This window comes from Hakea prostrata, chromosome 11 (genome assembly GCF_041222555.1).
Source record: "Hakea prostrata isolate BN-2017 chromosome 11, UWA_Hpros_2, whole genome shotgun sequence".
In the NCBI taxonomy this organism is placed as follows: Eukaryota; Viridiplantae; Streptophyta; class Magnoliopsida; order Proteales; family Proteaceae; genus Hakea; species Hakea prostrata.
The window spans coordinates 14,932,265-15,217,431 of NC_142610.1; the positions used below are offsets into that span (position 1 = coordinate 14,932,265).

General features: G+C 37.6%; 24 protein-coding genes, 1 long non-coding RNA gene, 4 other non-coding genes and 3 pseudogenes across 39 annotated transcripts in view; 16 read left to right on the forward strand and 16 right to left on the reverse strand.

Moving 5' to 3' along the window:
• LOC149000318 (Man1-Src1p-carboxy-terminal domain protein) overlaps positions 1–2,447 on the reverse strand; it is a 6,946-nt gene extending 4,499 nt beyond the window's left edge. The window contains exons 1-3 of the mRNA XM_089140109.1: positions 2,065–2,447; positions 307–434; positions 121–192 (exon numbers count right to left, since the gene is read on the reverse strand). Coding sequence (XP_088996235.1) covers positions 121–192; positions 307–434; positions 2,065–2,326 — 462 coding nt within the window. The 5' untranslated portion in view covers positions 2,327–2,447. The remainder of the gene's footprint in view (positions 1–120; positions 193–306; positions 435–2,064) is intronic.
• Positions 2,448–4,016: 1,569 nt separating this feature from the next.
• On the reverse strand, positions 4,017–4,391 carry LOC149000319 (auxin-responsive protein SAUR77-like). The gene has a single exon (XM_089139155.1). It carries the CDS (start codon positions 4,389–4,391, stop codon positions 4,017–4,019), a length of 375 nt encoding a protein of 124 aa, XP_088995281.1.
• A 12,256-nt stretch (positions 4,392–16,647) lies between these two features.
• LOC149000320 (AT-hook motif nuclear-localized protein 10-like) lies at positions 16,648–31,166 on the forward strand. The gene is made up of 5 exons (XM_089139632.1): positions 16,648–17,471; positions 17,554–17,606; positions 20,547–20,678; positions 29,631–29,798; positions 29,889–31,166. The coding sequence occupies exons 1-5, from the start codon at positions 16,988–16,990 to the stop codon at positions 30,165–30,167; spliced, it is 1,116 nt and encodes a 371-aa protein (XP_088995758.1). The 5' UTR covers positions 16,648–16,987; the 3' UTR covers positions 30,168–31,166.
• Positions 31,167–32,735: 1,569 nt separating this feature from the next.
• LOC149000321 (Clathrin adaptor complexes medium subunit family protein) lies at positions 32,736–44,546 on the forward strand. Its single transcript, XM_089139560.1, has 13 exons — positions 32,736–33,086; positions 34,700–34,877; positions 36,206–36,296; positions 36,898–36,992; positions 37,293–37,382; positions 37,471–37,519; positions 37,613–37,751; positions 40,706–40,822; positions 41,248–41,338; positions 41,421–41,563; positions 42,349–42,463; positions 43,630–43,674; positions 43,769–44,546. The coding sequence occupies exons 1-13, from the start codon at positions 33,004–33,006 to the stop codon at positions 43,847–43,849; spliced, it is 1,317 nt and encodes a 438-aa protein (XP_088995686.1). The 5' UTR covers positions 32,736–33,003; the 3' UTR covers positions 43,850–44,546.
• A 5,005-nt stretch (positions 44,547–49,551) lies between these two features.
• Positions 49,552–59,916, forward strand: LOC149000322 (uncharacterized). Its single transcript, XM_089139602.1, has 2 exons — positions 49,552–50,041; positions 59,290–59,916. The coding sequence occupies exons 1-2, from the start codon at positions 49,829–49,831 to the stop codon at positions 59,533–59,535; spliced, it is 459 nt and encodes a 152-aa protein (XP_088995728.1). The 5' UTR covers positions 49,552–49,828; the 3' UTR covers positions 59,536–59,916.
• LOC149000323 (uncharacterized) lies at positions 59,828–60,559 on the reverse strand. The gene is made up of 2 exons (XM_089139603.1): positions 60,328–60,559; positions 59,828–60,242 (listed from the first exon to the last, which is right to left on the reverse strand). The coding sequence occupies exons 1-2, from the start codon at positions 60,412–60,414 to the stop codon at positions 59,910–59,912; spliced, it is 420 nt and encodes a 139-aa protein (XP_088995729.1). The 5' UTR covers positions 60,415–60,559; the 3' UTR covers positions 59,828–59,909.
• A 2,741-nt stretch (positions 60,560–63,300) lies between these two features.
• LOC149000324 (mannose-1-phosphate guanylyltransferase 1-like) lies at positions 63,301–66,434 on the reverse strand. Of its 4 annotated transcripts, none has more exons than XM_089140837.1 (6): positions 66,266–66,434; positions 65,054–65,204; positions 64,813–64,940; positions 64,586–64,648; positions 64,279–64,515; positions 63,301–64,116 (listed from the first exon to the last, which is right to left on the reverse strand). In XM_089140837.1, exons 3-6 carry the CDS (start codon positions 64,921–64,923, stop codon positions 63,445–63,447), a joined length of 1,083 nt encoding a protein of 360 aa, XP_088996963.1. In that variant the 5' UTR covers positions 64,924–64,940; positions 65,054–65,204; positions 66,266–66,434; the 3' UTR covers positions 63,301–63,444. The 4 variants fall into 4 exon arrangements, with proteins under 4 accessions (XP_088996963.1, XP_088996960.1, XP_088996961.1 ...); XM_089140834.1 differs by having other exon boundaries at positions 63,302–64,116; positions 65,015–65,204; XM_089140835.1 differs by lacking the exon at positions 66,266–66,434 and adding an exon at positions 65,796–66,254 and having other exon boundaries at positions 63,302–64,116; positions 65,015–65,204.
• Positions 66,435–69,180: 2,746 nt separating this feature from the next.
• On the forward strand, positions 69,181–74,227 carry LOC149000325 (G-type lectin S-receptor-like serine/threonine-protein kinase At1g61440). Its single transcript, XM_089139156.1, has 6 exons — positions 69,181–70,455; positions 72,629–72,840; positions 72,914–73,124; positions 73,373–73,610; positions 73,697–73,847; positions 73,928–74,227. The coding sequence occupies exons 1-6, from the start codon at positions 69,225–69,227 to the stop codon at positions 74,225–74,227; spliced, it is 2,343 nt and encodes a 780-aa protein (XP_088995282.1). The 5' UTR covers positions 69,181–69,224.
• Positions 74,228–80,747: 6,520 nt separating this feature from the next.
• LOC149000326 (G-type lectin S-receptor-like serine/threonine-protein kinase At1g61550) lies at positions 80,748–85,143 on the forward strand. The gene is made up of 7 exons (XM_089139157.1): positions 80,748–82,059; positions 83,370–83,486; positions 83,572–83,789; positions 83,862–84,072; positions 84,276–84,513; positions 84,612–84,762; positions 84,844–85,143. Exons 1-7 carry the CDS (start codon positions 80,751–80,753, stop codon positions 85,141–85,143), a joined length of 2,544 nt encoding a protein of 847 aa, XP_088995283.1. The 5' UTR covers positions 80,748–80,750.
• Positions 85,144–87,685: 2,542 nt separating this feature from the next.
• Positions 87,686–92,423, forward strand: LOC149000327 (G-type lectin S-receptor-like serine/threonine-protein kinase At1g61500). Of its 2 annotated transcripts, none has more exons than XM_089139717.1 (7): positions 87,686–89,021; positions 90,167–90,289; positions 90,385–90,596; positions 90,681–90,891; positions 91,373–91,610; positions 91,706–91,856; positions 91,938–92,423. In XM_089139717.1, exons 1-7 carry the CDS (start codon positions 87,710–87,712, stop codon positions 92,220–92,222), a joined length of 2,532 nt encoding a protein of 843 aa, XP_088995843.1. In that variant the 5' UTR covers positions 87,686–87,709; the 3' UTR covers positions 92,223–92,423. The 2 variants fall into 2 exon arrangements, with proteins under 2 accessions (XP_088995843.1, XP_088995844.1); XM_089139718.1 differs by having other exon boundaries at positions 90,173–90,289.
• A 4,351-nt stretch (positions 92,424–96,774) lies between these two features.
• TRNAR-UCU (transfer RNA arginine (anticodon UCU)) lies at positions 96,775–96,847 on the forward strand. Its single transcript has one exon. It is a non-coding gene; the product is annotated as a tRNA-Arg (tRNA).
• A 131-nt stretch (positions 96,848–96,978) lies between these two features.
• On the forward strand, positions 96,979–138,341 carry LOC149000329 (transthyretin-like protein). 2 transcript variants are annotated; one of them, XM_089140756.1, is made up of 6 exons: positions 96,979–97,224; positions 97,311–97,402; positions 97,581–97,638; positions 134,806–134,907; positions 136,333–136,489; positions 136,918–138,341. In XM_089140756.1, the coding sequence occupies exons 1-6, from the start codon at positions 97,087–97,089 to the stop codon at positions 137,370–137,372; spliced, it is 1,002 nt and encodes a 333-aa protein (XP_088996882.1). In that variant the 5' UTR covers positions 96,979–97,086; the 3' UTR covers positions 137,373–138,341. The 2 variants fall into 2 exon arrangements, with proteins under 2 accessions (XP_088996882.1, XP_088996883.1); XM_089140757.1 differs by having other exon boundaries at positions 136,954–138,341.
• On the reverse strand, positions 138,301–141,122 carry LOC149000330 (pentatricopeptide repeat-containing protein At1g08070, chloroplastic pseudogene; annotated as a pseudogene).
• A 238-nt stretch (positions 141,123–141,360) lies between these two features.
• Positions 141,361–145,124, reverse strand: LOC149000331 (protein LSD1-like). 3 transcript variants are annotated; one of them, XM_089140758.1, is made up of 6 exons: positions 144,729–145,124; positions 144,297–144,450; positions 143,751–143,864; positions 143,553–143,666; positions 143,264–143,373; positions 141,361–141,696 (listed from the first exon to the last, which is right to left on the reverse strand). In XM_089140758.1, exons 2-6 carry the CDS (start codon positions 144,352–144,354, stop codon positions 141,661–141,663), a joined length of 432 nt encoding a protein of 143 aa, XP_088996884.1. In that variant the 5' UTR covers positions 144,355–144,450; positions 144,729–145,124; the 3' UTR covers positions 141,361–141,660. The 3 variants fall into 3 exon arrangements, with proteins under 3 accessions (XP_088996884.1, XP_088996887.1, XP_088996885.1); XM_089140761.1 differs by having other exon boundaries at positions 144,707–145,124; XM_089140759.1 differs by having other exon boundaries at positions 144,649–145,124.
• An 8,130-nt stretch (positions 145,125–153,254) lies between these two features.
• Positions 153,255–156,168, reverse strand: LOC149000332 (plant intracellular Ras-group-related LRR protein 5-like). Its single transcript, XM_089140762.1, has 3 exons — positions 155,497–156,168; positions 154,005–154,921; positions 153,255–153,923 (listed from the first exon to the last, which is right to left on the reverse strand). The coding sequence occupies exons 1-3, from the start codon at positions 155,996–155,998 to the stop codon at positions 153,816–153,818; spliced, it is 1,527 nt and encodes a 508-aa protein (XP_088996888.1). The 5' UTR covers positions 155,999–156,168; the 3' UTR covers positions 153,255–153,815.
• Positions 156,169–160,571: 4,403 nt separating this feature from the next.
• On the reverse strand, positions 160,572–162,502 carry LOC149000333 (E3 ubiquitin-protein ligase PUB23-like). Its single transcript, XM_089140763.1, has one exon. It carries the CDS (start codon positions 162,315–162,317, stop codon positions 161,094–161,096), a length of 1,224 nt encoding a protein of 407 aa, XP_088996889.1. The 5' UTR covers positions 162,318–162,502; the 3' UTR covers positions 160,572–161,093.
• A 6,719-nt stretch (positions 162,503–169,221) lies between these two features.
• Positions 169,222–170,595, reverse strand: LOC149000334 (E3 ubiquitin-protein ligase PUB23-like; annotated as a pseudogene).
• Positions 170,596–172,108: 1,513 nt separating this feature from the next.
• On the reverse strand, positions 172,109–172,182 carry TRNAV-CAC (transfer RNA valine (anticodon CAC)). Its single transcript has one exon. It is a non-coding gene; the product is annotated as a tRNA-Val (tRNA).
• A 2,091-nt stretch (positions 172,183–174,273) lies between these two features.
• On the reverse strand, positions 174,274–174,347 carry TRNAV-CAC (transfer RNA valine (anticodon CAC)). The gene has a single exon. It is a non-coding gene; the product is annotated as a tRNA-Val (tRNA).
• A 698-nt stretch (positions 174,348–175,045) lies between these two features.
• Positions 175,046–176,889, forward strand: EMB3137 (Ribosomal protein S13/S18 family). The gene is made up of 3 exons (XM_089140855.1): positions 175,046–175,261; positions 175,354–175,578; positions 175,688–176,889. The coding sequence occupies exons 1-3, from the start codon at positions 175,145–175,147 to the stop codon at positions 175,853–175,855; spliced, it is 510 nt and encodes a 169-aa protein (XP_088996981.1). The 5' UTR covers positions 175,046–175,144; the 3' UTR covers positions 175,856–176,889.
• A 4,066-nt stretch (positions 176,890–180,955) lies between these two features.
• LOC149000338 (MND1-interacting protein 1-like) lies at positions 180,956–185,345 on the forward strand. The gene is made up of 2 exons (XM_089140698.1): positions 180,956–182,881; positions 183,718–185,345. The coding sequence occupies exons 1-2, from the start codon at positions 181,238–181,240 to the stop codon at positions 184,231–184,233; spliced, it is 2,160 nt and encodes a 719-aa protein (XP_088996824.1). The 5' UTR covers positions 180,956–181,237; the 3' UTR covers positions 184,234–185,345.
• Positions 185,346–189,213: 3,868 nt separating this feature from the next.
• On the forward strand, positions 189,214–192,600 carry LOC149000339 (aluminum-activated malate transporter 12-like). The gene is made up of 6 exons (XM_089140955.1): positions 189,214–190,047; positions 190,135–190,275; positions 190,463–190,735; positions 190,825–190,946; positions 191,147–191,290; positions 191,674–192,600. The coding sequence occupies exons 1-6, from the start codon at positions 189,612–189,614 to the stop codon at positions 192,298–192,300; spliced, it is 1,743 nt and encodes a 580-aa protein (XP_088997081.1). The 5' UTR covers positions 189,214–189,611; the 3' UTR covers positions 192,301–192,600.
• Positions 192,601–199,554: 6,954 nt separating this feature from the next.
• On the reverse strand, positions 199,555–202,640 carry LOC149000340 (NAC domain-containing protein 71-like). 2 transcript variants are annotated; one of them, XM_089139285.1, is made up of 5 exons: positions 201,865–202,640; positions 200,920–201,197; positions 200,512–200,826; positions 200,085–200,382; positions 199,555–199,987 (listed from the first exon to the last, which is right to left on the reverse strand). In XM_089139285.1, exons 1-5 carry the CDS (start codon positions 202,019–202,021, stop codon positions 199,875–199,877), a joined length of 1,161 nt encoding a protein of 386 aa, XP_088995411.1. In that variant the 5' UTR covers positions 202,022–202,640; the 3' UTR covers positions 199,555–199,874. The 2 variants fall into 2 exon arrangements, with proteins under 2 accessions (XP_088995411.1, XP_088995412.1); XM_089139286.1 differs by having other exon boundaries at positions 200,085–200,370; positions 201,865–202,639.
• A 2,620-nt stretch (positions 202,641–205,260) lies between these two features.
• Positions 205,261–205,332, forward strand: TRNAE-UUC (transfer RNA glutamic acid (anticodon UUC)). The gene has a single exon. It is a non-coding gene; the product is annotated as a tRNA-Glu (tRNA).
• A 75-nt stretch (positions 205,333–205,407) lies between these two features.
• Positions 205,408–207,752, forward strand: LOC149000342 (pentatricopeptide (PPR) repeat-containing protein). The gene has a single exon (XM_089139287.1). The coding sequence runs from the start codon at positions 205,472–205,474 to the stop codon at positions 207,605–207,607; it is 2,136 nt and encodes a 711-aa protein (XP_088995413.1). The 5' UTR covers positions 205,408–205,471; the 3' UTR covers positions 207,608–207,752.
• Positions 207,753–208,589: 837 nt separating this feature from the next.
• LOC149000343 (protein phosphatase 2C 29-like) lies at positions 208,590–216,776 on the reverse strand. Its single transcript, XM_089139288.1, has 4 exons — positions 214,808–216,776; positions 210,881–210,994; positions 210,076–210,340; positions 208,590–209,084 (listed from the first exon to the last, which is right to left on the reverse strand). The coding sequence occupies exons 1-4, from the start codon at positions 216,653–216,655 to the stop codon at positions 208,960–208,962; spliced, it is 2,352 nt and encodes a 783-aa protein (XP_088995414.1). The 5' UTR covers positions 216,656–216,776; the 3' UTR covers positions 208,590–208,959.
• Positions 216,777–229,507: 12,731 nt separating this feature from the next.
• On the reverse strand, positions 229,508–246,153 carry LOC149000344 (ubiquitin family protein). Its single transcript, XM_089139849.1, has 7 exons — positions 245,880–246,153; positions 245,015–245,147; positions 232,599–232,684; positions 232,432–232,510; positions 232,235–232,344; positions 231,981–232,045; positions 229,508–230,423 (listed from the first exon to the last, which is right to left on the reverse strand). The coding sequence occupies exons 1-7, from the start codon at positions 245,979–245,981 to the stop codon at positions 230,330–230,332; spliced, it is 669 nt and encodes a 222-aa protein (XP_088995975.1). The 5' UTR covers positions 245,982–246,153; the 3' UTR covers positions 229,508–230,329.
• Positions 246,154–249,294: 3,141 nt separating this feature from the next.
• GAUT10 (galacturonosyltransferase 10) lies at positions 249,295–261,380 on the forward strand. Its single transcript, XM_089139659.1, has 3 exons — positions 249,295–249,551; positions 249,680–249,915; positions 259,567–261,380. The coding sequence occupies exons 2-3, from the start codon at positions 249,766–249,768 to the stop codon at positions 261,016–261,018; spliced, it is 1,602 nt and encodes a 533-aa protein (XP_088995785.1). The 5' UTR covers positions 249,295–249,551; positions 249,680–249,765; the 3' UTR covers positions 261,019–261,380.
• Positions 261,381–263,279: 1,899 nt separating this feature from the next.
• On the forward strand, positions 263,280–266,037 carry LOC149000346 (glycine cleavage system H protein, mitochondrial-like). 3 transcript variants are annotated; one of them, XM_089140295.1, is made up of 5 exons: positions 263,280–263,522; positions 263,784–263,872; positions 264,526–264,696; positions 264,786–264,933; positions 265,820–266,037. In XM_089140295.1, exons 1-4 carry the CDS (start codon positions 263,414–263,416, stop codon positions 264,912–264,914), a joined length of 498 nt encoding a protein of 165 aa, XP_088996421.1. In that variant the 5' UTR covers positions 263,280–263,413; the 3' UTR covers positions 264,915–264,933; positions 265,820–266,037. The 3 variants fall into 3 exon arrangements, with proteins under 3 accessions (XP_088996421.1, XP_088996422.1, XP_088996420.1); XM_089140296.1 differs by lacking the exon at positions 265,820–266,037 and adding an exon at positions 265,705–265,805; XM_089140294.1 differs by lacking the exon at positions 265,820–266,037 and having other exon boundaries at positions 263,282–263,522; positions 264,786–265,156.
• Positions 265,706–268,872, reverse strand: LOC149000347 (ent-kaurenoic acid oxidase 1-like; annotated as a pseudogene).
• Positions 268,873–269,377: 505 nt separating this feature from the next.
• On the reverse strand, positions 269,378–272,157 carry LOC149000348 (uncharacterized). The gene is made up of 2 exons (XR_016170880.1): positions 272,011–272,157; positions 269,378–270,822 (listed from the first exon to the last, which is right to left on the reverse strand). It is a non-coding gene; the product is annotated as an uncharacterized LOC149000348 (long non-coding RNA).
• An 8,920-nt stretch (positions 272,158–281,077) lies between these two features.
• Positions 281,078–285,167, forward strand: part of LOC149000349 (protein NRT1/ PTR FAMILY 7.3-like) — a 4,851-nt gene continuing 761 nt past the window's right edge. The window contains exons 1-5 of the mRNA XM_089140709.1: positions 281,078–281,450; positions 281,714–281,861; positions 283,336–283,553; positions 283,637–284,199; positions 284,307–285,167. The exon at positions 284,307–285,167 is cut by the window's right edge and continues 761 nt beyond it. Of these exons, the coding sequence (XP_088996835.1) occupies positions 281,424–281,450; positions 281,714–281,861; positions 283,336–283,553; positions 283,637–284,199; positions 284,307–285,167 (1,817 nt within the window). The 5' untranslated portion in view covers positions 281,078–281,423. The remainder of the gene's footprint in view (positions 281,451–281,713; positions 281,862–283,335; positions 283,554–283,636; positions 284,200–284,306) is intronic.

Sequence of the window (285,167 nt, forward strand, 5' to 3'; positions counted from 1 at the left end):
GATATTGATAAAAGTGTCATTATTCATACTGAAAGCATTAGTAATTGATTCATGTCTACCTATACATAATTATCAAAAGATTTTGTAGCATGAAATCAAGGGGTTGTAATGATGACATACCCAAATTGTGCCAGTTCCATCGCATGAAAACTGGGCATATGCTTCACAGACATGTTGTTTTATCAATTCTGACTGCATGTCCAGAACACCATAATTACTAATTAGAAAATAGAGAAAAAAGAATAAAGCTGTTACTCCTATCTTCAAGACAGCCTAAAGTGTAGCACAAGAGTGGTTAAAACACACAAGTTTCATAGCTGTTTGACTAATCTCTCCATCCTCTACACATAACCTCCCAAGCTTTTTGTAGCCACGGTCACATTCCAACCCGCCACTAAAACATTCTCCATTATCCGGGCAAGGTTCACAATAATCTGTAACAAAAAGCATATGTCAATGGGATGTCTCTACAGGCTATGAGCATGATGCTGTGACAAAAAATCAAATAAGTAATAGTAGTACAGTTGGAAAAAGAAATGTCATGTTAAACAAGGAACTTTAAGAATAATATAATCAAGAATGAAATAGAACTATAGAAGTATGATATACACCAGTAACAGCTCACACTTAATACTTTGAAATTATAATTATTCTATCCATCAACTACATATTGAAACAACAAATATTTACAAAGCATTATGTGAGTTTCTGTATACATTCATATGAATTATAAAGTTATAGGAAATTAGAAATTTGAAGAAAAAACTTAAATTAAATATCAGTTTATCTCCCAACAAATCACACCTAGAGAGATTGGTAACACATTCCACAACTAATATATTGAGCAGAGCTTGTAGACAACCTGAAAAAGATTAGGCTTGTCATCCAGGAACTTGTTAGGGAATACCAGCAAAGCAAGGTAACAAGAAGACCTGCACACGAGAACTGCACCACCAGACCAAGGCAACATACAATAGACCAGTTTACAGAGAAAAGTAAAACCTTCAATATATGCCTGCACATAGTTGTTAGAAATTTGTCCAGTACAGTCACCTTGCCAACAGCCAATGCTAACATTGGGGAAAAAGGGGAAAAAAGGCATATTCATGGAAGAAAATTTCTTCCTTTTTTTTTTCCTCTTCTTTTGTATATAACCTATGAGACATCCTCAATGGCCCTTCAACTAATGCCTAGTTTGACAATTTCTAGAACCACCTTGAACCTCTAATAAAGTTTCCCTCCAAGGTCATGAGTTAGTGACATAGCTTGCACCAACTTTGGGTTGCTAGAGCCTACAGTGCAAGCAGACGAAAACGATCTGCCTGATTGAACATACAAACATCCTAGAGGCCTGATGGTCCTGGATTATATATGATCAAATATGGAATCCATCTTTCCCTCATCTACAAGTAGGAAGCTACATAGAGAGAGTCTTAACGGTGCGAAAGAAAATGACCAATCTGCAGCAATCTATCCCTAATGATATCTTGTTTTCTCTCTGAATTAATCCAACGAAAGAGCCCGGGACAAATCAATATCTTCTTTCTCATTATCCACGACTAAAAGTTTGATAGCTCACTCACTGCACACTCCAACATACTGCATGAATAGTTACAACTTTAGAAGGGCCAGACCAAGGTTTATCCATGAACTAAACCCATCATTCTCTTTATTCTTTTTGTATCCCCCGCCCCCCTTTTCAGTAGCAGTCGAATACATTAAAAACCAACAGAACAGAAAATATCAGAATTTTCTGTCCATCACAGCCATTCTCAAATTTTACAAACAGGAATTTTTAAAATTGAGACTTTTACTGATTAATCAATTGATTGAAGTAATCTTTATGAGACTGTGTAGTTGGAGATATGATTCTACCAGTTATGTGCCTAGATGCCTAATTATCACTGTTTCAGAACCCATTCGTTTATATGCGTATGGAATCAATTTCTGAATTCCTGATGAAAATTATTGGTTTGTTTATAATAATATCAGTAATCGCTTTCCTGTACAAACAGAATATTTGAATAACAAAATAACTTAACGGAAACGGGAATGAGAACATACCAGATATTGCATCTTCAAAAGTTTGATCACTATCGCAGAAAGGCTTAGGCTGGCGATTAAGAATATTCACTGTGAAATTGCAGGCCATGAACACGGAGACAGCAATAAAGATGACGAAAAGGAGTTTTATGAACTCTTCCTTGGTGGGGAAGAAACCCGGCGGTGGTTCTTTCAATAAGAAAGACAGCAGAGAAGAGTTTAGGATAGGGTTAGGGTTCTTCTGAGCTGATTTTGAGCGCTTCTTTGTTGATGCGGAAGCCATTTCTGAAATTCGGAAGTTCTTCTAACGGCTTCCCAGCGCTATTTAACCAGGGAAACTCGCGGGAAAGGAGTTAAGAAAATAGAAAACTCTAATAAGTGTGAGTGAAGGCCCCAAATCCGTTAATGAGAAAGGCGGTTTTCACTCAACGTAGAGCTAAACCTACATATTTATTGGGTCTCAAACGAACGGATTGGTTTGGTTTGGTTTGTTTTGTTTGGTTCGGTTCGATTCAATTAGTTTCAACCATTTTTAGTAAATTTTGGTTCACTCAGAAGCCATGCTGGTTTAAACAAATATGGCTTATTGAGATTGGGTAGAGCCATAGAGGTAGAGGCTCCTTCACACCTCTTTGAGCTCTACTTGGGTGCTGAATGCACATCACAGTGCAACCTACGGCAGAGATCCAAACTTGTGGCCATTTGTTTCGCAATTAAATTTTATCGAAAATATATTTCTTGTCCAAAATGAGTAAAGTTTTGATCTAGATCATAAGTCGCACTAAATATGCAGCACTTAAGGAATTTCACACCCCCTACCATATATTAGAAAGCAAAGGAAGTCCACCTTTGAACCTTGACAAAATACACCAGAGTTAGGATTTTCTTTCTAAATATGTGATAGATATGTGGTAGAAGACTGTCAGGGGAGCATTGTCTTCTATCTGTAAGGATGGAAGATCTTAACTCTTTGTTTTATAGATTCGTAGATACTTTTCTTTTGCTGTGAAAATACAGACAAGCATCAATAAGGATTATCCAAAAATAAATAAATAAAAACACCCATCAAAGGGATTTCTATCTTTGATGAGACTAGGAATTTCAATAAGTATGGGTTTCTTTTGCTATTAATTCAATTTTTTATATATTAAAAATTTTGAAAATAAATATTACTTGCTCTTATAGAACACAATGTCCATATTTAAAATTCAAAATCCCCTTGGTCAATGCTTTGCATAAATTTCCATTGGCCATATTGACATAAGGAACATTCAATTTCGCATCGAATTTTTAACGTTTCTGTAAATACATGTCCATTGCTAGATGATCTAAATTACCAAGATATTTCTTGTGTCCTAAGATTATATGATGCTCGTGAAGATAAAATTAAATTCACTCAATTGCAAGAGATTTTTTATTATTGGGGTTCATAATTTAACAAGTAAAATCTCAAAAGTATTAGGGCCGTTTGGAAAAGCGGGGGGATCTCAAAACTATTTTAGTTTCAAATCTTAAATCACTAGGGTTTAATTTATAAATTAGGTTTGGTTGTGAAAACTCAGAATCCTAACAAAAACCGGTTTTGTGCTTGGAGGATGGATGATACAGGCTGCATCCGGCAGAGATTTTTCACCAAAAAATTCCGTTCATGATCCAAAATCTTGAGGGTGGTGATCTTGTAAATCATCTTACTAGGGCATGTCTAAGAACTTTTGCACGTACGAGTTTGAAGAATTTGATCAAAAAACAGGAGAGTTTAAAGAACAAATTTCTTTACCAATTTCTCAAAATTAGGTGCAAAAGACCAACATAGTTCAAGAAGAACAATATCTTTATTTTGAGTTAATGACACTTTTTATAGAATTATTAATGGTAAATACAGTTATGAACATACAAAATATACAAACAAAAAAATTAGCAATTAATTCAGAAAGAAGGCACCTTCTGATATTTCTCAGTTCAAATTCTTCTTTTCAGGTATCTTGAGCGTAGAAATCTAAAATATCCCCAAGATTGAGCTTGAACAGAGAAGAGCAATCATTATACATCAACCACAGCATATGTTCAAACAAAATTGCATCAACATCCACAAAAATCACAGCTTTCTCACTTTGGGTTTCACAAAATCTCTTCTTGTTATCCTTCCTCGTCGTTTCCATCAAGATCCGAAAAGGGTATTCTTCCAACACAAAAGGATCCACCAAGAACTCTCTCTTCTCTTCTCCAACAACCACAGTCACTGGCCTAACTGAACCTTCAAACCCTTCATCGGAAAGTGGCCGGTAACCAAGCCGTGCACTTGAGAATTGCCGTCGCAACATCTTTACAGGGAGAACCAAGCAATCCATGGAGGTTTTCTGCAAGAACTGAAGCTGAAAAGCTCTAGAGACTCTCGGTTAGTTCTTGAATTTGGTGAGATGGGAGGATTTTATAGATTTTAATTTCACTTGGGCTCTTCCAGAATCAGGGTTGTAGCTTGCCTGTATGGTTGGAGTAATCGACTTGTACTTGCTTGTGAAAATGACGCAGAGAGACACAGAGAAGTTTCTGATTGAATAGGTCAACCAACGGTTCACACTGACCATTTTATAAGCAAGCTCTATCTTTGATTTTCTTTTGACTCTATGTTGGGAAGTAGCCGTTGGTTTGGTGAGAATCCACTAGGGACAAAGCATATGTGTTAGCTGGTGCAGAGCTTTTATCATAAAGCCACTGGAAGGGTGTCACTTGTGTACTCGAATCATTTAAACATACTGAACTGTACCGTTTAAAACCGCACCGTACTGTACCTAGGTACTGAAATCGAATTTATTTGATATGGTTCTGGTTATAAGTATGCATAATGTCGGTATGTTTCGAATTGGTACTGTAACATATTTATAAAGATAAATGTAATTTTACAATTAAAACACTTTACCTTTACCTTATCTCTAATTCCCTGTTTTAGTTTTTCGTTTCGTCATTCACTCATCTTCTTAGATTTACTTGTTTTGTCTTTGTTAATATCATATTCTATCGATTGTTTGATCGCAATTTCATTAGGATCTTAACGAACCGATAACAAAAGTAGCATAGATTCATTCCTATTAAATTTGTATTACACTAGATATTGTGTTTTTTTCATACTGATTTAATATTGAAACCGTACCGAACCGTGTAAATTCGATACTGTATGGTTTTGGTTTTCGGTATTCAAAGTTGGTACCGTATTGAACTACCGAAACCATATCGATTGACACCCTTACTCACTTGGAGTCTTGGACCGCCACTGGGCTCCATAAGGGATGCTAGCTGTTTGGTTTGATTTGGTTTTGGGTCGGTTTGGTTTGGTTTTTGAGCAGTTTATTTTTGTTGAGCCCAATACCCCCAAGAAGCAGGGGCGAACCTACAATGGGCCTTAAGGGGGCCATGGTTCTCCCATTTTGAAAATTTTGATTAATTTTTTCAATTTTTTCTCTTCCCACATTTGAAATATCAGTATTTACCCCTTCAATATTATAAAATAATTAAAAAATAAATAAAATAATTTGTATAAATGACATTCCTAATTAAAAGCTAATTCATCAATCCTTATTTATTCTTTTTCTTTTTTCTTGCATCTTTTATTCCTATTTATTCTTTTATCTTTCTATAAACGTGGTTAATAAAATTTTTGAAAAACAAATTCTTATTAAGTATTCAAAATGTCATTCTTAATTATAAATTAACTTCTCAATCCCTATTTATTTTCTCATCTCTCCTCTTTTTTTTCTATTCTATAAGCGTGGTTAAAGAAAATTTAGAAAAAAATATTTTCCACAGATACTCTTTCTCTTTCTCAATTTATTTATCTTTTTATTTATTATTATTATTATTATTATTTAATTTTATGTTCTCTATTTATTATTTCTTCTATAATTTTTATTATTTGAATTTGTTTTATATTATGAATAAATTATCTATAGTTTAGTAAAGTAACTAAGTGCCATTGGTTTGAATCTTTTACAAAATAAATAAAATTGGTTTGCTCTCCTACAAAAGAAATTTTTGATTTGCATAATGTTTTATTATTTTATTATTGTTGTTTTAATTTACCTATATTTTGTCTAAAAAAAATATCATCATTAATCATTAATTTTTTTAAATATGTGAGGGCCCCACAAAATATACGTGAGTCTATACTTTAATATGATAAAATAATTTAGAGGTAAGACCCCACACACAATATGTGTAGTGAAAAAGTATTAATGCTTCCTTAATGGAAATGTTTTTTGAACTTTTATTCTTCGCCCTCGCCTCTAAATGTCAAATCCTATTCCACCCCTACCAAAAAGTGTCAAGTGAACTTATTTCTATAGAGTTTAAAGGTTATTGGTCATTATCATGATTAGAAAAAGAAGTTAAAGGTTAAACACTCCATGGACAAGAAGATCACAACTATCTCCATGTAACTGTGTGTCTATTATTTAGGTGTGAGAGATTGACATGAGTGGATAACTTTCTTTACCCTTTGAAGGGGAAAAAAAAAAGTTTGTTTCGTGGATTTTGGGTTGATATAAGGTTCGGGCCAAAAGCCAATCAGCTCAACTTAGATTGACCGGTTTAATCTAGGTTTTGCCACTCTTGAGAAGTATTTATCTGAAAAAATAACTCAAGGGATTGATTAAGTCAAGAGTTTGAATTTTCTTGGAACCAGGGGCCATTACAAGATCAGATTAGATATCAAGCTATAGCTAAAAATGTAGTCGATGTGAGCATAAACTGGCTCAAATTATTTTCAGGGGTTAAGAGCTCAGTGATGTGTATGATGAGGATAGAATGAGTGGTTGAGGTCGAAATTTAGACCATTTTTTTTTTTTTTGAGCAAATTGCACTAGCATCTCAAAATGGAGGTTTTAAACCACTGACACCCCACTTTATATTTAAAAATATAGAGACCCCAAAATTAGATTTTCATTGGTTATATTTGTCAAATTTATCACTGAAAACAGTTAAATCAGATTTATTTTAAAAAATATCACTATAATAAACAGTTACTAAAATATTTTCAGTGATAAATTGAACAAATATATTTAATGAAAATCTAATTTTAGGGTTTATATGTTTTTTAAACATAAAGTGTAGTATCAGTGCTTTAAAGCCTCTATTTTCGAAATGTCATGGTAATTTAATTTATTTTTTTAAACCATACTTATCTGTAATAAAAAAATAAAAAACAAAATGAGTGGTCGAAGATCTTGACCACTCGGTTCGATTGTGGTCATACACAGCTCAGTACTGCTAATTTAAAATGTAGCAGTGACGTTTGAGCCCATCTTCAAGGTGGCGGGGGCAACAACACGGTTTTGACACGCACGGCGCGGGGGGGGGGCCCCCCGCCCCCCACAGCGCGGACCGACCACAGCAACCTTCTCACGCCGCGTCGCATTCAGATGCTCCAACCGACCCCCGACCCCATGACGGAGGCAATCCGTAATCAGTTCCGTACATTTGGATTTCAATATTTGATTCGGTTAGCTTGTGAACCAAATCAATTATAAGTAGAAACAAAATTGACTTCTCAGGAAATCAATCCAAAGCCATTTCTAGTATATGTATATAAGGCGGAAATTTGGTTCGAAGAAGAGTCTTCTAGCAAAATCTGTATCATTCCCTCTGATGAAGAGCACAACTGACACTTCTCAACCACAAAATCACAAAATCAGGAAGGCTCGACAAATAAAAATAATAAAATTTAAGAGCGGTGGGTAATAACCTGTGATTCTCCTGTATTTCATGGCCTGAAAGCGTCTAGAAGCACACCGTCAGGGTCACTGATCCAAACTCCTAGCATGGCGGTGGCAGACCTTGCTTAGGTCCTGCGCAATAAATGCGCAGGACCATCAAGCCATTCACTTTGGGCGGTGGGACCGGAATTTCGGTCGGAATTTCGGCTTGATGATCCTACGCATTTAATGCGCATGATCCAAACTTTTTCGGGCGGTGGCTACCTAACAGACACACCCTTAGGTCAATGCTAGATGCAGTGGCTCTAAGTTGATATTGACCCATAAATGCCGAAATTGATGGTGTGACAAGTCATAAACTGTTCGTGAGAATGCCATTCTTATAAGGGTTAGTTTCAACCGTGTAAAAGTCCAACTCCATGGGTTGTCTTTTAAGTCTTCCAAGCAAAGCAGGTAACCATACCAACTAATGCATCAAAATGGAGACTTTGTTGGACCAAGGTTATCTCAAGAGAAGCCATTAAGAATTACTTTAAGGGCATTATTGACTTTTTGTTCTCCATTGCTTTCATGTGAAGAAGTGACCTGAAACAAAATTCTTACATGTATAAGAAAAGAAAAGGGTTTTTGTTTGGCACCAAAAGAAGGAATTTGTGAGGACTAAATCACCTTTAGGCAGTTTTTACTCCACTCCAATCACCAACCCAACCCCAGTGATTATCGCTATTGACCTGATTAAAACATAATTTTCTATGTATTTTTCTACGCAATTTTCGCTTGCGAAATGGTCCTTATCCTTTCTTATTCGTTGGAGTATGTTTGGTTGCAAGGGAAATGAGAAAAGAAAGTAAAAAAAAAATATTTTTTTTATTATGCCATTTGATTGCAAGTAAAGTAAAGTAAAATTAATTTTGACCAAGTCGTTTAGTTGGTTCTCCAATTTATAAAATTAATATTATTTTTTTTTTAAATTTGATCAACCTATTTAAACGACATAAGGCAAGCATTTCTTCCACTTGATCAGGGCATTTTGAATTAGTCCTTGAAGTGAAATATGATTATTTAAGGGCTTGTTAAGGTTACATGAATTTGAGAATTATACTTGTTTGATTGTAAAAATTTCAAGATTCATGAAATCTAGAGATTCACCTTTTTACACTAAAAACGTGAATCTGTAGATTTATGGGTAAAGGGTGAAATTCAGAGATTTCAAAAAAGTTATACATTTGCACATTTACAAAAATCACGTCGATCAAATGGTTTTTTAGGATGAATCCACAGATTTCATTCCGCAATCAAACATTTAATTTTATAAATTATGACTCTATAGATTTGAAATCTCCAAACTCATGTAACCAAACAGGCCCTAAATGCATAAACCCTAAGATCTTTCTTTTCTCTTCCTAGTGCCAAACAAAAGCCTAGGGCAGCTTCTTTTGTTATGACTAAAACTAAGACTGGCTATTCTTTTTGTTTAATGAGAAAGTATTCCTTGGATGTGCTTGCTAGCCAGTCGTATGTTGATCACAAACTTGATCCATGAGCTAGACAGTCCCGTTGCTACTGTTAGCACAATATATTGCACTGAAATGATCAGAGGCCTTGTCGACAAACCACACTTTGAGTACATATCAATAATTACTGTTGATACGGAATCTTGCTTGTCCTTCCCTGTCACGAACCTGCAAAATACGTGCTCTACCTTGTGTAGTCGAGGTACGTCTCCGATGAGCAAGTCAGTACCAATGATATGATCTCAACTACCCAATATAGAATTCAAGTAATTGATCACACAAAATATGAATACCTACTACATAAAGCCTGCTTGAGGTGCTTATGTAGCTTTAGATATCAGAGTTAAACTCTGAATATAACTTTAAGAAGAATTGTGTTAGGAAAGTAGCTCTATGAAGAGTTCTTTATCTAACTTATCCTTCTAGGTAGTTGACAGGCGATAGAAGTTTACCTAGATTGGGCTCCCTGAACACGATGGCCGGACCGACCACTATCACTATGATCGAGATAACTGTATTGAAACCATTGGTCGGACCGATCAGGGTAGAATGACTATTTTAGTCATTAACAATTATAAACGTGAACGTATAATTCATCTAGTTATCTGAGAATGAATCTATCTTGTCACTATTTAGAGGTAAGTTGGAATATCAAGAAACATCCCCACTCAAATATACTACACGTGTGTTAAAAGGAATATATATTTGTGAGCCGATCATTTGATATTAACACACGTGTACTTATTCACTTGAACACAGATAAGGTTCGTACTCAATTCTCCCAACCTGATTTACTGGTCTTTTTTGTACAAATCTACTCCAGTTGTAGTATTAGATATGCTAATGCAGAGTTGGTAAAATGGTAAAGACTCATATTTATTGAATCGACCTTTGTGGACAACTTATATGATACCTATACTTCCAATATGTAGAGAATCTATTGCACTTCGAGAAGCGTTCCTCTGGGCTTTGGCAGAAGGGTTGAAAAATGTGACTTTTGAGAGCAATTCCTTTAATCTTATCCACTGCTTTGAAGACCCTTTTCTTTCTATTGATTCGGGTGCCTTGCTTGTGATGGAGGATATTTGGCATTTGCTCGATCGTGAACCGTCGTGGTCGATTCTATTTGTCTCTAGGTGGGCTAATTGTGTAGCTAATTCCTTAGTTAGGAAAGACCCAGTCCGTGGCAAGTCGGAATGTATGGTTTAATTTCACTCATTGGCTTCTTGAATTATGTAATCAGATGTGCCTTAGGCTTTTCTTGGCCGTCTTCTAATTAAATATCTGATTACCAAAAAAATATATATATAGAACTCTCAGGATTCAAAAGGATATATATAATATTAGATTTCGCACCGCTTGTTTTTTCTCTCCGTCACCAACATGTTCTATGAGTCTGCCACTTGTCAACTAACGTGTCTTCCAGTCTGTGGAGAGGTCTCCAGACTCTCCACATTCTCTTCCATATTGTTACAACACAACTGACGGTTTTCTAGGTAATCTTCCGCAACCACCCAATGGAGAAACCCAGAAGCTTTACAACCACAAAGGCATTAATGGCAGTTTCAATGTTGGTCTTTCGCTGAGTTTATGATGATCACATCCATTGTTGGAGATAGAGGAGTTGGAAATGTTGATCTAGGACCAAACACTATAGAAAGAGGCATCAGCTTCATAAGCCCTTTTGAAAAATTTACATCTTTGATCAAGGATCACTTCAAAATCCAAGTTTCAGAGTAATTTCTTTCTCCTCTTTCTTTCTGAAAAATATGAAATATGGGTATGGGTTATGGGTTGTTTAATCTGTTTTAATGGGTTTTTTGTTTTTGTTTTTGTTTCTGTTGTTGTTATATGGCTGTAGCAGAACCAAGCAAGGGGGTTCAGATGCTGGGGAGTTGATAAAAAACGCTGCTGTGAAGAGTCTTGAAGAAACTGAAGAAAGTGTTGAACGGACAGCTAAAGCTGCTGGAGAAATAGTGCATGATGCGGCGGACAAAATCAAGAGAAGCGTCTCCCATCATGCTAAGCAGCCAAATGATCTCTGATTAATTAATGGTTATACTTATACCTGTATTAACTTATAACTAACTAGAGTTTGTAATAATTAATGATGTTATATATATTTATGCAAGTCTGTGTAGCTTCTTCCATGGTCTTTATATGATTTGCAGAAACAAACCTTTACCCATTCAATCTAAAGAAATAAAAGAACTTAATGAAGCCTACACAGCATGTTTGAAATCAGATTGCATTTGGAGATCAAGAACTCCAAGTTGAAGAGTTTGTAGTAAGCCATCTCTAATGGTTTCTAACTCTAAAATTGTTGCTGAAGTGCCTTCATTGCCTCTACACAAAGCAGTCATAAAGTTGCCTTGCTAATCTCACAAAATGCAGTCTTATTTCTCCCGAAATGAGTATCTTTCTCCCAATAACCAACGAATCTTTGGTATCATCTATATGAGATGAATGAGCCAATGTCCTCTCTCTTCTTTGCAGTTCTTGTCCACAATAATGCTGAATTTCTGCATGCAAAGTATTCAAAAAACTAAGGTGTGCATGATAAAGTGTTTAGTCCCTTTAATAACATTGAGTTTCTAGTCCTCTAAATACACCACATGAGGATAGCTAAATTATCATTATCGGAAGTATTAGGAATGAAGCTAATTCAATCATGAACAGTATCACCATAAAAAAACTAGAAATATCATGGTCAAAGGGGAGATAACTTCCAGCATTTTTTAGCATGTGAACAATAAAGCAAATCATGCCTAATGTTCTCTCAATGACTAAACCACATAAAAGGCAAAAGGGGGTTTGGGAGTATTTTCTGCGAGATAAAGATTTTCCAATAGCAATAGCTCCATATGATGTTTTTCATAGAAAATATTTAATCTTTGGTAAAGTGAGGATTTTTCAAATGTCTCTTCCAACAAAAAGAAGGTGAAGAAGAGGAGGAGATGTTACTTTGAGAATTTGCCATTGCTTGTTGACCAGAAAAAAAAAAAGGAAAAAAGAATTTGTCATTGCCATGCATTCATAATAAGTGGACCTTATGGTGAAATTCATATGGTGTGACCTTACACCAAACCCATGTGTCCTTGGAGTTAAGGGAGAGAATCGGAATATCCAAAATGGCATTAGCTTCCACTGTGGGGGGAGTAAATTTAAGGCCAATCTATTCCTATTCAAAGAGGGCCAATCAATTAAATCATGCACCAAATAGGGGCCATTTTGTTGGGGAGGGTTGAAGATACAATGGAAAGGTAGGGAAAGGACCCACTGATTTTTATATATGTGAGTATGCTAACCATTTCCCACTTTCTAAGGATTTCCCTTTCCGTTAAAATACTCCTTCAACCCCAAGAACAAGATGTGTGAATATCCCCGAAAGGGCTTTGTTGAAACAATGTACATTTCTGAAGCCTAATCCACCCTCTCTTTTACTCCGACATAGAGTTTCCCAATTGACCAAGTAGATCACTTTTCCCTGGTCATTCTTCCACCAAAGGTTCTTGATTTTTCGAATCATGCTGTAACAAATTTCATTGGGGGATTAGGAAGCAAGACAAAACATTAACTGGTAAAGCAAAGGCAACTAACTTAATCAAGATTTCCTTTCCCCCTCGGGAGAGAAGTTTTCCCTTCCACCCTGAAGTTTATAATTTTAGGACCACGCATGGAGAGCGTAATGCCAAGCAATTTGGGAATCCCCTTGCTAGAGATAAGTCTCTGGGTGAGACTCGCTTGAGACATAGGATGAAAATGTAAGTGTTGAAAGAGCAACCTTCTTTGACTTCCCCTCTGGGAAAGAGGACAAGTGAAAGAGAAGTTGAAAGGAAGGTGATCCTAGCCTAGGTGCATTCTAATCCAGGAAGACTTGATTGGATAGGTCTTGGTGGTTCTCTCATTTGGTTTCATAATGGAATTTTGTTGGTCTACGCTTGACTGAGAATAAATAGACCTCTAAAGGAATATGGTCAGAATCTACTATGGCAAATCTATTCCCCTAGATGCTCCCAAACAAATCAAGAAAATTTAAATTAATAAATGCCCTATCTAGACATTCCTTGATTAGACCCGCCCCTTGTCGTTTATTTGACCAAAAGAATTTTGGTTTGGTGCATTTAACCTCAAATAGGTTACAATGTTCAATATAATTTCTAAACTTGTCTATTTAGGTATGGGGGGGGGGGGTTAGGTTTGCATCCCAACTTCTCATCATGCAATAGAATTTCATTAAAATCACCAAGAACTAACCACGGAGAACTTACAGTGTTTACCAATTGTGATAGTTCCTCCCAAAATCTAACCCGATGCTCTATCAGGGGCGGACAATAGACCAAAGTTAGCTTGAATTCTCTTGAATTACCAATTGCATCCACACTTATGTGATTATCAAACCTTAATTTTCTTGCCATCCTATTAATCAAAGCATCCACAATTTTTGTTTCCATTAGCATTACCATGCTGGACGCACTCTTCCAACAATTTTTTTGTAGATATTGTACTGCGTCAGAAACGGGCCAAGTCCCTGACAGTTCCCCAAAGAGTGATTCTATGGTGTGTAGTGCAAGATTTCTTAAATCAATAGTGTTTAGATGTATCTTCAATGAATCTAACTTTATTAATTAATGATCGATGCATCCACATAGGATGTCAGATCTAATCCCTTCAAGCCAAAGGCGAAGCCCCACCGTATATTTAAATTATTTATAACAACTATCCCAAATTAAGGAATAGTCAAGGTGCCCATAAGTTGATTCGAGCGAACCTCAGTTATCAAAATAAAATAGACAAAGCCCTCTCACTCACACAAAAGACATTACAATTGTACGGATATGACATATTGAGAAGTTAGATTGATTTATTAATTTCGTATCTCTTAAGTTGTAATGTCTTAGACATTGAAACTAAAGCTGTTCTTTAACATATTCATTATTTTTAAGGCTAAAAAACGGGGGCCGGGGGTCCCAAGGGGCAAAACTAAAAAAGAAAGATGTTGGGAAATGCGAGGGGGTGGGGGAGAGCCAGAATGGGGAAAAAAAGGAGCAGGGAAAAAAAAAAATTCTTTGTAGGAATCCATCAGGCATCAGGTGTGATTTGATGTACTTTTTTTTTTTTTTTAATCTTTTATTAAAATCAATTATATGTGATTAGATTTTTTTTAATAATTTCTCCCTCTTTATGAAAATATAAAATTATAAAAAAAATTATAGAAAGAGGGTAAAAGAAAAGAAAAGAAAAAGAATAAATACACCTCAAGATACATGACATAATGGATATGTATATAATTACTATAATAGATTCTTATAGGAAAAAAAGAAAAAATAAGATGAAAAGGAAGAAAAAGAATGATAAAAAAAATTAATAATAAATAAATTGCTTTAATAGAATAAAAGGAACAAAAATAAAAGTATTTTGACCATTATAAAATACCAGGGGAGAAGAAAATGTAATAATTTAGTTCTAGAGGAATACATTTGAAACTCTCGAGGGAAAAATAAATCTAAATAGAAAATAGTATTGGGAAGGGATGGATTTTTTTTTCAAAATGTATCGAATACAAACAGTTTTAGTGAATTTCAATTAATCATCTTTAATCATATGCCTAGTTATGAACAAGACTTTCCCTATTAATAATTTTTTTTTCTTTACTAGAGAGTTAGCCAAGCTATTATTATTAATGGGTATATAGAAAAAGAATCAAGAGTTAAAAATACAACTCATGTAGTATGACACTGATGGGTTTGATGTTTTATTATAACACCTGTAAAAATTAATGTAAATCATGGATACAATTGACATGTTTTATGCAAGAGATAGGTAACTGAAATTACATTCTTACTCTCAAACTAACTTTAATATGATCATTCTTTATCTTATTATTCCCAGTTTTGCCACTCATTCATCTAAGCATTCTCATTTTTACTGCATTGAGTTTATGATTGTTGTTTATGATTGTTTTTAACCGCTCAATATTGTCCATTGTACATCATAGTTGGTTAAACAATGAGTCTATAAAATTTTCTTTTAAGTTTTAATGAAATATGCCGACCACTCAAGATCTTGGACGCATCTCTCTACTTCATCCACCCTATTTTAATTAATTGAAAAGCATTATCATCTATATCACCTCTTTTATTTATGATTGAATCTAAATACCTAAGGGCCTGTTTGGTTACATTAATCTAGAGATTTCAAATCTCTTGATTCATGAATGTGAGAATTATACCCATTTGGTTGTAAAAATCTCTAGATTCATGAATTCTATAGATTCACCTTTTTACACTAAAAACGTGAACCTGTAGATTTATGGGTAAGGGGTGAAATCCAGAGATTTCAAAAAAGCTATACATTTGTACATTCACAAAAATCACGCCGATCAAATTGTTTTTTAAGATGAATCTACAGATTTCATTCCACAACCAAACACTTAATTTTATAAATTATGACTCCATAGATTTGAAATCTCTAGATATTTGAAATCTCCAGACTCATGTAACCAAACAGGCCCTAAAACAGTTACTCTGAGAAATCTCAGTATCATCAAGATCACCTCATTGTGTGCCCGATGATAATTAAAGTTACAAACTAGATACTCTATCATAATTTCGTGCTCTTACTTTTCATAAATTATCCAATTATACCCTCTCTTTTCGAGTCCGGATCAACGACCCCGACAGGGAGCACTTTGTGCTCCCCCACGCTTCCTTGACCACAACATGCAGTGGGGCCCACAGTAAAAAACACTTTTTGAAAAAAAAATTTTTTTTTTCACCAGTGGGACCCACTGCACTCTGTGCTCCCCCGACGGGGAGAAGATCCGGATTCTCTCTTTCTCCTCTCACACTTCTCTACTTCATTTAATAAATTTTTTCTTTACCCATAAAAAAAATATCTTTAATCAATTAATAACTTCCTCCTTTTCTTGCGAACCAAATACCGCTTTAGGGCCGAACTTAAACTTATCCAATCAATGCAGTTTGACAGATACCTAACGAGAATTTCGAAAAAGATGCTGTTCAGCTCCAATCACAAGCGCATCACATGACTGGTCAACAAAAGTCAGAATCTGCGGCATCAAATGCAACCAAAAACAACACGTGATCAATCTTTCAAAAAACCCTAAAAAACTTTTAAAAATCGAAGAGAGAGAGACGAGGGAAAAGACACGGTCGTAGTAAAAGTGTAAAACCCTCACTCCGAAAACGAGTTTATTTGGATTACCAAAAAAAAAAAAAGTTTATTTTTCTCTTTCCTTTTATTTTTTGTCTAATTATAAATAAAATTAAATACCAAAAATAGGTGATAAATTTTCTGAAATTAAATCGGTATTAACGAAACAATTACAATAATTATCTATACAGCGCCGCACTGGAAAAATAAAAAAGAAAGAAAGAGAAAAAAGGTTTTTTCTTTTTCGTTTAAACCCTAAATCTGACGACGTATAAACCCTAGATTCGTCTTTTTCCATCTCTGAATCAACCCCACGAGGATTCCTTCTCTTCTCAGCCTTTTCATATTTATTTGTTAAGTTATTTAATTTATTAATTTGTTTTTCTGGGTTTTATTTTCTTTTCATTCAGATTGCAAAAGAAAAACGGGAAATTTTCGTTTTTTCTTCTTTCTTTCTCAATTTTTTAATTTTGTTTGATACTTCTTGATTAGATTTTCAGTTAGGTTGAGTCGATTTGAAAATCTCTGTGATTTTTTTCTTCTGTGGGAATGGATGCAAGGGAAGCTACGAGGTTAGCTTCATCTGAATCTCCAGGGATGATGGTGGGTGTGGGTCCCAACTCATTTGGGATGAGCTTGCATACCACTTCAATGCTTAGTCCCAACTCTGACGGTATAATGCAGAATTTTCGATTACCATATAGTCAGGTTGTAACGTCTGTAGCGAGACCTTCTGATGACCCTCCAAACTCTACTGGGTTTCATCTTGAGGGCTTGAGACCATGTAGCTTTGCTGTGAATGATCCTGCAAAGAAGAAAAGAGGAAGACCTAGGAAGTATGGGCCTGATGGTAGCATGGCTTCGGCATTGGCTCCTCTCTCTTCTGGGGTTCATGGACAATCCAACAATTACAGCAACAATATCAACGAGAACAACCATTCTGAGAGTAGCAATCCATTGTCCGAGCCTCCTTATAAGCGGAATAGAGGGAGGCCAAAGGGTTCAGGCAAGAAACAGCAGCTGGATGCACTGGGTAAGTTAGCATTTTGTTACTGTTCATTTGTTTATTATAAATTTTAGGAATTAAAAGTGTTTATGATTTGTGCTGGTGACAGGGGCAGCTGGTTTTGGTTTTACTCCCCACATTATCACTGTTCAAGCCGGTGAGGTATGTGGATTTTACCCATCAACAGTGAGATTTTATGTATTAGCATAGTAATAAAAGACAGATCAATGGTTGCATTTTAACCTAGTTGTATTTGGCTTGAATTGGTATTAGTTTGTTGTTACTGAAAAAGCAAGAGGTCATGAGTTTATTAAATTTTAGATCATTGGTTATTTAGTGTCCCCCTCGAATGTTGATTATTGACTTTAGTTACTGATGAATTGTGATTTTTATTGCCACTTCTGAAAATTTCTATAATTGATTTCAGTTAGTTGTTTGTTGTTACTAAAGAGCAAGCGGCCATGAGCCTTCTGGCTTTATTAAATTTTAAATCATTGGTTTGTTTTGTGTCAGTCTTGAATATCTTTTACTTGGTTTTAGTTTATTTATAAACTGTGTTACAGGGCTTGTCGTGCTGTAATCTTCCTTATTTTTGTTACTTTTCGTGCGTGTTTTATTTCCTTAGTTGTTTTTGCCACTACCATTGTAAATGTCTTTTGACTGATGCATGAGTGACTGGTTATAATCCATTGCTAAATGCACCTAATATGAAGAATCCCCTTGGATGAGGGGCATGGTGTTTGATTATTTACGAAAATTTGGCGTCTGTGTTTTCTTGCTTTAAGAATGCTAGTTTGTAAGTAGAATCGTGGATAAGGATATACACAACCCCCAAAATGTATTTGTTTGTGGAAATGAAGGATCTTTACTTTAATAAACAGAAAAACTGGAAGGATTAATCTAAACTAGGAGAATATTGATTAAATGGCTAGATCATGTGCAACAGAAAACAAAGTTGTAGCATCACTGTGATGTTGGCTACATAAATGCTATACAACCATTTACTCTTATCAATTATCAATATCTCATCTTCCCTTTATCCATATTCTTAATGCCCTTCACACTGCCCTTAATCTTTGATATACATATGGTAAGCTAAATGTTTACTTTATTACTAACTTTTTGTAGATTATGTTTTTCGGTTCCCATTTTAATGATTGATGAATTATGACTTTATACGGATCCTGGTGAAGTATAAATATTTAGAGCTGAATTCTATATACTTGGAAGGCAATATCCATTAGTAAGGAGCTCAAGGAATTCTATGTTCTACAGGGAGTTACTGACAATAAATCCTGATGTATCCAGGGTTGGACCCCCCCCCCAAAAAAAAAAAACAGGCCCAAGCCCAACTGTGAGCTAGGGAGGCCGAATCCATCCCTAGGGTAGAAAGATCAACTCCTACCCTGGATCAAGCTATATTGAAGACCAAAGTCCGGTAGTTTAGTTTATTTTGAAGAGAGTCATAGAATTGTGGTGCCTTAGCAGTCAGGGTAACCCAGTAGGAGTCTGAGTCTTTTGTTCAGGCTATAAATAGCCTTTCTAGTGTAAGTTTTTTTTAAGAGTTGATTGAATGAAAAAGAGTTTTGAGAAAACTTACTGGTAAAGTCATGGGGATCCTGGGAGGAGAACTTGTGGCTGGTTTTTTTTGTTGTTTCTTCAACTTCAAGACCTTCATTCACTGTTCACTAGCATTCAACTGAAGTTCCTGCAGTTTGTCTTCCGCCAAGTAAGTACTAAGCCCCTCCCCTAGCCCTTTCACTCCCCCTTCTGGCCGTAGCCATCCTAGCCCCTCTCTCTCAGTTTCAGACCTTGAAACCTCTCCCTTCCCAATCGCAAATCACCCCCACCTCTTCCCTTCACTTTCCCCTAAACCTTAAGTTATTCCCTAGAGTCTGCAAGTCCCCCTTTTCCTTCCCTTGTTTCTGCACAAGCAGCAGCAATAGTCCATTAAAAACCCTAATTCCCCAGCCCCTTAGACTCCCAAAACCCTTTTTCAGAATTGCACTAAGCTTAGAATCACACTCCTCAAGCCCTCAGACCCTTTAAACATTAAACCTAATCTGAAAATTTTCAGCAACTCATCTTCTTCATAGAGAAGTTGCAGAAAATTTGAATTTCTAGATTTTTCTGAAATTTATCTATTTCTGTCCCAACTTCCCAGATCTATCTTAGCCTTAATAAACCCTTATTAGCATCCCTAAACTACCAAATTAGCAACCCTAGATCAATTACCAGCCCTAGCCGAAAGGCCCGAAACCCTAAACCTTCCAATTAGCTACTGCAACTTGTACACAAGTTCCCGAAAAAAATCCTTTACACTGTTTAATGTTTGTCACACCATGATGAGCTGATCAAACTGTTGTATATGCACACCAAAGAAAAGTAGTTATATATGCCGCCATTTGTATGGGTGACTCGTGACAGTCATTCTTTCATTATCTTAACAAGAAAAGTTGCGTCAATGCCTAACGTGATATTTGGCTGAGATCTCATTTGTTTCTCTGACCCTTCTGGTTGCATTCTCGTTGATTCATTGGTCCAAAGAGTATGACATAATTATTTCTTAGTTGGAAATATCATACTTATATGGCAGTTTGAGTAATGAGTCAATTATAATAATGACAGATGTATGATAGTTGTGTTCAATTGTGATAGCCATCCAAGCTGTGGAATAAGGCTTCTTGTTGCATTGTTTTTTGTGACATCACAATACTTGGATCAAATACTTCCTGACCTCATTATTTATCATCATTATACAGGATAACAACACGGGGTCTCTCATGTTGTGGTTATGCACACTCGGTTCCACAAAATAAAAAAATAAAAAAATAATAAAAATATAGAAGAAAGAAAGAAAGAAGGAAATAAAAGAAAACAAAAGGAAAAGTAAAGAGAATCCAATGAATGAAAGAAGTAAGTTGTAGAATTCATTATTTATGCTTGATGGAATATGTGCTAGCATATAGAATTTGCTCTCAAATACTACCATATGATTAATTGGTGATCTAGAAGAATCAACAGATGTTGAGATGGGAAGTTGTCTGTTCAATATGTTGTCTTAACATTTGATAAGTTATCTTTTTTTTTTTTGTATTTTAGGATGTAGCATCAAAGATCATGGCTTTCTCCCAGCAAGGATCACGTACAGTTTGTATCCTTTCTGCAAATGGATCAATTAATAATGTCACACTTCGCCAGCCAGCGTTTTCTGGTGGCACCGTAACTTATGAGGTATGGTTGATGCTGCATTTCTCATTTCTCATCAATCTGAATCATATGAGATTTTAGATTGGTAGCTACAATTGTATTCAGTTATTGATTGAGACAGATATCATGTGCTGAATGTAGATTTTTTTTCTTCTTTATTTCTTTCTCATTCTGGCCATCAATATTAAAAGGCACCACATGGACGCCTTAGTGTGTGTGTGTGTGGGGGGGGTCTTTCAAGAAAGATATCCAGGTTTCTTTAATGGATGTCATGTCAATGTTTACTAACAGAAAGGTTCTTTGCATGGTGTGGGAAAGCTTCCTATGTCATCACCTAGTTGCTCCACATGGAAGGAGATTTGAGAACTCTGACCATTTGTTGGAAATTGACTGGTAGCCAGTTCTTCCAGGATATTTATTAAAGCAGTCAGTTCAAATAAACCAAAACTGGTTGTAGGCCCGACTTGAGGGTTAGAATCAGGGCTGATGGTGGGGGTTATGTCAAGTTGACGTGGAGGAGAATACATACTGAAGATTACAGCTAAATCGAAAGCTAAAAGATGGAAGGGTAAAGTGTAATTTCAGCAAATGACTGGGTGGAAACGTATGAAACAAGGCCCCAGCCTCTCAGGGTTGATGAAGGAAGGGGACTTTGGATAGAATTTGAATGAATTTCAACCGTGAAATAGGCCCAGGTGTGGATTCTTGTGAACAAGGATTTCCATAAATGGGAATAGAGAAAAGGGGAAAGAAGAGGGGATGGGGATGATCATATCATCTACCAAGTGCAGACTTCCTCAGCAGCAATTTGTATGACCTTCCTAGAAAACTGTTTGACAGCCAAATCAGGAACTAGGATTTCAAACCCTTAGCACCAACAATTCTCCTGGACTTTGAACCTCCAGGCAGTACTTAAATTTTCAACACTGAGCATAACATTCTCTCTCTGAGAAGGCAGCAGCCAAGGCAAAAGCTTAAAAGCAAATTTAAAATTTTGTATTGAGGTCTACTTTACTCATCCCAAGATGGCATTATTAAAATGGGGGCTATGAGCGCCCAATTACAGGCCTATTAGAAATAGTTATACCAACTCCTAAATAGACTCAACTTTGTGTATGACCTTGGTATTCATTTTTTTGGGCCCATTACTAAGTGAACAGACATGGAACAAAGGCCCCAAGCAGTATAGGAGATTGGAGAAAGTAGATAGCTATAGGAGATTGGAGAAAGTAGATAGCATTCTTTCACAGTGAATTTGAAATCCAGGGGTTCTAATCTCAGGCTTAATTATGTACAACTTGGAGATTTTCCCTTCTTCGCCAAGGCTGCACCATTCGGAAGAGGATGCCATTATTTGTAAACCTACTATTACATGTTTATTTGCAACAAAATCAGCATGGGAGTTGGTATGTGGACATGGTCAGATGGTGGGCTGGTATTTCTTACTTGGTTTATTGGTGCAATCTCAAAGCATGAATGTGTTTACCTAGTTTTGTTTTATGGATGCTCTACCAACTAAGGACATGTTAGAATGCACAATATTCAGGTGAGTCCTAGGTTCGTATTTTGTTTGTCTAGCATTCAGAGTGGAGGTCATCATTTATTTTTTGGTTGCCTACTTTCTGGTTCAGTTTGGCAGGAAATATGAAAAATACTCAAGCCAGGTAGTAGACATTTGAATAATATTTGGAATTTGGAAACCAAGTGAAAAGTTTGGGTGTAGCATGCCCAGTTAGGGGTGCTAGTGAAGCTTGCATTTTCCTCTATAGTTTATCATTTATGGTGGGGAGAGAAGCAAGAGAATTCTTAAAAGAGAACTAACAGAACTAAGAACCAATTATCCAAAATATTAAGTTTCAATTGGTTACCAAGTTTTTCATGTTGGATATTGAAGTAGGGTAGAGTGAGACAGCCAACAGGCGCGTGGAAGGGTGGGGGCATTAATATTAGATGGAGGAGCTTGTTCTTAAAACTTGTTTTTTGGAGGCATCCCCCACGAGGGATGGCTGCTTTACATGGTGATAGGTGCCTCCTGGCCGAGTTTGCTGCATATTGGGGCCTTAGTGAAAGAAGAAAATGGGATTGGCATCTTGCATTTTCAGTAAAAGGGAAGGTTGATCATTTGTACACAGGGAAAGGGTAGCAATTTGGAATGGGATTCGCTTGTGCATAGATGTAAACTTAGTATTCCCTGTTAGCAGTTTGGTTTGCAAATGACAAAATAGAGTGCCCTTGGGTGGGCAAGTATTGAAGAGCAGGATTGGGAATCTCATGTAGGAGCTCAATAGGGTGGAAACCATTCGTGTGTGGAGAGCGGTTAACAGGATCACCAACTTCATGGCTTGTGAGGATATTGGGAGTGGTAATATTATACTAGAAATGATGGAGTCTAATGAGAGACTGGAAGACTTTTTGAGAGGACATGTGAGAATTTACTTATTACTAGAGGTGCTGAAGTAGTTTTTTTTGTGCAGCAAGGGCATCCTTGCTTCTCTTTGCTCTGCCCCCTTCAGTTAAGCCCGTTAGCTGATGGGGTTTGATGGCGCTGGTTTGAGGCTTTTGCGGTAGGTTTCTTCTTTCTTAATACATATCCTGAATTACCCAAGTAAAGGTGATGCATAATTGAAGACATATTTACGAAAGAAGCCCATTGGGTCAGGCCCATCAAAGGCCTAAAGTTGTCACCTGAATCAGCCCATGGTTTTCATGGGCTAGGGCTGTTTTAGTGGGTTAAAGTTAGCCCACATATTTTGAACCTTATAGCCTAGACCTAAGCCTAAGTCTAGTATTTGGAAAGTCAATAAAAGGGGTTTTGGTTTGAAAATAAGAGAACTCATTGTCAAAGGAGTTCTCCTTTGTCAAAAGTTAGGTAGTAGTTGAGTTATTAATAGGTAGGTGGTGTTAGCTAGTGGTTGGATGTTGCCATTAATGTTTATGTCTCTTTAGAATGCTATATAAAGAGACTTATGTAAGTGGTGAAGACAACTTATGAATTGAAATCAAATTGCTTGCTAACATTCCTCCTCTTTGGAGAACCCTTGTGTTTGATCAAGGGAGGTTGGTGTTCGATCCAATCGATCCACCCTGCGGTGTGAAGCCCGGGTGTTACATGTTCATTGTTATTGTCACTTTTTTCATTATAGTTCTGCCCCTATTTAAAGATCTATTCAGCCCGTTATAATACCAGTCTAGTTTCAGCCCTCTTTTCCATCTAAACTTTGTTTCACTTTAAGTCCATCAAATTTGAACTTGATTTCCTATGAAAGGTCCTATTTGGCTACTGTTTTGATCAATCAAATACATTACTACATTAAAAGGGCCCAACCCCTATATGACTCAACTGGAGGCTTATTCCTTGGTTCAAGGCCTAATTAAGTGCTGGACCTGCATCAGTTCTCTTTTTGATATATTATCTGAAATATCACTGCAGTATTCATGTTGTTCCTTTGTCGGACTCACTAAGTTTGTAAGGCATTACCAACAGCCATTGTCCTGCCAATGTGGGGTCATCGGAATGGTGTGTTTGGGGTCTGTCCTAACTCTTAATCTTTGGCATTTTGCACAAAATGACTGCCATGAAGACTTGAATCTGGCAGCATGAACCTTTTATCATTGCTCTAAGCAATTATGCATTCTTTTGTTGTTGCTGAACAATTTTTGGGATGGATACCCTCCTCATGGATAAAACTAAACTAAATGGAAAGAATTACCAGAAAGATGCAGCAGATTACCGGCCATACTATATTCTATCCACCCTGCCAAAGCTGCAGTAGAATGGAATCTCCCACTCCAAGGCAATTGGTATATGGAATGAGGTGCTGCACGGTTTTTTTTTTTTTTTTTGGGGGGGGGGGGGGGGTGGATATGTCAAGGGGGTGAGTGTTTGGGAGGAGAGAGAGTGTGAGGGGGCACGTTACTCCAATGGGGTTGGCTATTATTTTCCTATAAATATCTGAATAGGTTGGAAATTTTTTTTAGAAACTAAAAATTTCCAATTTTGTCTCATGGGCAGGTGTAGCATGGTTCATTAGAACTTGACCATGAAAGGGTCTGTTGTTTCCTTAGAGCCATTAGTACACCATAACTGCAGTCATTAGTCATGGACCATGTATAAGACTGACATGTGTTAATTTTCATCCTTAGAGAAGGTGGTTAACTCGGGATGCAGAATATATAATATATGTATCAAGCTCAAGACATCATACATACATACACATATTGCACTATTGTGCTCTAAGGCCTGCAACTAATTTGGAACATAATTACCTAATTTTAGAATTGTCTGTTCATTCATTTATGCGTATTGGTCCAGTCCATATAACCATTCCTCAATTCCCTGCTTTACCGTTCATCTAATTTGGTCTTTGCTTTCAGTAATCTTATCCCACAATCTCTCTTGCTGTTGCTCTATCTACTCTGCAGACAGATTAAATTTTATTACTTTGTCTATCTTTGAACAATTTCCCCAATTCCCAGTCAACAAAGTCATGAGGAAGAGAGGTTCAAGTCTACTTTATATGTTGGTCTCATCCTGTCTGGCCTTCTGTAGCAAATGTCTGTGAATTGCTAGCATCTTGTTTTTAATTAATGTTTTTGGAATTTGGAAACAGCTTAGCATCTGATAGTTCAGGCCCTATGGTCGTTAACAATTTTGTCACTCAACCTTTGTTCCAGTGGAATCTTTTTGGGAAAACCATAAACTTTTGGCATTTCCAGCCAATAGTCAATGACTCCACCCCAATCTAATTGCTTTTATAACATTCGTTTAAACAGACTTCAAATGCCTCAAGAAATGTGAAAAGAGATTGAGAAATCTTTGGGATGCTATCTGGGGTAGCCTGAGTTAGTTGGATCTTCAACTTGTTATTTTCATCTCATCTTATTGATCACTTGTTCTGACACTCCTCATCTTGTTTCTTCTTTACTTAAAGTAAGCATAGAAAAAATTTGCAACTTTTGGTTGCCCACATATGAGTAAGGTGTAGGTAGAGTTTCTTGTTATCTTTGGTGCCCAAAACACTTGTCAGTAGTTCTATGTATTCTCCTTTTGTTGAAGTCAAGAAGGAATTTTTGTTTAGGGTGTATGTGCCAAGAAACATATATAGCTTTTAATGACTCTCGGTTCTAAAGTTATATCATTGTTTTCTTTAAAAAAATCATTATTTCAACAATAATAAGCCTTGTCACAACTAGATGGGGTGGGCTATGTGGATTTTTGCCTTCCAATCAGCTTTGTTTGAGGCCATGCTAGATACAAGGCCTAAGCTATGCATATCATTTCTCACCACTTCTCCTAAGCTTATCTTAGTTTGCCTTTGGCTCTTTTAATTCATTCAACTTAGATTATGTCACTTCTCCAAATAGGGGCATTTACAGGCCTCCGTTGAATGTGGTTATGCCACCTTAAACGACTTTCTCATAACTTATCACTTATTGGAGCTACTCCCAAACCAACTATAATATGATAATGCTTAACCTTCCTAATTTTGCCACTCATCCAACTTAGCATCTGGATTTCTGCTACACTAAGTTTATCTACATGATTCTTTCTAATAGCCCAACACTCTGCACCCTACATCATAGTTGGTTGAACAATGGTCTTATAGAATTTTCCTTTAAGCGTTAAAGGAAAATGTCAATTACACAAGACCCCAGACTCACCTCTCCACTTCATCCACCCTATTTTAATTCTTTGGGAAACATCATCCGCTATATCACCTTTTTATTTATGATTGAACAAAGGTACCTAAAACAATAACTCTGAAAAATCTCATTATCATCAAGTTTCACCACCTTATTGTTTGCGAGATCATGACCAAAGTTACAAACTAGATATTTTGTCTACATTCTACTTAGTTTAAAGCCTTGCCCTGATTGAGTCTCAACTATCAACACAGTATTATCGGCAAAAGCATACACAAAGAACCTTGTCTTGAATGTCTTTGGTTAATTCAACCATTATAAATGCAAATATATATGGGCTTAAAGCTGTTCCTTAATGTAGCCCACTAGCAATTGAGAATTCATTACATTGTCCCCTCACTCTTCTTACACTTATTAGTGAACCATCATAGATATCATTAACTATGTTCACATATTTACTTGCAGAACTTCGTTTCTTTAGTACTTGGCAAATTAATGCTCTAGTAACTATCATAAGTTTTTACTAGGTCAATAAATACCATATGAAGGTCTTTCCTACACTCTTTATACCTTTCTATAAGTCTCCTAATTAGGTAAATAGCCTCCGTTGTAGATGTTCCCTGTATAAACACAAATTGGTTCTCCATAATCGTGGTTAATTGTCTCAAATGGGTTTCAATATCTTTTTTCCATAATTTCGTAGTATGACCCATTAGTTTAATGCCTCTATAGTTATTGCAGCTTTGTATATCTCATTTATTTTTTAAACAAATTGGAACCATGATGCTTCTCCTCCATTCATCTAGCATTTTTCCTATGCTCATAAACTTATTAAACAACTTAGTCAACCAAGCTAGCTTGTAAGTTCCTTAACTCTTTCATATTTCTATTGGGATTTCATTACGACGTTGTGTCTTAACTATTTTCATCATCCTTAGTGCTTATTTTACCTTGGACATCGAAATTCTCCGTGTATATGTAATCGTTCAAATCACAGATCACTAAAGTATTCTTTTATAAGACTAGAGAAATAGATTTCGTAGCTCTAATAAAATGTCCTCATCACATACTAGTACTTTACCATTGTCACTTCTAATACATTTAACATGGTGAAGATCTCTACTCTTTCTATCCCTTATTTTAGCTATCTTATAAATAGATTTTCCCTGTTCCTTTGTGCCCAACTTATTATATAACTCTTCATACTTCCTCTTTCTTGGTTTTCCTGCAATTTTCTTAGCTTCATTTCTTGTCAACCTATATCTTTGAAGATCCTCAACATACTTAGTCATTTGCTATGTCTTAATACTAGCTTTCTTAATCTTAATGGTTGCTTGAACCTCACTATCCCACCACCAAGTTTCTCTATAAGAAAGGAGCTTTCCTTTTGATTCACCTATGACGTCTTTAGCCACCTTCCTAATGCAAGTAGCTATCTCATTCCATATTGCATTAATGTCCCCCCTTCAAAATCCCACTTTCCTTTGACTACTTCATTAGCGAAGGATTTCAAGCACTCCTCTTTAAAGTTCCACCTTCTTATCCTATGATAGTTAACCTTGCACTTTTTATGAGTTTGAAGTTAGGCACATATCCAAGACCACTAGTCTATGTTGTGCGGTTAAGCTTTCCCTTGGTATCACCTTGCAATCTTTGCACAACAATCTAGCAATCCTTCTAGTTAGGAAGAAATCTATTTGGGTTTTATGATGTCCACTTTTGAAGGTAATTAAATGCTCCTCTCTTTTTGAAGTAAATATTTACAATAGATAGATCAAAAGCAACAACAAAATCTAAATTTGAGATCCCTTCCTTATTTCTATCTCCAAAACCATATCCTCCATGTACACTCTCATAGCCTCTTTGATCCTTCCCAATATGTCCATTTAGATCACTTCCTATGATATTCTTTTCTCCTTGACGAATTCCTTGCATTAATCCATCCATATTTTTCCAAAATTCTACCTTTAGACTTGCATCCAATCCTATTTGAGGTGCATATGCACTAATTATATTTATGGTCTCTTTCTCTATTAATCCTATCACTTACTCTTTTAACATCCACCACATCGTTCTTAAAATCTTTATCCACTATTATACCTACTCCATTTTTATTAATTTTATCTCTATCTTCTAAAGTTTAAAGTCATCCAACTCTTTAGCTTTTTTACCCTTTTATCTAGTCTCTTGAATGCAAGTTATATTAATCCTTCTTTTCCTTATACCATCTATCAATTCTAAGTTCTTATCTATTAAAGATCCCATATTTCAAGTTGCCAATCTAATCCTACATTTTTGGACTAGCTTTCTTACCCACACTTGTCCAAGGTGCTGGAACCTTTGCCTACTTATCGCCACATTCAGGCACTGATGTGATACGTCGCTTATGAGGGATGCTCTAGCTAACCCTTGCTCGATTATCACTACACCCGGGCCATAGTGTAGCTTGTTAAGCTTCTTTTGTCAGGGAATGTCGTAGTATAGCATTTACCATATAAGGTCGAATCCATGAAAAGTGTTTGGTTAGATTTTTTCTGGTGCCGGCTACTAACCTGACGCATCAACCCTCCTTTACCTGGGCTTGGGACCGGTGGCAAACACTGGCAGAGTTTATAAAAAAAATCATTGTTCAGCAAAGAAAATTTAGAACATTAGGAAATTAGTGACATGATGTAATTTTGCATTATAAAACAGATGAGAATACAACAACAACAACAATAAGCCTTGTCCCAACTAAATGGGGTCGGCTACATGGATTCTTGCCCTCCAGTCAGTTCAGTTCAGTTCGAGGCCATGCTAGAAACAAGGCTTAAGCTGTACATATCATTTCTCACCACTTCTCCTAAAGTTATCTTAGGTCTACCCCTAGCTCTTCTAGTTCCTTCAATATGGATTATATCACTTCTATGAAGAGGGGCATTTATAGGTCTCCGTTGAACGTGGCCGTGCCACCTCAAACGACTTTCTCTAGCTGCCACTTACACTGTTCTTATAGGGGAAAAAATGATTTTCATTCAACCCCAGGGGGAGAGGAAAAAGATAGAGAGAGCCAAAACTCCCATCTTCCCCAATATTTTAGCTGAGTCCTGTACACAGTTTGAGAGAATCGAGCTGAAGCAACTAGAGACACTCAAGCTGTAGATTTTTCTTAGTTTATGTGGGTATGAATATTATGGGAAACCTTTGCTTAAAGTATTGTTTATGTTTCTGTTTGAAATATCATGAAGCAAAAATTTCCATGGTGAAAACCATATTTGATATGAGCTGGAAATTGTTCAATGGCCCCCAGTGGGATTTCTTGGTTTAAATATTATATTATAACTTTTCTTGCAGGGCCGGTTTGAGATAATATCTCTGTCAGGTTCATATATACTCACAGAGGATGGTGGTACTCGTAGTAGGACTGGTGGTTTGAGTGTCTGCTTGGCAGGATCAGATGGTCGAGTCGTTGGTGGTGGAGTGGCTGGGTTGCTAACAGCAGCGGGCCCTGGCCCTGTACAGGTTTCAGCCCAGGACCTTCAGTTCTATTTCTTATGTATTCAAATCTTTATTTCTCTTCTGATGGTTGCATTTCTTGTTGGACAATATCAGGTTGTGGCGGGAAGCTTCATGGCTGATGGCAGAAAACCAAAGCCAGTAAACCAGCCTTCATTACCGCCAGGAACCTCGATTGTAGGATTAGGAATACCACTTGCCACAGGGAGCTCTCCGTCTCAAGGGCCGACAACTGAGTCATCTGGAGAACCTGATACTGATAGTCCCCTTAATCTCAGCTCTGGAGCCTGCAACAACACTGTCCAAACAATTCAGAACTTGTCGATGTACACTCCATCTATGGGATGGGCATCTCATTCTGCAAACACTCACTAAAATAATGCTGATATGACTCTACTGTTGCAAGCCAACCGGTATGCCATGGTCTTCATATTTGTTATTAGCTTACATTGAAGGAAATATCATTGAAGATGCTAACTGAGAGAGAATTGTTGAGGAGATCATCTTGGTCACGAGACATAACGGCGCCTTCCTACAGAATAGCTAATGGGGAGGTTCTGAAGTGGCGCTCTGCCAAATTCTAATATCCAATTTTGAGTTGCTGACACATTCTCATCTGTTCAAAGCCAAGAATGTGGTTACATCACCCCTCACATATCTGCAGGAATTTCCCCCCTCTCTTATTATCAATTATGAGAAGATTGGCTGTTAACTTTCCCCTCAAATGTAGGTTTCGGTTACTCTTGTGTAGACGATCATAAATGTACTAGTTCAGTGTTCTGCATCTTTGCATCTTGGTTAAAATTTCAAATTGGTGCGTGGTAGATGCTTCTGTGCTCTCTTGCTTGTGCTAGTGCCCTTTAAGTACTAGTATTTGTGCAATAACCAGTATTATAGACACTGATCAAATGTTTTAAAGACACCCTTTGGCTATCTCTGCAGGATGAGTTCACATTTGAGTTCTACGTTGAAGGTTTAAAACTATCGGTATTGGTATCATATCAGTTTGGTGATTTTAAAAGATGTATCGTCTTATATTGAGTACGTATCGTCTCGTATCGAGTATTGTATCATATTGATTGGTGCATCTTCGTGTAACCCAACACATACCTTTTAAAAAAGAGAACGCATACCTTTTACAAAGAGAGTGAGATGTGACAATGTGTATCATATTGACTGTATTTAATATGGATATATATAACGGATAACACAGTTAATTTGGATACATATTATAGAATATAATTTAGTAGGATACTTCAAATCATGCCATACTCTATTTATTTTTCGTGATACATAAATAAACAAAATAAAAAAAGACTTGGTTTGATCATCAATATCAGGGTTAAAATTGTTGAGCAATACTTTTACCTACTCCCAATAAACATGAGGAACAAGTAATATTACATGACGTTTTAGGAAGAAGAAAAATTAAATCAAAATATATCATAATTCTTGTTCCTTCTAATTAAGGATGTTAAATTGTCTAGATTTACTTAAAGGATTGATTTTGTTTGGTTCCATATGTTTGGTAGAAATCATAATCCAATCCATGCCCATAAAATAATTTTGGTGTAAACAATGTGAGTCGTAAGGGTCCATAGGCCCCGGAGTCCAGGAGATGGGAAAGGAGGGGGTGAGATGTGGAGGTACAAGACATTGTTGAACTTATTGCCTTTACATTAAGGGCCACTATCACCATGCTGGAAGCAAATTTTCTTTTGTGGGTTTAAAAAAAATTATATCAAGTTGTCCAGAACAATATATGTGGAAGTGATCAGAGTAGTATTTATAACAAAAGGAGGTGGACACCATACCCTAAGTAAACTAGAGTCTGGATTGTCTCCCCTGATGGCTTTTGACAGACTATAGGGGAGGCCACAGGGTTCTAGTGATGAGTCCCACTTTTTAAACTTTTATCATTTTTTTTTCACTTGTGGGCCCCATGTATTCGTGGTTATAAAGGCGTCGGGAGAGCACTTTGTGTTTCCCATTAGGGAAAATGATCCACACTTGTGAACTAAACCTTTTCGTTCATCTAGCTAAAAAAGTAGCTATTAAGAGATCATTGTACAAAATAAAATTTCAAAGAAGCAAATCATATAGCGTAAGATATCACATCATCGGAAATGCTGCTACTAGATCAACATCTCTTATTGGGCAGCTCAGTCGGTAATGATCGGTACATCTTATTTAAGAGGTCAAGGGATAGACACTCCTTGTGCTATATGCAGTAGTTCCCACCCCCTAATATAAAGCTATCAATTCCCCAAAAAACGATAGAACATCATCAAAGCTACTAGACCAATCAAATGAATGAACTTGCCCATTGAGGGTGTTGACGGTAGCCTTAGAATATGAGAAAATGACTACTTTATTTGTAAGTTCAAAACCAAAACCATAACTAGAGGCTGCCACCACTTTCTGCTGGTGGTATCCATGTCTACGGCTTCGACAATGGTAGTTCAGCTCCGAGATCCGGCATTCTTTGGTACAACAACCGAGGTTACGCCTTTGTGGCATTTTCCGTCACCGCCCTTGTGGCATGTCTCTGTAGGCGTTGGTGGTAGATAGGTATATCATATCCATAGTGTTTTACTGGCTCTGTAGTTGTTACAAGCAGTATTCTAAGGGTTTCTTGGGCTGGACCCATCTCTTAGATTTTGTTTTGCTTCTTATGTTTGGTGTTTCTGTTTGTATTTCCTTTCAAAGTTATGAATGAATGAAGTGTTAAACGTTTGGCCAAAAAAAAAAACTAGAGGCTGCCACCACTATACTAGATTCACATCTTCTTTTATTCATCTTTAATAATAAAGTCAAACCCAACCAAACCAAAATCTAATATTCCTGCAATCTAATCATCCGGTCCAACCGGATTGCCGGCCTATCGGGATGGAAAATGAATACACAAGCTGCGCCATTTCGCCTATCATCTTCAAACTTTAAAGTTGCGACTTGCGAACCAGTTACAATTGGGTGAATAGAAAACTGAGAAATAGATTTGACAAAAACTACTTTTTCAAAGTCTAATGATTTCACCTGCTGCTACGTTTAAGCTTGGTCTTTGAATCCAAGGGGAGTAAGGGTCGAGGACCTTTCGGATCCAAAAACACAAGCCCTAGATCCGAAATCTCAGCTCCGCTCGTCTTCTCCTTCTCCAGGATTTTCGATTTTGGGTGTCTGAATTATCGGCAGCGATCCACAGGGACCGGAGATGCCTGTGGCGGCTTCAGCTATTTATTTTCTGAATCTCCGAGGTGATGTCCTCATCAATCGCCTTTATCGCGATGATGTCGGGTGAGTTTTTATAGCTCATGTGTAAAATTTCTTCATTTCATTGATCCTTGATTTTAGTTGTTGCTGTCAAGAGGATAGGTTGTTGATTTCCAATTTCTTTTTAAAATTTGGTTGTAATCGTATGTGACCGATAATGGGGTTACAAATCACGATACTTCAGTTAAGCTGGCAAAGATGTTTATCAAGATACCGGTCTCTGATTTAGTTTGAGTGGTTTCTAGATCTTCTATAGTTCGGAATGCTAGAATGGTGGTTAAGTCTTAAGGTTTGAACACTTGCATTTCTAGTCTCTTTCTGTCTTGTCTCAGTAATCCAGGTGGGTAACTAATCTGCTTCCTTCATGTTCTCTCTCAATGGGGGGTTGTGTACTGCCACACTAGTACTTTTGGAATTAGATGGTTATTTCCAATCAACTATCGCTACTTTGTCCAAATATGATTGCTAAGAACTTCAGTCGAAGGAGCAGGGAGTTTTTGAAACTACACCCTCATGTAATCGGTTGGAATCTGGGAAAGAAAGGATCGTTCCACAATAAATTGGACCGGTGGCAAGGTAGGAAATGGATAGCTATTGAATGCCAGTCTGAACCAGCATTCGAAGTAAGGGACTAAAGGTTGAGAACCGTACCCAGTGAAAAGTGTATGGGTAGAAGTGTATATGCATAAGACTAGGAAGGAAATCCTTTTAATGCCCTGTTAGTCGTGACTTTTATGTTGAAATCATCTTTGACAAGCTTGCGGCTAAATAATTAACTTGCTAGAACCATTTCTAATTCATGTAGGTCTTTTAGAATGGCACAAGCAGTTCAAAAGCAATTTATATAAAGAACCAAACATGGACTAAGATTAAATGGGATTTTCCTTTTGCAGCTTCTTGATAGAATTACTGTGTCACTCCTTAAATACTTTCATCCGAAAATTTACCAAATAGCTAAGTTGCTGAGATGAAAGTGCTCTTAGGTTTGACTACCCAATATAGCGGTTCCCCTGTTCCTTTAGGTGTGTTAAACGATCATATTCATTTAGAAGCATTGCCTCCAAATTTGAGAGACTCACAATGTGCTCAGGAGAGTGAGATCACATTATACTCTCATCTTAGTTCTGCATCATAAAACAGAGATAAATGATGAATACTTGATGTTTCTGGGATCAAGTCTATTCACAGAAGAGTGAGAAATTCTAAACTTACGAATCAATGATTTGGCTTTAAAAATTATGAAAAATAAGTAATTAGATTTTAACCCCATTGTATAGGCGAAAAGTTGGGATTGCAGAGATTGTAACTTTCCTATTTGTACACTCATACATCTCAAGAAAGATAAATCATGAACCAAAAAACTTCTCTTCATTAGTCAAGCTAATGATTCGGTGGGTATTCGTTGTCTCATATATCCAAGTTGATGTTACAACTCTTATGTACCTCAATATGCCTGTCAACATAATAACATCCACTGATTTGGTTCTACATGATTATTTTTGAGTTTCTTCACTTCTAAATACTTTTTATTGTTAGTCTGACATTGATTGATAGATCGTATGATTGGTCTCTTTCTTCAAAGTATGATTATCCTTCCTCTGGGGTACTGACATGTATTATTTATATGATTCTTTTAGTGGGAATATGGTGGATGCCTTCCGGATGCATATAATGCAAACAAAAGAACTGGGTACATGTCCTGTTCGGCAGATTGGAGGTTGCTCTTTCTTTTATATGAGAATTAGCAACGTGTACATTGTGATTGTTGTCAGCAGCAATGCCAATGTTGCTTGTGCATTCAAGTTTGTTGTCGAGGTACAAATTATCTCCCTATTTTGATGCTTCTAGTGGTGATTCTGTATTTCTTCATAAACCTTGGAAGCAAGCTACAGCTTTAATTCTAGAAACATGCCAATTGCAAATGTATCTTCGAAAATTGATCGGATTCATCGAATCAAAGACGCAAGAGGTTTCAAGGGTTTGCAAATTTGATTCCAATACTTAGTAGTAGGAATATGCTTCATTTTCAATATACTTCTCACTTAATACAATCTAGTGTCTTAGCTATTTGACGCAACATGTTCTTGTGGTTGTACTTTACATGCCTTAAAGCTAATAATATTGCTTGCTAGTGCAAATAAAAATTGTTATCTGTCCTTTCCTTTCCCTACCTTTAATTGCTTAAAGGAACATCAGAAGGGATATAGAAAGAAATTCCTAAAGAAGTCTATCTGAAAAGGAGGAAGAAATAGTCCCTGCCCATAAGAATCAATCTTACGCAGTTAATGAAATTATGCATAACTTTGGGTTAGATAATCATAATGAATATGATTTTTGCACTCAAAGCTTCCCTAACTTTATCATGCTTAGGTTGGGTTTAGAAGAAATGGCTTTTATTGTAATTGGTATGGGTTATAAAGGCCCTACAGTGTGCTACTTATCTAAATTTTTAGGTAGGTGCTGTTGACATATTCTTTTCTTATTTATAGGTCTTGAATGCTTAATTATTTCATCGTTGTTCAATGTGGTAATTGATCAAACATGTTAAGAAGGATATAAAAATAAAATCAGCAACCCAAAAATCCATTATCTTGCCTAGGTGTCATTGTCCGTCACCTCCATTACTGGGGTAGCTGAAATGTCAGCACATGCATGGATCAATCAGAACCCATCAAATGAGTTAGGGGATTGCTGTCACTGACTGGATCTGCATCCTTTAAAGTCTAGATGTAAAGAAAACCCTCCATGAAAATTGTTTCTGAAACTTAGAATGTATGTCGTATTCCTAAAGAACATGACGGGAAAAAGACGTAAAACAAAAAAGCAGTATCCACCTGTCAAAAATGGGTTAATCAATCAAGTCAATTTTTCCAATAAATATTTAACAGAAATCCATAAAAGATGTATTTGAAGCCTTATGGACGAGTAAATCAACCTGTTTCAAGAGGTTGTATTTGTGAGACGAGTTTTTCTTGGATCATTTTCTTTCTAAAAAGTTTTAATTGGTTCCAAATGAGGAAGTGTAGACTTCTTTTTTGTTATTAGAAGTAATTAAAAAATATGTGATTTTCTGAAATTCATTAACTTTAGTGAGAGTGTTCTTACAAGTTCATGCATTTCATTTTGCTATTTTTTTTTTGCAGGCTGTTAACCTGTTCAAATCTTATTTTGGTGGAGCATTTGATGAAGATTCTATTCGCAATAACTTCGTTCTGATTTATGAGCTTTTGGACGGTACACATTTTAATCCATACTGCTGAGTTTGTAGTATGAGTATCATTATTTTCATAATGGCCTTTGTAATTTTTGTGTATATCCGTGCAAGAAATTTGTCATGCTGTTGGTATTGCAAGTGATCGGGACTGCCAATATATGCAACAACAAGGTTCAGGGATTGGGATCTGGGTTAGGATCAATGCCAGCCAATGCACAGTCTTGTCCTTGATGGTTCAGCTGGTCCATTGTGGGCCAATCACATTATTCACTGTACATAACGCTTTTGATAAGTCTGCCAGTCTGGACCAGACCAGTCGGGATTGGCCAGTTCTTGGAACCATGTGGAACAATGCTTTGTAATCCTGATTTCTGATAAACATTGTTTCCTATTATGACCACATCTGTCAAACTTTCATTTGTTGATGCTTTAAGTGTCTTATTTCCTTCAGTTTTTGTGGAGATTTTTTCATGAGCTTTCTATTTGCTTCATTTGTTGTACTTTCCTACTCTTTTTGCTTGAAATGGAAGGCCAGCAATACTTTTTCCTTTGTGTATATATATGTATATATTTAGTATTATTTTCACTTAACATACAAGTAACTCCTTTTCCAATATGCAGAAATAATGGACTTCGGTTATCCTCAAAATCTTTCTCCGGAAATTTTGAAGCTTTACATTACTCAGGAAGGAGTCCGCTCTCCATTCTCAACCAAGGTTAGATTTGAGAGAGTCTCCCAAATTGATCATGTCGATGGCTGGTCTTATAGGCCTAAATTCTGACATATAGTTGGTTAATGACATAGTTGGTTAATGTAGTGATGAATGATCTGAATCGCTTTAGCAGTTTAGTATTTAATTCCTACATTTTACAGGGATGTGAAGGTTTAGCAATCTTGAGTTATTACGGGCATGTGCATAAGTGCACTTCTTTGCATGTCTTAATATCTTTATTATTATTTATGTATGTTTAAGCTTCTCTAATTGATTACCTCTTTTATGTCGGAAAATTTGCAGCCTGCAGATAAACCAGTTCCTAATGCTACTCTACAAGTCACGGGTGCTGTAGGTTGGCGAAGGGAAGGCCTTGTTTACAAGAAGAACGAGGTGATTTAATATTTCTTTCTTTTTCTATGTTAAGAGTTGAAATTCCAGTGTGAGAAAATAAGCTAGATCTCACCCTCTTTTGTGTCAGGTATTTCTAGATATTGTGGAGAGTGTCAATCTTCTTATGTCTTCAAAAGGTATATATTGAAGCTCCAGGATGTTTATACCTCCTGTTTTTGGTTAGATAGAATGCATATTCTTCTTATTATCTAATATGTTGGTGGTTGCAGGTAATGTTTTGCGTTGTGATGTGACTGGGAAGGTCCTCATGAAGTGCTTCTTGTCAGGCATGCCTGATCTGAAGTTGGGGTTAAATGACAAAATTGGTCTTGAAAAGGAATCACAACTTAAACAACGTCCTTCTAAAAGGTAGCTTTTGGGGTTTGTACCTGCCTTATTATTTGTGGATTTTATAGCTTGCTATCATGTATTTCAATTTCCTATCATGTATTTCAATTTCCTAATTTGGCACTTCTTTTGGCATATTCTTGTAGTCGGGGAACTTGGCGAAGAAGTTGTACTCTTAGTCCTCTTTTTTTGACCTTTTAGTATAAATCGTGTCATTTACTATGATGGATTGGTAGAATTCTGTCATTTCAATTTTCACATGTACTATGTAGACATTGATAGCTCTTGAGAATGACATAATAATGAATGATGAGTCACTTCCAAGTTCTTTTGAAACCCTCTTTTTTGCCTGACTTAAAGAACTTTTGGAATAAGAGAAGGTACAATTAAAAGGAGGTTACAACTCTGTTGGCCAGTGGTCACAGCAAGAAGTACCCTTCTCGGGAAAATATTTTAGTGTACTTATGGGCGAGAAATAGGCACACTTCCCGTCTGCAGTTAGCTAGTGGGCAGCACCAGTGGAGGTGTGTGATGGAGTATCATACAGGTGGTGCACAGGGTCATTTCAAAGAGGGAAGTAAGACACACAATGTGGATAGCTTATGGTACACCAGCAGCGTGACTACCCTTTTCTCTGTGTTTATCTTTTTTCGTTCCAGGTTAGAGTTTTGATAGTTTACATGATCAGGTCTGAGTTGATTGACAATCAAAACATCACTTTTGGGATCTTGCGGATGTGTTAGATTTAAGATTGAAAGGTTACTCAATAAGGAGATGCAATCTTTGCCGGTAACTGACCTGGGATGTCTACCAAAATCCAAACCAGCTGGTGCAAGACAGATTTGAGAAATCTAACATGGATCCAAAGATTTAGAGAATTTGGGAGGTTCTACTAACACAAAATTCAAAACATATGCAGAACATTAAGTCTAATGATACCCTTAATGATGAAAATTTCCAAATACAAGCAGAAAATTATTCTAAGGGTTCATGGACATTGAATAAAAGATACATGATATGTCACTCTCTCTTTGATGTCCCACAAGTTGGAATGCTGTGATTTATTTATTTAGTAACTTTAGTTGGTCCCTAACTTCAAGTAAACTGTCAGTGCCTCTGTGCTGTACGCCCTGTAGCTATGCAAGATTGACTGGAAATTTTGAGTTTTCTGAATTGATTTGATTGCTTATAGATTTCAGCCATGGCTGAAGGCTATGTTCTCTGTTCTCCTTTTCTCCTTTTCTCCTTCCTATCAATTCCTACTGCAACTCTCTGATTTATAGAATTCTTCTTCTATACTATTCATGTTTAATGGTCAGGGCACACAATTTCTTATTCTAGTTTCTTCTATTTCAAAAACCTAATTCAACATCAACAAGAAGAAGCATGGCCTTATCCCAACTTAACGTGTTTGGATACTTGGATCCGAAGGGGGCTTGAGAAGTATGAGAAGGAAGTGTAAGAATAGTAAAAGAAGGCAAAAAGAAAAAATTGGCAATAAATAAATGGAGAAATCGTATTAATAGTCAGAGCAGCATCCCAGAAACATCACCTCATATAGGGTTGGTAATTTGGGTCCCTGTCCTCACACCACTCTATTCGTGGTCAAAGCAAGATCAAGCCTAAGCTCATTCATATTGTTTCTCACTACTCCAATAGTCATTCTAGGCCTGCCTCTACCTTTTTATGTTCCATCAAATTGAATTTGGTTGCTCTTTTTCACTAGTGCATCCATAGGTCTCTGTTGGACATAATCATACCACCTTAAGCGGCCCCTGGGAAGTTGTCCTGATCTGTGCAACTCCTTACTCCATTCTAATACAATCATTCTTTAATTTCTCATGGTCTTAAAGCACAACCTCCTTAACATCCATAGTTAGATTGATCTTCTCAACCGTCCAACAGTCTGCACCATGAGTCAGAGCTGGTCTTCTTAGTGTCCTATAGAGTTTTCCTTTAAGTTTGAGAAGCATGCCTTTGTCACATAGCACTCCCAATGCTCTCTGCTTCTGCATCCTAGTGTAATTCGCTGGGGAACATCATCTTCCATGCCACCATCTTTGTTAAAGGTTGACCCAAGGTATCTAAAGCATTCACTTTGTAGTAGCTCTTAGTCCTTTAGTTACTGCTTCATCATCACTCACAGTTAAACTGAAATTATGCCGCATGTGTTCTGTCTTTGTCGTACTCAGATTGAAGCCGTGACTCCAATTTCGAGCTGAAGCCCTAATTAATGTTATCCAATTCCTATCACCATTTCTGATAGTTCATTCTTGGAATAGCTATAAATCTAGGCTGCCACTGCATCAGGATGTCACTGCTGGAAAGCATCATATTCCATTACTCCACCTACTTAACATTTGACTTCTAGGATTCTGTTTTCTGCTTTTCATAAGTGACCTGAACTTCTTATTGTATGACTTGTGCAGGTCCATTTATTTCCAACTCATTACCCAGTCCAATTGTTTAACCTTTATAGGAACTATTAGGTTGTTTGTTATGCCACCCTTTTTGTTTAGTGGGGTTATTTAGTGCTGAAAAGCCATGGAGGATTTCCCCTTTGCATACTCTCTTTTTTTGTTTGTTTGTATTTGTTGGGTGACTGACAGCTAGTCAAGGTCATGCTCATAGGAAATGAGGTAATTGCAATCTTGGATATAGATGGTTCGTTCATTCATGTAAAATGATTTTTGTTGTAATCCAATGCACCTGGTTCTGATGTTAAGTAATTCCCCTTTATTGTTTTACTGGTAATTGTGCAAACCAATTCTTCCCCCCCCCCCCCCAAAAAAAAAAAAAAAAAAGAGGAAGTGCCTCATAATCTGAAGAGAAAATTCCTTCCTTAATGTACTGAGCATGTTATCTTGGTCTTTGTGGGCAATCTTAGGTTTTCACTATGACTTGTCTATTTAGCTTAAAACTACTTGGGTCGTTTCTTATTGTATATGCAACTGATTGAGAGCATTCCTTTGCAGTGGGAAGACAATTGAACTTGATGATGTTACATTTCACCAATGTGTGAATTTGACAAGGTTCAACTCAGAAAAGACGGTCAGTTTTGTGCCACCTGATGGGGAGTTTGAATTAATGAAGTAAGATTACTGCTGTCTTTTATTAATAAAGGTCTGTATTAGCTTTGGGTCATTGAAATATTGCAAAATTAACGTGAGAAACCGTAAGTTGAAATGATTTTAGAAATTTGTATCTTCTCTAAACACTATGATGACATACGAATTTTAAATGTTGGATCTTAGGTATCTTTTATTTGTTGACTTACTTTGGTAGTTGCTTCTTGGTAAACGTCTCTTTGTTTAGGAGTTAAAGAACATTAAACTATTTATCTAGCAAAACATTTTGTTACAAAGAGAAAATGGGAGTAGGTTGTATGTTGAGTGCATGCAGGCTTTACTGTGATTTACTTTATTACAGTGAGTTCAGCACTTAATTTGCTTCAGTAGTTAATATAGATTTCTTTTCTCCATCATTTGTTGTTTGTGACATTCTTTGCTATCTGTAGATACCGTATTACAGAAGGTGTAAATCTCCCATTTCGGGTGTTGCCAACAATCAAGGAATTGGGTAGGACACGCATGGAAGTAAACGTTAAGGTAGTTTAATGAATGATGACATATTTAATGAAAACTTCTTATCCTTTTGGTTTTGAGTTATCTCACTGCTACTGAAATTCAGGTTAAGAGTGTTTTTGGTGCAAAAATGTTCGCCCTTGGAGTTGTAATCAAGGTTCCAGTGCCAAAGCAAACTGCGAAGACAAATTTCCAAGTTACAGCTGGTCGAGCCAAGTACAATGCTTCTATTGACTGCTTGGTTTGGAAGTAAGTGCTCAATATTTTTAGGAATATTTTGAATGTGTTTTATAGACCAGACGTCTTAGATTCTGCTGCATATTAATGAAAGCATTGTGTTCTATTTTATTTTGGTGTTGTTTTAAAATTTAAAATCTCAAACGTACATCACCCAATCTGGATGTGTGGTCGATCTATCTGCTGGTGATATTCGTTCTTTGCTCTTCAGATGGGCTTGTCTACCACACCAGTTTATCATTTCTTTGTTAATGATCTAGAGTCCAATCTGGATCTTTTTATCCTTTTCTTATTGGAATCCTTTACTTATTGATGAGCTTTCCAACCCTCCAAATAAAAGCTACTATGTTTCTGTAAAGAAAAAAAGATGAGCCCGATTATCTACTCAACTTCTCTGCTTGCTCTGGAGGGAAAATTAGTAGAAAGTATGCTCCATTTTTCTTTTCCCCTTAAGAAGGTATTGGAATAGGTAAAGAATAGAAGCTTCTATGTATTTTTTTGCTCCTTTGTTCTTTTCCTTCTGTTTGGTTTAATGAAAATAATAATCAATTTCTAGCTATTTTGCTGCAAATCCTGAAAGGAACTCAGCAAGTTTGGTGAGCACTGCTAGACTTTCATCCACCTGCAACTCTTACATTTCATTCATGGATTAGCCAATTATGTATCAAGTTTCCCTTCCCTCTCTTTTTGCATGCATCAGATATTTATTTATTTTGGGTGGGGTGGGGAAAGAGGATAGTTTATTGTTCTTTGTTAATTTCTGATTGATCCATATAAGGTTTTGACGATATTTGCAGGATACGAAAATTCCCTGGACAAACAGAACCAACTATGAGTGCTGAGGTTGAGTTGATTTCTACAATTGCGGAAAAGAAGTCTTGGACTAGGCCACCAATCCAAATGGAATTCCAGGTGCCCCATTACAAGTGTCCCTTATCATATCATAAATTCCAGTGTTGAGTCATCAAATATTGTTGACTGTTGTTTAAGGCTTTAAGCATTTCTTGTCAAGTATGGGTTTTATAACTTAAGTTTTTGATTACTGTCCCTTTATTTTTGCTTGTTGTCCAATGAATTAATCTATGGAAGAGCTTTTTCACCACAAGTTGGAGCTAGCAACCAGTATCTTGAAAGCAAGGAAGTGCTGACCTTGAGAAAATGAGATGAGCTAAATTAGCTAATGAGCATTTGCTTACTAAGGAGAACAAAGAAGAGGTTTTAACCCCTTTTTACAGGAAAATGATTTTCCCGCTCCATTTTTTCTAATACATGATTGCCATCAATGTTGCTGAGGCTTTAACAAGTAGTGTACTTACTGTAATCCTGCTTCCGTGATATTGTTCATGTAATATGATTGTAGAGATAAAAGTTGTAATTCTTTTTTGGGTGGTGGGCCGTGGGTGGGCTCCAATCCAACATTATTCTTTTTCCTCTTTTTTTGTTACTTTGGAGTGGACAATTACAGAAGCAGAATTTTTTTTTCTTTTCCCTTATATAGCTAGAGGGGAACTGTCAATGTGGATGTACCCTGCCTTGTTTAATTTGTTACTACTTGCATTTCATATGCATACCAGTACGTACTGCCACCATATGTCATCCAATGTGATGCTGACTTTGTAGGCACATGTGCAGGCCTCAATCGCTTGAATTGTTTCCATTCATTTAGATTTTAGAGACTACTGCATTAGTGTTTTTACCATTGTTTCCATGTTTTCAATTCTTTCTCTGCTCCAAAAATTTGAGAAATTATCAGAAGTTTCTTTGGGTTGAGCTACATATGTCGTCAGTGGTATGGTACTAAATTGAACTGTGTATGATTTTCAGTGATATGGTATTATCACATGAGCATGTAAAGGGGGTTGGTGTCAAGATTTTGGTTTTCTTTATTTATTGGGAAAGGCAATACTTCGTTGGAGATGCATATAGATGAAAGATGGAATTATGTTTGAGATGTACAAGAACGAAACTAGAAATTAAAGATTTGTGATATTATTGATTTGTTTTCTTCAGTGTTGGTCTCAATGGATTTTCAGCAGTTCAGGAGAACTAACCAGTTTGGTGAATTGTGGCATCTGCAGGTTCCAATGTTTACCGCCTCAGGTTTACGTGTCCGGTTTCTCAAGGTATGCATTTGAAAAATGTCCCTGTTAGCCTATATTGCTCGTCTATTTGGTAAGGATCTGTTTGTATGAAGCGTGCCACATCAACCTTTTGCAGGTGTGGGAGAAGAGTGGATATAATACCGTTGAATGGGTCCGATATATTACCAAAGCTGGGTCATACGAAATTAGATGTTAGAGTTTGAAGACTTTTTTATGCTTCTTTGAAGAGTTGCTTGGTTAGAATTTCTTGGCCTGTGATGGCCAAGATCAAAAGTGGTAAGGGCTAGTTTTGCCGAGTCTTCTGCGGTCCACAACCCCTTCAAGGTGCAGCTAGTGTTGTGCTTTCTTGTATTACTGGAGTTGCCTCTTTTTTTTGTTGTTGCAGTAGAATTATGTCAATATAATTACAGTGAGATGTTGGTTCAATCCTTGAGTTGTAAATGCTGTAACTGCTCATCATGATTTGGCATGATAATTTTTTGCTGTTTTATAGCACTGTTGATCAGAAAATGGCTGTTCTCTAATTCTTCAATCTTTGGACTGTTCTTGTCTACTACTTGCCCGCTTGTACACGCATAGTGCTGGCTTGACAGCTTAGAAAAAACACTAATCAGATTCAGCTCTATGGTGCAATACAGATACAAGGTAATAAGGCCAAGGCAAAGGCAATTTTGGTTCTGGTAAAAAGATATCCTAACAAAGCTTACTTAGACCAAATCACAACAAGTTTATCCTCAAAAAGTGAAGTCTGATTTGCTGCTTCAAACAATCAAGCCACCATTGTTGCCATCAAATCCTTTTGCTGAATTATTCTAGATTTTAGAACCTGCTACTGAATCCAATGATGTTCTTGCGATCTAAATTACCAAGTCAGCACCTGGAGTCCATTTTGGTTGAAAATTATGACCCTGAGAAATAGAATGAGATCCACAACTACTGTATGAGGAATCACACCAAAAGCTGGTTTGGTATCCCACATTTTCTGCAATGCATCACAGTAGAACTAGTTGTAGAGGTAAACTTTCCCTTTCTAAACAAAATTCTGTTCCTTCAATGGTGATAATCACATCAGAGTAAAACCAAGTAACTAGTTCTCAATACCATCTGAAAGATTTTAGGTCTTACAAATGAGAAGAATCCACAATAAGCAAAGGTGGTATATCCTATCCAGTTTCTGTTTAAGGAATATCTGTAAGCACTTTAGCAAGAAAATCAGCAAAATCATTGCTAACCTTAGGAATATAACTAAATGAAACCATACTAAACAAAGAGTAAAGTTTCAAAATACCCATAACTAAATTGAAATTCATCTGATCTAAAGTGGATTGGAGACCCTCACAGGTAAACAATTCGAATGGATATGCAAATCGACTGCTAGCTCCTAAGAAGAGCCAAGAAGAATGTCATCTCCAATGGCTTCAAATTCAACTATTGTTGTCGAAGAATTAAATCCACATTTGATTTGAGCCTCCACAAAACTGCCATTATAATCTCGCATAATGCAACCTCTACCTCCTGTGTGAAGTACTAATCATCAACATCACTTTTAAAAAATCTGAATCAGAATATAAATAGAGTGCACTTGGGACTTTGTGATTGTGTTTGATATGAGGTCCATGAGTGCTACTTTGAAATTTAGTTTCATAGGTACTGTTTGGGAATCAAGGGCAATAGAGTGTTCAAGGAACATCAATCAACCAAGGTTACCTTGCATTTAATGTGTACTCATTATGTTTACCAAAAAAATAAAGGTACTCATTAGGCCTTGCTTCCTGTGCAACCAGCCATGTAGGTTTCCACTCGAGAAGAGATAGAGTTTTAGTGCAGCTCACTTAATGCTGCGTACTGTGAGAATGGAATGAGTGGTCGAGGTCGAATCTTGACAGCTCGTTTCTTCTTCTTTTCTTTCTTTTTATTTTTTTTAATTATTATTTTTTAAAACCATACATATATGTAACCAAAGAATGCAAAATGAGTGGTTGAGACTTCGACCTCAACCACTTGGTTCGATCGTGACCATATACACTGAAGTTGAACCCCTTGAGAAGGGCGGGTTTGATGTGACATATCCACCCGTGGACATTAGTTGTGTTTATTTTGGGTCTAATAGCCTCCTATCAGACAACACATCTAATGCAATGTGGGGTATTCTTCCAACTAGGAGGCCTAGCATCAGTCATGCTTGGGGAGGGGCTCATATTCAGGCCCGCGAACGTTTGATTTTCATCAGTTCCATTTTTAACAAGGAAATTTACCGTGCATTTCCTCATGGATGAATGACATGTGTCCATAGGTCAGATCTAAAAGTTGAGATTAAATTAAAACCGAAATTTTTTTATCTTCCAAATCTAACCTCAATCCTTAAATCTAACATATGAACACATTGCTCATTTATACGAAAATAAACCATCCATTTCCTTGTAAAAGATGGAGAGGATAAAATTCCCCCCATGTAAGACATGGCTCTAAGTCCCATTCTTGGTGACCACCTGAGCAGGGGCGGACCCACTAGGGGGCCGGGGGGCCATGGCCCCCCAGATTTTTCAAACTTTTTATTAATTCCTTTAAGTTTTGGATTTTTTATATTAATTTCTTTCATTTTTCCACTTTTTTTCTCTTCTCACATGTGAAATGTCACTATTTAGGCCCCCCAATATTGAGAACAGTTTTTAAATGTAAAATAATGGGTATAAAGTTTTCTGTTAAAAACTAACTCCTCAATTCCTATTTATTCTCCCCACTTTTCTCTTTCACATCTTTTCTTCCTATTTATTCTCATCTCTTTCTATAAACGTGGATTAAAAGAAATTTTTCAAAAAACAAATCTTATTAGATATTCAAAGTCTCATTTATTGTTAGAAATTTACTCCTCAATCCCTATTTATTCTCTCATATCTCCTCTCTCCTCTTTCTTTCCTATTTATTCTCTTCTTTTTCTTTCTTCCTATTTATTCTTCCCTTTTTATAAGCATGGGTTAAAGAAATTTTGGGAAAAAATCTTCCTCACAATTAGGTACTCTTTTTTTTTTCTCAATTTATTTATTGTTTCTCTTTTTTCATTTTTTTTGTTATTCTTTATTTGATTTTATATTCTTTGTTTCTTTATTTTGTTTACAATTTTTGCTACTTGATTTTATATTATAAATAAAATAAAAAAATGTCTAGTAAGGTAACTAAGTACCATTAGTTTGCATCTCTTACCTATAAAAAAAAAATTTGGTTTGCATCAGACATTTTAGGGTTGAAGTCTAAATAGGTATAGGTAAATTTGCATCAGTACAAAATAGGTAAACTATTTACTTATATCTTGTTGAAAAAAAATATCATTATCAATAATTTACCTATTTTTATCAAATATGTGTGGCCCCACAAAATATATGTGAGTCTATTCCTTAAGGGCCTGTTTGGTTACATGAATCCAGAGATTTCAAATCTCTGAATTAATGAATTTGAGAATTATACCCGTTTGGTTGTAAAAATCTCTAGATTCATAAAATCTAGAGATTCACCATTTTACACTAAAAATGTGAATATGTAGATTTATGGGTAAGGGGTGAAATCCAGAGATTTCAAAAAAGCTATACATTTGCACATTCACAAAAATCACATCGATCAAATAGTTTTTTAGGATGAATCCACAAATTTCATTCCACAACCAAACATCTAATTTTATAAATTATAACTCCATAGATTTGAAATCTCCAAACTCATGTAACCAAATAGGCCCTAATACAATAAAATAATGGGATAATTACTATTGCCCCCCTGTACTTTGATTTTATTACTCATGTAACCCCCTATTTTTCAAAATTACTAATCCAACCTTTAACTTTGTCTACAATAATTAATAATTCATTAGGATGTGGCATCTCCATATGGGTTTTTAAAAATCCCAAAATACCCTTTTACTTATCTCTTATTTATTTACCCTTTTGTCAAAGTAAACCCTTAATTAATTGTAGAAAAAAATAATCGTGTTTTACTCTAAAAAAATCACCAAAATAAAGAAATAATAATTGAATAAAATTAAAATAGAAACCGAGAGGGGGGAAGATGTAATTCAACTCAAATTTGGAACCGCCCACTTCCATTCCTTCTCCGGCAAGATTTTGTGGTTTCGCCAATGGTGGGTTTGTAAAGCGGTTAAAAGCTATTGAATCCAGGTAAAAAAGCACGGTCAAAAAAAAATAAAAAATAAAAAATTGTGGTTTCCTTCCCTACGTGCTAGAGGAGAAGGTGGGAAACCAAATCGAATTTGAATTTGTCATTTTAATTCAAAATAAATAAGTTTAGTGAAGGTGGAAAACCAATATTTTTTAATTCAAAATAAATGAAGTTAGGGTAAAATTGACATTTAATTTGGTTTTTATAAATGGGGGTAGTATCGTCTTTTGATTTCTTAATTTTAATGGAGGACAAAGCCATATTTTGATACTAACACGATAGTAGGGGTGTAAATGGACAATGAATTATCCTAAAATATTCATGGTGGGATCCCAAATGGGTCTTAATTCGAATCTGCATCAGTTAGGGGGCACCCTTGACGAAACCATGGTGTTTCTCCAACTGACTTCCATTCTTCGCCCCCAATATCGAAATCTATCCAATTACTAATAGGATGAGGGTATAGTATACCCCTTTTTTATCGATTATTATCAGTCCGATAAATTATCCGATTAAGTTACTTATTAAGATTTATTTTTCTTACTTTTGTAAATTTTTTACACTTGTGATATGTGACCCTTTTTTTAGATTTTTTATTAAAATAGTTATCAAAGTTGTTAAATTCTTAAATTTCAAATCTAGTTTCACAAATAAAATGGTAAAGATGTAAACAAAAGTCGAAAATTTGTATTCAATCTGTTTATGCTCATTTAAAAGAATCTACGTAGGAAAGTAATTATCCGATTATCATTCAAATCCAACTGAATCCCTCCGAAAATCAATAGGATATTATCCAAATCTGACTGAATCCATCCGAATATAATAGGACGCGAATATAGTATTACCCAAACACATGCAATGATGTTCTCTTATGTTAATTAATAGTATTTTGTTTTCTTTTAAAAAATAAATGAATGAGAAAGTATACACCAATAAAGGGGGGAGCATATTCTTTATCTTTATCTCTTCGTTCGCCACCTTAAATATATAAAAAGAAAAATCTGGACCACACAGGAGAACTATTATCCATTCATCTATCTAATTCTCTTAATTTATTTAATCAATTGATCTTATCCAATCATCTAATTAGTTAATTAACTAAATTAATTATTAATCAATAATCTTTTTTTTCCCCTTATAGAGAGGCATCAAAATTGTTTGATCATGGGGCATGCATGGTTGCTTGATCAATCGTGTGCAAAGGGTCCAGTCCCTTCCAGTGTGGAGTGAGATTGTTTTACTTTCTAAGCTTAATGATAACTCTATTCTGATAGAATCCAGAGCACCTCCCTGCCAGGGGAGAACAATGTTTTACCGAACCACGTAGTACAAAGTGGGATATTGAGAAATTTAATTTTTTTTTTCTTTAATAACTATAGGTCGGTCCACTCCTTTTCTATATGGTTCGAAGTCGTCAGGAGATCACTGTTCTCCTTAACTGGGAGGTGATTCAAACTCGTCCCGACTTCTACCGCTATATATTCATGGTGAGAATTCACTTTGTTAACGTTTAGAGGTGAGTCTCCTTTCGAATGTGTGGATATAGAGAATCCCAATTTGATTGACTTTATACCTAATCAATTATTGGAGTGAAAATGACCATTCCAACCCCTAAATTAGGAAAATGACATATGCTACCCCCATTGGCTCTATGCGCAGGAGACACGCGGCTGAACAGCAAACTCTAAATCCATTTGTTTAGTGAAGAAAAATCTTTCTCTAGTTTTGGTGGGTTTCCCATTTCTTTAATCTTTATACACCAAAATATGTGCTCTGGGTTTCTGTGTCCATTGGAACTCAACTCAGAAGCAACATAATAATCACATTCATAGAGACGTTTTCACACCCGAACTGCTCTTCTCACTTCGATCCATCATCCGTTTCTCTCGTCTTTTTGGCTCTCGTTGGAATCAGCAATTAACGAATCCTCTTCAAGTCTAATCCATCAAAGCTCTGACAGAGTTACAACTCATCAACTCTCTCTGTTTGTGTGTGTTCAATTACATACGAGATGCGATTCTTCAGAAGGATAGCTGGCATATTTGGGTTTGTGAAAGATGATGCTCACGATGAAGACGAAGATTCAGAAAAGCATCATCATGAAGATAAGGCAGAAACTCGTCGACCCACCAAAGGGTTCAGTGTTCAATCTCAAGTTACCGTTGATAGATCGTTCTTGGGTCCCCTTCTTACCCCCTGTGATCTCAACGATGGCGGAGTTCAGGTTTTCATTCTTCTTATCTTTCTTTTATTTGGTCACAGAATTCCCCCATTCTTCTTCGAATTTGTTGGTTATTTTAGTGCTTGCAGTTAATTTCTATGTTCTTGCAGTTAATTTCTATGTTCGGTAACTTGGGAAAATCGGGTAAGCGCTCTCTTTTGTTTGTGTTTCCCAAGGTCTAATTACGGGATGAATTCAAAAACTGGGTGCCTTGGTTGACTTCCTATGGGAATCCACTTTAATTTGTTCTGATTCGGAGAAGCGTCCTGCTGCTAAATTATTTCTATTGACTATGACCAAATCAATGGACGTTCAAACTTTTTATCCCTAGAACAGGGGAGGAGGAATTGCTAAGTCGAAAATCATTCGTTACTGTTTGGCTCGGCAACAATGACTTCTCTCGGGCATCATTCTACCATTGAAGTGGTGTTTTGAGTAAACATGCTAGAAAATGGGAAATAACTTGATTTCAGTTAGTGGGGTTTATAATCTATAACGGGTTTGATTATTAACAGATTAAGAAGTTTAGGATTGCAGGATAAGGGGGAAAACCATATTATGGAGAACAATTGAAATGGGCCTGAAACTGTGTAGGGTCATTCCAACAAGTGGTAGAAGAGTGTTGGCAAGGAATATTTGTTGTCTATAAGTCGGGTTTTTTTTTTTTCCTTAAAAAAAGAAAACATAGATTAGGGTTTTTGCAATAGAACAAATACCTAGCGAACAAAATTAGGCTTTGGTATTACCTCTCGGTGCCATCTGTTTGGTATCATGGTTCAGTGTGATTTTGCAGTATGATGTATGCAGTACCTACAAAGTAATAGAACACTTGGATCACAAGTCCTCTTGCTGTCAAATGGGTTCGTTTTTTGGGTCCTTGAACGAGAGCTGCAACGTAATCAAATTCTTGGAACACTTGGGCTCAGAATCTGAAATTCCTACAGAAAAAGTTAGTACAGGAAATAATTTATTATTAGTTAGTATTATTTAGGTGTTATTAAGAGTTCTCAATTCCTGATTCAATGCCATTTAGAAGGGAAAGAAAATGTTTGGCATCATTTCAGTTTTAGCCATTTAGAAGATCCTTCGTGATTCCATCTTTTCCTGATTTGATGCCATTAATAGAAGTTTCCCATGGCAATATATCCGTCTGGAACATCACTTTTATTGTTAGTTTCGTAATTTCTTTATTATAGAATCCTGGAGTTGGTTAAACAGCAGAGTGAATGCTGTGCTGTGGTTGATATTAAAGTTCATTGTTCAGAATTTCTACCTAAATATGTGGTGTTTATACTTCTAAAAATGAAATTTGGTGTCCATTCCAGCCATGATGGATCAAGCTCCATTGCCTCTTTTAGCTGGTTTATTATGTATCTGTCTTTGATTAATGGAACTCCGGCTTTTCCTAGGATATACTTCTATTACTAGTTGGAGCAAGCTTTCTCGACTTGTGAAATGGTTGATCTGATTAATGTGATCATAATGCATTACTGGTGTGTTTTTTTCTCTTCCTTGTCCCAATCAGATAGTTTTGAATTAGTATTTTGTACAAGGGTTTTCTTCACTTAATGCTTCCTAATTGTTTTGCTGTAAGTATGTTTCCCTCTATCTCCCCTCCCTTTTAACAATAATATCTTATCATGTGCTTATTTCTTCTTTTGCTACCTTTTCTTTTCTTCAATAAAAGATTTCTCATCATGCATCAGAAGAAAACTGTTTTACTAGAGACTAGGTTAGCAAATCAGTTGCTGAACTTTTGAATGGAATAGTGGAGATTGATGACTGAAAATACTAGGATGGATTGTTTCCCAGTTCTACGGAAGAAGATAAAGTCAGGTTTTTTGGGTATACTTCAGTGCATGTTATCATTGTCAAGGCAACTAGGTAACATTGGAAGCATAATATATATTATAGCATTGATAAAATTCTGTTTATTTCGAATCAGCCTCTCTGCAAAAAGCAGGGGTAAGGCTGCCTAGAAAGTCCCTTCCCCAGACCCCACAGTGTGGGAGCTTCGGCACTGGTACGCCCTTTTTTTTATTTTTTTATATTTTATAAAATTCTGTTTGTATGCCAGAATGCCACGTCTAAAGTCAACATGGAAGATAATTGATACAATGCTAGGTAATCATTCTGGTAATGGGATGAGTAGGAGAAAATCAGTATAGAATAGACAAAGCATAAAATATAATATAAGCATATGCATCAAGAACCATAAGAGGGTTAGAATTAGAATCAATTTTATGCACACTCCTTACCTTGGATTGGCCCAAACTCAGTTGGGTACCAGATGGAGATGAACCGGGTCCAGATTGTGTTTTTGTTATTTATTAGGATTTTAGGATTATATGTTTTTTTCCCCTCAAATGTCTTTTAGTTTATTTAATTCTTTTTCTTTTATAAGTTAGCCACGTGGAATATATTGTTTCTCAACTATTCTAGTTAGTTTCCTAGTTAGAGGGTTGGTCTTATTTTTAGGAGTCTCCCTTTTTCTGTTTATATTTGTTTTAATTCCTATTGCTGGAAGTATAGTCTGAATAAAATGTAGTAGTTTAGTTATGGCTCGAGTAGCCTTTGTAGCTGTGTTTGTCCTCTTCTTCCCTTCCTTGTGCAACTTCTCCTCTCCCCTTGATCTCTGATATTACCTTTTCTCTTCTGGCTCTTCACAAATTTGGTATGGCAGCTGAAGGAAATGAATCTTTCTCCATCAACCTATCTCTTTCCTCTCCCATTATTTCTCTTGTTGCTTGCTAAGTTAATGGTGCACGTCTTCCAAGTGCTGATAACACCCCTTCCCAACCCCCAACCCCCAACCCTCCCCCCATCCCCCCCCCAAAAAAAAAGAGGAAAAAAAAAAAAAAGAAAAAAAAAAAAAGAAAAAAAGGCCTCGGCTTCCACATCAAAGCATCCGTTCCTACTGCCTATTACCTCATCCCTGTTGGTTCCTCAACCATCCCAGAGTCCCATCTAACAGCAAAACTAATCCTTCAAGGGTCTGCCCAGCACATGAGGTTCTAGCTATAGTGGTGTTTGGGAAGGGTCATAATATATGCAGCCTTGTCCTTGCTTTTTCCTGTAGGCTGTTTGTAGACTTGAACTTTTGATCATTCGGTTGTTATGGAACAATCTTTTACGTTGCACCAAGGCTCACCATCAACCCTAATCCTTCAATCCCCGCAGAAAGAAAAGGTATCTTTCACTCAGACCCATCACCCTAACATCAAAACCAACCAAACCAGAAATGTATAACCATCTTCATGGTGTCCCACTCCCTCATTATCCTGACCTCAATCAAAGAAGAGAAGAGAGAATGAGTGGCAGAGAACTCAAATTTGATTTTTTGACGGCTAATCTTGCTTTAGCAGAGATTGGCTCCGACTTTTCTTCCTCCTTTGCGCTGGTTAACAGAGAAGTTGCAAATTTCGCTCTGTTATCGAACAGCTCTTTCTGTGCAACAAGATAAATTCCTTAAAGCCTTTTCTGTTCTGTTAGATGCCCACTTAAGTCTTATCTGTTCTACTTTATTTTTCTATTTCTAGAATTAGCCCACTCTCCTACTTATTTGTTAGCTAGCTTTCTTCTTTCCATGATTGCCCCTCCTTTCTTTATTATTTTATTTTATTCTTTATTTTCTTCCAAGTTTGTGCTCCAACCAATATGTGACAGCCTTCTTTCCTTCTCTTCGGTTTGCTTTAGAAACCCTCCAGATTCCGTCCATTATGATTCTTCCATGTCATTAGTTTTACCATATTAACCCCTTAATTTTAGTGTGTGTGTGTGTGTGTGTATATATATATATATAGTTATTTATATATTTATGTATTTATTTTTTAAATCCGTGGGTCATAATGGTTCTGAATACCAATTTGGCCATTGATTCTTTTGTGCTCAGGCTTTGAGTTTGACTGCCCAATGGAAAGCTTTCTATTGGTTTTTGATGAAGGGAAAGCGACAATTTTGTCTCCTGATCTGCAGTAGAGATAAAACAACAACCATCAGATCATTATTCACTCTAGTGATTATGTATTTGTCGAATTCTCCATTTCTCAAATATTGTGATGGTGCATATGGTGGTGTTCGATTCTCCCTGGAACATGAAATCTTGTGCACCTACATCCTTTTACATGCCCAGGGTATATCACTTTTTTATATGATATAATTCCCCATTGTGATCAATTGAATAGATTAAAATAGTTGAGTTACGGTTTTGGCAGCTAGTGTAGCTATGTGTGTGTACGCTTCTCCTCCCTCTTCTTATGTGAGTACCCCTCCCCTCATCTCTGATACTATCTTCGTCCCTTCTGGACCTCACCACAACTTTATGTAATATAAGATGTAGAAAAGAAGATCACATAATAATAAGGCTGCCTAGGTTACAAGGTGGGTTAAGTTACCTGAGTGACATTTAGGTGTTGCCTGGGTGACCAAGGGGACTCCTTTCCTGCCTCAAATAAGACACATTGATGCCTTCAAACCCTTTGATTTTGCTTGGGTGCCTGGACAACATCTTCACAACAATGGTGCACTCCAGTACGTGGTTAAACAGAGGATAGTTGTCGTGGTGTCTGCAGGATCCAAGGAGTTAAGAGGATGACTTGGATGTTAAGGACTCAGTGAGATTTTAACAGGGTATCCTTTGCCCCTCCAGTAAAGGGCACTTGGATACGTAGGTTACATCTTGACAACCATGTTGAGGAGGGTAGAACTTTAGATACCCAAGAGAATGAGACGAATAGAGGTAAGGGTGGGGAGAATTGATGGAAGAAAGGAGCTGTGTGATAGATGGGTTAAGCAGATCTACTGTCCAGCAGTTTATTCATAATCATAGTTCAGAATTTCACCAAATTTTGGACCAGGCCGAAACAAGATGCTATGATGAAGTGAGGATGCGATGTTACGGAAAATTTGAAAACCTCTTTCTGAACTTCCAGTCTTAAAAAATGCGCAGTTCTTTCAAAATCTTGACGCTTAACCCCAAAATGATCACAAGGAATACTCATAGTTTTCCAGCTCACCAAAATGTTGGCATCTTGGAAATTTCCTTTCTGTCCAACAGGGTTTAAAAAAGGTTTTAGTACTATATTCAATTCAAGTCTGAACATAACAATAATCAAAATAGGGCTTTAAAGTCTAAGCATAAAAGGAGATTTGAATTCCTTATGAACCCCTAAAATCTAGAAGAAACTCCACTATGATCTCATATATGGTCAATTTACTTCATCTCTCATTGAGCTGTTCTCAGTGGAATTTCATCTTTGGTTTCGTAAAGTCCTCTGTTTGGTTTTGTAGATACTTAAATAGGAAGATTTTGATGTGAAGTATCAGATGGCAAGAAATAGATCTTTAGGATGTGTTTTTGGAAAAATGTTCTGGAGTTAGAGAAGTTGAGAGTGAATGGTGAAATTTACCTGGAATTCTTTAACTGTCTCTAATGTGGCATGAATTGATGTTATAGGCCTTTAACATGTAATCAGAATGTTGTGTCATGGAATAAACTTAGTCGGCCTTCAAAACAGGTATTGCGTCATCATCCTTTTCATGATTCTATAATTATATGCATTGTCAATAATAGAAAAGGGGGTTTGGTAATGTAGGTTATAGGGTTTTGATCGAGTTCATTGCTGTTTGGTTGCTTTGAAGATCAGTAGCTACTAAAACTTATTTGTGCTTCTCTTTTTCTAAATTTATTAATTAAGAAGTTCTATTTTACTTCTATATGAATATCCAATGTTATTTACATCGTAGCTGTTTTTAGTGAAAGGCACTGAGTTTTGTGTTAATTAAAGGAGCACCGTCTATTCAACAAATGATGCATGTGTATTAGTCCATCCTGAATTTATTGGCATTGTAACTCAACTACAAGTTATGGAAATTTGTTTAGAGACGATTTAAGCAATAATGTTCTAGATATGTCTTGCTCGAGTTGTAGGTTATGGATGTGCACAGAAGAGTTGCATCATCTCACTCTTGTAGTTTAAGAAACATGCTCTGTTTTTGCGGGGTTGATGCTTTGTCTAATTACTTGGCTATGTACAGATCACATGATCTTGGGTATATTTTTTGAGATGAGTGTGAATAGTGCAAAACTCTGCTAGTGTTTGCTGCCAGTCCCAAGTCGGGATAGAAGGAGGTCATTGTGTCAGGTCGGCTGCTGGAATCAGTAAACCCCTAGCCAAACCCTTTATATAGGAGTTGTTGGACTCTTGTATTATCAGCATTATGCTTGGTCTGATAGGGATATTCTACACTATGATCAAGGTTTAGTGGAAAGTGAGGAAAGATTACCTAGGGGCGTCCCTTGTAATAGATATGCCGCATTAGTGCTCAGATGTGGTGACAATTAGGCTAGGGTTCTCACACCATGAATGAGTGCCCCTGAGGAAACTATTCCAAAACATAGGATTAGGTTAGCATCTTGGATATTGGATTTTTAACATGTAACATTATAGAGTTGATAGATATTAAGACGAGAAAAGGATTAATGTAGATCATATTCAAGAGACAAGACAGAAGGGTTGAAAAACTGAGTTGGATAATTTTAAACTTCTTGTGTACGGGGGAATAAAACTAATAGAAGTGAAGTGAACATGGTAGTGAATAAAGATTTAAAGAATGACATGAAGTGTACATCTCAGCTCTAGATTTTGCTGTGGCTTGTGATACATCCATCACTGACACTTTATTTGAAAAGAGGAGTTATGATTATCTTCAAAAAAGGGCATGTTAGTTGCCAAATGTATTTATTTGTATTTAAAACGCCTGATAGATTATCGTGCAAGGAATTAATGTTGTACCATGGTGGTCACAGATTCCTCACCATGTAGAATTGTAAGCAAGGAACTTATTTGCCCCAGGATAAGGTGGTGGAGATTAAAAGGAGGTACCTTGAAATCATTTTCTAATAAAATGATGAAAGAAAGAAAGACATTGAGGATACAGTATGATGCTGTGGATTGAGATCACTACTTGCACTAAGGTCGACAAAGATGTACTCGGTGAATCGAAAGGAAAATGCCATTCCTGTAGAGAAACTTTGTTGTGGTATAGTGAGGTTTAAGTGGCCATTAAGACCAAAAAGGTGGTTCCAAGACATGGCCAAGGTCCAAGGATGTAGAAGATTGAAAATTTCATAAAATTTCTGAAAATGAAGCCAAGAAGATAGTGGGAAAAACAAAAGAAATAGGAAGATCTTTATTACATCTGAGCATAAAGGAAGGGGTAAGAACTTTCAAGATTGGCCAAAAGGAGGGAAAAGAAGAGATCTAAACCGATTATGATGTACTAAAAATAAAGATGGTGATGTACTAAAGATAAAGATGGTAAAGTACTAACGAGGGATGAGACTGCTAAGGAGAGTGACTGAAAGATTTTCTTCTTTCTTTGGGTTCTAAGTGAAGACAATTTGAGTAATGAACTAATTACATCCCGCAAGATGGCATTACGCCATTAATACAAATCATAGGTATGTAGAAAAAAGATCAGTGGTGGAGTGCCTGATAGGAAATGGGAATAGTTGGAGGGGTATGAAAAACAGATTGCAGAGTCACCCTTTTCAAGTGAGAAACTAAAAACTCTATTCAACTTTATCCTTTCTTAGTGGAGAATTGTTTATACTAATTATATGGATATAATTAAAGATATCTATAATGGTATAATGGGAATATCTGGGTGCAATTTGTCTTTTTGTAAAAATGAGATGCATATTAACCTGCTTAAGTCGTATTTAGGTAGGGTGGTTTCAAATCAGTTAGTTTCCTAATACAATTTGGATAAGCTTTAAGCCCTTGTTTAGTTTGTGCTTATCATGGATGATTTGACTAGAGGCATTCAAAAGATGAGGTTCCTTTGTATATGCTTTTCGTTGATGATATTGTTTGGCTACATAACACAAAAGCATATATTAGTGCTAAGTTTGAGTTATGAGGATCTACCTTGGAATCAAAAGGTTTTAGGATAGTTACAACAATACTATAATAAATGGTGTGTAGATTTAGTCACACTATGAAGGATAACAATGTGTTGAAAATTGATGAGACAGGGATTCTGTAAAGTGATTAGGTAGCTGGGCTCAATTATAAATAATAGAGGGGTTACAGGGGTTGGTGTTTTGTGAGGCATTAAAACAGGAGGATAGAGTGAAGAGGTGCATCTTGACTGTTTTGTGATTGACGTATTCCTTTAAAACATGAAAGAAATTTTATAGGATATCATACAGCCAATTATTATGTATGATGTTGAATGTTGAAGCATCATTTAAATAGACTCCGTATAGTGGAGGGAAGTTTGAAATGGGTGCATAGCCAAACTGGAAGGATAAATAAGGAATGATCATATTATGGTTGACCCCGTAGGAGAGGCATCAATGAATGAATGTATGGCTAAGCCTTGTATCAAGTATGACCCAAAATAGAGGTTTGCTGGAGGGCAAGGATCAATGTAGCGTTGGGATAAGGCTGACTTGTGTGAGGAATGCAACTTCAAGAAAAATTGGAATGGATTTTAAGGTTTAGTGGAATAATGAACCATAGATATCATAGAAGGATATCATAGAAGGATCATTTCTTTGACTGACGACATGGTTGTTTTTATTTTTATTTTTATTTATAATCTCTTACTAGTCAGAATTTTATTGGTGGAAAGAATAGTGGCCCTGTAAACAATGCAGGTCCACAAGGCAAGGAATAAAGAAAAGCAGGATAATTTCTGCATTTTTTTATAAAAATTATTTGTTCTCTATGATTCTAGAGACTGGGTACTTTTTATTAATAGCAGAGGGAAATTTCGTTGAATAGTAGAGGATTGAATTGATGATTGTCAGACAAGAGCTGGATGCACGAATTGCAAAAGAGCTTTTGGTGCATCTCTGTATTATTCTTTACACTATATGAGGCGAGCTAGGATTTGAGATGTTAGATATGGATGATCATTTGAAGGGGAAACTATAGAAGCAGATTTGGATGCATTCAAGAGAATTCAGGAGTAATACTTAGCAATAGTTGGGTTGACTACAGTTGTAGTCTGAGATTAAGGTATCAAAACAGATTCTTAGCAAAAATTACTAGGTCAGTGGAACACTTTATATGCTAATGCTGATAACTATTATGCTGAATTGGTTGTTAATAGAACACTATTTCCAGTTATATTTTTCTGTCCAACAGTAATTCATTTATTTCTGTTACCTGGAAAGATGCATGGTGTCTATTGCACAGCAGTTCTTATTGCAAGGACCTTCACATTTCCATTTTGATCAGGGCATGAGATGGTTTGCGAAAAGGATGAGGATAGATGAAGATGGGGATGTTGCTGATGAGTTCCTCAATGAGATCTTCCCAGAAGTGCCTTCTACTGCTGATGAACATAAACCATTACCATTACCATTACCGAAGTTTGAGGTGAAATACAATGCACAACCAGCTAAGGTGAGGAATCAATTCATGGCCATCGATGGCAGAATCAATCAAAGTGTGGAATTCCAGGGCAGACTGCTTTTGGTATAGGGATTTGCAGCAAAACAATCTGCTGAATTCTGGAGCACTGAAGGTGCAATTGCTAATTTATTTTTTCCTAGAAAGCGTATTTCAATTGATTCTGTTACTTGAAGTTGAAGACTTGAGGTTTGTACATTTTGATATAAAGAATCAGGAAATGGTTTCTAGCTGAACAGCAACCCTGGATATAGAGCCACGCAATGAGAACTGTATGACCCCAGAAAGAATGAAAATAGAACATCAAAGAACATCAGTTCACAATTGACATGGCATTGGCAACTTATAAGATTCTTGTGTCATTTTTTACAAACGATATTATTATTAAATAGAAAGCATAGAACAAGCATGGTCCCAGAAACGCAAACGAGAGTTGCGGTTTTGGACTAGGGGTATTTGTTAACAGGAGGGTATGCTGCTCCAAGTGGGTAAGTGGCATGACCGGTAGTGCCGGTCGTCGGAGCCGCTCCTGTAACGGTGGGATAGTGCTCTCCGGCTACCGGGTATTGGCCGTGGTGATGGTGGTGGTGGTGGAGATGTTGGCCGCCGCCGCTGCCGCCGCAGCAGCAGAGGTGAGGGTGTTGCTTCGCTTCCAACCGCTCTGCCTTGTGCTCAGCTTTGGCTTGGTGAAGCTCCATCTTAGCTTGGGCTTCCTTCACTTTCATCCTTTCATGAGCTATCTCCTTCTCCTCTTGTGTCCTCGCAGCGGCCTTCTCTGCCTGCATTTAATCATCAATAAAGCCCACTATACAGAGAGAGAGAGAGAGAGAGAGAGAGAGAGAGAGAGAGAGAGAGAGAGGTTACCTTCTCTTCAGCTTTGGCACGAGCAATGTTAACGTGCTCCTTAGCAGCACTGGCCATGTTACTCACCTTTTCCTTAGCTGCTTGCATTTTTTCTTCTGTGTTCTACTTCCCTATCAATTGCAATAGAAGCTCAGGTCAAACAGATTCAAACGGAAGTCTTCTTTACCAGTAGTTCTGATGCACTGCCTGTGAAGATCAACTCTGACCAGATCCAAGTACTTATCTGGGTCTACTCCACCCTTTACAGCCCAACATGAGCGATTGCTTCCTCTCCTATATTGGTGCCACGTGGTGGTTGACGTGTTTCCCATGCAAAGATATAGGTTACTATTGGTGCCACGTTGCACCATGTTTCAGAGCAAAATATCTTTTGCACAGTCAGAGGATATCATCATGATCTGATCAGACCTGGATCAAATAAAATTATCTTTATCTCATCGATTGATTTTAGCCAGAGAAATAATTGGAGGAATTTGGGTTCGGGTGTCAATCGGTATGGTTTCAGTAATTCGGTACTGGTCATGGGTTCAACCCTTGCGGGCAATGTCTTCATTCTTCATATACAAAACCGTTTGTACTAAATTTTTTTGGTAATTTGTAATTTATCTTTTATATTTTTGAAAGAGGTTCATTTGGTTCATTTTCTCTGTGTTTCAGAATGAGTTTCGATCTTAAATTTATAGTAGAGAGGCGCAAAGGGAAGCATAATCTCTTACTTAAAAGCGTAAAGGATTAGACTTATTAATGTTAAGAGGTGAGTCCCCCTTTTTGGTGGAAGGGTGTGAGAAAAATAGAGATAAGTAGAAGATCTACGAATCGAGAGAAATTTAATTGAAAATTACTGGGATAAGACTGTATAAGAAAATTATCCTCTCAAAACTGAATTTCTCTTTTTTTTTTTTTGGGTCTCTTACACAAAATATTGTTGTCATGCACATTTTTAAAATACATAAATAAAATTACTATTATCCTCAAAGGGAAAAAAAATTATCACATCAAAAAAGGACAACAAAACATAAAATTACAAATTATTTGACACGACCTTAAGTATTCATATGATGAAAACCTCATGAAAAAATAATTAATAACAAGCAATTAATAAATTAATTAGACAATTCCATTATATTAGTTAACAATAACAAAGAATGAGTTCTAACATGCAAAAATGGTACTTCTTCCATTGCCAAAACTCTTGCTGCAAGCCTTTCTCCAAGATTTAATCTGAAAATAGCTTAGGGTTGCGAGTCCCAGGTGTGTAAGTCATATTGCTAGTGTTCCCAGGTGTGTAAATGCCACTAGTACTGTTACTGTCAGGGGTGCCCATAGCTCCCAGATTTGGGCTTCCACCAGAACTCAGAGGAAGGTTGCCTTGGCGTTCGTTTGCAATTCCAACAATGGGTGCTTCACCTCCAAGCTCCTGGTGCTTTGCAATCTCCCTATCAACCCTCTCTGCAGCTTTTATGACATGCAAATCCTTCTCAGCTTCTGCTTCTTTTGCCTTCCTTATCTCATGAGCAACATCCAATCTAGCCTTTGCAAGTTCTTTCTCAGCCTGCACACATGACCACCCTTCATTTAATGATAAGCTTTCAAGAAAAAAAAACTCCTACCCAAGCAAGGTAAAGTACCCCACTATACAATATGATACTAGTCGATATGTATCCATATGAATACAACCAATATGACACATTGATATGTCTCTCTATTAGATTGCATTGAAATACATTGGCTAATACGATATAATAATCGATACAAAACAATGTCTCTTAAAAACATGTAATTGATACGATACTTGATACCGATATTTTAAACCTTGCTAATCAGTGATTCCAACATCGTAGTAATGTTAAGATTCTTGAAAAGCTAGAGTATGAACTTTTTTTTTTTTTGATCTAAGGTTCATCCGGGCCAGCTTACGCGCACCACGACTACATCCTTAGGGGAGCTTTTATATAATTAACATAGGTGGGGCTTTGCCCCTGGCCCCGAGACTAGAGTATGAACTTTGCAAAAGGGGGAATAATCTTATGAGCCGAACTACATTCTGAGTTCCTTGAAGTTTTTTCTATTGCAAAGGTTTCCTTCCTACATTGTTAGTTTTAAATAGGAAAACAAATATATATTTGTCATTGCTGAATCTTCTTATAAAAGGAAAAAAAATTTGAAAATCAGCGAATTGCTGGTTTGTTAATCTTCACCATTCCTTCTTTTACTCTTTGAAATCGAAATAGATTTGGAAAAGAAGGGTAATATGAAAATTTTAAAAATGTTGTAGATGTTAAGTCATCACTTAACCCCATTATTGTTAAGTTGCAGGTGATATATAATTTCAAATATAAGGGATATAACGTAATGGAAAAAATCTCAACCTTCTTTTTGAAGACTAGATTTAATGATAATTTCTAGATCCTAATACTTAGAGATGATCGAACAGCTAGAGAGAACAAATATTTGGTACCTGTTCTTCGGCCTTAGCTTCAGCCTTGGCTTGCTGCATGTCTCTCATGTCTTGTATCTTGTCCTTAATGGCCTGCATCTTTTGATTTCTTCTTTTCCTTCTTAGATTTCTAACCAAAGTGTTATAACTCAAACAATACAAGATGATTGAACCCACAAATGTTTCTGTCTCCATAATGCATTTTTATAAGCAAACATGGCAGACCCGCAAGACTCGTTCATTCTCTCATTTTCCACATTTGTTCACTTCCATTTTTAGTTTTTTTTTTTTGGGTGCTCAGTTTTTGAACCACAAGATTTCCCTATTTGAAAGGGTGGTTCCATGATTTACTCACAACTCATTGGGTTGCATCTTTCTCTATATCCTCTTTCATTGGTCTCCATCTCTTCAATGAAATTGAGCTTCACAACCTGGTAGGAAGGCTATACTATAATAGAAAATTATAATTCTCAGCCATTGAAGATAACTAGTTTTGAATTTTTAAAAATGTGGATAATTTTGTTAATCCATCAATCCTAGCTAGAACCCATGAAATAGTTTGTTTGTCAAGCTGATCCTCTTTAGTGAAGCTATTCTCATCACCTGGAAATGAAAAGATACAAAACCTGACCCAGATCTTAAGCCATGTGAATTACTTCATGTTGATTGTATATTTTCGCTTACATTATGATTTCTGGTTTCACAAAATGTGATTTGATCTCCTTGTGTGGGAGAACTACAACACCATTCAGGTAGATTGTGTCACTAACATGAACATCCTCTCCAAGAACTGCCATATTGCTGACCAGAACTGACTCTCCAATGGTTGAATACCATCCGATGATGCTGTCAGACACGCGAGCAGAGCTTTTCACTCTGACCCCCTTCATCAATGTGCAGGATGAGAGCCTCACTCTAGATTCTATCACACAATCTGGGCCAACTACTACATCAGGTCCAATAATGCAGCCTTCTCCAACTTTAGCCCTGCTGTCAATTAGAACATTTCCGATGATATTGGTACCTACAGAGAGGTCTCCGGATGAATTCTTTCTTTGCTGATCTAAGTACAATCTCAAGCCCTTGAGATAATCCTTGGGCTGTCCAATGTCCATCCAGAACCCTGATAAGACCATGGCAAAGAGGTGTCCTTCATTTGCAATGGCAGGGAAGACTTCTCGCTCTATTGATGTAGGCCTGAGCTGAATTCTGTTAAGAATAGAGGTGTTCAGGAGGTAGATTCCAGCATTTATCTTGTTACCGACAAAGATCTTTGGTTTCTCCACAAAACTTCTGACTCTCCCTGTCTCCTCATCAAGAACAACAACACCATATTTTGAAGGTTCATCCACCTATTGACATCAAGTAGTTTCAAATTTTTAGTACTTCACTTTAATATTTCTTTTCTTGTTGGTGGAGTGGAATTAATCTTTTGTATTGCATTTAATCAGTAGTTTTCCAGGAATTAAATGTCAAAACAGGCAATGGAATCAAACAAAGAGCTACAGAATCACCTTAGTGACCAAAATTGATGCTTCTCCTCCATGAGCTTTATGGAATTCAATCATCTCTGTCAATGGATACCTGCAGGTAACATCACTGTTGAAGACGAAGAATGGCTCATTGGACTCGCATAGCTTTTCTCTCACAAGGGCCAGTGGCCCTGCTGTACCCAGAGGCTCTGTCTCCTGTGAGCAAGCTATCTTGATCCCAACCTTCATCTCAAATTCTTCCAAGACACTTCTCATAACCTATGATAACATAATCAAAATATGAAGCTAACAGAAACAATTTGAATATGTTTACTGCATCCATCCATACCTGTGGTTGGTAATTGATAGCCAGGATGACTTCAGTAACTCCCACATCTTTAAGGGCCTCAATCTAATACCAAACAATGGATTAAATGACAGTAACAGCAAAACATTTGCAGGCTTAAAGAACTAATATAATTTTCCAAGAAGAAAAAGGGGAGCTTGACTAATCAAATCAGCATATCTGCATCAAAATGTTTTAGATATATATTAGTTCACAGATTCAAAGCTAACCTGATGCAAAATAATTGGCTTATTTGCAAACTCAACAAGAGGCTTTGGCTTAGTAAGTGTCAAGGGCCTCAAGCGGGTACCGAATCCACCAACAAGGATAACTGCTTTCATTGTGATATCCTTCCTTTCTGCTAATGGTGATGGCATTTAGAAGCAGCTCCTCAATGAAAAATCAGATGCAGAAAAAGAAACATTGCTTTACCTGTTGTAATTAAATGGCCTTGAGTTTTCCTAGACTGACCTGAGTCCCAAACTTCACCAAAAAAGGATCCTCAGCATTGCAGGGAACGGGTATAACTTTGCTAGATTTTTCTCTGCCCAAAATCTATAGAGCAACTACCTGCAATTTGGACTTGTTGCACAATCAGATTGATGCCTTCTAAGCAGATTTCCTTGAAGAGAGGAAAAAAAAAGTATAAAGATAAATCATTCACTGAGTTTGAATTAGTCCTTTGTAATTGCTGTAGAAAGATAAGTAAGAAATGACACCTTCACAGTGAATTAGATACACAGCTTAAGAAAAATTTTAGAGCTGTGAACCATCCCACATATTACATGAATGGATTTACAGAATGGATCAGGTCATCATCCATTGGCTACAAAATTTTGAGTTAATACAATGAGGCAAATTGGTAATCGAATTTCATGGTAATTGATTCTGACAAATTAAACTCCAATGCTTTTTTTATGAAAACAAAAGAAAACTGAAAATGACCACGTCGAATTCATTTGGTTAATATAATTAAGCACAATGACAATTGCTAACAGTTACAACAAGTGGGCAAAATTATTTGTACAGAAAAAAATAAAAAAAAGAACATTTCATGAAGGAAAATTGGCATTGCAAGAAGTCAAGAATTCAACCTAAGTCTTCCAGAAGAAGACCCCCATTCAGATTCTTAAGAACATAGCTGCCTAAGGGATTTTAGTACAAGATATAGATATTAGTCGCATCAGAAGATAGGTTAACAAACCCAGCTTACCAGGAAGAGATGAAAAGTAAAGACAGATACAATCAAGATCACAATACGATCACTAAACTCTAGGCAATCATGCAAAGATTTTCATCAAGTATGCACATGGTACCACCCCATCACCAAACCCATTATTTAATTCCTTGAACCACTTCTTTTAACACTTGCCATTCATTGGAAACTCCACTTAGTAGCAATAAAGGCACCGAAATAAACCAGAAAAACAGAATCCTCTAAATCTTAAACCCTAAGTAGAAGAACACTAAACAGGGCTGACCCCTTTATAGATCATTCATGAAGATGCTTCCTTCTCAAGTCTCAAAAAAGTTCATGTAGATCTTTAGTAATCTGCTCAAGTGTTCTAATAATAACAAACGATTAACATAGATTTAATAATACTCTCACATTCAACATGTACAAATATAAAAGCACACTTAGAGGAAATTTAACAGAGTGATAAGATAATGGGGATACAATACCTTAGAACTGAAATTCCTGAAAGGATTGAAGAATCCCACCGTTGGGTTAGTAGAAACAGACCCACCTGCAAAACCTCAAAGCAGAGATAGAGAGATTAAAGGTATAAGAACGGCTGCAGGTGAGAAGGAATAAATATACGAAACTCGTAAAGAAGACGCAACAAGGCCACCATTATTTCCCGCCGAATCTATTATGTTCTTGCTTCCACTTTCACTATTGTAGGGTCATTAATAAGTACACATCAGTAATTTTGTTTTTTTTTTTTTTTGGTAAAACTTAAAAGTAGCTTTAAATAGAACGGGGTAAGAAAAGCACAAGACACGTTGATTACGAGCTTCAAAAAGCCAAGGAGTGGAATTAGCCCATACAGTCCTACTTGCCATGGACGGGCCTTCCTAACTAGACTGTCAGCCACAGAATTGGCCCATCTAAAAATGTTTTTAACTACCCAAGATGGTTCAGAAGAGAGAATATACCGAATATCCTCCACCACCCGAATTGTACCAGTAATTTCATCTAGGCCATTTCTGCATCTAATTTCATCTAGGTCATTTGTGCATCTTAGATGGGTGACATGTATTATAACATTATATTCAAGGATTGAGGTACATTTACAAATCAAATAAAAGAATTGTGATTCAATTAAAAAAAAAGAATTAATGCCATTTGTAAATTGACCACAAAAAAATGATGGATCATATCTAGAAATAGACTGGATATTAGTATTTACACACCTTGGATTTAGTATGAACCCAAGTGGCTGGTGTGCGTCCTTCGGGCCCGAAAGTTCAAGAAGCTCTCAATGGATTTCACTCTACTCCAAATACTTTTGATAAAGTGTCAGTTTTGATACCAGATATTTAAGTATTTATTTGAAATTTATCTCATACTAGACTTACTCAATTTAATACTCATTTACCAAATTGAAATACATTAAAGAGATAACACCAAGCTTTACTTCATTACACCTAAATATAATCATGTTTAGCCTCATTTTACCAATTTTGCATCCCCAACCTTTTGAAACCCATTTGTCAACATTGATGCAACCCTTCCTAAAACATGGTGAGATGTAGAAATTGAAAAGATAATCTTACATGTAATTTTTTTTGGGTAAACCTTATCTTGTAATTACACAAGTATAAATGTATAGATAGTTAGCTTGTTCAAGAAAAAACTCTCCGAAATAAACTCCAGAATGAACTCAGGTCAATATGACCGGTTGAGTCAAGTAACAATTTAATTTATTATTATCTTTTTTATATTTTTTGGAGCGAAGTTTGCCCAAGTCAATTTATGTGTACCTCCATTATATCTCTATGGGATAAAACTTTTTATATAATTATGTAAAATATAGAATAGGGTGATTAATTATTTAAAAGTATGTGTTGGTAGGAGATAGGTGTTTCATTATTTATAGGATGGTTAAATGCATAATCATTGATGTGGCAATTAAGTGGAATTTCAAGATTGAACATTTTTGCCATGACTATCATCAATTCTCATGTCCTATTAAGAGTCCTACTAAGAGTGTAAATAGATAACCGAATTCGCATCACATCTATTTAGGAGTATTTGAATCTAATGGATTACTAATAGGATGTGGATATGGTAATATTCCCTTTGAATGATTATTATCCATCCCATAAAATTATTTGATTAAGTTACTTATTTAAATTTATTCTTTTATTTTTTATGAATTTTTTTACTTTGAAGTATTGAATATTTTTCTGAATTTTCTAGTAAAATAAATACCAAATTTGTTAGATTCTTAAATTTTAAACCTGACCTTCACAATAAAATGGTAAAGATGTCATCAACAGATAGTTGAAAACTTATATTCAATATGTATTCATCCCCATTTCGAAGAATCTATTTAAAATAATAACTATTCGACTATCATTTGAATCTGATTGAACCCATCTGAAAATCAATAGGATATTATTTAAATCCGTTCGAATATAATATGACATATGGATATGGTATTATCAGTTTACCACTATTCGATCTATCTGAAGCTGATCTGTTTACACTCCTATGTCCTACGATGTTTCTTCGTAAACTAATAAGTAATGAGTTGAATTGCATCTCTTTTTGAGTCTTTTTCATTTTTATGGTAAGACACCTTGAGTTAACAAATATCTTACCTTCAAAACAACTACTTTAAGTATGTTTATAAGATAAAAGAACGTTCATGATTGGGAATCTTGGGAACCCAATCTTTTTTCCTTGAAAATCTAGAGTTTCTTGACAGTGTGAGAGATTCAAAGAAACCATCAAAAGTCTGAGCTGGTTTGTCAAGTTTGGATACTTCTTGCTGCTAAATATGACCGATCGATCGTGTTGAATCACTGGTTAGAGCATTAGTTGAATTAATAGACTAAATCCTGGCCAAGAGGCTAACATCGAATCTAGATTAGCTAAGAAATCAAAGGAAATTAAGTCAAAACAAGTCGATTGTGTTGCAACTACAAGGATATGGTTGGGAGGCGTGGAAACCCAAGTTTATTTGAGTGTTGAAAAAATTGAAAGAAAGCATCACAAGTTAGACCTTGTCCATGTCTAGATAGTCAGACAAAGATATCCCTTTTTCAAGCATCATATCCTTGAAATATATGGCCAGTCCAACCTAAAGACTCTTCTAGATAAACCCAAGTCAATAAAATATATTTTCCAAAGACCAGTTTCTATCAAATGAAGTAATAAGAACAACTTCTATCAAAATATTATACCCTAATTATTAATTAATTAATGAAGAATGTGCTCAATTACCTTCGACAATTATGTAGTTAATGAAATAAAAGGAGATGATATGGACCATTTAACTTGATCAACTAGCTAAATAAACATTGTCATAAGCTATCTCTGGGGAGATCCATGGGCTTCAGCAATTCAAGAGTGAGTTTTCTTCTTCCTTCTCTTCCACATTTTTACTTGTTTCTCTTATTACATCAGTGCATGGCAATAGATACTATTAGTTCAAATCATTCAATCACAGATGGAGAAACTTTAGTATCAGCAAAAGGTGTTTTCGAATTAGGGTTTTTCAGTCCTGGTAATTCAACTAACAGATATGTGGGGATTTGGTACAAGAAGACTTCATATACACAAGTTGTAGGGGTTTTAAACAACATGAAACCCATTACAGATTCCACGGCTGGAACCTTGGCCATCAACAGTGAGGGGAATAATCTTCATCTTTTAGATGGAAGACAAGATGTTATCTGGTCTACAAATGCTTCAAGTTCTTCACATGAAGCATTTGCAGTTCTTGATGACTTAGGAAACTTTGCCTTAAAGGATCCAAATGGGTTGGTCCTTTGGCAGAGTTTTGATCATCCTTCCAATGCTTTCATACCAAACATGAGGCTTGGAGGCAATGACCAACTCGGAATTTCTATACTAATAGCATCTTGGGTAAGTGAAAACGATCCCAGCCCAGGGACCTTTTACTTGGACCGAGATCGAAAATCACTGCAACAGAGTTTCATTGTAGCTGGATCAGTTGAAACCGCTTTGAATTGGACAGATGAAGTGGATAAGCACTGGAGATCAGGGCAATGGAATGGCAGGAGCTTTATAGGAGTACAAGGTATGCCTCAAAGCTACATTACTGGCTTCTCCTACACAGAAGATGGTTATGGAGGACAATATTTCACTTTTTCTTATGACCCTAATAGTTCTACTCTTGGGATTAGAGTTCTGGATACATCTGGAAATCTAGTTTCTAGAGAATGGAATGAAGAAAAGAAGGAATGGGTTGATGTATGGTTTGCAATTTATAGCCAATGTGATGTTTATGGTACATGTGGACCTTATGGGATTTGCAATAAGATGGAATCAAGCATCTGCAGCTGCATGAGAGGGTTCAAACCTAAGTTTCCTGAGAAATGGAGAAATGGAAATTGGAGTGATGGATGTGTGAGAAGTAGTGAATTACAGTGTGGTTCTTCTGGTCAGGAGGGGTTTCTTAAATTTCCAGAAATGAAGCTACCAGATTTTGCAGATCATTTACAAGTTGAAGATGTGAATGAATGCCAGGTTAGATGCTTGAACAGCTGTTCCTGTGTGGCTTATGCATATATTAGTGGACCTGGATGTTTGGTTTGGAGCAAAGCTTTGATTGATGTTCAGCAGTTCTCTTTTGATGGTCAAGACCTTTTTCTTCGTCTTCCATCTTCTGAATTAGGTATTCTCTCTCTTTGAAATTTTCGTTTTTGTCATACTTTTACTTGCTTGCATATTAAGTCTTAAAACTAAATGGGGTAGCTTTTTTTTTTTTATTTATTTTTTTCTCCTAACTTGATATTTTTGGGGACTTTATTATATGAAAATAATGTTTAGAAATTAAGGGAGAAACATATGAAATATTAAAAGAAATATAGAACTAAAATACTAGAGAGAAATGTTAATATATAAGAAGTTAAATGGAACTTGAGTCCAAAAAAGTAATTCAGGTCAATCTGAAACACTTCTTAGAATTTTCAAATGGTTAGAATTTCCTACCCTGTGTCACAAGTACGTACCTGTAGAAAACAAAATGGACAAATCCAATGCAGAAGTTTCTGCACAAACAGTATTCAGGAGAACAAAAGCTTTATCCTAACAATTAACTAAATACGTATTCTTAGGCAGATTGTGGTTACTTTTCTATGAAAAAAAATAAGTATCTCTTTACTTAGTAGACAACATTACTTTTCAAATATATTTTGACCACAGTGTGAAATCTCGGCCTAGTTTGCCGGTTCGCTATCTGACAAATCAGTTTAGCTAACTGGAAAAATTTTGCCAACATATGCTTGTAATGATATATGACATATGTCACATACCTTGCAAAATGTCACTGTAAAATCTAAAAAAATAATAAATAGTATGACATATCTGCATATCCTTGCAAAACGTATGTGTGAAGTTTTAAAAAAATAATAAAACAAGTCAACTAGTCAAGTCATGTACTTATTAGTCATTTTTACAATTCTATGGTTCTACAAGAACCATTTGTGTGGCTCAAATTCAAAACGTAATTCATAATTAGAGAAATGTCAAAATAAATAAATAACTCATCTTCATCAATTCACTGTTCATCTTCTTCACTGGGGAAGTTCGGTTATTGGTGATGGAGATGATTGTGAGAGATGGCAATTGTGAGACCAACGAGCAGCTCAACAAGGAGAGGTGCGACGACGAGCAAATACAATCAAAAGAGAAGCAGAACAATCAAGTGGGTGAAATAGTGCCATCTCCCACAACATTTCTGAGGTTTGATGATGATTATCGCCAAAATTTCTTTGGTTCGACCATTTTCCGGCGATATCTCACAATATTGCTTTTCGGTGGCCGTTTCGGTTCACCATCCACCAAAACGGCCGAAATTCGCCAAATTTCACCGAAAGGTTGTACTGTGATTGTAAGCTGATGCCATTGAGTTAACTTTTTTGGATAAGAATCAACTATAATTTTTTTTTTGTTGCTTATAAGAGTTAGTGCAGTAATGGGTAGATAAATTGATAATTTGATAATCATTTGTTGAGTTGGTTTATTCTTGGATTCAGTGTTCGTAATAACTTCCTCTTCTTGTCGAGGAAGTTTCAATTCAACAAAAAGCTTAGAAATAAAATAACATGGTTTAGCGATAATATATATAATTGAAGACCCACAAATTAAATATTCCATGCTTTAAGAATAAAAAACGATTATAATGATCAAACAAGAAAAGCATTACCCAAAGAAACAAGGCATTAAAGAGAGGTTCTATATAGATCTGTCCACTGCTAAGCAATGATGTTGATTCTCACTATAGGGACTTGAAGAGAAAAGAGTATAACCTTACGTTTATTTCTTCCTTTCAAATAGGAGAAACATCTACCTATAACAAAATATAAAAATCTTAAACTCAAAAAATTATTGAAATATAAGTTTAAACTTATTCTTTTCATTAATCTACCCACCAGGAAAATATAACTAAACACTATGTATTAATGTCTTGCTAGTCAAAGATGTTTTTTTGTGTCATTAGTAAGAAGAATATGTATAGTCATATAGTTGTGTTCCATAATTGAATGTAGTTAACTATCTATAAAGTTTAGATACATTATAAGATATTATCGGTTTTATTTATTTATTTATTTTTGATATTTTGACTCTTAAAATGCAGGGAATTCAAGGAAAATAAGGGTATTTGTTATAATACTTCCACCGGTTTTTGGAATATGTACATTAATTTTGGTCTCCGTTGTGTATTTAATGTATCGATGCAAGAAAAGATCAAAAGGTAAGGTATTTAAATCACCTCAAAATATACTAGAAATATTTATGACACCTTTATAACAACTATTTTGTGTTCTTTCAATCTTAAGAATTAGGTATGGGTAAAAAGTCCTTGAAGACATCAAATTTGGTTACAGTTTTGCAGAACTCTTCACCTTCTCGATTGGAAAGTTTTCTGAAAGATAATGGGAGGCTTCAAGAAGATCAAGAACTCCAATTATTTGACTTTGGTAGTGTTGAATTGGCAACAAACAACTTCTCATTTGAAAATAAAATAGGGGAAGGAGGATTTGGTATTGTTTACAAGGTAAGAATGATTTAAAAGAATAACACAAAATAAATTGTTGAAATCGTTTTTATTTACTTTATTACTTCTTCAGGGTGATCTACCAACTGGACAAACTACAGCAGTTAAAAGGCTTTCAAGGACATCAGGACAAGGAATGATTGAGTTCAAAAATGAGGCGACACTAATTTCTAAACTTCAACACAAGAACCTTGTCAAGCTTGTTGGTGTTTGCATTGAAGGAGAAGAGAAGCTTTTGCTCTATGAGTATTTACACAATAAAAGCTTGGATACAATTTTGTTCGGTAAGTTTCTAATGGTACTTCTTAGTTCCTTATTTGTCTTATTTGTCTCTTTTAGAAACAAGGGGAAATTTTCAGTGTCACACCTTGAGTTACATCAAGGATATGGTTTTTTGTTTAAAAAGTTGAACTTGCTTACATCAGCACTTAACTACGATTTTCTAATGGTAGGGGGTGTCAAAATTGGATGTGTTTTTTCTTGTTTTTGATATATTTAAACAGGTTGTTTATTGGGTGATATTGGTGTTTAGACCCAACAAGAAGAGTAGAGTTAGACTGGACTAAGCGTTTTAGGATCATTGAGGGAATTGCAAGTGGGCTACTTTATCTTCATCGTGATTCTCGGCTAAAAGTAATCCATCGAGATTTGAAGGCAGGAAATATTCTCTTAGATGAAGAATTGAATCCAAAGATTTCAGACTTTGGCATGGCAAGGATCTTCAGCCACACACAAGGCCTAGAAAATACTAATAGAGTGGTTGGAACATAGTGAGTATGAATCCTTCGTTTTAAATAAGACTACCATTGTCCTTAGTCTGAAGATAATTGTTGTTGGATGTGCTATGAATGTGCAGTGGCTACATGGCACCTGAGTATGCTATCCAAGGAATATATTCTGAAAAATCAGATGTCTTCAGCTTCGGGATCTTATTACTTGAGATTGTAAGCGGTATAAAGAATAATAGCTTCCATGATGATGAAAACCATTCATGCCTTGTGGAATATGTAAGTCGCATTTATGCTGTCTTTCTTTTTCTTCATTTTCATCAATCTTAAAATCTCTTAACAATTTGAGAATGTTTCAGGCATGGAAATTATGGGAAGACAATAAGGGAATGCTGTTGATCGATCAAACAATAGTGAATAGTTGGCATATGCTCGAAGCAATGAGATGCATGCATATAGGATTTCTTTGTGTGCAACAAAATGCAGTGGATAGACCAACTATGTCTAAAGTAATTTTTATGCTTAGTAATACAACTACTCTTCCTCCTCCAAAAATGCCTGCATATATTCAACAGAGTAATTCAATCAATTTGGGTTCATCTGGGAGTGATGCATACTCTACAAATATATGTTCTATTTCAACACTTGTAAGCCGTTAATTAAGGATTATAAGTACTTATTACTGTATATTTTCAATTAACACAAGTTTATAATTTGGTTAGATCAGTTTTGCTAATGGTGATTAGCAATTTTGTACAAGGATTAAAATGATGTATAGCTTATCAAATCTTAAGCCAGCTTCATCTGTTGCATTCTTCACATCATCTTTTATAATTAGCAAAATTTCTCGACATGGGAAGAAATTTCATGGGTAAGGAAAGTCATATTGAAAAGGCATGCAAGACTGAATACACTTAGAAAGGGGTGTATGTATGTTATAGGGTGCGTTCGGTAACAAGCTAGAGAACTGTTTTTGGGATCTTATCGTTCTCAGAACACGAAATTATAAGATTATCTAACGGATTTTGTACTATTGTACAAATTTAAGAGACATTGTTGGGTGCCTCTGCCAATTGATATATTCTTAAGATGTCTTTGCTTTTTGCTATTCATGTGGGTGTCTTTGAGTTTTGCCTATATCATACTACTATTATAAAAGTATGAAGTCAAGGGACACGGCTACATTTCTATTTCCTTAAATAATCTTATCTATTCAATCAATTAAATATTTAAATAAATAATAGATGATATCTTAAATAATAATTTTTACTAATAATTACTATTAATTTATACCACTAAGATGGTGATCGCAGAATGATTTAAAGAATGTTTGGCCATTGAAGCGTGAGAAGCTTTTGCAAGATTCGAAGGCACAGAGGTTGAAGGGTGTAGACGTTGGGTTTTGGCTCTTGCAACGACTATTCCATTTTCCATATCTCTCTCGTATATTTAAATCGGTTTTGTCTAATCATAGAATCAACTTTCGCGCTCGAAGACAATGAGCTGTACATTTCGAACCAGAAACCATATGCGGCTGATTTCTGAAGACAAGGAAAGCCATGTAGTGATGGTAGAAATTGTTGAGGTATCTGAATCATACTCAAATATGATTGAGTTATACCCAACGTATGTTCTAATATAGGCCATTAGATTAGTTACGATCCAATAGTGTAATGGTCTTCGTGAAAGAGTCCAATTAACTGTAACTAGTTGAAAGAAATGATCTGGGTATTCCAAACTTGATGCTCATAGTGTAATGCTTTAAGCAACCTTATGCTTAAACCCTAACAAAAACATGCAAGAAACCTGAAACATTTTAATTTTTTTTTTGATCATCAACCAAGGATTAGAAGAAGGCACCTTTTGCTCTCTGGCACAAAATACATTCATACAAATATGAAGCAAGTAGAAGTTAATAGGGGCCAGGTCCATGCAGGTACCCAAAATTCAAATAACCATCTAACAAAACCTTAATTCATGAGCATCCAAAATCCTTTTTATGTTACTGTCTCGTTGTGGATAGTCATTTCAGCCTGAATCTTGCTAACCAGTTTCAAATATGTTGGCAGATGTTTACATAGAGAGTAGATTGCCACTGGAAGTGAATCTGGATATTTATGTTCCAAGAGATGAACAATTTGGTCACTTAAAAATGTCAGATTTCCTTGCAGATGCATTGTGGATGGGATCAGTTCTTGAGGAATGTAGATCAGGAAGCACGACTTCAAGTTCAAGTCGAGGTTTAAGGATTTGTTTGTTTCAAGTTTTCAACCTTCAACATTGGTTCATTTTATGGATCTTCCATGTCCTCTTTGTAAGCCTCCTGCCACCTCCAAAAATCAAATAAAGCTTTAGGAAAAATATTTGAGTATGCAAGAATGTTTATTAGTACTTAGATTAACACTCTCTATACATCTCCCAAAAACAAATTAAGAATAAATAAATAAATACATAAATAAAAATGAAGAAGAAAGGTTAACTGCAGCAGAGGTTTTGGATGTGTCTTGCTCCTTTCATATTCCCTGATTTATGTTGAGAAGCCTTTCAACCATGACCTTATGTACCTCTCATGCTCCTGATGCGTCCAAAATTTTGCTTAGCCTTGAGATCCCTGAGGATGAACTTGTTGAACAACGTTAGACGTGGTCTGACCCTGGGGTCGGGAGGCCACCTCCGACAGCTAAGTCAATTAAGGAACTGATCACAAAGTTCTGGCGAGTTGCAGAGTAGAAATTGAATACGATAGTAAGGGAAACGATTTAGATACCTCTTATGGGCGTCGGCTACCTGTTTATATAGGTTTTACCTCTTGTTCTTGGTCGTTGGATTTGTTCATGATCTTTCTTGGTGGTCGTCCGATTGTAGGGTTTTTCCCATTTTCTTGGGAGTGGAAGCAGTTTCCATGTTTAACATGATTGCCCACTCCTCAGAGTAGCAGTAATCGTTCATAAGTCAATCACATATCTTGACTTCTTCGGGGTAACGTCTATATCATTAGTCATCCTCATGCAACTAGTGGTTTAAACCAAGAACCGGTCCCAACCATGAGGTGGGGGCTAATCGGGATCGATGACCCGACCGTGGTTGAGCCGTATTCGACCGGGGTCGAAGATTGAACTGAAGGCATACCCGGTTTGGTACAAATTTCATCCATAACAACTCCCTTGTCAATAAGAGCCTTCTCCTCTCCACTCAACACAACAACCAAATAACGCGTTGAGATCATTAGGTAAGTATACTTTGTTTGTTTTAAGAATAAGTTACAATTTCTACTTAAGGTACCTAAAAATTAAAATTAAGCTCGAAAGAATTATGAGTAAGAACACTTAGGCGTTAGAGTGTGAAATCTCGGGGATTTCCTAACCCTTTAATCCATGGTTTCAGGACCGTAAACCCAGAACTTGAGTAGGCGACAATTGTGGGCCATTAGAGTTCAGCTCGAGGGTTCAAAAATGGATCCCATGGTTGTGGATGACCCTAATGATGACTCAACCACTCTCCTAGAGTTTAAGAGGAAAGATAATGCTAATCACAAAGATATTAAAAAAAGATTTTGGCACGTCCGAAAATCGACAAAGTAGAATCCAAATGACAAGGTAAATATACCCAAACGTAGGCATTTAAAAGATCTTTCTTTCAAACAAAAAATCACCGGAATTGGAACTTGGTTGAGGGGTCAACCAAGGACCGGTTGACCGCTTTTGGTCGACCGCCCATGCCCAGTTCGGGGCAGTTTGAGGAAAATGGGTTTAAAAACCCTAATTTATGCCTCCACTCATCATAGAACATATTTTCTAATGTTAGAGTGGGGCTGAGGCTTTGAGAGAGGAAACCAATGGAGATTTTGGATTCCTTCCAAGCAGCATCGCATCGAGACTCGAATCTTTGCGGTAACGCTAAGGAATGTGAATATTCTTGAAACCTCTCTTCTATAAACCTAGTTTAATGGTTTCTTCATTATTGAATGCTAGGTTTTGATAGTTGGGGTTAATAGAATGCATTGAATGCTTTCCTTTACTACTCTTTATGTCTCATTTTGTTTTTGACAGATGATTAAGTGATTCATTGCGATCAAATTTGTTTTGAACCTCTCAGAGACGCCCACGGCCATTTGCAAGAGCCGAATTTGGGGCTTTTCATTTGAGGCCTAGTTGTGATGAGTTGTTAGTACTTTTAGGACCCCATTACTGTTAATTAGAAGATTACAAAGTGAGAAGATAATGTGGATTCAATAACTTAGAATTGAGATTCCTGAAAGGATTGAAGAATCCCACTATTGGGTCAGTAGAACAGACCCACTTGCAAAACCTCAAAGCAGAGATAGAGAGGTCAAAAGTATAAGAATGGCTGCAGGTGAGAAGGAATAAGTATACGGAACTAGTAAAGAAAATGCAACAAGGCCACCATTATTTCCCGCCAAATCTAATATGTTCCTGCTTCCACTTTCAGTGTTGTGGGATCAATAAGCACACACTAGGAATTTTATTCAGTCCATTTTTGTCTTGTGGATGGGTGACATGTGACATAACATTACATCTCAGGATCGAAGTCCATTTACAAGTCACATCAAGGAGTTGTGATTAAATTAAAAAGAAAAATTGATGTGACTTGTAAGTGGACTTAAACCCTTTGATGTAATGTTAAGATACATGTTACTCATCCACAAGAAAATGATAGTCTATTTACTTGTTAGAAATGAACTGGATATCAGTTTGTACACACCATGCATTAAGCATGAACCCAAGTGAGCCGAAAGCTCAAGTAGCTCTCGGCCGGTGGATTTCACTCTACTCCGAGTACCTTTGATGAAGTGTCAACTCTAATACCAAATATTTAAGTATTTGCTTGAAACCTATCTCATACTAAACTGACTCAATTTAGTACTCATTTACCAAATTGAACAGATAACACCAAGCTTTACTTAATTACACCTAAATATAATCATGTTTAACCTCACTTAACCAATTTTTCATTCCCCACCGTTTTGAAACCCATTTGTCAACATTGTTGCAACCATTGCCAAAACATGGTGAGATGTAGAGATTGAAAAGAAAAACATTAATATTCATTGGATCTTATCTGTAAGTTTTTTTGGGTAAACCTTATTTTTCAATTACACATATATAAATTTATAGAAAGCTAGCTTGTTCAAGAAAAGACTCTCCGAAATGAACTCAGGTCAATACGACCGGTTGAGTCAAGTAAATTTTATTTATCAATTTTATTTATATATTTTTTGAGTGAAGGTTTGCCTGAGTCAATTTATGTGTACCTCCATTATATCTTTAGGGGATATAAATTTATATATAATTATTTAAATATAGAACGGTTGATTAATTATTTAAAAGTATGTGAGGGTAGGAGATAGGTGCTTCATTAGTTATAGAATGGTTTTATACATAATCGTTGATGTAGCGATTAAGTGGAATTTTGAGACCGAACATTCTTGCAATGACTGTCATCAATTCTCATGTCCTACTAGGAGTGTAAATGGATAACCAAAATTCACGTTCGAATTTGCATTATATTTGTTTAGGGGTATTTAAATCCAACCAATTACTAATAGGATATAGAAATTGGTAATGCCCCTTCTGAATGATTATCATCCATTCGATAAAATTATCTGGTTAAGTTACTTATTTGGATTCATTTTCTTATATGTATAAATTTTTTTAGTTGAAGTATTGGAATATTTTTCTAGATTCTCTACTAAAATAAATACCAAATTTGCTAGATTCTTAAATTTTAAACTTGACTCGATAATAAAATGGTAAAGATGTCAATAGGTAGTTGAAAACTTATATTCAATTTATATTCATACCCATTTAGAAGAATCTATTTAAAAGAATAACTATTAGACTGTCATTCGAATCCGACTAAACACATTTGAAAACGGATAAGATATTATCCGAATCCGTTTGACTATAATAGGACATCTGGATATGGTATTATGAATTTACCACTATCCGATCTGAATATAATCTGTTTACACCCTTATGTCCTACCATGTTTTTTTCGTGAACTAATAAGTAATGAGTTGAATTGCATCTCCTTTCAGTCTTTTTCATTTTTTGGCAAGACACCTTGAGTCAAAAATATCTTACATTCAATCCAACTACTTATTCATCAGAAAGTGAGTATGTTTATAATATGAAAGAACATGGTGGGGAATCTTGGGAGCCCAATCTTTTAAACTTTTTATCTTTTTCTCCTTAGAAAAAAATCTCAAGTTTCTTTTTACTGTGAGAGAGATTGAAAGAAACCATCAAAAGTCTGAACTGGTCAAGTCTGGATACTTCTTGCTGCTGAATATGACCCATTGGTTAGATCACTGGTTAGGTCATTGGTTGAATAGAATAAATCCTGGTCAAGAGGCTAACATCGAACCTAGATCAATTAAGAAATCAAATGAAAGTCAAAAAAAGCCGATCTTGGCTGGCTGCCTCTGATGATAGAGTCAGATTGTGAAGAACACTAGTAAATTACAGATTTAAGAAACCAATCAATGCTAAGATAAGTGAAGATTGAGGATTAGAAGTATCCACCCTGCAGCTGATGCATAGGTTCGACCCATCATTGGGTTCACATCAAGCTGGACTCAATGGGTTCATTCTCCACCGATGCTGCATACATTATCCAAACAATGCTCAAGACACGATGTTCCATTTCAAGCATCATTTCCTTGCAACCATAAGGATATGGTTGGGAATCATGGGACCCCAAATTTTTTCTTTCTTTCTTTCTTTCATGTGTTTCCTTGAAAAACCCAAGTTTCTTTGAGTATTGAAGAATTTGAAAGAAACCATCACAAGTTAGAACTTGACCATGTCTAGGTACTCAAGACAAAGATGTCCCTTTTCAAGCATCATTTCCTTGCAACTACATATGTCTATAAATATATGGCCAGTCGAACCTAAAGACTCCTCTAGATAAACCCAAATCAATAAAATATATTTTCCAAAGAAGAGTTTCTATCAAATGAAGTAATAAGAACAACTATATTATACCCTAATCATTAATTAATAAATAAAGAATGTGGTCAATTACCTTTGACAATAATGTAAAACTATCCTGTTCCAAAGAAAACAATTTGTTAATGAAATAAAAGGAGATGATATGAACCATATAACTTGATCAACTAGCTAAATAAACATCATCATAAGTTATCTTTTGGGGAGATCCATGGGCTTCAGCAATTCAAGAGTGAGTTTTCTTCTTCCTTCTCTTCCACATTTTTACTTGTTTCTATTATTACATCAGTGCATGGCAATAGATACCATTAGTTCAAATCATTCAATCACAGATGGAGAAACTTTAGTATCAGCTAAAGGTGTTTTCGAATTAGGGTTTTTCAGTCCTGGTAATTCAACTAACAGATATGTGGGGATTTGGTACAAGAAGACTTCATACACACAAGTTCTAGAAGTCTTAAACAGCATGAAACCCATTACAGATTCCTCGGCTGGAACCTTGGCCATCAACAGTGAGGGGAATAATCTTGTTCTTTTAGATGGAAGACAAGATGTTATCTGGTCTACAAATGCTACAAATTCTTCAAATGAGGCATTTGCAGTTCTTGATGACTTAGGAAACTTTGCCTTAAAGGATCCAAATGGGTTCGTCCTTTGGCAGAGTTTTGATCATCCTTCCAATGCTTACATACGAAACATGAGGCTTGGAGGCAATGACCAACTCGGAATTTCTATAACAATTGCATCTTGGGTAAGTGAAAATGATCCCAGTCCAGGGAACTTCTTCTTGAACCGAGATCGAAAATTGCTGCAACAGATTTTCGTTGTAGCTGGATCAGTTGAAACCGCTTTGAATTGGACAGATGAAGTGGACAAGCACTGGAGATCAGGGCAATGGAATGGGAGGAGCTTTATAGGAATACAAGGTATGCCTGAAAGCTACATTAATGGCTTCTCCTACACAGAAGATGGTAATGGAGGACAATATTTCACTTTTTCTGACAACCGTAATAGTTCTACTCTTGGGATTAGAGTTCTGGATACATCCGGAAATCTAGTTTCTAGAGAATGGAATGAAGAAAAGAAGGAATGGGTTGATGTATGGTTTGCAATCTATAGCCAATGTGATGTTTATGGGACATGTGGACCCTATGGGATTTGTAATAAGATGGAATCAAGCATCTGCAACTGCATGAGAGGGTTCAAACCTAAGTTCCCTGAGAAATGGAGAAACGGAAATTGGAGTGATGGATGTGTGAGAAGAAGTAAATTACAGTGTGGTTCTGGTCAGGAGGGGTTTCTTAAATATCCAGGAATGAAGCTACCAGATTTGGCAGATTATTTACAAGTTGAAGATGTGAATGCATGCCAGGTTAGATGCTTGAACAGCTGTTCCTGTGTGGCTTATGCATATATTAGTGGACCTGGGTGTTTGGTTTGGAGCAAAGCCTTGATTGATGTTCAGCAGTTCTCTTTTGATGGTCAAAACCTATTTCTTCGTCTTCCATCTTCTGAATTAGGTATTCTCTCTCTTTGAAAATTTCTTTTTTGTCATAGCTTCACTGCTTGCATACTAAGTCTTAAAACTAAATGGGTGGCCTTTCGTTTTTTCTTTTCCTAACTTAGTGGGCTTTGAGGTTATTTATTTATTTATTTGACTTTATTTGAAAATAATATTTAGAAATTAAGGGAGAAGCATATGATATATTAAAAGAAACATAAAAACAAAAATACTGGAGAGAAATGTTAATATATAAGAAGTTAAATGGAACTTGAGTCCAAAAAAGTAATTTAGGGTCAATCTGAAACACTTCTTAGAATATTCAATGGTTAGAATATCCTACCCTATGAAACACAAATCACTGTAAAAAACAAAATGCAATGCAGAAGTTTCTGCACAAACAGTATTCTGGAGGACAAAATCTTTATCCTAACAATTAACTAAATATGTTTCTATTCTATGAAAAAAATAAGTTTCTCTTTACTTACTAGACAATAGTACTCTTCAAATATATTGTGACCTGATGTCTTTGACTATAACTTTATTTGAATAAGGATCAATTATAATTTTTTATTTATTATTATAATAGTTAGTGCAGTAATGGGTAGATAAATTGATAATCTATAGTTGAGTTGATTTATTCTTGGATTCAGTACTTATTATAACTTCCTCTCCTTGTCAAGAAAGTTTCAATTCAACTAGTTTGAAAAAGCTTAGAAATTAAATAACATGGTTTAGTGATAATATACATAATTGAAGACCCAAAACTTAAATATTCATGCTTTGAGAATAAAAAACGACTATAATCATCAAACATGAAAAGCATAACTCAAAGAAACAAGGCATTAAAGAAAGTTTCTACATAGATCTAATATGTTGATGAAAACAACAATAGTAGAAGATCAAGTTTAGATGGTTCATTCAAATACATGTTCACGGCTAAGCAATGATGTTGGTTCTCACTATGAGAGACATGAAAAGAAAAGAGTACAGCCTTACGTTTATTTCTTCCTTTCAAATAGGAAAATACATCTACCTATAACAAAATTATAAAATCTTAAACTCAAAAAATTGTTGAAATATAAGTTTAAACTTCTTTTCGTTAATCTACCCACCAAGAAAATATAACTGAACACTATCTGTTAATATCTTGCTACTCAAAATGTTTTTTGTGTCATTAGTTAGAAAGAATAATATGTATAGTCATGTAGTTGTCTTCTATAATTGAATGCAGTTAACTATCTATAAAGTTTTAGATAACATTCAAATTATAAGATATTATTGGTTTTTTTTATTTTTTATTTTAATACTTTGACTCTTAAAATGCAGGGAATCCAAGGAAAATAAGGGTATTGCTTATAATACTTCTACCGGTTTTGGGAATATGTACGTTAATTTTGGTCTCAGTTGTGTATTTAATGTATCGATGCAAGAAAAAATCAAAAGGTAAGGTATTTAAATCACCTCAAAATATACTAGAAATATTTATGACACCTCTAAAATAACTATTTTGTGTCCTTTCAATCTTAAGAATCAGGCACAGGTAAAGAGTTCCTAAAGACATCAAATTTGGTTACAGTTTTGCAAAATTCTTCACCTTCTCGATTGGAAAGTTTGCTGAAAGATAGTGGGAAGCTTCAAGAAGATCAAGAACTCCAATTATTTGACTTTGGTAGTGTTGAACTGGCAACAAACAACTTCTCATTTCAAAATAAAATAGGGGAAGGAGGATTTGGTATTGTTTACAAGGTAACAATGATTTAAAAGAATAACAAAAAATGGATTGTTGAAACTGTTTTATTTAATTTATAATTTCTTTAGGGTGATCTACCAACTGGACAAACTACAGCAGTTAAAAGGCTTTCAAGAACATCAGGACAAGGAATGATTGAGTTCAAAAATGAGGTGACACTAATTTCTAAACTTCAACACAAGAACCTCGTCAAGCTTGTTGGTGTTTGCATTGAAGGAGAAGAGAAGCTTTTGCTCTATGAGTATTTACACAATAAAAGCTTGGATACAATTTTGTTCAGTAAGTTTCTTGTGGTACTTTTTAGTTCCTTGTTTGTCTTATTTTTTCTCTTAAAAACAAGGGGAAAATTTCCATGTCACCCTCTTGTTTACATCAGCACTAACTATGATTTCTAATGGTAGGGGGTGTCAAAATTGGATGTGTTTTTTCTTGTTTATGATATACTCAAAACATGTTGTTTATTGGGTGATATTGGTGTTTAGACCCAACAAGAAGAGTAGAGTTAGACTGGACTAAGCGTTTTAGGATCATTGAGGGAATTGCAAGTGGGCTACTTTATCTTCATCGTGATTCTCGCTTGAAAGTCATCCATCGAGATTTGAAGGCAAGCAACATCCTTTTAGATGAAGGATTGAATCCAAAAATTTCAGACTTTGGCATGGCAAGGATCTTCAGCCAAACACAAGACCTAGAAAATACTAATAGAGTTGTTGGAACATAGTAAGTATGAATTCTATCTAATGCATACTTCAATTCGTTTTTAATAAGACTACTATTGTCCTTAGTTCTAAGATAATTGTTGTACCATGAATGTGCAGCGGCTACATGGCACCAGAGTATGCTATCCAAGGGATATTTTCTGAAAAATCAGATGTCTTCAGCTTCGGGATCCTGTTACTAGAGATTGTGAGCGGTATAAAGAATAACAGCTTCCACGAAGATAAAAACCATTCATGCCTTGTCGAATATGTAGGTCACATTTTTCTGTGTTTCTTTTTTCTTAATTTTCCATCAATGTTGAACTCTCTTAACAATTTGAGAATGTTTCAGGCATGGAAATTATGGGAAGACAATAAAGGAATGTTGTTGATCGATCAAATGATAGTGAATAGTTGGCATATGCTCGAAGCAATGAGATGCATGCACATAGGATTTCTTTGTGTGCAACAAAATGCGGTGGATAGACCAACTATGTCTAAAGTAATTTTTATGCTTAGCACTACAACTACTCTTCCTCCTCCGAAAATGCCTGCAGATATTCAACAGAATAATTCAATCAAATTGGGTTCATATGGGAGTGATGTATACTCTACAAATATATGTTCTATTTCAACACTTGTAAGCCGTTAATTAAGGACCATAAATACTTATTACAGTATATTTTCATGTAAAACATGTTTATAATTTGGTTAATTTGATCAGTTTTGCTAATGGTGATTGGCAATTTTATACAAGGATTAATATGATGTCTAGCTTACCAAATCTTAAGCCAGCTTCACCTATTTGCATTCTTCACATTGTCTTTTATAATTAACAAATTTTCTCAATATGGGAAGAAATTTCATGGGTAAGGAAAGTCATATTGAAAAGGCATGCAAGGCTGAATAGACTAAGACTGTGGTGTAAGTATGTCATAGGGTGTGTTCAGTAACGGGTTAAAGAACTGTTTTCGGGATTCTATCGTTCTCAGAACACGAAATTATGAGATTATCTAACCATGACTTAACGGAATTTGCACTATTGTGCAAATCTAAGAGACATTTTTGTTGTCTTTTCCAATTTGGTATGTTCTAAGGATGTCTTTTCTTTTCAGTATTTATTTTGGGTGTCTCTAAAGTTTTCCCTAAAATAATAAATAGATGACTAAAAGTGAGTGGTGGCAGGAAATGGATGTTTTATTGATTATAAGATAGTTTTATGTATAGTTGTTGATGTGGTGATCAAGTGGAATTCCAAGACTGAACATTCCCGGGATGACCAGCATCTCTCATGTCCTGGGGTTTTTGTTCGCGTGGTGCTGCAAACACAACATGTGGCATTTTGAAATCTGACGGCCAGAATTGAAAATGCGGGGCTATGAACATAAATATGAATTTTGTTTTACACTTTAGGTTTGAAACTTTCTAAATTTACAATCAAACCCCATTATCAAAGTTGAAGAAAGCATTCCTGTTGTGAGAAAGAAAAAAAAAACCATATTTCGTTGAATGCCATAGCCTATTTCGTCAATCAAATCCCTTCTTGTTCTTCGAGTTACCCTCCTGTGATTTTCTTCTGGATCAAATTAGAAATTTTATCATCACTGTGGCGAAATCGACTTCTTCAAGAAACATACAAGACATAATTGGGATTCCCAAATTGTTGAATGCTGTGATAAACTGCCTTCTTCTCGGCGATGGTGACCAAATACTCTCGTATTCAAGTGTGTTAAGTATCCACAACCGTACCACCTGAAAGTCTATCATAGCAACTCGCATTCTTTGAAAGGCCATTCTCTCCCAATGGCCTACCATTGTTGCTTTACATTGAACTCTACATAACTTCCATCTTCAGCTTCTAAAGTGTTACTGCAACATAGACTTGTGAAAAATCTTTTCTTCATGTAAATTTCAAAAAGGAAAACTACAGAGGAAACAAATGACATGCTGATTGTCTCAATCCACTTCAAGGATGATCAAAGGCATGTACTAACCTCTGAAAAACCAGACTTCTTCAATCTCCACCTTAGCAACAACTTCATTAGTCACTTGCTCCTTTTTGTTTCCCTTCTGTTGATTTCCAACTTAAGCAACTCATTCTCCTCCTGAAATTCTGTTAAGTTGTCAACAAAATCACCCTTACATCAGAAACAATTGCATTTAACTTCCACAACTTCGCTTCCGATTCATCCTCCACTTGGCTTGTTCTGTTTTGTCTCATATTCAATCCCTCATTTTCCTTCAATATTCTCTGTAACTCACTTTCCTTGTCCATCAGATTTGCTTCAATTCTTTCATACTCTATTTTCTTTGGGGCTTGGCATTAACTGTTTCTAGTGCAACCTTTAATAAAAATCAAGCTTTAGGTTGTACAAGTAAACAAAGATCAGGGCCAACATCAAGGTTAGAGTCAAAACCAAAATCAGGATTAACATCAGGGTCAAAATCAAGGCCAAGGTGGGACAAACAATAATCTCAGGCATGCCTTTAGCTCTAATTCAGACTAGGATATTTTAGCCTTAACCTGCCCTTAGGGCCAAAATCTGAGCCAAACTCTATTCTGGCTCAGGATGGGACCGGGCGGGTCATAGCCACTAGGCTTGCACCCCTAGATGCACAGGAGCAACCCATTGTCGGGCCGGGGTTCACACTGAGCCATATCGAACCTCCAATTCAATGGTTTCATACCCGAATCGGCAGAGAAACTCATGTTAGGCATACGTGATCTTAACAATACTGAGGACAAAATGTCCCTTTCCAAGTCGTTTCCTTGCAACTACAAGGAGATTGTTGGGTTTGGCCAAAAAAAAGGAGATAGTTAAAAAAAAACCATGTTTCTTTGACTGTTGAAGAATGTGAAAGACACGATCACAAGTTAGAACCGACTGATCAAAGATTAGGTACTCAAGAGAAGATGTTCCTTTTTAAGCATCATTTCCTTGCAACTACATTTGCCTATAAATAAACATATGGCTAGTGGAACTTAAAAGATATATCTTTTTACCAAAGCACGTATGACCAGTTGAATCGAAGTAATATATAGTATCAAAATATTATACGGTAACCATTATTTAGTAAATAAATAATGTGGTCAATTACATACCTTTGACAATAATGAAAAGTATTCTATTCCAGAGAAATAGAAGGAGATAACAAGAACCATTTAAGTTGATCACCTGACTATTAAGCATCATCATAAGTTTCTTTTGGGGAGATCCATGGGCTTCAGCAATTCAAGAGTGAGTTCTCTTCTTTCTTCTCTTCCATATTTTTACTTGTTCGTATTATTACATCACTGTATGGCAATAGATACCATTAGTTCAAGTCATTCAATCATAGATGGAGAAACTCTAGTATCAGCTAAAGGTGTGTTTGAATTAGGGTTCTTCAGTCCTGGTAATTCAACTAACAGATATGTGGGGATTTGGTACAAGAAGACTTCATACACACAAGTTGTGTCGGTCTTAAACAGCATGAAACCCATCACAGATTCCTCACCTGGAACCTTGGCCATCAACGGTAGTGAGGGGAATAGTCTTGTTCTTTTAGATGGAAAACAAAATGTCATTTGGTATACAAATGCTTCCAGTTCTTCTAGTGGAGCATTTGCAGTCCTTGATGACTTGGGAAACTTTGTCTTGAAGGATCCAAATGGGTTGGTCCTTTGGCAGAGTTTTGATCATCCTTCCAATACTTTCATACCAAACATGAGGCTTGGAGGCAATGATGAACTTAGAACATATCTTACAGTAACATCTTGGGTAAGTGAAAATGATCCCACTCCAGGGAATTTTTTCTTGAACAGAGATCGAAAATCGCTGCAACAGATATTCGTCATAGCTGGATCAGTTGATACAGTTTTCAATTGGACAGAAGAAGTGGAAAAGCACTGGAGATCTGGGCAATGGAATGGCAGGAGCTTCATAGGAGTACCAGGTATGTCTCAGAGCTACATTAATGGCTACACCTTCACAGAAGATGGTTATGGAGGGCAATATTACACTTATTCTGATAACAGTAATAGTTCTGTTCCCCGGACTAGTGTTCTGGATTCATCTGGAAATCTAATTTCAAGAGAATGGGATGAAGAAAAGAAAGAATGGGTTGATGTATGGTTTGCAATTAATAGCCAGTGTGATTTTTATGGTACATGTGGAGCTTATGGGATTTGCAATAAGATGGAATCAAGCATCTGCAGCTGCATGAGAGGGTTCAAACCTAAGTTTCCTGAGAAATGGAGAAATGGAAATTGGAGTGATGGATGTGTGAGAAGTAGTGAATTACAGTGTGGTTCTGGTCAGGAGGGGTTTCTGAAACTTCCAGGAATGAAGTTACCAGATTTTGCAGATTATTTACAGGTTCAAGATGTGAAGGAATGCCAGGTTGAATGCTTGAACAACTGTTCTTGTGTGGCTTATGCATATGTTAGTGGACCTGGCTGTTTGGTTTGGAGCAAAGCCTTGATTGACGTTCAGCAGTTCCCCTTTGATGGTCAAGAACTTTATCTTCGTCTTCCATCTTCAGAATTAGGTACCTCTCTCTCTCTCTCTTTCTCTCTGCAAATTTCAAGGCAAATTATGTGGGGCTGAAATATTTTAAATGGGTAGATTTGAATTCATGATTTTTTTTTTTTGTTTTTGGGGGTTAAGTTCCCCTTGCTTACGTATCTAGTCTTATTAATCTACCTTAAAAGATATTATATTTAGTCTTAAACTTCTTCCCTAGGTTGGTGAGATTTTTTTTTGGGAGCCAGGGTGGAACATTGCTTGGGTGTTGCTTAATAAATGTAAACACCTACAGTTTACGATATAGATCGAGATCTTGACTATACGTTGTGCGGTGCTGCACATTAATTGCGCAGCACTGAAGCATGTCCCGCGAGGATGAAGGTTGAATGTAAATTTAAAGTAAGAAATAAACATTATTATATAAGAAGTATGGTTCAATTTCAATTGAAAGAAGAAAAAAAAAAAATTAGGTCTAGTTTACGATATAGATCGAGATCTTGACTATACGTTGTGCGGTGCTGCACATTAATTGCGCAAAGCATCAGCGCCCGAGGATGAAGGTTGAATGTAAATTTAAAGTAAGAAATAAACATTATTATATAAGAAGTATGGTTCAATTTCAATTGAAAGAAGAAAAAAAAAAAATTAGGTCTAGCACAAAGAATTGCGGGAAAAAATGGTCAAATATGAATATAAAAACTTTCACACAAATCGTGTTCTAGGGCACAAAGTTCTTACGTAGCCTTCTCCCAGCAACTGGCTGGAATATGTATTCTCAACCATACATTAAAAGTGAGTTAGAATGACAATATTCCTAAAATTTGTAGGTACTTCTATTCTATAAATTTAAGAAAGAAGTCTCTCTTTACTTGGCGGACAAAACTAGCTCTTCAAATATCATATTGTCTAAGTAAACGTTATGCCATTAACTATAATTTTTTGTTTTATAATAATTAATGCAGTGATGGATAGATAGAATAGAAAATTCAATAATCATCATTCATATAGTTGTCTTCCATAATCATCATTCCTATATAGTATGAAGGGTATGTATAGTCAGTCATATACTTGTCTTCCATGATTAAATATAGTTAACTATCTACAAAATTCTAGATTGCATTCAAATCATAAGATATTTTTGGTTTTCTAATACTTTGATTCATCAAGATGCAGGGAATCCAAGGAAAATAAGGGTATTTGTTGTATTACTTTCAACAATTTTGGGAATATACACACTTATTCTGGTTTCCATTGTGTATTTAATGTATCGATACAAGAAAAAACAAAATGGTGAGGTATTTCTTTTTTTTACCTCAAAATATACTAGAAATATTTATGACAACTTTATAATAACTATTCTGGGTGCTTTTAATGTTGAAAATTAGGTGCATGTAAAAAGTTTCAGAATACATCAAGTTTGGTTACAGTTTCACGGAACTCTTCACCAGCTCGATTAGAGAGTTTGTTAAAAGATAGTGGAATGCTTCAAGAAGATCAAGAACTCCAATTATTTGACTTTAGTAGTATTGAGTTGGCAACAAACAACTTCTCATTTGAAAACAAAATAGGAGAAGGAGGTTTTGGTATTGTTTACAAGGTAATACTTTTAATTTAAGAGAATAATGCAAAATGAAAGATTGTTTTTTTAACTGTTTTTGTATTTAATTTCTAATTTCTTCAGGGTGATCTACCAACTAGACAAGCTATAGCAATTAAAAGACTTTCAAGAACATCAGGACAAGGAATGACTGAGTTCAAAAATGAGGCGACTCTAATTTCTAAACTCCAACACAAGAACCTTGTCAAGCTTGTTGGCGTTTGTATTGAAAGAGACGAGAAGCTTTTGCTCTATGAGTATTTACACAATAAAAGCTTGGACACAATTTTATTCAGTAAGTTTCTTCGTCTGACACTACTTAGTAGTTCCTTGTTTATCTAGCTATCTTATTTTGCTTTTAGAAACAAGTTTCTAGGTGACATCTCTATTAATATATTTAAAATTTGACAGCTTCTTTTAATTGTTTAGGTGATGTCCTATTAATATATTTAAAATTTAATAAATTTTTTTTTTAATTTCAAGTAGATAACACGAAAGAGTTTTCAAATCTACTTTACAATGTATTATTTTATTATTTTCTTATATGGGTATACATAAAATGACAAAATTACTCTCATAAAAAAATATATTTATATGAAAAGTTACAACTTGTTTGATACTTTCAATGGTGTCAAACAAAAAATCGCTTTAAAATATGCATGAAGTCGTTTTTTTCCTATCTAAATCTGCAAAATGAGATCAAAGCTGGATGTCTTTTTCCTTGCTTTTGATATACTTAAAGAAGTTATTTTTAATTGGGTGATATTGGTGCTCAGATCCAATAAAAAGAGCAGAATTAGATTGGACCAAGCGTTTTAGGATCATTGAGGGAATTGCAAGTGGGCTACTCTATCTTCATCGTGATTCTCGACTAAAAGTCATCCATCGAGATTTGAAGGCAAGCAACATTCTTTTAGATGAAGAATTAATTCCAAAAATTTCAGACTTTGGCATGGCAAGGATCTTCAGCCAAACACAAGACCTAGAAAATACTAACAGGGTAGTTGGAACATAGTAAGTATATATTCTATACAAGTAAGACCATTCTGTACCCTAAATCTATCATTAGTTTGAAGATAAATGTCTTTGAATATTCTATGAATGCGCAGCGGCTACATGGCACCAGAGTATGCTATCCAAGGGATATTTTCTGAAAAATCAGATGTCTTCAGCTTTGGGATCTTGTTACTAGAGATTGTGAGCGGTATAAAGAATAATAGCTTTCATGGCGACGAAAAACATTCATGCCTTGTGGGATATGTAGGTCACATTTTGTTGTGTGTGTGCTTGATTTCATCAATCTTAAAATCTCTTAATGACATGCATTTGGGAATGTTTCAGGCATGGCAATTATGGGAAGACAACAAAGGAATGCAGCTAATAGATGAAACAATAGTGAACAGTAGTTATGTACCTGAAGCGATGAGATGCATGCATATAGGACTCCTTTGTGTACAACAATATGCTGCGGATAGACCAACTATGTCTAAAGTAATTTTCATGCTTAGTACTACAGCAACTCTTCCTCCTCCCAAAATGCCTGGTTACACTAAATTGGATTCATATGGGAGTACTGATGTGAATTCTGTAAATATATGCTCTATTTCAACACTTGTAAGCCGTTAATATAAGGACCATAAGAACTTATAACAGTATATTTTCATGTAACACAGGTTAAATTTGGTTTAAGTTTTATTAATGGTGATTGGCAAATTTGTACAAGGATTGAAATCATCTTCACATCATCTTCTATGATTAATAATTTTTCTCAATGTTGGAAACATGGATAAGGAAAGTCAACTGAAACACAGATTGGCAAGTAAGCACCAAATACATGATCTAGAGTTTATTAGATCAGCTACTAGACAGTGTAGCTGATGCACAAAAGTGGCCTATTGTCAAATTCACACCAAGCTAGATCATACCTCCGACTAAGCTAGATTTTGATCTCGACCATTGGCAGCACATTGCAATACATTCAATGTGCAACACTGAAGTTGAATCCCGTTTCCTTGCAATTACTAGGGGATGGTTGAAAATCTTGGGAACCCCATCTTTTATATATATTTTTTTTCTGTCTCCTATTTCTTTGACTGTTGAATAAAGAAACCATCGCTAAGTTAGAACTAGTTGATCAACTCTAGATACTCGAGACAAGATATTCCTTTCCAAGCATCATATGCCTATAAATATAAGACTACTCCAACTTTAACACTCATATAAATAAACCCAAATCAATAAAATATATTCTTCAACAAAGTACATATGACTGAATCAAGTACCAATAACAACTTATTCTATCAAAATATTATACAATAATTATTAATAAATAAATAAATAAATGTGGTCGATTACCTTAGACATTAATGTAAAATTATCTTATTCCAGATTAACCCACTTTGTTAATGAAATAAAAGGAGATAATATGAACCTTATATATAACTTGATCTCCTAGCTAATTAAGCAACATCATAAGCTATCTTTTGGGGAGATCCATGGACTTCAGCAATTCAAGAGTGGGTTTTTCTTCTTCCTTCTCTTCCACGTTTTTACTTTTTCCTATTCTTACATCACTGCATGGCAATAGATACCATTAGTTCAAGTCATTAAATCACAGATGGAGAAACTTTAGTATCAGCTAAAGGTGTTTTTGTATAAGGGTTCTTCAGTCCTCGTAATTCAAGTAACAGATATGTGGGAATTTGGTACAAGAAGACTTCATACACACATGAAACCCATCACAGATTCCTCACCTGGAACCTTGGCCGTCAGCACTGAGAGGAATAATCTTGTTCTTTCAGATGGAAAACTAAATATTGATTGGTATACAAATGCTTCAAGTTCTTCAATGAGGTACTTGCAGATCTTGATGACCTAGCAAAATTTGTCTTAAAGTATCCAAATGGGTTGTTCCTTTGGCAGAGTTTTGATCACCCTTCCAATACTAACATACCAAACATGAGGCTTGGAGGCATTGACGAACTCAGAGCATCTTGGGTAAGTGAAAATGATCCCACTCCAGGGAATTCTTTCTTGAACCGAGATCGAAAATCGCTGCAACAGATATTAAATCCTCGTAGCTGGATCAGTTGAAACCGCTTTGAATTGGACAGATGAAGTGAATAACCGGTGGAGATCTGGGCAATGGAACGGCCGGAGCTTTATAGGAATACCAGGTATGCCTAAAAGCTACATTAATGGCTTCTCCTACACAGAAGATGGTTATGGAGGACAATATTTCATTTTTTCTGATAACCCGTAATAGTTCTACTCTTGGGATTAGAGTTCTGGATTCATCTGGAAATCTAGTTTCAAGAGAACGGAATGAAGAAAAGAAGGGATGGGTTGATGTATGGTTTGCAACTAATAGCCAATGTGACGTATATGGTACATATGGACCTTTTGGAATTTTTAATAAGATGGAAGCGAGCATCTGCAGCTGCCTGAGAGGGTTCAAACCTAAGTTTCCTGAGAAACGGAGAAATGGGATTTGGAGTGATGGATGTGTTAGAAGTAGTGACAGTGTGTTTGCGGTGAGGAAGGGTTTCTTAAACTTCCAGGAATGAAGCTATCAGATTTTGCAGATTATTTACATGTTGAAGATGTGAATGAATGCCAGGTTAGATGCTTGAACAGCTGTTCCTGTGTGGCTTGTGCATATATTAGTGGACCTGCAGGGTGCTTGGTTTGGAGCAAAGGCTTGATTGATGTTCAGCAATTCTCTTTTGATGGTCAAGATATTTTTCAAAGTTACTCATGAATTTTTTTTTTCTGGGTTCAAAGTTTCAATTGCTTACATGTCTAATCTTATTCTACCCCAAGAAAACTATATCAAATCCTAAACTAAATGGGGTGCCTTTTGTTTTTTCTTCTCTTGGTTTTTTTTAGGGTAAGGGGTGAATTTAGAACTAAAATACACGAAAGAAATGTTATTATACAAGAAGTAAGATGGAATTTGACTTCAAAAAATAATTCAGGTCAAACATGAATAACTGTAAAAAAAGGGTCAAGCATGGATGTAGAAATTAACTTCCGCACAAGCATTCTTCAGGGATACAAAGTTTAAATGTTGCCTTATCCCAGCAATTTGGACGTGGTCACCCAAAGCTATGTCCAGGGCTAAGCATTGATACTGGTTTTCACCATGAGGGAGATGAAGAAATGGAATACAGTCTTAAGTTTATTTCGCCCCTTCAAATAAGAAAATACATCTATTAATGACTTAATAAAACCTTTAACCTAAAAGATTATTGAAATAAATTGCATTTTAATTTACTCCACTAAGAAAATATAACTAAACACTATCTAGTAAGTATATATATATAGTCAAAGTAGTTGTCATATATATATAGTCATAGTAGTTGTCATCCCTAATTGAATGAAGTTAACTTTCTACAAAGTTTTAGATTGCATTCAAATTATTATTTATATACTATTGGATTTTTAAAATATTGATTCATTAAAATGCAGGGAATCCAAGGAAGATAAGGGTATTTTTTATAATACTTCTAGTGGCTTCAGGAATATGTACATTAATTTTGGTTTTCCTTGTGTATTTAATATGTCGATATAAGAAAAAACAAAAGGGTGATATCTAAATTACCTCAACATAGATGTACTAGGAATATTTATGACACCTTTTATAGTGACTTTTGTGTCCTTTTAACCTTGAACATCAAGTGCAAGTAAAAAACTCTTAAAAACATCAAGGTTGGCTCAAGTTTCGCAGAACTCTTCACCATCTCGATTGAAAAGTTTGTTAAAAGTTGGTGGAAGGCTTCGAGAAGATCTCAAGGACTCTAGTTGTTTAACTTTGTTAGTGTTGAACTGGCAACAAACAACTTCTTATCTACGAACAAAATATTAGAATGAGGTTTTGGTATTGTTTACAAGGTAACATTTGATATAAAAGAATAACACAAAATGGATTATTGAAACTACTTTTGTTTGATATATATCTACTTCAGGGTGATCTACCAATTGGACACACTATATGATTAAAAGACTTTTCAAGAACATCAGGACAATGAATGATTGAGTTCAAAAATGAGTTAGACACTAATTTCTAAACTCCAACACAAGAACCTTATCAACTTGTTGGTGTTTGCATTGAAGGAGAAGAGCAGATTTTGCCCTATGAGTATTTACACAATAAAAGCTTGGACACAATTTTGTTTGGTAAGCAATTCTTAATTTCTTGGCTTTTTGAAAATTTTTAAAAAATTAACTTGCTTACATCAACACTTAATGATGGTTTCTCTACAAAAAATAAAATTAGGAGGTGTCAAAATTGGATGTGTTTTTTCTTGTTTATGTTATACGTTGTTTATTGGGTGATATTGATATTTAGACCTAACAAGTAGGGTAGAGTTAGACTAGACTAAGCGTTTTAGGATCATTGAGGGAATTGTAATTGGGCTACTTTATCTTCATCGTGATTCTTGACTAAAAATCATTCATTGAGATTTGAAGGCAAGCAACATTTTTTAGATGAAGAATTGAATCCAAAATTTTCAGATTTTGGCATGGCAAGGATCTTCAGCCAAACAGAAGACCTAGAAAATACTAATAGGGTGGTTGGAACATGGTGAGTACGAATTCTACCTATCTAAAAAGACCATCTTGTACCCTAAATTTATCCGTGGTTTTAAAATAAATGTTGTTGAATATTTTATGAATGTGTAGCAGCTACATGGCACCAGCATATGTTCTCCAAGGGATATTTTTTATGAAAAATCAGATGTCTTCAGCTTCGGGATCTTGTTATAAAGAATAATAGCTTCTATGACGATAAAGACCATTCATGCCTTATAGAATATGTAGGTCACATACATTTAGTCGTTTTTGTGTGTATTTCTCCTCCTCTTCTTCTACTTTTTTTTTTTATATACATTTTATTTCATCAATCTTGAATTCTCTTAATGACATTTGGGAAGGCATGGAGATTATGGGTTTTGCTAATGGTGATTAGAGATTTTTTTACAAGGATTGAAATGATGTCAAGCTTACCAAATCTTGAAACTACTTCATCTTTACATCATCTTATATGATTAGCAATTTTTCAATGTTGGAGGAAATTTCATGTATAAAGAAAGTCATTGAAAAGTTCTGGAAGACGGACTTAATCTTCTCAATTTTTTTTCTGACTAAATAGTAACGTTCATTTGAAGAACAACAAGTACCCGTGGCCTAATGGATAAGGCGTCTGACTTCTAATCAGGCGATTGTGGGTTCGAGTCCCACCGGGTATGATTTTCGTTTTTCGCTTCAAATTTTGCTAAAGTGCCACGTGGATTTCATGTCCTTTCTGGTCTCGATCACTGCCGTCCATATGGTATCATTGTTTTATAACTGATGCTACCGTGTAAAGTCTGTCCTCTTCGGTTGCATCGCTGTTTGCTGATCGTTCTTTCTCCGACCACTTCCAAGCAGTGGCAGCAGGGTTTAATCTGTGAATCGGAATTTTTTGAGAGAGCAAGAGAGCTAAGCCATGGAATCAGAATTTGAAGAGAAGGATTTCCTGGCGTGCTGTGGTAGCACAACCTTCGCCAGCGAAATGGCTCAGGTCGCCCCTTTTGCTTCCATCGAACAAGCCATCGAAGCTGCGAGAGATATATGGTTCAACAAGGTCCTCTCTTTTTTGTATTTTCGTATACTTTAATAGAGATATATGTGGAATTTGATGTAGAGTTGTTTATTGCACTGATTTTTCAGGTTGATGTTAATGGCTGGCTTGAAGCATTTTCCGCCCATCCTCAGATTGGAGACCCAAAATCCGCGAAACAGAAAAGTGACACTAGTGCACAGTTGAGTGGTTTTTTTTTTCCCTTTTCTAATTGTTCTTACTGTTTTTTTTTCTCTCTTTCTGATGCTACCCTTATAACTTCTGTATTGTTCACTCCTATATCGAATTTATATTGCATTCTGGGTCATGCTAGTTCTTCTGTTGTTTCTTTTATGTATCCTCTATTTAGTTTTGTGTAGGTGGAGCAAAGGTGAGCAATCAACTGCATTAGCAACTGCTACTGATTCCACTTTACAGGTTTGCATACTTGATTTTTAACATGTTTAAGCGGCTAAGCCATTGATGTATAGAACTGAAGATCTTAATGGTGCAATAGTTTTTCAAAATGAACTGACAAGAAACTGGATTTATTTTCTTGCCAAAGGTACACACTGACCTTGTTATTTTTAACCTTTATGGAAGGGTGAACCATTATTGCTTAGTTGTAGCTGAAATATCTAGTAGAACTTGAATTGTATTTAGGCCATTTCCTTGTGCAGAGATTCTAAGGACATCTGTTTTTCTGATGTTTTTGAGAAATCATTAGTTATGGCCCAAAAGCTAATGGCCAGCCATCTTAATATGAGAATTCACTTTTACAACAACAAGAAGCATTATCCCAACTAAATGGAGTCGGCTACATGGATTCTTGCCTACAGTTCTGTTTGAGGCCATGCTAGATACAAGGCCTAAACTATGCATATCATTTTTCACCACTTCTCTTAAGGTTATCTTAGGTCTACCTCTAGTTCTTGTAGTTCCTTCAATCTGGATTATATCACTTCTCAGTACATGAGCATTTATAGGCTTCTGTTGAATATGATCATGCCACTTGAAACAACTTTCTCAAAGCTTATCACTTATGGGGGCAACTCCCTGACCAACTCTAATATGACAATTCCTTATCTTATCCTTTCTAGTTTTGCCACTCATCCATCTTAGCATTTTCATTTATGCTACACTAAGTTTATCTATATGATTCTTTTTAACAGCCCAACATTCTGCACTGTACACCATAGTTGGTCGAATTTTTCTTTAAGCTTTTATAGAATACACCGATCACACAAGACCCTAAACACACCTCTCTACTTCATCCACCCTATTTTAATTCTTTGGGAAACATCATATTATATATCACTTCTTTTATTTATGATTGAATCTAGGTACTTAAAACAATCACTCTAAGGAATTTCCTTGTTGTTAAGTTTCACCACCTCATTGTCTACGCGATCATGACTACAAACTATATATTTTGTCTTCGTTCTACTTAGTTTAAAGCTTCTTGATTCCAAAGCTACTCTCCATTATTCTAACTTGGTATAAATCCCTAGTTGAATCTCATCTATCAAAACAATATCATCAACAAAAAGCATACACCTGGGGACCTCATTTTGAATGTCTTTAGTTATGATGTGGAGAAAATATGATCGAACCTGGTTCATACTTGTTGGTGTTATTTCTGCCGATCGCCCCGAACCGTAGTTTTCCGCACCGAACTCCTCAGATTTGATTCGATCTGGTTTGCTCTTCGATCGATCAACCTCTCACTCCTGAAAGAAACAGAATACCAGTAAGAAACGGAGCCGATCGTCTTGGTCGGCGTCTCGTCTCCGACGATCTAGTCAGTATGGTGTCGATGGTGTTTCAGAGCTCTCTGGAGCTTCTAAAATGCTAGTAATGGAGTTCAATCAGAGTGAGCTTAGAGTTTTGGTTGATTCTAGAGACTTACCTTTTTTCGGATCTTCCCTCGCTTTTATACTTGCATTCCCGCTTATAACACTCTTTCAATCATAACTGTCGGATCATCGCTCCTCTTTGGACGTCGCTGATCGTCCTTCCTTTATCTCTCAATCGAACCCAATTAAGATTGGTTTGACCGGTATGAACCGGCAGTGGATATATTAGTTATAACATAAGCCCCCAAGCCTGCTGATCAGGTTGAACCTAAATGAGACTCTGATCAATAGGCTTTATCCTTTTCACCAAGATCATACAGTATTCCTTGTCCAGCTATTACGCCTTTTCCCCAGGTAATCCTCGATTTCTTCAAAACCTTGATGACGAGTTATCATATCATATCATCATTATCTTGAAAATCAGCTTATAACCATGTCCCTCATGAAATCATGTCCTTTGCATCGGTTGAGATTATATTACTGTACTCAGCCCCCAAGTTATCTTAAAACCGGCTGAAATCACTGTTTTGTCAGACCTTTTATGAATTTTCAAATATAACTTTTTAGCTTCCTTAACGTTACCGCCGCTTGATCACTAATTTCGTCTTTTTCCCATGCATTACCATCATATTGTTCCCTTGCCTTTTCACACATCATCTTCATTCTTTTCAACTGCTGTTTTCATACGTTAGCCGATTGATTCCACGCGTCGGTTACGAAAGGTAATGACCATTGATTTTGGACCATCGTGTATTTCCCCCTCCTTTCAGGAAATCCTCTCTCATTCTTTATATATATCTATCAACTGTCACTTGTTCCTTTCCGTACTCTGCTCTTCTTCTTCGCGAACATCAAACATACCTATCTGCCATCTCCTTTATCACTCTTTTTCAGATTTTACCTTTCCAGTTTTCTTCTTCTTCCTTTCTTGTCTCCGCCATGGATCCTGCTTCTAATCCTTCAGTACCCAGTACATCTGCTCAACCTGATATACCTCCAAGCAGCGAGCAAATGAAAAACGTGTCTGGTGCTTCCTCCTCTCAGCATAATCCTTCAGACTGGAAACTTGTTCCGTATGCTCACGATGAAGCCATTCTTCTTTATACTCCTGTCAACATGTCCAGAGAAAAAATGGACCCAAAGCATGCTGGTCCTGAGTGGTATCCCACCAAAATAAAGAAATTCCATCTGGATTCTTATTTGGAAAGTTACCATTTTCGTTCTGATGCTAGAATATGGGTTCCTGACTCCTCCGACCGTCCCTACTCAGTTGATCCAGGTGTTATCACCATCTACCTTGATCTCCTTGATTCAAGTTTTAGAATCCCCCTGATTCCCGTAGTTCAATCTTTATTGGACTATTATCATGTCTGCCCTTCTCAGCTTACTCCAAATAGTTGGAGATTAGTTTACTGTTTTTTTGCGTTTATTCTCCAGATGAACCGTGTCCCATCTCGTTGACCTTTTCGGAAATTATTACACCTTGAAAGTATCCCGCGAACGCGGATACCTTCACTTTGCCAGAAGAACCTGCATTGTGAGTGAACTGGGAAGAGAATCCAAAATTTTCATTGATTCTTCCATTCCCCATGACAACAAGCAATGGCGGGAAAAGTACTTCTTCTGTGCCATTCCCAATCCAAACTTCCGGTCTCGATGGTGCTTACATTCCTTGGAATCCTTATCTCCTCTGAAAGTATGTCCTGTACTTACTGAATATGACCGAATAACCTGGAGTATGATTCCCACTGGAACTCCCATAGATGCGGCCAAGTTGAAGACAGATGCAGGTCTCATTAGTCACGGCCTTTTTCCAGGTAAAGATAATAACTGTTGTATACCTTTCTTTATTTTTGTAATCCTTACTCATTATCATATATTTTTACCATTAGAAGTAATTGCTCGTCCAATCCCTAATGTTGCTGATCTCCGAAGAAGTGCTTCAGAGGAAAAGAAATTCGATTCTAGGGTTATTAAACCCTCCAAGAAAAGGAAACACATTGCCCGTCATCCTTCAAAAAGAAAAACTGTTGAAAAAGATTCCCCTGACCAGGAGAAAACCATCCCGGCTCCAGAAAGTGCCATCAGAGAAGATACCGATGTGCAGATTGTGAAAACAGTTGCAAGTAAGACCCCTGGTCCCAAGATGAGGACCTCCAGAACCTCCAATACACTGAGATGCAGACTTAGGTCTACAGGTCCAGTTTCTGACCAGGGCTCGTATGGTTTAAAGAAGAAGAAGAAAAGAAGAAAAGAAATTCATATTGCCCCCACAGAAGTTCCCACTGTTGAAGATAGTCCATGTGAAGAAATTCCCCATGATACTTCCGTCTTCCCAGAAAAAATGGTTGAGGATGAAGGTCAAGGTAAGGATTTATTTGACTATTCTTCTGACCATCTGAAGAGAATTGCTGAAGACATATTAATACATGCCGCAGGTGGTATTATTGAGGAAATAGCTGACCAATTATGTGATGAAAATGCTGATGCTTCTGTCTCTCCCTTGGATGTTGTTGCCGAGGATCATGTGAATGATATTTCCGTTTCCGTTTTACCTTTATCCATCCCTGTGTTGGATGTTGCTGCCCCAGATACTGATGTTCCCCCTTTTGAGAAAAGTGATCAAGATGCTCCTCCCTTGGAGGAAAATAACCAGAATATTTCCCAGGAAATTCATGATGTAGCTCCACCAGAGAATAATCCTGCCCCACCTGAAGCTCTTATGGTAATTGACCCTCAAAATGGTCATGAAAACCAAGAAAATATCATCATGCAGACTGGTTCAAATGATGCTGCTGTAAATGTTAATCCTGAGAATATTCTTGAGATAGTTGACCTCCAACCAGCCCCTGACCAGGTTGATGATACCATGAGCAATGCCGATTCCGGGAATCCTTTCCACCCTGAGTGGTTTTTAAAAGAAAATCATACGGCTAGCCGTAATTGGGAGGTTGCTAGAGAGTGGGGCACAAAAGGCAGAATCCCCCCCGACAAGAGGAATACTGCACGAATGTCTGATTCTGACCTTTATTCTCATGGGTGGGGGTAAGATTTAAACCTTTTTCCCTTTCTTTTATTTAGAATTAATTTACTATTGATTTGATTATTTTTATTGTTTTTAATGTATATATATATATATATATATTGATTGATTGATCAACAGATGTTTTGGGGCTGCCTTCAATGCATTTTCTGAAGTATTGGAGAGAGAAAAAACTTTGTCTCAGGAAAATGATGAACTGATCAAAAAGAACTTCGAATTGGTCAATGAGGTACAAGATCTTCGAAGAAAATTGGGATCTTCAGAGAGAAAATTAACAGCAGCTGAGTTCAGAGAGATTGATTTGATGAATGATCTTGATAGTTTGCATACTGATTATGAAATTTGCTCTGACCATTGTGCTGAATTGCAGGAAGAAGTTTCTATGTTGAGAGAAGCCGTTTTGAATTATAGGAATGAGCTTTCTCAGCTTGAAATGTTAAAGAATGATGCCCTTGACAGGGCTAGAATTGCCACAGATGAAAGAGAAGATTTTAAAAGAAAGCTAACCAGAGCCTTGGTCTGGTCACAAAGTATTGAGAAAGAAAAGAATGAACTCCAGGAAAAGTTTAATGAGATTGAAAAGCTAAATACAACTTTAGAGTTGGCTCAAGAATATCATGTGAAAGCTTTCAGTTCAATTCTGCTGGAGAAGTCTGCTTTGGAGGATAAAAATAATGATTTGGGGTTAAGACTCAATGAAATAACAGCAGAAAAGGATAATCTCGATGCTTCCTTTAGTTTGGTTTCTAAAGAGAAAGAAAGTCTTCATGCTCTCCTGGATGAAACTTTAAAATTCAAAACTTTGCTGCATGAAGATTTAGAAGCAGAGAGGAAACAGTTTGAAGTTGAGAAGAGAAGAATACAAAGTGAAAACCAGATAGTCTTAAATTCAGTTACCTCCTCAATGAAGGAAGTTGGAGATAATCCAACTTTCCTAGGGTTTTGCAAGAATATGGTAAAGGATTGCTCTGACCAAATTTTTTTAGAAATCCTTAAGATTCATCCTGGTTTAGATTTCAAGCTGTTATCCCCAGAATTTCTCCCTTCTAGAACCTTTTTTGATCTTAGGAATTTGAAATATCCCAACTCTGATTGCTCATCAGAAGATGATTCTGACAATGACATGAGTGATTCCTCCAGCTCTGGCCCAGATCATTCTGCCAGTGGTTCAGATGACAATGATGATGATAACTTACCTGCTCAAGGAGATGAAGAGACTGCTGCTGATGATATTGTTGATGTTGATCCATCTGGTAATGCTACAGATGTTGATCCATCTACAAAACCACAAATTTGAAGAAAACACTCTTTTTGCTTTATGAATTTACCTTTTTCTTTCTTGTCTACCTCTTTTGCATATGAGGTTTTTTAACTTGTCAAACTTTTATATGAATGAAATTTTCTTCCTTCCTTCTGTTGTTTTTTTTTTTTTTAGTTTTGACAGAATAGTATCTTTTGTAATGTTAACTATCATCTTCTAACCAATTCATAATTGATTAGATGTATATATCTTTGATCAAACTTTGTAAATTGACTTCTGCTGAAATACTTCTGATGAAAAAGTATTTGAAAGGAACTTTAATACCCGATCGGATACCTTGAGATGTTGATTTCTGAGATAATCTTTGAACTTCGATTAATAGTCCTTGGTGTAACCTGATCCTTGAGTTATTTTATTGATTAATTCCGTCGTACTCGATCCGAATGCTGCCTTAGAAAGATGGCTACTGGAGCCTGACTTCGGAAAGTCGGGATCATTCCTCGGAAGGAACAATCCAGGATCACCCTCGTGAAAGGAATGATCCGTGATTAGCTTAGCATGACCTGGCTTCTTGAGCTTGACTTACGTAAAGTCGGGACCACCCTCGGAAGGAATGATCCGGATTAGCTAGCATAATCACGCCTCGGAAGGTTGGCTACTTGAGCCTGACTTTGGAAAGCCGGGATCATCCTCGGAAGGAGTGATCCTGAGTCAGCGTTGAAAAGGCATGACGTGACCTCGTAAGGCTGACCACTTGGGCCTGACTTCGGAAAGTCGGGATCATCCTCGGAAGGAATGACCCTGGATCAGCGTTGAAATGGCTTTATCAGAAGAACTGGTTCGTATAAATGTCCTCTGAATTAATAATGAAGAAGAAACTTTGGATGACCACGTTTAATAAAATGCTTTCTCCAAGAATACCAGAAAATTCTTTCTACTGATAATATTTCTTAAGGTGAATTACATTCCACGGTCGTTTCAAACAACTTATGAGAATCCTTCAGCCAATATGTGTTTTTGCTCACAGTTTTTGTTACCACATATAGCCCTTCCCAGTTTGCAGAAAGCTTTCCACAGTTCCTTGGATCTGATGCTGATTTTTTCCTCAAAACCAAATCTCCTACTCTGAAAGATTTATGTTTGATTCGAGCATTATAATACGCCGCTGTTCTCCTCTGATATTCCATATTACGGTATAAGGCCTTTTCTCTGACTTCATCTAAAAATTCAAGGTTTGCCCGCAGTCCTTCTTCATTAGTTATTGGATCAAATCCCTCATATCTGTTTGATCCCACCATAACCTCCATTGGAGCCAATGCTTCTGACCCATATGCCAGTCTGAAAGGTGTTTCACCTGTTGGGGTCCTGACCGTAGTCCTATACGCCCATAGTACATGAGGTAGCTCATCAATCCACAAACTATGCGCTTCATCCAGCCTCCTTTTTATTCCCTGTAGAAGTGTTCTGTTTGTTACCTCAATTTGGCCATTGCATTGAGGATATGCCACAGATGAGTGTTTGCACTCAATATGATAGTCTGCACAGAATTCCTTGAATCTTTCATTATCAAATTGCGGTCCGTGATCGATCAAGTAGAATCTTTGGTAGGCCATATCTGAATATGACATGATTTCTGAAGATCTTTTCAATTTGACTTGTGGTAGTTGTTGCCAGGGCTTCTGCTTTTACCCATTTCGTGAAATAATCGATTGCTGCCACTACAAATTTTTTCCCTCCAGTTGTAACAGGAAAAGGCCCCAACAAATCCATACCCCACATAGCGAATGGAAGGGGATTAAGAATTGATGTTAGTTGCTCTGCTGGCTGGTTCTGAATTGGTGCATGAATCTGACATTGATGACACCTTCTTACATATTCAATCGCCTCAGATTGCATACGTGGCCAATAAAATCCTTGTCTTAGAATTTTATAAGCCAGAGCTTTCCCACCTAAGTGGTTTCCACAGATTCCTTCGTGAACCTTTGATAAGGCATAAAGAGCATCAGAGGGTCCCAAACATTTCAAAAGTGACCCAGAAACTGTTCTTTTATATAATAGCTCATTTTTTAGAATAAACCTGGCAGCTCTTCTTTTCACAGTTCTGGCCTTTTCCCTATCTTCGGAAGAATACCATCCTTCGATCATTGTATAATAGGATCCATCCAAGATATCTCTGCGTCAATTTCCATTATCTCCCGCTCGAATATGCCGGAATATCTAGCTCCTCATAATATACAGCTTGTGGAATAGAAACGGACTTTGCGGATGCCAATTTTGCCGAGAGAATCGCTTCATTATTTTGATTTCGAGATATCCTCGTGACTGAGAATTGTGTGAACCACTCCTTACATTGTGATACTTTTTTAAGATAGCTGACCATTCGATCATCTTTCGCACCATACGCTCCCGTGACTTGAGTGACCACCAATTCAGAATCACTTTTTACTTCAATGCTTTGAACACAGAGAGATCTGGCTAATTGTAATCCTGCAATAAGAGCTTCATACTCTGCTTCATTGTTTGAAGCATGAAAATTAAACCGAAGTGCATTTTGAATTACAAATCCGAACGGACTTTGTAAAATCACCCCCGCTCCTGCTCCCTGTGAATGACTTGACCCATCTACATGTAAGGTCCACATAGAAGACACCTCACTAGAATCTTTTTCCTCCTCTGGTGATGAAATACTTTCAGCAATAAAATCAGCCAAAACTTGCGCCTTTATCGCAGTTCTAGGTTTATAATCTATATCATGTTCTCGTTAACTCTATCGCCCATGATACCATTCTCCCCGCCAGATCAGGCTTATGCAGTATTTTCTTTAAAGGCCAGTTAGTAAGAACAATAATTGGATGAGCCTGAAAATAGGGTCGGAGCTTCCTGGCTGCTACTATTAAGGTGAAAGCCTGTTTCTCAAATTCCAGATATCTAGATTCTGCATCTAACAATGTATGGCTTACAAAGTAGATAGGATTTTGAACAGTACCTTCTTCCCGGATTAACACCGCGCTTACTGCCTCCTTTGAAGAAGATAGATATATCTGCAAGCTCTCTCCGGGCTTTGGTCGAGATAAAACTGGTGGACTGCTCAGCCTCCTCTTCAGCTCTTCAAATGAATTCTGACAGTCCTCTGACCATTTGAATTCGTTGAGTGCATTTAGATTTTTCAACGCCTTGAAGAATGGTGCACACTTATCTCCTGATCTTGATATAAATCTACTTAATGCTGCAACTCTTCCTGTTAAGCTTTGAATTTCTTTCATACTGCTGGGAGCTGTCATATTTAAGATAGCCTTGATTTTTTCTGGATTTGCTTCAATACCCCTCTGTGTGACCATGAAACCTAGGAATTTACCATATGAAACTCCAAATGCACACTTCTCAGGATTGAGTCTCATTCCATTTCTCCTCAATACATCAAAGCACTCTCTTAAATCGGCGAGATGATCAGATTTAAATTGACTTTTTACAAGAAGATCATCTACATAAACCTCTATATTTCTTCCAATCTGATCAACGAACAACTTGTTCATCGCCCTTTGGTATGTTGCACCAGCATTTTTTAACCCAAAAGGCATAACCTTATAACAATAGCTTTCCCGATTGGTCATGAATGCCGTGTGAGGCTGATCCTCCTTCTTCATAAGAATTTGATTATAACCAGAATATGCGTCCATAAAACTCAACATTTGCTGACTTGATGTAGCATCGATTAACTGATCAATTCGCGGCAAAGGATAGCAATCCTTGGGACATGCCTTGTTCAAATCAGCGTAATCTACACACATTCGCCATTTTCCATTATGCTTTTTCACCATTACCACATTCGCTAGTCACCTTGGACACTCGATTTGCTCAATGAACTCAGATCTCCTAAGCTTGTCCACTTCAACTTTAATTGCATCATGCTTTTCTGACGAGAAATTCCTTCGTCTCTGTTTCACTGGTTTGATAGATTTATCTATCCATAGACAATGCTCCGCCACTTCTCTGCTTAAACCCGGCATGTCTTGTGCTGACCAGGCAAAGACATCTGCGTTTTGCTGAAGAAATTCTCTCAATTGCCCCTTGTCCTGACTATTCTGATCAGCTCCTATCATGGTCCCTTTTTCTGGATTCTCCAAACCAAAACAGATTTTTTCCAGCTTTTCTACTGGTTCACCTCTTTGAATTTTTTCCTCATCCCTGTTATCCGTAACTTCAACAGTAAAGGCGAGTGCCTTACCTTGTGCCTTTGAATCCTTCAAAAAAGTTGTATAGCTCTGCCTTGAAGTTTTCTGATCTGATTTGCATTCTCCAATGCCTCCTTCTGTTGGGAACTTGACCTTCAAATGTCTTGTCGAAATTATTGCACCAATATTATTCAACGTTGGTCTCCCGAGAATTATATTGTATGCTAATAGACTTTTTATTAACAAAAATTTAGTAACTGTAGTTACCGTTTGTGGATGTGTTCCAAGTGTTATTGTTAGCTCCACAGTCCCCTCTACCAAAGTAGACTCTCCAGAAAATCCAAATAGCCTTGTGCTGCAAGGTTTTATTTTGACCGTATCCAACTTCAATCGCTGAAAAGCTTCATAAGACTATGATGTCTACAGATGATCCTGTGTCTACCAGAACTCTATGAATATCTCTGTTTGCCACCTCGATGACCACCACAATGGCGTAATCGTGTGGTTCTTGAATTCCTTCCATTTCTTCCTCCGTGAAGACTATTTCCTTCATCATTTTGATTCTTCTAGGAGTAACATGAGATTCAACAGTATTCACATACCTGGCATGCGCCTTTGACTTTGAAATTGAATTTAAATCCAAACTTCCCAGGATGGTCATGACGGGGGACTGCTTCTATTGAATCTGCCGATTTTCCTGTTGTTTAGCATTTTCCTCTGGAGAGTTGTACTGAAAATCTCCCTTGGTTTGTTCTTCTCTAGCTGGTGTTCGATTATTCCACCTTCTCGGCTGATCAGCGGCATTTCTTCTGTTGCCCCCATTTCTCTTTAGAACATATTGGTCCAATCTTCCTTGACTGATCAGTCGTTCAATTTCATTTTTCAGAATTCTGCAGTCATCAGTATCATGACCATGATCTTTGTGATATCTAGAGAATCTATTCGGATTCCTCTCATCCGCCTTTGCTATCATAGGTAATGGCCATTTCATAAATCCCTGATGCTGAATTTGCATAAGAATTTCTGATCTTCTTGCGTTGAGAGGAGTGTAGTTTTCTTGGAATGGTCTTGGGATGTCCCTTCTGTATTGACGATCAGGAATATTTCTTGAAAAACTTCTGCTATTCCTTCGCTCTCTCTGATCTCTCTGATCAGATTTCACAACTCCATCATCTTTCCTTTTAACTCCACTGTTGTCAGATTCTTTTCTTGCTTGGAGAATGTCCTTCATATTTGCATACTGATTACAACGAGTTGTCAATTCCGCTATATTCGCCGGCTTGTTCATGATTAGGAATTCCAGAAGATGCTCGTCTGTTAGGCCTCTGAACATAGTGTCATATGCCACCGCATCATTCAAAATTTTAATTTGAATTGATTCCTGATTGAATCTCTTCATGTAATTTCGAACTGATTCTCCCGATTTTTTACGGATTGCGACTAAATTATCAACAGCTTTCTTGCTTTTCATGCTGCTTTGGAATCTTGATAAGAATACTTTCGTCAAATCCTTAAAATCCTTAATGGAATCTGGTAATAAACTGAAGAACCAGGTTGTTGCAGATCCTTTCAAGGAAGATGGAAATGAGCGACACTTTAAAACATCAAAGTTACCTGCTAGCATCATAACAGAATTGAATTGAGCCAGGTGTTCCATTGGATCTGTGCTTCCATCATACATCGTGAATGTCGGAAGTTTAAAATAACGCGGCAATGGTGCTGACATAATGTCTTTAGCAAATGGATTTTGGTTCATTATTTCCTCGGCTTTTTCTCCGCCATCTTTGTTCACCGAGTCGCTGAAATCGATCATCGAGGACGCGAAATCTTTTACTGATTTTCGATCCATAGACTTCAGATCTGCAATCTCCTGATCTTCCTGTTTCTTTCTTATCTCTCCAATCCCCAACGCTTCTACTCTTTTTGCTCCAGATATGACTTAATTGATCATCTCTGGAAGATTCTCGATCTTCAGTCTCTAGTGGAATATAATTTGGATCCGCACTCTCTCCTGATCCTTCCTTCAGAAATGACCTCCTTCAGCTCCCTCCTGACTTTTGAATCTGAGAATTTGGGACAGAGGTCGCTTTTGCTCGGGAAAGAGTTCGAGATCTTCCAGCTGATAAAACCGGAACTCTTTCCTCAGGATGTACTCCGATATGTTTGATGAAAGTTCTCATCAGATTTTGTGTCTCCAGTATTTGATGCTGCATGCTCTCAAACCGCTCAGCGATCAGATTTGGATCTAACTCTGGACGAGATGTCGCCAATGTATCTGCTAACTGTTTCTCCTCCCTTTCAAACTGATCAGTTGGACGAGGTGAGTGATCCTCCAGCATTCTCTGCCTCTGTCGAGTCTGCATCATTGGGATTTGCGGTATCGGAACCACTTCTCTCGTTCTTCTTTTTGGATTTACTCTCCTCGGCTCCCTCTGGCTTATTTCCGCCATTTCTATCGGTAATTCCTCCTCTCGCTCAGGTGATTGAGCCATAGCTTCTGCTCTGAACTGAGTTCCCACAGACGGCGCAAAAATGTTGGTGCTATTTCTGCCGATCGCCCCGAACCGTAGTTTTCCGCACCGAACTCCTCAGATCTGATTCGATCTGGTTTGCTCTTCGATCGATCAACCTCTCACTCCTGAAAGAAACAGAATACCAGTAAGAAACGGAGCCGATCGTCTTGATCGGCGTCTCGTCTCTGACGATCTAGTCAGTATGGTGTCGATGGTGTTTCAGAGCTCTTTGGAGCTTCTAAAATGCTAGTAATGGAGTTCAATCAGAGTGAGCTTAGAGTTTTGGTTGATTCTAGAGACTTACCTTTTTTTGGATCTTCCCTCGCTTTTATACTTGCATTCCCGCTTATAACACTCTTTCAATCATAACCGTCGGATCATCGCTCCTCTTTGGACGTCGCTGATCGTCCTTCCTTTATCTCTCAATCGAACCCAATTAAGATTGGTTTGATCGGTATGAACCGGCAGTGGATATATTAGTTATAACAATACTTGGTTTGACCTTCGACTCCGGTTGGGACGAAAGTAATCGACTCACTTCCGAGCGAGCCGGGTCCAGGAGGTTGCTTGCTGAGGAAGAAAACTAAATCAGCAACAAGCACGCCCTAATCCAACTTATGGATTAGGTTAATTACCCTAATGATGGCAGACACAACTTGACGGCTGTCACTTATCACTATTGAAGGGATAATTATCAGATAACCATGAGGTTCTCTCAGGAGTCCTCTACTAGTTCAAACTAGTAGAAGTCTATCGCTCAACGGATCTAATTGTTAGATCCAACGACTATCTGAAGAAGGCTCAAATACATCCAATGAAGAAGATTCGAAGGTACACTCTATATAAACATCACTTACCTACAAGGTAAAGGGGAGATCCAGATCTACACACACATTTGGACGTAAACACTCAGATGCTTATGATCTAAATCGTTTTCCAGTTATTCATTCCTTAGCTATGTGCTTCTAACAGAGCCGTTTGTGATTAAGTTCATCGACTGACTTAGCCTTCGGAGGTGGACTCCCGACCCCAGCGGTCGGGCCACATCTGACGCTTTCGTTTTGCAGGTCATTCTAAGGAGATCTAAGGGCTGAGCAGATTTTGGACGCCTCATTTGGCTTCGGCTGTGGGAAATCGATTCAGAAAGCTATGGTGACTAGATCAGCAGCAGCAGCAGCAGCAGCAGCCGCTGCACAACGTGATACTGGTGTCCAAATCCCTGGAGAAAATAATCCAGATATTCCTCAGGGAAGTTTACCACCTCTCAAAGTAGATGGCGGTCTAGGGGGACACAATCCTCCAGAGACACTCCAAGATCAATTGGATCAAGTGAAGATCCAACTTTTGGAAGTAAGTCAAACACTTCGCGTGCTAACCAGACGAGTGGTATTACTACAAGAACCTGATCATCGCGATGCAGGGAGGCATGTATTACCACGGGATTAGAGATTGACTGAAGATCGGAATATCGGTCAGAACTTTCGTGAAGGGGACCGAGTGCCTAGGAGAGTCGGCGATCTTCCTAGACGGGACGATCGGTTCGACAGACCACCGGAAAGTACTACCGATTCAAATACGAGGTTGGATACATGAGTGAAAACTCACTCACCAACTGTTAGACGAGCCGTTCGTGGTGATCGAGCAGTTCGTGATGAGCGGGCCGTTCGTGATGATTGAGTAGCTCGTGATGATCATTTTGTTCGAGGTCGTGATCGTGTTGCAGAAGATCATTCGACACATATCAGTCAGGAATTGGCCAATATTAATCAGAATTCAGAAGCTGGGACAATTGGCTAAAGGAAGGATAACTGATGATATTTATTCAGTTATTCGAAAGACCCCTTTTGCCGAGCCAATTACGGGATACCAATTTCCTCACAATTTCCGTCTGCCAACTTTTTCCACATTCGATGGCTCTAGGGATCCTACGGCCCACATCGGTTATTATCAGCAGACTATGGCAGTTGCAGGTAATTCTTATGAAATTCTTTGCAGAGTTTTTGGTTCATCCTTAACCGGAGTGGCGCAAAAATGGTTTTCGAACCTTCCATCGGGAAGGATCGTGAACTTCGATGAGTTGGCGCGCAAATTCATAGGGCGATTCCAGAGTGGATTCCAGATCAAAAAGACCGAGGAAACCTTGTTTACTATTAGACAAGGGAAGAGCGAATCAATCAGAGAATATCTGAAAAGATTCAATAGAGTTACAATTGAGATAGAGAATCTAGATGAGCAAGTGGCTAAAACTGCTTTGTTCATTGGACTCACTAACCGAAGACTCCTGGAGTTACTACTTCAGGATATGCCTACGACTTATGCTGAGTTGGTACAGAGGTGCCAAAAGCATGCTGAAGTCACGGAAATCTTAGATGCGCGCCAGGGGGACAATAAAGCCTCCACCAAAGAACAAAAGGCTCCTGAGAACAGACAAAAGCCAAAGCAGAATGTTCGGGATCGAGTTGGAAAGCCTCAGGCATGGCGGCAGAGATCTCCCGGTAAAAGTGAGTATACTCCATTAAATACTCCTCGGGCTGATATTTTGAATATCATTAAGAAGCGAAATATTTTGAAGTGGCCTCCAAAGATTCCTCTAAAACTGGAGAGCAACAGGATTGAGAAAAATATTGTCGTTTCCACAAGGATTATGGTCATTATACCAATGATTGTCGTCATTTGAAGGCGGATATTGAGAGATTAATATCTCAAGGACATTTGTCCAATTTTGTTAACAAGAGAAGAGAGGAGCCACGTGAGGTTGGCCCCAAAAGGGACCGTTCGGATAGTCCAGAACAACAGAAGGAGGCTCCGAGGTCTAAAAAGGGTAAGGAGGTGATTGATGCTACTCGGTCACCGATCCTTACAATATTCGGAGGCCCAGAACCCGAGTCACTCCGGAGGTTGAAAACAAAATCTAAATTTGTTGGAACCGGAGAAACGCAGAAGCGTAAGAGGCCAAATGGTGAAGATTCTATCACCTTTGGCAAAGAAGATGAGAGAGGCATTTGTTTACCTCATGATGATGCCATAGTCATCAAGGTAGAGATCGCGCGCCGTGAAATACATAGAGTTTTAGTTGATACAGGGTCTGCTGTGGACCTAATATCTAATGAAGTGTATCAAAAGCTTAAGGTGGATAAGGATTTGATGGAGTCATCATCCACACATTTATATGGCTTTGCAGGATCGTCTGCAATAGTGGAGGGATCAGTCTAGTTGGACGTATCGATTGGGAGTTTTCCCAAGGAAGCTACCGTCCGAATAAATTTTTTGGTGTTTTGGGAACTTCCAGCTTACAATGTTATCCTCGGACGGCCATCTTTGTCCAAGTTAGGTGCTATTGTTTCTACGAAGCACCTGAAGATAAAATTCCCGACTGAGATGGGAATTGGTCAAGTTTCATCGACCCAGAGGATCTCTCGGCAATGCTATGTTGCCTATTTGAAAGACAAGGAGGGCCTAAGGAAGGCGACTGCCCTACCGATAGAAGTACGGGATGATCGGGAAAAAGCAGAAATGCAAAGGCCCGAGCCGGTGGAAAAGCTAGAGCAAATCCAGTTGTTTACTGATAATACAGAAAGGATTACTTACATCGGATCTGAGAAGCTGGAAGAGTTCAAGGGAGCATTGAAGTATTTTCTTCAACAAAATAGTGATGTATTCGCATGGTCTGCTGAAGACATGCCAGGAATCGACCGAAATGTTGCAGAGCATAAACTCTGGATAGATCCAAAGGTGAAACCAGTTATCCAAAAAAGGAGAAATTTATCTATAGAAAAGTACGAAGCCGTTCGGGGCGAAGTCGAAAAACTAAAGAGTTCTGGTTTCATAGAACCAATTGAATGCCCAACTTGGTTAGCCAACGTGGTAATGGTCAAGAAGGCGAATGGGAAGTGGAGGATGTGTACGGACTACACCGACCTCAATAAAGCTTGTCCTAAGGATTGCTATCTATTGCCCAGGATTGACCACTTGATAGATGCAACTGCAGGTTATGAAACCTTGAGTTTCATGGATGCCTACTCGGGGTATAACCAGATCCTCATGAATAAGGAGGATGAAAAATTTATGGCTTTCATGACTGATCGTGAAAGCTTCTATTATAAAGTCATGCCGTTTGACCTGAAAAATGCAGGAGCTACATATCAGAGGGCCGTCAACAAGATATTCAATGACCTAATCGGGAAAATGTTGAGGCTTATGTAGATGATATGCTGGTAAAAAGCATTGCAAGGGCAAAGCATATCGCAGATTTAACAGAAGTATTCGCAGTACTGCGAAAATATCAAATGAAGCTGAATCCGGAGAAATGCGCCTTTGGAGTATCTTCAGGCAAATTCTTGGGCTTCATGGTGTCACAAAGAGGTATTGAGGCTAATCCAGCCAAAATACAAGCTTTAATTGATATGGAAGCCCCAAAAACTGTTCAGGATGTACAGTGTTTGACGGGGAGGATTGCTGCTCTGAACCGTTTCATCTCAAAATTTGGAGAAAAATGTCTACCATTTTTTAAGGCACTTAAAGATTTGAGGGGACGCAAGGAAGCAAATTGGACTGAAGAGTGCCAAAGAGCTTTCGAGGAATTAAAGGAAGCACTGGGAAGACCACTGCTTTTATCCCGACCCGAAAGAGGAGAAGTTTTACAGCTATATTTAGCAGCATTCCTTTCAGCGGTCAGTGCGGTACTCGTTCGGGAGAAGGATAAGAAGCAGTGGCCAATTTATTATGTCAGCCATGTTCTACTTGATGCGGAGACGCGGTATTCTCAGATCGAGAAGCAGGCTCTAGCTCTCATGACAGCAGCTAGGAAGCTACGACCATACTTTCAGGCTCACTCGATAGAGGTATTTACAACTTTCCCTCTTAGTAAAGTTCTTCGTAAACCTGATTTGTCTAGAAGGATGGTGGCCTGGTCGGTTGAACTCAGTGAGTTTCAAGTGAGCTTTAAGCCTAGAACGACAATCAAAGCTTAGGCACTAGCCGATTTTGTAGTAGAAACTACTGCACCAATGGAGAACATTGTTGAAGAGCCCACTATACCAACCATTTGGGAAGTATATGTGAACGGTTCGAGTAATAAAGACGGGGCAGGAGCTGGAATTCTTTTGAAGAGTCCATCAGGATTCATCATTCGATATGCATTGAGATTTGCATTCGAAGCTAGCAATAATGAAGCAGAATATGAAGCCACGATAGCTGGGCTTAGATTGTCAAAAGCATTGGCGTAGTGAGATGTAACTATTTATAGTGACTCTCAGCTTATTGTCAATAAAGTTCAGGGTGAGTATGGTATTAAAGAACCTCGCTTACAGAAATATCAAGAGATTGTGCAAGCATTGCAAAAAGAATTCAGGAATTTGAAGGTATGTCAGATTCCAAGGACAGAAAACACAGTGGCAGATGAGCTATCCCGATTAGCCAATGCCAAAGAGAAAAATTTAGACCCTTCGGTCTACATTGAAGAGATAACATTTCCAAGTTATCATGAGAAAGAAATTTCCTACATTGAAGCGAGCCTTCGCTGGATGGATTCAATCGTGGAATACCTAAGAGATGATAAACTATCAGAGGATCCAAAAGAGGCAAGATTAGTCAGAATACGATCGGCAAGGTTCATTATGCAAAATGGAAGGTTGTACAGAAGATCTTATTCTGGACCCCTTCTGAGATGTCTAGGTCTTGAAGGGGCAGAGTCGGCTCTGGCCGAAGTACATGAAGGGATTTGTGGCGCTCACATGGGTGGACGAGCCCTGGCCCACAAAATCTTAAGACTTGGGTTATATTGGCCTAAGATCCAACAAGCTGCTATGGAATATGTTCGTCGGTGTAGCAATTGTCAAGTCTATGCTACAGTATCCAAACGCCCAGCAGAAACCATGACGTCAATTCTAGATCCCATCCCTTTTGCGATGTGGGGAATCGATATCATGGGTAAATTCACCAAGGCTTCAGGCAGAAGAGAATATTTGATAGTAGCAATTGACTATTTCACTAAATGGGTTGAGGCCAGCGCCCTGGCAACAATCACTGAAAGAAAGGTGGAGAAGTTTATACTCGAGTCAATCATATATCACTTTGGGATGCCGAAGATAATCGTTACTGATCATGGTACCCAATTTGACTGTCCACAATTCAAGCAATTCTGTGAAACTTACATGATCGAGCATCGTATGTCATTAGTGGCATACCCCCAGAGTAATGGACAAGTAGAGGTTACTAACCGAACGCTACTTGAGGGAATAAAGAGAAGACTTGAGGCCGATAAAGCCTTATGGGTCGAAGAACTGCATAATGTACTTTGGGCCTACCGAACTACGGTTCGAACACCCACAGGAGAGACTCCATTCAGGTTGGCTTATGGATCCGAAGCATTGGCACCTGTGGAAGTAATGACGGGAACATTGCGGGACAGAGAGTTCGAAGAAAAAGCAAATGAGCAAGGACTGCTTGATAGTCTTGATTTGTTGGATGAAGTTCGGGCAAAGGCAATAGCACGAACTCGACATTATCAACAGAGGATAGCGTCACATTATAATACCCGAGTAAATAATCGTTGGTACTTAGCAGGGGATTTGGTATTGAGAACATGGTGGGAGATCTCGCTCTCGAGCGAGATCTCGCTACCATGAAAAACCGAGATCTCGACCATCTTGGCGAGATCTCGGTCGAGATATGCCATTTTTTGGGCGTCAACTCGATAGCCCATCTCAGTGGGTTTTAAGGTCCCAGTTAGGCTAAAACTTGGTTTTTAGCCTATTTGATGCCTTTTGAACACACTAGTGGGCTTGGATTTGTGAGAAAACAGCCCTAAGTATGATTTCTAAGTCTACCCATATTGTGAAACCGAAATGCTGTAGGATTAGAGAATGTAAGGTTATATAACATGTAATATAAAACCTTAAGGCATATAAATGAAAATCATGTGTATCAAATACATCAAATAACTTAAATGTCATCAAGATAACATTCATATGAGTATTACAATCTTAACTTTCAAGAATAGAATGATAAAAGTATACAACCGTTAGAAGTTTTATATAAGTCATTAACGCATAAGTTCATAAGACAAGTAGAGGATGATTGAGCTTTCTTTGATGTTGTAGATGTGCTAAGAGTAGTTACAAGTGAAACTTTGGCTGAAATCTACAAAAAATTTGGTAAAAATTGAGAGTTCCAGCGAGATATGGCGAGATTTAGGGCGAGATATGGCGAGATATGGCGAGATATGGCGAGATCTCGAGCGAGATATCCCATCTCGCAGATCTCGCCCTTGATCTCGTCTCGGTTTATGAAAAAACCGAGATATCTCGCGAGATCTCGGCGAGATCTCGCGAGATCTCCCACCATGATTGAGAAATACCTTAGCTTCAGATCCACGCCATCAAAGAAAATTGGATCCTTCTTGGGAAGGACCATATATGGTTATAAAACCAGTCGGTTCGGGAGCTTACAAGCTGAAGAACATGACAACCCAGAAAGAGTTGGATCGTTTGTGGAATGCCAGGCATCTGAAAAAATTTTATCCTTGAAGATTATCAATTTTGTTCGTGATGTAAGAAATTTCAACTCAATCAATGCAATTTTTGGTTTTCAACAACTATCTTTTGATTGGGGGTATCATACACCACACTCAAGAACAGATCCAGCCACAAGGCATCGGATGAAAATCCGAGTGAGTCCCTTCACGTACTTATTGTATTTTTTTCGGAATTTCTTAAGTCAAGGCATCGGATGAAAATCCGAGTGAGTTCCTTCCACAAGGCGTTGGTTTAACACCCGAGTAAGTTCCTTATTAGACTTATTGAATCCGGAATATCTCTAAGTAAAGGCATCAGTTTAAAACCCGAGTGAGTTCCTTGTACAAAGCATCGGTTTAAAACCCGAGTGAGTTCCTTCTCAGACTTATTGAATTTCTCCGAAAATCTCTAAGTAAAGGCATTATAAGACCTACTGCAAGAATGACTCAAATGACTAGCAAAGTTCAAGGATGAAGTTCATATCTTTATTTCTTAAAACGACCAGAAGAGGCCGACCTTTACAACCAGCATATGTAAAAACAAGTGTTGGGGTACAATCTTCACTCGGTCAAATAAGAAAGACATCATCAAGAAGTTACAAGATTGAAAGAACTTTGCCAGAAGTAATACAGAGTCAGGAAGCAACACAAATTTAGGAAGAAGAAGAACAGAGTCGGGAAAAAGCATGTTTATCAAAATCCTCTGCACTTCCATACTCTTTATCCAGCTTGACCGGAAGAAGTCTGATCTTTGATGAAACCTGTACTCAGGCCAAGTTCTTCATAACTGAATCCTTGGAGAGGAGCATAAGGAGGGGAATCATCGAGATAATGCATGATATCCGGATCCGGAGGCGGAGGATCAATCTTATCTCTGGTCCAGTCAGGGGAAGGAAGACCCAGCTTGGCAAACACTTCAGGATGGCAAATAGCGCTATAGGGAGTCGTATCAAAATGAGGGTCTTTCCTTAATATCGATTCCCATACTTCGTTTTCGCCATTGCGGTATGCTTGCAAGTTATAAGCATTCAGCATGTCAACAAATGGCTTACTGTGCAAATACTTGAAGGTGCAAGCTCTGCGAACGTCAGTTGGAAGGGATTCGTGCAAGGGAATGTTAGCTTGCCTTTGGGGTAACGCTTCAGATCCTTTTGCCCCTGACTTTCCTACTTCTCATTCCAGCCGTCGGATCTTCTCCTTAACATCATCCAAATCCGAACGGAGACGCTCAATCATAGAGTTCTTTTCTCCTGCAACCTCCTAAGCTAATTTCCTAAGGCGAGCAATTTCAACGTCCTTAGCTTTGGAGTCTTCCCGAAGCCTGGAAACTTCATTACTCTGTTTACTGAGTCGAGAGGCTGCTTCCACTTGGTTGTGGAAGTTGCCAGTAAGACTCCTGCAAACAACTTTCGAGTTAGACAGGAGTAAAAGAATAATCTTCAGCATTAAAAGATAATGAAGAAAAACTTACACCACCAGTGACTTCATAAAGTCATCGTCTGGAAGTTTAGAAAGAACTCTGCTCTGGCTAGGCATTTGAGCAGCAGTGCACCACTCCAGCGCTTTGTCAAACTCGTTTGACACTAATTCAGACTTCCTCAGGGGAGGAGAAGGATGAGCTACATCAAGAGAAGGATGAGCTGCATCCTCCACCAACCGACGGCGCTTCCTAGTGGCAAAATCCTCCGGCTCCAAAGAAGGAGAGGAAGAGGATGCCAAACAAGCTCTAGAGTTGGAAATAGAAGTAGCAACTGCTGGGACCACGCCTTCGTCAGATGCCAACATAGTTGCCTTAGATGTCCGAAGGGTCTCCTTCGAAGAATCCCAAATGGTTTCTCCAACAGTGACATCAACAGCACAGGCGGCAACGAAAGGATCAAGATCTTCCTGCGAAGATCGAACAGTCTTTTCAGGCAGAGGGAGCGAAGGAGAAACGTCAGCAGAAACTGTGGGAATCTGATCTGAAGATTCACCAACAGCAGTCTCCTTATGCTTAGAAGATTCATCAGATGCAATCACCTCACTGGCGGCAACCTGTGTCGGAACTGGGACAGTCTTCTTGCAGGAATTCGCCCTAATAAAGCTCAAATCGATTTTGGGAGGCACTGCAAGTACAGAAAAGGCAGTATCAGTATGAAAATCCAACAACATTCAGAAAAAGGGAAAACCCTAATTCTCAAATACCCATTAAATGAACCCCAAGTATTACTATTGTGAAGTTCACTTAGGCAGAAGAAGAAGAGATTCGTGACATGGGCAAAGTAAAAGCTTACTTGTTCAGATGCTGACCGAAAATATTGCTTGAATACGAAAAGTATGAACTCGGCAAATGAAGACGGAATGTCTTTTTGTTTTGCAAATCTAACTTGCAGATAGCAAGATAAATGAGAAGTACCCTTGAGGAACTTAAATAGCCTCAGGGAATGAGGCAAAGGTTAAGAGCCAAAGGCAACCGAAGGACCGGATCGAAGAAACGCTTCGAGTTCTTCAAAAAGTAAGATCGAAGGTCAGAGGAAAGCCACGTGGAAGTATGCACCTGGTACGAGAATACCTCCAACCGTCGCGCCACCACTTAAATGATATTTATATTTCCAACTCGTTGGGAGAAGTGAGTGGTACACAAAGGCAGGGAAATGTTTGGACTTCGTAATAAATGAAGGAACAGTTGAGAGTATGTACAAGCTGGAAGCTGAAACATCTCTCCCGAACGCCTCTTCATGATATCCCAAAGGTCATCCCTCGTCAAGATACAAGGAGTTAAGTGATAAGTGATAAGTTATATCATTTATATTTTATTTCCAAGACAAGCTTTTGGAGATAGGATGAGGAAATATTTAGGCAATCATTGGAAAAGTTCTATTTTCATTGATTATGGAGGGTCAAGCTTTTCAAAAAAAAGAAACCCTCGACTCCCTAAGACTCTTCTTCATTATTGACTGAGGAGTCTTTCTCAGGATTGTCTCCATCAGTCTTCTTTTCAGCAGCAAGCTGTGAAGTTTCTTCTTGAAGAGGCGGGGAATTAGCAAGATATTCCTCATAATTCGGATTAGTTGGAAAAGGATCATCCTCTCCCAAAGCCCAGTCTAGGAGGGCCAACTTAAGCTTTCCAAAGATTTCTTTGTGACACCTCATGAAATGGAGTTGTATCAAAGGAAGGGTCGGACACGAGGATCTTTTCCCAAACATCATTCTGCCCCACGCGGTAAGCTTGAAGGTTGAAGGCGCCCATCAGTTTAGAGAAAGGAACGCTGTTCAGGTATTTTCAAACACAATCCCTTCGAAGCTCTGGTTTGATATGTTCGGGTTTGCTAGGAACTGCCAGCTGCAGTATACGTTCGTTCTCTATGGCTTTAAACTTAAGACTGTCACCGAACAACGTAGCAGCCTTTCTCTGTTTCCTAGCCTCGCGCTTGGCAGCAACAGCGCGGGCCTTTGAAGAATCGAGGGCCTTTTTCAAGGAATTCATCTCCTCATCATACTTCACCTTCAGTTCTTCGGTTGCTGCCTTCAGCCGGTCTATTTCAGAATTGGCCTTCGCCAAATTCTCTTCACAGGTCTGCATCAAGGAGCCATTGCGACCAACTCGGCTCAATGCCTCCATGTGTTGGTAAAAGCTCAACACAACATTCTTGGGGACGAGGAGATTATCAGAAGAACTCATAAGAAATTATGAAAAGCAATTAATAAAAGATCAGGAGGGACGGTACCTTGTGGACTAATTTACAAGGGCATCATCGTCCAGGGCTTCAAAGGCCTGACGATCAGCAGGCAGAAGACCGAGAGAACTCCATTCTACAGCTTACTTAAGGTCTTGTGTTGCCCTATCAGTCTGCTTCAGTGTCCACTAAGGCATGAAGATCTCCTCGAAGTCTTCATTCTTTTTGGATTTTTTTCTAGGAGGAAGCATCGACTGAATCATGCTTCCTTTTAGTTCGAGCGGCGAAGGAGATACCAGACTCTTCCACCATTGGTTTTTTCCCTTTTCCCGAAGCATCAACCACGGGCTTCAAGTTCCTGATACCCTTGTTGGAAGGGTCGAGAGAGGGAACAGAAACCACTTGTTCAGCAGTCAAAGCTCGAGGCGACCGTTGCTCATCTGTCACAACGGCCCTGGCAGCCTTTGCCCGAAGATTCTCTGGGTTCATTCTTGGTGGCACTGCAAAGAAGGACAAAAATCAGGATTGCAAAAAGACATCATTCTTAAAAAATTGAAGGATGATGGTTAAGAAGCTCACAATGAGCTAGTCCCCAGTACTGGAGAATGGAGTTGTATTCCATCTCATATCTATGTATCTCTTGATACTATGGAATTGATTTGATCTTCTTGACGGCCGTTTTGTCTTCTTTGGATAAGGGAAGAACCCGGTTACCCTTAGAGTATGAAGTATACTGTTTCCAGACGGTCGGGAAGTTGAGATCTGGTTGAGGCGCTCGACAGAAAAAGTATCGATGGCGCCATCCTTTGTGATTGGAAGGGCAAGTTCCTTTAACAAGAATGCTGCCCCTCCAGTTAAGCTCAGTTTTATTGCGCTTGGAAAGCACAACCCAACCGGGAGGATGGGAGATAGAAAGAAGATGAAAATGCACAAAAAGAGCAAGAGAAGGCGTAATGCCAAGTTCAAAACATAAACCCAAGAAGCCGACGATGAGACGCCAGCTATTGGGAAGGGGCATTCCAAGGCAAATATCCCAGTGATTCAGGATGGCTGCGAACAAAGGATTAAAGAAAGGAAAGCGAACCTCGCTTTCCAGGGCATCTATATATAGGGAAAATTAACCTGGAAGGGTCGAATCAACTCTCTCATCAGGGTTTGGAGCCCTAAGGTGGTAAGAGGAAGGAAAATCAAAACCCTGAATAGTCGAAAGAAGAGTTTACTCCTTATACGAGGAGGCAACAGAATCGGGTCTACCACTAGTTTTGGAAGTTTGTTTTGACTGCCCAGAAGACTCTGCGGTCACCCTAGGAGTCATGGATGGTCCAGACTCAGGAAGGGCAGAGGAAGTTTCAGCTTTTCCTTCTAATCTCTTCTGGTTAACTTCTGCGAAGTCATGCCAGAGAGCAGTTAGGGTTTTATTATCACTATCCGACTGCTTCGAGGGAAGGGAAACAAAAGCCTCATTACCATTATCACTATTTCTGGTGTTGGGCATAAGGGAGGCTTCGGAAGAAACCCTACTGTCCTCCATTGCTAAAGTCTTAGTACGGTACAAAAAGAAAAAGAAAAACCTGGAGACAGGAAGTTAACTTTGCAAAGAGATCAGTAAACTTACTGATTCAATAAGGCAAAAAGCTTCAGAACGATAAGGCGCGAAGGAGACGACGAGGTTTCAAAATTCCAACAAGAAGAATGAAATCTACGAAGACAACCAACCGCTTTTAAGCACCCGCACGAGTGTTCGAGGACGTGAATGATCGAGATTTATTCAGCATCAACGATCGAGATTTAAAGACGGTTTGAAAGTTTGAACTCACGAATCCAAAACATGCTTTCAGAAACTGTCGTTGGGTTACGTGAGCCATGATCGTTCGAATGCAAAAGGACGCGTGGCATTGCCCTCACAACGCTCGAGGAAAAAGGTGACCACCGCATTAAATGTGATATGACATTTAGTGAGATATGCAAAGATTATTGCTTGACGAGGAACCCAGTTAAAAACCAAGCCTCGGGATCGACCGAACGCTTGGTCTGGGGGGCTCGTGATGTGGAGAAAATATGATTGAACCTGGTTCATACTTGGTTTGACCTTCGACTCCGGTCGGGACGAAAGGAATCGACTCGCTTCCGAGCGAGCCGGGTCCAAGAGGTAGCTTGCTGAGGAAGATAACTAAATCAGCAACAAGCACGCCCTAATCCAACTTATGGATTAGGTTAATTACCTTAATGATGGCAGACACAACTTGGCGGCTATCACTTATCACTATTGAAGGGATAATCATCAGATAACCGTGAGGTTATCTCATGAGTCCTCTACTAGTTCAAACTAGTAGAAATCTATCGCTCAACGGATCTAACTGTTAGAATCCAACGACTATCCGAAGAAGGCTCAAATACATCCAACGAAGAAGATTCGAAGGTACACTCTATATAAACATCACTTACCTACAAGGTAAAGGGGAGATCCAGATCTACACACACATTTGGACGTAAACACTCAGATGCTTATGATCTAAATCGTTTTCCAGTTATTCATTCCTAAGCTATGTGCTTCTAACAGAGCCGTTTGTGATTAAGTTCATCGACTGACTTAGCCTTCGGAAGTGGACTCCCGACCCCAGCGGTCGGGCCACATCTGACGCTTTCATTTTGCAGGTCATTCTAAGGAGATCTAAGGGTTGAGCAGATTTTGGAGAAATCAGGTTAATTCATCCATTACAAGTGCAAATAGATATGGGCTTAAAGTTGATCCTTGATTTAGCCCAACTGTAATTGGAAATTCATTCATTTGCCCCCCCACTGTTCTTGTACTTGTCACTGAACCATCATACATATCATTAACTATGTCTACATATTACTTCTTTTCTCTAGTACATGCCAAATTAATGCTCTAGGAACTCTATTGTAAGTTTTTTCTAAATCAATAAATATCATATGAAGATATTTCTAAGTCAATAAAATACCATATGAAGGTCTTTTTTTACTCTCTTTATACATTTTCATAAGTCTCCTAATTTGGTAAATAACATCCGTTGTAGATCTTCCCAGCATGAATCCAAATTGATTCTCCATAATTGTTGTTAAGTATCTCAAACGAGTTTCAATTATTCTCTCCCATAATTTCATAGTATGGCTCATCAATTTAATGCCCCTATAGTTGTTATAGCTTTGAATATTTCGTTTATTTTTATAAATTGTGATACGAAAGTTTCATACCCAACCGGATCAGACCCGGACGGGTCTCCACATTCGGTCGGTCACCTCATGGCATGGGTTTCCTAGCCCATCGGGTTATACCCGATTGGGGCTTCACATTCAATCGGGATCATAGCTGACTGAATTGATCGAGGCACAATGAACGCTCGACTAATATAGCAACCTTTCTCTATTAAGAAAGTCAACTCCATCGACGATTGCACGGGATTAATAACAGGAAGGCGTGATCTCAGGAGATATGACAGCCCCCGTCGGATAGACTTACCAAATGCATATAAGGTAACATTAACAATATAAGATAAGGGACATACCTCACCGGTAAGCATCCAATACACTCTGAGTATAATCTTGTGTAGCTTTTGCATGAGACCTCACTCTGTTCATTATCTAACTTTACCATCGGAGGCGGCTGACCGGTATACGAGTCGGCCCGCATCTAACCTTTCTTGCAGGACTCATCATCCCGGATACGAGAGGAGGCTCAGTCAGATCTAGAAGTTTAATTGAGACGCATCAGTTTGGCGCCGTCTGTGGGAATGACAAGTTTCGAAGTCATGGTGAGACGAGTAAACGGACGTGCTCGGTAGGAAACTACCGGGGATGATCGAAGAATTCTAGAAGATGGGGTTGACCCCTCAACCCGGGTAGAACAGGATCCTCTTCAGGACAACTTGGTTCTAGAGGACCCGAACGGGGAAGGAACATCCAAAGGTCCCCAAGGCCATGCTACTATGGCAGATGTGGACGAAATAAGAAAAGGCATGCTCGAGATGCAAGGAATATTGCGTAACTTGGTCCATCAAATTGGAGTCGAGCAAGGACCGAGACGTAACACTCAGGCGGGAAGGTTGCTGAGAGCCTTCCAGACAGTAAGGGGATCTCGACAAAGAAGGGGTGTCCCGAGAGGTAGGCAAACCGGGGGACGAGGGGTAACCCATCCCGATCGGGATAATCGTCAGGTAACGCCAAACGGGATCAGGATCAGTGCAAGAAGCAAGCCAGCGTTTACGAAGTAATAAACGCTCAGGTAAAAGCCGATCGAGATAGAAGATCTGATCGGGATACAGATAAGAATTCCCCGAATGACAAAAATTTGGGGTCAAGAAATAAGTGGAAGCGTGATCAGGGACGGGTGAATTACACTCCCCTCAACGCAAAACCGTTAGAGATTCTGATGAATATTCGGGACAAGAAATCTTTGAGGTGGCCCGGGAAGCTGTATTCTCTTCCAGAGGATCGGGACATGACAAAATATTGTGGTTTCCATAAAGACTACGGGCACCACACGGATAATTGTCGAATTCTGAAATAAGAAATCGAGAAATTAATCCAACAAGGTAAACTTTGTCAGTATGTTCGTGAATCGGGAAAGCCCCGCACTGGTTCGCCAGAACCCAAAAAGAGAGCCCAATCACCTAGCCCGAAAGAAGTCGCCAAAAAGGCTGATAAGGGAAAAGAAAAAGAAGATCGGGAGGAGACACCCGTCTACGTGATCATGGGAGGCCCGACTGTAGAATAAATCAGGAAGGCAAAGCAAAAAGCACGGTTCGTGGGAGCTGTGCACCTACCCAAAAAGAGACAAAATCCGGCATGCTCGGAGCCAATAATCTTCACCGATGAAGATCTAAGCGGAGTTATAGCGCCGCATGATGATGCAATTATCATCAAGGTGAAAATTGCCAATTGGGAGGTCCATCGGGTCTTGGTTGACACAGGATCATCAATTGATCTGATATCCTACGAGGCTTTTAAAAGACTTAAACTAGCTGATGACTTGCTAACCCCCTCATCGACTCCCCTGTTTGGTTTTGCAGGATCCTCGGCAATAGCCGAAGGAACGATCCATTTGGATCAGAAGATCGGGAAGTCACCCCGAGACACACTGGTCCGGGTCAACTTTATGGTTGTGAAGGATTTGTCAGCGTACAATGTGATCCTGGGATGACAAACACTCAATGCACTTGAGACCGTTGTATCCCCCCGACACATGAAACTAAAGTTCCCGACTGATGCAGGGGTTGGAGAATGCTGCTCGGATCAATCTACCTCCCGGCAATGCTATGCTAACTACCTGAAGGAGAAACGGAGGTCTGGGAATTCGGGAACCGCACTGACTGTTGAAGTTTGTGATGATCAGGACGAAGAAAGCATGCAGTGAGCGGAACCAGTAAAGAAATTGGAGAGAATTCAACTCAACCAGTCTCTACCCGAGCAAGGGACATTCATCAGGTCGAGCCAGCCGGACGAATTCAAAAAGGAGCTTACGCAGTTCTTGTATGACAACGCAGATATCTTCGCGGGGTCAGCAAGTGACATGCCCAGGATAGATAGGCGGGTAGCAGAGCATAAGCTCTGGATTCAGAAGGATGCCACCCCGGTCATCCAAAGACGAAGAAACTTTGCAATCAAAAAGCATGAAGCGATCGAGTCGAAGTTGAAAAAACTGGAAAAGTCGGGTTTCATAGAACCGATTGAATGCCCCACCTGGCTGGCCAATGTGGTGATGGTCAAAAAGGCGAACGGGAAGTGGAGAATGTGTACTGACTACACAGATTTGAATAAAGCCTGCCCGAAGGACCTGTTACCCTCTCCGAGAATTGATCTCCTAATTGATGCAACTACGGGGCATAAGGTCCTTAGCTTTATGGACGCTTATTCAGGGTACAACCGATCTTGATGAGTTGGGATAATGAGAAGCATACCTCATTCATGACTGATCGGGAGAGTTATTACTACTGGGTGATGCCATTCGATTTAAAGAATGCGGGGGTCCACTTATCAAAGAGCCGTCAACAAAATTTTCCAACAACAGATCGGGAAAAACATGGAAGTTTACGTTGATGACATGCTTGTGAAGAGTCTAGTTTGGGCAAAACATTTGGCAGACCTTGAAGAAACCTTTGACGTACTAAGAACGTACCAAATGCGTCTGAACCCCGAGAAATGTGCCTTTGGAGTTTCTTTTGGGAAGTTCCTCGGCTTCATGGTTTCCCAAAGGGGAATTGAAGCCAACCCGGAGAAGATCCAGGCGCTGATCAAGATGAAATCGCCTGTCACAGTAAAGGAAATCCAATGTTTAACCGGAAGGATAGCAGCATTAAACCGGTTCATTTCCCGAGCCGGGGAGAAATGCAATTCTTTTTTCAAAGCATTGAAGGCTACACCCAGTTTGGGGGCAATCACGTGGACGGAAGAATGCCAACAGGCATTTAAGCAACTAAAAACGTCACTCGGGACGACACCTGTCTTGGCTAGACCAGTGACCGAAGAACCTCTTACAATTTATCTTGCCATTTCACTAACTGCAGTCCGCACTGTACTGGTGAAAGGGGAGACAATCCAGAACCCGGTCTATTATGTGAGTCATGTACTCATAGATGGTGAGACAAGGTACCCGGACGTCGACAAACAGGCTTTAGCTCTTCTGGTGGCATCATGAAAGCTAAGACCCTATTTTCAAGCACACCCGATAATAGTCCCGACCAACTTCCCACTAAAGAAAATACTTCAAAGACCTGATGTGGCCGGAAGGATGGTCGGGTGGGCAATGGAGCTTAGTGAGTACCAGATCGAATTCAAACCAAGGACGGCCATAAAAGCTCAGGTTTTGGCCGATTTCATGGTAAAAAGCAGCCTACCGCGAAATGAGAATCAAGCAGATACTACTGAAACATCAGACTTTTGGATTTTGCACGTCGATGGCTCGAGTTGTGTTTCTGGATCGGGAGCGGGGCTAACATTCAGTAGTCCCGAGAACTTCACGATCAGTTATGCATTAAGGTTTAACTTCCCGGCTTCGAACAATGAAGCCGAGTTTGAAGTTGCTATAGCAGGCTTGCGAGTGGCTCGAGCGCTCAGGGTTCGAGAATTGGAAGTGAGAAGTGATTCTCAACTTGTTGTCAACCAAATCAAGGGAGAATACAATGCAAAGGATGAGAGAATGGCCAAGTATTTGGCCAAAGTTGAACAACTCTAGATTCTCTTTGATTGGGTAACTTTCCAACATATACCCAGGAAGGAGAATGAAAAAGCAGATGAACTCTCTCGATTATCCTTGGCAAATTACAAAAACTTGACTCAGCAGTTTACATCGAAGAATTGAATAGCCCGAGTACACAGGAGGTAGAAGCTTTTGAGATCAGCAGCGAGCCCGACTGGACAACGCCCTTAGTAAATTACCTTCGGGACAATATCCTCCCGACTGATCCAAAAGAAGCCAAAAGAACAAGGAACCAAGCTAGCTATGGGTGGAAAGGCTTTGGCACAGAAGGTATTGCGCTCGGGTATATTCTGGCCAACTGTGCAAAAAGATGCTATTGAATATGTTCGCAAATGTGGACAATGCCAAAAGCACGCCAACGTTCCAAAGGTGCCAGCAGTTCCCATGATGCCCGTCTCCAGCCCGACACCATTCGCAATGTGGGGAATGGACCTAATCGGGAAATTATTGAAGGCTTCAAGAAATCGGGAGTACCTTGTGGTTGCCATAGACTACTTTACGAAGTGGGTCGAGGCTGAACCGTTGTCTTCCATCACAGAAAAGCAACTGGAGAAATTGTTCGAAGAGAAAGTCATTTACAGGTTCAGGATACCCCAAATCCTCGTAACGGACCCTGGAAAACAATTCGAGGGAGCGGGATTCAAATCTTTTTGCAAACGATATCACATTGAACATCGGTTCGCCTCAATTGCTTACCCTTAGAGCAATGGACAGGTGGAAGTCACCAATAGAACACTTCTGGACAGGATTAAGAAGAGACTAGAGGATAGTCGGGCACAATGGGTCGAGGAACTCCCGAGTGTTCTGTGGTCATACAGGACAACTGCGCGAACCCCAACTGGAGAAACTCCATTCTGCCTCACGTATGGAACCGAAGCCTTAGCTCCCGTGGAGGTATTGGCCGGGTCATTACGTTATAACACCTTTGATGAAAATCAAAATGACCAGGGCTAAGGGAAAACTTAGACCTCTTGCAAGAAACCCGAATGAAGGCACAGCAAAGAAATCAGTTGTACCAAAAAGAATAGCTCAACACTACAACTCCCGGGTCAAAAACCGAAGATACAGATCAGGAGATTTGGTGCCGAGAAGAACTGGGGCTTCCGATCCAAAGAATCAAGGAAAGTTAACTCCAACATAGGAGGGACCTTACCTGGTTGACAAAGAAACAAGACCGAGAGCATACAGAGTGAAAGACTCAAAGACTGGAAAGCCGATTGATCGGTCATGGAACTCCACCAACCTGAGAAAGTTCTATCAATAGCTCTGTACCTTTTTCAAAAAGGAAGTAGACATTTTCGGGTCCTTCCCGGTTTATTTTGCGCCTTATTCTAAGGACTAGCACTTTTTAATAAAGTAAGATTTGGGTACGTCCCGGTCTATTTGCACCTTTATTAAGGACTTGCATCTTTTTCCTAAAGATAAAATTTTTCGGGTCCTTCCCGTTTATTTTTGGCACCTTTACCTAAGGACTTGCGTTATTCGGGTACACCCCGAATGTCTTGCGCCTTTTAAAGGACTTGGCACTTTGACTAAAAGCTATTGTAGCGGTTCGGGACCATCCCGAATGTCTTGCGCCTTTTAAAGGACTTAGCACTTTCTCAAAAGTTACCAAGTAATTCGGGTCCACCCCGGTCTTGTTGTGCCTTTTAAAGGACTTAAGCGTGAAGCATTCCTGATCATTAAATAACAAATTACAAAGGCAATAGTTGCAAAACACTTAGTCAAAAATTCATTCACAAAAGGATTACATGATTCGGAATACAAAAAGTTTCAAGATCCCAAGCTTCTCAATCAATCTTCAAAGAGGGGCTTGCTGGAGGGTTCTCTTCAGCAGTAGGCTCACCAAACCTTCGTCGGACACCTTAGTGTCGCAACGGTGTCAATCGGGGAAACCCCTGACTTCTTCCTCAGCAAAGGATTTCTTTGGGCCATCATCTTCAACATCTTCCGCCAACTCCCCTTCAACCTCTTCCTCGTCCTCTGCTTCTTCTTCTTCTTCTTTTTCCTCTTCCACTTCCTCTTTGGGATAGTGTCGAGGAGGAGGATCGATGTAGTCGGTAGCAACAGGGAATGGGATGAATTCGAGTTCTGGAAGACCCTCTGGCCGAGGAAGCTTGAGCTCATCGTACAGCTGAGGGTCCAAAAGCTTCTCCAGTTCGTTGGGACGAGGAAGCTCTGTTTGTTGAAGTGTCTTCTTGAAGGCGATGCGCAATCCTCTTCTGAAGGCGGGAGTGGCAATGGCCACCGATAATTTTTTGAATTCGTCGGTGGCAAACTAATCTTCTAACACCTTCCGCCTGAAAATTTGAGCCCCTGAAGCTTTCAGTTCAGCTAGTTCATCCCTCAACTGCGCATTCACATTTCTTTCTTGGGCCAGGAGAGCCTCAGAAGCTTCCAAATCCTCGGCAGCCTTCCCGAGTTTCTTCTCAAGATCAGTGACTTTCCCTTTGTATTTGCCGTTGCTTTTGGAAAAGTCATCCCTTTCCTTCTTCAACTTGGCCATTTTTCCTTCGGCCTCCTCCAACTTCTTCTTTGCCTGGTCAGCCCGAGCCACCGCTTGACCAGCCCGAACGTTCGCTTGCTGATGAGGCTGTTCGGCCAGCGCCAATTGGTTAGCTTGGTCCCGAGCCCTACGCAGGGACTCGGCAAAAATGTGAACCGCCCCGGCCACATACCTAAAAAAAAAGGGCAAGCATTAGACAACAGGAAACAAAAAAAGGAAGAAGAACGGGATGGAATCGGAAGAGAGTTACCTAAATCCTTCATCGAAAAATTCCCTATTTGGGAGATTCTGCAAGTACTCCCGATCAGCATCTTCAGTGGCATGGTTCAACCACTGCTCGGCGTGTACCGAGTCAGAAAAAACCGAGTTGAAGTCGGGATTCCCAGCTGAAGTTGAAGGCGCAACTTCATGTTCGGGTTTGTAGATGCGAACCTTCTTTGGAGGACGAGGAACCACCTCCGCCTTTCGTTTTTCACCTCCCGAGGAAGGCACTTTCTTCTTAGGACTCTTTTTAGTCCCGATCGATACAACCGCCGCAGAGGTTTGGCCCTTGGCCACAGAAGCCTTGACCGGGGCAGAACCCTGGGCGGGAATCTTTGTTTTTAGAACCCTGGAGGAAGAAGCCTTGGTAGTTGTTACAGGTTTCCTCCTTCGGGCCTCATCCATTCCCCCGAGAGCTGCAGTCAACAGATCTTCATCGGAAATATTCTGGGCCACTGCAAATCAAAGAGATATAATCAGGTTAGCACAAGGAATACAAAATGAAAGCAAGAGAAACAAAAACTTACCCGAGGAGAAACCCCACAGCTGAAGGACTGACTCATATTCCATAGAGTACCCATGGACTGCAAATTCGTTGTCCTCGACTTGGTTAATGATCCTGACCCATTCCTCTTCCTCGGGATCCAAGTCGACCGGAAAGTTCAGGCGGTCAATATCTTCTTTGGACCTCTCCTAGAACTGTGTGAGGAAGGGCTCGGGAGCAGGTGGCTTAAAGAACAGAAAAAATTCCCTCCATTTCTTGGTAGTGGACGGGAGAGAATCTTTCAAGATGAAATTTCCTTGGAAGGAAGAGGAAATCCTCTTCGAAAGAAAGAATCAGCCACGCTGGGTGTGGGGATGCAAAGAATAAAAGTGATGAAACATGCCGAAGGTCGGGAAAACTCCTAAGGCGTGACAGAAACCAACGAACCCGATCATGATGCGCAAGCTGTTCGGGCTCAAGTTAGATGGGTTAAGCCCGTAATGTCCTAAGAAATCAACAAAGAGATAATGCAAAGGGAGACGCAGCCCCCCGATGAAGGCATCATAATATAGGGGATAAAATCCCTCTGGGGGACTGTTCACCCTTTGTTCGTCAGTCGGGAGTATAACTTGGTATCCCTTGAGTATACCAAAACTGGATTTGAACCTATCTAAGTCCTCAGCAAAAAGGGAACAAAGGTAAAACTCTGGTCCCGAAGAATTCTGAACAAAGTCAATATGCCAAGGGCTCAAAGGCTGGGACTGGGCCAACGCCAAGGCAGCAGGATCTAAAGTTTTCCGATCCGGCTTGTAGGGGATAGCTCCCCGAAAACCACTAGGACGCTGGAAAGGCGGACGGGGTGGGGCTTTTCTACTGGAGACTCGGGGCGTGGATGGAACGTCTGTCCTCAGGAAAGCTTGGGGAGATGAAGCTGAAGGGTCCCAAGAGGTGGTTGTGGACTCAGGCCTTAGGGCACTATGGGCAAAAGCATGGGGCGGAGTCGGAACCGAAGCTTGCTCAGGACCTTCCCGAGACTCAACACTAGGGATGTCCTGAGCAAGATCCTAAGCGGCCTGTGCCCGAGCAGCTTGGAGTTCCTTATCCTTGCGGTTCATCTCCCTAATCTCTTCGAGGACCCGAGGATCATCATCTTCGGTGGAACTACTGCAAGTGTCAGATCTCTCGTCATCCGAGGACTGCTCATGAAATTCCTTCAGATGATCCCCGGTCAAATTGAATCTCTTAGTCTGATCACTATCGCCTTCACTAGCATATCCCTCAACCCGACAACGTTTTTCCCGATGCACGGGAACGGGAACTTTAGGCTTAAACCTAAAACCCCTTAAACTTACTTTTGGCCTCTTAACTATATATCTACTAGGGGCCATGGAAAAGAAGAAAGAACTTACTGCTTGAATACTGGAAAGGTCTCGAGAGCTTAGTCAGGAGCTTTTCTTAGTCGAGAGCAAAGGAAACTGTAAATCAAAACGAAGATGAGAGGGTTCTATTTATACTGCCGGAAGAAGCGTTACTCTTCCTGATCGAACGGTTACGACGATTAATGATCAACGGTTCAAGAAGGGAGACGGTTTAACTCCCCGAGGCAATCATTATGACTCTACGCATAGCTATTTGACGTGGTGAGCCCATACTGGAAGAGGACTTCGAGGAAAACCATTACGAAAACGGCTAGTCACTTCATTGCAGGCATTTAATGCACCCGAGGGTGACACCCCTCATTCTCCCGAATAATGCGGAACAACACTCGGGACAAAAGGTTTCTCACTCTCTCATTGGTCGGGACAAATGACAAGTTTGTCAGTTTAGAAAAGACTCCCTCATTATCCCGAATGAGATAAAATAATGATCGGGTTAAGATGATCGTGACCTGACAATTGTCCTCAGCTCATACAAGCACGAACAGATGTCTCATACTCTTAACCACACTGTCTCTACATTACACATAGTTACTCGGGACAATACCCGATGGCTACCTCAATCCTGGATAGCCAGTACTCTCTCAGAAACTTGACAGTTCTTGAAGGAATATGGCTTAAGACGAATTTTTTAAGATCAAGAGCCGGGAAGTTAAATACACCTGACGGCTCAACTTCCTTACTATCCCGCACATTGTGAACAACGATCGGGATAGGGGGCTTATGATACGGAAGTTTCATACCCAATCGGGTCAAACCCGGACGGGTCTCCACATCCGGTCAGTCACCTCATGGCACGGGTTTCCTAGCCCATCGGGTTATACCCGGTTGGGGCTTCACATTCAATCGGGATCATAGCCAACTGAATTGATCGAGGCACGATGAACGCTCGACTAATATAGCAACCTTTCTTTATTAAGAAAGTCAACTCCATCGACGATTGCACGGGATTAATAACAGGAAGGCTTGATCTCAGGAGATATGACAGCCCCCGTCGGATAGACTTACCAAATGCATATAAGGTAACATTAACAGTATAAGATAGGGGACATACCTCACCGGTAAGCATCCAATACATTCTGAGTATAATCTTGTGTAGCTTTTGCACGAGACCTCACTCTGTTCATTATCTAACTTTGCCATCGGAGGCGGCTGCCCAGTATACAAGCCGGCCCGCATCTAACCTTTCTTGCAGGACTCATTGTCCCGGATACGAGAGGAGGCTCAGTCGGATCCAGAAGTTTAACTGAGACGCATCAAATTGGAACTACAATGCTTCTCATCCATTCATCTAGCATTTTCCCTGTGCTCATAATCTTATTAAACAACTTAGTCCACCAAACTAGTCCCATGGGTTCCTAAGTTCTTTCATACTTCCATTGTGATTTCATCAGGACCTTGTGTCTCGCCTAATTTCATCCTCCTTAGTGTTTTTTTTTACTTCGGACATTGAAATTCTTCGTATATATGTTCGAAAATTGATGCCTTGATGAATGATGTAATTGTCTGAATCACATGTGCTTGAAGTATGTTTAGTAGACTAAAGAAATAGATTTTCCATCTTTTCTTAATGTTCTCATTACATACTAGTACTTTACCATCTCCATTGTTAATACATCTAACATTTTTTTTTTTTTTTCAGAACTTAGTTATGTGCAATTTCATGATTTCAAATAAAATGTTTGCAGGAACTATTTGAGTGGAATTCTCATTACAGGAAAAAGTTTGGGTTTGTTTTTCTTATATGTGCATCTGGTAAGAGTACACTTGAAGTTCTTGCAGAATTGAAGGTAATCGACTCTTTCTTCTCGTACTTGTGTGTTTATTTTGTTCAGTTGGCACTAACATATTTTCCTCTTTTATTTCTTTTGTGAGTGCCTTTTTTTTTTTTTTTTTTGTATTTATTTATTTTTTGTTGGGAGTGGATGGTTGGGGTGGGGTTAGAGGGATTGGATCTTTAAGCATCAATTTCTAAAGAAAATGACTATGGCATAATGGCATGTACTAGAAAGAAAGTAGAAGTAGATTGAAATTGTTGATGAAGTTTAATGCTTAAACCGATGAGATCTTAGTAAGTGATGTTCTAAAAGTTTATATCTTCTTAAGAGTGAGCATGATTCTTTTTAGACAGCAACAGAGTTTAGACATTAGAGAGATTATTGACAATGAAATCATCTTTTGCACCAAGATATAAGTGAAAATATGATCCAACTCAAGATTTGTTGTTCATGATGGGGAAGGAACGAACAACTCAACCACCATGTTGACAACAACAGCGGAAACAAATCAATTCTTCCATTTTTTGAATGAAGCTGTTAGGAAATAGACAAATAGATATTCTTGCAGGCAATTTATCGAACAATATTTGGCAATATACTTTTCTCGCAACTTTGTTGCAAATTGTATCACAAACACATCTATAAGGATTTCCACAAAATCACAAAAACACATAACACAAAGGAGTTTTTAACATGGAAAACCTCTCCAATGTGAAGAGGAAAAACCACTGGACCACAATCCACCAAAAAATCCACTAGTCATCAAAATCCACTGAACAATAGTTCTTGGCATACACCATTGTATGAACTCCAATGATGAATGAAACTAAGAAGTAGATAGATCTCATCACAAATAAAGGCACAAAGGCGTACAAATCACACTGACTTTTCGAGGTCAGATTCACAATCGCACCATTGGATTTGAAGAACGAGAAGTCACCAACCTCTAGTCCAAATTTCAGCTCAATCAGGCACCGGATGACCATCCGATGATGAGTTTGATCGAAACTGGACAGGGCACACTCAAAAAGGGGATTGGGGCTCTTTCCTCTCTATTTTGGGATTTCTTCCTTCTCTATTTCTTCTTCAACAAACATGCAATTAGTCCCTCTTTTAACTTGTAAAAAAAATGACTAAATTGCTCCTGTCATAAAGCATATGGGCTAACTCAAGTAATGGGCCATCCTCCACATGGAGGGAAACCCAACCCAACAGATCAATTGACCTTTTGGCAACCTCTTCTCTTAGAAGAAAGTTGTAATTTTTTTCTGAGAATTAGTGGATTAAATTGTGTGCAGTTTTATGTACATATGTGGTACCTGCAGCTGTTATGCATATGTCAGCTGCATCATACAAATATTATTTATGCATCATCTGTTTCACACAAATCTGCTTCTAGTTGGTCACTCTATTCATGTTGGCTTCGTCTTCTTACAGAAGCGCTACCCAAACAGACCAATAGTTGAGTTTGAGATTGCAGCACAGGAGCAGATGAAGATAACAGAACTACGTCTTGTCAAGCTCTTCACTAGTAAAAGCACATCTCCTTCAGTTGGCAGGCAACGTTCTTCCACACAAGTCACAAAAATAGAAGGTATCCTCCTTTTCTCTTCACTTCACTTTAATAATAAATTTAGACAACTCTTATGTCCATATCAATTCTAACCATGCATGGCCAACTGCTTTATCTTTCTCTTCATCCTCTACGTGGCCATGCAGCTGCAAGAAGGTCTATTTTGACCCATTTCATCCACATTCTTGGCCCACATCTTGTCTTCAATTACTTTAATAGACAATGGATTTCTGATCAACTTTGACAATATTTTACATCAAGGAAAGTCTTGACTACCTAAATATAAAAATAATAATGGCATAGATTGCAGCATAAATTTTTGTCACCAGCTACAAGTTGAGACGCTAAGACGAGTACAGTTCTGTGTCTTAGTTAGCGAACTTCCCTGTATGTTTCATTTTTTTTTTTCAAATTCTAAGTTTGATTCAGTCAACATTTTATTGTTGAAGATCGTATGAACATCATTGGAGCCCATCTGACTGCAGCTTCTGGAGCTCTTGCCAGCAAAGCTTCTCAATCTTCAGTAAGGACCCGCCCTCCCATCACAACCCATGTCCTTGATGTGTCTCGTGGATCTCCTGGTGCTGGCATTGAGGTACAGCTGGAGATGTGGAAAGGAACTCAACCACGCCCATTGTTTGGTGGTCCAGATTCAGGGGGCTGGACATTTCAGGGTTCATCAGTTACAAACAATGACGGAAGGAGTGGCCATCTGATGAGCATTGTGGATAATGTGGAGCCTGGTTTTTATCGGATAACTTTCAATACTGGGAAGTACTGTCCTGATGGCTTCTATCCCTATGTCTCCATAGTCTTTGAGATCAAGGAGTCTCAGAGATCAGAACACTTTCATGTTCCCCTTCTTTTGTCTCCGTTCTCATTCACTACATACCGTGGGAGCTAGGGTTTAAATTTCTTCTCCAGACGTTGCTACAATCTGTGGAATTATGAAATGTTTGAGAATGTAAAAATAAATAAATTAAAGCATGCAAATGCTTTACTTTTTGCTTGGGTTGCAGTTTTCTGGGGTTATTTTCTGCCTGATTATTCCCTTATCGGCTTAGGTTCCAAATTAAGGTTTTAATGGCAAGTAACTAGTAATATACATATGCTTAGAAGGTGTGCTTGGAATAATCCCACACTGAGAAATTCTGAATCATGGATTCCTATATATACCAGTTGTGTCATTTCACTTAATGCCTAAATCTTTTGAGTTGGACCCTGTGTTTGCTCATGTACTATTTTAGTTAAATTCCTGTTCTTTAGTGTGTGAACTCTTCTTTTGTAAGTCTTTTATGATGCAAAGCTTGTGATCAAGGAAAAGCTCAAGCTTGTGCTTTGAAGTTTCCTCTGTCTAGAGTCAAATTCAATGGCAACCAGACATATAAGTTGTGCCGTGTGTGATACCTGTATGATGGGGACAAGTTGAAAATGAGTTCATGCCCAAAAACAGGGTAGGATGGTTTTCCTGACAAGGGGCCTTGCCTCTTTGAGCTTCAGTAAGTCATGACTCAGTGCAGGTAATCAGTGAGTTCAGAAGTACTCAACCATGATGACCTAGTAAGAAAATATGGCTAGATTCCGATTGTTTTGTTAAATGAGTGTAGCTGCTGCAAAGCAGCAAGGAATTGTGAAATTTGTGAAGAACATGTTGGTTCCTGCCTATCAACATCAATAATACAGAAGGGATTGTAGTTTCTGCATATGTTCATCAGATGAGACAGTTTCATGGTGAGGAGTCATTAGAATCTCACATGTTGCCAGAGTCAGATTTCTGGTTGTGAAATTTGAAATACTCGGTGTGAGGAGTGAGGAGTCATTAGTAACCCAATTTGAACTGGTATCAAATTCTCCATTAGAATGTAGAACTTTACATTTCCCTATATTTCAAATATCCCTTTCTCACCAGTAATCTCTGCAAGAACAACATCCATCCTTGAAGTGGTGGAAACGACTTCGATCCCTAACGGTTATCTCGCGTTGATAAACCTTTGAAATAATTTTTATTGCAGAATGGCAATCCAAGCAGATCCTCAGGTTCTTCATAATGAGAATTTCATCACTGGGCTTTGTCTTCAGAAGACCAAAACAGATAGCCAACTTTTCACTATGTTGCAAAACCAAATCTTCCTTTTCTTCCTCGTCAATGTTCTGTAGCACTTCTGATGTTTCTGCAACATAGCCTGCCTGTTTCAGTTTTTGTGTAACCTGATCTAGCATCAAATATATGTTATCTGATTCTGGGTGAGAATCATCTCTGACAAGAAATTCATGTGCAATTCCATCAATAATGATGGAACTGCAACCAGGTGTTTTTTGGATTCCTCTTTCGTGCATTAACCCTCTCAACTTGCTCACATCTTCCCATTTCTTTTTGTTTTGCGTAGATGTTTGACAAGAGTACATAAACACCATCATTTTCTGGTTCAAGTTTTAGCAAGTGATTTGCTGCTCTCTCTCCAATCTCCACATTGTTATAAACTCTGCATCCACCAAGCAAAGCACCCCACACTGCACCATTTGGCTTCATGGGCATTTTCTTAATAAAACTTTCAGCTTTTTCCAAAAGCCCAGCTCTACAAAGAAGATCAACCATACACCCATAATGCTCCAACTTTGGAACTATTCCGTATTGAATCTTCATGTTTTCAAAATGGCTGCTCCCTTCTTGGATCAATCCAGCATGGCTACAAGCTGACAGAACCCCAATGAAGGTTATATCATCTGGTGTGATTCCAGCTACTACCATGGAAGTGAACAGGGCTGTTGCCTGCTCAGCCAACCCATGAAGAGCTAGTCCGCTGATCATGGTATTCCATGACACAACATCTCTCTCCACCATTTCATCAAATATCTGCTGGGCAACATCTATCCGCCCACATTTTGCATACATATCTATAAGTGAATTCTGCAAACTAGTAGAATAATTCAGTTTGGCTGCATTAACATATTCATGGACCCATCTACCAAGATTTAAATCGCCCAACTGAATGCAAGCCGAGAGCACTGCCAAGATCGTAATCTCATTTGGCTTTTGGTTTGATTCGGTGACCATTTGCTTAAACATCCTTAGTGCCTTGGCACTTTGATTGTTATGAGCATACCCAGATATCATAGCAGACCAAGCAAAGACATTCCTATTGGGCAATGCATCAAACACATCTTTTGCAGAATCCAACTCTCCACACTTGCCATACATATCGATCAGGGCAGTCCCAAGAACAACACACACCTTCATACCAGATTCCCTAATGCGAGAATGTAGTTTTCTTCCATAGTCCAGATCCCTTAAGTCTGTACAGGCAGAAAGGAGACTCACCATAGTCACTTCGTCGGCTTCTTGCCCCCCCTTTTCCATCTCAGCGTAAAGCAGCAGTGCCTCTTTTGGGTAATGATTCTTCACATAACCACCGATCATTGAACTCCACACAACTTGGTTTCTCTGACCCATCCTTTCAAATACTATTCTAGCTGAGAATGGATCTCCACAAGCTGCATACATTGTAATCAGTGTGGCTTCAATATATAGATCAGAGTCAAGGTCAAGCTTCACAATCTGACAGTGTAAAGCCTTCCCCTCATCGAAAGCCAAGGACTCTGTGCAACCCTTCAATAAAGAAGGGAATGTAAATCTATCAGGGGTGGTGGCTGATTCTTGGAGCATCTGTACATAGCTATTAAGTGCTTTTTTTGGTAGGTTGTGATTCACATAGCCTCTGAAGATAGTGTTCCAGATTAGTGTATTAGTTATTTCTGTTTGGTTGAAGATCATAGTGGCAAAAGCTAGACCTGTTGAATCTCCTGAAAGAGAATGGGAGATGAATTTGATGAAGGATGGGCTATGATGGATGTATCCCGTGGTGATCATTTGAGCATGGACCTGTTGGAAGTCTCTCCAGAGTGAACACTTATATCTATCCAAGAGGTGAAAGATTGGTTGGGGTTCTCTGGTTGAGTTCAAGTTGGGTCTTGGAGCTGTTGAAGTGGGAAGATTATGGTGGACAGAGAGGAGTGGAAAAGGCATTGTTTCCTGAGATGGGAGGTAGCTTCTCTTAATAGTGAAGAAAATTGGCGACACTGACTTTCATACTGATACCTCCTTTCTTATCCATTTTCCTTTTGTGGGTGACATCCATTCACCAGTTGCTATCAGGGCTGGATTTTTTTTGTTGATTTCAGATCACATTAGGCATTGGGAAGCTGGGAGCTGGCCCCAAAAAGCTGCAGACAAAAAGCAGGTTTATTTGATATCCTTATCTTATACGTAGGAATTCTTGAGCACTAACCATCTACTTGATACTCTCAATGTGTACATCATCAGTGTTATTAGCCAATCTGGTGGTTTTTATTGGACATAACCTCTAGAAATTCCATGAACGATCAGATGAGCATTTATGGCCAGACACAGAGGTTCAATGAAATGATAATTACAGTTGCAGTAATAGCTTTTGATGTTTCCAGACCATGTGGATGAAGTCTATTGAAACCTAAAAATATTGATAAAGATTTGGAACATACCGTTTGATTAAATCTTTCACTGAGGTAAATCATTAAGGAGGCAGACTGGTAAGGAAGGAGAATAGAAAGCTTCCTTTCATCAACCATGGTTTAAATCTGTTATTTTGTTGTAGGTACCTAATCATCTTAATATAATCAGGTTGGTATCTCATTTTTAGCTGCAAGAGCAAGCTTCCTGTTGTTTGTGTAACCCAGAATCTAGGTAAATGTTACTAGGAACTTATGTTAGAAAGCATTCTTGTTATTGTAAGGTACCCTTTCAAACAGCCAGTTTGGGGTTTATGGCTAGCTGTACTCTGCTACCCAGATGCATTTGCTGTTTGAAGTAATCCTGGTTTCACCATGATGGTCAACAATCATTTACTTGTTGATATTGTTCATTCAAAAAGTCCTGAATCATACATGTTGAGAATTAAATATATGATGAAATTTCATGCTACTAATTGCGAAAAAGCTGCAATTCTTTATATGTTCGAACTGCTCTCTGAACCTAACAGTCCTCTTATGGAATAATTTCACACCCTGAACTTGCCTGAACTCTTTATTCAATAAAGCAAAAGGGGAAAAAACACTATACATCCCCCAAAAGCCACCACCTGATTAAAGCAGTAACCGAATGCCGTAAGAAGGAAGAAAAAGCTTGTAGGAGACCATAATCTCACAACTTCACAACCTCAGCTATTGAACTTTTCCTCAGTACTAGGTGACGCCTGTATCATTCAATGAACAATAAAAAGATCAAAAGCAGCAATAGAGCACTAGATTAATGATATTGTTGAGAAATAATAACTTAATATCTACTAATGTTGTATTATCATGCAACTTTAAAGTAGGCCCTGCCCACTATGGCATGCAATTCATAAATCTCTATCACAGAAGCTTAGAAATAATTTGTAAAATAAAAACTAAGGATTTCAACTACTAGTCAACTAGGTGATACAGAATCTGATGAAGAAATGTATGTCACTGCTTCCTGAAGAGCACAGGCAACAGGAGCAATACCATAGAAACAGTGTATCCAGAGCACAATGCTATCACTGCTGCAGGGTCTGGGGAGGCTCAAATATGCAGCCCAACTGCTGCTATGCCGAGAGGTCTTTTTTCTAGACTCACCCATGACCCCTTAGAGCAATCCTACCATTGCACAACGGCCCACCCTCTCATGAATTATTTCAACCTTTTCAGAATGTAGAAGATAATTTCCTGAATATCCATCCATATGATAACCAGTGCTTTAATCTGCAATGTGTGGATGCAAGAATCTACTAAAGTCTTAACCCAAATGACAACGACAGTGACATCCTGCTTTGTGCATGACACAAACTTAAGGTATTAGCAACTTTTCAAAAATCCAAATCACATCCACTTATATGCATGATTTACTTGTTACACTTTGCTTTGTGCTCATAAAGGAAATTCATGTATTTCCTTTGGGAAAAAGATATATACTCAAAATAATTTACATGAAAGTTCTATAAAATAGTAAATGTATGATAGTTGAAAAACAAACCATACATGACAAGTAAGTTTAACTAAATGCATGTATCAGCATGTCTAAGATATGATTGTGTCAATGTCTCCAACAAGTCAAATTTCAAGAATCGAACGTCGTTGTTACATTTATTCCTTAACATAGCGTGTAAGGCAACAACAGCGTAAAATGACTGAATGGACAAGGTAGTTTGCTTACCCAAAAATAAAAAGGAGATGTAGATTGCTTACTTAGAAAAGTCTTGCAGGAAAAAAGAAACAAGGCTCTAGCTAGATTGCTGTGTCTTTTATGCTAAGTGTGCTGACTTATAGGCCTAGAGAATGAAAAACAGTTTATCTCTTTTCTTTTCTTTTCTTTTCTTTTCTTTTTTTTTTTATGAGGGCGGACCTTGGTGCAACAGGTTGCCTCATTTTGACCTAGGGTTCACAGCCTCTTAGTGAAAGCAGGGGTAAGGCTCTGCACATTATGAGCCTCTCCAGATCCCATATCCCACAGTGGTGGGAGCCTCACACACTGGTATGCCCTTTTTAGGCACTAGAGGGAGATCCAAAAATGAGAAACCTATAAAACCTTTATTGTGGTTGATTTCCTCTTTAAATGGGTTTAATGATTTATTAATGTTCAGTGACCAAACAATGGAAAATTTACTTCTATGTTGTGATTTTCTTTCAGGATATCTCATTTTGAAACCTAAATTACAAAGGCTGTACAACAAGCATCAAAGAGAACTAACCATTGTAAGTTTCACATGTTACTGAAGTAATAGTTGAAAGTGTTACACTCACCCCAATTGATGTCACAAAATTGCAAACTGCACATTTCACAGATCGTGCTCCGTACTGATACATCAATAACATCTGGCAGTTCCCGCAATTGACATGTGCAACCTGATTTGCTGCCAATAGATATGTATTGAATAGTTTATCATGTATATCAAACACCTTAGCATAAATTCATGCCTTGTTGCATCACATTTTTTTATTTAGTCTATAATAAACATGATATATATTGAATTACTCAGCAAGTACATGAACCTTCTTCATTCTTTATAAAGATTGCTAATAGATCTTATACCTTCCATGGCTAGGTTGACCGTGTGACAACATGAACATTGTACGCTTGAAGCTCCACGAATGTACATCAGTAATGTATGGCAGCCTCCACAGACCAACTGAGCCATCTCTGTGCCTGGTAAGAATTCAGAACAATCAAAATAGAATAAAAAATGGGGAAAATGTTCAGATGAGAAAAACAAATAGAGAAGAAACATACCTGGAGGTGGCACAGTTGTTACTGCATTACAAACAGCACAACATACAGAGGTTGCACCTACTGGATAGACGAGAAGGTTCCGGCAGCCAGAACACACAAGTTGGCTCTGTGCACCTGAACAAAACGCCTCTGGGATAAGTTTTTCTGCTCAAAATTGGTTGAGAGTAGAAGCAGATAAATACTAATGGGCCAAAAGCTAGAGACTTTAAGGGATCTGCCCTGACTCTGGGATAGAAGCTCTCTGATTTTCTGAGAATCAACCAGGAGTTATATCTCCTGAATGCCATTTGAGAACCAGTACAGTGTCCATAAATAAGGATTGCCTTAGATGCCAGAGCTCTCAATGAGAGCATTAATCTGGGGCATTTATATTAGATCTATCTCAGATTCCCTAATAAATCCTTGAACTTAAAAGCCACCAATAACCAGACCAGCACAGACTGATCAATCTTAGCTACTGTAGTGCTTGTATCCTCATTCTTGCATAAGAAGAGAAGAAACTTCTTCAAAATTAGACAAAAACAGAATGACATTAAGATGACATACCATTTTGAGGAGTAAATGGTACCAGAGGTGGTGGATAGGGAGCAAGAGGAACAGGCATTGCTAATCTGACAACTTATCCTACTTCTCCAAGCTTTACAAGGCCGGCTTCCTCAATCAGAGGAAAACAGAATTCTGTCTCTCATGTCTACCATTTCTGAAGAATGTGGCAAGGAAGAAAAAAGAACACCAAAGACAATGAGATGCAGAAGATATCAAAGAAAAGATTATAGAATTTGCAATAACAAGACTGAAGATTGATAAAACCAGACGAAAACAAAGAAAATCAACCACTATCCATTCCAGAATTACCAACAAAAAGCAGGAAAACCACAGGGGACAGTCAGAAACTCACAAGCACACAAGTGTAATGTTACACACACACAACGAGAAAGTTAGATGAAGAACCACACATGAGACTGAGATATCACATACCCAGAAACCCCATAACAGTTTGCAAACAATGAACTATGTTCAATTTTTCCCTTCAGCTATAAGAAAGAGAGGGAGAGAGAGAGAGAGAGGGGAAAGGTTGTCAAGGATAAATAGACAAGGGTGGTTTCCAGCAAAAAGGGGGGAAAATTACTAGGGTAGTAGAGCAAACTGTCAAAACATAAAGGAGATTTTCTCATCTTTCTTTCTTTTCCTTGTGTGAACTCTGGATTAGGTGATTCACAGCTTTTGCAAGGCAGAAGTGGGTTCCCATTGTTCTATATTGTTGGTGGGTTTTCAACCTCAGCTTTGTTTAGGAACCATGAGCCCCCAAAAGACACTAAATTTCTTTCTCCATTCTCTCTGCTAAACCTCCTTGGGTTCATCTCTCTCTCACACACTTTATTATCTTTTTATTTTCAGAAACACCAACATGCCGCACAAGAGTTACATTCAAGCACAGCCACGCACTTCTTTCTTCAGTGGAAAAATAGATGGTTCAGAATTGGCCACGTAATATGACAGTAATTAGAGCCATCCAAGCCTAGGCCTTAGCCAAACAGAGCTGATGGGAGACCATGCAACACATGTTACTGTTTCCCCCCTCTCTCTCTCTCTCTCTCCTCTCTCTCTCTCATCAATTACATGGAATTCTCATTATTGTTGCAGTTTTTAATGAAAGAAATGGATCATAAGTGACTTAGGGATGCGACCACACTGTTTTTCGTTTCCATTCATGAAAATGAAGATGTGGTCCGTGCTCTATGTGGCAATGTACTAGGAGTTATACTAATAGGATTACCTAACTTTGGCACCAGTATTAGGTCTATTTCCTACAAAGAAATGGATGATTTATTTTCTTGTAGATGTGTGACATGTGTTCTAACATCACATCAAATGGTGAAAATTCATTTATTGATCATATCAATCAACTCTTTGATATGACTTAATTTCAACCATTTGATTTGATGTTGATACACATATAATACATCTATAAGGAAATTGATCGTCCAACTCCTGTCAGAAATAGACCGGATAAATTTCTGCTAACTTTGCTATTAGAAGAAACATGAACACTGACAGTGCATATTGTAGGCCTTAATAGTCGGTGGATCAAAATTGTAATTTGAGGTTAAGGCATTGAAATAATTTTTCAATAAAAATTATCAAAGTAAGGTTACATAGGAAAATTGTCTTTTAAACTCTACTTATGTGGAAGTTTTCGAAATCAAGTTTGCCTTGGTGTCATTTATTTGCATCTAAGTCATTTTGTATGAATTTGAGCCCATTATTTGTTTGTTTAGTTCAAGAGGGTTTGAGCTTCTCTAGTATGAAATGAACCTATTCAAAAAGGAATTCGAATCTTCTACCCATCAGGATTAAATGTTGTATTCCTCTCATATCCCTCTACTACATGTTTAAGATGATGCTTATCTTTAGTCTACTAAATACGACTAATAGACTAAATGACTCCAGTAAAGAGTGTTTCCAAGATCAAATAGGACTGAAAAATTCAATGTGTTGTTTTAGACGATAGCTCTTGTTGATTGGCGCTCTGATCCTAAGACCATGGATGGATCAACAAAAATTGTCTATGAACACATTTGTTTGAATAACATTCAAGGTTTAAGGTATTGATATCAAGTATAGGATGATTTTAAGAGAAGTATCATCTTGTGTCAAGTGTTATATTGTACTGCCTAATATATTTTAATGCAATCCAATAAAATGAAGTATCGATATGTATCGTATCAGTAGTACCCAATATACCTAGTAGTTAGTATCATATCGTATCGTAAGATACTTTAAATCTTGATAATATTACTATTCCTTTTGGGTCAGAATGATCATTTTACCTTCCTCCTTGTCTTGGTTGTGAGGCTGTAATTTTAGATCAGAGTTCCTTTTTTATAATTGTTTCTTTCCATCTAAAAAATTTTGTATTGAATGAAAGAAAACCCAGTTGCCCCCACAATGAAATCCATCGATTGAAAGCAAACTTAGTCAAAACAAAGACTAAATTGCAACTCTGATAACAACATTTACAAAGAGAAAGGATCAAGAATTAAAGTTTGATTCACAATTTGGACTAGATCAAAAGATCCTGATGATAAGTTTCAAAATCTGATTTCATTCAGATAAAGCAATACCCAGTCAGGATTTGGCATTTATTAGAAACCCATTTGATTTTTAATGTTGAGAACTTACTAAGGAACCAGGATAAGATAGACTACTTGATTTGATTGTTTCAAAGTTCGCAGCCACCATGAAAAGAGAGAAAGAAAAAAACAAAATTCTTCTCAGACAGAATAAGAGGTGGGAAGCTAAACAAGTAATCTATCTCTTAACCACATAAAGAAAACCAGGTATAGTTAGATCAAAAGATTATTAAGAAGGAATAGATCAACATGACCCACTTGGTAATCCAAGCAAATAAAGGACCTTAGCTAGCAGATTAATTTCCCAGCTCAAAGGTCAAGCAGATATGTTCATTTTCTGATTGTTTAAAAGATATTATTTATTTTCTTAGTTAAAGTTTTATTTTCCTTTATGTCTCTTCTAGTTCAGCTCTACCTTTGTGTTTTTCTTTTCTTTTTTAATATTTTGTTTTCAAAAGATTAAAAATAAAAGCTGGGTCATGCTAAATCAGGGTTTTCAGTTTGAGCTTTTTAAGCCAAGATAGCGTTGAGTAGGGTTTGAATCTAAAGTTTAGGTTCTCAAAGTAGAGTCGGGTTTAGATTAGTCCAACCCAACCCGACACATTGACACTCTAACCCTAAAATTCACCGGTTTACTTTTTTATGAAGACTAATAAAAGTGTATTAATTAACAAGATGTTTATTTTGATATTTATTCTCTTGCTTATGCTGTTTTTTTTTTTTTTTTGGGGGGGGGGGGGCAAGTAAACAATAACTTAGTAGAGAATAGATGAAAATGAATTGCAAAGATATAAAAATTGAAATCAATCAAGAACTGAAAATTTTAAAAAAAAAGTATGCAAATATCAGGTCTAGGATTGATAATTCTAAGTACCCATGAAGAGTTTGAATTTTCTAGCATCATGGACGAAGCTCCACCATATATTTTCTTTTATAAAGATTATCTTTCTTTTGTCAAATAAATATATAATCATATATCACCTCCATTTCTTTGTTTTCTTGCTGAATATATCCCATAATTTTTGTAAACTACTATTCTTTGTAAACTCAGTCGACGTGGGAAATCCATCCTCACAGGTTTTGTAATTATAAAAACACAACACTTTTGAGACTTGAATTTTGTTCTTCTCTTATATTCAAGCTCTTGGAATTTTTCTCTCCCCTCCCAAACACTTTTCGTGATTGAATGTTTTTCTTTCCCTTCCTGAATAAATGCGAAATCATCTCATATAAAAGAAAAGAAAAAGACAATCATCATTATCAGGTTATGTGTTTGTAGAGATCATCCTTTTGGTTTCATTGAAGAACAAAAAAGAAGTTGACAAACCACCATAAGTAAGAAAAGAAAGAAGAAAAAAAAAATCAAGTATGGTACAAAATCTTCTAAGGTCCAGGGCAAGAGATCCTCACCCTTTTCAGAACTAAAATCCAATTTACAACCAGGATAATCTCCAATAATAGAAGAACAAGTGTTGGAAGAATTGTAACCACTTGTTTATGAAGGCGAATGAAATATACAGATTAAAAAGAAAAGTTTTTTGAAGATTAAAAGAGATCATTGTAAATTTCTGCAACAATCAAAGGTTGTGGATCAATTTTAACAAATGAACATGCCATTATTGCCTGTGCAGCTTCATATTCTTCACATCCATCTCACACAGGACCTGACATTTAGTCCACTGAAACACTCCTTGATCCTTGAAAATATTGGAGCTTTCCAACAATGTTCCATGAACTGTAGACTAAAGCATCAGAGAATGTCAAGAGCTAGAAAATCACAAGTTAGGTGGCAACTTTAGGTGTGTCCATGAAAATTTGCAGAAAAAACAGTAATTAATCTGATTCTTTTATCTCTCTATTGCATTTGCAAACTGAATCAAAGATTTTTCTTTTGACAGCCCAACCCAATTGTAAGAAAATCTAATTCTCATCACCATACTCAATTAGTGATGTTCAAACAATCTTTTGTGACAGTTTTATGGCATCACTTCCACTTTCTGAACAGGATTTACTGAGGTTTCCTCCAAAACTTCAAGCAACTTTGCATCCGTTATAAAAGTTATGAACTTTCTTTTTCTTTTGATAAAAATAAACAAACTACAGAGAGTTTCCCATAAGAGTGTTCCCCATTCCTGTAGACCTTGGTTATACACAGTTTGGATAGTTAAGGTAAGAAACCAACTTTTAATGTCCTCACTCTTGAAGGTCTCAGAGCAGACATTACTGGTTGTTTAAGCTAACGTCTCAAAAGCTCTCTATAGGCCAATTTAGTAGAGAAACTTTCTGCAGCTGAGACAACCAGTTTCCACTGGTCAGATCCCAAAGTTATGAACTCTTTTAGCAACCTGAAACAAGAGTAAACTAAAGTTTAGATCAAAACTGAGATAATAATAATATTTAATAGCAATCCATCTATCTAAAAATTGAGCGTCAAAAAAGAGGTGCCCAGTGTGAATAAATGGTAATTCAGTAGTATATTATTGAGATACAAATACAGTATATATAGTGCAATACAAGATATAATAGATATGACTCCCTAGAACGTCAGAGTAGGATATAATCCCTAACACGCCCCCTCAAGTGAAGCAGGAAGTAACCGCAAGCTTGTCCCAAAGAAGAAGAAATCCAGATCAAGTCAAAGCTTTAGTCAGTAAATCGGCAATCTAAGAATGAATAGAGACATAGCGGACATGAAGCAGGCCAATAGCAACGAGATCACAAACATGATGGAAATCAACCTCTAAGTGCCTTGTGCGAGCATGAAAAATAGGATTGACCATGAGATAAGTTGCCCCTACATTATCACGCCAAATTGTAGGAGATTGAGGGAAGTAAAGCCCAAGTTCACGTAGTAAAGAGCGCAACCAAACAAGCTCGGTACTGGCGGAAGCAACAGCACAATACTCAACCTCTATTGAAGAACGAGACATAGTTCGTTGTTTGCTTGAAGTCCAAGATATGAGATTGGCCCCAAGAAAAATACCAAAACCAGAGGTAGAACATCTGTCATCCAAACAACTAGCCCAATCATTGTCAGAGTAAGCATGGAGAGTCATAAGAGATTGGGCCCGTATAAAGAGACCATAATGAGAGGTACCACATAGGTATTGGAGAATGCACTTAACAGTAGACCAATGATAATCCGTAGGGACATGCATGTATTGGGCAACACGCCCAACAACATAAGAGATATTTGGCCATGTGATGGCAAGATATTGGAGAGTCCCAACAGTTTGTCTATATAAAGTACCATCCTTTGAAGCGGAACCGGATGTCAAAGTTAGATTCTTAGTAGACATAGGAGTAGAAACAGACTTAGAAAATGCCATCTTGGTAGTTGATAACAAATATGTTATATATTTATGCTGAGATAACAAATATGTTATATACAGCAAACTAGCTTTAGAGTGATGAGCTTCAATACCCAAAAAAAGTGAAGATCACCATGATCTTTAATCGCAAAAGCACCAACAAGAACGTGAATAAAGTCATAATAGACGTGCTATTGTTACCAGTGAGTAGAATATCATCTACATATATCAAAAAATAAAGAACTACTCCAGAAGACCGATAAATAAACAGTGACGTATCAGTCTTGGAAGCAACAAATCCCTAGGATAGAACGAAAGTGCTAAGCTTAACAAACCAAGCATGTGGGGCGTGCTTAAGCCCATAAAACAATTTTTTGAGATGACAAACATGAGAAGGGCGAGACACATCAACATAGCCCTGGGGTTGAGTCATGTACACAAATTCAATCAAATCCCCATGAAGAAATGCATTAGTAACATCAAGTTGCCGTACCATCCAATTGTTCATCCCAACAATAGATAACACGAGACGCATGGTGGCAGGTTTGACAACCGGACTAAAAGTCTCACTAAAATAAAATTCGGGTAGTTGATGATAACCTTTAGCCACAAGGCGGGCAGTGGCGGAGCCACATAGGGACCGGAGTGGGCCATGCCCCCCCCCCCCCCGATTTTTGAAAATTTAAAATTACCTACATATTTTTCTAATTTTTCTCACTTTACGTGTGAAATACCACTATTTGGGCCCCCCCTCCAAAAATTAAAAATAAAAATATAAGATATAGATGATGGGTACAAATGTCATTCTTAATCATAATCAAATGATTATCATTAAACCCCTAGTTTTAAGGAATATAGGGTTAAATTCTAATTAAAAACTAATTCACGATCCATGAATTTCTCCCTATATTCTCTCTCATATTTTCATTTCTATTTATTCTCTAATGAATCTCCTCTTTTATTCCTATTTATTCTCTCTTTTTTTCTCACACATCTCACAAAATATTGGAATAGTTAGCAGACATTGGAATTTTTCGAAATCTTCTCCACAGTTATTAGTATTCACTCTCTTTCTCAAATTATTCCTCTCCCTCTCACATTCACCACGATTTTTCTAATATTCATTTAATAAAGTTTTTTTTTATTTAGTTGTTCTTTCTTTCTCCTAAAATTTGATTCTACTAATAGCAATTTGAATCTCTTTAGAAATCAGCCATAAATTTTATCAGATGTAATCATAATCATTGATTTTTTTTTAATCCTTAAAACTTTTTTCTAAAATTGCATTCATATTAATGAAAATTCAAATCTTGCTTAAAATTTCAGCTGAATTTACCTAAATTTTTAATGTAGGCCCCACATGTCAAAATATAATATAATTTTATGAGATGGGACCCACGGTGGGTCCCGCATTGGCCCAGGCATATTCGCCCCCCCCCAATATTCAATCCTGGCTCCGCCCCTGAAGGCGGGCATTGTACCGAGAAATAGTATCATCTAGGTTACGTTTGATGTGGAAAACCCATTTGCAATCAATGGCATTAAAAGCAAATGTAGCGGGAACCAAAACCCATGTGGCATTACAAAGTAACGCATTAATTTCATCATCCATGGCATCACGCCAACTAAAAAGTGGGAAAGCATGGAATCATCAATAATAGTGGTTTCAGCAGCAGACCCATTTGTAAGTAAGCCTTGCTCCCTAGTAACCAGCTGATTTGAAAGCCTAGTTGTAGCAAACCCAGGAGGTCCATTAGGTGTAGAAGACCCATTATTACAAATGCTAAAAATACTAACAGTCCTAGTCCTAGACTGATTATAGTCCAAATGACCTGTTTTCGACAAGGGTTTTGGGTGAAACTTCTTGTAATACCATTCTTGGCGATTCATTATGGCATCTCCTTCTCTTCTTCTACATAGTGAAAAACTCTTCTTTATCATTCATGAACACAGTATACCATATCGACATGTATACCACATTAAATCTCTATGTCTTTTAGTTTTAGTTTTAGTTTTAGTTTTTTTTATTATTATTATTCATTATTTTGTAGTGTTTGTTATAACAAAATGTCCTAGTGACCCCTCCGGTTAACCAAGTAGCAGGTAATCCTTCTCTCCTCCTCTATTTTGTTTACTAATAAAACCATGATTTTCACCACATTTATCCGCTTACATCAATCACAATTTGATATCCTAACATTTCTTATGAGACAAGTCAACACCCACATCATGAATTAGAGAAACTTACAGAAAAGTTCAAAATATTTGCAGATGGCTAGAAATTGATAAATCACAGTAAAGTTAAGGATAATTTGTATCCCCCAAAAAGCAAATTTGTTCAGCTCCCAGTGAAGACATCCACACTATATGTAAATCCACTCATGCCTTATATATTAGATGATTAAAGGAGAAGGACAAAACCCAGAGAGAAGAAAACCCATTACATTTCAGCATGTGGTTTTGCAAGGTATGATTGATTATACCATCTTTCTTCCAGCTTTCTTCCCAGCCATGGATGGATAAAACTAGTCAAAAGATGAACAATCAAAATTGGGTATCTTACAAGTGGACCCAATTTACTCAGACTTTATATTGATTGATCTTTCTCTAGAACATTTCAAAGCAACATGTACTATCCAGAAGCTTCATGGATCTTCACCAAATAATAGCATATATGCTTTATTGATAGGTCCCACTAGAAAGCCAAAACAACTGATCACAGACAACTGTGCTGTGCCTTCACATCATTACCCACCTACCCATCTTTAAGCTTTCTGAAGAACAGTAAGAGCAAGCCTCACATTAGTAGCTCAAGTGCATTATAATATGATCTTCATTTTTGATAAGCTTAGAGACTAAGTTTCTTATCCAACAGCATAGATAACTTTGTTTTATATTTTTTTCCTCATATATATATACTATAAGCATACAATAATCATACATTTAACTTATAAAACATAACACTAATTATTGTATTAAGTGACAGAATCAAATTTGCTTTTAAAATTAAGCAGAGGATTTCATCAAAAGTAGACTTGAAAAACCAAAACTAATTCTGACTGCGCCAATAGATTTGAAACCCTGATACCACCTCAGAATTTGAAACCTGGATACCACTTTAGAATTTCAAACCCAGAGAAGTAAATAAACTACAAAAGCCACTTTGAGACGTAACCCATTAGTTTAATTTATCCAGAGGATGGTCCATCAAAATAGTCACCATAATCAGCTCACCAGGTGGACATTTTTGGGTTTCTTTCAGATGGAAAATTCTAGAGAATAAGATCAATCTAGAGGGAATTTGGAAACTTTTTATTTTGTCTTGTCTTAACTCTGAAAATTAAGCCAGAAGTAACAGAACAGAGTTAGCAAATGGCAAGCACTTTCTGCAGCTCTCGTGACATTTGTTCCAGAAGAATACAATTCATTCAAGCAGAAAGAGACAACTCCCTAGAAATCATACATTGAATTATAAAGAATATAGGACAAGAAGATCTCTGTACATAAGTGCTGGTTAACTGCTCAAAGCAAAATTACATTTACAGGTTCTAAATTGTAACAGGTTTTTCAAGACATTAAAGTGAAGCACAGCTACTTCATACTCTTGGTGGGTTCTTTAGTCAGCGACGAAATAATATGAACAACCATGACCAGCAGCTTTTCTTCTTGCGTGGCTGAATTTTGACATCCTTCATTGCAACTAGACCAGCCATGTACTGAACAACTTCCTGAAAAAATTAGCAAAAGAAATTGAGGTTTTGAAGAACCCAACAGAAGCATAGTTTTAGGTAAGATAGAATGAGAATTACCTGAGCTCCCAGTTTAATTATTTGTCTTGGTGGCACTTCCAATGGTGTTCCTTCTGCATGAAGAACTCTTAACTTTGACAGGAACTTGAAAGATTCTGGTAGGACTCTAATCTGGTTGTTACTTATATCCAATTCTTCAAGCATTTCAAGATTGCCAATTGACCTCGGTAAATCTGTCAGATCAGCAAAGTTATTCCCAACTTTCAATCTCACAAGGCTTGTTGCAAAACCTAAGTTCTCAGGTATATTTGCAACTTCATTGAAACTGATGTCAAGTTCCTTCAGCCTGGAAAGATTTCCAATAGTAGTAGGTAGCCCTGTAATTTTGTTATAGTGCAATGTAAGGATCTCCAAGCATTCAAGTTTCCCAATTGCTTCTGGAAGTGCTTTTAGCTTATTGAAATCCAACCTTAGCTCCACAAGTGATGAACAAGACCCAATTGTATAAGGGAGTTCTTCAAGTTCATTCGTTTCAACAATCAATATTTTCAGTTGAGTTAGATTACCCAGTGAATGTGGAAGTACAGTTAGGCTGTTTGAACTCAAATCAAGAACAATGAGATTTGTCAAGTCCCCAAAAGAAGATGGTAGAGATTTTAACCTGTTTCCATGCAAGTCTAACTCAGTCAAGTTGATAAGTTCCCCAAAAGATTCAGGAAGGTTTATCAGTTGATTTGAGTGGATATCAAGCTTTGTCAAAGCCTTGAGACTACCAAAGCTGGGTGGAAGAGCCATAATTCTGTTCTCAGATAAGTTCAACTCAGTGACATCAAATAATTTTCCAATTGACACCGGAAGCCATTCAACCTGGTCCATTAACTTCCCTCCAAGGTCAAGCACTCTAGCTCCAGTTTTAGCTGAACTTTCAATGAGGCCTGCAACCTTCATTAGACTTAATTTCTCTGTATCCCCTTCACCTATAAAAATAACCAATTTGCATTATTTAGACCTAATTTCCTATAATTGATTAGGGATGCAAACAAATTTTAGTCACCTCGACAAGACACAGTGAGATACCACAAAGAAAACATCAATTTCAGGTTGGTTCAAAGGAGCTGTCCATTTCAATAAATGGGTTTCCAAATATTAGTTAATATGCAACTAATGTGAGCTTCAACTGTGCTTCTAGGTTAGGAAACAGAAATTTACATTGAAGAACAACTGAAAGACGTTATCCTCAAATAATAAATGAAAAATCTTTAGAGATTAAGGTAACTCTGCAAAGTTTGAAGGTAGTAATTGATTTCAATCTGGTCAAATATATAGATGTAAGCCAGAACTTTTTTGCCTTCTAAGTTCTAATATAGTGATGTCCCTCTTCTCTAAGAATACTTATATCATCCCCACTCTCACATTTATCAAAAAATGAAATTTCATAAATTATATTTTTAATGAGTAAATGGGGAAGAAAATCATGAAAAAAGCAGAAATATTGATCACAGAAAATAAAAATTAATAAACTAAAAACTGAAAAGGAAAATTACATGCTGACCTGCAAGGAATCCTTGCTTTGAGATATTTGATTGAGCTCCTTCAGCTTCCATCTTCTTGATCAGGCTCTGATCACTGACAACAGGAACTTTTTCACTTTCAGAAACCAGGGTACCCAAATCAACTGGTTTTATATTCTGGGTGTCTCCAGAAATAAATAGAGCAGCTTTCTGAATAAGATCATCAATAGTGTGAAACATCTTGTCCAGATCAACCAAATAAAGAGCCTTTCTCTTTTCCTCATAACTCTGCAACAAGACCGCCTTCTTCCTTATTTCCTGCAACAGAAAAAACAGCTCTTCCGGAACATCCTGAGGAACTTGTTCTCTGGAGATTTCTTCAAGTTTCATCTCTTCTTCATTATTTACAGTCTTGAGAACAGACTTTGCTACTTCAACTTCTTCCATGGTGGGTCTTTGTGGTAATGATTTGTAGATTCTTGTTATCTCATCCACAGCTTCAATAAATGCAGGTGATGGGTTCTGATCAGACGTCACAGCCATCTCTGGGTAATCTTTAGGTTTTGGGAATCACTAGGAGGGTTTTGGAGGGATTTCGGGCACTATCTTTTCTGGGTCGAGAAAAGATGAAGAGCTTATCGTGATCCGCTGATGGGTTTAAGGGTAGAAGAGGAGAGAAGTTCTTCTGGTTTAGCAGAGGAAAATTGAGACGTTTTTTGTTTATATAAGAGGAAGAAACCAGCACAGTATCCAATTCGTACATTTATTTTGACAATGATGAAGAAAATCGTACGGTGGGCCCACACATGGTCCTCCACCTCCTGGTCGTTGATGATTCTTATTGCTTGCTTGTTACCAAAGTTTAATGATATCATGATTGAATGATGAGACCGTCCATTATAGACCAAGAGTTTCAGTGCCGGTTCAAACTTGCTGTGTTGTATACCGGTTGACTAATGTATTTTACTATGCTTCCATAGAGAGCTGCATTGTATTAATTTAAGGGTCTAGACCATCTAAATAGCGTGTTCTCGCAGCTAGTGATCATAAGTTCAAGGGGACCACGGGATGAGGTATTTTAAACCTAGTTTGTGGTTAGTAAAGTTAAAAGAGATCATGATCCGAATCAAGGAGATGATCCAACTCTAGACCAAGAGGGATTAACTTATAAACAAGGTTCAAACTTGTTGGTTGAACGAGTGTGAAGGATGTGAGTGATTTGGGATCCTCCCATATCGGGTTTTGCTTCCCTTCACACCTTTACACGTCACATAGAGGTTTAAGATATGATCTTATCGCTGCCCAAAGAAGTGGAATTTGTGGGGCACAATTCGTCCAACTCAAAGCTATTGACCACAAGTTAAACCATGTAAAGCCATAGGATTAGGGTGCTTTTTTTTTTAAATGTATTATAACTTTAAACTTGTGGGACCCATGTGAAGTGGGGTGAGGGAGTTGTAAAGTGAAATGAAAGGTGTTTTCGTGGAAAAGGGAGATGGATCCACACTTTTATAGTTAAATCAGGATTCACTTCTAAACACCAATAAGGTAGATCGGAGATGGAATCCTCTCTTAAATATATGGTAGAGGAATGTGAGGAGAGCACAATTTGAAATTCAACTTTAAAAAAAATCTACATTGTAATCAGATTTTCCCCCCCATGGTTAAACCATGTAAAACCCTAAATGAGCACGCTATCTAGGCATAAGAGGCTAGGAGCGAAATGAACTTTGGATTTCATTTGGGTTTGAAGTAGAAATCAGGTCAAATCAACTTCAACCATGATTTAGGGTTTAGAAAGCTAAATTCAATCCCAACCCTAGTAGGTTCAGCCCAATTTAGGATCGCCCTAACCCTAATTATACTAGGTCGGATCATATTGGCCAAAGGAAAGGGTAATAACAACAAATAGAAATGCAGGGTTGGTAGAATAGTAAGATCCATACTTCTTAGTGGAGAGGTCATGGGTTTGACACTTGCGGACTACAAAGCGAATCTGGATCATCACCCTCGACGGCTCCCCAACCGTTTTTCCACCACAAAAATGGTGGGCCCCACACTGAAAAATATATATATATATATATATATATATATATATATATATATATATATATATAAATATATAAATATAAAAAGAACACTCCCATCACCACCCCCCCCCCTGTTTTTTGTGGTGGTAAGCCGTTCGGGGAGCACTTTTGTGCTCCCCGACGAAGTCACTGATCCGGATTCCTACAAAGCTCCCTTTGAGGATGTAATTGAGATGCACGCATATTAGTCCGGTTGAACCTCTAAAAATAAAAGAAATAAGAAAGAAGTTTCAACCTTAATCCATTCTCCAGACGAAAATTACCAATTCAATTCAAGTTTGAGCTTAAAGGAATCCATATTTGGTTCAGCCATTAAAGCCAAACTTACCACCCATACATACATGCCAACCAATTTCTTAATTTTTTTTTTAGAAGGATTCTTTTCCCACTAGAAAGAGAGTTTATACATAAGTGAATCTAGAGTAAATCAAACTATATCACATTCTTTCTCTAGAAGTGCCTTAGATATTAACCTTTTAATATGATTCTTGGGAAAAGGAAAGGATAATAAAATACTTGGGAAGAAATTAGAAATAGAATGTTCTAGTTATCAAAGGAAGGAATTAATTGGACAGTTAATCATAATTAATAAGAAAAACATCCTATTAATTAATGTTGATAGGGCTGCGCACTTCATGCTATTAGATAATATTTTATATTGATGAAAGCTTCTTAAGATGGATCTTTAAGTCAATGCCGGTGATAATGCAATCAAATATACATCAGAAATAAAACTGTATCAGCTATTTCGGTTTTAAATCTTATGGATTGAAGGAATATTCCATACATACTTAACCATACTCGTGGTGTTGTTTACCCAAAAAAAAAAAAAAAAAAAAAAAAAAAAAAACCAACTCGTGGTGCTTGCTTGAGAGTTTTTTTATATTATTTTAAGGGGGCTGTAAAACTTGATTGAGATGATTAACATTTTGAATTTTGCCTAATTAATCAATGGTGCTTGCGATACACACGCCAAACCCCCCCCCCCCCCCCCCCCCCCCCCCCCCCCCCCCCCCCCCGCATTGTTTTTTTATATTATTATTTCCATCCAAGATCATATAGATCGACTAAAAACATCTTAGATAATGACACGATGATTAACATTTTGAATTTCGCCTAATTAATCATTTTGGGCTGGTGTTAGTTGGCTGTCTAACTCGTCCGGATTCACTAGCTAATGGTATAAATTTGTGCGGTGACTATGTTTGGTTAGAGGAGCCGCTTCTTGATGAGCTCACCATATCATCAGAGCATCAAAGAGAGATCGCTGATCCCATGCGGACTAAATAACACAACGACAAACCACAGAAATATAATTAATCTAACAAGGCTGCCCACAGGTCCCCACCCCGTGAGGGCAGCCGGAATAGAGATCAAAAATATAAAAAATAAATAAAAAAAAAAAAAACAAACAAAACAAAAAAAATAAGGGGGTGCAGCGGTGGAGCGGGCGGGGGGCGGCGGGTATGTGGGTACTTGTGTTCCTCTTGATGAGCTCACCATATCATCAGAGCATCAAAGAGCTGCTGATTGGCGGACTAATACCCTGTCCATTTCTAACAAGGAAATGGACCATCGTTTCTTTGTAGATATGTGACATGTGTCCAACATCACATCAAAAGGAGGTCCATTTACAAGTTACATTTTTTTTTAATTTAATCATAAGTATTTGATGTGATTTATAGATAGATTTCAACCATTTGGTGTGATGTGGGACATATGTTAAACATCTAAAAAGAAATGGATGATGGACTGGATAAATTTCCGATGATCAACAAACTTAAGACTAAGTGGTGAGAGAGTTGAACTCAAGTAAAATATTTATGAACAAGTGATCAGTGTATAAAGAACTAGAGGTGTCAACAGTTTAGTTAGGGCCAGTTTTCATTTGGCTTTTTGACTTACGCCTAAAAGCAGCGCTAAGCAAAATTTCCACTTTGGTTTGATTTCATGTTGGTGCGGTTTGGATTCGAATTAGATTGATTTTGAGACCATTAAAATCCTTTAATTATATTCGGACCTCGGGTCTACCTCTTTAGATCCCAATTACAACGGCTTGGGTTTTATAATGGTTCAATTTGATTAGTGATCTTGTCCATCCAATTCGAGCTAACAGACCATTCACGAGTTAGATCAAACCAACCTAGAACCGATAGGTTCTTCAATCCCAAATCCAAACATGTCCTATTGAATTAACTTCGATTCAATCCGGTTCGGGTCTTAACAAACCGACTCGATCCCAAGAAACTACTATTTTATTAAGGGTTGCCTCAGTTGACAAAATCTTGATTAAGGAGAACTAGTAACCTTAAAAAATATAACACTCTAAACATTCACGATTTCATGTTGCAACAAACATTAGATTAGAGAGGCATAGCTAGAGTTTGGTCAACTTTTCTCTTATTGAAAATAATTAAAATTTGCAAATCTCAAAAAGTTTCTTTTCTTTGAATATTTGAATAATCCATGCCTTACCCCCTTTGGATTCCAAAGCCATATCAATACTCATCTGCTTAGCTCTCTCATTAAAGTTGACTTTACTATTTTTAATTCTGTTTAGATGTGCAAGCAGGTTTAGTAATTACTAAGTTAATTCAATATGATTAGTGGTTTCTAAAATAGAAGTGGTTTTTTATAAATAAAAAATATCAAAATAAAATAATTTATGACTAAGTCAACTAATTTAAGTGTGAGCCTTACCATGATCACCATGACAAGTAGATTCTTCAATTTACTCAACCTTCTACTTAATATTCATGCTTGAATGAGTATTAGCTAGGAAGAAGTTCTTATGCACAAACTCAATAATATGTCATATAATTAGTTTGTGTTAATCGTGATTAAAGAAAATAAATAAAAAAGAAAGAAACGCATTAATTCTTTTCTCTATCACAATGAGAGAAGATTTATATTTCATCATGCATATGTAATCATGTTTATCTTTCTAGGAGTGATTGCGTAGATATTTTGTTCATCAAAAGAAGAATTCATCAAGAATATTTTATTTATGTACAAGTGTCGTCGTAATACAAGGCAAAGCAATGGAGTGGAGTATTTTTCCCGTCTAGATGACACGATAAGTAGCATGGGGCATGTCGAGTCCTTGTGAATTAGCAAGATTCATCTTGCGAAGTGATTATTTAGACTAAAATTTTGAACTATGAATCTAATTAATCAAAATTTAGACTAATTTGGTTGATGTAATTGGCTTTGATTAATCAATCTACAAATGGGAATGGGATCTTAGTTGCAATCATGTATAGCTTTTCTACTTGATGTTGATCTGATCTAGGGCAAATCAAGTTTCTCCTTGTGGGTTCTTATTAAAACAGGTTACCAGTCCAAGACATAATGTGTAGCAAGAGAAGAAATATATGAAACAGTATAGATAAATCTACCAAGGAGAAGAAAAAAAGATAATCATATACAGCTACCATTGAAGCAAATGTAATAACAAATTAAGAAGGTCTAATAAATAATAGATCACAACCCACAGAGGCAAAAAACCAATTAATCACTCTCTACTACTAGAGACTAAAATTCATTGATCATTGCAAATCAATAATATAATTACAAGGGGAACAAGGGTATTGCTTCCATGTATTTCCATGTAACTTGAGGATTTCCATTGCTTTCTTCTTGGTTGATGACTGCCCATCAATATGTACTAAATCTAGTAGCTTCTTCACTGTTCCAAATAATGACATTTCCTCTAAAAGCTTCTGTGATGAATGAGAACTACATATCAACCAGAAGATCTTCACTCCAAGTTTAGTTGCAGCATCTGAAACGCGTAATATCTTCTTTGATACAGCAGCAACCCCTAACCCATGATCAACTAGGGCTGATCTGCCATCAGCACACTCGCAAAGCAATTTGATAATCAACAGTATCTTCTCACATTTAGATCCACTGTAATCTGGGAGAAGCTCAATTAGAACACAAACTGCCCCGGCTTCAATAGCCCTAACTCTATTATTTTTTGACAATTTAGTGATATGAACCAAAACATCCAATGCATAAGAGCTTGCAGTGCTATTGATCTCATCTGATAAGAACTCTAATAAAGACTTGAATAGATCAATACTTTGATCCTCAATAACCCAACTAAACTCAAAATCCATTTTAGCCATTTTTCTGAAAATATTAAGAGTGTGAAGTCTGGCTTCAGCACATCCTCTTTGAAGCATCATGGCCATGGCCTTAATGGACTCAGGCTTTGGTGTGATCTGAGTCAATACTTTATCAGAAAAGGCAATTTGGTGCAAGATAGATAAAGCTTCTTCACAAGCTCGAAATGTGATGAAATCAGAAGGTTCAGCTAGGGTTTGACCAATTATATGGCATAATACTTCAACACCACCTGATTGGACTAAATCAGTTTTGGCTTCATCACCCAATTCGATAATGGATCTGAGCTTCTTCAGAGAACTTACCTTGAATGGTGTTGAAGAATGAAGTTTGGTTAATAAAGAGACCAACTCATCATGCTTGCTTGCTGCATCTATGGTTTCCTTTGAATTAGTCTCTTGCCATGAGACTATTAGGCGCTTCAGTGTATGGTTTGGGGTGATGCTGAAGTTGTTGATGATCTGATTTGTGGCTGGACAAGTTTTCTTCTTGTAGCTGAAGAACCACTTCTCAATGTTCTTCTTTTCGTATGTAACCCCAGTTGAGATGATTACAGGATCCTTCATAACTTCCATTGAGATGGGGCACCTGAAATATCCAGGAATCTCCACTGCAGCATCTGGGTTCTTATCTTTTTCCATTTCTGAAAGATAGAAAGATGGAAGACTATGTACAGGAAGGAAGATGATGGAATGATATATGCTTATACATCTAATAGCTTATATAGCCTCTGAGAGAGAGAGAGAGGAAAGAAAAGATCAAAGACAAAATACAAAACATGCCTTTGCAAGCTGTAACATGGATATGGGTTGATTATCAGTTGATGGTTTTCCATTCTACAAGGGAAGCGTTTAGAAAGATTCAAATTGACTTTCTATGTATATTTTATTTTTGCGAAATTAAAATGTTGATTGATTGCTTGATTGGGTTCTGACTTTTTAGAGATGCTTGCTTGTCACTGGGTATTACCTGCCACACCTGTTAAGAAACCCTAATAAAGAACCTTTTAGATCATTCAAAGTTGAATTTTAATATTCTTAGAGATGGCTATCATTCTATATTAACCTCTTCGCACCTCCAAAAGAATACAAATAAAGGCAAAATTTTAGACACTCACTTTCATGCTTATATTTTCAATAGATTTACAAGAATACTATCACACCCCAACCAAAACAACAGGTGATTATTGCAAGAGAGTTCTAACTTTCAATAATTTATTGGAGAGATTTAAGGTTTCAAAGCAAAAAAGAGAGAGAGAGATATATACTGAGGTAAGGCTCTATTGGAAAAATGTTCTTCTGAACTTTGTTTGTATGAAAGCCTTTGACATCAGATTCGTCTTTATTGAATGGCATAGATTTAAAGAAAAAGAGAATTACAAGATCTTATATATATTTTTTTGGTCAAATTAGAGGGATGGTGACTGAAACAGCCCTAGCAGTTTTAGTCTAACACTTTATTTTATAGTTCTTAACTCATTTTCTAAAGAAAAAAGTGATGAATTGTCCACATGAAAGCAAAAACAATAAGATTAAATGGAGGGGATGATTAATTAAGTAGCTAATTATATATTGAAAGCACATGAGATTGGGTTTCAATTCTCCGTTAATTTCATTGGCTGGTTTTCCTTGGTGACTATTTTATTTTCAATTTATTGTAAATTAATGCTTTTATCTTCTCCTTTCAAATCATACAAAATATAAAAGATTTGGGTTTCTTTGACCAGCTATAATTTGCAAGCATACCTAGAACAATTTCCATAAATAGTTTCTTTTTTCTTCCCTATATTCCTTTTATATATTGGGAAGGGCAAACCAATTTTCCTTTGCATATTGGAAAGACAAGCCAACTTCTGAATTCTGCAAGTGATGCCGAAAGGTTATATGATATAAATCAATGAGGGATATACATAGCAACTAAGTTTGATTTTATTTTTTTATTTTTTTTGTTTTTTGGGTAGAATTTGGTTTTCTTTTTTTTCTTTTTTTTTCCTCTTACCTAAAAGAATAATAGTTTGAGTAAAATAAAAGAATATTAGATTGCTTGATGCAAATAATATAAGTGAAAATTTTTTTGTTTCGTCTCGTAAAAACATGACCAGTTTGAGAATAATTTCTTTGTTAAATCACACTTAAGATCACATAGATTATGATCCTCTCTAGATTATGATCCTCTCAAGAATTTGTAGTGGCAGCAGTTTTACGCACTAGACATGACTTTTTCCTCCATAAAAGATTTCAAAAGTTCGATGGAATTTTTTTTGATGGGTTCATAAATATAATGTTGTGTGCTTCTTCATAGTCACAATGTTCTAACTTTCCACATTAAAATAAAATTTTAATAAATTTAAAATTTTAGCAAAATTCTAAATTTACCAAAATTAAGCTTTTTGATATTTAGGATTTCAGGTCTCAAGGTGCATAGTTTAGGGTGCTTGTTGGTTCAGATCTAGTGGCTATGTTATCGTAGCTAGTCTCATGCTTAGAAGATCATGTCAATGCAGGATAAAGCTCCATCTGAGGATGTAATCAAGGTACTCGAAAGCTAACATGGATTAACCTCAGACACCAAAAAAAAATACTTGGAAGATCATTTATATAAGTAGGTCTTTAACTCAAGAAACCAACCCCTTGAACACTTTCTCATTGGCTACTTTAAAATAGGCTAACAAGAAACGAGTGTTTTGAAAATTAGAAACCCTTGACCATGTTTCTTGCATGTTTGAATGAATTAAAGAAATGTGTTAAGCATATTGTATAATGATCATACTTGTCCATCTCCCATATAGTTTATGGTCATACAAGACCTTTGGCCAGCCATGACTCATAAGCAAAGAATGATCTTGAAAACAATAAATCTAACATTATAGTATCAACAAAGTTAGTAGTGAACTACCATTACTGTCATGGGATACCTTATGAGCAAGCATGTTTAGCTAAACTCATTAGTCAAATTTGAATTCAAATTGAATATATTATATGGGTGATATGACGAAATAATTTGTCTAATTTATTATAAACTTACAGTAAGTGCCATGCACTGACATATTAATTACTTTGACTATGTATTATTCTTGTTATAGATTCTTCTAAGATTGAAGCTAGACACTTGGATCCATCAAAGAAATTCAAGCTAATTGATAAGAAAGCCTTAGTTTATACAATGAGAGGTAGTGATGATCAATTTAATAACTAAGAAATCCTCAGGATTCTAATGTTATTCAGAGTTTAGAACTAGCAAAAGGCAAATTAAAAATGGATTTGTTGAGGTTGAATACATGCAGCAACAACAATGCAGTCTTATCTCAACTATATGAAATGGTTGAATTTGAATAATTTTCTTTAGAACCATTTGATCTTCCCAAAAAAAAAAGAGATGGTCAAGTGTTATATAATCTAGTTAATTTTCAAAAGAAACAACTAAGAGCATTGAGCACTTAGTTTGCCATAAGGTCGAGTTGTGAAACTCTAGGCTTGATTTTAAATATTATAATTAGTTTGACTTTGATACAGAGAACCAGTCGAGTCAAGCTAAGTTAAATCAAACATTCAAACCTGGCACTAACCCTAGGCTTTGAATCTGATCATGACCTTAACAAGAAGATAATAAAACAACACGATTGACATTGTTCACCCAAAAAAAATATAAATATATATATATACACACGGCGATAAAATGGATCAGGCTAGACCAAGTAAAACACTGAACCCTAATTTAGATTGATCTTACTCTCGCCTATCCTTAGTGCTAGCTAGAATGTCATAGATTTGAGCCCCACAATTAAACTTACATCTCCATCGAATAAATAACTTAAAGAGAGAGAAAGAAAAGAAAATAATTTATTTTAGTCAATTTTATATAGATAGTGATTAGAACAACTCCACCAACATTTTTAGTCAACTCTTTCTTTAAAAAAATAAATATGTGTTTTTTTTAATGAAAAGGGATGTGTTGTCCACATGATAATTTTTTTTTTAAAATTAGATACATTAATTGATTTAGTCTTAAAATGCACATCAAAGTTGGGTTTCAGTTTCTTCAAAGTAGGAATATTCTCAATTTCATTGGTTGGCTTTCTTATCTTCAATTCTTTGAGTCCATTTCTCTTTGAATTGTATTTGCAAATTAATGATTAATGCTTATCTCTTTGTCCTGTGAGTCATGCAAATATAAATATGTATTTATGTGACGAGACAAAATTAAATATGTTGGAGTCAGTTTTCATAATTAGTTCTTTTTCTTTTATTACTATATAAATTACTTTACCTGTTGGGAAGGCAAACTGATTTTTGAATTCTACAGGCGGTGCCGACAGTTTCTGCATTAAATGTTGTATCCCATTAAAAATTAATTCTAGTGAAGAAGAAAGAAGGTAACTAAGGATCGGTTTGATAATATATTAAAATAGTTTATGGTTTTTTTCCCTTCGAGAAATAAAAAGAAAAGACTGAAATCGTTTAATAAAATTCTTTTATTTTTAAGTGATTTTTGAAATGTAAATTAAAATTTATGACAATTTTTGCTTCAAAAAATAGTTTGATAGTGGTCACATTTGTTTCTCGAAGTAAAAATTGGACATAGAGTGGATTTAATTGAAAGAAATAGAGTACTTAAAAACCCTATTGATAGTATTTTCACTTCTATAAGCAAATTTTAAACAAACTCCTAGAAAAGTGATGTGTCTCAGTTCTTATCATGATTCCGTTTAAGCCGCACAAGCTCCCGTGTGTCTCCCGGTGGTCTGAGACAATGGGCGTGACACTTGGGGAAGCCCAATCGTAACGGTTAACTTCTCACGGCGGGAGCAATTAATGAGCACCCCTCAAACATGTCCCCAAAATCTACCCCGCATGATGCATTCAATGCACGGGATAGGGGGCTAGTGATAAGGGAAGTTTGCACCCAACTCTACCTGGACCCGATTGGTGCTAAGTCAGCCTCTCAATCGGGAAATTACCTGGTCATATCTAATCAAAGGCTCCACTCATGCTGGACCTATATGGCAATATCATCTTGAATGGAATGTCAACTATGAAGATAATCATATAGGATAACTGATGAGGGAGCCTGGCTAGGGCAGATTAGGAGGCCACCGTCTAAGAAGCCTGCCTACATTCAATAAGGTAACCCATACACTATTTAAACAAAGACTCACCCCTCCGGTAAGCAACCAATTTATTCGGAGAAAACTCATGTGTAGCTTTAACACATGATCTTAACCTAATCACTGTCTAACTTAGCCATCGGAGACAGTTGTCCGGCATCCTAGCCGGCCCACGTCTAACCTTTCTTGCAGGACTCATTTTCTCTGACCATTGAGAGAAACACAGGAACTTGTGTGGCTTAATCGGAATCACGATCAGAACTGAGACACATAAAAAAAAAAATACTCGGTGAGTTGTTAAACAATATCCTAATTTTACTTTAAGAATTTGTTTCACAAAAATGACGGAAGTTAAGGTCAAGTATATGATTAGTCTCAACAACCAAATGGGTGGGACTAGTCTACCCCCTACTACTTTTATAATTTATTTAAGTTGGATTATTTTTTAAATTGTAATGCACGATTTCTTTTCGACTAAAAAATAAAATAAAAAAGATTTCCCTCAACGTGTAAGAAATAAGGATGTTGAGTACTGAAAATCGAACACGGCACGGCAAACAACAGTTAGGGTTTTCGTATGTTTGAATGAACCAAGGCATACTAAGTATACAAATTGTGTACAGTTTTTTCTTAGACATATATCATACGTTAGTTCCTTATTTGTTATCTATCATTTTTTTCTTTTCTTTTTCTTGCTTGACATATTAAAAGATAGACACATAAAGTGCTAGCATAGGATAAGAATCACACGCTCATCTCTAGTCTGTTTTTAATTCAATTAAATATGTTATATGAATAATATGTCAAAACTATAAATTTGTCCCGTATATAATTGTTGAACCCTAAGTAGTTTACGTGGATCCATCAAAAAAATTAATCGTGGGTGTGTTTAACTGTTGGATGGAAATTAAAATAGATAAATGAGAGGAAGGGCATGCACGAAACTACTTGGAAAATAAAAAGATGATTTCAATAAGTGATGGAAATTAAGTTAAATAAATGAGGAGAAGAAGGCACGTAATTATTTGGAAATATTAAATAAATTAATTCTTCCATCTTCGTGAAATGGTCATGTTTGAAGGAATGGTTCAAAGCTATCAGTTTCCATAAAATGGAAAAAGAATTAGTTTGGATAGATGGATTTAGAAATCTAGAAACAAAGAATAAAAAACAAAATTGATCAAAGGTTGTTAATGTAGTTGACATTAAATGAACCCGGTGTATTATATTTTCAGATGGAAAATTTCTGATTATACAAGATGACAATAAAAATTTCTCAAAATACCTAAGAATGTCATTATAGACTGTCACCAAAAACCCATTAAGTAGTTGAAAATACTAGATCTGCCAACGAAGAGTTGTTCTAATGGTGAAATCAACACGCCCAGTTTTCAGGTGGTGTGGAACCGAGGTTGTGTCATTGGTCCAACCTACCGGATGGCTTACTCGAGAGGGGCGACCTAGGAGAAGGGCTGCCCGGAGTGGGGAAAAACCCCACCGCCGGAGTAGAGCTGCCTAGAGTGGGCCAACAAGGACGTCGTCTTGTAAGAGTGTGGTAACGTTACGGTTAGTCCCACATCAGTCCCACATCAATGCCTTACAAGCAATGATGTGAGCTGATATACCTTCGCAAACCCCCACTTGGTAAGCGGTTTTCCAGGTGGTGTGGAACCGAAGTCGTATCATTGGTCCTCTTAGTGATAAGGTCATGGGTTCGACTCTTGCTAAGGCATATTAATATCTCCATCCCCCAGCTAAATAAGCCCTTTTGTATCAAAATCTTACATATAAATCAGCTCACTTAGGCACTTTTTGGTATCAATTATCATTCTCAATTATGAAGTTTTTTTATTATTTTAAGTTCCATTACGTTGTACCCCGAATAGAAAGTTCCAACAAAGACATTTGTTGTTGACATTTCTTGTTGCCACTATGGTTCTAATACACGCGAAGTGAGTGTGATTCTCTCTCCTAACCTGGTTTTATGTAGAAGTTGTAGTTTAACATGATTTGGTGTGTCCACAAGTTAAGCTAAAGAAGTGTCAATATGCATGTATAGAATAAAAGATTACAAAGAAAGATTTTTTTTTTTTTTTGGGTAAACCAAAGAAGATCTCTGAAAACACTCAAAAATGGCACTTAACTCTCACCCTAAATCAAACACTCCAATTCTCACTAGGATTTCACTGGAGAAAGGTGAGGCATACAAATACAGTGGAGATATCAACAAAACCCATAAAATGGTATTCTAGGCTCTCACCTAAAAGCCTAAGTGAAAAGCCTTAAATCTCACTATATATGACTTCACAAGAGAACATTAATGAAGCACATAAATAATAATCCAAACAGGCTAGTTTTTCTATCATAGATCTCAAAAAATGAGTCATTTTCATTCAAAATAGGTACAAGAATGAATTTGAGACACACATAACATTGTCGGAACCAAAGCGAAATTGGTAACAAAATTTGTTATACATGTAAGTACTGGAGATGAATTTTCACCTGGAATCATTCATTGAGGATTTCAAATTATCCTTCAAATTAATTACAAGGGAAACAAGGGTATTGCTGCCATGTATTTCCATGTAACTTTAGGATCTTCAATGCTTTCTTCTTGATTGATGACTGCCCATCAATGTGTACCAATTCTAATAGCTTATTCACTGTTCCAAGTAATGACATTTCCTCTAAAACCTTCTTTGATGGATGAGAATCACATATCAACCAGAAGATCTTAATCCCAAGTTTAGTTGCAGCATCTGAAACTCGTAATATCTTCTTTGATACAGCAGCAATCCCTAACCCGTGATCAACGAAGGCCGATCTTCCATCAACACATTCACAAAGTAATTTGATAATCAACAATATCTTCTCACATTTAGATCCATTGTGATCTGGTAGAAGCTCAATTGAAACACAAACTGCACCAGCTTCAATTGCTTTAACCCTATTCTTTTTTGACAATCTAATGATGTGAACCAGAATATCCAGTGCAGATGACCTTGCAGTGCTATTGATCTTATCTGATAAGAACTCTAATAAGCACTTGAACAGATCACTACTTTGATCCTCAGCAACCCAACTGAAATCAAAATCCATTTTAACCAGTTTTCTGAAAATAGTAAGAGTGTGAAGTCTGGCTTCAGCACTTCCTCTTTGAAGCATCATAACCATGGCCTTACTACATTCAATCTTGGGTGTAATTTGAAGCAGTACTATATCAGAGAAGGGAAGCTGATGTAAGATAGATAAAGCCTCTTCACAAGCTCTAAAGGTGATGAAATCAGAAGGTTCAGCTAGGGTTTGAACAATTGTATGGGATAATACTTCAACACCACCTGATTGAACAAAATCAGTCTTGGGTTCATCGCCCAATTCTATAATGGATCTGAGCTTCTTTAGATAACTTACCTTGAATGGCGTTGAAGAATGGATTCTGGTTAACAAAGAGACCAACTCATCATGCTTGCTTCCTGCAGGTATGGCTTCCTTCTCTTGCCATGAGATTATGAGGCCCTTAAGGATATGGTTGGGTGTGAGATTGAAGTTGTTGATGATCTGATTTGTGGCTGGACAAGTTTTCTTCTTGTAGGTGAAAAACCACTTTTCAATGTTCTTCCTTTCATATGTAACACCAGTGGAGATGACAACGGGATCCTTCATGACTTCCATTGAGATGGGACACCTGAAATATCCAGGAATCTCCATTGCAGGATATTTGAAGAAAATAACAGTAACTGTGAGAGGGAGAGTTAGAGATGAGGGTTGAAGAGAAATTCAAGAGATGCTGTTGCAAGCTGCAAGATCTGATAGGGTTGAAGTGTTGGCTGGTTTTCCTTAGATAATGGAACCTTTTTGAAGATCTGAATTTCACTTTTATTTTTATTTTTATTCCAAAAGAAATAGAATATTATGTGGGTTTTCATTTTTAAAGGAAAATATTGTTTTGGTTCTGACTTTTTAGATATGATTGTCCCTAGGTGCTTAGCTTCGACCTCTTTTTCAACAAAACACTTATCAGATAATCTTATTGGAACATTTGAATATGAATTGATTATTTTTTGGAAATATTAATTTACTCTTTGACTAGTTTACATCTCCTTGGTTATAGGACTATATTATTTTTATATATCTTCATTACATATTCAAAGCTTTCATCTGATCTATGTTATCACCACTCCTCCCAACCTCGGGATTCTATTTGTGTGGAAGCCATTGTTATTGTGTTTACATACTGATCACTGAAACCGTGATCCACTTGTGTTGATTAGTAAACTTAATTAAGATGATTATGGAGAAGCAATTAAGAGCATTGTGCACTGCAGAGTAGAGATTAGAGACATAATTAAGTGAATTAAGTGGGAACCCAAAAAGTCCTGGGATTAAACAAATTACAGATGGTGATTGGTGACTGTAACAGCTCGGTCCACCACCATCTTTAGTCAACCCCTTTTATTATTTATTGTCTGAACTAATTTACTTAGATCACAGAAAAAGATGTGTTGTATGCACGAGAAGCCAAAATATTAAGATTAAATGAAGTGGAGATGAGATGGGATTAGGTTAAAGTCTTCTCAACTTCATTGGCTGGCGTTCTTATCTTCAGTTCCTGACTCTAGTCTTTTTACGTTTCCTTGATCCATGAAAATTAAAACAATTTGTGAAATTTTATGGCTGTGTCATGCATAGATTTTTTTATTTTATTTTATTTGTGGGTAGAATGTTGTCATATACAGGTCGTGATAACTTAAAATGATACGATATTGATTGTGTTTTTCAGCTCTGTTACGCAAATTATGGTATCTTATTGTGTGAAGAAGTGTTTTCATTAATCAGATTATAGGTTACAACAGACACATATAGTGTGTAGCTCAAGCTCAAATCGAAGATGAGGAAGGCTCTTGGTGAGTGTATTTAAAAGTTGTCTATCAGTAGCAACAAACTGAACCGAGAGAGAATGAGCGGCAACCAATTCACACACATAACGAAAATCAATTTCTAAATGTTTGGTACAGGAATGAAAGATGGGGTTGCGAGTAAGATACGTCGCACTAGAGTTGTCATACAATATAGTTGGAGTTGTAAAAAAATAAACACCATGCAAGCTCATATAATAAAGAGCAACTTTAGACCAACTCAATGGACAGCTTTGATATATACTCAGACTCCGTCAAGGAACAAGAAACTATGCATTATTTTCGAGAATGCCAAGGGACCCAAAAAAAAGTACAATGCAATTGACCAAAATCATCAAGACATCCTATCCAATCAACATCACTAAAACCAGTCAAAAAAATCAATACCATATAACATAACAATCTATAAAAGTGTCTGAGCCCGGGTTCGAACCGGGGACCTCTAGTGTGTGAGACTAGCGTGATGACCAACTACACCACCCAGACGATGGGATTGATGTTTTTTTATTTCCTACATAGCAGTTATAATCAAGGTTCAAAGTTGGCCAAAAATCGCGTGTAAGTGACTAGCAACACCACCGACACAGCTATATTTTGACGACTTTTTGTGGTGGAACCTCTATAAAATTGTCTCCTCAATTTTCTATTTTGCAGAGATCAGATCTGAGAAGTGATCGACATAAAGAAATGATTTTGAAAGATTTTGAAGAGATCCGATCAAGCTTCAAAGGACTCCATTTTCTGTTTTGCAAAGTTGCAACAATGAGGGGGACAAAGCTTCAAAGCATGGTTCTTCCTCTCTTTCGGCATCCAACAACACCTACAATGGTAGGACTAATACCGTTGGCAAGAGCAGTAGCTTTATCCACCCATTTATCAAACTCATGGCCATCAAACGCCTCTATGCTACATCTCCACTGAAATCCGTGTTAGAGAAATAGTCTTGCAAAACCCATTATGTCAACCAAACAAAAATCACAGAAACAACAATCAAAGAATTTTTAGTTCAAACAAATCTGATAAAAAACAAAGGTGTGAAGAATGAACTCACCTGAACCCATGGTCAAGATAATACGGGATATTTGAAAGCAAAGTCTCATCGATATCGAAAATCCAAGCAACCATTCCATCCTCAATGCACAGAAGGCTCCTCGCGTAAGTAATCACTTCGATGGAAACCCTCTCGACCCCCTTCATTATCTCTTGTTTGCTCAACAGATTCAAGAAAACCAAAAACAGATCTCTGTAAATAACTTCTTGACACTTTCATTTCGTTTAGGGTTTCTTGTAAGCCATGGCTTTGGAGTCGATTGTTCTCGGTTATGCTGTCGGCACAAAAGCGATCATGCTCCTTCTGATATTAGTGAACATTCAAGCAATCAATTCAACTGTCACCGGAGTTGAAGAGGAAAAAAGCAGAGATGGCGGCAACGCTGGACCGGAGATAGAGGATGAAGGAGATGAGAGAGAATTGGGGACTTAGAAATGTGTATTTTTTTTTTCCAGATGGATTTATGTTCATCCGATTGGAATGATCCACGTGTCTAAAAACTAACGGTCAACTGGAGGTAATGGAAGCGTGTTAGTACAAGAGCGGATCCAGTAAACACCCCCTCTTTTGATTTTCACCGTTGGATTTAATTGTGAAAAAAATATGAAAATCTTACGGTAGAATAGATGTGAGGGTATTTTGGTCATAAAAATCACAAATTATTCTTAATTGATCTTATTGAATACCTCAGGGGAGGATGCAAAATGTCCATTTATTTGGACTAAAAAGACATGGACCAAACCTCAGGGGGGTCCATATGAAAATTACCCCTTTTTTTTCTTTGTGGGCAGAATGTCATATACAAATCCGGATAAACTAAAAGGATACGATAGTGACTGTGTTTTTTGGCTCTATTAGGCAAATTATGGTATCTTATTATGTGAAGAAGTGTTTTCATTAATCAGAATATTAGGTCACAGTAGACACATATAGTGTGTAGCTCAAGCTCAAATCGAAGATGAGGAAGGCTCCTGGTGAGTGTATGTGCTTTAGAAACTACCTATAGAAGCAACAAATTAAACCGAGAGAGAATAAGCGGCGACCAACTCGCTCACATAACGAAAATTAATTTCTAAATGTTTGGTATGGTAATGAAAGATGGGGTTGCAACTAAGATACATCGCACTAGAGTTGTCATACAACATAGTTGGAGTAGTAGAAAGATAAACACCAAGCTCATATAATAAAGAGCAAATTTAGACCAACTCAATGGACAGCTTGATATATACTCAGAATCCATCAAGGAACAAGAAACTATGCATTATTTCCGAGAATGCCAGGGGACCCAAAAAAAGTACAATAGCAGTTGACCAAAATCATCAACACATCTTGTCCAATCAGCATCACTAAAACCAGTCAAAAAAGTCATAGAATCTATACATATTAACAATATCTAATAAAAAAAAAAGCCAAATAAAATAATAAATAATACCATATAACAAGCCATGAGAACTAGTTGTATGTAGATAATGCCCAAAATAAATGGCAAATTATGTATGGGAGGAAAAAATATTTAAACATAAAAGTGTCTGAGCCCGGGTTCGAACCGGGGACCTCTAGTGTGTGAGACTAGCGTGATGACCAACTACACCACCCAGACGATGGAATTGATGTTCTTTTGTTTCCTATGTAGCAATTATAATCAAGGTTCGAAATGTTGGCCAAAAATCTGACTAGCAACACCACTGACACGGCTACATATTGACGACTTTTGGTGGTGGAACCTCTATAAAATTGTCTCCTTAATTTTTTGTTTTGAAGAGACCAGATCTGAGAAGCAACCAACATAAAGAAATGATTTTAAAAGATTTTGCAGAGATCAAATCAAGCTTCAAAGGACTCCATTTTCTGTTTTACAAAGTTGCAGTAGTGAGGGCTCTGAACGGTGAGAAGTTTCGTTGTCGGAGTCGGAGAAGGTGAGGGAGAAAGCTTCGAACTATGGTTATCTTCCTCTCTTCTGGCATCCAATAACGCCTGAAGCGGTAGAACTCATACCACTGGCCGCAAAAAGCTTCGATTTTTGCAGATATTTCACCGGTTTGGCGATTTTCCAGCGAATCTTGGTTGCTATCATTATAATGCTTGGTTTTGTGTCGCCCTTGAGCGACATGCTGATTTTTCACTGAAATGTTCTCGACATAATATACTTTGGTTATAATAGAGTTTAGCAACCTCACCTTGGACTGGGCTGGGCCTAAATTGACCCAAGAGGACCTAAACTTGGGCTGGTATTGAAACCCGGCCCAACCAAACTCAGTTGAGTAGTTCACTAGTTGCCGAGTTGTGTGTTCTGCAGAGTTCACGGTTCACACTGCTGCTGCATCGGATAAGGGAGAGAGAACTACGCCATCGTCTCCATTTCGGCAACGGGTGAAGCCACCGAAACCCTATCTCGGAATGGCTCAATCTCTGGCGATGCCTGTGGCACCTGCACTCTCGCTGCTCTGCAATGGAGGAAACTCTTCAAAGTCACTTCCTAACTCACTCTACCTTCCCAATTCTTCCACTCCAAAGGTACCTTCCAATCTCTGCTTCTGCATTTACATTTTCCCCGATTGGTGTTTTATTTTTGCATTTTGCTACTCAATTCGAATCTGTATAAGTAGTTTCGTAGTCTGAGCATCCAATGTGTTCGAGTCGGAGGAGTTGAGATCCCTAACAACAAGCGAGTTGAGTACTCTCTTCAGTATATCCATGGTATTGGTCGTAGTGTATCTCGCCAAATCCTCTGCGACCTCAGTTTGGAGAACAAAATCACCAAAGATTTATCCGAAGAGGAACTCAAATCTGTCAGAGACGAGGTTTCTAAGTACATGATCGAAGGTGAACTGGTAATTCTTCTTCTTCATTGACTCTAGTTGTTCTCTTGTCCCATCTCCGAATTGGGTTCTCTGTGTCTTACTAAAAGGGATTCTTTTTTCGTTGAATTTCTCTTTTCAGAGACGTTTCAATGCTCTAGCTATTAGGCGATTGATAGAGATTCAGTGCTACAGAGGGGTTCGCCACCAGAAAGGGTTGCCTTGTAGGGGACAGCGTACGAAAAACAATTGTAGGACATTGAAGGGTAAGAAGGTTGCTATTGCCGGGAAGAAGAAGGCTCCTCGTTGAAGTTTGGACCTCTTTTCGTTACCGTTGGTGAAATTCAATGTGACATTTAGTTCCCTCTTTGAATGAATCATTGAGAACTTACTCGCTTATTGCAAATTAATCCATTCTGTTGTACAAATTTAGTTGCTTGGAACATACCAAATGCCCCAGTGAATGGAAACTTTCATTTACGAGAAAATAGATAGAGCTGTCGATGATCAACCCTGGATCCAAGGGTTTCCTTTCTTCTCCCTTTTATCTTATCCTTCCCTCCTCCATTTTTTCTATCCTCCCAACAAGAAGTGGTGAGGAAATACATGCCTAGCTTAGGACTGGTAACACAATAAGGCTGACAACTAGGGCTTTGAATAGAGCTGATTGGAAGAAAAGGATCCACATAACCGAACCCTTTGTTTTGGGAAAAGGCTGAATTGAGTGGATTAGATTCACTGATGCTTTGTCTGATTATATTGGGAATTTGGTTTTGTAATTAGTCTCTTTCTCACTCATTAATGTATATCCATATGTTTTGGCTTTTACACTATCAACTTTAGGAATTTCAGAATGCTTCAACAATGATTGCTAGTATAATGAACTGAAAGATTACTGTATTTGTAATGGTGGTCTATACTCATTATAAAACCATGGTTGCTTGTGTTGCTTGTGCTCTTAATCTCTCATTGTATGATGTTACTTATGATATATCTCGGGGGAACAATGTCAGTAACCTCTCATGATTGTATCCTAACTGGTGATGTGACTATGAAGTTGTCAGTACACATGATTGCAATTTTTGGACTGCAGTATCTTGTAATTCTTGTTTCTGCAGCATCTTGCCTTTACACGAAATTAGGGTATACTAGTCTTTTGGTTTGGTTTTCAATTGGTGGTTGGTTCACAACTGCTAGTTCATTGTGGGGATAAGTCCAGGCTTATCTTTTGTCAGTTTATATTGTTAATTATTTGTACAAGTGGGCAACTCTAGTAACAATTACACACATTTCTAAATTTGTTTTGAAGAGTTTTACCTTTTAATTCCAGTAGGTGTTCCATTATATTGTGAATTCTTTTCCCAGTTCTAGGCAAAGAATACTTTCTATTGATCAAGAAGAGTTCTGATTTCTACAACAATCTAAGTTTTCTTATGATTGGTCTTCATATATCCAAGGGGGCTTAGCAGCCCGCCCCACCCGCACTCTGATTTAGTTGAATGAAAAGTTGCTCTTTTGCCTCCTATGCGTTTGTGGTGATTCAGTTCTGCTGTTGCTCTGGTGATTCTGACCTAGTTCTTGATTGTTGACACCCATTTCATATCCTTCTCTCTATTCTTATTCTTCCTTTTCACTATTTGCTTCCAAGCATCCTTCGAACCATTATTTCATTAGTTTCTGATCATTTGATTAGAAGAAGTTGTATCTCAGCCTGATTCTGTTGGTGGAATTTGGTTCTGAAGTGCAGATTCTTAGTAACTGTTATATTGGTTAATCATTGTTTTCTAAACAATACACCATGTCAGATCAGTATCGTCCCTGCTGTCCTGTTTTTGAGATTCCTGACTGCAGTAGGAAATTCCTTTGATCTCAGAATCTAACCAATAGGTTGACCTAGAATTCTGTATTTTATTGTGCTTGGATAGTCAGCATAGTGGGTTAATCAGATTCTCAGTTGATCTGATATGTTTGCTGTCTAATTCTACGTCTGCACCTCTGTTAGAGGTCTATCCTCAGCAGTAATATATTGTATCTTAACATCTAGGCATTGGCTGTTCCAAGGTTTGAGGATCTTAGTTTTCCCTTTAATGGATCCTTCTGCCATGGTCTTCCCCAGATCCAAATCTTTGTTTTTGTGTCATAAAGTTTCTCCTAAAATCTAGAAATTTGCTGAAGTCTGATCCTTTGAAATCTCTCTTTAGGTAACTTCAGCAGGCCTATTTGAAATTCTTTTGTAGCTTCCATATTTTTATTTTCTGAATTCATGCTAACATATACAATCAGCACTATTCACATTAATGATCAAGACATACTTTATTTGACTTTATGTTCATGATATCATGTACGAGAAAAAGAATGCTGTGACATTAACTAAGGAGTTGTTTACATCTAGCATGAAAGGAAACCTGTAAAGCTGATACTTCTGAGTAATGAAACAATCTCTGAGATATACAATAAAAATCTGCATTGATATAAATAAATAAATAAATAAATAAACCTTCCCGATTAAATAGGTGAAACACTATCCATTCATGATTTTATTTTTCTTGCAGTGAAATTGCTTAATCTAAAAAAGGTTCTAAGAACTTGTACAGATTACCTGAAAGTCAGTTCCAGCTGTGTTGCCAAACTGACTCCAACTCTCAGAACATGATAACACAGACCCAGAACTCAAATACTTTGCTTGAATCTTCGTATCTGATCCTGTGATAGGAATTGTTGGTAAGTCATGAACCTACACCATTATGGTAAGTAAAATGTAGCAGAATTAATAGAAAATATAAAATTTGCAATGGAATTCATGGTTGTCGCCCATTCTTTGATCATATTTTCTTAAAGAGACCTTTTAAGATAAAAGTTATTGAAGTATGAAGAGTTGAAGAGAGACCCAGGGGACAAGTGAAGAAGCTAGCTTCGTTTCTTGGAAGACCTCTGGTTAGAGAAGAAGAAATTGATGAAGTGTTGATGGAGTTGCAACATGGATAGGCTTAAGAACTTGGAGGTGAACAAGAATGGAATGGGCCCCTGGATTGGAGTTTTCTAACGGTTCATATTTCAGGCTTGCTGCTGTTGGTGGAGTCCGGATCATCGACCCCGACGAGGAGCACTTTGTGCTCCCCGATGCTTCCTGACCACAAAAACCAGTGGGGCCCACGGTGAAAAACACTTTTTGAAAAAAATAAAAATAAAAAACTTTATTCACATTAATTTGGTTGGGTGCATGAACCATGTTGTTATGGGTTAGTATAAAAGAAAGAAAAGAAAAAAAATGACAAGAAAACTATATTTAAAAAATATATAGAGAGAGAGAAAAGAAATTATCATAATGATTAGAAGGATAAAAATAAAAATAATTTGGTATTTTGAAATAGCATGGAATAATGAGAGGTAATGGTTCATGTTTTTTGGGAATCAACATTAACCTTTTGAGAGGGGAGTAAGAGTCAATAGTCGATAAAAACCAAGTATAGGGAGATTTTAAAAAAAAAATCCTTATTTATACATAAAAGATATTCACATGTACTGATATATACCTCCCATAATATATGGTATAATTTTCCACCAAATAAATATATGGTATAATATCCATGCATTAAGCTTTCAAAATTATATGTACTCCATACCTTGAAGGAGTTTTGGGAAAATCAGAAAATGGCCAAACGAACTTCAGGTAGAGAGGTGTAAATGAAGAAAAGGAGTGGTTGCCTCGGGTGCCTCTTTCAATTGGCTTTGTGAAAGTAAATACTGATGCATCATGGGTTAAGATATCAAAGAAGGGTGGTGCTGACATTATTATTATAAATGCCGAAGGAAGACCAATGGGTGCTTCATTGTTACTCGGATTTTATAATTCTGCTGAACAGGCCTATTCGAGGCACTTGCATGTGAATTCGAGGCAATCCTAGTTGAATAAGATAGCAAGCAGATCAACAGGTATCTAGATGGCGAGATTCAGCTCCCGATCATAGTGGAGCCCTTGACCCAAGATATCCTTTTATTTAATGGAAACTTTGTGCACTATGTGCCTGCCTATCTCCCTAGAAATTCTAATGTAATTGTAGATCTTTTAGTTAGAAAGGCCCTTTCATTTTGGGTTGGCCCGAAAGAATGGTTGATTTCTACCGAGTGGTTGGTGGAGCTATGTCCCCCTACCTACTTTGAATAAAACTATTGTTTTACCAAAAAAACAAAATAATATTTATTTGAATAAAAATATTTTGAAATTTTTTTGTCTTGATTTTAAAAATTGGTTTTGTCTTGATCCTCCTCCCTCTCCCTTTGCTTCAACTAATCTCCAATTTTAAAGTAATTAAAAATAATTATTTTAATAAAATAAATTTATCTTAACCATAAAAGCATTTAGTGAACCAAATTAGAATTTCAATAAGTTAGATTTCAATATTAGTTATTTCAAAAAAAAAAAAAAAAGCATAATTGATACATATAATTTTATAAAATTACACATACCTCAAGAGGAAAAATTGACAATTGTCTAGCATGTATTATAATGATCTTAAGTGGTAACTGATCACTAATGTTATATTCTCTAAATCTTTATTTAATAAAGTCAGCTTTTTCATTAAATTAAAATAAAAATTTTATTTAATAATTTAAATTCTTCTATTTTAAATGATATGAATTCTTTTAGTCATTTAGTTTGTAAAATACATGATGCATGATTTTATATCTCTTTGTGACACATTAATCCAATGATTTGAGTAGAAAAAGAGAAAAATGTTCATTTTTCCATACCTAAATTTTCAAAATTTTCTATTGAAAGTCATAGAATTTCTTCAAATTACATTAATTATAAAACTGTACCAACTATCGTGTTTCTTTTGTCCAAGCACTTTAGTTATTGAAACATCAATATGATTCGGACATTGAAAATAAAGGACGAGAATTATGATGAGATAAGAATCCGATCTTACCATTGCAAACGATTTTTCTTTTACTTTTATCCCCCACCAAGTTTATGAAATTCATTAATCACATATTAATCAAATGATTTGACTAAATAGAGAGAAAAGTCCTCATTTTTCATCATGTTAAAACAATTTCCATGAAAAATGATCATAGAATTTCTTATCCAATATATATCGAAATCATATAAATTGTTACATTGTAATTCATTCATCTGAAACATTTCAATCATCGAAACATCAATGTGATTCGAACACGGAAGAAATAAAGGATAAAAGTTATTGAGAAGATAAAAGAATCAAATCTTACCCATGCAAAAGATTTTTCATTTGTTATTCTCTCCATCCTTGGTGTTACACCTCAATAAAAACCCTCAAAAAAAAAAAAAGATTTTTGAGATTTTTTTTATTATTTATTATTTGGTAATTTATAAATCAAGGAGCTCCTCCACCCTTATATATATTGTCAGCCTTTTTCGGTCTCTGTCTGGTTCTCTCTCTAAAATTTTTCTTTTCTGGTGTTGGACCAGTGAGACTCGATCTCTCTGCAACTCAGACCGAAGAAGCGAAGAACGAATTTCTCATCCAATCGGTGAGATTTCTCTCATCCCATCTAAAAATTTCGATTTATTTCATTTCTATCCAATCCATTTTGATGGACGATTGGTTCCAACTTATCCGATCTTCAATTTCAATCACTTGTTCTTGTTAGGGTTCTTCATTTGTTAGTTTTGTGTTTTTCATCACTATATCTTGATTATTCCTTAAATATGGGCTGTACTGTAAGAGAAAAGCATCTCGGAAGCAGTCGGAAACCTCGATCGATGAAATTTGACATCGATACCCAACACCAGGACAGAGCTGGGTTTGCCGCTACTTTGCATGAATTTGGCCTAAAACTACCTGATCATCGGCTCTCTGATGACGGTGAAAACCAAAACAGTCCTAATTTTAATCCTAACTCAAATTACGATGAGTGTGGTTGGGGTTACTGTACTGAAGACCAGTTAGAAGAACTACTGTTAAAGAATCTGGAATTCTTGTATAATGAAGCAATTGCAAAACTAGTTGGCCTTGGGTATGACGAAGATGTTGCCTTGAAAGCAATCCTTCGTAATGGGCACTGCTATGGTAGCATGGATGCTCTAACCAACATCCTCCAAAACTCGGTTGCTTATCTGAATAGCAGCTGTAGCAGTAATAATGGGAATTCAAATGAACCTGAACCGGTTTTTGTGGATTTGAGGAGACTTGAAGAGTACTCTTTGGCAGGTATGGTGTGCCTGCTTCAGCAGGTTAGACCGCAATTGAGTAAAGGAGATGCTATGTGGTGTCTTCTCATGAGTGATCTACATTTTGGCCGGGCTACTACCATGGAGATCCCAGTTCTGCCTACCTCTACTGCTGGTAGTAGTCCTACCATTGGTGGTGCTGAAACTGTAAATGGCAACAACATTGGGATTGCCCCTGGGCTCTGTAAATTTCATGGAGGTTGGGGCTATGGAGGTGGAGGACCTTGTGATGTTCCTGTTTATGGGGGATTCTCTTCATGTTTCGGAACTACATTGACAAAAGACATTGAGTGTCCGGAAAGGTTTAATCTACCCCCTTCGATGAAGTCTCTTTTGAAAAGAAATGTTGCAATGTTCGCTGCGGGATTCCGGGCTAACACTAAAGCAACTGTGGTACAAACTCAGGTGCAATCACAGTCTTGTCCTAGCTATTTGTCAAATGGAGAACAACTCACTGGGATTGATTCTGGACCTGAAGTCCTATCTGGATCCCATGAGGAGCCTGAAGATTTGCAGAACTCAGATGTGGTAAGCTCTGTGTTGAGTAGCTTGAGTAACTTGAGCCTTGATGATAAGTCAGATGGTGGATCAGTTGATCCGAAGAATGAGGTGATCATGAATTTAGTCAATCAGATTAGGGAGCTTGAGGGACAAGTGAAGGAGAGGAAAGACTGGGCCCACCAAAAAGCAATGCAAGCTGCTAGAAAGCTCGGCAATGATCTCATGGAACTCAAAATGTTGAGGATGGAGAGGGAGGAAACCCACCGTTTGAAGAAGGGTAAACAAGCTCTTGAGGACACTACCATGAAGAGGCTCTCAGAGATGGAGAATGCCCTTAGGAAAGCAAGCGGCCAAGTTGATCGTGCAAATGCAGCTGTGAGACGACTTGAAAATGAGAATGCTGAGATCAGGGCAGAGATGGAAGCTTCCAAGTTGAGTGCTTCAGAGTCGGTCAAAACCTGTTTGGAGGTTGCAAAAAGGGAGAAAAAGTGTCTTAAGAGGCTTCTGGCTTGGGAGAAACAGAAGGCTAAGTTGCAGGAGGAACTTGCTGAGGAGAACCAGAAGATTTCCCAGTTACAGCAACAGTTGAATTTGATCAAAGGGAGTCAGAAAGAAACTGATGTGAGTTAAACAGACTTCTGTTATTTTGGTTACTTTTCTTTTCTGTCCTTAGTCAGATTCAAGTATACCATAAAACAAGTACTGATGATGCAACCAAGTGAATATGAGTTCCGAGCTATATATACACTTGAGGCTTATGACCCCTTATGGTTCATTGAACACACATCATATTTTCTATTTTATAGGTACTTATTGGTGTGATCATTCAATTGACAGATACCATATCTATTTTCTTAGAGGAGAAACTTATATTGAATTAGAATTAGAATTAGAATTCTGCAGATCAAACTCTAACTTGGTGATTCAATATCATATCAATGTTCAACTTGATATTTGATAATCTATTACCAATGTACACCACATGATACAATTAAGTCAATATCACCAGTGCCTTGGACCGCCAGCCTAATAATAAACATGATTCTTTTCTTTCTAAATGTGGTTTACAGTGGCACAATACAATGTCTCTGTGTGTGTGTGTGAAACCTGTGGAGGTTACAAGAATATTCCTGCCTATTTTTAGTTGCCTATAATTCCTACATCTGAAAGATTGAATGATCACATGATTTAATAATAGGTATTCTAGGCTTATAGACTTAATTCCTTTTTTATGTGGGCTGAATTTTATTTTCTTCCAGCATTCAAAAGTTAGTGCAATTAGATTGGTGCACTAGTTGTCCTTTATATAGTTCTTGTCAAATCTTATGACTTGCTGGTCATTGGATGTTTCTTCTATTGATTTTCTTTGGTAGTGGAAGCTGGTTTCAATTTTATTCCTTGTAACAATTTTGTTGAACCAAGATAGCCTTTCATATTTTGGAATCTCCTTATTACAGTGGAAGTGGAGGCAAGAGTTGAAGGCGAAAGAGCTGGCCATTTCTCAGGCAGAGGAGGAAAGGAGATCCAAGGATGCAGCTGAGTTAAGCATCAAAAGAAAGCGGGAAGCCTTACAACGCAAAATAGAGATTGACTTCCAGCGCCATAAGGATGATATCCAAAGACTAGAACAAGAACTCTCTCGCCTCAAAGCATCAGCAGTATCTACCCAGATTAATTGCTCATCAAATAGCTTGTGCACAGGGGATGAAACAAACAAGTACCAGAAAGAAACAAGTGCAAAAATGCTTCAAGAACTTAAAAAATTGCAAGATTCTTCAGACAAAGAGGATAGCTTTCATAGGGAGTGCCTAATTTGTGAGAAGGACGAAGTTTCAGTTGTTTTCTTGCCATGTGCTCATCAAGTACTGTGTGCCAATTGCAATGAGGAATATATCAAGAAAAGCAAAGCTACTTGTCCATGTTGCCGTGTTCAAATTGAACAGAGAATCCGTGTTTATGGTGCAAGCTCCTAGTTTCAGTGAAGAAGTGCTGAAAACAAGCTTTAGTGGATTAAAAATATACTTACTTTCTTGCTGCTGGAGGTGCTGGCTTTGTTTGTACTTGCACCCTAGAATATATCCAGGTGTGTCAGCCTCATTAGCTTCAATAAAGGATAGATTCTCTCCCGGACTGTTCTTTGATTTTCCTTACAAGGAGTGCATAATACTTGGTGAATAAAGTTGATCATGTGAGATGATTTACAAAAATAGGATCTAAGAAAAGGCCTATTACAACTGTATTTGTTGTTTTCCATATACTAGATAATGTTGAAAGAACAGTTATATCAAATTGTTGTTAGTTTTTAATGTTCAATGCCTGTTGCCTATTGAATACAGTGGTCTAGTTTGCGTATATGCTCAATGTTTCTTGTTATTTTGCATGTCTAGTTGAATATTTAATGATTTAATGCTAGAATTATCAGGCTCTGTGACATATACATAATCTATTCTTTTCAAAATACAACATTGGATGAAATCAAACATTCATTTTGGTGTGTCATAATCCAATTTTATTTCCCCCCTCCTGTCAGTAAAAAACTAAAACAAATTTGGATCTTCGAGTTACTATTGAGTATTGATATGTTTTTGATTCATGACACAGCAGTGATACTGTCCACTTCTCTGCCATAGGTAGTCTTCTATACTAAGCAGAGTAACCTAAGACTCTGGATTACTCACCCAAAGCTAATGCTTTGCTGTTCTTTTTCTCTTTTCCTATGCATATATCCGTGTTTTTGGTTTTTTTTTTTTTTTTGTGTGTGTGTGGGGGGGGGGTGTTTGATGGCAGTTAAGAGAGAACTTCTAGTTTCCACTCTAAAACAGTAAAAGAGGAAATCCAATCAGGACAAGGTAGAACCAATCTTTTGTAAAACAAGGCTTGATGGTGTGTTGTGCCACCATTGAACAGTAGCATTTGCACTCTGGCTGTTCGATATGACACTCCATTGGACTGAAGGAAGGTAACGGTATTCAAACATTCTGCATAATGTATGCCATGGATTGCAAATATTTGAAAAATCTCTACCTGGTTAAGGTGAACATACCCAAGTTCAGCCTGGGATCAATTGTCTTGGTTTCTTTTCTAGTTCCTTACTGACCTGAAAATCTACCTGGCCTTATTAGTTTAGCATGTTGGCTTTTAAATGGGATTTTTCAAAGAACCATTGAGATTGTTAAGTGTCATCAGTTTTCCATTTTAAGACCTCAATTATGTGCAGTGTGCTTTTCAGCATTCTAAGAGAGAGACTGCCTCTTTACCCAGTATACTCAGTGTCCCTAGTGGTTGCATGCTTCATTGTGGAAAATATTTTGAAAAGACTTTTCAGTCAGATGATAGAACTTCATTAGTGTTTGGAGTGTTTGGACCATTTGCAATGGTGGCAACTGATCTGAAAATTTTGATGAATATAAATGGGGTTCTTCCATTAGAGTGACTGCCAATAGCTAGGCCTGAAGGCTTTCAGGGATCTGAGGCTGTCTGTTGCTGAGAACCATTGGTTGTGGAGTCAGGGATACATAATCTAGAATTGTCAATATCAAAGCTCAGCCCATTGTAGCAAACTTAGATAATTGAAGTTGAGTCATAGGGTTTATTTATGGCAGATTTTTTTGTTGGTTGGGGCTAGTTGTTGTGTATATGCTGAATGCTGATCATGAGATACACTTTTCAACACTTCTCAGCACTAACTAAACTTCATATTTTGATCAGCTCTGGTTCATTTTGCTCCTCTTAACTCCATGAGTTTCACATAAATCAGCCAAAAACAGAAAATCAACATTCACTGAAGCAGACCCAGACCTGATCTGGGCAAGGCTTCATTCATGCAGAGGTATCTTTTTCTTCTTCTTCTTCTTCCTCTCTTTTTTCTTTTTTCCCCCTTCATTTTTAGGTGACCAAACCCTCTCCTAATTGAGATCTTGCGCTTATGGTTCCATAGAATCATTTGAGTCACGTAAATTTCTACCAAAACAGAGAAAGAATTGAATCAGGAATGTGATTTCTAACATTTCCAGGGAAGAAATGAGAAATGAAAGGGGTTTCATATCTTTTGGACATCCAACTAGTCTATCACGGGGAAGTAATGTTGTATTCGTTGCCGCATCACATGAAGTGGAACTCTTCTTGATAGAGAAACATGAAACAAGAGAAGATTGGACAGCTTTTGATCGATAAATTTTGGCCATGTAGGTAGAATAGTGTTCGCCATGAAGACTTAGGACCCATTTATAATCCACCGAAAAACAGTTTTGGGTGTGGGTGTTCTTTGCTTCGAGAAGCATAAAAAATGGCTGAAAGTTGTTTTGTTTTGCATGATTTTGGTAATATAAGTTGAAATTAATGAAAAATTTTATTTGAGAAACACTTTCAACCCAACGACTATTTGTTATTGTGTATTTCTCAAAGCAACAATAGAGAGCAGGTTAGGAGTAAGTGAACAATTTTAGGATTATTTATGAAATTCAACACTCTAAACATAGAAATGGCAGATTTCGTAAATCTTGTTAAAATTTTGAAATTCGTTTCAAGAAACAGATTTTATCAAACGTCTACAGCTATTGTTTTTACCTTTAGAAGCAAGTTTTATCAAACGCATAAAAAGTGTTTCTGCTTATAAAAAGACTTAAAATTGATTTTGATATTTCTTGAAGCAGAAACACTTGGTGATTTATCAAACGGGTCCCAAGTAATGTCCTATACACGAATTTTATCAAAATATAATCCGTAAAAAGACTTTTGATGACCCTAAGAGTGTTAATGGTGCAGCTTGGGGAGATTTCAGTTTGGCTTTAATGGTTTTGGGCTTAAAAACACCAAGTTCAAATATAGTCCATTTGTAAAATAACGGTTTTAGTTCAGTTTCGATTTGCGTTGGATTGGCTAACTGTTTGGATTCGGGTTAGGACAACTTTGAGACCATTACAAAATATTATTATTCACCCTCAACAATAAATTTTGGACAGAAAATGGAAAGTATTTGAAGCAAAATGTATTTTGATGACACATGATGTAAGTTAAACATGAAATACATTAGAGAACTGAAGCGCTCCAAATTGAATACACAGATGCTTTATAATTGTGGTTGCTATTGAAAAGAAAAATCTATCTTTGATTCATTATAACTATGTCTTAGTAGAAAACTAAGAAACAACCTCTTCTCAAAAAAATTAAAAATTAAAAAAATAATAATAATGGACTTATAGAACTAGTTTACTAAAACATCTCCAAACCTATATTTTAATAGAACTAACGGGCTAATGGGCCATACGTGGGTTGGCCGAAACCAATCCAATCCGTTGGGGCTTTGCCTCTCTCAGCCCAAACACAATCCATTAAGATTCGGTTTGAGCAGGATCAAGCTGTGGTTTGGCTTAGATTTTAACGGTTCGAGTTTACACATTGACACCCCTAGATGACCCATTTAAGAGCCCCTTAGCTTACTAAGAGTCTCATAATTTCATTGATACGGTTGCAACAGAGATAGGTTGGGTTGGATTTTTCAAATTTTAATATTAACTTTGAATGCTTTTAGCTAAGTCGATTCCTGTCCTGCCCCTGATTCAGGGTCTAAAGTTCATGTCTCTAATCTTGAACCCTAACATGTCATGCCAAGCACAATTCTGCCCGGATTGTTCCTACCTAGAGCAGTTAGGACTAGATTGGCCATGTTCTTGATTCTAACCCTAATAAATTTTTTAGGACATAAAAGAAAAATACAAATATAGATGGCATTAACTCTAAAATAAAGTAACATTTTAACAACAATTCCTTCTCAATCTCAGTGAGTTGATTTCATGTCCGTTGAGATCAAAGCCAAAATTAAAGCTAAAAAATCAATAGGATGGATTTAGCATGATAAAAGCTAATCCAGAGCCCACCCGGGACCAAAATCTGAGCCCAAGAGAACAGCAGCCAAGTCGCAGCCCACGCGAAATCAGGCAGGGAGGATTCAACCAAGTTGAGTCGATAAGCGACAAGCCAAAAAAAAGGCAACGGCCGGGAGAGGGGAGGTGAGCCGACAGCGACGCAGAGAGCACAAAAGAGAGCACGGCACGACACACAAAAACAGGGGGCGGGGGGGAAGGAGGTTTTAATATTTCAGAGTGGGGCCCACCATTTGGATGGAAAAACCGTGGGAGCACAAAGGCCGGGGTGATGATCCGATTGGAGGTTTACCTTTGGAAAGGGTTGGCCTTTGGGAGAGTGGACTGTTACTTGTTTCGGGTCAGCAATGGGCTCGGCCGACACGAATATACTATCAATCTGCATCGCCTTGTATCAGTCTCCTAAATTTCTCAATGGATTCGGTTTCAATAACATTTGCACTTGGTCTGTACCATTGGATCGGTATCATTTCGTATCGTACCGGTTAGTATCTTCATTGATACCAGATGACGATACAAACCTACCAATCAAACCCATAGTTGCATTCTCGTAGATCCTTTATGTCTAGGCAAGACATGCATCGATGCCTGTGATCTGCTCGTAGTTGCTTGACACCATGGATAGGACATCCGTAGAGGATTGGTCAGGCTTAGGGTAGTTCAATGTTGGGAAGTTGGTGAGCTAAGCCTTTGGTGAATGGAAAAGAAACTACACAAGTTTTATTCCACCTGTCAATCCTAGAGATCAACCACCTGGCAAACTATGATCCTCACTCTGAGGCGTTGAGAATACACGAGAGAGAGAGAGAGAGAGAGAGAGCCCATGGACTTCAGTGGTTCATGTGAAATGATGCTAGGGTTGTTAACCGTCCCCACTGCTTCTTGTCCTTCTCAACTATAAGACATTCAAAAGTCAATGCTTCACTCGTGATTTCTTTGTGTAGCGGAATAGCCCTAGTTCACCAATTGTGAGTTTAACTGCTAACTGGTTCCCACCTTCCCCTCTCAATATTCCTCAAGCTTACAACAATTTGGGAAGATATCACAGCATGTTATAAAACCTTCCAATGTGTCATTGTCTATTTGTCTTCTCCATGTCTTTCATTTGTTTACTGCTCCCATTTCACAGTTTGCTGAATTGGGTTGACAGTTCACACATGAAAGCATCAAAGCATGAAAGCAACAGAGCTTTTATTTACTTTAATGGGCTACATGTGAATGAAGAAACTACCACATCACAGGGTCTCAGTCTCAACTCTCACCTGAAGTTGCCCTATAAAGCAATCAACTTACACGCTTGCCCTTATGAAGGTGAAGGGGGGAAAAAGATTTTGGGTTTGATTCCAGAATCTCCTAACTTTGATCTAGGTCAATAAATCTTTTGCCATTAATGGCTGAATGAGACCAGCTGGTCACACCCTTCCCACCCGGATTCATTGTTTAAAATCTGACCATTTTTTATATATTTTATGTTTAGATTTTTTCCTGTGCATGTTGCAGAAGAATCGATCTTGTATGCTGATATCCTCAGTACTACTTGTAACTATATACATTTCCATTGTTTAGGCCAGTCAAGAAATTGTATATATTGTTTTCAAGTCTTTTGGTCTTTAGGCATGGAGATGTCCGGGAATCAAGTTTCTGGGGAAGGTAATGTTGTACCAGTGAAGATGGCAAAGGTGGTGATTTTGTTGAGGAAGATAAGAAGATTCCCTGGGTTAGTGTGGAAAACAACATTGAATGTTGGAAAAGAAGACCCAAGAAGGGTGATTCATTCACTGAAAGTTGGGTTGTCATTGACATTGGTCTCTCTGTTGTATCTTTTGGAGCCACTGTTTGAAGGAATTGGAACAAATGCAATTTGGGCTCTTATGACTGTGGTTGTGGTGCTTGAGTTCACTGCAGGTATGAATTGATGAATTTGTTTGATTATGTGGTTCTGTTGTTTTACTTTTAGGCATAGAAAGAATCTAATCTTTTCTGTTCATGTAGGAGCTACTCTTTGTAAAGGATTGAATAGAGGGCTTGGTACTCTAGCAGCAGGCTTGCTGGCCTTTCTGATTGAAATTGTGGCAGACAAGACCGGTAATATCTGTCGTGCTATTTTCATCGGAGCTGCAGTGTTTCTGATAGGTAATTTTCTAGTCCTCTGCTTGTCAACTTCCATTAGTAAACCCATGATCAACTACTGCTACTTGGGATGAGCAGGAGCCACACACACACACACTTCAAGTGTTTCCTTATTTCCATTTCATCTAAGAACTGTGTTTTGACATAAGCCTATTCTGCTCTTCTGTTCCTCCTATTTTCTTTTGCACAGGTGCTGCAACTACATATGCAAGATTCTTTCCTAATATAAAGAAGAATTATGAATATGGGATTGTAATTTTTCTGTTAACATTCAATCTAATAACTGTTTCAAGCTATCGTGTCCATGATGTGTTAACATTGGCACATGACCGGTTTTACACAATTGCGATTGGCTGTGGTATCTGCCTTTTCATGAGTTTAATGATTTTTCCAAATTGGTCTGGAGAGGAGCTTCATAATTCCACTATACTCAAGCTTGAAGGTCTAGCCAGATCATTAGAAGGTATGAGAAATCTTACACAGATAGCATCTGTCATTTCTCGTCATTAACAGTTCTATGTACTTACTAGCTTATGTGTATGAATTCTGCAGCTTGTGTTAATGAGTACTTCGAAGAACCAGAGAGTCATGGTATTGAACATAAACTACCTGAAGATCCTATATACAAGAGTTACAAAGCAATTCTGGACTCCAAGTCAAATGATGAGACACTGGTAAAGTATATCATTCTCTGCTATTTCATGTATAATAATTAAATAATCTCAAACAATTGTGTGTAACATCATTTAATTGTTTTGATATTTTCTCTTGGACAAAGGGATTTGTTAATTGATTTATGTTTAAGATAGAGACGAGTTCTAATGCGACTTCCATCTTAAAAAAAAAAAGAATTTAACCAGTTTAAATTGATCAGGCATTATATGCAAGCTGGGAGCCAAGGCATTCCCTACACTGTTATAGACATCCATGGCAGCAGTATGTAAAACTGGCGGCAGCTCTTCGTCATTTTGGGTACACAGCTGTGGCTCTGCATGGATGCTTGCATTCTGAAATTCAGGTAAAACTTCCATTTATCATTATCAGTCATTCAATTGCAAGATTACTTCAGATTCTAATATTGTATGGTTAGCACATCATCACAATCAAATAATCAATGTCTCCTTCATAGTTCATATTCCTCTTCATCTTACCAACCAAATTCAGTTATATGGGATAATCGTAGTATTCGGGTATTATGAGTTCTTAACACAATGAATCATGTGTTCTCTAATAATGAAAGAAGTGATCTGTTAGTAGGCAAACCATTTCTTCCACCTGTATGTAGGTAAGAGTTCTGTAAATCTATTTTGAAAGGATCCATCATTTTCATTCCATAGGTTTATATCTTGTTAGCATGCTCAAAAATTGGATCTTTCAATGTTGTTTGATGAACATGTTCAGACACCACATTCTGTTCGAGTTCTCTTTAGAGACCCGTCCATCCGAGTAGCAAGGGGACTATCAAAGGTGCTCATGGAACTAGCCGACAGCATTAAAAACCACCGGCGTTGCTCTCCAGGGCTACTTTCTGATCAACTCCATGAAGCATTGCAAGACCTCAATATTGCCATCAAATCCCAACCTCGATTATTCCTTGGTTCGGATCATAACAAGGCAACCAACATGCTTGCAATGGCTGCTGCAGCTGCAAATCAGAAGCCCAAGGACTCAGAGGTGAGATTATCCTCTGTAAAGACCGACACCTCTGCATTGCTCGAGTGGAAAAGCAAAAGGTGTAGGGACCAGTTCAAGGAGTCTGAACGTAAAAGCTTAAGGCCACAGTTGAGTAAGATTGTTATCACAAGCCTTGAATTCTCTGAAGCACTTCCTTTTGCTGCTTTTGCTTCATTGCTAGTGGAGGCAGTGGCAAAACTTGATCTTATCATTGAAGAGGTTGAAGAATTGGGAAGGTTGGCAAGCTTCAAAGAGTTGGAACCCGGAGAGGAAATCATAATCACTTGTGAGAAAACTCCAAGTATGAAAACTGGAGTTTCACGACCACAATGTCCTGCTGATATAATGGACTGATCAATGGTGTTCTCTTTGATGGCTGCATTAGATAGTTGTGCTGCATCTCCAAGCAATTAGTTGTTAGCAAGAGTTAATAGTGCTCTTCCCATATCAATATGAACCAACAAGTGTTAGATTTTGCTGTAAAAGAATCATTCTTACTTCTTAATCAAATAAACTTGAATTACAGAAATCAAAGTCATCATTTGACTACTCTCATTGCCAGAAAAGCATTTGTGTTTTCTCTTGCTTCATGAGGAGTTTTTGGATAATCTATCCATGATTCTCATGTAATTCAGTTCAACATTTATAAATATCTTTGGCACTTGAGATCCCTTCATGAGTCTGTACACCAACAACTAACAAAGGTGAATCTGACTGCTCTGTGGCACCAATTGCAGCGGTAACCCTGCATGTATATTCCATCTATGCATAAACACAAAAACCATCTGTAAATAACCACCAGGAATTGAGCTTCCACCCAGTGGAAAAGTCACGCATTGCATTGCCGAAAAATTGTGAAGGGTAAGGAGTGAGCTACTATGGATGGGAGAGATTGCCAAAGGTAGGAAACAATTGCCTTTTAGATGTTTTGAAAACAATTTTCATGTCTAATCAAAATCAAACTCAATCTACACTAGTTTTCTTTTAGAACTGCCAAGGATCCTGAAGAAAACCAGTCAGAAATTTCATCAAGCACTTGGAATACTGAATCCATTTTGTGAATGAATTAAACTGAGGACCAGGGCATTTTCTTTTTCCCGATAATACCCTGAAATCATACCAGATGGAGAAGAGTTAAGAGACGATGGCAGACCTTTACGTCTCTGACTTCGAAAGTAAAACTTATCCCAAGGAATTCAATCCTGAATGGAACGAACAAAACGTCGCAGCCATGTAAGGATTGAACCATTTGGACTCATTATTGGCTCCTACCTTCGTTTGACGGCAGCCCAAAAGCCTTCCGAACGCAGAAGACTCCAGTGTGATGGAAGCTCGGCAAAGCTTCTTGTTTTCACCCCGTCTCCTCTACCTCCAGCTGTAGAGCAGCTACTAACTGTTTAGGGTCTGTCTTGAAAGACATAAGATAGTTGATGCAGCTTTGGTTTCCGAGACGAATCGGGTAATCGCAAAAGCTCATTGTTTTCATTTGTTTTCCATCTTCCCTCCTCATTTGACTTATGGGTTTCTACTTTCTGACTCCTTTTCTTCCCTCAGAATTAAGATGGTGGAGTTTGAGTTTGTCAATCAGAAGCAGTTTATATGATGTGAAGCACGAGAGAGGATGGTGGTAATTTCAGCTGGAACAACTGGATTCAAGTCCAAGCCTGTGTTATATTATACAGCAAGAAGCCCCTGCTACACCATGATTGAGATTTTTCTTGTTACATGTGTTACCTCGAGTTACTAGTTCATATTGGTTGTTGAAGGTTCTCCTTTCCCAGTACTTTGGATTTCATTTAATTTTGAAGCATGAACCAAGATTAATTTTCACTTAAGAGAGTCTAAAATTTGAGGTGGAATGTATGCTCTTGAGATCTGTAAGTACCAATGGATGTGCTTTTGCAAGTTTGGGCTTTGTCTATTTTTATGTACCACAATTGTTCTTGAACTAATTATTCAGGTTTTTCAGATACTGTATCCAACATGTATTATAGTTGTGCATATGGAACATATTGTATGTATTCCTATCTGTGAATGCAATCCATCACCTATTTGTTTGATCTTAAGATTTATCAAGCCATTTATCCAGTATGTTTTATTCATTGCGGTTTTGAAATTTGTGAATTTTCAGCATCATTGAATTTCTGATTGCTTCTTCATCACAACTTTTGCAGTTCCCTGGAAAACAAATTAAGACTGACTCTGGCATAAAGATGTGGATTCATATCTGAAAACAGCTCAGTCATGCAAAATATGCTGAAGGTTATGACTCACTGTATTAGGTATATCATGTAGCTATGGTAGAGGGGGAAAAAGTAACTTAGAGATTGGTACCCAGCATTGAAGTTAGCTTGATTTAATTGTAGAAATACATTTTTTTTTTGGATGAATAAATAATTATATTAAAAACAACTAGCAATATACAAGCACAAAAGGAGCAAGGAGCTCAAGAGCAAAGAACAGAGACCCCAGAGACTAACAGTTAACCTATATCTGGGGTGGAAAAGGAAGAGCTGAGACCCCAGAAGCTAACAATAAACCTATTTCTGGGAGAGTCAAACACCGGGGGATGGGGGATGGACATCACTCTAGATGATACATCAAAGTAGATGGCACTCCAAATCAAGTCAATAGAGCGAGATTTGGAAGTCCATCTTCTAATGTTTCGCTCCCACCAGAGATGATGGATGGTGGCACTGAAAACTAACTTGCCAATGCGATCGCAAATAGTTTGACCAGCAAAATTTCTCAAGAACCATGACCAACCCCGAGCAAAACCATGAGAACGTCTCGAGCGGGGCCAGATGGATGCAATGGCTCTGATCCAGAGGGACCGGGAAAGGGGGCAGGAGAAAAAAAGGTGGTCAATGTCCTCTGAAGCGTTCCAACAAAGAGAACAATTTGGGGTGGCTTGGATATGGCGGCTAATAAGGAATGATTGGGTAGGAAGGGCAAGGTTTAGGGCTCTCCATAGGGTAAGGGAATGGCGGGGAATGTTACCTTTGAACCAAACCAACCGGGACCAAGGGACATGGTCGTGGTGTGGGCGAAGCAGGTTCCAGGCAGAGGCTGTGGTAAAAGACTTAGTGGTGGAAGGGGACCAAATGGTGGCGTCACACGACTGACTAAGGATGGGGGGGAGGGCATTCCAAACAGGAGCTAGACTAGGGTGGGGAAGAGGGGACCATGACCCATTGGAAATGAAGGCATCAAGGGTGGCCGATTTGGGGATACGAGTCTCATAGACAGTGCGAGGGCCGAGGAGAGAATAGAGAACGCCCAACGGATGCCAGGGGTCGAGCCAAAAGAGGATGGAATTTCCAAGCGAGATTTGGATTGAAAATGCTGTGAGAGCTTGGGGACGGAGGAGAAGGATCTTCCTCCAAATCCAGGACGGATTGGAGGGACATGAAACTGTCCAAAAGGAGTCCTGCTTGAGAAGGTAAGAGTATACCCACGAGACCCAAATAGAGTCCTGCTTAGATACAATCTTCCAAATGAGTTTCAAAAGACAGGCCATATTAACATCGAGAATGCGGCGGATCCCGAGGCCTCCCTCAGATTTGGGACGACAAACAGAGTCCCAAGCGATGGGGTGGAGGAATCGAGAAGATTCTTGGCCTTTCCAAAGGAATGCACCGAAGAGGGATTCCATGGAATGGATAATGGATTTCGGGATAGAGAAAATACCGCTCCAGTACAGGTATGAAGATTGGAGAACGGATTGGATGAGCACGACTCGACCCGCAAAGGATAAAAGCTTTCCTTTCCAAAGTTGAAGCTTTTTCCTAATATGGTCAAGCATAGGAGCACAGTGGTGGCGGGGGAGCCTACCAGGGATGAGGGGGAGGCCAAGATAGGTCACCGGGAGGGAGCCAGGGCTAAATCCAGAGAGCTGAAGGAGGGAAGCCCGAGTGGAGTCCGAGACTCCAGAGAGGAAAATAGTAGATTTGCTGAGATTGACACGGAGGCCAGAGAGAGATTCGAAGGAGGAAAGAGAGGAGACAATGGTGGAGATAGATTGGTGGTCAGCCTTGGAGAATATCATAAGGTCGTCCGCAAAGGCAAGATGAGTAAGATTTGAGGATCTGCACTTAGGGATGGGAGAGATTAGGTGCAGGTCCGTGTTAGATTGAAGGGTGCGGGAGAGAACCTCAAGGGCAAGGGAGAAAAGATAGGGGGAGAGAGGGCAACCTTGGCGGATTCCCACTCTTGAAGGGAAATAGCCAGCAGGGGAACCATTGGTGATGATGGAGAAAAGGGGGGAAGAGATGCAAATCTCAATCCAATGGACAAAAGTCGGAGGGAATCTCATAGCAAAAAGGACCTCGCTAATGAAATCCCAACGGATAGAATCGAAGGCCTTATGGAGATCAACTTTCAGGAGAGCGGCCGGAGAGTGGGACGACCTGTCGAAGCCCCGGACAATTTCAGCACAGAGGAGAATATTATCCGAGATACTACGACCTGAAATGAATGCAGATTGGTTAGAACTCACCAGAGACGGGATGACCTTCTTAATTCGGTTAGCAAGAATCTTTGAGATGAATTTGTAAATGACATTGCAGAGAGAGATGGGGCGAAAATCAGTGAGGGAGGAAGCCCCAGGCTTTTTGGGAATGAGACAAATAAAAGTTTGGTTAATGGAGGAAAGCTGAGAAGGATTGAAGAAGAAGCTGCGGATGGCAAGGACTAGGTCGTTCACGATGAAATCCCAGGTAGACAGAAAGAATCCCATACTAAAACCATCAGGGCCAGGGGCACGGTTGGCTTTGTGGGAGCGGACGGCAGAGATGATTTCATCGGGGGAGGGGATGGATCGGAGAAAAACTTGGTCTTGAGGAGAGCACATGAGTTTCCCTCCGCATTGTAGAAATACATTATATCTTAAGCACATGAGTTTCCACTGCTTAGACTGGTCAGCTAAAATTCAAATTTTACAAACAGTAAAGGTGGGCTGGAGAGACTTGTCCAGTCACAAGAAGTACATAATATATTAAGTAGAGTGGATCTTAGGCAGATAAATTTGTTTTAAGACTATTAAAACTACTAAAACCTTAATTTCTGCCTGTTTATTGAATCGGTTTGGAGTCCTGGCCACTTGATGCTCTCTATGCTACCATTCTTTCTTACTTTCTTGCTTGCTTTCCTCCTTTTTTATTTATTTATTTATTTTCCTTGGGTTAAAGTTAGTTCACTCTGGAGATTTCATGGAATTAGCTTCTTCTTCTCCCTCTCTTTTTTCCCCCTTCTCTTACTTGACTATTTCATATTCATTGATTATTCTGGTATGATTCTCTTCAGCTTTGCATCAGAGACTCACTTTTTCTGTTGAAGAGAGTTGAGCTGAAGATGAGCCGGTTGGATTATCCATTGAAGAAGGCTAAAACAGTTGTCTTCAAAGGAAATCTTCCATAAAAAAAGCTTCCAAGGATTGAGGGTGTGAGGGTTGAGTATGTGTGCTTTGTTTTAGGGGGGGAAGGGGCATTGCTATTCCACTCAGTCCTGCACATACACCCGCACATACATGCTCCAGGTTGCCACCACATCCTTTGAGAACCATAGAAGCTGTAGGGCTGACCCCAAGGGGGAAAGGGGATTCAAGCTTAGGGCGCATGTCAATATAGGTACCCTCCCTTGCCAACTGAGCTACACCCTAGGGATTAATCTTACTAGAAATGGAGCACCTAATGGTTCTAACTGTAAATTCCTCTAATTGGGCTTTTATTTCCTCCTAACACTGAGACATGGATATCTAAGTTCCTGTACTTACTGTTCCAGTCTTCTATTTCCTCATATGGAGTTTGGATTAATCAAGAACAGAGTAGTCATGAGGTGAAGTGGAAGAAAGCAGGTGGTAGGGAAACTTAGAAGAAGTGGATTCAAGTCCAGCCCTGGTTGGCCTGAGTCTGAGTCCTTCCTTAATTTGTTTCCGTAGTCCAGATTGCGAGGGTTATTGAACTGCTGAAGGTTTTCCTTTCTTAGTATTTTCGCTTCGTTGTTGAAGCATGAACCAGGAGTAATATTCAGTAAACCTAGTCTGCATTTTGAATGAATTTACTGCACTTGAAATCATTGGGTAAGCATGGATATATCCTTTTTCTATTTTCAGTGATTATAAATTTTATGTACAACTACAAGAATTATCTGTGTAGATAGATTATCTATGTATTTCCTATTTTACGAATTTTGCCCGTGAGATTTATGAATCTAACTATTTGAGTAAGAATTGTTTTAAATTTGCAAATTGGCGCTGTTTTACATGACTTGTCATTGAGAATAAAGCTACTGTGATGAGGATACTTTTCCACAGTATCTGGATAGAAAGTATACTGAAGCACTTACAAAGAAAATGAAATGAAATAAAATAATTCTTTTATCCACTGCATTCGATAAACCCTTCCTTTTTCGAGGGGGTGGCAGAGGGCGGTTGTGTATTTGTTCCAAAATTTTAGCACTAATAGGCATTATGAATAGAATATAGGGAGAACATCTTTAGATTAACATTTCTTAAGGTCACAGAAAGTGTGATTTTGGCAAGGAAGACCTTAAAGGAATGCTCAAGTATCCATCAGTGTAGCTTCTTTAAAAGATTCTTATAGAAAGTGAGGAGACAAAGGAGTAGCTTCAGAAGAGAAGGATATATGCTTCTTGCTCTTTGATTTCTTGGCCCATCACCTTTTTCAAAGCTTCAAAGGGGTCTTCTTCACTTTTCTTATTTCTATTACTTGAATGCTTTGAAGGCAACTTGTTTATTCCTATTGCCTTTCTGGTGTTTGAAACCTGCGGCTAATACCCTTGTGTGAAAAAGACCTAAATCATTTGAGATTGTGGGACACTGCACTCATACTGATTGGCTAAAATACAAATTTAAGAACCATAAAGAGAGGGGCTTTGGGGCCTGTTCTAAGAAACTAGCTAATAAAGAGATCTTCTTTATCTTCAGTTTCAAGAAAGTAGTGAAATTCTTATGAACCATGAGTGTATTTAGCTGAAGGCTCATCCATCATGGAGAGTTGAATTACTTCCCCAAGTACAGCATTACATAAATAAATCTGTGTAGCAGAACTGCACTGTATTAGCAATCATTTTTTTATTTTGGATTTTGATGTTCTGAAGTATATAAAATCTGAAGGCGTAAGCTGGACGCTGGGATACTTGAGTGATTAATTGAGCACTAATTGAGTGCTCTCTGGACCTATTCTGAACCAAATGAATATGACTCAGCAGAGCACTGAACCATCAACACAATAGCCTAGCAATACACTTTTTTTTTTTCTTTTCTGAAGTATTTGTCGCTTAGATAGTGAATTTTATCTGTTACCCCTTCTAGTCAAAATTCCTACAATGTGAATCCCCAGTACCAGATGAGAAGACATTGCTTGCTACTGCAAATCATTCATTGATACACAAATGAAGGTCGGTCAGCAGAACTATCAGTCACAAAGGTTCCCTAGGGTATTTGTATCTTAAGAATCAATATTTTAAACATTGCTTTGATTTATTATTGCATTTTTGGGGTTTATGTGATCTCCCACTAGGAGTCTAATGCACACTTCCTAAATCTTTTCAAGCATTATCAAGAACAGGACACATTGGAAAGGAAAAACAAGTTGTAGAATTCAAACTTTTGCACTGTATAGTAAACGGGACAAGTAGTAATAAAACTAAAGTTCATTATTACATTAGAGCATAGACAAGAAACTGTTACACATAGCCATTGAACAACTCCAGATGCAATCGTTAATAGTGCTTGCCACTGGGAGTTTCTATTCAAGATACTAATGGAGGCGGGCTTGGAATATTTTACTCCAAGAACAATCTGTAAAAAGCGTTGTCTCAGAGATCCGCTCCTGTTGGTTAACTACTGTAGTAAATGCAGAAAAAAGGTAGGATAATCCAATGGCAACCCCTATTCAGGGCTACCCTCATATGACAATCACCAAGTTGTCCTCTTGTAACCATAGGCCACTTAGCTCTCCCAGACTTCCATCTCCACTGCTTTGTCTACATATTGGATTGGGGTTCCAAGCTTCAGCCCCTGCATTGATGAGCCAAACATGATCTTTAAAAGATAGTTCTACTAGAAAATTTTGCATATAGTGTCTTGTTTTCTTAATTTGTATATAGTGTCGCACCATTGATGAACTGGTCTTCATTTCTCTGTGAATCAGTTGAGTTGAAGCTATGATATGTTCTGTCCTCATCTCCATAGAAGTTCATGTAGTTTATGGGTCCTGAATAAGGTGACATACAGCTCATTCGACTAAGATCATCTGCAAGATCAACTTCCTCCATGAAATTAGAGTAGGATGACGTGGGAGAGATTTCCACAGAATCAGAATGTTGCCATGAAGATGCTGGGTTGAGATACCCATGTTGATGAAAATATTCAGATCCAACACGTTGACCATGTGGATAATCCTGTGACAAGTCCTGGACCAGTTAGAGAGAAATACTTCAAAACCCAATTCATCTTAAAGATGAAAATAATGTATCACACTAAACCTGAGCTATCTAACTTAGACCTGTAAGTCCTATGTTATTGTCTATCAATATACTTACCTTTGAAGAGTCCAGAATTAGATGTGGTGAGACCCAAAAGTCTCTTACTTCACTCTTGTTTGGTATCTGCTCAAAGTCTGGCGCCCTAGTAATTTCAAATGGGGAAGTAACAGGGCTTGAATAGGTACTTCCATTATGTAGGTTAGAAGCTTGAGATGAACTTTCACCAGGATAGCTTAAGAGCTCAGTTGATGCCATGGAGTTTCCTCTTGCAGAAGTGACACCTGCCCTTCTGGTTTTGGGTCCTCCATAGTGATCACTCATCTTTAGTCCATTATCGTTCTTCTTCACTACACGACACAAGGAAAAAGCTCCCTGGAGAGAATTTCGATGACCAAATACTGTCAGAGCTGAAACTCAATGTTAAACACTTGAAGCTATTCCATAACATGAGATTGTCAAATATACCTTAAAACCAGATGATCCTTGACAAAGATCATCAAAAAGGCGGTATTCGTGCATCAACCAGTCCGTCCGATCCCCTAATGGTGCTCGTCCACGATAGAACACTAATGTCTTTCGAAACCCAGATACACCAGATTGACATACTACTTTCCGGTCCTTCCCAGTGGCTTTCCAGTAGCCAGCTCCGGTGGCTCTATTTGAACGTGAACCATTTGGATATTTACGATCCCTAGGACAAAAGAAGAACCATTCCATATCCCGTTTTGGGAGGAATGATTTGTCTGCAATCCACAATTAACAATTCAAATTTCATTAAATTTCTCAAAAATCTTAACAAAAGCAAACAGGAAGTTAAATTTTATTCCTTTTCCCTTTCTTGGGGATCTATCTTTATGGAAAAATGAAAAGAAACCCCAGTAGAACCACCTTTTAAAAGAAAAAGTGTCATACCCTACAAAAATGATTCTACTAGTGACACAAGTTGTAGAGAAGAACAAAACTGCAAGAATATACTTCTTTTAACACACTTAGCAGAGCCATGTCATGGAAACTAAAATTAGTGGATAGAGATAGTGCAGAATCTTGGATAAGGTCTATGATGGTTCTAGATAAGGAGCTCCATAGGCTGTCTGAATTATGGTTTCCTTCGCCTGGGTAATTCTAGACTTCTAGTTACCTGGAAAATCTGTTCCCAGAAAATTTCTTCTTGATGATCTCAGAGTTTGATATACTTATTTGTGTGTTTTATGCGTAGTCCTACTGCCATTTTATTAAAGGATTGTTAATGTCTGAAACTGTTTTCTGTTATTGAGGAGAAAATTTAGTGTAGAATCTAAAGCTTATATTCTTTGAAGAAACTAACTGCACCAAGTAGCTAAAAGGAATACTGTAAAGCATCATTAACAATTTATTGTACTTTCTCAACTATTAAAAAGGTTCAAAGGGTACCTGGCAACTCCCATGGATCAAATTTATATAACTCGACCTCTGGGATTACTTCGAGTTCGATCTCAAGTCCTTCAGTCTTCCTCTTTAAGTAATACCCCACCAACTCCTCATCTGTCGGGTGGAACCGAAAACCAGGGGGAAGTGATGCTCCTGCCATTTCCAGTTCCCAGACTATCCAAATCTCCGAAAAGAAGTGAAAAAAGAACAAGGTAGCAGCAGCTAGAAGAACTGGAGTTTTAGAAAATGTTGAACTTACGTGCCAGTGCTGTACCTATTGAAGATTTGGAAGATCCAAAAATAAAAGCTTTTATCTACATAAGTGTAGAATTTTTTCTCAAGAACCGAATAGAAGTTCCATAGAATGCATCCCTTGTGCAACAGAGTCATTCTTTCCAAATTCAAGTTTGTTTCTTATACTAAGAAGCTCCCCCCCCAGTAAAACTCTGTGAGACCCAGAAACCAGAGTAGTGAAACAGAGTACCTGAAAATAACACTCAAAAAAACCCAATTAAAACTTCTAATATTGCAGGTTTTTTCAAATACCCAGAAGCCCAAAAGCAAACAAAATCTCATGAATTTTGAAATTTTGAATAGGTACAAGCTCTAAGATTGTTCTTGACAAGACCTTTTTGGGTATTAGAGAGAATGAAGGAGAAGCTGGGTAGAGTATAGCAGAGGAAGTTGTGAAGGTTATAAATAGAGGTGAAAGGGGGGCGTGGCAGTCCAAAATGGACACCGAAAGGTAGAGTACGCTTGTCTGAAGCAAACCCAAAATTCCAAAGACTCTGGCCTTCAAACCTGAAACCAGTTTCACACCATGTCCCCACTTCCCTCCAAATTATTTCTTACCGTTAATGGCAGGGGAAATGTCTTACAGTATTACTTCATGTCACCTTCACTTTCTGCTTTCTCCACGTCACTATGAGTAGGACAAAAACTTTTCTTAATTTTTTATAACTTTTAACATTTATGTGTTGCCAATGAGCAATGCCTCATTGGCCCACTATTATGTGTTCAAAGAAACACTGGAAAAGACATTCTTGTCTTTTTTTCAAAGGTAAACTAATGGATTGATTAGTGGATATATTATGATTATGAGTCTTTTTTTGGATGACTAATTTGCCCCTTTTTACACTAATTTCCATGGAAAAGGAAAGGGAGTGTCTATGGAAATGAGAAGTACTGAAAAGGATATAAAGGTAAGTTGACAGAAAAGGGTAGATTGGGTACTACATTTAAGGCTACCAGAGGTGAGTTTAGTATTGGTATGAAATGGAGTTGTTGAAAAGACACAGGAAAAGATAGTCTATTTGAACTCAAAATGTGAGAAAAACTGTAGGGGTTGGAGGTGTTCTTATAGGGAATTGGATTGACTAATCACTCTTGAAACCTTATCTCTTGTCTCTGTTAGTTTTCTGCTTTCGGCCCCTTTGTCTTTGGTGTGTGATGAATCAGTTAACCATAAAGCCTCATCACTGGAACCCTAAGAGTCTCTAGATCCAATGATGAAAGACCAATTTCTCATCACTGGATTGGGGTGACTCTTACATCCAATGATGAAAGATTCATATCTAATGGTCTCAAGTGCTTTAGCCTGCACTTTATGGCCTTTGGGTGATTGGGTTTCAATTACAGATGACTAGAAGAGAGGATTGAGGGTCTGTGGTGGGGCATGGAGAGCTTGAAGTGAAAGTGATTGGAAACTTGTTTGGGGAGAGACCTTTGGCTGCATATTAGCTTAGTTGGAAAAGGCACCTTCTGAAAAGCTAACCCAACTCTATTAAATTTAAAACAGAAGAGAGAGAGAGACAAAAGCAGCCAAAAGAGTCCATACTCAGCTTCAATTATTAATCATACCATGTCTCCTTGAATTATTTGTTGAGTTCTAAAAGATGAATGGCCACTATATAGACCACAGTGAAATCTCAAATGCTCATGAAACACGAGGAGAGTGACTTACTGTGGTGAAGACCAAATTTTCATCTTGAAAAATGTTTTTGAGATGTGTTTTTGAGCCTGAATATGCTTGGATGACTGTTTTTTGACGTTCGCCATCGTCGTAAGCAATGGGTCTTATTCAAAATTTCGAGTTCTCTGAAATAACTGGGTGTAGACACCAAAGTATTTGGAGCCCCCTTCTTACTTTTTCCAGCATTTTCTGGATATAGCAACATGTTGGTCATTTCTCCCTTGAAGTAAGATATACAGTCTCTCAACAGGTTGAAAAGGAGTAGAAAAAGAGCTAGGGTTCATATCCATTTTTATTCTTCATTGTGAAACAGCATCTCTTTGACCCCAAAAAAAAAGTGAAACAGCATCTCTACTAGGCTGTGGACTTAGCTTTGTGTGTACTTTTACTTTACTATGGTTTCTAATGTATCCAAGACTCCATAACCCTTTTGATACACCTTCAAATTTTAAAATTTTCTTATCAAAACTTCTAAAGAATGAATTGAAAATAAGAACTAAATGAGATAGATTCTCCATGAGATGAACTCTAGAATACAAAAGAGTAGCTAACCTAGGAATGCATGTCAACTTAGATTTTAATGCAGTTCCTTTACTCAGTTCTTCAATGGTTACTTCATTGATTGTTATGTTGAATCTAAATTTGGTTAATGCTATTTAGTTCTTGTTTAGTGATGATATAAGAGACAAGATAAAGAAGAAGTTTAAAGATGAAAATATACCATTACTTTTACACCTTCAATATTGAGCATTGTAAACTTGCAGCAAAAAGAACCTGTTGGATACAAAGAAGATGGGAAGAATAAAAATACAATAGCTCCGTCAAAAGGAGGAGTCAATTTAGAGAAAATCACGTAGAGGTCTCACTCTCACAAGGGAGTTTTGATTATCTTGCTGATAAAACCCTAATTCTCCTAAAAAGTAATGGTGTTTCATGTTTTTTTATGAGATTCAAAATATTCCTTCTACCCTTGTAAAGAATTTTAATAAAGTATTAATATTTATTTTTATAATATTATGAAGAGTAAATTGCATCGACACCTCAAAATAGGGGTCTTAAATACTAAGACTCCACTTTATGTTTGAAAAACATGGATACCCCAAGATTGAATTTTCATTGAACACATTAGCCTAATTTGTCACTAAAACTATTAAATCACTATTTATTTTCTTTCAATTTCAAAAATATTCCTATCAAAATATGAAGGGGAAAAAAACTTTGATTTAATGGTTTAAATAAAAAAGAAAGTTTATGATCTCAAATTAACCTAAAAAAATATGGGTGGTGATATTCTGAGGTGTTGGTGAAAATGAAAACTAGTTTCACCTTAATAATAGTAGGTGTAATGTAAAAAGTTATATGATTTTATGTGAATTTGTTGTCGTATATTTGAATAATTATATTAATTGTTGCTTTTTAATCAATAATCCATTGTCGTCCAGTGGTTAGGATATCTGGCTTTCACCCAGGAGACCCGGGTTCAATTCCCGGCAATGGAATTTGATTATTTTTCCGTTTTCCCGCTCTGCCGCTTTGCCTTGTTTCTAGGTTTTTTTTTTTCACCGGCAAAATATCTTACTTTTTGAGCAGAGGATATGGTTTTCTGAAACAGAGCACTCCTCTCGTGAACAGAGAACAATGGCTGCTAGCATCTCAAATGTTATGGATTTTCATTTCACCATGACATATTCATTCGATTCAAAGAAACCCTTTTCCCTCTCCTCACCTTCCAGACAACTACCCACTAAAAGATTCACCATTTTCTGCGTCTCCTCCACTCCCCCCAAATCTACTCCTGAAACTGATTCAGAAGCAAAACCTCCTTCCTTATCTGACCAACTCAAGCCCCTCTCCTCCAATCTTCTCTCTGAATCCAAGAAAAATAAACAACCCCAACTATATTCCAAGCCCAATTCCACTTGGGTTAATCCCTCTAGGCCTAAACGCGCTGTCCTCTCCCTTCAACGCCATAAACGTTCTTCTGGCTCTTACAACCCTCAACTCAGAGATCTTTTGCAGTTTTCTCGCAAAATTAAGGACTGTGAACCTTCTGAAACTGCCTTATCTGCTGTTCTCCAAGAGATTCCCCACCCACCCACTCGAGATAACGCTCTTACAGTTCTCAACAGCTTGAGGCCATGGCAGAAAACCCTATTTTTCTTCAATTGGCTTAAGACCCAGAACCTTTTTCCCCTTGAAACCATCTTTTACAATGTTACCATGAAGTCTTTGAGGTTTGGGAGGGAGTTTCAGCTCATTGAAGATCTTGCCCAAGAGATGATCGACACTGGGGTTGAGTTGGATAATATCACTTACTCCACAATCATCACTTGCGCCAAGAGATGCAATCGCTTGGAGAAGGCGGTGGATTGGTTTGAGAGGATGTACAAGACAGGATTAATGCCTGATGAAGTTACGTATTCTGCTATTTTAGATGTTTATGCCAAGGTGGGGAAGGTTGAAGAGGTGTTGACATTGTATGAGAGAGGAAGAGCTAGTGGATGGAAGCCTGACCCAGTTGCTTTCTCTGTTTTGGCAAGGATGTTTGGTGAAGCAGGTGACTATGATGGCATCAGATATGTCCTGCAAGAAATGAAATCAGTTGGGGTTCAACCCAATTTAGTTGTTTACAATACTTTGCTTGAAGCAATGGGTAAGGCTGGAAAGCCTGGTCTGGCTAGAAGCCTCTTTGAGGAGATGGTCGCATCTGGTCTCACCCCTAATGAGAAAACACTAACTGCCCTTATAAAGATTTATGGGAAGGCAAGATGGAGTCATGATGCTTTGCGGCTCTGGGAGTCCATGAAATCAAACAACTGGCCTATGGATTTCATTCTCTACAACACATTATTGAGCATGTGTGCTGATCTGGGATTAGAAAACGAAGCTGAGAAGCTATTTGAAGATATGAAGCAGTCCAAAGAGTGTCGGCCAGATAGTTGGAGCTACACTGCAATGCTTAACATATATGGCAGTGGGGGGAAAGTTGAGAAGGCACTTAAGTTGTTTGAAGAAATGTCCGAGTCAGGTGGTAACCTCAATGTGATGGGTTGCACTTGTTTGATCCAGTGCTTGGGAAGAGCCAAGAAGATCGATAATCTGGTGAAGGTGTTCACTGTATCTGTTGAGAGAGGGATTAAGCCAGACGATCGGCTTTGTGGTTGTTTGCTGTCTGTGTTGTCCTTCTGTGAGAAAGATGACGAAGTAGACAAGGTCCTTGCTTGTTTAGAAAAGGCCAATCCCAAGCTAGTTGCATTCGTTAAACTGGTGGAAGATGAGGAACCTAGCTTTGATGACATCAAAGAGGAACTCAGGGGTATACTCAATGATGCTGTAGTAGAAGCCCGTAGACCTTTCATTAATTGCTTGATCGATATCTGTCGAAGCCAGAATCTCCATGAAAGAGCTCATGAGCTGCTGTACTTAGGGTCCCTGTATGGGTTATACCCTGGTCTCCATAACAAGACTGCACGAGAGTGGTCTTTGAACCTTAGATCATTGTCAGTGGGTGCAGCTCACACTGCCTTTGAAGAGTGGATGGGGGCTGTATCTAAAGGGGTAGAGCGTGGGGAGAGCATGCCAGAACTATTTTCTGCCCACACTGGTGCTGGAACTCATAAGTTTTCTCAAGGATTGGCCTACGAATTTGAATCCCATTTGAAGAAACTTGCTGCACCATTCAAGAAAGCTGAGGATAAAGCTGGTTGTTTTGTGGCTACTCGGGAGGACCTGATATCATGGTTTGGTACCAGGGTTCCATCTGTTGCTTGTTAGTGCCTGGAACCACTGGCAACCAAGGCTTCTGCTACAGTGGTTGTAACAATAACTTGTACTAGTGTTTCAAGATAGCATATTACAAAGTTCAATTCATTTTAACTTGATATCCCAATTCGTATATCCCAGTGCCTTCTAACTATGAAGCATTGAGATAAATATACCTAAGAAAGAAAGAATTGAAAAATACTATGAGACATGAAATGACACAGTTTTTTCTGTACATGTCGAAACGGTGTTGCAACTTGCAAGTGAGTCCGGTTCCTCTACACTCGAGGATCCTGATTAGTTGCAAGCAATGTCAGCCATGGATGTCGTCGGCAATGGCATTTGGACTAGGAATTATGGTTAATGCCGGTGGGAGCCCTTGTTTTTTCTGAGATATAGAACTTGTTTGGGTAAATTTTCAGGAGGTTGGATTGCTTAAAAGACGATATATTTCTTGCAGTTTTGGCTCTTCATTATGCAATTTCTGATGGGCATTCTGAGACAGAAGTCGTAATATAACAGATACTGTACCTGCATTTTAAAACACCCAAAAATGTATATCCAATGCTAATGAAGTACAGTTGAATCGAGTCTTTATCTTGGTCAAATGGCCACCATTTCCATTGACTCTGTTTGAGATGCAGTCTCAAATTGAGGCCCAACAGTCAAACTGAGATTCTGTTTTGGTTCCAGTCCAGCTTAGATTGGGATTCTTACTAGGTTTGCTAACCATACTGTCAATCTACGCATTTCATATGTAAAATTCCTGTGTTAGTTTTCTTCACTGTTTGCATTTGACACTTCTTTCCAGAAAGCAGCAGCAGAACAGAGCACAAGTAGAAGATACAAGAAACCATATTGAAATTTTAAATTCTTTTTTATCTGCGGCAGGATTCCACCTATAAGATTATAAATGCTCATTTTGAACAGGGGAGTGCTTATAGCCGGCAAGACCCCCCCCCCCCTCTCCCTTCCCTTTTTGGAGTACATATTTTCCCCCCCACAATGAATGAACCAAAAGGATAAGATAAAAATTACAAAAAAGAGGCTCAAATGAATGCCAAAGAACCTATCCAACTCTCCCCTTTCTCTCTGCAAAAATCCCAAGATGGAAAAACCGACTCTATACCCATAACTCTCCCTATACTATACCCACTTAACCTAACCACTGGCAACTGTTTGTGAAGAAGCAGCCATTTAGCTTCACACCAGCCAATTACACAGGGTTTTCTACTATACCTAATGCTTCTCCCAGCAAATGCAAGATCAAAGAATTTCCCTATAGAACCCATGAAAAATGGGTCAGGTAATAAAACTTGCCAAATTGGATGACAGATCCATCATAGGCTGAGTTGGACGTTAACTCATAAGTATTTTCCAGATGACTTCCATATTCTTCCTTCAAGTGATACCACCATGACAGTAACATCGTCATGGTACTTTCTGCGGTCCCCTTGTGGGATGTCCAGTAATTCATGAAAATCCATTCCTGCAGCAAATTTAAAGTAAATCTACATTAACAGCATGCAACATCATATAGTATTAAAAATAAATAAATAAAATAATCCTTCAAAAATATGGATAAGGAAATAAATGCTTATTACACATTTTCTGTAGCCGTCTGGTAGGATCCAGCAGTACAATGCAACCATGAATAGGCTGGATCATCCCAGAAATGCTTTGCAAGAATAAATCATGCAAATGCCATTTTCCAATCAAAACAAAAACCTATGAGCTAACTCAATGGGAAGACACCCCAATCACAGACTCTACTTAAATATATTAAACATGCAGGTGCCATTACAGCTCTAGAATGTGCTTCATAGGATAAAATCATGCAGGCACCATCATCCAATCTAGAGTACCATTTCTCGATCTAAATTAAAACCTGCTGTTCTGGGATTATAGTCGATCAAAGACTCCCCAGTTACACAGTCCACTTGAAATATATGAAAATGGTAGTAGTTCTTTATTTTCTAGCCCCAGTTGGCGCAAAATCTGTGTTGGATACAGTTCACTATCCACAAGTTGAACATAGGAGCGCTCCTATTTTGAAGTGCCACAAGTTACAGAGGTATAATACATGTGATTGACAGATACATGCAAGCCTAGTTTTGAGATGCTTGAAAAGACATCGTTTAAAGACATTAACCATAATAAGTACAGGAACATTCTGAACATTAAATCGTTAATCATCACAAGTAACAGAGCCATAAGATGGTGAATTGGAAGCAAATCCCAGACATGCTAATTGAAATTTTAAGATGATTCCTGCAGGCTACACCAGACAGTACTTTGCATAATAAAACTAATCTGAAACAATTAAGTTCCAGCAGTGAAGTGTCAACCATTAAATAGCAAAATCTGGTACAGTATACAGTAGTGATAATGTCAAGCTTATGGCTAGGCATGAAATCTAATATCTGGAGAAGAAATGCTAAAACATAGTATATAGCAGATTCAATGTTTAAAGACATTACCAGCTTTCTTGGCTGCACGGAACAGAAGCTCCTCAATCAAATGTTGAGCTGGATCTCCATCAGGATACTTTTCCAGGAAACTCTCAACATGAGAAACGACCTCCTCATTACTGAAATACTGATACAGACCATCGGATGAAAGGACTAAAAACTGGTCATTGGGACCAAGTTTGTGGTGACAAAGAGATGGGGAGCAGGAAACATATGGTGCAGTACCAATGTAATCATTGCGGAACATCTCCAATAATGCATTATTCAATTTAGGCTGCACCAGAACAGACATACACTCATAATAGTAAGAAAGAAGATTTTGAAAATAAAACAAATGAAGAATTCAACTCAGCACCCATCCATCATGCATTGCAGTGATATGGAGTATCATCAGAACCGTCATATCAACGTCATATCCATTTCAACATTTTACAGTCCCTAGGGTGGTCAATGATATTTGAAAGAAGACAGCAGAAAAAAAATTCTTACAATGGTTATAGGACAAAATCAGCTTGGATAATCAAAAGAGATCTCTAAAATGGTGGATTTCAAGTTTTGCATCACTGAGTATGCAGGGATACTTGAGGTGTTATCAACTAGATGAATAGGACTTCTCCACAAATGGATGAATATGTAACCACCATTAAGCTATTGGCAGAGAATTCATGCCTTCAAGCCTCTGAAATTCATGGATCCAAGCATCCCAATAAAACTCAAAAAACCACTAACTTGGACTTACTTTTAGATTTCATTCCCCCCCCCCCTTCTCTTCTCTTGCTTTGCTATAGACACAAGGAAAGGAATAAGAATAAACCTGTTTGAGAAATCCAGCACCAAAAGCACGAGTCACCTTTAGACGACCTTTAACCCTATCATTGACAATACATTGGTTGTCATCCGGGTGTTCCTCCTTGATTCTTAAGACTTCCTGGAAAAGTACACATGTTAAAGGATTAGTAGGAAAATCTTTTGGGTTAATTTGAATCAACAGCAATTCAGTAACCTGGTGAATAACAACACCTATTATTGGTATCACAGAATACTGATCAGTGAGAAACCCAGTGGACACAATATGCCTTTACCAATATTATTTTGGGGTGGAGGGACACATCACATTTATCATTAGATATAGAAACATGTTGGAACATTAAGGTTACCACTGCACAAACATTCAACAAGATAAATTTTTGGATGAAGAATTTGAAGTAAACAATTGTGCATCATTAGTACAAAGCATTAATAATAGTTCATTGACCATGTTATAATAAACTTTACATGTTTGGGAACAAAAATAACACATAAGAGGCACACACACTGAGACATATTTATGATCTGTGACAATGCACACAACTTTTCGAGATTTCAATTATGAAAGTAATTACTTGGACATTCCCCGGGTTAGCTGACAATCCAGCGAATGTACCCTGTGTTTCTGATAATTACTCATGCATGCCCTAATTCACAAGCAACATTTCAATTAGCCCCAAAGGGATTCCACACCCTCAGGTCTCCTTTCCATGATTCCCGATAAGGAGGGGAGGGGTATCCAACTTATAGCCCTAAAAAATTTTGGCTGCTGGGGAAAGAAAAATGCATAGAGGCACAAAGAGAGAGAGAAAGAGAGAAAGAGAGAGAGAGAGTAGCTTGCAAGCTGAATCCCACTGGATAAAACATCTTTTTTTTTTTAAGGTAATCCGTAAATTCATTGAAAAATAGAGCTGTTAGAATCCCACAGGATAAAACATCTTTTTTTTAAAGGTAATTTGTAAACTTATTGAAAAATGGAGCTGTTACAAACAAGAGCATTCACCATACAGTGTTGCAGAAACCTAAGATTGGTTAACGGCCAAACGGTTAGCAGCTCCATGAAAGGGCCAGCCTTGACAAGGAATCCGCCACTGCATAGGCAGACCTTGTCACAAAGGAGAGAGATCAAGTACTCAAAAGAATTTTTTTTAAACTGGGATTTAATTGAGGATAACCATAATATCCAACATTGGCAAGCTCAAGCCATTAATCTGCTTAATAAGGTCCTGATATTCAGACTCCACTTGCAGTTTATGAACCCAATTTTTGAAGGCCAAATCAAGACTGGATCTGATAGCTGAAGCCTCCACTACAAAAATAGTTGTCAAGGCATCTCCTAAGTGTCTAGGCATCCTAACCCTTTTTTGGGTCAAGGAGACCTAGTGTCGCCTTTCTTGGTGTTGCCTTGGTTTTCAATGCCCTCTATCACCTTGTTGCCTTGACAACTATGACTACAACAGCTGAAGAGCAGAGAATTCCAGAAGAGTAAGCTGCAACCAGAAGCTCCTCCTCATTTTATGAATCCAAGAAAACATCATTAATTCATAAAATGTTGGCTCTCCGTACCAGAAACCCCCAATCTCCTGTCCTATTAACATCATCAATTCTTAATGTTTCAATTCCACTAATAAAAGCTCAATCTCTCACCTGGGTTGATCATTGTTTTCTAAGTTGGATGCTTGAAAGAGAGAAGGAGAGGGGAAGAGGGGTAGAGAGAGAGAGAGAGAGAGAGTCTAACAACAGCTAAACATCATCAATTTGTAAATGCTGGAACTCCGATTGGAAATCAAATCTCTCATGATCTCATCCTATTAACATCATCTATCATCTACTCATCAAATGTTTCAACTCTGCAACAGAAGCCCCAAATCTCTCACCTAAGTTGGTCATCGTCTTCTTCGCACCACTTCTAGCTTCTAAAAGTAAAGCTTGTATTTTCTCAGCATGTGGAGAATCCTAAACCATGTCCTATATTGAAGATACCAGTACCCTGCTATAGTATCACCATCACTATCTTCCCTCCACCATGATATGATTAACCAGGTTAATATTTGCATCAAATCAGAGCCATTACACCATCCTGCTCTAGAAAAAAGTTATCCTCCACACTGGAGTGAAAACATAACTCCTTCCTCCAAATGAATTTTGCCTAAAGCATGTAAATAAAACAAAGATTAGAAGTCCTGTGAACTTGTAGCAAATCAGTCCAGAGTTACAATGGGACACAGAATTTTCATGTTCGTTGACTTTTCAAAAGCATTGCATCTACAATGGCCAAGATTTGCAATTGCTGCATTATGTCCAGTAAGCCAGCCACAATATTGTCAGAACTGATTTACCAGTGACTGTGCAACATGGAGAAAATGGCTACAAAAGGGAATCATGGTCTGCTGAAATCTTAGCCACACACTCACATACCAGTCTAAACCAGCATACCTAGAATAATATGAGATTGCTAACACGAAAAAAAAAATCACATCAAATTTCCACAAGAGATCATGAGAAGCTAAAGAATCTTGTGTTTGTAGTTTTTAATTTCTTCTTCTCCTTCTTGTTCTTCTTGTTTTTTTTTTTTTTTTTTTTTTTTTTGAGGGGACAAAACCTAGTTTTCCTCTCTATTAAAGAGACTTGAAATCATTAAGGAGGTCTCCATCAACTCAGTTGCACCCCTTGTAATACAGTTGCTTCTCCTAAGACCATCATGATTGGAGACATGTGAAGGGGTCAAGTTTTCGGTCTTGGGAGCACCCTCAAACATGTCCTTGTCACACATGACACAACAAAGAAAGGTCCTTAGTACTACAGTCAGGCTGCCCACATTTAGAGGAGATAGGGGAACAAGTGATGGAGAAGGGACCAGCCAAGGTCTAAAGGTAATTGGATATTCCCAGTTCGGGAGGTAGATCTAGAATGGCTGGTCTGCAGGAAGAGTGATTGATTGAGAATGGGGAAGGGGGCATGGAGAAGGCCTCGGGTGGGAAATGGTGGAATTAGGGCTGGAGGTGGGTTGGGAAAAGTGTTAGTGGGCTTGAGGACAAGGGTTTAGGGATAGGATTGGGGGTTTAGATGGTTAGATGGGCTCAGATGGGTTAATTGGGTGGGGACAGGCAGATGGGTTAATTGGGTGAGTTAGAGAGTTGGGTCAGGTGGGCTCAGTTGGGTCAATTGGGTGAGGGGCGAGCCAGATGAGCTCGGGTAGTTAGAGAAGAAGGGTAGGTCAGGTGGATTTGGTTGGGTCAACTCGGTGAGGGGTTGGACAGATGGGCTCAAGGGGGTAAATTGAGTGAGGGGAGGGTCAAACAGGTTCAGATGGGGATGAAAGAGGGTTGGGTCAAATTATGTTTCTAGTTGTCTTTGTGTTTTGGCAATCCTTGGCATTGTAGGGGAAAACTAAGGAGAAATTAACAAGGAAGCCAAGCCACCTCCTTGAGAACAAAAGTAATACATGCAATGCACTCCTTGTCTATCACCGTCTTTAACTCAAACACTTCCTGCGACTCACAGATCGCATCAACGTTACACTTTCTGGTTTTACTGCTAGTTTCAAAGAAATTTGATCAATCCCTAGCAAACTTGATGCAATCAACACAATGAAACCCCAGCTCAACTTCCCCACTTGGCACAATCATCAGAAGTGCAAAAACATTCATTTTCAACTCCAGGATCTGTCTATTACTTCCATGCTGATAATTTCACAGAATGAGATGCAAACAACTGGTTCAAGGCATCTAAACTGTAAGAACAAAATGACCAATTATAAATGCAGTCAGTCCTAATCAAGTCTGGGAATTAAATATAACAGTAACCAGTTGTTTTCATTCCCACCTGAATCAATCAGCATTCTACAAATGACACTAAGCATTTAAGCATTTCCAATAACAAGGACAGAGCAAAAGAAATTTATTAAACTTCAGTTCTTTCAATTAAATCTTACCTCTTCAATGCTCGTGCTGTGGTCAGTGGACAGCTGCAACGCAGTCAACATCATTCTTTCAGCAGGAGCCTTGTTTTTCACCCTACCCACTTCTTCATCTCCAGCACTGGACTCCTCCACAATGCCCTCCGTTTCTGCTCCATCGTTCTCAACCTTTTGGTCACTACAAGAACCAGAACCAGAACCAATCGCCGACGGCTGATACTGTGCCACAATTGCACGACTGTCACCCAAATTCATCACATACACATCCTCATCTCTCATTAACACAACCAACAAACACGAACCCATTAAAGCCAGCTCGGGATACCGATCGAGTACCTTATCAGTCATGTCCAGGTATGCAGACTCAGTAACATCAAGAGCCCTCGACATTGCCCTCAAAACAGATTCATGATCAATGGAACCCACCATCCGTTTCATGAAACTCCTGCAACTTGTCCCATCAACTCTATTCTCAACTTCATGAGTTTTCTCTTTCTCTTCCCAATCATATCTCCATGGGAACTCTCTACTCTGCCCACCTTCCTTGTTCTTAGAGAACCCATGTCTCAATTTCGATAACAACAACGACGTTCTTTTTCTGCCTGAACCGGCATTGCTAACTCGAATTGCATCATCAAGCGAAAATGCAAACCGCTCCGACCCAGAAAGATCAAGCCCATCATCTGCACTCTCTTCTGCAAGAAACTCCCAAAGTCGTTTCCTCACAGATCCACTGTGATGCTCTGGCTGAAACGTCACTCGCTTAACCGACACTTGCGGATCATTCGGCACCTGAGACGAAGGTTCAGGCTGAGACTCCGGCTCCGGTTCCGGCTCCGGCTTGGATTCAGGCAATGCAATACCATCTCTACCCTCTCCTCCTCCTGGTTGCGAAGATGTAGCTGCTATCGTGCAGTCCTGGTCATCATTCTTCCAAAACAATCCTTGAAGCTCATTAAAAACGGCACGGTAGAGATTACACATTAAGAATTCCGGCGCATCTGGACCATTAAAGCCATCATAGATTCCGACGAAGAGCCACCCGTGTTCTTCAGACACCACCACGTGAACCCGATCTTCCCCGGCTTTGCCATGGGCCCACTGTACACTATCATTCTTCGCCTCCGAGTCACCACCACCACCATAAGAAGCCGCCGTGCCTGACTGCGACGCCGCATGACCTTCTTTCCGACCGACGAAATTCAGAACAGGGACGACCCACGGTCTCTTCTTGTCTGAGAAATTCCGGGAAAAAGCCTTTCGAATACCGGAAATACCCTTCTTTTTCCTCCTTTTTACGTAAAGACCACCGAGTGGAGCTGAGAAGTGAACTCGGTCGCCGTCGGAGGCGGCGTTCACATCGAGCGGACCTGACAGTGCGCCTCGTTCAATAGGACCAGACATGAAGAAGCCACGGTCGATCGGACCTGAAGCTTCACCAGCACCGCCGCGAGGTACTGGTTGAAGCGGTAGAGCAGTGAAAGATGAAGTACTCTCGAAGCCATTGAAGACTGTACTGGACTTTGGAACGGCACCGGCGGTACATTCAATGGCATCGTCGTAAATATGGTCTTGTTGAAGGACAGTTCTGGGAGCAGCGGTGTTAGCGCTGACGGAAGCACCTGAGATTGTCTTGAACAAAGTGGTTTTGGGGTCATGAGATGGTGAGAGACGAAGAGATTGAGAAGGTGAAAGACGGTCCGAGTGCGAAGGTGAAAGGAACCGAGCAGAAGAACGAACGTAGCAGAAGCTATGGCCTAGGGTTTCATCCAGAGGCTCAGAAGCTGTGAATATCAAATCTCCTTTCTGGGTTTGGTCGGCGGGCTTCACGCACGGGAAGAGACGGGAGAAACCGCCTCCCATCACATTTGATTCAATTCCTGGTTTCCCCTCCGAGGACTTCTGCTTCTGAGATCGGAAAAAAAAAAAAAAATTCCCCGGCAACTCCTGCTACCAACTATGACAAACAAGAGAGAGAGAGAAGAGAGAGAAGAGAGAGAGAGTAAGTGGCTTTGTTTTGGCTTTGCTTTTATACTTCTTCGAACTTTTATTTTAATGGCGGATTTTGTTATTTGTCACTGTTGTAAGTGATTAGTGTAACTGTCACGAGACAGTATACCCATACAGTGAAAGCGTGAGTTATTTGAAAATGAGGGTGAGATTTGTCATTTGGAGTGAATTGAGAAATGGCGCCAAAACACGAGGTAAGGGGTATAATGATAATTTCAAGTGAGATTCCGATTGGAGTGTAAAGAAGGCAATTTCGGTTGCCGAGGTCAGAAAAGGTTTAAAGGGATTTGTTTCGTTTCCACGGCATCGGCTCAGTTTGACTGGTTGTGCCACGTCATCTGTCCAGGTCAGAAAGGGTTAAATATTGCTTTTCTGTCTTCCACTTTTCCTCTGACCCCTTCAGGATTCCCGAATTGACGAATATGTCCTGAATAAACGCTTTCTCTGACTTCTTAGGATTCTTAAATCGGCGAATATGTATGGAGTAAACGCCTTTCCTTTTATGGGACTTTGTTTCCTACACGGCTTTGTAGGAATCTTGTCTACACCCTCACTTAAAATGTCAACAACCCCAACCCCTACTTATTAGATTTTGTAGTTAGTGGATTCGTAAAGAAAATCCATTCAAATTTCTTTTTCCCAAGAGAAACAAATTTTCCCGAAACAAAAATTCTTTAGAGTTACTACCTAAACTAGGATTTGAAGGTATTTGTTTGGTAGGAATTTAGGATTTGAAGTTTAGTACAAGCTTTTAACTCATGGAAAATAAACTTCACTTTGGACATAATCATCTTCTTTAATCAGTAAAAATAGTTTTAAGGATAAGGTTTCTCTAATGACTATGATATTAATCCAAGGGTATCAAAGGGAGTGGAATACGAGTATCAATACACAAGCATTGTATAGAATTATTACGCTAATTCTAAATGACAGAGTTATCGTGGAGTTCGTGCAATCCGTGACACAATAATTTAATTTGATAAGAGTGTTTCTAAAATTTGTCACGAGCATTCTTATGTTCATTGAATACTTCTGAAAAAGAAGAAAAAATTGTAGTGTCACGTTCTATTGTGGAAATCCCGGTGTTGTCATGAAGTTCACGCATCCTTAACACAAACCATTTAATTTGACAAAATATTCTTTAACAACTGTCGTTATTGTCCTCATGCTCATTGAGTACTTCTGAAATAAGAAAAAATTTCTAGCATATCGTCTTTTTGTGAAAACTCTCGATTCTATCAAAGAGTTTACGCAATCCTTAGCACAACCATTTAATTTGACAGAGTGTTTTTTTCACAACCGTCATAACCATTCTCATTTTTATTGAATACTTTTGAAATAAAGAAAAATTAGAATTTATCATCTTTCTGAGAAAACTCCCAGTACTATTGTGGAGTTCATGCAATCCTTAACACAACCATTTTAATTGACAGAGTGGGTTTTTTGACAATTGTCATAATAGTTCTCATGTTCATTGAATATTTCTAAAATAAGGAAAAATTTATAACGTGATGTCTGCTTGTGAAAACTCCCGGTGCTATAGTGGAATTCACACAATATTAACATAACCATTTAATTTGACAGAATGTTCTTTGACAACGTCAAATTGTCCTCATGCTCATTGAGCACTTTTGAAATAATATTAAAAAAAATGTAGCACATCATCTTTCTATGAAAACTCTTGGGGCTATCGAAGTCCAGCAATCCTTAACACAACTATTTAATTTGACAACATGGTTTTTGACCAAAATTATTTTCATTCATTGAGTACTTCTGAAATAAGAAAAAAATTATAGTGAGACGTCTGTGAAGACTTTTGGTGCTATAGTGGAATTCACACAATCCTTAGAAAGGCCCATGTATAATGGGAAAAAAGGAAAAAAATTTGACTAAGACAACTAATTAATTTGACAAAGTATCTATTTACAACTAATATAGTTGTTCTCATGCTTGTTGAATACTTCTGAAATAAAAAAAAATTGTAATGTGCCATCTTTATGTGGGAACTCCTAGTGCTATTGTGGAATTCAAGCAATCCTTAACACAACCATTTAATTTGATAGTTCTTTTTGACAACTGTTATAATCATTTTTATGTTCATTGAACACTTCTGAAATAAGGAAAAATTGTAGCATAATGTAACGTCTTTTTGTAGAAACTTCCGGTGTTATCATGGAGTTCATATAATCCTTAACAAAACTATTAAATTTGACAGGGTGTTTTTTTAACAACTGTCATAGTCGTTCTTATACCCATTGAATACTTTTGAAATAAAGAAAAATTGTAGCTTAATGCCTTTCTATGAAAACTCCCAATGCTATGATCAAATTCATGCAATCCTTAAAACAAGCATTTAATTTGACAGGGTGATTTTTAACAACTATCACGAGCATTATCATACTCATTGAATAATTCTAAAATAAGGTAAATTGGTAGTACACGGATTTCTATAGAAAACTTCTAGTAGTATTGTGGAGTTCATTCAATCTCTATTACATGCAACTATTTAGTTTGGTGGAATACTTTACGACATCGAGCGGGTCAAATATTGATATTTCACACAAAATACAATGAATTTTTCACCCATTGCCTTCATTGTTAAATTCCAATTGGAGAGGCTAAGTACTAATATTTACCGCATAAAAAAAGTACTAGAGGGGAAATTTCAAAAAAATAAGGAAAGTTTTGAAATAAGGGGGAAAAATTCAATGGCAAGTTACATATAAACTCCTTAGATTTGCCAATTAAATCTATTACCCCTAAAAATAAACCAATTACAAATTATCCCTTACTGCTAATACAATCATTTAGTTTTATTACTTAACAATAAGGGGGTTCTTGTAATTGATTTCTTACCAAATGTAGTAAATGTAATTGATTGTAGATTTAGGGGATCTATATGTAATTTGTCCAAAATTCAATATGCACATAGATTTATGTGAAAAACTTTGATGGTATCGCAGAGTTCATGCAATCTGTATTACATGCAACCATTTAATTCAGCAAAGAGTCTTTCAACAATTGTCACAAGCATTCCCATGCTCAATGTATATTGTTGAAATAAATTATAAAAAAAGAAAAGAAAAAAAAAAAGAAAAGAAAAGAACTACTAGTTTCCTTTTGTTGAAAACTTTCAGGTGCTATTGTGGAGTTCATGCAATCCATAATACAACCGTTTAATTTGACAGAGTGTCTTTTGACAATGGCCACACAATCATCTTTATGTTTATTGAATACTTCTGAGATAAGGAAAAAATTCAATAAACACACAGATTTCTAAAAAAAAAACTCTCAGTGCTATGGTGGAGATCATGCAATCCCTACCACAACCATTTAATTTGACAAAATATTTTTTAACAATTGTCAAAAGTGTTATCATGCTTATTAAATAATTCTAAAATAAGCAAGTTGTAGCAAGTAGCTTTTTATGGGAAACTTTTGGCGATATCGTGGAATTTATGTAAACTCTATTACACGCAACGATTTAATTTAATAGTGTGTTTTTCAAGAACTATCATAAGCATTATTATGCTCATCAAACATTTCTGAAATAAGGAAACATGTGTAGTACAACGTGTTTCGGTGAGAATATTTCATTGTTATTGTGGAGTTCGTGCAATCTCTGGTATAACCATTTGATGCGTCCAAAATTTGTTTAGACTCCAGATCATTTATGAAAAACCTGCAAGATGGGGTTAGACGTGGCCCGACCGCAAGTTCGGGTGGCCACCTCCGAAGGCTAAGTTAGTAATGGATTAGATCACAGAGCTCTAGCTAGTTGCAGAGTTTTAATTGAAAACGATAATGGAGGAAAATGATTCAAATACCTTCGTTGTGTATGACCCTTTAGTTTATATAGGATTTACCTCTTATTCTCAATAGTTGGATTCGTTTGTATCTTCTCTTGGTGGCCGTTCAATCTTAGGGTTTTTACCCCTCTCTTGGAACTAAAGACAGTTACCTTTCTTGGCATGATCCCACACCCCATGTCAGTGGTAGTTTATTTCTACAACTCGATCATGTATCTCGAATTCTAGGGATTACGTTATCTTCATAACCATAGAGTTCTTTCACCCTCAAGTAACTTGACTAATTCAAACTGTGGACCAGTCTAGACCATAGTTAACTCGTTCCCGACTGTGGTTAAACCCAGTTCAATACTATTTTATCTGCATCACAATTTAATTTGATATAGTGTTTTTTTACAACTATCACAAACATTTTCATGCTCGACGAATACTTCGAAAATAAGGAAAACTTGTAGCGTTGCATTTTCTTGTAGAAAACTTCCGGTGTATTGCATTGTGATTTGGGTTGCAATAGGGTTGGGTTTGGTCAGGCTTCTTGAAACCCTGGCTCTCTTAACCCTAAACACCCTAACTTGATCATAATCCTGACCCTATAGGGTTAGACTAGGCCAAGTCAAGTTAGACACTTAGCTTGACCTTGGCCTTTATCCTGACCCTGACCCTATAAGGTTGGGTTAGGCTAGAACAAGTTAAACACTTAACCAAATATTAGTCTAACCCTTAGCCTAACAAATAGTAAAGCAATGCACATTTCAAAAAAAAAAACTACAAGAAGATATGGTTGAACCGAGCCATATAGGGGCGGCCTTGGTTGTACACTCAACTTTGTCCCTTATTAGATACCTTAATAAGGGAATCCAGACCTACCAATAGGCCAAAATTTGTGCCTTAGGCGAGGGTGAGTTCAAGCCATAAAGGCCAATCTTGGATCCCTAATTTCAAAGGTGAATGTGCAACACAATTGGTGTCCTCCTAGTGGTCATGCAATCCCTGGCACAACTGTTTAATTATTTGATGAAGTTTTATTCAACAATTGTCACAAGCATTCTCATGCTCATCGAACACTAGTGAAATAAAGAAAAATTATAGCACCTACACGTTTTGTTTGAAAAATTGAAAAAATTTCAATTTCTTAAATGATTAGGTCTTTTTTTAATAGATACCTAAATGGCCAATATGTGTATTTTGGAAGGTAAATTTTCAAATAAGTATTTTTTTTTTGGGACAACCCTAAGTGGTGTTTATTACTCTCCTATATAAAGGTGAGAATGGTTGTTTATTCATGTGCACGAACATCATTTTGAGATGAAGTTGTTTTAAACTGTATCATATAAAACGGATTGGGGAATGTAGCTTTACGGATCCCTTAGTCCATTAATTATGAAGTGCACCATCTACAATAGAGGGATTGACTGATTTTGGGGGGATGAACTTCACCAAAAAAAAAAAAGATTTTGGGGGGATGAAGACATACTCAGAACCCATGTGCACTATTTAGGACATTTAAATATTTTAAACAAAGTGCCGATCACCACCGACACTATCAATTCTACCAAAATTTTCATGTATCACTAGATAAATGTATGTAATTATGCTTTCAACAAAAAGATCATTCATGCCATTTGAAACATTATAGATTTTCATACCTATAATTCTTTTATATTTATTTACTTTCTTATATAGTTGCCCATAATATCATTATATTTCCAATATTGTATCGTAGAAAACTTCTAATGTTATGGTGGAGTCCATGTAATCTATGGCACAGCCCTTTAATTTTATAAGGTTTTTTTTTTTTTTTCTTCTTCTTTTGTTTGGAACTAAGGTTTGCCTTGACTAACTTATGTACACCTGGACTATATCCTCAGGGGATAGTTGTTAGATATAATTTAAACATAAGGCGGACTTTCATCCCTGACTTTGAGAAGATTCAAACTCTGACTTTCTACTTGAAGGTGTTGGATTTTTTTATCAACTAAGCCATCCCTCAATGTTAAATAAGGAAAATTTGTAACTTTATGTTTTTACATGAAAATGTTCCAAACATATTGCATTATGGCATAACCAAATCATTAGTATCAAAGCCGATTTTAGATCTAATATCAAATATTGAATCAAAGTATTATTTAAAAAAAAAAAAAAAACCAATGTTAAATTTGATTTACTAGCAAATGTTAAAATTAATTTTTTCCCCTTTTGACCAGGAGGTCAAAAAGTAAAACTAATCATATCAAGCCGAGTAGAGGTGCTTCTAGTACAATGATGGCAATCTCATAGGTGGAAGCAACAAATTCGAGAAGGTATGGGGCTCAAACCTCCGAGTGTGGATCATCTCTCCTCGACAACGTTATATGTGGGGCATACAAGTAAAAAATAATAACACATTTAAAAAAAATAAACCTCATCACCTTAACCCTGTGAGCCCCCTAATAATTCGTGGTCAACAGCCGTCAGGGGAGACGACCCAGATTCTGAACCTCCTTATTCTACGAGTCCGGATCAACGACCCAGACGGGAAACACTTTGTGCTCCCCGACGCTTCCTAACCACAAAAACCAGTGGGGCCCACGGTGAAAAACACTTTTTAGAAAAAATATTATTAAAAAAAAAAATTTTCACCGGTGGGACCCACTAGTTTTTGTGGTCAGGAAACCATGGGGGAGCACTCTGTGCTCCTTTGACGGGGAGAAGATCCGGAATTCTTATTCTACACCCTTCCCTCCCCCCTCCTCGTTCCTGTGGGCCCCAGTTCTTTACCAGCCTGCGATGAGCAGAGAAAAAATAAAATCAAGCCATTACAGACGGAGTAGGAGTTAAAATTTTAAAATCAGAGAAAATCGACGTGTACCGACAGATCAGAATTCCATGTTGGGATAATCGGACGGTAAAGGTCAAATCTCAAATCTCAACGTTTGAAGACAATTGCATCTGAAGAGTCAAACTGTTAAGGGGGCACGAGATCCCTTGTCGCCTTTGCCGTATTTTGTCCTTAACAAATAACATGTCTCGACTTTCGTTCGACCACTTATTATAACTTTTTCTAAAAACCGAAATAATTTATTATTTATTTATTTATGTATTTTGGATTCTTTTTAAGCGTTTCCCTAAGCTAGTCAAACCCTAATCCACCTTTAATTATGGATTAAATATAAAAAAATAGAATAATTAAGCCCAAAAAAAAAAAAGGAATTTAGACGAGAGACAGTGGAAGTCAAAGAGTTGGTGGCGCGAATTCTCAGAGCAAAACGACAAAAATATGAATAACGTGAAGGTGAAAGTCTGAGGTGTCACATGCAGTACGTGTCGTTGTGTCTCGATGTGTTTTTTCTCTTTAAAAACCCCTCTATTTCCTTAAAATTATATTTAAACCCCTCCTTTTCAAACTAACCATCATTTATCTACCCACCACTATTACCACTTAATTTGATTTTTTTAATCTATTTAATATTTCTTTTTTCCTTTATAGAAAATTTGGTAGAGATGGAGTGGATGGTGATTGTTGGGGTCCATGCTTAAATCAGCAGTCAATTGAGGTTTGGATATGTGGACCCCACATCTCAAATATGTCTACATTAACCCTAGGGGTTACATAATGACGCTATCATACCTATGGTGCAACATTTTCGGCGAATCTCGGTGGTGGACAAACCGAAATCCATACCAAAATCGAATTTACAATATATCACCGGAATATTGCTGGAGATTCTGCAAAATGCTGGCAAATATCACCGGTTTTCTCCATTAAAAATGCAGGCTTGTGTTCGACTTCCGTGGTTACTCATCTTTGTGTTTGAACTTATGACCATCCAGAGCTTGAGCCCAACTGTCTTATGCCATAGCCTATATGGAGGAATACCCATAAACTACCCATTTGGGGTAGACGATCGTTGTGGGGCAGTGGCGACGAATTGCCGTGGCGATCTGTTCCTACTGAAGTATGCAAAACGATGGTTGTATGGTGCCAAAGTTGATGCGTGCCTACTAAACGTGACACAAATCTCGGTGATCATACTTCCTAAGGGATTGACATCACTAGGCGAAAGATCAACACCGTGATTATACAGTAAGGAGTTCAAGAGTTCATATTGACAAAGAGGTTCATACTATTTATAAACTTTCCTGAGGATTAGTAGAGGTGTCTGAAATCCTAATACCGGTCCATTATCTAGGGCCAGGGGAATGGAAAAAGGTGAAGGTGTGAAGGAATGGAAAGTCAAGCCGAATACCCTTTTAATCTTATTGTCTCAATATAGGAGACTCTTACGACTATGCTAGAATTACATCCACAATAAATATTGACCTTTTACCAATACAAGTATGAATCAATTCCTCTAATCATGGATTTTCAATTCTTAAACCTTACTCTTAGTGGGTAGGTTAGAGGTTGAAGTGGGCCCAATTTGATGATATTGTGCTTCAAAAGGACCATGGATTTGGATAATCATCTAATGGGTCCCAAATGAATCTTGAACCTCCAAAGTAGATTTGGAATCTTAGTGGTCTAAACAAGGATAATATATTTTAGCACCATGATTGGGTGAGTGAAAACAAAGATACATAAAAAAAGAAAACAACCCTAGAGGGACCCACCAAATCCATTTCTCCTCAGTGAAAGGAAACAAGTGTGGAGGAAATAGGGTAGCAAAGTTTGACAAAATGACCAACATTTCAAATTGTAGGCATAGGGTCGCTGTGACTCTTGAGAGGGAGGGAAAATTAGGACAACAAATTTCTAGCTTCACCATATAAGTCAACTTTCTTTGTTGATTTTTGGTAGCTTTGATTTGCTTTTTTTTTCTTTTTTCTTTTCTTCTTTCCTATTTGTGTTCAAAAGTAAAACTCAACTGTTTTTATTCATGGTGTTTTTCTTGCCATGCCTTTATGTAGTGACAAAAAAGTTTACATTAATAGAACAAATATTCATGGATCTCACATCTCAGAGAATTTGAATTCATTAACCACATCAGTAAAGGTGTTTCGTTCGTACTCTTTCAGTACCTCTAAGCACTGATAAGATAGACTAGAGATGATTTTCCCCTTAGAAAACATAGGGTGGAGGGGTATAAAGGAACAAAACGATCCCAACTCTATCCAAGAGGTTGGACATGTATATCCTATAATCAGTTCATATCGTTCACCCATGCTTCTCCGTTTAAACCGTTTTTCCACACTGATTTAATACTGAAACCGTATTGAACTGTTTTTGTAAATATTGAAAATGTACTGTATAAATTCGGTACAATACGATTTTGATTTTCGGTATTCAAAGTTGTAACTGTACTGATTTATGGAAACCATACCAATTGACACCCTTCAGATAAGGGGATAGGAATTCTAAAATAAAGTTATTCTTCTTGAATTGTCTGACTAGTTCTCCTAACTTTTTGTGTTTTGGTATAACTAATTTTTTTTTGTCTATGTTAAAAATACCATATGGAACTTTTGCTTCCAAAAATAGTATTGTCTCATTCTCTGTCATGGCTTGATGTGACATGGTTATTAAGATTAAAGATGCCTAGATGATAAAGAAAGATTGATTGAATTATTAAAATAATGAAACTAAGAAAAAAGACAAAGAGAGGAAAATCTTACAAAATATAACCCATGCCCTGATTGATTGGGGTCATGGGAGATATATGAGATTTTTTATTTTTTTCATTTTAGTCTATAGGAAGGGGGATTATGACTTATACACTTATATGTCTAGATATAAGATCCATGCAAGTATTATTGTTATTTTTTGGTCTAAAGCTCTAATTCATTTCATTACTCCAAAGAAAGACTGAATTCTTAAAGAAGTACAAATAGTAGGGTTAGACATAAAAGCCGATGGTGACACTAACACCCATCAAACATGAAAAAACCCAAAACAAAAAAAACCTGTGGCAAGAAAATCTGCCATATAATTATCAATCCTGTGACAATGGCAGAAGTGTACAAAAGAAAAATATGAATAAAGGGAGACACACATGATCTAGAATCCATTACATAGCCTAGTACATCGAAACCTCAAAACCATTCAATTGGGCAATGATCGATAGACAATTTCAAGTAGATGACAATCCTCTGCAGGTTTAACATTTTTGCTAGGAAAATTCCATCTCGACATGCCTTTACCTCCATGGCTGTTGAACCATTCCATAAAAGTAGGCAATATTCTTTTTTCCAACTACATATTTTTAATTATGAATTATATTATATATCATAAACTATTACCTAAGAATAATTTGATCTTATTGCAAACCACCAAATGGAGCTTTTCCCACTCTTCTTTCATTTTCTTTACTATTCTACTAACCTCTTTTTATGCATTTCATATATACATAATTATCAATTTACAAACTATTTTACCCTTATCTGGAAATGGGTAATCATTGATTCTATTTGAAAAGAATTGAGATTTATGATAAACATTTCTTAAGTCTTTATGTCTCTTCCATTACATATTTAGGAGACAAGTCTACCTCTAAATAGTGACAGAGAGTCAAAGAAAGACTATCTTCTACCCTGGAAAATAGTTATTTGTTCTCAACCACCATGACGAAGAATGGTCCCTTTCCTCAATTACCTCTAAGAAAAGTAGAAAGATTGATTGGGAGATCTCATGCATATGAGATGAAACTAAAGTTATTTGGAAAGCTTAAGTTGTGCATTGTCCAATAATGATAGAGAGTATGCATGAAAGTGACAACCTCATGGCTATAAGGGGTAAGGGTGGTCCTCTTCTTCTCCTTTTTAATACTTTATTTATTACTTATATATTGCCTTTGAATGAAAATGGATGAAATATTAAGACACATAGATTTCTAACCATGCACATATAGTATTAATGCTCATAGTTACTTCTCCTTTCACACATTTATTTGTAGTAGCAAGCACCATGGAAGAGTTTCATTTAACTTTTGATTCTTTCGAAGTGAAGATAGACATGACGAACTCAAACCAATATATCATGAGTTAGTTAAAACAAGTGCTAGTTCTATAAGCAGTTAGACTGTATCCCGGCCCCTTCCCTTGTTTATAGATCTGGACGTTTTGAAATATGTATTAAGAACAACACAGAGGACATCATTGACTTTATATAGTAAGAAATAGATCAATAATGTCTTTAAATGACAGACAAACCTTACTTCACCCACGAAGTAAGCAATATTAGTATTATTTTAAAAAAGACGGAAGATAGGGTGACAAAACTCTTGACGTGATGGCTTACGTTAAAATTAGACCAACGGATAAGACATTGAATCTTCAACCTGTATTATTATTGAATTGAGGTTCAAAATTAAAGAGATTGCTTGGTTGTAGTTCATGCTAATTGGTACCTATAGTATATACTTTCTTAATTTTTAATTAACATTCTTATTGTATATGACAATGAGGACATGAAGGCTGAATATAAATATCATCACTAACTAATATCTATTGAAAGTAAACTAATAAATTTAATAGTTCATGTTTCATCAGCTTCTCAACCTTCAAGTATATCTTCCAAATGCAGACAAGGTGCCAGCCAAATCTTTTAAATATATATGATATATCAAATTGGATTATTTTTTTCTTTCAAAATTAAATAAAGAAGGAATGCATTATATGAAAAATTATTAATTCTAAGTTTAAATAATACCCTAATATGTTTAACCTATGATATAGGGCATAGAGCTATCAAGAGGGGCCTCATGAGGGTGGATATTTTTTTTTTTCCTTTAAGAAGGGTATGGATGAAAATTGGTAAAACATATGGGCATGTCTGTCAAACAAACTAAAATATCAAACACGTTGCAGGGTAGTCTTTTAATGGGCCCATCTTGTCCTTCCCATGGCGGCCCATAGTAGAGGTGTACCATTGAAGAAGAATATGAAAGAGACTGAACCAGGTGCGACAACCGGTCTGACCGGTATTGGGTTGAGTTATCTAACTCAAACCCATCAAGAGTAGCCTTGTAAACGGATCGGATTCTGCTCGATATCCGAATCCAGAACTTTATCTGATTGATGCTGCATCCCAAAATTGAAAATCCAAACCAACTAATGGGCTAATGGCCTGGTCTGATGGAAGAAATCAAACCGGGTTCAAAGTAAAAGTGGTCCGACCAGAGGGCACTATCAGTACCAGCATCTGCTGCTACAGAATTGAGGCATAGATGTTAACAAATGCTCGTGACATCTGACAAGGTCAACCATGTTAGGCAGCTATCACTAATAAATCCAAAACATATGCACAACTATACTGGTCCATGCCAAGGTCAGCAGAGAATCTCAGGTTTGTTGCATGAAAAAGAAATTCCAATATGGTTAAAAACAACTGTCTTCTCCACAAATATCTCATGTCAATTATACCTCCATATGAAAGTTCATCTTTTTTTTTCTTTTTCTTTCATACTTGATACTTATGAAAGGCCATCATAGGATAAGATTCACCATCACTGAGGTCCACAAATCAACTTTATTCAATGGTTCAGATTCTCAATGTATCAATTTGATAGTGAAATTCAAACAACGCAGGATTGCTCGGTTGGTAATAACTACACTTCTTAGTGAAGAAGTCGTGGGTTCAACTCACACCCTTATACCCAAAAAGAAAAACTAAAACGGTTTCTATTGTAGAACCATACAAAAGTAATTCGGACTAAAGTAGGGTTCCCTACCCTTAAAAATTTTCTCCAATAAAAAAAATGGCCCCCGGGCCCTGGAAAGCTCCACCCATGCCAACGATGTATACTATTCATAAACCGAAATCGTACTGTTCATTTAGTATGTATACATATCATTTTCGTATCGGTGCTACAACGGTTTGTATGGCACGATTTCGGACTTGGGTATTGATTTTCTATACCGTATCAATACCGTAACGTTTGACATCCTCAAGCCAGAGATTCTTTACTTGTCAAATCGGATAGTATCATGCCATCAACATCAGGTTAGGTCAAGATATGCAAGTATCACACTCAGCATCAATCACAAAGGGGTTTAGCCTGAGTTGGACCACTATTTATTGGTCAACTATTATCAACTTAACTCACTGAGTCTTTGTCCACCGCTCCCACCCAACTCCCACCTACTTGGGAGTTGTGGACATGAATTCAGTTCCTCTCATTGCATTCCACTGCAGTCCTTATTTGCTTTAGATGGGTGTGTGTTTTTATGAGACAATGCTGTTAGTTCACAATCATTCATGGCTTCTCCTACCACCTTGATCAAGTCATTTTCAGCCTTCCCCTTTGTCCATGTAATCTGCAACACCTTTAAATTGGACCATAGAACATCACTGCTCACAGATACTGTATTCAGTGGTCTTCATTGCAAATGATAAAATTATCTTTAGTCAACCATCCTTCAGCTAACCAATTTAAGTCACAAGGTGGGCACCGGCCATAAATGCAACACCAACTTTTGCTTTTTCAAAGACATTCCAAATCCCAAAAATTTAAAGTTTCAAATGCTTGAAAATGTTTGCAAAGTAGGTACTGATTGTTCTAGAGATTATTTTTGCATGACAAGTCTTTTTATAACCTTCCACTTTGAATGTAATGTACAGTGTTAAGTGTGCTTCACATGCAGAACATGTATTTACAAAACAAGAAAACAAACAACATGCAAAAAGTGGGGGGAGGGGGAGGGGGAGGGGAAATCGTTTTGGAAAAACTGCCCTCAAAGTTGGTATCTCCCCCATGTTGATGCAGGTAATAAAGCTCCTAACTGAGTAAAGCTTCCAAGAGGTTCACAATTGACCTGCCCTTACATCTCTATCGATACGATCCGCATTCAGTGTCCCGGGAAGCTCCCTGAAATCTTCATTGAAGATTGAATATGCACTGAAGATACAAAAACAACTCGTAATGATTGGTCCTTAAGATAATTAGGAGATGCAAAATTAGTATCTAGTGCTCAAAAGTCAAAACAAGAAAAGAGAGAGATGATCAGGTATTAATTTCCAGAAAGAATTAACATTAAAGTCAACAAAATGAGAATGAGAAAATATGATCAAGGGAAATAAATAACCACTGGCACCATAAAGAAGGCGTGTGCACGTGTACCCCAGAGTTAGAAAATGTGCATCTGCAGTCTTAACATGGGATATATAAGCTGTGAAATAGGTACCATGAGGAATGTATTATGGTGGTCCAAATCAGGCATAGAATATATAACCTGCGTGACGGGTTGGATGAAATGTGTTATAGTGGTCCAAACCTGGACCAACATTATGTATAAAGTTTTAATTGAATCTCAGAAGTTGGAGCCTGAAGTCAAAGGATTGAGACAGCCTCTGAGCAAAAATGGTTGAGATAAGGCTGTGAAGCAAAATTTGGCCTCGTGCAGAAGCCTTTGGCACGGGATTCGCCTGTTTTTAGAATCTCAGCAGTACCTCGAAAAGAATACAAAGAGTTGAATATTACACACAAACCTTGGATTGCAATAGCAGCAGTTGAATATACAGGAAGGGTCAGGTATAGTGCTTGAAAAAACCATGGTACCTACCCTGATCTAACAGAGTACCTGCCCTGGTCACAAAATACAATTAGAGGCCCTATGCATGACCATTATGTCAGGTTGGTTATGATTTTTGCAAACTTCTAAAGGTTGGGTATGGTGTGGTTGATACTGGTCCCAAACCTGCCCTGTTGCAATCTCTACTCTCATCCTACCAAAGGTAGAAGACATCTGCTTGAATCCCGATTTTACCACCTAAAGTCTGGGTTTTAGACCTGCCCGCTACATGTATACCCCACAGAGACCCATAGTATCTCTGGATACTCAATAAAGCTTGTTTGATGATGCTGGTGGCAGTGGATGTATGTGAACCATTAAGATTACAGCTTTGATTTTGCTTTGGACTATATATTCATTTATCATGTCATGTATGTAACATATCATATAGCAAGAAACCAAAAAAATTAGAGTTCCCATTGAATCCAACATAGAGTGAACAGCAGCAGCTAGAAAAGTAAAGTCAAAACATGGAATTAAGGATTAATAACATATATCTAAGTCCAGGATTTTGGAAAATTTAACAACATTTCCAGCATCAGTGGCCCTTTTACATAACCATTCCTAAGATCTCAGGATATGCATTGTGCTTTGAATGGAATCTCATCAAACCTGATCTATTTCATGCTATGCTTGATTATTTTATTTTCCTGATTTGATGCAATATGACAATATGTATATTGATGAGATAAGCAAAAGTAAGGTATAAAGATGCATTAGCCTACAATCAATAAGATATTAGAATCACATTTTCTCTTTGTTACTAATAAATTACTTTTTTTTTTTTTTTTATTTTGACCCCTAGGGGAGGAGGGTTGGACGGTTAGTTTATTAGATCACATGTCAACAATTATTGGGCGCACTAATCTTAAGTGAGTGATCACCTGAGTTCACCATGTTGCCGCTGCCCAAGATTAAAGAGAATGATACAAAACCCTGTCCCAAGTATCTGCATGAATGAACACGATCAACTAGTCATCGAACTCAGGTTCTATGGCCCAAAATCTCTTATTTTATTTTATTTATTTATTTTTTTTTTTTGGGGGGGGGGGGGGGGGGTTGTTTGGGGGTGATGCCATGAGTAGTTGTTGCAAAAATGGGCCAATGGTTCCTTGTTAAAAAAAATAAGCCTACTCACATATAAAGGTCCCAGATCCCATCTGTGTGCAACAGGGGCCAGTGCAAACCATAAGATGATAGCAACCCATGCCTTCAGACTGATGGAAAAAATCGCCACCAAAAGGACATCTATCAAAATTGGCAATGCAAACTTGTTATTTGATCTGGAATTGAATTTTTGAGCAGAAGTAATGCACAACTCAAGCTGAGGCTTACAAGGCAACTTCAACTTGTCATGAAGAAAAGAGAAAAGCCTCTTTTTCCACAAACTTGCTGATTCTGGAATCTGGAACTTCTGAATATTTTCAATGAAGATGAGAGAATATTCTTGATTATTAAAACACTAACAGAAAGAAAGTTGAATTAAATGAATTGATTCCAACCAGATCATCATCTTCATCATCGTCATCAAATCCATCACGAACATGTTTAGCAGGAGGCTTTGGTTTAACAGCTATCATCAGGGAATCTGAAGAAAACAAGGAAAAGAAGAATTTAACTCAAATCTCAAGAAAAATGATGGCTACTGTTCTGCGCCTAATCTTTTTTCTTTTGGAAACCACATCAAATTTTGCAGAAACTATACTCCCTGGTTAATAATATAACAGAAGACCTATAAAAACTAGAACCCCTCTTTTTTCGATATGGTACCATATCTGGAAGATTGAGTTAGATGAATATGTCTTTTTCTAGGTGTTAAGGAAACATTTATAATATAATAATTTTAAGTAGATATAAAGTTTTCTTTTGGGTAATAATTCCAGTAGATATAACCATAATTTTATAAATCAGGAAGGGGTATATATAATTATTTTTAGGTAATTTTAATTGGAACCCCAGGTTTGATGGAAGTCATTTTTAATCTTATAAAAATGATACTTTGCATTTATGAATTTCTTCCCAAACTCACCATTTGCAAACTACTACAAATTCATCATCTAATTCCAGCAGCTTCACTTTAGCTTTTAACCATTTACATAAAACCATAACTGTAGTAGTTCATTTCAAATATCATCCAAAATACCCAAGGCTGCTTATTTTGTTCATACTATGCCATGTCATTCTATCTGGCCCACAAGTATTATCAAATCCTTTGCTAACACTTCCCCTCATCCATTTAGATCCAACAACAACAACAATAATAAACCTTGTCCCAACTAAATGGGGTCAGCTACATGGATTCTTGTCTTCCAATCAATTTTGTTTGAGGCCATGCTAGATACAAGGCCTAAGCTATGCATATCCTTTCTCACCACTTAAGGTCATCTTAGGTCTACTCCTAGCTCTTCCAGTTCCTTCAATTTGGATTATATCACTTCTCCATACAGGGGCATTTATAGGTCTCTGTTGAACATGGTCGTGCCCACCTCAAACGACTTTCCCGAAGCTTATCACTTATGGGAGCAACTCCCAGATCAACTCTAATATGATCATTCCTTATCTTATCCTTCCTAGTTTTGCCTCTCATCCATCTTAGCATCCTCATTTATGTTACATTGAGTTTATCTATATGATTCTTTTTAATAGTCCAACACTTTGCACCATACATCATAGCTAGTTGAACAACGATTTTATAAAATTTTCCTTTAAGCTTTAATGGAATACGTCGATCGCACAAAACCCCAGACACAACTCTCCACTTAATCCACCCTATTTTAATTCTTTGGGAAACATCATCCTCTATATCACCTCTTTAATTTATGATGGAACCTAGGTACCTAAAAGAATCACTCTAAGGAATCTCCTTTATCGTCAAGTTTCACCACCTCATCGTCTGCTCGATCATGAGTAAAGTTACAAACTAGATATTCTGTTTTCGTTCTACTTAATTTAAAGCCTCTTGATTCCAAAGTTGTTCTCCATGATTCTAACTTGGTATTAATCCCCACTTGAGTCTCATCTATCAACACAATATCATCAGCAAAAGAGCATACACTAAGGGACCTCGTCTTGAATTTATTTTGTTAATTCATCCATTACAAGTGCAAATAAATATGGGCTTAAAGTTTACCCTTGATGTAGCCCAACTGTAATTGGAAATTCATTACTTTATCCCCCCACTATTCTTACACTTGTCACTAAACCATCATACATATTCTTAATTATATCTACATATTTACTTGCAACACTTTTTCTCTAGTATTTGCCAAATTAACGCTTTATGAACTCTATCATGAGCTTTTTCTAAGTCAATAAATACCATATGAAGGTCTTTCCTACATTTTCATAAGTCTCCTAATTAGGTAAATAGCCTCTGTTGTAGATCTTCCCGGCATAAACCCAAACTGGTTTTCCATAATTGTGGCTAAGTGTCTAAAACGGGTTTCAATTGCTCTCTCCCATAATTTCATAATATGGCTCATCAGTTTAATGCCCCTATAGTTATTATAGCTTTGAATATATATTTTATTTTTGTAAATTGGACCACAATGCTTCTCCTCCGACATTTTCCCTGTGCTCATAATCTTATTAAACAACTTAGTCAACCAAACTAGCCCGCAGGTTCCTAAGCTCTTCCATACTTCTATGGGATTTCATCAGTACCTTGTGTCTTGCCTAGTTTCATCCTCTTTAGTGTTTCTTTTACTTCGGACATCGAAATTCTCCGCAAATATGTTTGAAAATTTGTGTTTTGGTGAATGGTGTAATCGTCCGAATCACAGGTGCTTCAAGCATGCTTGTTTAGTAGACTAGAGAAATAGATTTCCCATCTTTTCTTAATGTCCTCATCATATACTGGTACTTTACCATCTCCATTTTTAATACATCTAACATGGTAAAGATCTCCACTCTTCTTATCCCTTATTTTAATTGTCTTATAAATCCATTTAGATCCCTCAAGTGAAAATCATTTTGTATGAAGTCTATCAAGGGAAGCTGATAGACTGCCTACTAAGCTCAGCATTAAACCCAATTTAACTGAAGCTATATCCCAAGGCTGCGTTTGTTTGCAAAGGTGGGGTGAGAAAAAAGGGGTGAAAAAAAAAACATGTGGGCCCCATGTGTAGTGGGGTGAGGGAGAAGGAAAGAAAAGGAAAAGGTTTTGTGGAAAAGTGATAGTGGTGGGTCCCACTTTTTACTTTTCCCAACTTTCCCACAAAGTCCCACCAAATATGTGGGGTTTTAAAATGGCTTGGGGTGGGAAAGTTGGGCTGCCACATCACCAGACAAGTTTCCTTGATTCAAGGAAACTTGTCTCTCACTTTCTCACCCCAAGCAACCAAACAATCTTCCATTTTGGGATTTAAGGGAAAAGTAAGAAATCTACACTTTTTTCAAGAATTTTTCCACCCCTTTTTTCCCACCCCACCTTTATTCCAGCAAACAAACGCAGCCCAACTATCTGAAATCTATGCGGTGTCACCAAAACCTGCCTGGGTCACTTATGGGTCCACTCAAGATAGTCATAAACTTGTACAAAATGACAGCAACTATGTAATCTCTATAACAATGAAGCATTTAATAAGGGGAAATAACAGAGGATGACAATAACACAATTTAGTGGAAGCTCAAGGCAAGAGAAAGTAACCATGAAAGTAATCCTCTTGTTGCATAAGTGATAGGAGTGCAAAGCAAGGTCAAGCAGACCCCATTCAGCTGAGATCCCCTCACTAGCTGAACTGAGCCCCATTCCTCTTTCAGCCCGCTTTTTTTTTTTTTTTTTTCCCCATCTTGCACTTGTCATTTTCCAGTTTTCATTTCTCATCTCACCTCTCATCCAGTCATCCCTTTTTCCTCCCATCTCTTCATCCCCTTTATGTTCAGATGTCAGTTTTACCTACTTTGTGTTTTTTTGGATCTGTTTGCCGAACTCATTAAGTTGAAATAAGGCTGCAGTTGAGGCCCTTGAGGTAAACTTGGAAGAGGAAACAAAATAAAGATAAGATAGTATAATACACCAGTGAAAGTTAATGTCGGATAAGGGGGTTAAGAGAGTTCTAATTAATAAAGGAAAAGGAGGAATTACGAGAATGGAACTATCGTCTTCACCCTTGCAATAGGAAAAGGAACAAACCATCGTAAGACAGGGTGATCAATCTCTACCAAATAGTTGTCTCGACTGAAGTGGATTAATTTACCTCGATGGTCTATCAATTCCAACCCACAAAACTGTGAACCAGCAGTCGGAGATTGTTTAGATTGTTAGAAAACAAGCTTTAAACAATCAAAATAGCAGTTGAACTTGAACAGAGAAAAGAGAGAAGAGAGATGAAGAACCAGTAGAAAAGACCTGTGATTCTTAGCTAAAGAGTCTAAAATCACAAAGCACTTTTATTTATAGCTTCTAATGAATCTAATACAACTTGAGAGACAAGTAATTGTCCTCTAGAAGAAGGAAACAAAATATTACAGCTTTAGTAACTTCCTAACTCCTAAAATAGAAAGTTTTGAAAATAGAAACTACCACCAAAATAGAAACAATGCTTTCTAAAAACTCCCAAAACTTATGTAGCAAGACTCCCACATTGGAAATAGAAAATACAATCAAAACAATAGCATAATATTGTTCACGTGAACAGGAACGTGAACAATAAAACTCCCAAATTTACGTATACTTCAACACTCCCCCTCAAGCTGGAGCATACAAATCTCCAATGCCCAGCTTGCAACAGATAGACTGAAAACTTGGTTTGAACAGAGCTTTGGTGAACAAATCAGCTAGTTGGTCAGTAGAGCTCACAAAAGGAGTTATTATAAGCTTCTTCTTCACTGCATCACGCACAAAGTGACAATCTACCTCTATATGCTTCGTTCTCTCATGGAACACTGGATTACTAGCAATGTAAGTGGCTGCCTGATTATCACAAAACATTTTCATAGGGGCAGAAACTGGAAATCCTATTTCCTCTAACAATGAACGAAGCCACATCAATTCAGCAGCGGTGTGGGCCATAGCCCTATACTCAGCTTCAGCACTAGATCGAGCAATGGTGGGTTGTTTATTACTCTTCCAAGTCACAAGATTTCCACCAAGAAAAGTACAATAACCTGTGGTTGACCGGCGATCAATGACGGATCCAGCCCAATCTGCATCAGAAAAGGCAACCAAGTCCATACTCCGATTTGGTCGATCGATGAGCCCTTTTCCAGGCGCACTCTTGAGGTATCGAAGCACTCTCATTGCTGCATCCCAATGAGCCTTCCTAGGAGACTGCATAAACTGACTCAACACACCAACAGAATAAGAAATATCAGGACGAGTAATAGTAAGATAAATAAGTTTCCCAATAAGACTCCTGTAACGATGGACATCATCTAACAAGTCACCATCATCACGTCCTAACTTCAACTGAGGATCCATGGGAATGTCGCTAGGTTTAGAAGCAAGCATTCCAGTCTCAGTCAAAAGATCTAACACATACTTTCTTTGTGACAAACTTCTTTTTTACTGTGGATCACTTCAATCCCCAAGAAATATTGTAGATCACCTAAATCTTTGGTTTGGAAAGATTTTTGTAAGTGTGCCTTAACCGTATGGATTGCATCAACATCATTACCCGAAAGGACAATATCATCAACATAAAGCGCCATAATGACAACACAATCACCCCCTGCCGTCTAACAAACATAGAGTGATCGAATAACAACTTGTACAAAACCAAAAGACTCCACGAGTCTTGCTAAATTTCTCAAACCAAGCCCGTGGAGACTTTTTGAGTCCATAAATCGCTTTATGAAGCCTGCAAACACGAACATTGTCCTCCCCCTGAGCAACATACCCTGGAGGTTGTTCCATGTAAACTTCTTCATGAAGATCACCATATAAGAATGCATTTTTTATGTCAAGCTGAAAAAGAGTCCAATCATAATTCACAGCCAAAGATATCAAGACACGGACAGAATTAAGTCTTGCCACAAGAGAAAAAGTCTCAAAATAATCTACACCATACATTTGTGTAAAGCCCTTAGCCACCAAGCGGGCCTTAAGCCTTTCAACCGTACCATCAGAATGGTACTTAATAGTATACACCCACCGACAGCGGACCACATCTTTCCCAAGAGGTAAGTTGACTAAAGACCATGCATGACGAGAATGTAAAGCATCCATTTCCACATCCATAGCGGCTTTCTAGCCAGGAATTTTAAGAGCTTCGGTATGATGGGTTGGAATATGAACGATAGACATAGACAAAGCAAGGCAACTAAAGCTAGAAGGGAGATGAGAGGTAGAAACAAAATTGGAAACAGGATAAACAATGTTAGAGTGTAAAGTGCAAGTACGAGTACCTTTCCTTTAAGCAATTGGTAAGTCATCTGAAGGCAGAGTGGGATCTCCACTAGAAGAATCCGCCGGTGGAGAGGATGAAAAAGGAACATCCGTAGGGCCAGCTTTAGGCTCCACTTAAGGAGAGCCGCTAATATTGTTAGGAGGAACTCTATTATCCCACAATATGTTCTGGCAACTTATGTCTTCACTGATAAACCTGTAGAGGAACATTGCTAGTGGAAGGAACTAAAGAGGGAATAGGAGGAGTATCATCCAAAATACAGTTTTCAACAGACACAGATTGACTAAGATAATAAGGAGTGTCTTAAAAAAAGGTCACATCCGCACTTGTAAATTGTTTGCGAAGAACCGGATCATAACAACGAAAACCTTTTTGAGTTCGTGAGTACCCAAGAAAAATACACTTAATAGAAAGGGGGGAAAGTTTATCCAAAGGATGTGGTATGTGAACAAAACACACACAACAAAAAATTTTGGGTGGAACTAAAAACGGTTCTCTATTGGGAAAAACAATTGAAAAAGGAGATTTTTCAGAAAGCAAAGGCATAGGCATGCGATTAATTAAATGACCAGCAGTCAAAATTGCATCACACCAGTAACTCTTTGGAACATTCATCTGAATCAAATAGCGCGTGCAACCTCCAAGAGGTGACGATTTTTGCGTTCAGCCACTCCATTTTGTTGGGGAGTGAATGAACAACTGGTTCGATGAATCATTCCAAGAGAATCACACAAGTTAGATATATCATGTTGCACATATTCTAAAGCATTATCAGACCGAAAATTTTTAATAGGAAGAGAAAATTGAGTTCGAATTTCATGAATAAAACTTTTAAATGTAGTTAAGAACTCTGTCCGATCCTTTAAAAGATACAACCATGTAAGACAGGAGAAATCGTCCACAAATGTAACAAAATATCGAAAACCATGCCTATTAATAATTCTACAAGGGCCCCAAATATCGGAATGAACAAAAAAAAATAAGGACTCACTACGAGAGATAGAGCGTGGAGGATAGGTGGCACGATGATGCGGATAGGTGGCACGATGATGCTTTCCTAACTCACACGCTTCACAATTTAATCTAGACACTGGTTTAAAAGAAGGAAATAAAATTTTTAATTTAGGTAAAGACAGATGGCCTAAACGACAGTGCCACTGGAGAGCATCTACACAATCATCAGAAAGAGCTGCAATAAGGGTAGCATAGTCCAGATAGTAGAGTCCGTTCCTTTCACACCCTCCACCAATCGTCTTCCTCGTGTGAAGGTCCTGGAAAACACAATAAGTGGGAGTAAAAGTCACAGCAGTTTAGTGCTTTAGTTAATTGACTAACAGATAATAAGTTAAAAGGAAAGTTAGCAACATGAAGTACGGATGATAAAATAAGAGAAGGTGTAGGAGAAACATTTCCAGAGCCTAGAATAGGTGTGGAAGTCCCATTAGCTATGACAACAGAATTTTTAGTGGTAGATTTAGAAAAAGAGCTAAAAAGTGATGACTTACCAGTCATATGGGAAGAGGCCCATGAATCGATGATCCAAGGGGTGGGAGTAGAAGTGAGAAGTGTTGTGTTACCTGCATGAAAAAGTGTGGCAGCAGAAGTACTAGTGGATGTGGAAGCGCCAGTTTCAATATTTTGCAATCAGCGAAGGATTTGGCTTACATCATCTCTTAGAGTCTTAGACAAGTCCCCTGAAGAAGATCCAGAACCACTATCGTTGTTTGCTACAGTATCAGTACCACCATCAGAAACGGCATGATTGGCAAGGTGTTTGGCCCACTCTGGTTTTCCATGTTTGGCCCAACAAGCTTCCACTAAGTGCCCTGTTTTACCGCAATGAGTACAAAGTCGAGATGTCTTATCAGACAGTTGAACACCACGACCTCCAAAAGACCTACTAACTCCCCCCGAACCACGACTACATCCCCTTCCATAAGAGGTAGTGAAGGCTGAATTTTCTCCTTTAGAACTTTTTTTTTGGAGAACTCCCTTCAGTTAAGGCAATACATTGAAGTCTAGAATATGCTTCACTAAGATTAGGGACATGCTCACCAGTAAAAAGATGTCCTTTGACAGATTTCAGTTCAGGGTTCAATCCTGCAAGAAACTTAGACACAAAAAATTCATTCCGTTGGGCCTTAAGCTTCTCTATATCAGTGGTGAGAGGTTGAAAGACATTCAACTCCTCCATCATGCCTTTAAAGGAGTTGTAATAATCTTACAGAGACTTGTCAGCTTGCTGAAATTGAAATAGCTTTTCATAAATACTAAAAATCCGAGTCATATTTTTAGCTTGGGAATAAGTCTCTTGCAAATCATCCCATATTCCCTTTGCAGTCTTATATAGAACATAACATTTGCTGCAATATTAGGTTCCATACTATTCCACATCCAAATTTTGATGATTGCATCATCTTGGATCCAACTAAAATAAGATTTGTCAGTCTCAGCAGGAGGTTCATCCTCAATGAACTTAAGCTTACCTTTTGCAAGTATGTACACCCAAACCGCTTGTGACCACAACAAGTAATTAGAACTACCTTTGAGCTTGATAGATGTAATTTGGACGTTTACATGATCTCCTTGAGATCCTTTTGATTCAGTTGTACTCATGATTGAGTCACGTGTAAGTGAAGACATTAAACTGAGATAGATATCACTCAAATCAGTTTTCCAAAACTTGAAGTAGAAAGAGCACAAAAAAACATTCTACAACCTTAGGACAGAATAGGAGAAAAAAAAGGAGGTAACAAAGGTATCCAAGTTTTGGAACGTGTAAGAGTAAGGTAATAGGCAGAGAAGATCAGTTCACATGAATATCTGATCTAACAGTCCATAATATACAGCATTAGGTGGCTACACACCAAGGAAACAGGAAAAAAAAGAATTTCATAAGAGAATATTAAGAACAACACTATTTTGATTCAAAAAAGCTCTGACACCATGTAAGAAAACAAGCTTTAAACAATCAAAATAGCAGTTGAACTTGAACAAAGGAAAGAGAGAAGAAGAAGAAGAAGAAGAGAAGAAAGATGAAGAACCAGTAGAAAAGACCTGTGATTCTTAGCTAAAGAGTCTAGAATCACAGAGCACTTTTATTTATAGCTTCTAATGAATCTAATACAACTTAAGAGACAAGTAATTGTCCTCTAGAAGAAGGAAACAAAATATTACAGCTTTAGTAACTTCATAATTCCTAAAATAGAAAGTTCTGAAAATAGAAAGTTCTGAAAATAGAAACTACCACCAAAATAAAAACTATGCTTTCTAAAAACTCCCAAAACTTATGTAGCAAGACTCCCACATTAGAAATAGAAAATATAATCAAAACAATAGCATAATACTGTTCACGTGACGTGAACAGCAACGTGAACATTAAAACTCCCAAATTTACGTATACTTCAACACAGATAATTCTAAGACAGATTCCAAATGAATAATGGGCATCAAGATCTCATAGTTCATGTAGTTACAAAACTCCAAACAGGTAGGGACCATGACATTGTGGAGCTTTTAGCAGCAGAAGAAGCTCTCTTGAGCTGCAACTGTTTCCACAACAGAGCCACAGAATAACACTATAAAGGATGAGATAGAAATCACACGGAAGAAAAGGGTTTCCCTTTTTCCTTTTGGGGGGGGGGGGTTGTGGAAGGAAATCACACGCACCCGCCCATGCAAACTTCCTCAAAACTAATCATTTTTTTTTCAAATACTTCAAACAATGGAGATTACACAAAAATAAAGAGAAAGAAAGGCTTAAGTCTGTAACTAGGAAACTAATTAGATAAGAAAAATTGGAAAAGATAAATCCAACATCTTACTTAACCTGCCCAACTATTAAACAAATCAAAATATCCCACATATTCTATTCGATCAAAAGTGAAATTGGTCTAATAATATCTGCTTGGATCCTCAAACAGGTATTGATGTGATCCATGGAAGTGCTCCAGCATCAACTTAAGGCAGCTACTTCTTTGACAGTTACTGAAAGAACAAATAGACGAGATGGTTTCTGAGCAGCTCCATTCCCACCACTGTTGACTTCGCATCCCCCCCCCCCCCCCCAAAAAAAAAAAAAACCCCAAAAAAAGAGGAAAAAAATCGTGTTGCTCCCTTCTTCTCTCTCTATCATCTCCTCACGACATCTTCAGATAAAATCTACTCTCCCCCCCCTCTTTCTCTCGTTATATGAATTGAAAAGAAATGTAGTGGAGTACTCAACTTTCTCCTTGACAAAAAGCCGGTCAATCTCCACATGCTCTGTAATGCCAATAGCTGATTTGCTATTGTAGTACTGCGTCATGGGAGAACCAGAGGTAATACCAGAATCCTACAGGGCCATTAAGCCATATCTAACATATCTTACATGCCATAGCACAGAACTACACTTCAGACTTGATCAAGCAACCACAACTTGTTTCTTGCAATGCCTGCAAGAAACAAGATCTACTCTAACAAAAGAAAAAATAGCTAAATCTGGATAAGCAGTCATCTAGAGAACCAGGCCAATCAACATCTCTGAAGGCCTCTATATGCAGACAGTGAGGAGAAAGAAGGATCCTTTTCCTAAAGCAGACTTCAGATACCTTTGAATATGATACACAACATCAAGGTGAGTGAAGTATGGATCATGGGCCACTATAAGTCAGTGGACAAAGGACCCAACCCAGAAACAAAGGAGCAGCACCAAGAACAAAACCAGCAAAATGATCGCTGGATTAAGGCATTGAAAGTGGTCACACATGGATAAGAGGAAACACTCTGGAAAACGGGAAACAACTGAGAGTTCATCTGAAGAACCCTCCAAAGGGAGAAGGGCTTTAGAGATGGAAGATAAAAAGATGGATCTCACTACTTGATAGAAGGTAGAAGGTGGTCACGAGAGTGAGGTGGGTGAGGTTGGGTTTGTGACATGCAAGAAGGATCAGGTAAAGGTTTTAGATGGTGGCAGTGAGAGAGAGAGAGAGAAGCAAAAGTCCTAAATGGGCAACGGAGATATTTTGAGGGTGAGAGAGAGGAGATGACATGATTTATGAAGATGTTTGGATGTCAGCAATGGTTATGCCAGTGATGCTGTTGGGGCACTTGATGGTGACATCAGTATTAGGGCAGTGATCCCAAGACTGGTCCTCACTAGAACCATGATGGTAATGATCTGGGGAATAATGACTTGTTTCTCAAGAGAGCACAGCCATGTTCTACTCAAAATATGAGAAAAAGAGAAAATTATGGCGACATCCTCAGAACAAAAAGTTAATTATATAGATACTCAATTCGCCCGAATAGCTCTTCAACCCCACATTGCAATACTAATTTTATTTTATTTTTTCACTGCCAAAAAAGAAGTCGTTTTGTAATAAACACATAACTTTGCCAAATACAGCTTGTAAAACAATGGCTGTTCGTTAATATGTTCAATCCTACGATTAAAAATAAATTGGCATGGTAGATTGACTGAATTCCTTTTTACACCACTTTCTCAAAGAAGCTTGTTCCAAATTTACATGTTCTCTTACTTGAGAACATAAAGAAAAAATTGACAAAAATAATGGACACAAAAGGAACTTATAATACAAAAAAAATAGTCAAATACAAGTAACTCACTTTACTGTAAAAATGTAATGTAGTGGTGCACAGTATATAGGAAACAAAGTCTTAAAACTAGAAGTCAGTACTGCCCATAAAGAAAGTAATGGAAGTCTATGAATCAATCTTCCACCCACAAAAACCAGCTTAGCACTGCTGATAATTTCAATTAATCAAGCGCTTTAACTTTAGCGGGTCAAACTACCAAATATGAAATCAAGAAGCCAATTGCAAAGAAAATCCTCCACAGACTGAGTGCTATCCTCAAAAGTTGTCTTTGATTCCTTCGGTAACATCACATCTGCGAACATAGACTAACCTAAATAATATACAATTTTTGGCATCAATAATTTTTCAAAATTCATATTACACTAGCAGAAGGGTTCATGCAGAGGTGGGAAGAATGAACCACAAATTGTTGAATGGGGATGGTTTTGGCATTTCAATGGGACTATTGTCCCTATCCAATGGTTGTGCACAACTGCACAGAAAACCATTTTCCATTACACTGCATCATGTCAAATAATAACAACATCAAGCACATTACAACTCTCATGGTCATACAATTTACCTTAGCATTGCACATGCACCTCTGATTATAGTACCTAATAAATATCAATGATTTTGTAAAAGGAAACTCCCCCATCCTGCATGCTACTTTGATAACTTTATCTTCACTGACCAACTTATTGGAGCTTGTATGGAAGTGATTAAGTGTCAAATGAAGTTAGACAAGAAATAGTACTTCTCCCATCATGATAAATACATAATAACAATAACCCGAGGAGGGGTTTTAATGTACTAAACTATAATTGGAGCTTCTTTCTGAAAAAATAACAATGTCATTACTCATTGCCTCTGCCTCTCAACACATTTTTTTAGAAGGTTCAATAAATATCAACAGTTATGCGCTTGGCAAAACATTACTATAGAGCATAAGAAAAGGTAATAATATTTTGAAATTGGAAAGTGAAAAGTACCTCCATCACTAAGCTGGAGGGACACCTCGTCCCCATTTTTGCTGTCATACAGTACCTCCCCTCGCAAGATAAGCTTCAAATGATCAACTGGCAATTGGCAATTCTTGGCAATCAAGTTTCTCAAATCAAGAACCTGAATATGGTACAACCAAATAATCTTGCAACATGAAACACTTCCTTATCACTTAAAGAAAGATAAAAACGAAAATCTAGTGAACTTAAAGGTTAAATGCAAGGCCAAGTACACCAAGTCCATTGCTATTATCCCCAAAAAAAAAAAAATACACAAAAGCAAAAAACAATCACGTCCTTGGAATCTTTGAATACCTCATAAATTATTATAAAGTGCTAACTAGAGAAAAAAGAATCGTGTAACCATAGAAAGAAGAATCACAACCACAAACTGCATGTTAATTTTTTGTTAATTTATTTAATCTTTGAAAATAAGTAACTAAAATAAGCAAGCACTGAGAGAGAATCAGAATACAGAATTTAGCGGCCCTTGGTCACAGTAGGGAAGTATATGAAAGGAATCTTGGCCAGTCAGAAAAACCACTAGAGGACGTTAAACAGGAGCACAGATACCTGGTAATGAACTTGAAAATCATCGAAAAAGGATTCTTTACTGACAAGAATGAGATAAAAGAACATGGCCAGAGAAGCAGATCAACAGCAGATTTAAAGATTACATGCTGATAGTTGCCAAACATCCATTAGTGAGTCATTGACTACTTCCATTGGGTGTGAAGATTCACATTGATTCTTCAAGAAAAAATTCCTCCATTTCGAGCTAAATTGATCGCAAACTAATTTAATTCCTCATAAAAAGTAGGCTGAATTCAAGGATGCGAAAAGAAGGGCATACTTTGATAGGAGAAGGAACTCGTAGTCGAGACGGACGGGCAGGCCCAATGGTTTTGAGGATTATCTCCACCTCATCTCTGCGATTGCTAGAACTCGCCGCCATGGCGATTAGCTAAAGCATCTGCTTCCCCGTTAACATCAATTTGACAGAAAGTCGATCTGATTTGAAACTGAAAACAGCTACAATAAATGGATTTCGGGTTTCTTCTTCGGGTTACGAGTATGGTTTTCTTGGCATCTTCGGAAGCGCGTAACGGAGTTGTTTTCTTTCCCAACCTCGGGAAATGAGGTTGACTGCATTATGGGCAGTTTGTTATATATATAATTGAAAGCGAAAATTAAAGGGAAAATTAAATTGAAAATTGCAGTAGGTTGGAGGCCTTAAAGCACTAACATCCCATTTTATGTTTATAAAGCACAGATATTCCAAAATTGAATTTTTATTGGATATATTTGTCAAATATATCACTGAAAACAATTAAATCGCTGTTTATTTTAAAAAAAATATCCCTATAATAAACAGTGTCCGAAAGATTTTCGATGATAAATTGGACAAATATATCCAACAAAAATTCAATTTTGAGGTATTTATGTTTTTTATACATAAAGTGGATATCAGTGTTTTAAGACCTCCATTTTAGGGTGTCAAGTGCAATTTGCTCTAATTTAAATTATAAGACCTTTATTTTGGGGTGCCAGTGCAATTTGCTTTAATTTAAATTATAAAATTGTTTCACCCTGGCAAGGGGATTTAAATTCTGACCTCCCACTAGTTTTGGTTTTTACCAACTAAGCCACCTCTCAGAGTTGTGCGTAATGAAACATGACTAGAGGGCTTTGGTTTATTGTTATCTAACAATCGGATGAGAACCTTCATGAAAAGAGAGAAACTATGAGCTAAAATTTTAGGATTTAAAGCAGTGTGTGTACCCTAGCAATCCACAATGTTTTGGATCACCTAGTTAGGATGGTTCTCTCAATTTCATGCTCAAGGGGATGGTCAAGTTCCTTTTTGTAGCTCCTTCGATCGAGTTAGATCTCTCCCTTATATACATATAAATTCTCCCTTTCAACAGAGTGAAGAGTAAAAACCACTTGTTTAGTGTAAATAAGTCATGTATCAAAGAATACTATTTAGGTTTTAATCAAACATGTAACCTTGACAATAACCCTAATCTAAGATCAACTGACCCAACCATGACTTGTCCTCAAGAACAAACTTTTGAACCTTAACCTTATTCTGACTCAGAGTTCTAGGGTGAAGAAAAATTTTCCACTTAGTGAGGACCTTAGACCTGGTTTTGACGATATCTTTTGCAGTGAAACATCACAAATTCATTTGAGCTTTTAATTTGGTTATTTCTATTTTTTATTTTATTGGTTGCCAATCCCGATTCCAAGGCTTTGCCCTGACTAATCCGGTGTTTGACCCGGGTCGCACACCTGACTGTGGTGGGTGAGTCTCCCAGCGAAGATTTTTTGCATCCACAAGGTTATTTCTATTCATTATTATAGTCAATTGGAGGAACAAACTAGCAGATTGTTGCTTGGTTAATTAGTAATTCATTATAACTGAAAACCAAGTCTGAATCCCCCAGAAGCAAGACGAATGGGGGTTTACCTCCATGGACTAAGTGAAATACCTGAACCATGTTAATTCCTTGTCTCTCTTGATTGTTTCTCATGTTATGCGCAATCTCTCTTTCTTTAAGCATTGCCTTGCTCAATTTTAACATGGCATCAGAGGTGTTGATCTTGGCAAATACTGTTATGAATTGTGAACATGAATTGTTCTCCTCAACTAAGTTTACCTTCCTTGTTATCGTCTTTTATTTTTCCAATCATGGGTGACTCTTCTAGTACAACTGATAACAACAGATTGAATGAAAATAGCACCAAACTTACTTTGAATCTTTTGAATGGAAGAAATTACTTGCCTTGGTCCAGAGCTATGACGATTGCTCTTGGTGGCCGATCTAAATTGGGGTATAGAAATGGGACAACCAAAGCTCCTGACTCGACAGATCCTAAATTTGCCAATTGGGAGGCCAATGACAACATGGTGATGACCTTACTTTTTAACTCTATGGAATCTCAGATTTATGAGATCTTTGCATATTCAAAAGGTTCATTACACAAAGACTATGTAACCAATGAGAAAGACTGCCAGTGAAAGAAAAAAGATTGACATGAAAGATGGGGAAAAAACTTTCAATTAGTCCTACTCAAGTTTTCAATGTGTCATGTTAAAAGAGATTGAGAATTAATGTCAATTCTAGAAACTACTCAATGCAAAATCCTTTATCTTTGAACAACACCTTGGCACTTTTGACCATCTTACCATCACCTTTCCTCTCCATCACTACCAACACCACCATTGATAAAAATGAGTACATGGAGAACGAGAATAAATATCACTATTGTGTGGTAGAGAAATTTCAGAAAAATATATTGTTCTTTCTTGATGATGAGGTGATCCAGCGATTTTTATCTGTTGTAGCGAGTGGAGCCCGGAACTGCCCTTTGAGATTACACCAACAGTGTTAAAATCACAGGCAAGGGTATACTTATAAATATTACATACAACATCATCACTACCTTCCCTGCTTCACCACCACTTGTGTTTGAAGTATAATTTTACTGCCCATGTATTGTAGAGTTTACCTTGCTACCAAAAACAAAAGATAATGATGTTATCTTGTGAAATGATGCTCTTATCGAATTCGTTGATTCTTGGAGATTGAGTTAGTAAAGTCTAATCTCCGACTCGGGAACAAGAGAATCGTTGATTCTTGAAGAAAAGAACTCAGACAAAAGTTAATCTCCAACTAGGGTTTGAGAAATAGAAGTTTGGTATCCGCCAGAGCCACATACTTCATTTTGTAAATTTGTAAAATATTAAATTATTGAGTGTGAAAATAAAAAAAGTCATATTTATAAACATACCCTGCCCTTTGATCTCACATAGTTGGATCTTTTTTTACGTACATGGTATAACCTTAGCTGACGGCTATAGGCCTCAACCGTTGCAACAAATAAAAATCTCTGATCCAGACTCCTTATATAAGAGGTTGTCACTAATGCACTAGAAGCACATCCATGTAGTCCTACGCATTTGATTATAAAATAGTTATGGTATAATGGTAATGTTGGTGTCTATAATACTTCTTATAATTAACCCTACGGGGTAGCTCAGTTGTTGATAACAATCCAACAACTCTGTGTAAGATATCGGCGTTTCAATCCCTCGGGGGCCAAAGGCGTAGTCACGCCTGCTGTCTAATATTAATACGCCTCAGCAGAGTCGAATCCACGACCTCTTCATTAAGACGAATTGGTTTCACCACTATAACTAGTCGAGTATAAAAAAAAAAAAAAAAAAAACACGCCCGCTTAAGTGTGAAGAAAATTTCTTCATGTAATGTCCGCGTTTGACAAGGACCGGAACTTAGCCGACGGAAAGAGAAAAAATGGGGAAAAGGTTGGATCTCAACACTCCTTGTGAGCAGCAGTAGCTGCTGTGTCACCCGAAAAATTTAAAGAAGCCAAATTAATTTGAATCTTTCCTTTAATTCTCTCATTCAAAAAGGAAATTGATAACCAATCTCTACTCGTCCTGATCTCCTTCACCATCTGAATCCACAGAATCTTTGTTGCTTCAAACCAGACAATTGTGAGTTCTTCCTCTTACTCAAATAGTATCGTGCCTTGATCTGTATTGACGAAATTCGTTTTGGTTATGTTGTTGACTTTTTAGCTCATACTCTTAAATGAATGTTGATTCGATCTGTTCTTGTGTAGGGTTCTGAGTTTCTGCTCAACTATCCTTAATTTCTTTTTCTTTGTGGTCTGTGGAGTGAAACGTGTTAATATTAGACTGGAAAAAGATGAGGCGAAGACCGGCGGATTTTCGACGGCCTTTGAAGAGGAGATTTCCGAACGCACTCTGGTTTACAATATTTGGTTTGGTCATTCTGCTTTGTATTTTGATTTTTAGCCAGGACAATCGACCGAGATCCAAACCTGCGCTGGTTCAGGTGAAATTAACTGCATTTCTTAGTTTCTGGAGTTCCTTTTTTTTATTCCTTGCTGTACAAGTGTTGGTTCAGGTCGGTTTTCAGTATAATTATGAAGCAACTGGGCCTTCCTTTGTTATTTTATCCGGAAGATCCGCAACGTTGTGGAGTATTAGTCCCTTTAGTGACACTCGGCTAGCAGTAGTTAATCTTTGAATAATCACAAGTGTTTATAAAAGGCACTCTATAGGTGAGATTCTTTTCAGATGCAAACATAATATTTACTTATCTTAAATTCTACTACACATCATCAGAATACCTTCCGATGGAATCATTACAAACTACTTTCGGTTCAGTCACTTACTAGACTCTAGTTTATTCAGTAAGGCTGGAGATAAAGCAAACTGCTTCTGTAGATGGGCAGCTCTGTATCAGATTGAAACCACCAAACTGGTTATACCAAAACTTTGTGCTAGTTTTAGACCTTTCTCTGTGATGATAGCTTTAGCTGGAACCTGGGCTCTGATGATCCGGTTGCTGCTGAAATTTAATATTGCTAGTCTCTGATAATGAAACCAACACCATAAATATCATTATTTTCATCAGTTGTGAGGATTAGAAGAAGAATGGTGAAAGGCTGAAATTATCCTAGATCCCAAGCACAATTATCTTTATATTGATAATCTGATGCATCACTGTTCAAATTGAACCACCCAATAGGGACTTGCTTCTTGTTGCTTATATTCATCTATAGCTGTTTAGACGAAGGGCTTATTTGAATACATTCTTGCAATTGCCATTTAATTTCATTTTCTGTACTCGTCAAATTTATTTTCTGATTTTCAAAAACAGCCTTTGTCTTAATTCGCAGATTTTTTCTGTTTCGATGCCAGCCTGGGGGCAGAAAGAGTAGCCCTTTGGTATGTGTGATGAAAACATGAATATTAATTCTTTGGATGTACCTCACTTCGTCACAATTGAAAAGCATTTGTCCTTGCACTTCTTTGAATCCTCTTCAAATTTTTGACTCAACTATACTCTTGTTGGCATCATATAATTAATGCATTTCCGTAGCAAAAGAACTACTTTTGAAGGTGGTAGAATGTTCTTGATGTGTTATCCATGGAAAAAGGTCTCAAGGACAAGACCTGATATGACTCTTTAAGTTTCAATTGTTAGACAATGCAGTTGTATATTTTTTCAATGAGTCCATGACTTCTATTTAACTTACATGTTGGAGAATCTTTTTCAGTTGCTCCTACAAGTTTGATGCCAAGAATTTGTTTAGTGATATTTTTGTCAAAGATTCCAAAATAGCATGTGGTTTTACAATTCTGGTTTTCACACTAAAAATGTTAGAACAGGAACCGTACTCATATTGTGATGCAGGTCGAGCGCTAAAATTGGCCAATTCTCCCAAAATCCACCATCCATGCAATGGAGTCCCTATTCTCCGCCTTCCTCTGGAAAGGGCGTGAAGCATCCCACTTCATCCACCCTGTCAATTGGTCAACCATTTGTTACCCAACCTCTGAAGGTGGCCTCGGTATTCATCGGATCTCTGATGTTAACCTGGCTTGTCTTCTTAAACTTATTTGGAAAATTGCTTCAAAGCAGGACTTTATTTGGGTTAAATGGGTCTACTCCTTCCTTCTCCATTCAAATTCCTTCTGGACGGTCTCCATGCCTTCCAATTCTTCCTGGATCTGGAGGAGAATTCTCTTTGCTGCATTGTGCTCTCTCCGCTATCGCTACTTCAGTCTCCACTGTCTCCTCCACTTCATTTTTGCTAGACCCGTGGCATCCGTTGGGCATTCTCTTTTCCCTTTTTGGCCTCCGTGCAGTCTATAATACCCGTATCCCCAACTCCACCCCCATGTCTGCTTTCATTTCCAATTGCTCCTGGTCCCCTGCTCCCCTCCCCATTCTCAGACAGGTTTGGGATTCCCTTCCCACTATTTCTAGCTCCCCCCCAGTGACACTACCATTTGGATCCCGTCCCCTACCAAAACCTTTTCCACCTCTTCAGCCTGGAACCATCTTCGGCCCCACAACCCTAAACCTCCCTGGCCTCCCCTAGCGTGGTTTAAATACCATACCCCTTGACACTCCCTTACCCTTTAGAGGCCCTTAACCATGCCCTCCCCACCCAATCCTTCCTTATTGGCTGCCATATCCCTGTTAACCCAAACTGCATCCTCTGTTGGAATGGTTCGGAGGACCTTGATCACATTTTTTTTCTTGCCCTTTTTCCAGATCTATCTGGGAAAAAGCTTCCTTTTTCTGGCCCCGTTCGAGGTGATCCTTTGGTTTTATTGATGAGTGGTCTTGGATTCTAAGAAACTTCCCAGGTTCTTCTATTTGCGATCAGGTTGGTAAGCTCGTGTTCTATGCCTCTGTCCATCATCTTTGGTGGAGCGTAATCTTCGGAGATGGACTTCCAAATCCCGCTTGATGCCATCTATTTTGATGTTTCTTCTATGCTTGTAGCTTCTCCCCATCCCCTGATTGATGATACCCCAAGGAACAGGCTTATTGTTGTCTCCTGGGGTCTTAACATTTCTTTCCGGTCTTCTCCCTAAGGACCATCCTTGTTTGTTTCCTTTTTCGTTAATGTATTATTTATTCATCCAAAAAAATCTAGTGTTGATAGATATGGGTTTTGCCCCTTTGTTTCTTATTATGTATAGTCGTCATGGGACCATAAGTTTAGTGTTTAGGCCAAGTACCAAAATAGGTTTTTATTTGGTTTAAATTATGTCAGGTCTATTTAGAGTGATACAAAGTAGAAATTATTAGGGACTTGATACACATTAATTCAATAAATCTTATCAGGGACCTGACACACATTAATTAATTAGTCCTTATCAGGGACCCAATACTCATTAATAAAATAGTCATTATTAGGTTAGTACTTTTTATTAGAGTTGTATTTCAATTCATTTTTCTATACAGGTACAATTGGGAATGCAATTCTAAGGCAATAGATAAAGCCCCTATGCGTGCAATAGTTCACAGATTTAGATTAATAAAATTCAGCTTTTAAGCTCAGGCTTGTGTTTGCTTTGCTGTTCGACCGAGAATAGTGTTCTCAGCATTGGTAAGGAACCTCCAAGTGTATGAGATTAGGGTCTCTACTCTCTACTGAAGTCAAGCTGAGATTCCTTTATGGCTGTGGTTCAGCCAGCCTTCAGATCATTCCACCATTTCCAAAGCATTAAACAAGCATCCTACATCAATGTAAGTGGCAGCCAGCATATCTCGTCCCCCTTCCATCTCACCCTTCACATTTTAATTTTCTTGAATTTTCAGATTCCCTTATACACCAAAAATTTCCAGCCACATCTATGCGTTTTGACCATTGGAATTGACTCAAACTTTTGGAGGAACCTTTCCGCCCATATTAAGTCTACATTCACCCTAAGTTACATCTCCGTTCAAGTCCTCTAGACCTATTGACCATAGAAGTCCTACTAGGATTAAGACTTCTACCAAATTTAGGACTCTCAAACCAGCCATCATATTTAGTCAATTTTCATACCATACCCTCTTTAGGACGTGCATTCCAATCCGTGAAAGCTTTATCTTAAATCCAACCATTGGAAAAATAAAATACCCCTCTACAGTTGGTTCTTTTTAAAGATAAGGGAAGAACTGACCTTCATTCATTTGAGGGTACATCATATTGACACCAGCAGGCTTAGGAGATGATAGGTAATGCCAGCATTGACTGAGACTTCTAGAGACAGATACTCCCTGGACAGTCAGCTAGGGAAATGAAGTCAGTTGCTTCCTAGAAATCCCTTTTTTTTAGGGGGATAAATACATGACCCCACTGTGAAGACAAACTCTCTGACCAGGTAGTCAGAACAGGGTTTCAATTGGGATCCAGGTGGACCAAGCTTCTGATTGTCTCCTAGGCATCTCACGTGCACAAACTTCTTACCTCACTGTGACTCACAGTCTTCCTGCAAAGCAATCTTTAACTTTATTCATAAGGCATAGAGAGGATCCAAGAAGTCCTTTATGTATACAGTAAGAAACAACTTATGATGGAAAGTTCCTTATGAAATTGGTACTTGTCCACTGAGTCCCAATATTGCAAATTAATGCATCTGAGAAGTAACTTAGCCTCTTCCTTCTCTATGTATTAAAATTGTGGAGGTTGTTTCAGCAGCTAGAAAATTTTCAAAAAATCCTCTCTTCTGAGATTACTTATGGACCTCAAGTATGCTTAGGGTGGACCTATAATGGGATCAAGGTGGGACTTCTTCGATTGTGACCTTGGGTACTTTGACAGTTATAGGCAACTAGCGAGTGTGTGGGACTCTAGGCTGATGCCTTCTATCTAAATCTTAGACTATTATCATCACTATCAACCTTTATTATATGTACTCTGATTCTCCCCAGCAATTCCAAAATGTAGAGAAGGAAACAGCTAAGTAATCTGTTGGATACATGAATTTGCATTAATGAGACTTGGATTCGAAGTCAAATGGAATTCCTATACTTGAGATGCTAGATCCAAGAAATAGAAAAATGTTCTGAAGACTGGAACCACTAACAAACCTATATAATGAAAAACATTATAGTTCTAGGAATATAAAAAGGCACCTAACTACTTGAGACATCTAAAGACAAGAAATAAACAGAGTAAAAGAAAAACTGGGCCAAATATTGACCCTTACAAAAGCTGCATGCAGGCTAGCCTGGCTAGGTCATGCTAGATCTGGTTTGGCTGATGGGCTGGGCTTTGAACTTGGGCTAGTTCCTGGATCAAGAGGAGGTCCTGCATCTCAAGGCTAGTTGGTCCAACAGCCCATGTGTCTAAACCATTATTTGAGAACATGGGCCTTGACCCCTAAAGTTCCTGTGTCTATTTCTGGCCATGGAACTTGTCCACATCAGTAAGGGCTTCAGTAGTACCATACTTCAATGTCCAACCTTCTTAAATTATTTCTTTGACAGTCCAACTAATAACTTGGTTGCTACTCCATACCCTGTCCCCTAAAATATAAAAAATAAAAAAAGCTTAAAGCTTCCAATTTATGTTGTGACGAGGGTAGATACCAAAGTGATATCGGGTAATTTGGATATTGTTAGTTCGCCAAATATCATACTTTAATCTTTGGAGGTTGAGAAAATACACTAGGTTCCTCAAGTTATCAAATACCAGGTCCAAAAGTGCATACTTTCAAATTTCAATTTAGTATCTTTGCTAAAGGTTGTTGGCTTATATATAGGCCTTTGTTATATTTTATAATTGACCAAAAATGAGAACAAGTGGTCCAAACTAGCAGTTTTTGGTAGGCCCATGAACTGGATCATAACTGGTGAATGTTTACTAATATATTTCCAATAATGTATAAATGAGTGATTTTGGAGTGCTGGGGGGAATGAATTATAGGATTATTGTAAACCTGGCTGTATAAATATCTGGAATATCTGTATGAATCTGCAGGACCCAGCAAATCATGAAAATCTCAGCTACACAGAACTTGGCTCGGGGGCAGAACGGCATTTCTTGACTGCCCAGCGTTCTGCCCCTTACAGCATAGCACATTGGACAACATAGCGTTCCATTTCATCTATCTCCCTTTAGTTCTTAATTTAACACTATCCTCTTTGTTGCCTTCTTTGTGAATGATAGACTCCGATATCTAAAATAGTCACTTGGCAGTATCTCTTTGATATTGTGATGAAAGCAGTCCTGAAGGATATGAAGAAATCCTAGCTGCAGTAGAGAATGACTAGTCTTTGTTCTGTTAGAGAAGTAGCAGAACCAGAATAGATGAACTGTATGAATCTGCCTTGGATTTCCAATTCTAAGTTTCAGTGATTAATATAGTTGAAACTGAGATATCAATTTTGAAGGAAATCAGATCAACAAATAGGGAGATTTGAGATTGGATTAAAAACAGAATCCTATTAGCAAGCAGTGATATCATAGGCTTAATAATAGATAAAGATTTAAAGAATGATATGGTGGATGTTAAAAGATTAGGGAACAGAATTATAGCTATCTAGCTTTGTTGGAGAAAGAAGACTGTAAACATAGTTAGTGCATATGCACTTCAAGTAGGACTAGATGAAAGTAGTAAGTTACAATTTTGGGAATAGATGGATGGGTTAATGCAAGGAATTCGTTAAGGAGAAAAGATTACCATAGGCAGTGATCTAAATGGACATTGGGAAAGATAAAAAAGGCTATGAAAGTGTACATGGAGGATATGGTTTTGGAGAGAGGAATGAGGAAGATATCATAGTTTTGGATTTTGCTGTTGCTTTTGATTTATCTATTGAAAATTCTTGCGTCAAAAAGAGAGAGGAATATGTAAGACCTTAGAGAGTGGAGATCATAGAAGTCAAACAGATGCCTTCCTAACTAGATTGTTGGATACATTGTTGGTGCTAGGTGATACCAGGGGAAAGCTTAGTCGCGTAGCATAGACTAGTGGTCTTGCATGTGTGTCTCACTCCAAAAACTCACAAAGGTGTGAGGTTAACTACCCTAGGATAAGATGGTGGAGCTTAAAAGGAGATTGCTTTGAAATATTTCACTATGAAGTAGTCAAACAAGGAAAGTGAGAATATGAGGGGGGACACTAATAGGTTTCGTAATGAGATAGCTACATGTACTAGAGAAGTGGCTAAAGATGTCACAGGTGAATTGGAAGGAAAACACCATTTTTGGAGAGAGACTTGGTGGTGGTGAGGTTCGAACAACCATTAAGAATAAGAAAGCTAGCTTTGAAAGATGTAGAGGACTTTCAAAGGTATAGGTTGGCCAGAAATGAAGCTAAGAAAATTGTGGGAAAAGCAAAAAGAAGGAATATGAAGATCTACATAATAAGGTAGGTACAATGGAAGGGAAAAAAACTATGTATAAGATAACTAAAATTAGGGACAGGAAGAATAAGGATCTCGACCATTTTAGATGTATCAAAAAGAAGATGGCAGAGTAATAGTATGTAATGAGGACATCAAGAAGAGATGAGAAGTTTATTTCTCTAACCTACTAAATGAACATACATCAGGTATCTAAGACTTTGCCATGGTACCAATTCTTGAACGTGTATATAGAGAATTACAACGTCCAAAGTTTTATTTAAAAAAAAAAAAAAAAAACTCTAAGGAGGATGGCCATAAGCAAGGCAAAAGGCCTTGATGGAATTGCAATAGAAGAATGGAAGAGCTTAGGAATCTATGCGCTAGTTTGGCTAAACAAGTTGTTTAATAGGATTATGGCATAAGGAAAATGCTAGATGGAGGAGTATCATGGTCCCAATTTACAAAAATAATGGAGAAATTCAAAATTGTAATAATTATAGAGGCATAAAACTGATAAGTTATAATATGAAATTATGAGTGAGTAATTGAAATTCATTTGATACAAGAAGCCACTATTACAGAGAACCAATTTGGTTTTATGCTAGGAATATCCACAATGAAGCTATTTACTTTATTAGGAGTGGGGAAAAGTATAAAGAGTGTAGGGAAGATCATTATATGGTCTTTATTGACCTAGAAAAGCTTATGATAGAGTCTTTAAATTTAATTTGACAAGTACTAGAGAAGAGAAATGTTACAAATAAATATGTGGACATAGCTAAAGATACATATGATGGTTTAGTGACAAGTGCAAGGATGGTGGGGGAGACAATGTGCTAAATTTGCATTTAGAGTTGGGTTACATCAAGGATCATATTTACTTGCATTTATAATGTATGGTTTAACCAAAGACATTTGAGATAAGGTTCCTTAATGTATGTTATAGTTGTCAAGGTGAAAAGGCAAGGCAAGGTGATAGAGAGCAATGAAAACCAGGGAGACACCAAGCAAAGCAACAAGGCGATGCCAGGTTGCCTTGAGGCAATGCCTTGACAACATGGGTGTATGCTTTTTCTGACGATATTGTTTTGGTAGATGAGGCACAAGTAGGGGTTAATACTAAATTGGAATCATGGAGAATAACTTTGGAATCAAAAGGCTTTAAACTAAGTAGAACAAAAACTGAATATCTAGTGTGTATCTTTGCTTTGTGATGGGACGATGATGAGGAGGTGATACTTGATTAATAGGATATTTCACAATGCGATAAAGAAGGTAGTATAGACTATAGAGGATGATGTCACAGGAATGAAGTTGAAAATATATGACGTCTAGTTTTTTGACAGAGTAGGAAGAATAGTATAGGTATTCCTACCAAAGCCCTTGGTCAGGATAGGAATCCACCTACAGCTTCATCCAGAATTCACTAGGAAACATCCTTGAATCCACAGACCCAGATTTGAGTACACAAAACCAAATTCAGAAAACTAAATCCGCATTCTTGGGGAAGGGCTTGAAGCAGACAAAATATGGGGAGGAAAAAAAGTTTTTTTCCCTTTTTTTTTGGGTTGGGTTGGTGGGGGAGAAAATGGGGAAAAGGGGAAGGAAGAGAGTGAAAGGAAGGTAAAGAAGAGAAATCGGGATTAAAGTGATGAAAATAGAGGAAAATAAAGAACAAGAAGAAAGGGGCCAGAAGCAGAAGGGAGGAACACATGCTACAATCACTGCTCTTAAATACCATTAATTCCTCTTTTATTAAGTGAAAAAGTTGATATCTTTTATTATACACATTAACCCTGTCATATTTATAGGTAGAAGGCAAGGAACTCATTATTTACTATGCTTTCCTGGCATATTGAAACTGAGGCATCCCTCTAATGTTCTTGACAAAACTTTGCTCTTTATGTATCACCACAGTTTGTCTTGCTGCCATGACGAACATGATTGATGCTGGATTCTTCATTTTGCCCAAAGTACCCATTTTGGAACTGACATGGTTTAGATATGGGAAATGTGTCAATCAATATCTTTTAACCCAAAAAGTTCAATATATAAATCTCTATTTTTCTTTGTTTGTTTATTTATTATTATTATTTTTTTTTTCTGAATTTGTTGTGCAGTTCTTTGGAGACATGCTCAACATAAATTGGCTGCTGTTTTTTTAACACTGACACTTTCCTTTTTCACCTTATATATTTTTGCCAGTGAATAGTTGCATACTTTTGTTTTTGTTGTTGTGGGGGGGGGGGGGGAGTTTAATTGAATATGATACTAAATACATGGAAATTATAATGCTTAGTTATTAGTTTTATCTAAACTGTTCTATTAATTTCTGTGTACCTATTCCAATCCTATCCTGCAATTTGATAATGAGATGGGTTTGAGGGAGTTGGAGTGTAAATGTGAGTCAGTTTGAAAGTGCAGTGTCCTGTTACACAACAATTTATGGTGGTTCTTGTGCACTGGAGTCTAGGCCAGCAAATTCTTCCATCAGCTGGAACTAGGAAATCTGAATCATCTTGCATGCAATTTTACCTTTCTCTTTAGAAACTCATCAGGAGAAATTCTTCCCATTAATCATTTCTAGGATCATCTGAAGAAGCAAATTTTGCTACTAAGTTACCTTCATTAAAGTCACCTAGGAGATAGGTCTTTGGTACTGAATTTTCTTCTCTAGGGGGCTGTGCTTGCCTAAATGAAGACTTTCAAGGACAGTGGCGAGATTTTTATCTGCTTATTTTGGCTAATTGTATTTGGATTACCAGCCTGCTATCTTTTGCTTTCTACAAATAAATCCAGTTACTGCATCCAATAAAACCTAAATTCTTTAATGTTCTGCAGGGATCTTCCAAGCGATACAGTAGCACAGAGGGTCTTAATATTACTGAAGAAATGTTGAGTCCTGGTTCAATCTCAAGGCAATTGGGTGATCAGATTTCTCTTGCGAAAGCTTTTGTTGTGATTGCAAAAGAAAGCAACAATCTCCAATTTGCGTGGGAGCTAAGTGCTCAAATCCGCCAGTCCCGGATACTTCTTTCGGATGCTGCAATAAGGAGAACTCCGTTGACTGCAAGAGAATCTGAAACTGCAATCCGTGATATGGCACTTCTGCTCTTCCAAGCACAGCAGTTCCGCTATGACAGTTCAACCATGATCATGAAGTTGAAAGCCAAAATCCAGTCTCTCGAAGAGCAGGTAAACTCTGTTAATGACAAAAGCTTAAAGTATGGGCAAATAGCTGCTGAGGAAGTCCCAAAAAGTTTGTACTGTTTGGGTGTCAGGTTAACAGTTGAATGGTTCAAGAACCCTTATCTCCATAGGAAACTCACAGACAGAAGGCAAATTGCTGAGAAACTCAAGGATAGCAATCTCTATCATTTTTGTGTCTTCTCAGACAACATTCTTGCGACTTCAGTTGTTGTCAATTCAACGGCAACAAACTCCATTCACCCGGATATGGTTGTTTTTCACATTGTGACTGACGAAGTCAATTATGCTCCGATGAAGGCCTGGTTCTCCATAAACAGTTTCCAAGGAGTGACAGTAGAGGTTCAGAAATTGGAGGACTTTACTTGGCTTAATGCTTCTTATGTTCCTGTCCTAAAGCAGCTCCAAGACTCGGACACTAAGAATTATTACTTCTCTGGCAACACTGGTGATGGCAGAACTCCAATCAAGTACCGGAATCCAAAATATCTCTCCATGCTTAACCACCTCCGGTTCTACATTCCTGAAGTTTTCCCCACATTGAAGAAAATAGTATTTCTGGACGATGATGTTGTGGTTCAGAAAGATTTGTCAGAGTTGTTCTCCATAGATCTAAAAGGCAATGTGATAGGAGCTGTTGAGACATGCATGGAGACATTCCACAGATACCACAAATACTTGAACTGTTCTCACCCTCTAATTCGTGATCATTTTGATCCGGATGCCTGTGGGTGGGCATTTGGGATGAATATATTTGATTTGGTTGAGTGGAGGGAAAAGAACGTGACCGGCATTTACCACTATTGGCAGGAGCAAAATGTAGACAGAACATTGTGGAAGCTTGGGACTCTGCCTCCTGGGCTGCTGACTTTCTATGGATTAACGGAGCCATTGGATCCGAAGTGGCATGTCTTGGGGTTAGGCTACAAAACTGTTGATGATGAGTTGATAGAAAATGGTGCTGTGTTGCATTTCAATGGGAACTCCAAGCCTTGGTTGAAGATTGGAATAGAAAAATATAAGCCTCTCTGGGACAAACATATCGATTATTCGCATCCAATGTTGGAGCAGTGTAACTTCCACTAATTTTGATATGGAAGTTCAGTGCACTCTGCTGCAAGGTTGCCTTGAATGTGGCCAAATTTTTTGTAATCTGAAAAGAATGGATGTAAAGTTACCTAGATTAAGCCCTGGGTATGGTGGTGTGGGGAGTGGAAGGGGTATGTGCTATTTATTGGGTCCCCTTCTTGTAGAGAACTACTGTTGTAGTCTTGTAGAGCTAGTACTATTTATTCTCTTCTCAACAATAATATGGTTAGTTAGGCATCAGTGGATTTAATGGGGAATGAAAACGAAAAATGATTGCTAGAATCAATGGCTCTCTTACTATTCATTGGTTTGAAACTTTGATGGCTTCACAAGCTTGTAGGTCTATCATCTATTAAAGGATGTCAATAGTAAAAATAAATAGAAGAAAGTCTACTAAGTGTGGAGGATAGACCATGCGATTAAAAGATGGTGCCAAAACAAGGATTTACTCTGGGGTCAGGAATTTTGTTTCTGGGGGATGAGATGGGGTGGGGACTGGGGCAGCGAAGAGGGTTGGTTTGGGTTGAGATGGATTTGGTTAGAGGCTTCAAATGACTGCATAAATAGTTCATTGGTTGAAGCCCTTTGTATGTGTTTCAACAAAGGTTACTTCTCTCATGGATGATAATCAGAAAGGTAACTTCAATGCTTAAAGCCCTAGATGTTCAAATGTGACTGTGATAGTGTTTTATAACCGCAGAAAATATAGTTCTTTACATGCTTACCCTAAAAAACCACATTAACTACTAGGCATCTCTTAAAAAATCATACTATAGATTTAGGTTTGAAGGATCAAAGTGTAAGGTATAATTTCTGAAGGAATGCCTCATGTTCAATATGCTTTCCAAGCGGGTGCATGTAAAAAACTTAAATTTTAATTTTATTTATACCCATAACAAGTAAAATGAAACTTTAATTGTAAGAATTTTGGAGGAAAGCAAAGATGGTCGAATCAACCACCAAAGCTTGGACAAAAAGAAAAGCCAAGAACCCTTATCCAAAAGGAATAAAGAGTTGGCTTTCCCGTGAAGGGATAATGTTGTAGCAAACCTGAGAGCTACTAGGAGTTTAATTCTGCTCAACCAAATTAGGCTCATCAGTAATGTGTTGAGTTGGTATAAGAAATATTATGGATGCAATGACCAAACTATACCTACATGCAAAATCAGCCCTGAATTCTTAACATAAAAAAAATTGTACAGGTAAGCCTACCTAAGAAAACTTTTCAATCCTACAAAGGAAAATAATTCTACAATATTTCATGGTGCAATCATGGTACGAAGTGTCATATCGCCATGTCGGGGTGGGGCGACATGACACCCCCTATCTAACACGAGGTCAACAATAAGTCGACGATATATCGCTGATATGTAGCCAATGTCGCTGATATGTTGTCAATGTCGTCGATATGTTTTCAATGTCGCTTGTCTATCATGTTTCTTGCATTTTAACCCTATCTTGGTCCGATCTTTGACTCTTACAAGTAGATCTTGCTTCATTATCGCCGATTATTACATTGTTTGTGTCATTCAAGTGAGAATTCATATAAATCAGTGAGTTTTCTAGACTTTCAGTTTCGCCCATATACAGCCGGACATGTGTCGATTAGGAACATCAGTTTAGATGATGTTTTAAGTCAAAATAACACTCCTAATGTGTTTATTGGCCTCAAGTTAGGCTACACAACAAAATTCATTAAAATGACAAATACCCTTCGAAACTGGGGGTTGATTTTTCATTGACACCCCTCCAAATGTTCCCCGACATATCATTGGGTCATCAACCATTGACACAGTGACACAAAGCAATTTTTCGAATCTCAGGTGCAATAAGTGGATGGGATTTTTTCTTTTTCATCTAGAAGGGGATTTTTTACTTTCCCATAAAAGGGTAATTTAGTAATTATGCATATTCATGTGTCATCAAATTAAATTTAAAGTCAGAATTGAAACCCACCCAAGTGATTAAAGGGAGCCCCCAAGTGATTTGAAAATTGTCTTCTACAAGCCTCCATAGCCAGAATCTGTGTTGGTAAAAGAAGAGAACTTGAATTTCAATCCAAAAATGATGCCCTGTTCTGTTCTTGCTAAGATGAGTTCTTGTTAGAGTATTTTCCTTCAACTCATACCGATTCCAAACCGATTGACAGCTTAGTGTCACTTGCAGCCTGGCACTGGCACTGGCCCTGAAGAGGATTAGGCTCTCAATGTCCACCAATGGATCCAATCCATCCACCCATTCAAGATAAATCACTCATATGTAACGACCCTCTCTGTCTTGCTCTTTCTCGCTCTAGTTTTTCTGATAAGAACTTTCTTTCTCTCGTCGTCGTCTATATTTTGCTCTCAGTTTGGACCAACCAAGCTGATATACCAGAGAAGAAAAAGATAATATGGCTCTCAGAATGTGGGCTTCTTCAACAGCCAATGCACTTCGAATCTCTTGCGGCACAAAAGCCACTCTCTCTCCTGCCTTTTCTCTCTCTAGATGCTTCTCTTCTGGTACTGTATTCTTTCTTTCTTTGAACTCCTAATCAACTTCTTGGCTTCTCTCTCTGTGGGTTTGTATGATTTCAGAGTAAAGAGCAGACGACAGTAAGGATCTCTGCTTCCACGTCTGTTTCATCAACTGGGTCTTCTCAGAGTTTCTTCATTTAGTTCTTTCACCTGGTTTTTGGGCTTTTATGTTTCAACTTTCGATCTAAGGGAAATCTTTAGAAATTTGACGATAACGAATTTAGTTGAAATTTGGCGTTTTTGCAGTTCTAGATGGCTTGAAATATGCCAAGTCACATGAATGGGTGAAGCATGAAGGCCCAGTGGCTACAGTTGGCATCACTGATCATGCTCAGGTTAACTTTTTCTCTCAACACCACGTAGTTATCCTCATGGGTCTGCTAATTTCCACTGCAATAACCTCAGATCCTTTGCGTACATGTTTTCTGATTTTCTTCTTTAACACTGTAGTTTGTTTTTCCTTTGAATTATAATTTTAGCTGTCCTATTTCCATGGCTTTGAGTTGGTTCTGTTCATTTGCATATTCTAGCAAGGACACATGATTAGTGAATAGAGGTGGAACGGAGTAGATGGACCTGATTTCCATCTCTTGATGGGTCTGTGGGAAGGGATGGATGGACAATTTCATTCTAAGAGATTAAGTTAGACCAATTTTGTGTAAATATAAAAACCCCACTGGAGGGTTGGAGGTGTATTAAATTGCTTCAGTTCAAGATGCCAAGGGCACAAGGGATGGAGATGGGGGACATTGAACATGGTGGAAGACAGCACCATATGATTGAAATGGTGCAAGATAAGCACATCTTGTCATGGAAACTAGTTAATAGTGATAGATGACTACTACTAGTAGTATTTATCTAATCACCCTGAAACAACCATCTTCTTTTATTCGAATTGCAATTAGTTATTGGTTCTACAGGCTGGTGATTTATATTACCCAAATCATACTTGCTTGTCACTTTAAAGATTTATGCAAAATGGGTACAGGATCATCTTGGAGAGCTTGTGTTTATTGAGTTGCCAGAACCAGGGACTTCAGTTTCTAAAGATAGCGGTTTTGGAGCTGTAGAAAGTGTTAAAGCAACCAGTGATGTCAACTCTCCAATTTCTGGTGAGGTCGTTGAGGTGAACTCGAAGCTTACTGAAGCACCTGGCTTGGTGATTCCACTACTTCTGACTCATATGTTGATTATTTCCTTCATTTTTTTCATTCTGAGGTTTTTGACTCGTTGCATTCTGTAATGTAGATCAACTCAAGCCCATATGAAGAAGGATGGATGATCAAAGTGAAACCCAGTAATCCATCAGAACTAGGTTCCTTGATGGATCCAAAGGAATATACGAAATTCTGTGAGGAAGAAGATGCTGCCCACTAGAACTCAACTGTGTTTTCAGGTTATTTTAACTGTTTCTAGCCTTTTTCTTTTCTTAAGAAGATGTCAGCCTCATGATACTGTTTCAAGTTTGCTATTGCTGTGAATCTCCCTCGTGGATATGGGAGAAACAAAGATTGTATTTTCATCCTTCCTTTCTTTTAAATTACGTATTTTCATGTAATGAACGCAAACCATTTCCTGTTTCCTAAACATAAATCACTTCATCTTATAGTGTGTTCTTATTTTTCTTTCTATTATTTGATGGTTACAATCCATTATATCTTTTAAGCACCAACATAAAGGAAGAAAAATGAGAAATTTAATATATTAACTTGAAAGATTTAGCTAGATACCCTTAAGAAAAAGAAGTCTCCACTGTTTGATGCAGAGCTGTTTTTATTTGAACAGAGTTGTAAGTCTTTTGCCTATTTGTATTCATATGATAGATAGCACTCTGTTGATCTACAATATTAGTTACCAACAATCCCCCTTCTACCATGTAGTTATGTATATTTTGGTTAGTATTGGTTCTCAAAACCGTAGATCACTTCAGACCCTGTGTTGAATGACTTCTCAAGAACTTTTGCAGTACAGACTCTCATATCTGATGATTTCGACTCATAAGCATATGTTCCTCACCGTTGCGTTTCAGTAGAACTTGAATTCCAAACTGGATGCTGGTTATAGGACATGTTCCTATGAACAGCACATTGTTAGTTTATTCCTACTGCACATAATCCACAAACTCTCTATTATTGGTGGCAGTTGAGGATGATGATAATTTTTGCAGATCATTTATTTCTGGAATCAGAAAAAACATGATATTGATATGATGGTATAATATCCCTCTGCTTACATAGCTGGTGATGAAACCTTCCCAACTCTTGCTTGGCAATTGTCTGCAGGCCCTGTGAAGATTCTGGATAAAGCCTGCACAAGGGCAATTTAGGTTAAATGTATGCAGTGAAAGATCCTCCCTCTCCCTAATTTTTCTTGGTCAAAAGCATCTCTGTTTGTTCATATATATTTTTCTAATTTCTTATGTAATGAGAACTTGAAAACTATTATCAAGAAATTTTATATTTTCATTAAAAGAAAATAAATATAAGCTAGTTCAGATAAATTTAGAAATAGAAACAGAAAGGAAAATTGATGCTCACAGCTCACTGATAATTTAGGAGAAAGTGATGGAGAAAGATGGCTATGTCTAGCTTTGCAAGATCATTTCCAGGGCATAGCCTGCTTCCTGCTCCAAAAGGAAGGAAAGTTCCTGGTTTTGGCATGTAATCCTGGTAACAGGAGAGTATCACATCCATACATCATGGATACATATTTACATTAACAGAACCAAAAACAAAATCATGATATCACTCACATCCCATCTGGATGGGTTGAATTCCTTTGGATTAGGATGAATTCGAGGATCCAGATTTAACGGTTCTCTACCAGACAAAAACTTTCCATCCCTTGGGTACAAGATAAACTGATAAGAAGGCCATTCAGAGAACTACCATGTATCATGAAAAATCATCATCAATTGAAAGGAACTATGGTGAAAAACTGACCACTGAAATTTTGATCTTTCCGGCCTACCACAAAACCATTAGAGAGATATTAATGATGCACATAGTTTCATCGATCGCCTTCAAAACCAAGCTCGTTATCGATATTGTTTAAATTTGAAGTATACTCAAAATGTGAGAATCTCCTGAACAGTGTTCTTACCTTGGAAAGATAATGATGCATTTGTCTTATTCCATTTAGTGTCAATTCCTTCTGCCCAGGGGGTCGATTCTTTATAATCTACTCTTGCTTTGCCTTAATCATTTCAGAAAGGAGGAGTTGGCAAGCAACATATAATTCCTCAAAACATAAAGTTGATCGAACTCCCAGATTACAGTTTGCCATCTTGTCCAATACAATGAGTTTTCATATCACAATCTTGTACTTCAATCATGTTAAACTCTAAGCTGATAGCACCTTTGCTTTCTTGATGACTTCTGGGGTGGTCTTGGAGGAAAATAGTTGCCCAGATCATGATGTGGCCGGGAGATTCATGCCCAGCAGAAAATTCATCATGACTTTCCTCTTGCCAGGAGTAGAAAAACCAGTAGCTTTCCTCTGCCTTCTTTCATTTACGGCAGACTGAAAAGCAGCTACAAGTTTCTTCTGAGCCTGATAACAAGAGAGAACCCATCTCAATTCCAAACAGAAACAGTTAGTTGATTTGTGTGGAATCAGAATATCATCAGCTAGATGTATAAGAAGCTTATAAGGTTTCACCCTGAGTGCTTCATGATATGCGAACCTGGGAATATCAATGGCTATGGCTCTGACTCTATAGTTTAGAGCTGTATATTCCTTCTCTGGATCTGTCATTGTTTGCTCACTCTCGGTGCCATGGAACATGTACATAATTATCCTGAAAGTGAACCTTCTGAGCTCTGTCAATAACTCAATTTCACCCATACCAGACCATTTCTCCAGAGAAGACACTGCAGTTCCATCAATATACTTCATGTAAACAGATCATGTTTCATGGCCATTGACAGGAGCTGCAGTTAGCTCCCGGGAGGCGCTTATGCTGTTTCCCTGAGATGCCAATGAAAGATATTTTCACACCACCACACCACCAGCGCAGGTCAGGTGTTGTAACCAAGGTTAAAGTTCGGATCGATCGATCGGCAGGTGATTTTGAGACTAATGCCAGTATCGAGTATTGTATCGCTTTGGCTAATGTACTTTAGTGTAATTCAATGGCGAGCGTATCCAGATGTATCGACGGTTGGGTCAAATCATGGATCACCACCAGTACTTATAGCATCGGGGATACTTTAAACCTTGGCTGTAACCATGATAGATGGGCTTCCAAACATGCTATATCTGAGTCTCAGGGAAAGAGAGATTCATTGTTCTCATCAGAATCACTCTCAGGATACCACCATAAAGAGTTGGTGCTAAACTGCTGATGAACTCTGCCTCCGCCTCTGGGAGCTCCTTACCTGATCTGGGTTTTGAAATATTGGGTTGGGCTTTTGTATTGGGGCCATCTATGCTACATGGGTCTCGGCCGAGGCTTGGGCCTGGGTCGAGCCCAAGTTCAAATTGACAAGCAATTTTTGTTCTCCATGAACCCAAATCATGGTTACCAAAGTATTAATTAGTATTAGGAATCAGATTCGCATCGGCCAATCCGGTTTTGATGACCCTGAATCGGATAAGATCGGACATAATTGACTGTTTTTTTAATAAAAGAGTCTCTTAGGACCTGTTTAGTTACATGAGTCTGGAAATTTCAAATATCTAGAGATTTCAAATCTATGGAATCATAATTCATAAAATTAATTGTTTGGTTGTGGAATAAAATGTGTGGATTCATCCTAAAAAACATTTTGGTCGACGTGATTTTTATGAATGCCCAAATATTTAGCGTTTTTATAGTAGCAATGAAATCTCTGGATTTCACCCCATACCCATAAATCTACAGATTCACATTTTTAGTGTAAAAAGGTGAATCTCTAGATTTCATGAATCCATAGATTTTTACAACCAAAAGGGTATAAATCTCAGATTTGTGAATTCAAAGATTTGAAATCTCTAGATTTATATAACCAAAGAGTCTCTTATAAAATTTTGGGTAATTTTCATGGTTTATGTCATTTTTAGCCCAAAAAAACTTAGACTTTGCATCAGTTTTCCTCGTGTTGTAGAAAAAGTCAATTTAAGGACAAATTATGGTTTCTATGAACAATTTGTCTTTATTTTTTTTTTTGTGTAATTTTCATTTAGACCCCCGAGGTTTGGTCTATGTCATTTTTAGTCCAAAAAAACTGAAACTTTGCATTTGTATCCCTTGTGCTATACAAAAAGTCAATTTACGGACAAATTATTGTTTTTATGACCAATTTGCCCTTTTTTTTAAATTTAATTTGTTTACATACATACCCTCACCTGCCATGAAACTCGTGGCTCCCCTTTTAGGTTACAAATTATAGAAAATCCTAGAATTCAAATAAATTTTAAAATATGATTAAAATACTCTTATATGTTAAAATAACTCAAGTATCCCTTAGCTTAAATCATATTTGCAAATTAAAATCTTAACCAAGATGGATGAAGAGATTCTCCCCTTCACCCATTTTCTTCATTTCCATTTGCTCAACTCAACCAACCAGCAAACACTCATTTCCATTTAATGTTAATCTTTACAAATAGGGTTTAAACTAAGGGCTAATTGAGTGAACCAGCATGCCCCATAGCTCTTTCAGGTCCTCCATAGACTATAATAAGATACTAAATGTATTAGATCCCACAACTCTTTGTACTTGCTATTCTATGTAATATTAAGCTCTTATTTACTACCCAAAAAAAAGAAGCATGCCCATAGCTCTTGAAGGCCATGCCTGATAGCAAAAAACTCCATGTAAAAAACAGAGATTTTCTAGGGTTTTCCATTTTTCCAGCTTTATATGTTGGTGAAGATTACAATGATAACTCAATTCGATAGCCATTAATCGATTAATCTTGGGCAGATTTCTACACTACATCCTAATTTGCAAAGATGAACGAAGATGCATTGAGCAAACCGGTTCTGATTCTAATTAGGGAAATACAGGTTTTGATGAAATGAGCAGTCCATAACATTCTGCAGAACACAAGATGTGCATAAATCTTCAAAACAGAGGGTCTCAGCATATATCTTGTTTAGCCACTTCCCTGATGATATACTAAATAAAATTGTAACTGCAAATGCAAATCACTTCAGTTCAAGCAAGAAGAGCACAACCATTTGAATGACACTGAATTAAACACTGGATTCTACAAATCCTAGCTGCACAACTTGGCACTAAAGTACTGCCCAACTTGACTTCTTTAAGAATCATAATCAATCCAAATGCAATCACCAACTTGACTTCAACTCTACCCACTGGAACAGGTCCTAATGGCCAGTGGGGGAAATTGACAACCCAAAATGATCCAACAGAAATAGAACACAAAGCTTGAGGGTGTATTCCGAAAGCCATAAACTCCAACCAATGTGTAGTACCAATCGAAGTAACAGTTCAAGTGAATAGCCACAGAATCAGTATTTCAAATAAGTAAGACGGATCAAATCCAACAACACCCATACAAATTAAGGAAAAACTGCTGGAGCATTGCTTTCAGAGGCTAGAATGTATGACAGATCAAATCCAACAACACCCACATAAATTTGTGAAGCAGGAAATAGATAGCAAATAAGATTGAGATTTTGATTCATTCATTGGCCGCAAGAAAGCTTCATAAGTGTAAAAACAACATACATCACCAGTCACCACAATATATTACTGAGATTTTATTTCTATATTTATGCTGACATCACAAGAAGCATACAGAGCATCGATGAGATGCTTACAGTAACACCATAAACTTGACAGTTGTAGTTCTAGAAAACAACAAACCCTACAAATCTAATATTACAAGTAGTTCCCATAAAAACAGAATCCTTATCCCAGCTAAATATCAAGGTCCTCCACAGCTGAAGAGGTTTCAGTTTCTGTGTAGGAAATAGAGATCAGCTTTGACCTATACTTCTCAGCTGTGACACTCTCTTTCAACTCAACTGCATCTGTGCCGTTTGATTCAGCTGAGAGCTCTGAAGAAAGATCTTTATCTGGAACGCACTCTGAGATAGCAATTAGTGACTCACGAGTCAGCTCCTGAGATTCCTCCTTGGCAGTTTCTTTGGTATCCATAAAATGTTGATGTTTACCTCCTTCAAATTTCAACCCCATTATTCCCTTTGACAATAAACTAAAACATAGAGACATGGGACTACACATTCATGTTAAAAAGACATGCTGAGACTGCAGAAGGACCAGTCATGAAAGCAATCCAGTGAATGTGATACACCATGCGAAATGCATATCTGGAATCATAACAAAGTTAATTTACAAACATGAATGCAACATTTCTGTCTAAAAGATTCCACTGGAAAATTTGCAACATTAAGACTTCATAAGAAAAGGAAATGGAATCTTGAAATACTAGATTTACCCAACATGACCAGCTCTTTGAAGTCAAATTACAATTTCGAAATTCAGGCTCCAGCCAAGATCACAGAAGCTAATTTTTCTCTTAAGATAACCACTCAAGCTGTCTATATTCAGAGGAGGAAAGTGAAAGTAAAACCATACTATTGCACCAGCATCAAAAGTGATTGACAAAACATCAGACATGGAAACAATCCCAAAGATTGTGAACAACATTAACTTGAAATTCCATATTAACTGAATTTGTTTTTAATTCCATTTTTATTATCATCCTCAAGATTCCCCAACTGAATTTCCTTAATTCCCACAGGATTATTCTTCTAGGAGATTTCAAAAATGAATTTCTTAAACTCTCATTTATTATTCTTCACGAGATTCCACAGATGAATTTTATTAATTCCCCTAGTATTATTCTTCCGGGAGATTCCCCATAATATTTATCTCCTTGCACCTCAAGTGCATACAAAAAACTCCATACAGGTTAGTATTTCTGCTGGTTCCCTTATCAAGCCATGGGTAATTGTCAGTGACAATCAGTTGCTGAATGGTTAACAGCCCATTTAAAATTTTGTGCCGAGAAGATAAAAGAGTCAGTCCCTAGGCTCTGTTTTTCATATTTTAATTTCAGTATATCTGTGGACATAACTGAGTGAACAAAACCCCAAGAATAATTAAGCAGGAAGTAGAGAACTAACCAGTTATCCAAAAAACTAACACCAACTGCATATGAATCTTGTGAAACCTTTTTTTACTTTTCTGTTTTTGTTTTCCCACCTTTGTTTCACAAGAATTCTCCAATTAAGCTCAAGTTGTACTGTTTTGCTTTTCCACCATCAAAAATCAATACACGTTTTTCATATGTAGATTATATAGGCAATCAAACACAAACAGAGATCGAAATCAGGTAAAAACACAAGACCAAAACCAAAGAAACCCTAAACAAAAGAGAATTGAACAAAACCTGACATATTCACAATAGATCGAACACAAATTCTCGATTATATCTTAAAGCATACAAGATCATCTTCAAGAGAAAGGAAGGAGATAAGTTGAATGGATCGAACCTTGTTGGACCTGCGAGAATATAGTTTGACTGTAGAGAAGAACAAGAAGATCCTCCGAAATCTTACTGTTCCGGTTTTAAAGCATCGTTTGATTCACTGTACGAATCTGATCTGATGCAGCACCGTACTCATCTCGATACCACCTTAACTTTCTGAACCGTTGGATTTAAACATAACGTCACATTGTAATTCCCGATAGCTTATCTTGTCAATAAATAAATCTCATTATTGTCCGCATGGAACACGCTAGAATTAATTATTCACTTTGTGAATAAAGAAATAATTAGATGACATGTCACTGACTCACATCAGCCACATTTGTGTGAGAGACGAATTTACCATAATACCCTTAACATTTTAAATGGTCTGGGAGCCACGACTCACGTCAGTGAATAAAAGTACGGGACCGGTCTGGTCTGGTCGGGAAAAGTCTAACGTACCTGGCCGAGTAAACCCATTCCGGCTTTCCTGGTGTTTGTGAGTAAACCTGTAAATGGATAGTCGAAATCGGTCTCTGAATTCGAATTTGCATTCATTTAAGAGTGTCCATATCTCGAAATTTTTCTTACCAAAAAATATATGTATCCATCCGCTAACTAACCGGAGTTGGATTCAGATAATTGCTTATTAGATCGGATAATTTCCGGATATAATAAAAGATTCAACATTTTTTTTCCTCTGGAAAAAAGGATGATAATCAGCTTCGGAAACAGGTAATCAATAACCGGATAATCGAAAATAAAAAATTATCCAGTTAGAGTAAAGTATTAAATAATTTTCTCTAAAAGAGGCTAATAATCGAATTTGGAAGCTGGTAATCGGTAATCGGAAATTAGAAGAAAAAAAAATGACAATCACTAATCAATAATCGGATAGTTTATCAAAACGGATTATTATCGGATCGGATAAAGTTCTGTATTTGAATTCGGATGCCTTCTCTAAATTCTTAGGATTCAGATAACGGTTTTGCTAATTGGATTCATATTCAGATACACTGAGTCAAATCTGATTTATTTACAGGTCTAGTTGTGAGGGATTTTGGTAAAATCCTCCTAGAGGTCCGGTCAGACCATATGCAAGGAAAAGAAGCGAGTCAAGGGAATGCCGGCTTTCATGGTGTTAATTTTCTGTGGTTCCTTGGTCCATTGTGTTGGTTCAACCGTGGTTCGAAAGGAGAAGCAGGGACCATGTCTGCCTTGTATTTTCCTTTGGACTATTAGGTAAAACCTAGTTGTAGAAATCAAGAAAACCAATAGATTAATTTTCTTATTTTCATTGAGATATATTGATTCATTGAATTTGCAATAATGGCTCATAATGGTTACATTTGGAATGATCAGGTCTGTAATGTCTATAGTTCCATAAATGCATTTGAGGCCCATCTGTAATAGCATCTTCCAAATGTTATCAACCATTTGGGTTCATTTGTAATTATAAACTTTTTGGGCTGGTTTTGGCCCAAATCAAGATTTGGTCAGGTGGGTTTATAATGATTCTGTATTCAATCTTCTTAGCTCCAACCCACATGGTTTCAAGTGTTAGTATTGAACCGGGCAAACAAAATGAGTTGGTACGAAGCTAGACCGGTTGATCCGGCTCAGGCTCGATGTAGTTCAATCGGTTCACAAATTAGTCTTAAGATCTTGCTAAGCCATCTTCAACAACTTTCACCTATCCTTTCATTGGCATTAAATGTCTAATTTGTGTCAACTTGGTTTTGTTAATTAGGCCCGGTTCTTAATGCTCAAGCCACAATCAAGCCAAATACTGGGTCAGTCAATCTGAACCTGAGTTGGCCTGGGAGGCTTTGTAGCAGGGTCCACCCAAACCAGCCCTATGATTTCATCCACATTCTAGAAATATATCTAATCCAATAATGAGAACACTGGACCAATTACAAATACCAATGGGCCAAATAAAGATACCAAAACTTACATTATTCCCAGCCCATATATGAAGGTCCAATTCCCCATGGGCCAGTGTTAGTTACTACTCCAATCGTTTTGCAACAGCTGTCCATTCCCAGCCCATATGTATGATGGCCCAATCTCCCATGGGCTTGGGTAGGTTATTACCCTACAATGAAGAAGGACAAGCCTTGATGCAATAATAACCACAACTATATAGCCTGATGGTGGAGCCACGTGAATCTGGATCATCACCCCCGACGGTGAGCACAGAGTGCTCCCCGACGGTTTTTCCACCACAAAAACAGTGGGGCCGAAGTCTGAAAAATATTAAAAAATAATAATAAAATAAATAAATAAAAACACTTCCATCACCACCCCTGCCCCCCCCCTTTTTGTGGTGGTAAGCCGTCTGAGTCGCTGATCCGGACTCGAGCCACGTTGGGGTAGGGGGTCATGCTCCCAGAGCCCCCCCCCCCCCCCAAACTTTTTTTAGGGCCTGTTTGGTTACATAAGTCTAGAGATTTCAAATATCTAGAGATTTCAAATCTATAGATTTTAAATCTATGGAGTCATGATTTTTAAAATTAAATGTTTGGTTGTAGAATGAAATTTGTGGATTCATCCTAAAATAACTATTTGATCGACGTGATTTTTGTGAATGTGCAAATGTATAGCTTTTTTGAAATCTTTGGATTTTACCCCTTACCCATAAATCTATATATTTACGTTTTTAGTGTAAAAAGGTGAATCTCTAGATTTCATGAATCTAGAGATTTTTACAACCAAACGGGTATAATTCTTAGATTAAGAATCCAAAGATTTAAAATCTCTAGATTCAAGTAACCAAACAGGCCCTTAAAAAGTTTAGTTATGTTAGGATGAAGGCATCTATAGTCGCCAATGATGGGTTAGTAAAGCGGTTAAAGACTCTACCTCCCACGGGGAGGTCTTGGGTTTGCACCCAATCGGCGACATTAATTTGAGGATGTAATCGTGGTGCGTGCAAGCTGAACCTCATAAAAAAAATGTAAAAAAAAGAAGAAGTTAAATTTGGCCAAAAAAGAAGGCATCTATAGTAACCAACTACCATGATTCATTTGGTTTGCATCTAGCTTTTTACGGTTGAAATCATCTTTTTATTTTTCCCCTATTTACTGTAGATTTTATAAGATTTTTTTAATAAAAGATATTTATTTGTTAGCTATTCTTATGTTTTAATTTACTTTTTTTTTTTTTATAATTTACTTATATTTTTGTAAATAAAATTTTCATTATTAATAATTACCTATATTTTTAATATGTGAGGGCCATGTCTAAACATGATAATACAATTTAAAGGTGAGATCTTTAGTAGGTCCTAAATGGGCCCATATAATGTGTGGTGAAAAAGCATTAATGCTCTTCTGATGAGACCATGACTCTTATTATCCGCCTTTTCCCCTCCTCTCAATATTAAATCCTGGCTCTACCCTTGCGCTCAAATTCTGCTTGTGCCAAAGCTTTAGGCAATAGATTCGCCAAAGATCTCATCATATACTAAGTTGATGCAGAAGTATGTCAATTCCTAAAACCCACTTCCAATCTATGGAATACAAGGCATTGTACTCCCAACATCACCAAACTCTTTGCTTTTCCATTTCTTGAAAACCAAATCATATCAAGAGGAAAATTCTTTAGTGGGCTAAACAGTTTTTTAATGTGAAATCCATGATAGATATAGTAGATAGAGTCCTACAAGCATTGCTCTATCGTCTTTCAACGCCTGACAATCTTTAACTTGTGCCCTAGGGCACGTAATGAGTCTTAGGGCCCTTCATGTTCCACTTTGAGGTCACAAGAAAAAGGAATGGTTGAAACTGCCATGAAGCTCAATACCCTTAATATATCAAAAGGAGTGGTTAAAAGTGGTCAAACCACTAATGTGTAAAGAGAGAGTTCTGTTCAAGATTTTTGTGAGGCTGACAAGAGATTATATTAGAAAAATCTTGTGGTGAAACCACTGGACTTTGATTTTGTGGAAGCTTTTGGCACAGGATTCATCTTGTATATATAAACAAGAAGATATAATATATTTCTAGAAGTCTTTTAATATTAGCCATGTTTGCTTTTGCAAAATTATTTTCTACATATGAAAGCTAGTCTATTAATTCATGTATCAAAAGTTAGTGCCCATAAGATAAGGAGACTTACCTGACCCAGAGGTGATGTTTGATTCCACTGAAAGAAATAAGAAAAGGAAAGAAAAATATGCAAAGCCATTGCCAAATGGAGGCAAAAGTGTTAACCATAAGGATTAAAAGTAGCCTGACTAGCTACTTCCTCAAGAACCAACAAATATGCACAAGTTCAGATTGAGAACCTAACCAACATATTATTTCAAATTCAACCACACTATCATAGTTTCCTGTGGAATTCTATTAGAAAGTTTCTTGAGAATGTTCTTAGAATTTGATCTATCAAACATCATCAATTTAATTTGACCACTTTTGTAGAATTGGGCAACACTTTATATCTTGTTGAGATAATATTTTTTTCTTTCTTTATTGTAGTGGCTCTTCTTAGAAGTTGGTAACTTTTGTCTGGAAGAGAGACTGAAAGTGGAGTGGAAGTGCATTAAACTTACTTCGTTCTTTAATTTCTTGTTTATGATTTACACAAGAAACTTGGATTATTGAAGAACCACAAGCCTTGTTGAAGATCGAATAATGATTGTTGGGATATGATATCTTTGTATATTGTTGCTTGTATTAGTGAGTTGATTCTGAAAGGCCATTAAAGGGTTGGAGATGTTTTGTATTATTGTCTGTTCCTGAGGTTGTGATGAACTAATAGGTCCATATAGAGATAAGTTTTGTATGGCTGTCTGGGTTTTTCAATATATTACTTGTATAGGCTTTCACTGTGTATATTTGCATTGAGGGTTCTTTCTTTTATACACAAATTTTTGAAAGGTGCACCAAAATGAATGGCTATGACCCTTTCTTCCTTTGGTAGTGATGTAGATTTCATTTAACCACATGCATCATAGATAATCTTGACTAACGTTTCCTAACATGTCTATCTCGAGCAACACACCAGCAGGGGTGCAATCAGATTCAACATGGAAAGAGAACAACAAGAAAAAATAAATAAATATATTAAAGAAAATCCCCCCCCCCCCCCCCCCCCCAAAAAAAAAAGAAGAAGAAGGGGCCCTTGAGGAGCTCCACCCATGCACACCAGTTGCTTCGTTGAGAGGGTTCTACAATTTGATAGAACTGTTCACATTCAGCCTACCCTATTCTCCCCACCAATGTACAACATTTGACTTGTATAGCTAAGATCAATTCAAGTCCGACATAGAAGATTCAATGATCAAGCCTAACTTAGCTCACACTATAACATCCCTTATCTACCCCATTAAATGGTAGACCTCAATTACTCCTCACTCTACCCAACCATACAGCTCGGACCTTAAGACCCCGAGGGCGATGTTGGTATCTAATCTAACTTTTCAGAGGCAGCTACCCAATCCTAATGGTCGGCCCGCTCTAACTGTTTGTTCTTGTGAACAAGTTCAACTTGTTCTGCCCAAGCTCGACCGAGGGAGTCAGATTTGGTGGCAACAATTTTTTTTTTTTAAATTGATTATATGAGGATCACTATAGAAAGCCCCAATGATTCAGAGTTACAAGAGTTTAAAGCGTATGGGACTTCTATTTCCCTTTTCTTGAGCTGCTATGATTGTATGACAAAAATTACATTGTTCATCTGCCAATCAAACAAAACTAAAAGAATATTATTTGCTAGAGTCTGATTATCACTAAGAAAAGAAAAGAGATAAAAAAAAAAAAAAAAAAAACTAAATCTGAATGAATCACTGAGAATTGTGTGATCATTATATGAATCTTATTCTATTTTTATTGGAAATTACACTGGAAAAGAGAAGAGAAAGTGATAATAAAGAAGAAACTTTGACAGCTTCACTTGTTTGCAGAATTAACAACATATTATCGATCAACTTAAAGTGATTAAACACACTATGGTAGAATCGGCTTAAAAAAACTCCACCACTTGGAACACTGCATCTTTAATCTTTTTGTTTTCTACCAAAAAGGTTCCAGCAGAACTAAAAGTGTTTGAGCTACCTGGCAGAAATTGCTTTAAAGCTCCACTTACTTTGGACAATGCTTTTGTCCATTTAATTTCCATGGTGGAAATCGTTGCTCACCCTATGTCCCTCTCCTCTTTTGGGTGATCAGATGCAATGAAACCCAAACACCCATAGGAACTGAAACTATTGAACCATAGATTGAAACATCAGTCATCCATAGGAACTGATAATATTGAACCACAGATGGAACCACCAGTCACCTTAGCTAGAGATGGAACAGACACAGTAGGAGAAGCTATTGGAAGCTTAGAAATATTAAAAGAAAACCAGAATCATGATTCACATCTTCATGGTTCAAACTGTTTACTGATAAGCATGCGCATTAAGTGCCTTTGATCAATCACCAATCAGTGGCCAGTTTCATTATCAGTCTTCTTATTACTTGAATACACTTGGAGGAAAATGCTTACAGAAGGCATTTTAGGGGACCCTACAGATTTTAATAAATCTGTATCATTATACAAACTTGTGGTTCCAATGACTTAGAAGATTCAAATTGTGATTATAGGAAATTCTGGTCCTGTAGGGCCTTTCTGTTTATAGTGGTTTGTGTCATAATATCATAATATTTAGCTTTTTCAGCAACATCACATTATCATAGATTCTGGAGATTGAAGCACTAAATTAGATGAAGTGATCTTACCAAATGTTAGGTTTTTGTCATTAATCATTATCATATAAAATTACAAACATTGATAGTGGATATTGACGCAGTAGACTATGATGAACCACATAGCCCTAGATTTTACTATCCATGAGATGGTGAGTTAGATAAGCCAAATTCTTTCTTTGTTTCTTATACCCAAAAGAGAAGCAAGAAAACTGAAATTGATCAATGAAGGTTTAGCTGCTTAGATGAAGTAAAAGATCATACACAACACAGTCCTGTTAAGAACTTGGGTGGCCAGCATGCCCAAGTATCTATAACTAGATTTCTACATCAAGCAATTCATATTCGACGTGAGATTATTACTTCTGCATAATGTTCAAAGAGGGACGAGGGCTCCTGTTAACAACGAGAGTTACAATACAAAGAGCACTACCGCAAAAAAGTAACCAATTGAAATGCAAAAATGTGCTTGTCAACATTGAGACCAAGAATTTGCCATAGTCTTCTGATCAACTTCTTGCTGCATATCATATCATGATGTAAGAGATCAAGACCTTTTTTTCGATCGGTCATCGGTATCAGACATAATCTTGACAAGTGGGATCTGACATGTCGGTGTGACATTTTGGTATAAAATTTTGACTAAGGTAAGGTAGTGTAAAGAATCAAAGGTCATATATCCTTTTTCACTTATTATTACATGTTAGATACACTTTTGGGTTGAGAAAAACCAGGCTAAGTGCATAGGCTGCTATTGATGATAAGCCAGTCATCAATTGGATAAGTGCATTTGCTTTTCATTGTCCATCTTTGATAGCTACTTTGAAATTTAGTCTCAATTTTCAACTAATATACATCAATTTGCACTAAAATTTTGCTGATCTAGTGATCTGTCATTGTAGATCCACAGGAATGCTGATTCAGATATGACTGTTATCCCTACCACAAAATAATGGTGATGGCTCACAGGTTCCCCGGATCAGATGGCTAGATGTTGACCTCTCTTTTCTTTGATCTTGTTTAATACTTAGCTTCTTGATTAGTGATTTGGGATTAGACCCATGACTATGACCCTAAGTTTGTGATTACAAGCTGTGTTCAATTGAGCCGCAGTCTTGGACCACTTGTGTTGCATAGTCTGCAATGGCATGCATAACCAGTTGTAAAGCTGAATAGGGTTTTTCTCTTTACAGGCTTTTTTTCTTCTTCTTCTTTTCCAACCAGGAAGAATATATAATTAAGGTCTAATAAGTGCAGTTTAATGGAAGCAATTAAAAGACACAGAACCTAGATATAAGGCAACTTATAAGGCCATGTTTTGGTTGCTACACGCTATGAATAGGGTTATCCATTTAAGAATTACAAGAGGAGAAGCTTCCGATGGATTGCAGCCAAATCTCATGTCGTGTTCCTTCATGCTGTTTTCCAATTAAAAAAACACACAAAATTAGGTCAGATCATCTTTTTGTCTTCAACTTTCACCAAATAAAATCCAGATAGTTTATTCAGATACTGATGGATGACCTCAGATGATTACGTTCATTAGTTAAACATCTTTCAAACTAATACACAAAAAGAAATTGATTCAGATGGGCAAACAAATACCAAATTAATTATTCTGATAGCTGTCCCTAGCTTTATCTGTATTTGAAAAACTAAGTAACATTTATTTTTTCTGATAAAAAGAAAACTTCCTTTATTGCTAAATGCAATGCTTTGGTAGCAATCAACAAGCCCCAGGTTGTTCTGACTGTTAGCAACTAATACAGTAATAGTAAGCAAACTACACCATCAAAGCCAAAAGAAGGCAACTAAGCCTAAGGTGGGGATCCCAAACAGAAGATCAAAAATATATAATGAAAAGATGAGACATAAAAAACTAGGGTAGGAGAAGGCGATTAAACAAATAATGATACCATCAACACTAGAAGATGATTCGGGGAGAAATACGGGTAGGATTTGCGATACGATGAAGATACCAACTATGTAAGATATATCCATTTTTTATAGTGTTAGGGCTATAAGTACTAAGTGAAAATTTAAAAAAAAATTAGTTTGTTTTGTAATTATTCTCATATACACAATTTTCCTTTGTTTTAATGTTATTCTCATATACATTTAGCAATTTTCCATTGTTTTTAATTAGGGTAACCTCAACCTTGTTATTTCATGCTAGAAAAATGGAAAAAATATCTTAATTTTGACCACCATGATATGCTTAACTATGACGCGTGAATGGTTATCTTTGTCTCGTGAACCTAGTTATATAATAATAGGAAGGAGAGGATTCCTAGTCAAGAAGAATTTTGAGCTTCTCACATAAGCGTTTATATGTTTTCTGAGTCAGAAAGAATTGTTGACACTATTAAAGGAAGATGACTTGTAACCCTAGAACACCAATATTACAGCTATTTTAGGTCAGTCGAACCATCACTGTGACAAAGACACTAGGGATATCTGAAAGCAAACTCATTAAACTTTAGCCCTGGATGCAGCAAGGCCATGCATATTTTCCACACTTCCTCCCATCAAGTTGCAGAACAGTATATGTTGGATAAGTTAGCCCATTTAGGTTTGACCTATAATTTTGTCTAATCTCCACCGTCCACCTGGCACACTTACCCTCTATATATACACTCTCTACCACTCTTCTTTCTGCATCTCAGTTCTATTCTGCTCTCTATAGCCAAAACTAGCTAGCTGCTATCTCATTCTCTGGGAAATTTTTCTCAAAGCAACAATGGCATGCTTTGAGGTCTTTAAGAAGGTGAGGTGAAGCATCCATGGCTGTATATGAGTCCTCACTTTTATGCCTTCCTTCATTTGCTTAACTTTTCATCACCTTACCATATATTAATGATCATGACTTCATCTGGGGTACTCCTAGATCTCTCATTTGTTTGCTGATGCACTTAAAGATTAGCATATACATTACTGTTAACCTTTTGGGCTGCATTCATAGGAAATATACTAATGATAATTAAAAACTAATCTTCTTTAATCATTTTTATAACATGATTTTGCTGGCAGAATATAAGAGATGAGGAAGCTGACATAGAAGGAAAGAAGATCAAAGAAGTAGAAGAAGAGTGCACCCTTGATGGAACCATTGATCTTCGCGGTCGCCCTGCAGTCCGTCAACGAACTGGACGATGGAGTACAGGGATTCTGTTACTTGGTAATCTCCAAAACCCTGGAACTGTTACAGTTTCCTTAAACTTACCTAGAGCTGTCTGCTTCTTTCTTTCTTTCTTTTTTTTCTTTTTTCCTCCTCCTAATAAATAAGATTCTGATCATATGGATTAAATGACTTATTTTGACTAGTTTTTGAGGTTCATGCATCTGTGAATCCTGCTTTGGAGAATCTTCTATCAGCTTTGATTCTTTTCAAACACAAAAGCTTCTTGTATATCTAGCTTATTACTCTCTCTCTCTCTCGCATCCTTTATTATAAAATTAGCTTCATGAGATATAATATGCCAAGGTGGAGAGGGGGGAGGTTTTTGGTCTACTATATAAATTTGTCTCTATTTCTTTACAGAAAAGTTGAGAAGTTGGTCCATATAGTTCCAATCAAAAGAAGAATTGGAATAGAGAGAATACAAGTTGTACTGTTTTAAATTAGTGTCTTTTTCCTTTTAACTGCTTTTTGGGTTCCTCTTTGGAATTTAATATATGTGGGTATCCAAGTGTTGGTAAACCAGTACCATGCAAATGAATTGCCACCACCATATTTTGTAGTTCATTCCAATGGATCATCTTCCACTCAACATGGAAAAGGATGGTGTGGATTCACTGATATATGATCAATTACAGCACATGTACATGAGATAATATACTTAATTTGCTAAGTGACAATATCATTACTCATGATCCACATGTGAAAGAAGATAGAGTTTGGAACACATCACTCAAAAGAATGGAATATGGAGTCATGAATCAAATCTATAGATGAAATACTGCTCAAGGGAAAGACCTACCTACATGTCATTCTTTGATAATCTTCAAGATCTTTTCTTGTCCTCTTCTGTTAAGGGATCGGCCAACAAATAGGGTCTCTCTCTCTCTCTCTCTCTCTTATATATAGAAAAGAGAGAGAAAGAGAGAGAGGCACCCATATTACATATATATATTTATGAAAATAAAGTGGGACCCTTTTAACATTATTCCTTTTTGTGTGGTTATCAAAGAGAGGCTTCATCAAGTTTGCAGCTGATCAGGCTCCAACAGGGAAAAGGCTACATCAAAGCACCCATGTTGATATTAAAAATTCAAAGTAAATACATGAATATTTGGAATTACCTTTATTTAATTTGAAGGATGAAGATCTAGTGACACACGTAACATGAAAAAACATATGCTTAACTTGGATGCAAAGTTAGGCCTGATTTATGAGATAAAACACGTACCTAACCTTAATACAAGGCTTTGGTTTGTTTTCAATTCTGCATGGGTGTTGGGTTCAGCTTTTAGGGCTAAATTTCAGCTTCTCAACAGAGACTTATCAAATCAGATTACAAGTCTACTTCATTTCATGCTACACATTTCCAAATGAAGCTATAAATTATATTCACTTGAAAACATAAAATTGGTTCCTTCAAAATCAAGCTCTGAAGTTGTGTAATCATTATCTTTTTTTGGTAATCTGTTAGTGAATCAAGGACTGGCCACACTTGCATTCTTTGGAGTTGGAGTGAACCTGGTTTTGTTTCTTACAAGAGTAATAGGACAGGACAATGCTGAAGCAGCTAACAATGTTAGTAAATGGACGGGAACCGTCTATATCTTCTCGCTTGTTGGTGCATTCCTTAGTGACTCCTACTGGGGAAGATACAAGACCTGTGCTATTTTTCAGGTCATCTTTGTCATTGTAAGTATTAATTCAAAGCCCTCTTCTGAATTGATTTCCTAATTAATTATTCTTCTTTAAGTTTGTGGTTTTCATACATGCAGGGCCTGGGACTCTTATCACTATGTTCATACCTGTTCTTGGTAAAACCTAATGGTTGTGGAGATGAGAAAACCCCATGTGCGCCTCATTCACCATACCATTTAGGCTTGTTTTACCTATCTATCTACATGGTTGCCCTAGGCAATGGAGGTTACCAACCTAACATAGCCACTTTTGGGTCAGATCAGTTTGATGAAGGAGACAGCAGGGAATCACACTCAAAGGTGGCTTTCTTTAGCTACTTCTATTTAGCTTTGAACCTTGGCTCCCTCTTTTCAAATACCATTTTGGGGTACTTTGAAGATGAAGGAATGTGGGCACTGGGGTTCTGGGTATCTACTGGCTCAGCATTCGTAGCATTGGTCCTATTTCTTCTAGGTACTCCAATGTACAGACACTTCACACCAAGTGGCAACCCTCTCTCCAGATTTTCCCAAGTCGCTGTTGCCGCGGCCAGGAAATGGAGGATTGAGGTGCAAGCAGGCAAGGAAGATCTGTATGAAGTAGATGGAAGTGACTCTGTCATCAAAGGGGGTAGAAAGATGCTCCACACCCATGGTTTCAAGTAAGTTTGATAAAGAGCTATCACAGCTTCATTATGTCCTTCATTGTCTCCGTTTCCTAGATATTTATAGGTCTAATTTCCTTTTCTTTCTTTTGCAATGTGTACAGGTTCTTGGACAAAGCAGCATACATTACTTCAAGAGATTTCTCCCTACAATCCAAGGAGGGACTTCACAGTCCTTGGCACCTATGCACAGTTACACAAGTTGAGGAAGTGAAGTGCATACTGAGACTTCTCCCCATATGGCTATGCACCATAGTCTATTCAGTCGTCTTCACCCAAATGGCTTCCCTTTTTGTTGAACAGGGAGCAGCTATGGATACTAGCATTTCAGGATTTCGAATTCCTCCTGCAAGCATGTCTAGCTTCGATATTCTTAGTGTGGCAGCTTTCATTTTCATTTACAGGAGAATTCTTGATCCTTTTGTTGGTAGACTTAAAAAGACAGATGGTAAAGGGCTGACAGAGCTTCAGAGGATGGGAGTAGGACTAATCATAGCAATACTGGCAATGATCTCTGCAGGACTTGTAGAGTGCTATAGACTAAAATATGCAGAAGGTGATTGTTTGAATTGTGAGGGTTCAAGTTCTTTGAGTATCTTATGGCAGATACCTCAATATGCATTAATAGGAGCTTCTGAGGTGTTTATGTATGTGGGTCAATTGGAATTCTTCAATGACCAAACACCAGATGGATTGAAGAGTTTTGGAAGTGCTCTTTGCATGACTTCCATTTCACTTGGAAACTATGTGAGCAGCTTGCTTGTGTCCATTGTTGTTAAGATCTCTAAGAAAGATAATATGCCTGGATGGATCCCTGGGAACCTTAATAGGGGTCATCTAGACAGGTTTTTCTTCCTGTTAGCAATTTTGACTACTGTTGATTTGGTGCTTTATTTGATATGTTCTAAGTGGTACAAGCCTGTCAAGCTGGAGGGGAAGTCATGTGAAGACATTGACAATGAAGA

Bases quoted from the DNA above. Each gene is read 5' to 3' on its own strand.
- LOC149000319 (XM_089139155.1), bottom strand. From the start codon at position 4,391: ATGGATTGCTTGGTTCTCCCTGTAAAGATGTTGCGACGGCAATTCTCA.
- LOC149000320 (XM_089139632.1), top strand. From the start codon at position 16,988: ATGGATGCAAGGGAAGCTACGAGGTTAGCTTCATCTGAATCTCCAGGG. The intron at 17,472-17,553 runs GTAAGTTAGCAT...TGCTGGTGACAG, and splicing joins ACAGCAGCTGGATGCACTGG to GGGCAGCTGGTTTTGGTTTT. The intron at 17,607-20,546 runs GTATGTGGATTT...TTTGTATTTTAG, and splicing joins TCACTGTTCAAGCCGGTGAG to GATGTAGCATCAAAGATCAT.
- LOC149000321 (XM_089139560.1), top strand. From the start codon at position 33,004: ATGCCTGTGGCGGCTTCAGCTATTTATTTTCTGAATCTCCGAGGTGAT. The intron at 36,297-36,897 runs GTACACATTTTA...TCCAATATGCAG, and splicing joins GATTTATGAGCTTTTGGACG to AAATAATGGACTTCGGTTAT. The intron at 37,520-37,612 runs GTATATATTGAA...TGGTGGTTGCAG, and splicing joins TCTTCTTATGTCTTCAAAAG to GTAATGTTTTGCGTTGTGAT.
- LOC149000322 (XM_089139602.1), top strand. From the start codon at position 49,829: ATGCGATTCTTCAGAAGGATAGCTGGCATATTTGGGTTTGTGAAAGAT. The intron at 50,042-59,289 runs GTTTTCATTCTT...CATTTTGATCAG, and splicing joins TCAACGATGGCGGAGTTCAG to GGCATGAGATGGTTTGCGAA.
- LOC149000323 (XM_089139603.1), bottom strand. From the start codon at position 60,414: ATGCAAGCAGCTAAGGAAAAGGTGAGTAACATGGCCAGTGCTGCTAAG. The intron at 60,243-60,327 runs GTAACCTCTCTC...GATTAAATGCAG, and splicing joins GTGCCAAAGCTGAAGAGAAG to GCAGAGAAGGCCGCTGCGAG.
- LOC149000324 (XM_089140837.1), bottom strand. From the start codon at position 64,923: ATGAAAGCAGTTATCCTTGTTGGTGGATTCGGTACCCGCTTGAGGCCC. The intron at 64,516-64,585 runs GTATGGATGGAT...ATGTTATCATAG, and splicing joins CTATCAATTACCAACCACAG to GTTATGAGAAGTGTCTTGGA. The intron at 64,117-64,278 runs GTGATTCTGTAG...TGATGTCAATAG, and splicing joins CATCAATTTTGGTCACTAAG to GTGGATGAACCTTCAAAATA.
- LOC149000325 (XM_089139156.1), top strand. From the start codon at position 69,225: ATGGCAATAGATACTATTAGTTCAAATCATTCAATCACAGATGGAGAA. The intron at 70,456-72,628 runs GTATTCTCTCTC...CTTAAGAATTAG, and splicing joins TCTTCCATCTTCTGAATTAG to GTATGGGTAAAAAGTCCTTG. The intron at 73,611-73,696 runs GTGAGTATGAAT...ATGAATGTGCAG, and splicing joins AATAGAGTGGTTGGAACATA to TGGCTACATGGCACCTGAGT.
- LOC149000326 (XM_089139157.1), top strand. From the start codon at position 80,751: ATGGGCTTCAGCAATTCAAGAGTGAGTTTTCTTCTTCCTTCTCTTCCA. The intron at 82,060-83,369 runs GTATTCTCTCTC...CTTAAAATGCAG, and splicing joins TCTTCCATCTTCTGAATTAG to GGAATCCAAGGAAAATAAGG. The intron at 84,073-84,275 runs GTAAGTTTCTTG...ATTGGTGTTTAG, and splicing joins CTTGGATACAATTTTGTTCA to ACCCAACAAGAAGAGTAGAG.
- LOC149000327 (XM_089139717.1), top strand. From the start codon at position 87,710: ATGGGCTTCAGCAATTCAAGAGTGAGTTCTCTTCTTTCTTCTCTTCCA. The intron at 90,290-90,384 runs GTGAGGTATTTC...GTTGAAAATTAG, and splicing joins ATACAAGAAAAAACAAAATG to GTGCATGTAAAAAGTTTCAG. The intron at 91,611-91,705 runs GTAAGTATATAT...ATGAATGCGCAG, and splicing joins AACAGGGTAGTTGGAACATA to CGGCTACATGGCACCAGAGT.
- LOC149000329 (XM_089140756.1), top strand. From the start codon at position 97,087: ATGGAATCAGAATTTGAAGAGAAGGATTTCCTGGCGTGCTGTGGTAGC. The intron at 97,225-97,310 runs GTCCTCTCTTTT...CTGATTTTTCAG, and splicing joins GAGATATATGGTTCAACAAG to GTTGATGTTAATGGCTGGCT. The intron at 136,490-136,917 runs GTATCCTCCTTT...TTATTGTTGAAG, and splicing joins ACAAGTCACAAAAATAGAAG to ATCGTATGAACATCATTGGA.
- LOC149000331 (XM_089140758.1), bottom strand. From the start codon at position 144,354: ATGCCTGTTCCTCTTGCTCCCTATCCACCACCTCTGGTACCATTTACT. The intron at 143,667-143,750 runs GTATGTTTCTTC...AATTCTTACCAG, and splicing joins AACAACTGTGCCACCTCCAG to GCACAGAGATGGCTCAGTTG. The intron at 141,697-143,263 runs GTGAGTGTAACA...TGAATGATACAG, and splicing joins ATTTTGTGACATCAATTGGG to GCGTCACCTAGTACTGAGGA.
- LOC149000332 (XM_089140762.1), bottom strand. From the start codon at position 155,998: ATGGCTGTGACGTCTGATCAGAACCCATCACCTGCATTTATTGAAGCT. The intron at 154,922-155,496 runs GTCAGCATGTAA...TTATTTTTATAG, and splicing joins AAAGCAAGGATTCCTTGCAG to GTGAAGGGGATACAGAGAAA. The intron at 153,924-154,004 runs GTAATTCTCATT...TAATTTTTTCAG, and splicing joins TAATTAAACTGGGAGCTCAG to GAAGTTGTTCAGTACATGGC.
- LOC149000333 (XM_089140763.1), bottom strand. From the start codon at position 162,317: ATGGAAAAAGATAAGAACCCAGATGCTGCAGTGGAGATTCCTGGATAT.
- EMB3137 (XM_089140855.1), top strand. From the start codon at position 175,145: ATGGCTCAATCTCTGGCGATGCCTGTGGCACCTGCACTCTCGCTGCTC. The intron at 175,262-175,353 runs GTACCTTCCAAT...CTGTATAAGTAG, and splicing joins CCAATTCTTCCACTCCAAAG to TTTCGTAGTCTGAGCATCCA. The intron at 175,579-175,687 runs GTAATTCTTCTT...TTCTCTTTTCAG, and splicing joins ACATGATCGAAGGTGAACTG to AGACGTTTCAATGCTCTAGC.
- LOC149000338 (XM_089140698.1), top strand. From the start codon at position 181,238: ATGGGCTGTACTGTAAGAGAAAAGCATCTCGGAAGCAGTCGGAAACCT. The intron at 182,882-183,717 runs GTGAGTTAAACA...TCCTTATTACAG, and splicing joins GGAGTCAGAAAGAAACTGAT to TGGAAGTGGAGGCAAGAGTT.
- LOC149000339 (XM_089140955.1), top strand. From the start codon at position 189,612: ATGTTTAGATTTTTTCCTGTGCATGTTGCAGAAGAATCGATCTTGTAT. The intron at 190,048-190,134 runs GTATGAATTGAT...CTGTTCATGTAG, and splicing joins GGTGCTTGAGTTCACTGCAG to GAGCTACTCTTTGTAAAGGA. The intron at 190,947-191,146 runs GTAAAGTATATC...TAAATTGATCAG, and splicing joins AGTCAAATGATGAGACACTG to GCATTATATGCAAGCTGGGA.
- LOC149000340 (XM_089139285.1), bottom strand. From the start codon at position 202,021: ATGGCAGGAGCATCACTTCCCCCTGGTTTTCGGTTCCACCCGACAGAT. The intron at 201,198-201,864 runs GTACCCTTTGAA...TGTGGATTGCAG, and splicing joins TGATCCATGGGAGTTGCCAG to ACAAATCATTCCTCCCAAAA. The intron at 200,383-200,511 runs GTAAGTATATTG...TAACTGGTCCAG, and splicing joins TAATTCTGGACTCTTCAAAG to GACTTGTCACAGGATTATCC.
- LOC149000342 (XM_089139287.1), top strand. From the start codon at position 205,472: ATGGCTGCTAGCATCTCAAATGTTATGGATTTTCATTTCACCATGACA.
- LOC149000343 (XM_089139288.1), bottom strand. From the start codon at position 216,655: ATGGGAGGCGGTTTCTCCCGTCTCTTCCCGTGCGTGAAGCCCGCCGAC. The intron at 210,995-214,807 runs GTAAGATTTAAT...GTACTTTTCCAG, and splicing joins ACAGCACGAGCATTGAAGAG to GAAGTCTTAAGAATCAAGGA. The intron at 210,341-210,880 runs GTTTATTCTTAT...GTTCTGGTGCAG, and splicing joins GTGCTGGATTTCTCAAACAG to CCTAAATTGAATAATGCATT.
- LOC149000344 (XM_089139849.1), bottom strand. From the start codon at position 245,981: ATGGCGGCGAGTTCTAGCAATCGCAGAGATGAGGTGGAGATAATCCTC. The intron at 245,148-245,879 runs GTATGCCCTTCT...TACCATATTCAG, and splicing joins GAGTTCCTTCTCCTATCAAA to GTTCTTGATTTGAGAAACTT. The intron at 230,424-231,980 runs GTGATCACTCAC...TTGTATCTTCAG, and splicing joins CGGCAACATGGTGAACTCAG to TGCATATTCAATCTTCAATG.
- GAUT10 (XM_089139659.1), top strand. From the start codon at position 249,766: ATGAGGCGAAGACCGGCGGATTTTCGACGGCCTTTGAAGAGGAGATTT. The intron at 249,916-259,566 runs GTGAAATTAACT...AATGTTCTGCAG, and splicing joins CCAAACCTGCGCTGGTTCAG to GGATCTTCCAAGCGATACAG.
- LOC149000346 (XM_089140295.1), top strand. From the start codon at position 263,414: ATGGCTCTCAGAATGTGGGCTTCTTCAACAGCCAATGCACTTCGAATC. The intron at 263,523-263,783 runs GTACTGTATTCT...GCGTTTTTGCAG, and splicing joins CTCTAGATGCTTCTCTTCTG to TTCTAGATGGCTTGAAATAT. The intron at 263,873-264,525 runs GTTAACTTTTTC...AAATGGGTACAG, and splicing joins GCATCACTGATCATGCTCAG to GATCATCTTGGAGAGCTTGT.